Source organism: Pan paniscus, chromosome 5 (genome assembly GCF_029289425.2).
Source record: "Pan paniscus chromosome 5, NHGRI_mPanPan1-v2.0_pri, whole genome shotgun sequence".
Classification (NCBI taxonomy): domain Eukaryota; kingdom Metazoa; phylum Chordata; class Mammalia; order Primates; family Hominidae; genus Pan; species Pan paniscus.
In genome coordinates, this window is record NC_073254.2 from 178,070,223 (window position 1) to 178,314,015 (window position 243,793).

Here is a 243,793-nt window from a genome sequence, read left to right on the forward strand (position 1 = left end):
CTGACACGGGTGCCTCCTCGTGCCCCCTCTGAAGCATGCGTGCACTTACCTATGTGCCATGCAAATAGAGTACGTGAGCACCCAGGGACCCTCGATAGATTACCTGGTGCCAAGCGTATTCTTCCCTGCCCCTGTCTTGGAAAAGCAGCCCTACGAATGACAGCCTCCTGACAACTGGTCAGTTTTCCAACAGGATGGTGATTCCCCTCCTTGCCTTCTGCTTTCTTGAATCAAGGGCCTGAAGAGGCCAAGCAAGGTGGCTGATGCCTGTAATCCCAGTGCTTTGGGAAGCCGAAGCAGGAGGATCACTTGAGGCCAGGAGCTTGGAACCAGCCTGGGCAACATAGCAAGATTCTGACTCTACGAAAACATTTAAAACTTCACCAGGCATGGTGGCACATGCCTGTATTCCCAGCTACTTGGGAGGCTGAGGCAGGGGGAATGGCTCAAGCTTAGGGGTTCAAGGCTGCAGTGAGCTATGATTACACCACTGCACTCCAGGCTGGGTAGCAGAGTGAGACCCTGTCTCTAAAAAATAAAAAAAATTAATAAAAAAGAGCTGAAGAGACCAAGCAGCAGCCAGGGCTTAAAGCTTTGAGGGGCTCTTGTGCCTCTGGGTGGAAGCATTTCACTGTTATAGTCATTTCCATTATAGAGGGTAAAGTCTTCACTGTTTCCTTCCTACATACAATTTATTTATATTTGTTTGTTCCTGAACTGGAGTCGTAAAGCACCCAATTATTGTTAGACGGTTTATATTTAATGTGATTATCAACATGGCTGGGTTTAAATCCATTATCTTGCCATTGGTCTTTTATTTGTTCAATCTGTTCTTCATTCCTTTTTTTCCCTCTTTTGAATTGAGTACTTTTTATGATTTTATTTTACCTCCAATAAAACCTCCCTTTTCCCTCTTTGCTATATGTATTTAACTTATCATCGTCTATTTTTAAATAATAGTGCCACCTCATACACAGCTTATGAACCTTACAATATGTTACTTCCATTTTCCCCTCTTGTACCTTATTGTTGTCATATATTTTATTCTACATATACTATAAACTCAAAAATACACTGTTAATATTTTTGCTTTAAACAGTTAATTTTTTTTTTTTTTGAGATGGAGTCTCGCTTTGTTGCCCAGGCTGGAGTGCAGTGGCGCGATCTCGGCTCACTGCAAGCTCCACCTCCCGGGTTCATGCCATTCTCCTGCCTCAGCCTCCCGAGTAGCTGGGACTGCAGGTGCCCGCCACTACACCTGGCTAATTTTTTGTATTTTTTATTAGAGACGGGGTTTCACCGTGTTAGCCAGGATGGTCTCCATCTTGTCTCCATCTCCTGACCTTGTGATCCGCCCGCCTCGGCCTCCCAAAGTGCTGGGATTACAGGTGTGAGCCACTGCGCCTGACCACAGTTAATTATCTTTTAAAGAGTATTTTCAGTTATAAAAAAGTCTTTTACATTTACTGATGTGTTTATCATTTCGAATCCTTGTGTACATCCAAATTTCCCTCTAGTGCCATTTTCCTTCTACCTGAGGAGTGTCCTGTAACATTTCTTGGAATGTAGGTTCCCTAGTTAATTAATTCTCTCAGTTTCTGTTTGTCTGAAAAGCTGATTTTGAAAGAAATTTTATGCAGGATAGAATTCTGGATTGATTGGTTTCTTTTTCTTTTCAGTACTTTTTTTGAGACAGGGTCTGGCTCTGGCACCCAAGCTGCAGTGCAGTGGTGTGATCATGGCTCACTGCAGCCTCAAGCTCCCGGGCTCAAGTAATTCTCTCACCTCAGCCTCCCAAGTAGCTAGGACCACAGGCCCATGCCACCACACCTGGCTAATCTTTTTTAAAATTATTTTTAGCAGACAAGAGGTCTTGCTATGTTGCCCAGGCTGGTCTCAAACTCCTGATCCTCCCGCCTCGGCCTCCCAAATTGCTGGGATTACAGGCGTGAGCCTCCACACCTGGCCTCCTTTCAGTATTTTAAGGATGTCACTCTATTGTCTCCTGGCTTGCATAGTTTCTGATGACAAATCTGCCATCACTCTTACCTTGCTCGTTTGTAAGCAATGGGTTTTTTTTTCCCTGACCTGCTTTTTTTTTTTTTTTTGAGACAGAGTCTCGCTCTGTCACCCAGGCTGGAGTGCAGCAGTGCAATCTCCACTCACTGCAAGCTCTGCCTCCTGGGTTTACGCCATTCTCCTGCCTCAGCCTCCCAAGTAGCTGGGATTACAGGTGCCCACCACCACACCCGGCTAACTTTTTGTATTTTCAGTAGAGACAGGGTTTCACCATGTTAGCCAAGATGGTCTCAATCTCCAGACCTCATGATCCGCCCACTTTGGCCTCCCAAAGTGCTGGGATTACAGGCGTGAGCCACTGTGCCTGGCCTTCCCTGACCTGCTTTAAAGATTTTCTCTTTGTCACCAGTTTCCGGCAATTTGATTATCATGTGCCTTAATATAGTTTTCTCCATGCACCTTCTGCTTTGGTTTGGTTAAGGTTCTTGGATCTATGGCTATAAAGTTTTCATTAAATGTGAAAAAATGTTGGCCCTATTTCTTCAAATATTCTTTCTTTCTCCCTCCTTTATTTCTGAAACTGCAGAGATATACATGTTAAACCACTTGATCTTGTCCACAGATCACTGGATTCTCTGTTAATTTGTTTTCTCAATGGGCTTCGTTTTTGGACAGTTGCTATTGCTATGTCTTCAAGCTCACTGATGTCTTCTTCTGCAGCATCTCTCTGCTGTTAATCCCATGTCATGTATTTTTTATTCCAGATATTATATTTTTATCTCTAGTAAATTCCATTTGGATCTTTCTTATATTATTAATTTCTCTCCTCATTTATGTTTCTATTTTTCCCTACCTTCATGAATATATGGAATATATTTGTAATAGTTGTTTTCAAGTCTTTATCTGTTAATACCATCATGTATTTTATTTCTGGGTCTTTTCTGTTGATTGATATTACTCTTGGTGATGTTCATATTTTCCTGTTTCTTTGCGTGCCTGGTAGTTTTTGGTTAGATGTTGGCATTGTAAAATTTTACATTGCTGGGTGCTGGATTTTGTTGTATTCTTTTAAATAGTGTTCAGCTTTTTTTCTGGCATGTAGTTCAGTAATTTGAAATCAATTTGATCCTTTCAAGGTTTGCTTTTAAATTTTATAGAGTGGGATCAGAGCAGTCTCTTTGGGTAGAACTAATTTTGTCTTCCTACCAAGTGGATCCTGCCAGATGCCCTGTATTAAGATATCTTCACACTCTGGCTGGTGATTATATGATCTATTTCCAGCCCTGTGAGTCCCAGGAATTGTTTGGCCTGCCTGTGGAGTTTTGGTGGTTATGATCACTATCCTCACATAGTTTTCTCACATGAGTACATACAATGTTCAGCAAAGTCTCTCTAGGGGACTCTTCAGCAGACCTCCAAAACAAGCAATTTCTCTCTCTCTCTCTGAAACATAGACACACACACCAGACACAAACACAAACACACACACACACACACACACACACACACACACACCCTCCACTATGGTCTGAATGTCCTGCCCAAATTCATACGTTGAAATCTTAATTCCTAAGGTGATAGTATTAAGAGGTGGGGCCTTTGGGAGGTGATTAGGTCATGAATGGGATTAGTGCCCTTATAAAAGAGGCCCAAGGGAGCTTGTCTGCTCCTTCCTCCATGTGAGGATGCAGCACACAGTTGCCATCTATAAGGAATTGAACCTCCCTAGACACTGAATCTGCTGCTACCTTGATCTTGGACTTCCCATCCTCTAGAACTGTGAGAAATAAATATTTATTGTTTATAAGCTACATAGTTTATGGTATTTTTGTTATAACAGTCTGAATGGACTGTGTCTCTCTGTCTGTCTCTGTCTCCCTCTCTCTCTCTCTTTCTCTCTGTAGCTCCCTTCACTCCCACACTTTGCCCTTCAAACTCTAGCCACCTTGGCCTCCCCAAACTCTGATCAGTCTCCTCCATTCAGTGAGACCACTGAGATCTCTTTGGTTTCCCCTCCCTTTCCTGGGCTTAGGAACTGCCTCAGACAGTAATGCGGAGCCCTCATGGGTCTCATCTTGTTTGTTTCTTTTCTCCAGTGATCAAAGTCTTGCACTGCCTGACATCTAGTGTCTGAATATATTTTTCATATATTGGGTCTGGCTTTCTCTTTATCTAAGGATAAGAGAAGGTGTAAACTGCCGTCTGTTACACCATCATGGCTGGAAGTAGAACACTCATGATTTATTTTTATTTTATTTATTTTGTTTTTGAGACAGAGTCTTGCTCTGTCGCCCAGGTTGGAGTGCAGTGGTGTGATCTTGGCTCACTGCAAACTCTGCTTTCCAAGTTTAAGCAATTCTTCTACCTCAGCCTCCTGAGTAGCTGGTATTATAAGAGTTCACCACCACGTTCAGCTAATTTTTGTATTTTTAGTAGAGATGGGGTTTCACCATGTTAGCCAGGCTGGTCTCAAACTTTGACCTCCAGTGATCTGCCTGCCTCAGCCTCCTAAAGTGCTGGGATTACAGGCATGAGCCAGTGCCCAGCCTGATTTATTTTTAAAATCTAGGGCAAGGGTAGTTTTCCCATTCACAGAGAACATCTTAACAGACATTTCTCAAAATTTGTTCTAATTCCCAAGCATGTGTCAGCAGTCTCTGTAGTAGATCTTACAGCTTTTCTATCCTTTGGTTGTCAGCTTTTCTGAACCCCTTCCATGGCTCATGCTTTCCTGTCTCTGTAAAACCAGACATCACTATGTGATTCACTTTGGCCAAAGAAACATAGCTGGGGAGATGTGTATGGTTCCAGGTGGAAGCATGTCATTGCATGTTCATCCCCCTAGCTGTCCTCCCACTTCCCATGGTGATGATGGGACTAAGCGTTGGCATAAAGGGGCTGAAGAGTTGCAGCAGCTTAGAAGGCAGAGCCAGCACACAGAGGAGAGACGGCCTGGATGGCCGCTCAGACCTGTAGCCGAATGTGCTCAAGCAAGCAATCAACTCCTACTATGTTGGGCCATTGAGACTTGGATTTGCGTGTTATGCGGCAGGAACTATTCCTGCCTGTCCTGACTGGTCTTGTCTCTCTTTCTTTTTTGAGCCAGAGTGTGTGCTCACTCTGCCTCTAAACACATGTCTAAAAATGTATTGGTGTAATGAAGCAGGAGTGTTTGAAAATGTGCCATATAGAAAACTATTCATCCACTCTAAAATGCAGAGGAAGAGGAAGCAAAGCAAAACATGAATTTGCAAACGCAAACAAAACAAATGATTTTTGTGAGACTGAATTATTTTGTTGATGTTTAAATCACTTCCAGATGGATCAATTGGTTGCAACCGAGAAGAGATTATTCTTCCCTTGCCACACATCTACACAGAGGGTAGCAAATTCATTAGCATAAATGGGAGGTATATAGCCACAACAGGAGAGGAATTGGCCGCTGGTGAATTAAAATTTTTCTTTGAGGAGCTCCCAGCTCCTAATCGTCTTCTTTTGCATGATATTAACTCTGCATTTCCTAATGACATTGGGAATTTATTTGTAGTTAAGATTTATATTCCAACCACCTTTAAGGGGTACTATTACAAGTACAAGCTTCTAAAATAGGAATCTTTTCTTTCTTTCTTTTCTTTTTTCTTTTTTTTAGATGGGGGTCTCACTTTGTCACCCAGTCTGGAGTGCAGTGGTGTAATCTTGGCTCATTGAAGCCTTGACCTCCCAGGCTCAAGGACCCTCCCGCCTCAGACCCTGAGTAGCTGGGATTACAGGCGCACCGCACCGCGCCCAGCTAATGTTTGTATTTTTTGTAGACAGGGTTTCGCCATGTTACTCAGGCGGGTCTCAAATCGCTGGGCTTAAGCAATCCACCCTCCTCAGCCTCCCAAAGTGCTGGGATTACAGGTGTGATCCATCACACCTGGCCTTAAAATAGGAATTTGTCACCTGTGGTCCAGATAATTCTGGGGGATTGGGGGAAGGTGTACCAATGAACCATGTGAGACTTTAGGCAAATTGTTCAAGTGCATATTTTACATTTTTTCTGGGGAAAGGATTTGTACCTGTCATCAGATTCTTAAAGATCTGGGTGACTCAATAAAGATTAGGAGCCACTGCCTTAAAGACAAAGTCAGGCCCGGTGCGGTGGCTCATGCCTGTAATCCCAGCACTCTGGGAGGCTGAGGTGGGTGGATCACTTGAGGCCAGGAGTTTGAGACCAGTCTGGCCAACATGGTGAAGCCCCGTCTCTATTAAAAATAAAAAATAAAAAATAAAAAAAAAAACGGGCATCGTGGTGTGTGCCTGTAATCCCAGCTACACGGCAGGCTGAGGCAGGAGAATCACTTGAACCTGGGAGGAGGTGGTTGGAGTGTGCCGAGATCGCATCACTGCACTCCAGCCAGGGCGACAGAGTGAGACTCTGTCTAAAAAAAAAACAAGACAAAGTCAGTTTCCATACCATACCAGACTTTCATTTCATATTTCATCAACCACATCCTGTTATTTTTCTTGGAACTGCTTCTCCTCCTCTCCTTTTTCTGACTACACACGCGCTGAAGGAGTGTGTCATGGAGAAGCAGGGATGGATACTTTCACAGGTCAGGGGAGGTCAGTTTCCTCTTAGTCCTCAAAGGTGCGGGCTGATTAGCAGGTCAGCTGTCTGAGCAAGACAGTATTGAACCCAGGCCACCACTGTGAAGGGCGCCCGGAGGATCTTTCTGGCGCAGAACAGCTCCGGCAAGCGACAGCCAATCCAAGATCTCTGCTCACCCTCTGGCGCTCAAGAAGGGGAGAGATGGCAAGTAGATGAGCCTCAAGGAGAAAGGAGAGAAAGTCTGTGCTGAACAGGTGTGTTCCCTTTCAAAGCCAATTGCCCTGTTTGGCTCAGTGAGGAACTTTAGGTTTTTGGATGAAGGGTTTTAGAAACAATGGGGAACGTTGTGGTGGCAAAGAGGATGAAAAGTATAGCCAACAGCAGAAGTAGTGAGATTTCTATAAACATCTTGGCACTGAGAGGCAGAGAAAGCTGATTTAACTAATTATGAGCAAACCCTTCCGGAAGTAAAGAGAGTGGGAAAATTCTGGCTGTCTGGTCAACATTACTGTCTAAATAAATCCACGCAGGCCAGCAGTGGGCCACTGGGTATCGCTCAGGCAGGAAGCAAGTTGGCCTTAAAAACAGCTGCAGCTCCTGAAATGGGGCCAGGCCTGGAGTCTTCCTGCTCACATGCCACCAGGTCTTTTTTTTCTTTTCTTTTTCTTTCTTTTTTTTTTTTTTTTTTTTTTTTTTTGAGACAGTCTCACTCTGTAGCCCAGGCTGGAGTGCAGTGGCGCCATCTTGGCTCACTGCAACCTCCGCCTCCCAGGCTCAAGCCATTCTCCTGCCTCAGCCTCCCGAGTAGCTGGGACTACAGGCAACTGCCACCATGCCTGGCTAATTTTTGTATTTTTAATAGAGGTGGGGTTTCATCATGTTGGCCAGGCTGGGTCTCAAATTCCTGACCTCAAATGATCCACTCACCTCAGCCTCCCAAAGTGCTGAGATTACAGGCGTGAGCCATCGTGCTCGGCCCACTGAGTCCGAATATATCAATTTACTTAAAAACACACACCGTGGGGGCACTTTTATAGGACAAAAGCCATGCTCTGGTTGAAGATTGAGCAGAATACCTTTTTAAGGTGCTACAGAAGTGAGGACTCCAAAGACGGAAGGGAGGTGGTTGACCTCGGACAGAGCTCCATTTTCCTCTTTATCGTGCACACGAATCCGCGGCAGATCCTTCTTTTTGCTCTCATTTTTATTATGTCTTACAAGGATTCGTGTTCGGTTTTGTGGTTAAAATAGTCACATAGCTTGATCTGCAAAAGTGCTGTAATATTTTTTCATTGCTATTGGCTTTTTATTTCACTCTCCCTTTTTTTTCCACATTTGCTGTAGAAATCTATCCACGGGTACAGTGGTTAAGTTGCTGTTTCTAGAGCTATGGTGAGAGGAACAGCGATCTGTGCGTTAGTCAGCAAATGAGGACACCCTCTTAACTCTGCTGAATTAGACAGCAATGCAGTAGACAAACAAGTTATCTCAAAGAGATAAAATATGAAACCAGAGAGGCAGTGTGGCCAACAGAAAAAACAATGGGTGAGGCTGGGTGCAGTGGCTCACACCTGTAATCCCAGCACTTTCAGAGCCTGAGGTAGGAGGATCACTTGAGTCCAGGAGTTGGAGACCAGCCTGGGCAAAAAAGTGAGACCTCATCTCTACAAAAGATAAAAAGTTAGGCACTTGTGGTCCCAGCTACCTGGGAGGCTGAGGTGGGAGGATTGTTTGAGAACAGGAGGTTGAGGCTGCGGTGAGCCCTGTTCACACCACTGTGCTCCAGCCTGGGCGACAGAATGAGACCATGTCACAAAAATAAAATGAGGCCGGGCGCAGTGGCTCATGCCTGTAATCTCAGTACTTTGGGAGGCCAAGGCGGGAGGATCACTTGAGGTCAGGAGTTCAAGACCAGCCTGGCCAACATGGCAAAACCCCATCTCTACTAAGAATACAAAAATTAGCCGGGTATGGTGGCGCACACCTGTAGTCTCAACTACTTGGGAGGCTGAGGCAGGAGAATGGCTTGAACCCGGAAGGCAGAGGTTGCAGTCAGTCAAGATTGCGCCATTGCACTCCAGCCTGGGTGACAGAGCGAGATTCCATCTCAAAAAATAAAAAATAAAATAAAACAACAACAATCCACTAGGCGAGCAATTTGGAGACTCAGTGCCTCACAGCAATCCTATCAGGACTTCAGCATTCTACACAAATCAGAAATAACTCCTGTCCTATTTACTTTACCATGATTGCCCTGGAGAGGAAATACGTGGAAAAAAATGAAAATAGGAGGTATATTTTCATAGGAATACATTTTAATAGGAATCATAGTATTATCATAAATTTGGAGAAAGAATTTATAACGAAGTTTCTAAGGCAGTGCTAAGCCTTACACTAAAAGAACAAGACTGATTATCAGATATTGGCTGCACTAGACATGGAGGACATTGTTGGCCATCTGACCCAAACTCATTCATTCCTAACTGCTTTCTCTCTTGCCCATCTCAACTGAAAAGGCTGCAAAAGTTTCCTTTGTGTCTAATGGAGGCCACATGACACCATTCTGGCCGAAGAGTCTTAAGTAGACATTTGTTGTGGACTTGCATTGAGAGAAGCTTTTGCCTTTTTCTTATAAAAGGGACAGATACAGTTGGTGTGAATTCCTCTCTTCTTTCTACCTTGAATATTGCTGTAATGTCTGGAGCTGGAGCAACTATTTTGTGATCGTGAGGCAACAAGCCAACATGCTAGGTATCATGAAGAGAAAGAACCAGCTTGCTTGGGTCTTTGATGACACTGAGGAGGTGCTACCCCAGCTCTGGGTGGCCTACCTTGAGACTTCTTGTTTATTTAAGACTTTTTTGGTGAGCGGGGGCAGGTGGGTTTTTTTTGTTTGTTTTTTGTTTGTTTCTTTTTTTTGAGACAGAGTCTCATTCTGTTGCCCAGGCTAGAGTACAGTGGCAGGATCTTGGCTCACTGCAACCTCTGCCTTCCAGGGTTCAAGCGATTCTCCTGCCTCAGGCTCCTGAGTAGCTGGGATTACAGGTGCCTGCCACCACACCCAGCTAATTTTTGTATTTTTAGTAGAGATGGGGTTTCACCGTGTTGGCCAGGCTGGTCTCGAGCTCCTGACATCAGGTGATCCGCCCGCCTCGGCCTCCCAAAGTGCTGGGATTACAGGCGTGAGCTACCACACCCGCCTATTTAAGACTTTAATAGTCGAGTTTTCTGTTACTTCCAGCCAAAGCATTCTAAAGTACACCTAATTCCAAAGTACACTTTGTTCCTGATAGTATGAAGCACTATAATATGTTATAGGCTATATATTTAGACTTAACTAAATTGATTTTTCTTAAAAGGAAATTACCATATAGTAATTTGCAATTTTGCTTTACTTTTCAAAACTATATGATGAAGCAAAATGTAGGAATAATTTTTTTTAATTTCTATTTTGAACATTTTTAAACATACATAAACATCGTAAAAGGACTCCTTTCTCAGCCGCTCCAGCCACAGTCACGGCTCAACCTGTCTCCTCCCTCCAGGGCAGGCGAGCTTGCTCCCACCCAAGGCACTCCCTTTCTCCATGGCACACCTAGAATTGCCAGAAAGGTCTTCTGGATGTTCCATCAAACCTTTCCGCCCTGTAACTTTTTACTTCGGTCTCTGGAGTGACAATGTGCAGTGTGCAGGCCTTTTTATAAAATAGTCATGGCATTTTCTCCCCATGTGAATCTTGCAGGCCAATCAGAAAAGGGGTATTTCTGGAGAAGGTTAAGGACAGACAGGAAGGAGGCCTGCCAGCCCCCGAATCGAGGGCACATTGGGAGTCCTGTTCCTCCTACTGCGAGGGAACCCTGGGGAGGAGGCGCTCGGCAGCGGTGCCCTCCCTTCTTCCCTGCCCGTCTGTTGGCCCAGCTCCCATGCTGGGCCTGGGGGTTCAGGGACAGACCTGCATTGTCAGAGGTCCTGGTGAGCTTCCTCAGTTGACAACAATGGAACAGCCAGACCCCAGCCTGAAAACTCATCCTGTCCCTAGTAGGTTCCCCTCCGATGTGGAACTGATTTGAACAATGTTTCTATTAAGGACAAGCACACCTTGCTGTTCTTGGCATGTGAAAGCCCCCTTCTTTCCCACATACCTGGGACAGGTGTGCTTTGGGTTGTTTTTCCAGCTGTGATGCTGGGTTGGGGCCTGGGGCCTGGCCGACAGGCTGGCACACCTGTGTGGGGAGCTTGGTCTCGGCCACGGAGGTGAATAAAGCTCCCCGGTCCCCAGAGCCCACGGGCACCTGCAGTCTCTATAGCAACCCAACCAACAGGCTTGTTGACTTTCAGCAACAGACCAGGAGGAAGGAACATGCAGGGACCCAGGGACCTAGACAGAGGGAGGCCCCACACTCTCCAACCCCAGGGCCTAGAGTTTGCAGAGTGTGAACGGTAGCCTGTGGCTGCCAGGCACACTCTGAGCAGGAGTAGAGAAGATAATTTGTGTCTGGAAAGCCCCTGTTCCTGGGCTGACTCGGGTACAATCCTCTGAGAGATCAGTCTCTATATCCAGTCGTAAGGCTGTAAGTCAAGTCTTGCGTGTGTATAGATATGGACAGATAGTGCCTCATATGCCTTTTTTTTTTTTTTTTTACAAAAACTAATAACTTATAATGAACTTCCAAACCTACCCTTCCTATTCACAGCTGTCCAGCACCTGTCCCACCCAGCAGCGCCCAGACTGGCTTTCCCAGGGAGCTGAGCAGAGGGAGCTCAGTCCTCACCTGTGCCCCATGGGTCTTCCTAACACCTCCAGGGGTGTGTGGGGTGGGGATTGTGGGGGGGTGATGTTGGCAAAGCGCCCCAGCTGCTTCACTGATGACTGACACCAGGGAACTCGAAAGGGACGGACTTGCTTTCCTCCTGACTGGTGGCTGTCGGCGTGCTCTGATGGGCAGCCCCTGTTTTTCCTGGCCTTAGACTGCCTAGGCTCACGAGTCCTGTTGTCTCTTTGAGGCTTCTAAACGCCAATTAAAATAAAAATCCCATTCTCTGCATAATTTGGGAGGCTTGGGCTTCAAGTGCACTTCTTAGATAAATGGTCTTGTTCATCTAGAACGTTCCACAGATGGCCACTGCAATTCTTTTTTTTTTTTTTAATTGTATTTTATTTTACTTCAAGTTCCGGGATACATGTGCAGAATGTGCAGGTTTGTTACATAAGTCTATGTGTGCCATGGTGGTTTGCTGCACCTATCAACCCATCATCTAGGTTTTAAGCCCCGCGTGCACTAGCTATTTATGCTGAAGCTCTCCCTCCCTGGCCACTGTAATTCTAAAATATTTTTCGTAAGATCTTTTATACTGTAATTCTAAAATGTGATGACACTGTGACTCTAGAATATCTTTTGCGATTTTGTAAATATTTGCAGCTTCTAGGGCCATATTCTTTTTTTTTTTGGGCGGGTAGGGGGGAGGTGAGGAACGCTATTTCCTGACATGGCAGAAGGGCAAAAGAGAGTGAATGATGCACTCTCTTAAAGCCTTTTTTTTTAAAATTATTATACTTTAAGTTCTGGGGTACACGTGCAGAATATGCAGGTTTGTTACATAGGTATACACCTGCCACGGTGGTTTCCTGCACCCATCAACCCATCATCTACGTTAGGTATTTGGGGCCATATTCTTATACATGGAAAGGCAGGCATGGCCAAAAATTAAGGATCCCGTTTCTGGCTCATACAATCCTTCCACAGTGTACTTCATTGCATGAACATTTTCTTGCAGCTGGTGGGTGACCTAACATCAACTAGCCCATTCTATGACCAGCTTAGCCTTTCACAGAAGTCTTATTCTTTTTTTTTTTTTTTTTTTTTGAGACGGAGTCTTGCTGTGTCTCCCAGGCTGGAGTGCAGTGGCACCATCTCAGCTCACTGTAACCTCCACCTCCCAGGTTCAAGCTATTCTCCTGCCTCAGCCTCCTGAGTAGCTGGGATTACAGACGTGCGCCACCACACCAGCTTATTTTTGTATTTTTAGTAGAGATGGAGTTTCGCTATGTTAGCCAGGCTGATTTCGAACTCCTGACCTCAGGTGATCTGCCGCCTCAGCCTCCCAAAGTGCTGGGATTACAGGCATGAGCCACTGCGCCTGGCAGGAGTATTGTTGGTAAGTGCTCTAACAGTGGTTAAGTGCCTGAACCATGCCCACCAATCAAATTATGGCTTTGGCTCTGAGATACCCTTGATCAACTTAGCCAGTGATTTCCCGCAACCTAAGCATGCAAGAAAAAGAAATGAAGAGGATAGAAACACAAATACCTGTAGATTCTGAAAGTCAGATTTCTTGGCCCCTGTAAGAATAACCACTCACTGCAAACACCGCTAGTTGCCTTTAAGACTGCAGCTCTTGCCAGTGAGTCATCAGCCACAGCAACCTGGAGGACAAGTGCCCTCTCACAGCGCAAACTACCCTGGGGATCCTTTCCAAGGTCACAAACTAATCCTTAATTCAAAAGCCAAAAAGATCAGGGGCTTCAATGCAAAAAGAGCAGGTCTAATTTGAGAAGAACTGACATCCCTCTGGACTGCATAAGGACAGGAGACCTCAAACAGGGCCAGCAGGGCCTCTTCTGCATTTCTTAAGGGATCTTGGGAGTTGTCAGTAGTCTCTTTTGGGTCCCTTTGCAGTCGCCAGAACTGTCAAAAGACAGAATAACAACCAATTTAGATGTAGATCTAATTGGCTCTTATTCAGGATTCGTGAATCAGGGAAACCACCCTTACACAAAATAAAACAAGGCCGGGCGCGGTGGCTCACGCCTGTAATGCCAGCACTTTGGGAGGCTGGGGCCGGCAGATCACCTGAGCTCAGGAGTGCGAGACCAGCCTGGCCAACATGGTGAAACCCCGTCTCTACTAAAAATACAAAAATTAGCCGGGCATGGTGGTGGGTGCCTGTAATCCCAGCTATTCAGGAGGCTGAGGCAGGAGAATCACTTGAACCCAGGAGGTGGAGATTGCAGTGAGCCGAGATGGCACCACTGCACTCCAGCCTGGGCGACAAGAGTGAAACTCTGTCTCAAAAAATAAAATAAAATAAAAGCTTTCACTGGGCAATAGCAGAAAACTGGGTTTTATAAAATGGCAACAAGGAAACAGAATAGAAAAAAAACTGGTTAACTTTTTTCGTTACTTTATTTTATAAGGGTTAAAGCAGAGAGCAGCTCCTCGTTACATGGACTCAGATAGACTGGAATCTCCTGTTTTCAGGAAAAACTGGTCTGGTTTGGGATCTATCTGCCTCCTTAAAGCTTCATTTGACTTTGTGGCATTTAGCATTAGTGACTTCACTTTGGTTTTGTCTGGTTTGTTGGAACCTAGTGCCAGAGCTCAGGCTAAAACAATGTCTTCCATAAATTTTTTTTTAACAATTCCAGCACCCCAAACAGTGTTGGAAGAAAATTCCACAGTCCTGCAGATTGGCTTCATTTGACATTGACAAAACAATCCTTGTTTTATTATTGTGTTTGATTATTTATTTATTTTTAGAGATCGAGTTTCGCTCTGTCACTCAAGCTGGACTGCAATAGCACGATTTTAGCTCACTGCAGCCTCAAACTCCTGGGCTCAAGCAATCCTTCTGTGTCAGCCTCCTGAGTAGCCAGGACTACAGGCACATACCATCACACCTGGCTAATTTTTAAATTTTTTGTAGATATGGGGTCTTGCCATGTTACCCAGGTTGGTCTCGAACTCCTTGCCTCAAGTGATCCTCCTGCCTTGGCCTCCCAAAATGCTGAGATTACAGACATGAGCCACTGCACACAGCCAAAGCACTGCATGGTCGATGAGAAAGGTAGAGTGGGAAGAGTGTAGGGGGCTGTGGGGTGAGGGGAGGGCTTCCTTTTTTGGTGGGAGCCACTAGAGCACATTTGTACCCTGCTGGGAATGAGCCACCCAGGAGAGAGGGAGAGATGAGTGCTGTGGGCACTGGGATGAAGGAAGGGACACAATCCTCAGGGAGGGAGAGAGAGCAAATGGCTGGGGTGAAGGAAGCAGGGACTTTGGAAGAAGATGATGGGAAAATGTTGGCACCCTGGAAAATATCGTGAGGCAGTTCTTTTCGGTTGACTCTATTTCTCAGGAAAGTATGAGGCAAGACAGATTGCTGAGATGAAGGAGGTAGAGGGAAATAGGAAATGTGAGGAAAGAGGAAAAGGTTCACATCATCATTCTAAAGGAAACGAGCTTAACTATAAAACTTCTGAGATTAAAAGGCAGTTACATTTTGAGATCATGGGGGTAAAATGAGTAGATGTCATAACACCGACTGTGGTCTTGAAATTCCTTTTTCCACCAAAAAGAATCAAGACTTCTTGTAAAAATGGTTGATTTCAGGTCTAGAGAAAAAAAATGCACAAGATGAGGTTGATACTGCTATACCAGAAGGCAAGGAAACCATCAAAGGCCATTGGGTCATGTCAGAAGGACCCAGGAGCCACCTCAAAGAGGCTCCCACTGGCCAAAGAGGGAACATGTGAGCATCAGTCAGAATAGTAATGGCGATGGACTGAAACACATCAAATATGTTTAAACTCTGAGTTCAGAAAGACAGGAAAACAACTCATTATTCTGAACACCAGGAAACAGAGGAAAAGATTCCTATTCTACCTGCTTTGTTTATTTTTGTTTGTGTCACCATTGGGTAAACAAGTAGCAGAAGAGAATTTTTCCATTTATAGAAGAATTTTAGCTACTGAATGAAGAAGGAATGACAGAATTGGAACATAACCATTTCACAAGGATTAAGGCATTGATGATTAATGACTGCTATATCACAAAGAGAAAATCAGACACAGGATTCCTGGTGGAGGAACACACCACCACCCACGAAACAGAATCTAATGAAGCTTCTAGATCCAGCCACCGAGCTACAGATGAAACACAGGGCAAAGGAACTGGCTAAACAACATCACAGCGACATGCTCAGCAAAATCCAGGCTGGGGAGGATGGCTGGACACACAGCTTCGTTTTTTTCAACAAATAAATTGCAAGGAGATTAAAAAAAAGAAATAGAGGGGAACTAGATATTAAAAAGGACATATCGGTTATTTTGTGTAAGCATTATTTCAGTTCTGATTCACACAAATTTATGACATTTATGAAATAATTAGAAACATGAACTCTAACTGATAACATTAAATAATTACTGCTTTGAAAAATGACAGCAGCCTGCAAAGCTATGCAATTTCTCCAGTAACTTTAAGGATTCAGAGTTCAAGGAGGCTACTGAAGAAATTCATTGGAGGTTGAAGTTTGGTTGAATAAATGAATTAATAAGTTAAGAATATTGGGATGTTTTGCCTTAAATATTCATGTGTTTTTAATATCTAATATAATATTTATATTTAAAAGTACTTTGAAAAACTGCAAAATTTTATTCAAAAATTAGGGCTAAAATCTTGGAGCGCCAGAAAGACAGAGAGGCTGAATCAATCCGTTCTTTGCTGATGCGTCAATTTACTTTGCTGGCATAATTATGGAGATCATATTTTTCTGGTTTTTTGTTTGTTTGTTTGTTTTTTGAGACAGAGTTTCACTCTGTCGCCCAAGCTGTAGCACAGTGGCAGGATCTTGGCTCATTGCAACCTCTGCCTCCTGGGTTCAAGTGATTCTCATGCCTCAGCCTCTTGAGTAGCTGGGATTACAGGTGTGTGCCACCACGCCTGGCTAATTTTTGGATTTTTAGTAGAAACGAGGTTTCACCTGTTGGCCAGGCTGGTCTTGAACTCCTGACCTCAGGTGATCTACCCCCCCCTCCCCTTGGCCTCCCAAAGTGCTGGGATTACAGGCGTGAGCCACCGCTCCCAGCCAGAGATCATACTTTTCTGAACCTCCAAAAGGAACATGTGGTCTGACAAAAGGATATTTTCTAGTTTATGAATGTATTTAGATGAAAACTCTTATTAAGGTATAAAAACTTAATCATAATTAGTTGTACATTTAATGAATCTGCTTTAAGGAAAGTGCAAAGTTACATAAAATTGAAATCAACTCAGAACATCACATGAATTATCGCCTTCATTATGTTCTGCATGAGTTAGACCTTAGGGAACTGTTTGGTGACTTCACATTTCAGAAGTGGAGGAACTCAGGATAGTCCAAGAAGAGCAAGTGTAATGAGAGCAGTGGATGCTGGGAGTCTGAGGGGCCTTTACAGGGGTCACCGGGAGAAGCCACGGAGGAGCCAGTCAGAATCACTGTCTCCAAGTTGGCTGTGTGCTTTTCTTCTTTTTTCTTTTTTTTTTCTTTTTTTCTTTTTATTTTTATTTCGAGATAGAGTCTCACGCTGTCGCCCAGGCTGGAGTGCAGTGGCACAATCTTGGATCACCACAACCTCTGCCTCCTGGGTTCAAGCAATTCTCCTGCCTCAGCCTCCCAAGTAGCTGGGATTACAGGCGCCCACCACCATGCCCGGCTAATTTTTGTATTTTTAGTAGAGATGGTGTTTCACCATGTTGGCCAGGCTGGCCTCGAACTTCTGCCCTCAGGCGATCTGCCCTGCCTCGGCCTCCCAAAGTGCTGGGATTACAGGTGTGAGCTACTGTGCACAGGCAGGCTGTGTACTTTTCACGATCTCAAGTTGATAACTAGATCCTCACATATACAGAGGGTCAAGCAGGAAGAAATGGGCTGTGAAAAAGCACTGGTGCCCCCAAGCCTTCCTTCGAGACTTCTCTTATAGGGTCAGCAACGACCTCCACGTTGCCAAATCCCAAGGACAATTCCCAGACCTCGTCCTCCTGGATCCCTCACAGCCTTGGCCATCACTGACCACTGGCTGCTCCCTGAAATGCTTCCTTCCATTGGATCCAGGACACTGGGATCCTGCTGGTCATCGTCCTCCTTCACCGGTCTCCTACGCAGTGGCCGGTGCCGGTTGCTCTTCCTCTCCCACTTGTCAGAGCGCGCCAGGGCACGGGCCCGGGCCTCTTCCCTTTCTGATCAGCACTTGGCCCTTGGTAAACTCACTCAGGCTCAAGGCTTTAAATACTGTCTGTGTGCTGATGTTGAAGAGAAATGGGGGCTAAGGTCCAGATGGACCCCAAGGCCAATCACCCATAACCGTATAACTAAAACTGAAGTCATCCCGATTTCCCCAAACGCTAGCTCTAACCATAGAAACACAAAACATAAGCTTTACAACCTTGTCAGCATGATTCAATGAACTGTTGTGAATGGGGCTTCCTACCATGTTTGGTTTGCAAACAATTTGCAACCCAGTTTGCAAATTATTGTTTTGTATGCACAGTACACTTCTAAAACTGTAATATTTTATCTGATTTTATTTTTGACACCGATGACCTCCATATTTTCATCTCTGTCCAGATCTCGCCCTTGGACCTCAGGCTTGCATACTCTACTGTCCACTCAACACCTGCGACTGAATGTGTAATCTGCGTCTCAAAACCAGCCTGCCCCAAATTGCCCGCTCCACCCCCAGCCACCTGCTCCTCCCCATGCAAACTCGTCTCTGCTGATGCAACGCCATCCTTCCAGTTGCCCTGACCAAAATCTCCATCTTCCAAACCCCTGTCTTTCCCTTACATCCCACATCTGCTGTAAAAGCAACTCCTGCTGACTCACCCTTCAAAAATCTAGCCAGAATCCAACCGTTTCTCACCACCCCACCACCATCAGCCTTGTCCTACCACCCTGGGCAACGGCAGCAGCCTCCTTCCTGGTCTCACCTGGTCTCCCTGCCTCCACCCTTCCACTCAAGTTTCAACTCAGCAGCTAGAATGCTTGGTGAAAACATAAATCTGAGCATGTCTCTTTCTCTGCCCTGTCACTCAGCATAAAGGCCCAAGTTATTATAGTGGCCAACAGCCTGGGCCCCTTTCCTCCTCTGGCCTCCTCTTCAACCACCTCCCCCTGCTCCCCGGGGTTCCTCTTCCTCCTCCCAGTTTTTCCCTGACATGCCCTGCCCTCAGATGCCCACACGGCTCGCCCCTCACTTGTTTCATTTTTCACTCAAATGCCACTTCCCTGCAAGGCCTCAGCTGTCCCCCATTTAGAGTTCTGCACCCCCTTTTCCCCACTCATTTGTCTTCCATGGCACTACTGCCATGAGCACATGATGTACTTTGTTTGATTTCTTTGTTTGATTTCTTCTCCGTGGCAGGGATTTTTGTCTGTTTTCTTTGTTGCTGTATCCCCCAGCACCTGGAACAATGCTTGCCGTATAGTAGGTGCCTAGTAAATATTTATTCAATCAATCCGGCAAGCAGCATAAGAATCTCTGCAATGGACAGCCCCAGAAGGTTGTGAATCCTCCACTCCCACAGAGATCAGATGGTAGGAAGGAGATCCACTTACTCATTGCACAAGGACTCCTGGCTGCCTAGCCGGTGCCAGGCACTGTTCTAGGCACCAGGGATACACCACGAACAAATAGGACTAAACAAAGCAAAACAGAAGAAACCCTGCACAGGAGCTTACCTGACAGGGGGAGACCTGGATGACAACAGGGTAAACCAGTCAAAGATTTATTATAATAGAGACTAATAAGCACTAAGGAGAGAAATCAAACAGGGAAAGACATGAAAAGTTGGGGGTGAATTTGTCTGCTCAGGCTGCCAGAACAAAGTACCAACAACTGGGTGGCTGAAAGAGCAGACATTTATCTTCTCAGTTCTGGAAGCTGGAAGTCCAAGATCAAGGTGCTGGCAGGGTTGCTTTCTTCTGAGGCCTCTCTCCTTGGCTTGTGCAATATGGCTTTCTTCTCCCTCTGTCCTCACATGGGCTTCCCTCTGTGGGCACATGTCTGCGTCCAAATTTCATCTTTTTATGTTTTATTTTTAGTTTTTTGTTTGTTTGTTTGTTTTGTTTTGAGACAGGGTCTTGCTCTGTCAGCCAGGGCGGAGTGCAGTGGCATGATCTCAGCTCAGAGCAACCTCATACTCCTGGGCTCAAGTGGTCCTCCTACCTCAGCCTCCCAAGTAGCTGGGACTACAGGTGTGCACCACTGCCCCAGCTACTTTTTTTGTATTTTGTGTAGAGATGGAGTTTCACTATGTTGCCCAGGTTAGTCTTGAGCTCGCAGGCTCAAGCGATCCACCCTCCTCGGCCTCCCAAAGTGCTAGGATTACAGGCGTGAACCACTGCGCCCGGCCTTTGTTTTTTGTTTTAAGAGACAGGGTCTCGCTCTGTCACCCAGGCTGGAGTCCAGTGGTGTGACCATAGCTCACTGTAACGTCAAACTCCTGGGCTCACATGATCCGCCTACCTCAGCCTCCTGAGTAGCTGGGGCTACAGATGCATGCCACCATGCCTGCCTATCTTTCTTTTAATTTTTTGTAGAGACGGAGCCTCACCATGTTGTCCAAGCTGGTCTCAAACTCCTGGCCTCAAGTGATCCTCCTGCCTTGGCCTTTCAAAGTGCTGGATTACAGGCGTGAACCACCGCACCTGGCAAAAATTTCCAGTCCTGATAGATTAGGGCCTACCCCAAAGACCTCCTTTTGACTTAACCATCTATTTAAAGATCACACCTCTAAATGCAGTCCCATTCTGAGGTACTGGGGGTTAGGAGTTCAACACATGGATTTGGGGGGCAAAATTCAGCCCATAACGGAGTGGATGGGGGAAGGAAGTTTAGATAGAGAGGCTGGGGAAGGCCTCACTGAGAAGCTGTTTTTTGATGGTTGTGAAGGAGGTAAGAGAAGTAGCGTCGGGCCTCTGGGGCAGCTGCCTTCCACATGCAGAAGCCCTGCGTGGGGGCTCACCTGGTGCACCAGCATGAGGACCGTGGCGAGCCTGGCTGGACAAGGCAGAGAGCAGCCACATATGGGACGGGAGACCGGCCAGACCACAGAGCGCCTGGGCTTCAGCCTCCACAGAGTGAGCTGTGCAGATTGACGGTGTCAGCAGGGCCACTCTGGCTGCCAGCGAGGTTGGGGAGAAGAAGGGTGACTAGATCCAAGCTAAAGATGCCAGACCAGGTGGGGACAGTGGGTGTCTGCCACGACCTCAAACTGTAGGTCCTGGAGGGAGCATCTATTGCCCCAGTGCTGTGAGTGTTGCTCCCGGCTGGGGTGCCCTGCCCAGGTCGCCCCTCTTCAGAAGCCAGGACCGCCGGATGCACTCAGGCAACTCGACTCCTCATCCTCCCACTCCCCGTCCATCTTTCTCCCCAGCACAGACCCCGAAGGCACATCCCCTGCTCGGAGTCCCTGCCACAGGGAACCAAACCTGAAACAGTGAGCCAGTGAACCGTGCTCCGAGCCTGGATATGATTTTCAGTTAGAACCGGCAGGCTTGAGGCTTTCTCCTCGTTTTGCAGAGGAACCAGAGAGCCGGTCAGCCAAGGCTGCCTCCAGTTCTTCAGTCCACCCTGGGTTTAGGTCCAGAGGATCTTGACTATGACTTCTAGATTGCGTGCACCGCGGCCAGCGTCCTGGGCCTTTCCCACTCTCGCTAACTCCCATTCCCACCCTCGTGTCCTCATGGGGAGCTCACCAAGGGCCAGTTCTCGGGAGGATGGCGCCTCCTCCTCCAGCTTGCCCACAGCCCTGTCCCACTGCCTGCTCCCTTCTGCCTCCATACCTGTCCTCCCAACCTCCTCTCCCTCCCTCTGAAGATCCCGCCACCTCCCTTTCAGGGGCCTTCCTTTCTCCCCTCTAGAGACAGGTGCCTCTCTGTGCTGGGGAGTGAGCTCTCCTGCTCTGCTCTTTGCTATTTGCCTTCCACCATGTGCAGGTCTGGCCGGTCCTCGAGGGTCTCTGCTATCCCGTCTGCCCCCCATTCTGTTCATCTTGTGTTTCTCCCAGCCTGGCTTCCAGAGCCAGCAGACTACACTCACAGCGCCATTTCTTCCTTATTTCTTTGCAAGCTGGCTTTTTTGCCCAGCCCTCTAGTGAAGCTGCCCCCTCAGAGGTCCCCGTTACCTTCTCACCAAACCAAGTTTCTTTTCTGAGTCCTGATTCTTGGATACCTTCCTGAGGTTTTTAAACCAGTCACCTCTCAGGGCTTTTGCATGTGGGAGGCTGTAGCCCCAGATGCCTGATGGCTGTTTCTCTTACCTCCTTCCGGTCTGTTAAAAAATGCCTCCTTTTCTGAGAGGGAGGAGCCCTCAGGAATGGTTTAGCGCCATCCTCTAGACGATGAGTTTTCACTCAGTTCACGTGAGATCCAGAGCTGTCCAGGTCACGCCCTTGGCCCCTCTGCTTTCTCGGGGTACTTCTTGATCGTCTTTTCCTCCTGCCCCTGCCTTCTACCCCTGTCTGTCTCCACTCCCCTTTGATCGCTGCCATACTCATTTCTGGCCCCTCATCTGTAGGCATTTCCCACTGGACGACCTGCCCACCCGGTCTCTGTCTCCAATTAAACTCGCTTCCTCCTCACTCTGGGATGGTATCGCTGCTGTCCCGTTCTCAAAATGCCAGGGTCCTGTCTGACTTCCCACTTTCCTTTGTGCAGCTCGTATTATACAATCAGGTACCAAATACAGACTTGTATTTCCTTTAAACCTCTCCTGTCTTACTCGGCTCGGGCTCTGATAGGGGTTAGATGTCTGTCCACTCCAAATCTCCTGTTGAAATGTAATCCCCAGTGCTGGAGGTGGGGCCTGGTGGGAGGATTGCATCATGAGGGTGGACCTCTCGTGAATGGTTTAGTACCATCTTCTTGATGATAAGTGAGTTCTTGCTCAGTTAGTTCACGGGAGATCTGAGTGTTTGAAAGAGTGCGGCACCTCCCCCCAGCTCTCCTGCTCTAATCTCACCACGTGACATGCTGGTTCCTGGTTGCCTTCCGCCATGACTGTAAGCCTCCTGAGGCCTCCCCAGAAGCAGACGCCAGCACCATGCTTCCTGTACAGCCTGTGGAAGCGTGAGCCAATGACATCTATTTTCTTTATAAATACCCAGTCTCAGATATTCCTTTATAGTAACACAAATAGACTAATAATACAGGCTTCCACAATAAAATACCACAGGCCAGTGGCTTAAACAATAGAAATTTATTTCTCAGTTCTAGAAGCTAGAAATTCTGAGATCAAGGTGCCAGCTGATGTGGCTCTTGGTGAGGGCCGTCTTCCTGGCCGGCAGATGCTCAGGCCCTTCCCTCTGTGTCTCTTCTTTTTTTTTTTTGTTTTGTTTTTCCTTCTTTGAGACAGAGTCATGCTCTATTGCCCAGGCTGGAGTACAGTGGCTCCATCTCTGCTCACTGCAACCTCTGCCTCCCGGGTTCAAGTGATTCTCCTGCCTCAGTCTCCCGAGTAGCTGGGATTACAGGCACACACCACCACATCCAGTGAATTTTTTTGTATTTTTAGTACAGATGGGGTTTTGCCATGTTGGCCAGGGTGGTCTCAAACTCCTGATCTCAAGTGATTCACCCACCTTGGCTTCCCAAAGTGCTGGGATTACAGGCATGAGCCACCACGCCTGGCCTGTCTCTTCTTCTAAGGACACTAATCCTATCATTCTTATTGAGAGGGCCCCACTGGCATGACGTCATCTGACCCTAATGAGCTCCTAAAGGTCCCATCTCTAAAAACCATTCCACTGGGGGTCAGGGCTTCAACATATGGATTTGGTAGGGCAACAGGGGGTGGGGGTAGGGTGGCTCAAACGTTCAGTGCATGTCTCCCCTACTTCCCCTCTTTGTTTCCTCTGATAACCTGTTGGGGTCCCTGGCTCCCTCACCCACACCACGCTGAGCTACATTTCCTGCTGTGGCTTACTCTGGGGCTGGTGGAGTTGGCTTTTGCTTCCTTCCCCATCTCCTCCCCTTCCCAATTCCCTACCCTCCAGGCATTCTACATCTCAGAAAGTGGAAGCGCCCAACTCTCCTGCCGCAGATGGGCCCACCCCTTTGCCCAAACGCCGCTGGGGGTTTAGGTGTCTGAGCCAACCTTTTCCTTGAAGGCCTCAAGGTCAGTTGCTCCATCTGCGAAAGGTGCCTGTGCCTGGGTACCCTTGGTCTATCAAGCCAGTGCGCATGTGAGGAAGCTGCTCCCTCTGCCACCCAGGTGGGCTGTCCCACCTGAAACCAGACAGCAGAGGCCCCAAAACCCAGCAGGCTCTTGGCTCACCCAGCCATTTCTCAGAGACGGAGGAACAGCCACTGTAGTTCCTTGAGTCTGAGACGTGCATTTTAACATCGTCTAAATCAGGGCAGAGATGACTATTGGTGGCATGTTCTAGTTTAATTGGAAGTTGTTTTTTTTTTCTCAGTGGTACATAAAATAGTGGTTCATTTTACTGTTGATGGTGACTTGGATTCTATAAGCTGTGAGGCTCAAGTGCTGGTCCTGACTGCAGGAAAATTTCTAAAATAGGTATGGCATGCCACTGTGCAGGACTTTAGACTATATGATGCTAGTTAGGAAAGAGGAGAGAGAAATAAATGGAAGACTGGGTCCCCTCCCTAAGGCCTTACCACTCAATTTGCAAAACAGGGCTAAGAGAAAACATAAAAACACTTCTCAAGCAACATATGAGTAGGTGAGAACTGAAGTCTGTAAATCTGGGTGTTATATAAGCACTATTATCTGGGACCTCAGCATTCCAGGAAAGCTTCCTGGAAGAAGTGAGTTTCGGGTCAAAAAGTGGGCCAAAGGCTGATCTGCCTCACTGAATGGGCACACTGTTTTCATGAGGTAGTAATGTTTCCATCTACACAGAAAGAAGCTGCTCGGACAGCTGATGAGCATCATGCCTGGGATATTGAGCACATCATGCTTGACCTGGACAGAGTTTGTGGGCAAGGAAAGGGGCTGAGGGTCAAGATGATCTCTGCTGGGGTTGTTCAAGTTTATTACCCAACCATCACCTGAGAGGTTGTCCCCTGAGGATGGCTTGTCTGGTCATTACTGAATGTCTGCAGGGGCATGGCAGTGTTCTGCTTGGCTCTGGGGGCTCTGCCCTTTCTAGGACAAGTCCCAGAGACAAACAGCTTGGCCCAGTACAGCAGAATGGGGTGAGAGAGGAACTGAGTTCGTTTGCGGGCAGGATGGAGACAGCTGATGGAGGCTTCTCGGGCCATCCTCACGTACCCATCACAAGCGAAGGGAATTAAGCCGCCAAACCACCCCAAAGAGTGACTCCAACTCAGCCCTCAACACCCATCCCCACCCCACCTCCCCTGCAGCTCTGACAGGCCAAGCCTCGGCGCTAGAACCTCGCGCCAGAAGGCCGGGCCACAGGTGACTGGGCCGCCAGGCCACACACTCCAGCGTACACGCGCGGACACGTGCCGGTGTCCAGAGCCGGTGGGAGAGGCGCTGTCACCATCTGACAGGAGAGGAAGGTGGCGCGCAGAGAAGTCAGGGTCACGTGGTAAGTGGGGGTCGTGGTCTGGGGATCACGGCTCCAGGTCTCTTCGCGACAACGCACCGTTGACCCCCAACACCTCTCCCTGGCGGGGTCGGTGACCGCAACAGCCTCCGGGATAGAACGCTAGTGAAAGGTAACCTTTCTCCAGCCCGCTCCACGCGCTCCGCACCCGCTAAGCGCCTCCGCGAATTAACTCAGGCCTCCGCGCCGAAGTAGGCGCAGTTATGACCCCGCTTCCCCGCAGGGAGACCGAGGCACGCAGGGTCGAAAGGACTCGTCCAGGGTCGCAGGAGCCGACCACACAGGGAGGCGCAGCGCCCCCGGCGGGAGCAGTCAGCGGGTCCAGCCTGGCGGACTCCCGGGCCGGGCTGCCCATATAAGGCTGCGGGCCGCCGGCATCGCGGCCAGGCTCCCGGGGGCGCCCCGCGCGGGGCATCCTCCTCCGCAGCGAGGAATGCGTGGCATCCGGGAGGCTCTTCCGCTCCACGCCCGCCCGCGGGGAGCCTCAGCCCCGGGGCGCGGCCTCGCGCAGCTGCCTGGCCGCTGGGGGGAGCGCGGGGCCGGGCGGGAGGCGGCGGCGCGCCCTCACCTGCCCCAGGCTGGGGAGGCGCGAGTGGGGAGGAGGAGGAAGGGGAGGAGGCCGGGGAGGAGCCTGGCGCGGCGGGAGCGGCGGCGCAAAGTGAAACTCTGGGAAGTTGCGGGCGCGCGGGGAGCTGTCGCGGGCAGCGCGCCCTCGGGAGGACGTGGCCCCGGCCCCCGCCCGCAGTGGGCCCGACCCTCATGGCCCTGAGCAAAGGGCTGCGGCTGCTGGGGCGCCTGGGGGCCGAGGGGGACTGTAGCGTGCTGCTGGAGGCGCGCGGCCGCGGCGACTGCCTGCTGTTCGAGGCCGGCACGGTGGCCACGCTGGGTGAGTCCGGGCCGGGGGCAGCGACGCCCGGAGGAGAGGGCGCCCGCATTCGCCCAGCCTCGGGAAGACGGGTACCCCCCCTTCCCGAGGGGATCGGGCGGCTCTGGGACTGCCGGGGCGTGGGGGTCGCGCGCAGAGGGGTGGCTTTTTGAATGAAGTGGGGCTGGGGACTCGAGAGAGCACTCTGGCTGGGCCGGTGGCGCACGGAGGCCGGCCGCCCCTCCACGGGGATCTCCGGCCCGCGCGGCCGGAGGATATGGTTGCTGGATAGCCGGCTGGGGCGCTTTACGTATTCATGAGGATCCCGGGGTGTTGACTTAGCCGGCCTGACCCTGTGCCTGGCGCCTTTTCTTTTGCACCTGTTGATGAAACCAGTGATTGCCCTTTGGTTTGTGTTGGCGTCTCCACTCCTGGAGGGGATGGGGACAAAAGCCCCAAAACATAGGCTCTGGAGAAACCGCTGATGGCAGCTTTGTCCCACGTAAATACTTGGTCGAGAAGCATCGGTGCTGCAATTTATAGAACTTGTAAACAAATATACCATGACCTTTATGCTGTCTTAGATCCTGCCAAGCCAGCGAATTTCACCTATGGACTTCAGAAGCCTTGAAACTGGCGTTGTGCTATGGACTTTAGGACATGATCTCACTTAATTCTCACAGTTCTACTAAAAAGCTATTATTATCCCCATTTGGCAGATGAGCAAACTGAGGCCTAAAGAGGCTAAGTTGCTTGCCAAGGTGACACCATCCACCTGACTTTTATGTGGCTGTTTCTGTAATGTCATTCAATGCGTGGCTTCCTGGTATCGCTAACCTGGGTCCCTTGTTTTGTGCTAACCATTATAAGGAAAACCTGGGTAGCACCAAAGCACGTGAAACCAGGTCTGATTGTTAGACTTCTAAATGTGGACACCCGAGAGTAAGCTCCCACCACTAGGCGTCCAGCTGTAACAGCTTGCCGGTATTCCTAGCTAAACAAGGTGCAGCCCGGGGTCACTCGTACTTGAGGTGGTCGGCAAATGCAGCAGGCTGCTTTGTAGATGCCTCTAGACTTCTTTTCACATTTGTATGCATCGACTCCCGTTTCGATGTATGTCTTGGAAGGACTATCTCTCCGATTTCTGATTCCCTAATCATTTCATTAACATGCATTTATCCAGCTTGTTCTCAGTCACTTGATTACTGAAACAATGTCTCCAGTAGTCTCAGCATCAAAAGTGGGCAGTGAATTGTAGATTAAGTTATTTTCAGATTTTTCCAATTTGTGCTGTCCTGAAGAGTCTAAGTTTGGTTATTTGGTGTGGCCTTGAAAGAAAACCACAGAAATTTCCATTCCATTTTAGATGTCTACTTCATACCACATTTATCGGAAGCGAAAGAGTAATTTCATGGTACAAAACTACTGTTTCATCAAATAGATTAAGATGTCCTTCAGTTGGATTACGGCAACATTAAGCCAAGTTCATGCACATTCAAGAATTCTTTGAAGCAGCTTAGAAAAAAGAGATTTTATTTTTTCAAAAGTGAAGATTTAAAAATGATTAATGACAGTAATGTAGTGCATATTTTCCATTAGGAGCTGAAGTTTGGGCTGAGATTTACATCACGGTGGTGATTACAGTATACCAGATTTTAGAACAGAGAATGTAAGAAAGGAATTGGCTCGTCTTCAACTCATGTGCAGTCCACATTTGTCATTTAACCTAGCATTCATTTTTCAGTAGAAAACTTTAAAAAAAAAATTTTTTTTTTTTTTTTGAAACAGAGGCGTCTTCTGTTGCCTAGGCTGGCATGCAGGGGCACAGTCACAGCCCACTGCAGCCTCAACTTCCCAGGCTCAAGCGATCCTCCTGCCTCAGCCTCCTGAGTAGCTGGGACTATAGGCACATGCCACCATGCCTGGCTAATTTTTTCTCTTTCTTTTCTTTTCTTTAAATGGGGTCTTACTATGTTGCCCATGCTGTTCTCGAACTCCTGGGCTCAGGTGATCTTTCCGCCTTGGTCTCCCAAAGCGGGATTACAGGCATGAACTACTTACTGTGTCTGGCCTGAAAACTTAATTTTTTAAAGTCTATTTTGTTTAAGTGAAATGAAACTATTTTTAAAAAGCAGCTGTAGCATTTGGTGGCTTTGCTGGTCCAGAGAATGTTTGTAGGAGACAGCCTTATGTTACTAGAAAGTTGTTTCAAACTTTCAACATATCCTAAATGTATCACTATTGGATAAAATGGCTCTGAACTTGAAATTCGCATCTGTGTTCCAAAGGGCTAGCTAGCTGTTTTACTTTCCTTTCTTGGAGAAAGTGATTATCTTTTTTCTTTTTTTTGAGATGGAGCTTCACTTTTGTTGCCCGGGCTGAGTGAAGTGGTGCGATCTCGGCTCACTGCAACACCGCCACCCCCGCCTGGGTTCAAGCGATTCTCCTGCCTCAGCCTCCCCAGTAGCTAGGATTACAGGCACAAGCCACCATGCCTGGCTAATTTTTGTATTTTTAGTAGAGACGGGGTTGTGCCATTTTGGCCAGGATGGTTTCTAACTCCTGACCTCAGGTGATCCACCTGCTTTGGCCTCCCAAAGTGCTAGGATTACAGGCGTGAGCCACCATGCCTGACCAGAGAAGGTGAATTTTTACAAGAAGGCTGCAATCTCTACTTTTGTATGGGACAGGACACTTGTGGCAGCTGGCGTAGCTGGTGGTCTAATCTTGACTTTTCACCCTTTCCTTGAAGTTCCAGGTCAGGGGTAGCTTCCTTTTCTCTTCAGCTGTGGTTTTCCTGTGATGGGTCCCTCCCAGGTAGTAATGAGAGGCTGAGAGACTGAAGCTGTGGTAACTGCTTCGTGGGTAGTGGTCTTTCCCGGCCCCTGAGTCATTCTAACTTCCATCCTGCTCCGCTGCGGATGCACATAGCTGCTTTCCTAGGGGCGAGAGGAGATGAGGGGACTGGGCCTGATGACCACAGGCGCTGCCCCTTCATAGCACATTTTATTCCTGAAGGATCCTAACTGGAAAAGTACCTCTCGCCGAAGGGGCTGGGTGGTTCCTTATCATTTTCAGGCAAGGCCGGGAGACAGGGGCTTGAACTGGGCTGTGATTTTTAGGAAAAACGGATGGTCCATGATTCGTTGATTGCTGGACTCCTTCCATCTGAACCTGTCTTCACCTGTCCTGTTCTAAAGTGAACTCTTCACACTAGGGCCGTCTGGCCTGCTAGCAGGATTGTTGAAGGAATTATTCCAAATTCCTGCTTCTAAAAGAATTAAGTTGTGAATCTGAATCTGTCTTTTATGTAGATCAGTGGGAGCAGAAATTCCAGAGGCAGAAAAGCCAAATGTATTGGCACTGATTTAAAAGGCTTTTATGAAGTCTCGGGAACCTGACTGGAGGGTAGTTGGCCTTCTCAGCACAGGTGGGAAGCCCCGTAGCCGTAGCCGTAGCCGGTACCAGCTTCCCTGGCCAACAATCCACAATTAGCAAACAGATGTTCCCTTATTTGCACATGGGACAAAACCCTACTCCTGTCTCTGTCTCTTGTAAACTTAGGGAAAAGTGCTTATTGTTAATGGATTTTGTCTATTTTCAGAGTAAGCGACAGTGTTCCAAAGTTCAAGGTTCTCCAACAGCCCCCAGGAACGGTGGCCTGAGGGTGTCCCTGTGTTTACAGTGCGGGCTGTGTGTGAGTGAAGTCCTGCCTCCTGCCGCCCAGCCGGGCTTTGCTGTGAACAGGCAGCAGGGAGGGAGGGATGGGGCAGGAGACTTGAGAGAATTAATTAATTAATGGGTGTCCCTAAATTACTTTGAGCTTCTGGGGGGAATGGTTCTGTGTAAACACCAGGCCCCCAGGTTCTCCCAGCTGCTGTTGTGCGAGGCCACATCTCGAGTGTAGCTTTGTTTGAATTGGTGAGATGGCCCCAGGGCGGAGCAGGACTCAGTCTGAACTGTTGCCTAGATCACTTTCTCAGGCAGTAGGCCAGATTTATTTGGTCACGGACTGGAATTTTGATCTGCTAGAGAGGACCACAGAGAATCAAATAAGTCACCATTTTATAAATGCTCCTGGACAAAGTTGAAACCACAGGTAGGACCAGGCAAGGGTTCCGGGGCCCCTGACGTGGGAAACTAGAGCAGCGACCCGGGACCTCGGTGGTCTGTCTGCCTCCAGGACTGGTTTGCCTCCTCTCCTAGCCAGAGGCTGTCTCAGCATAGCGTTTACAAAATGCAAACTGGGATGGTGTGTGCTTCTCCCGCGGGTTTTGTTTGTTTGAGACGGAGTCTCATTGCCCAGCTGGAGTACAATGGCGCAATCTTGGCTCACTGCAACCCCCACCTCCCAGGTTCAAGGGATTCTCCCGCCTCAGCTTCCCGAGTAGCTGGGACTACAGGCATGCACCACCACACCCGGCTAATATTTGTATTTTTAGTAGAGAAAGGGTTTCACCATGTTGGTCAGGCTGGTCTCAAACTCCTGGCCCCAAATGATCCGCCCACCTCACCCTCTCAAAGTGCTGGGATTACAGGCATGAGCCACCACGCCCGGCCTTCCCCGTGATTTTTGTAGCTCACCTGTAAGATCGTGATTTCAAATCTTACCAGGCTCTTGTTTTGGCTGTGTGGCTCAAAAACTTGGCTTTTAGCCTTTAATTGTGAAAATGTTCAAACACAAAAGTAGAGGGAAAAATGAATCCCCTGTCTACCTGTCGTTCGGCATTGATAGTTATCAATATATTGCCATTTTTATTTCACTTGTCCCTGTATTTTTTATGAAAATGTGAATCTCCTAAAATTTAGTTTGTTTAAAGCCAGGCAAGATTCTAATTTGTTGGGTTGGCTTTTTTTTTTCCTTACTCGCATTTAGATATAGAAGTTCAATTTTTTTATTTTATTGTAAATTGACAAATTATTATTGTTTTTTGAGATGGAATCTTGCTCTGTCACCCAGCTGGGAGTGCTGTGGCACAATCTTGGCTCTGCAACCTCTTCCTCCCAGGTTCAAGTGATTCTCTGTCCTTAGCCTCCCGAGTAGCTGGGACTATAGGCGTGTGCTACCATGCCCGGCTAATTTTTGTATTTTTAGTAGAGATGGCGTTTCACCATGTTGGCCAGGCTGGTATCGAACTCCTGACCTCAAGTGATCCACCCGCTTCGGCCTCCCAAAGTGCTGGGATTATAGGCGTGAGCCACTGTGCTGGCCCAACAGATTAGGATTATTATATATTATGGGGTACAAAGTGATCATATATGTGTACAATGTGGAATGATTAAATCAAGATGATTAACGTAGTCATCACCTCAAATACTTCTTTATTTATTTATCTTTTTTGAGGTGGAGTCTTGCTCTCTCACCCAGGCTGGAGTGCAGTGGCACCGATCTCGGCTCACTGTAACCTCCGCCTCCCAGGTTCAAGCGATTCTCCTGCCTCAGCCTCCTGAGTAGCTGGGACTACAGGCACGTGCCACCACGTCCGGCTAATTTTTGTATTTTTAGTAGAGATGGGGTTTCGCCGTGTTGGCCAAGCTGGTCTCGAACTCCCGACTTCAAGTGATCCGCCCGCCTCGGCCTCCCAAAGTTCTGGGATTACAGACATGAGCCACTGCACCTGACCACTTATTGTTTGTAGTGAGAACATTTGAAATTTACTCTCCTAGTGATTTCAAAATATACATTATTATTAACTATAGTTACCATGCTATGCAAGTTCGAAATTTACTTGGCAGATTTCAGTGTGGCCAGCAGCAGAAATGGTGGCATGAACTGATTCTGAGACATTGGCCAAGACACATTTTTAAAAGCAAAGTGACCACTTGGGAAGGGTCGACCACAGCCTGGAAGAACAGGGAGCGCTCTGCTGGTGAGCTCGGCAGGACAAGGTCTGGGCCCTTTGACGGCACTGCCTCTAGCCCCGGGCAAGAGAGGGCCGAGGGCCATGTCCAGTGGCCTCTATGCTCCCCTTTCTGGATGACATTCCTGCTGCTCAAGACCCTGGAGTGTGCTAAGCACATAGTGCAGCCTGCTCAGCCCCCTCCCAGGGCCTCAGGCAGACTGTGCAGCCGTGTGTCCACCCCAGGCCCGGGTGTTGGGGTGGCAAGGGCATGTTACAGGTGGAACGGGACACACACTAGCTGGGACTCTGTGTGTGTATGCACGAGGCTCCCTGCAGGGGGGCATGAAGCCCAGGTTGGGGGAAGTCGGGGAAGAGAAGGTGGCCAGGCTGGGGCCGCCCTCCCCACTGGCTACATAATGAACCTGGCCTTCCAGGTAGTCATGGTGGCATACTTTTCGAGGTAGGAGGATAGAACCTATTTTATTTAACTGTTTTACTTTGTTAGCTTGATTTAAAACTGAACAGCTGGGCATACAGGATGCAGCACTCATGAGTACTCTGGCCCCAGACCCTACAGATATTCAGGCAGACCTGTCCTGGGCACCTGTCCCAGCCCGTGTCTCTCTGCTGTGTCTCTCTTCTGGAGCGTTCCTGGGGTGCTCAGGGTCCCCTTTGTGCTTTTTGGCTGCTCAGTTTCTGTTGCTGGGCTCCTTCGGCCTTCCCACTGAGGATGGGGAATATATTCTGTTTTCTTTCCACTTGAATTGTCCTTAAAGCCGTGGGTAAACTGGTTCAGGCTCAGACTTGGGAATTTGATCGGAGTCCCTTTAGCATTTCTGGGCAGGGCTTGTTGGTGTCGTGGCCAGCTCTCCTCGAGGTGAAAACCAAATTGGGCTGGGAGGGTGCACATGACACTTAAAGCCCCCAGAGCTGCGGTGCCATCAACCACACACTGTGGACAGGAGGCTGTCAGTGGGCAGGCTGGGTCCACCTTCAAGGTCCATACGAAACAGCCCAGTTCGGGGCACTGCTTCTTTTCGAGATCTCACGGGCAGGAGCCTTCTGGCACTGTTCATGTAAATGTAAGTCATTCTTTCTTTCTGGAGGAAAATTTAGACAGGTGAATGAAAACCGGAGTGCTTAATCCGCTATTCTACATGCAGAAGTTTATCTCAGGAAACAGTCCCAGATCACTAGCCCATTTTGCTTCAAGGATGTTTATTGCAAGCTGTTTTGAGTTTTTCACTGGTTAAATAAACTTTGGTTCAACTTGATCATAATAGCTGACATTTATGGAGTGTTTACCACCTACCAGGTGCTGATCCAAGTGGCTTACATTTATTAACTTACTTCATCCTTATGTCAAGGCAAGTACTAGTAATCTCCATTTTACACTTGGGGAAACTGAGGCACAAGAGGCCTAAGAACTTGCCTGAGGCTCCACCTCCAGTGGAAGGCTCCAGAGAACAATATGTTCAGTAAAATCTCATTCTTATGTAAAAAAATGAATATATATATATATATATATGGAAAAAGACTCCCTTTGTCCTGTTGTCTCTGGTTTATCTTGGTTTTCGTCTGACATACACTTTTGATCGAGGAGGTTCCCACTTGGGGAAACAGCCAGTCCCTTTCTGAGCAGAGGGTGTGGCACTACAAAGGCGAAACATGATCTCTGGGAGAAACATGCTTGAAGCCCACGCTCCTGGGGGCAGAGCTGAGCCTCCACACGGATGTCCCCAGCACTGGGAGCAGAGGCTGATGCGGCCCTAAGGTGCTGAGGAAAGCGCCCCCCAGTGCAAAGGATGCTACAAGGCCCCAGGCTTCTCAAGGAACATGAGGCCTGGCAAACCCAGAACGTTGGACTGGGTCGGCTCCAAGATGCCCCTGGGTTTGAGCTGGAGAAGTGTCTGCGGGAGGGTGCTGGGGCTGCTGCAGAGAGTGTCTTCCTGACCCTGTGGGCTTTTCTGGGGGGGGGGCTGGGAGGCTCTGCCAAGTTGGTGGATGGAACTGTGCCTTGCCCTGGGGGGCACTGGGCAGGAGCCAGCCTCGGAGCGTGAGTCTGGTGCTGCGCCAGGAGGCTAGATGCCCCGGCCAGGTCCTGTGGGCTGCGCCATCTGTGCCCTTGGCCCGCGAGGCTGGCGGGCTGCCACTGCTTGTAAAGCCTCCTGGTTGAAAAGGTGACTCAGAGCAGCGGATTCACTGGGAGCCTGTCAGCCACAGAGGCAGCTTGTGCTTGTGCCCCAGGCCCAGGCCGCAGGAGGTGGGATCAAGTTCCACGGCTCCAGTGTGAAGGTCTGAGCTTCATTCTAAGGCAGGTTTTTGAGGACATGGGGCTCTCGGGCACCTGGTTGTATTCCTGCATCCCTGCATCCTGCGTCCCTGCCCACTCTCTCATGCCTCCTTCTCCTTGGCGTGCCCCAAGCCAGCCTTCCATCTCAGATGGAGTTGTATGTTTCTAGTGAGCCCACGCACCCCCTGAGGACAGGGCCTCACCCCCACACGCCTGCTTCTTCATCACAGCTGCTAGGAAATGAAGATGCATGTCCCCAGGGTCCTTCGAAGTAGGATGTGGTGTCCCTGAGCAGAACTCTGACTCTAAATTCTCTCCTGGCTCTGGCGTTGGTGTGGGACTTGGGTTGCGGGAGGGGGCAGGTTGTTAGCGGCTGCTGCTCAGACCCAGCGGAGGACCGGGCTGCTCCAGGCTCCTGGCAAGATGTAGCAAAATGGCCAAATTTAAGGTGAGCACGAGCTCCCGTGCAGTTTCTCACCCCTGCTGCTGGCTGCCTGTCTGTGAATGCTAAGGCGAGGGGTGGTCCTGCATTGACTTCTTACTGACTGGTGGGAGTAACCCGGAAGAGGCAAATGACTTCCTTCCCTTTCCTCGGCTCTGAACCTAGAATGTTCCAGTGATACCACCTCCAAACTCTTCGCCTGTGTCCTTTCCCACCTCTCTGCCCTGAGGACAGGGAACTAAGTGGCTGCTCACGGTGGGTAAAACTGAGGCTTACAAGACATCCTGGGGCAATGGGACAGCCAGACCCCAGCCCTCAGCACCTGCCTCTCCCATCCCAAGCCCCAGTCTCTCAGCTGCAAAATCAATACCTTTGCTTTCAGAGAGGGAGCATGTGCCACGCCAGGAGAGGCTTTGGGTGTATCACAGATGGAGACTGCCTAGCTTAACTGCGCAGTCTGAATGATTCTAAGGAGGGGGAGAGAGAACACCTCTGGAGCCTGGCACACACATTTGCCGGAGAAAGTGGTGAGTGCGTTGTGACCAGATGAGGGACGAAACTTAAGGAGATTGGCTGAGAACACCTCCCCTCCTCACCCTAAGTCAACAAACCCGGGACAGCAGTGCTTCCAAAACCTTACTTGTTCACCTCACCTGGAGATTCTTGTGGCAAATCGGGTTCTGCCTCTTTGGCTCTGGGGTGGACCTTGAGAGCCTGCCGTTCTAACAAGCTCCCAGGTGATGCTGGTCCACGACCAGCTTTGAGTACCAGGATCTCGCATCAGCTTGGGAGGGAGGAGACCTGAATCCTAGCCCTGGCTCCTTAGGCTCTTCTTTCCAGTGGGGGAATTTAGTTCATCGCTCCGGGCCCCAATATCTTAATCTGAAAACAAATGAATGACAACCTATTTGCCTTTCCTACTCTGAGATTCCATGCGTCTTAAAAGAAAACAGTTTTAAAACTAAACATGTCACCGTCACCATCGCTACTTCACACACCTAAAGTTATAAACCACTCAGAAATGCAAATCTTAGGAGATGTGATCTGGCAAGGCAAAATCGAAGATGGCTTTGAGGTCTCAGCTAAACCTAGAAATCTGATGCTCTGCATTTTTTATGGGATGCTTATGAATTAATGAAAATACATGAGATTATCTCTCCTTGAGTCTACCCTTTCCTACAACCAGCAAAAACTTATAAAAAGCAATTGAAGCTTACTTTGGGAATGCCAAGGGATTGATTAAAATATCATGGACTGTGCTGACTCCATGGCTGGTTTAGCAGATTCTTGTTAAAAGCCATGACTTTTTAAAATTTTTATTTTTTTGTGGGTACATAGTAGGTATATATATTTATGGGATACATGAGATATTTTGATACAGGCATGTAATATGTAATAACCACATCATGGAAAATGGGGCATCCATCCCCTCACATGTTTATCTTTTGTGTTACAAACCAATTATACTCTTTTAGTTATTTTTAAATGTGCAGTTAAATTATATAGTCACCATGTTGTGCTATCAAGTACCAGTTCTTATTCATTCCTTTTATTTTTATTTGTTTTACTCATTAACCGTCCCTACCTCCTCCCTAGCCCCCCGCTACCCTTCCTAGCCTCTGGTAACCATCCTTCTCTATGTCCATGAATTCAATTTTGATTTTTAGATCCCACAAATAAGTGAGAATATGCAATGTTTGTCTTTCTGTTTGTTTCTTTTTTTTTTTTTTTTTGAGACAGAGTCTTGCTCTGTCACACAGGCTGTAGTGCAGTGGTGCAATCTCGGCTCACTGCAACCTCCGCCTTCTGGGTTCAACCTCCCAAGTAGCTGGGATTACAGGCACCCACCACCACACCCAGCTAATTTTTGTATTTTTAGTAGAGACAGGGTTTCACCATGTTGTCCAGGCTGGTCTCGAACTCCTGACCTCTGGTGATCCACCCGCCTTGGCCTCCCAAAGTGCTGGGATTACAGGTGTGAGCAGGTGTGAGCAACTGCACTCGGCTGGCTGGCTTGTTTCACTTAACATAATGATCTCCAGTTCCATCCATGTTGTTGCAGATAACAGGATCTCATTCTTTTTTATGGATAAATAGTACTCCACTGTGTATATGTACCACATTTTCTTTATCCGTTCATCTGTTGGTGGACACTGAAGTTGCTTCCAAATCTTGGCTATTGTGAACAGTGCTGCAACTAACATGGGAGTGCAGACATCTCTTTGATATACTGACTTCCTTTCTTTTGGGTAGATACCCAGCAGTGGGATTGCTGGATCATATGGTAGCTCTACTTTTAGTTTTTTGAGGAACCTCCAAACTGTTCTCCATAGTGGTTGTACGCATATAGTACATATAGTACATAACATATATAACATATGTATACTACACAACATATATATAGTATATAACATATATAGTGGTTGTACTAATTTACATTCCCACCAACTGTGTACAAGGGTTTCCTTTTCTCCACATCCTTGCCAGCATTTGTTATTGCCTGACTTTTGGATGTAAGCCATTCTAACTGGGGTAAGATGATCTCTCAGTGTAGTTTTGATTTGCCTTTTTCTGACGATCAGTGATGTTGGGCACCTTTTCATATGCCTGTTTACCATTTGTATTTCTTCTTTTGAGAAATGTGCATTCAAATCTTTTGCTCATTTTTTGGATCGGATTATTAGATTTTTTTCCTGTAGAATTGTTTGAGCTCCTTATATATTCTGGTTATTAGTCCCTTGTCAGATGAGTAGTTTGCAAATATTTCCTCCCATTCTGTGGGCTGTCTCTTCACTTTGTTGATTGTTTCCTTTGCTGTGCAAAAGCTTTTGAACTTAATATGATCTCTTTTGTTCATTTTTGCTTTGGTTGCCTGTGCTTGTGGGGTATTGCTCAATACATTTTTGCCCAGGTCAATGTCCTGGAAGTCTTTCCCAATGTTTTATTGTAGTAGCTTCATAGTTTGAGGGCCATGGCATTCTTTTTTTTTTTTTTTTTTAAGTTTTTTTTCTTTTATTATTATACTTTAAGTTTTAGGGTACATGTGCACATTGTGCAGGTTAGTTACATATGTATACATGTGCCATGCTGGTGCGCTGCACCCACTAACTTGTCATCTAGCATTAGGTATATCTCCCAATGCTATCCCTCCCCCCTCCCCCCACCCCACAACAGTCCCCAGAGTGTGATGTTCCCCTTCCTGTGTCCATGTGATCTCATTGTTCAATTCCCACCTATGAGTGAGAATATGCAGTGTTTGGTTTTTGTTCTTGCGATAGTTTACTGAGAATGATGATTTCCAATTTCATCCATGTCCCTACAAAGGACATGAACTCATCATTTTTTATGGCTGCATAGTATTCCATGGTGTATATGTGCATGGCATTCTTAAAAACATAACTTTCATTCTTGCATAGCTTTTTTTTTTTTTTTTTTTTTTTTAAGTAACCTGGACTGTCATTTGGCTAGGGAGGCAGGAGTTTGTGTGTCTGGAAATGTGTGGGTTTTTTTTTTGTTTTTTTTTTGAGGGGGATGGAGTCTCGCTCTGTCTCCCAGGCTAGAGGGCAGTGCAGCTACCTCGGCTCACTGCAGCTCCGCCTCCCCGGTTCACTCCATTCTCCTGCCTCAGCCTCCCGAGTAGCTGGGACTACAGGCGCCCGCCACCACCCCTGGCTAATTTTTTGTATTTTTTAGTAGAGACGGGGTTTCACCATGTTAGTCAGGATGGTCTCGATCTCCTGCCCTCTTGATCCACCTGCCTCGGACTTCAAAAGTGCTGGGATTACAGGTGTGAGCCACCACACCCAGCCAGTGTGTGGTCTTTTTTATCTGTCTGTTTAAACTGTCTGTTTTATATGTTGCATGAACCCCGCTTTACCATGAATCTTATCAATGACTGATAAATACTGTCTATTGGAAACATTCTCTTTAAGAGGAGGGGACCGTTCTCTGCAGCTCCTGCTGATTCAGCAAAGCTGAGGTCAGGTGGAACCAGCTGGGCAGAGATGAGCGATTAGAAGGCTGTCATTGGCAGTGACAGTCCACGTGCTCCAGGGCAGAACAGTGACACTGGCTGTCACAGTCTGTTTCAACAATGGAGGTTGTTTGTTTTTATTTAAATGATGTGAATAAAGAAAGGAATCTTGGAAAACTAAGGCTGGAGCTGCCCAGGCCTGAGCCAGGCCCTTGTAACAAGGCCCTTCTGGGTGGGGGATCTACCTCTCTTTTCACCTGGACCACCTGGCGGTGGGTGTCGAGCTCAGAACCACAGCTGGGTGGGAAACGGGAGGGCCAGCAGCGAGCTGCGGGAATGGAATTCCATGATGGCATCTCATGTCTCCAGAGTGGACAGACAGAAGCTTGTGTTTTCATTTCAAAGGGCATCTGCCACGCCCTCCAGGCAGACCACATAAATGGCATTTTTGGGTGAGGCCTGAGGGATTCTGTCTGGTGGTATACACTGATTTTAACCAGAAGCAATAGATTTGGGCTCTTATTGACAGGGGAAGATAGATGAGAGATTATTTCCATGAGGATGTTGAAAATATTGGCAATTCTGAAGACCCCAGGGAGTCCCAGGGTGTTCCTGGCCAGGAGCGCCCCTCCATTGCCCTGCACCACCTTGCTTTCCAGGCTGTGGCTCTGTGTGTCTGAATCTACGGCATGGGGGCACTTCCTTCTAATTCACAGAAGGCGCTGTATGGGCCCCAGACTGCCCATCCTGCTAAAACTGGCAAAGGCCTTTTCCCAGCCTGAGCGGTAGTGATTCAGCCAACTGCAGAAGTGGTATTTGGAGCTCACCCTTAAAACATAAAGCAAGTTATGTTCAGACTATATACAGGCAATGAGAAAATATGATGAAATATGACTGCATATGAATAGCCCCTGACTTCTAGGGCCTTTGAGTGTGTCTGTCTTGGGCAACATCTTCTCCTTTTAGATTTCAGGCTCAGTTTACTGTCAGGAAAATTAAGTTGCTGAGAGCTTCTCAGAATTTTGGCTTAAAAGAGAATATACACCTGGAACAAAGACTTGAGGGGTGCTCCTATTAAAGAAAAACAAACAGTGTGTGAGCTTCAAAGGAGCACCTTGAAACTCCAGTTCCATCACATCCACTCTCCTGGGCCCTCCTAGGGCAGCTCTCTGTCTTGTGCCTGCCTTCTCTTCTGAACACTCCTAAGGTATTTTGAGTGCAGAGGATAGGATCATACACTCAGGAAAGCCGAGAGCTAGATCCTGAAGCATCTGTGTGGGAAATGCCCATCTGTGCCTGAAATGAGCATCTGCAAGTGAAGTGATCCCATGTCTGGGATCTGTTTGGCGTGCGCCAGGAGACAGACGGACACGTGCGTGCACACACACACACACAGTGGGGACGGGGAGTAGGTGAAATAAGAGTGGGAAAATGTTGACACCTCCGTGAGCCGGGTGACAAGCTGCTTGGTGGTTCACTAGACAGGGAGTTATAAATTGTTCGCTTTTCAACATCGACAGATAAAAATCAATAGCCTTCCCGTAATGCCATCATTAATCAATTAGAGTCTGTAATGGGAAAAGCAGATGCCACTCCCCCACAGTTTCTGGGAATAAACAAAGTGTATAAGGCCTAAAAGAAGAAAGCTATAGAACTTGACTGAAGCCCACATCTGTGGAAAGGCGTAGTATGTTCTTGGAATGGGAACATCAACACTATAGAGATGGCAGTTCCTCTCCAGTTAATCTGGAAGTGCAAGTATTGATGAGTAAATCCAATTAAATTCCAACAAGAGCCTGGTCTAAAATGTAACAGGCTGATTTTACAGTATCGCTGGACTCCCCCTACATCCAAACTTATTCTTACCTTCATTCTCCCATTTTGGTTAATGGCAGCACCATCCAGGCAACTGCTGGTAATAAAAGCCTGTGAGTCATTCTGACGCCCCTTCCTTCCTCAACCTCATCCAACCTACCAGCCAGTAGTGAATCCCACCCCAAAACAGATGGTGAATCCCACCGAGTCCCCCGGTTATCGCTGCTACATCGAGAGTGCAGCCACTGCCCCATGTGCTTTCCTGGTCTGCTTGGCAGCCTTTTAACTAGTCTCCTGGCTCTTCCCCTGCTCCCCATATAGTGATCTGCTTGAAGCTCACACAGCCCTGATCCTCTGCCCCTGCCTCTTTCTCCACCCTCATCTCCCACCATTTCCTGGGCTCACTGCATTCAGCAGCCTGACTTGTTCCTGCTCAGAATCTTCACACCCACCTGCATGCACTCCCTCCCCCAGGTGATATGGTTTGGATCTATGTCCCCACCCAAAGTCATGTTGAAATGTGATCCCCAGTGCTGGAGATGGGGCCCAGTGGGAGGTGATTGGGCCATGGTGGTGGTTTCTCATGAATGGTCAGCACCATCCCCCCTGGGGTTATCGTTGAAACAGTGAGTTGCCACAAGATCTGATTGTTTAAAAGTGTGTGGCACCCACCCCACCCTCTTGGTCCTGCTCCTGCCATGTAAGTTGCCTATTCCTACTTTGCCTTCCACCATGAGTAAAAGCTCCCCGAGGCCTCCCAAGAAGCAGATGCTGCCATGCTTCCCGTATAGCCTACAGATCCATGAGCCAATTAAATCTCTTCTTTATAAATTACCCAGTCTCAGGCATTTCTTTATAGCAGTGCGAGAACAGACTAGTACACCAAGGGTTGGCCTGGCTGCTGCTGCCTCCATCTCCCCACCTACCCCGCCCCCTCCCCGCCCCCCCCCCCCCCCCCGCCAGCTTCGTGACTGCAGTAAGACCTTCCTGACCTCTGTGGCTGGAATATCCTGCAGCCCCCACACACCAACTGTCTCTGCCCCATGCCTGGTTTCCTTTCTTCTTGGCGCTTATCACTGAAATTACCTTATGTGTGTGCTTACGTGGGTGTCTTCTGTTGTCCACTGCAAAAATGCATTGTGGGTTGAATTGTGTGCCCCAGAAAAATATATTGCTGTCCTAACCCGGGATACCTTGCAATCTTATTTGGAAATAGGGTCTTTGCAGATGCAATGAAGATGTAAGTTAAGATGGGATCGTACTGGTATAGGGTGGGCCTTTAATCCAATGTGACTGGCGTGCTTATAAGAAGAAAAGGGACACAGGCAGACACACGCAGAGGGGAGAATGTCATGTGAAGGCATACAGGGAAGACAGCCATGTGACAATGGAGGCAGAGATGGGAGTGACACTGCCGCAAGACAAGGAATGCCTGGGCTACCGGAAGCTGGGAAAAGCAAGGGAAGATGCTCCTACCCACGCCTTGATCTTGGATTTCTGGCCTCCAGAACTGTGAGACAATAAATTTGCTGTTGTTTCAAGCCCCCCGTTCTGTGGTTCTTTGTTACAGCAACTCAGGCAACTAATACAGGGGCATTGTGTATCTCGTTCAGTACCTTACCTTAACACTGCCTCGTGTGGAAATGAGGCTTGGCAAACACTGTTGAATGATGAAGCATTGGCAAAAAAATAGCCAAGATTTTGAAAAGGATCCACAAAGACAGACTGATTTACCAGGTAGCACAACATATTATAAAGCCCTAACCATCGTGGAGGCTGTCAGCACAAATCAACACAGTAGAGTGGAAGGCTCAGAACAGACTTGTGTGAGCAGTGTTACTTTGTTTCTTATAAAGGTGATGACTTCAGTCGGTCAGAGAAAGGTAAGGGTGGATACTCAGCACCTGCTGTTGGTGTGGTTGATCAGTGCAGTGCCTAAGAGGCCCCTGCTCTATTCAACTGGATATTCACGCTGGCATTCTTGGCCGGTCTGCTCAGAGAGGAATAGGCTGGAAACCTTGGCTGGCCAGCAGGATGCTGCCTGCTGCTCTGCTTCCAGGGGAGCGAGGGGTCTTCCTGGCAGTTTTTGCAGGTGGCTGCACACACAGGTGTCCTTCTGGTCACTAGCTCCTCCCCCAGCTGAAAGCCCTGGGTCCCCAAGGAGCCAGAATCCCTTATAAAATTACCAGCCTTACAGAGCCCTGGGTTCACACAGGGGACATTCCATGTTACAAGAGTTACCACACCTAAGGAAGCCCCATGCCTGGCCTCTTCACCGAGTGGTTATAATTCACTTATGGGTCTTCCCTGTCCAGAGGCAATTTGCCAATCAAGGTCATTTTTACCATGAGCAATGTTGTCTAGTAACAGAGTTGACGTTCCACCTTGATTGGGGTTCCCAGGGAACCAGAGCTAGATAATTAAACATCAAATTCTCATACAGAAGGGAAGAAAGATTTTGCTAAGCCTGTGACCAAAACTATCCATATGGACACTAAGTGAGAGTCCTATGTTTTATCATACATTAAAATAAGTGCAGAGGTATTTAAGTGTAAAAAAACAACTTTCAAAGTATTAGAAAATATAGGCGATGCCTTCACAGCGTTACGGCATGGAAAGATGTTCTAAGGAAAGCATCAAACTCAGAAGTCATAAAGGAAATAAACCTGACAGATATAAGAAATATTTTTATTGAAGTGTAACATACATAGAGAAAAATGAACACTCGAAGCGTTGAGCTCCATGAATCTTCACCCGGTGAACACACCCACATAGCCAGCACGCAGATCTGGAGAGAGAGCGTTTGCATCCCAGGCCCCTGCCTCCCATTCCCCCTGTGTCCGAATGATAGATTTGACTACATAAAAATGGAAAACTCCAATATATCAAAAGACACCATAAACGTAGTGAAAAGACAAGCAACAGCCCAGAAGGAAAGTTTGTGCAGCCTTTTGTAACATAGAAAAAGGCCAAAGATGGATGATCATAGCATATAAAAGAACTCCTATAGATCATGAAGAAGGAAGGACAAATAGTTCAACAGAGAAATTGGCAAAGGATATAATGAGCAATTCTCCAAAGGAAAAATACAAATGGTCAAAACAATGGAGCCAGTGTGGCCAGCTCTGCCCAGCACGGCCATTTGCACATGGTCACTGTTGGGTGGGTGAGGGCTGCTTGCCCCGTCTCCAGCCCCACTCTCCTGCCATCTCCCCCTGTGATTCAGGCATGGAGCTCAGGCCCCAGGTGGCAGGCAGCGCACTCTGCTCAGTTACCCCAGCTCCTGGCTTCATGGCCATGCCCTGGCACCTGTCTCCCTCCCCTTAGCCTGCTGACCTTTTTCCCATGGGATGTTTGGTTGTCTCTGTACAGGCTCTGAGCCAGCCCTATGGGCTTCCAGACAAGCCCAGATTGAGCCTGCCCCCTAGGGAGCACCCCTGTGTAGCTTCCAGCTGAGACCTTGAGACACAGGCCCAGGGAGCCAAGCTCAGGGCTGCGAACATCCAGGTGGGGCTCAGGTACTAGAGGTGGACAACAGCCTGGTGCAGGACCCAGAGTGGCAAGAGGTAGTAAGGGGGCCATGGTGTTCAGAAATTGGGGCAGGTGGTGGGTAGGGCATCCTGCTTCTAAAGGCCAGGGTTTGGGAGGGCAAGGAAGCCCCTGGCAGGAGTCAGGGCAGGCATCCCGGGCAGGCAGTGTTCGTTCTGTGAAGCGGGCTTCCCCAAGGAGGGGCCCTAGAGCAGAAAGCTGTGATGTGCAGGTGACTGGGAGACCTGTTCTCTTTGGAGCCGTGCAGCTCCGGTTAGTGGATGACAGATTTCAAGCCCTGCTCAGGCCAGTGTTTTTCACACACGTTTGACCTTTGGTTGACAGCACACAGCACAACAGCTTATGGTCCAGGAGTGCACCTCGGCATGCAGTTTGGGAATCCTGGCGATGACGTGATTAAGATTCTGGGGCCAGGTTCTCACCAAGCCAAAAGGCTTTTTTTTTTTTTTTTTTTTTTTTTTTTTTTTTTTGAGGCAGGAGCTAATTCTAGGTACAGAAAACCATTGGTAAAGTGGAGGAAGCTGTTTCCAAATCCACGGAATGACGGTAACTAGCGTCACTTGAGAAGGTTTCTTCTGCCCTTTTGTGAAAAATAGCATGATGTTTTCCCCTAGTGATAGACAGGGCCTCTGTACGTAAGAGCAGACATGTATGGAGAAGGCCGGAGAGTCACAAACCATATGTGCCCGAGATGCGCCACCTGTGGGGCTGTGAATAAGGAAGCAGAATCAGTGTGTTTACTCAGAGCTGGATTTGGCTGTTTGTTCCTTCATCTTTCTTGGACCACATGTCCTGGTGTTCAGAGGCTCCTGAGAGCCTGGGGCTCAGCAGGCCGTCTCATAGCCCCTCTAACCCAGGTAAGCAAACAGGTCCCAGTGGGTCCCTAACCCATGCTCATTTTCTCACCAAACAACAACAAATAAATCAGAAAGTCCTGAAAAATGAATTCTGGCCTGTTTTCTGGATTCTGGATTGAAATATGGAGTAGGAGCTGACTTTTAGTAAGTTGATCAACTCTCCCCCCCACCCCCTAGCCTTCTGGAACTGTCTTCAGTAAACACAACCCCCGCCACCCCTGACCTACCCGCACCGCACTGTGGTCGGCCTCTTCTTTGAACGCTTCCCTTACAGCACGCACTCCCCCCAAGCTGGGCCTTCTCTTGAGACCACTCTGCTGTCCTTGGGAGTGATGGTGGAGGCGGGGTAGACACCCTGTCCTGTCTCGTGGTGCTCCTTTGGGCCACAGCTCCTCTTCCCTCTGTAGGAGGAACCATCTGGAATCCATCTTCCTCCTTGGCCACACCTCTCCATTCATTAAGGAGCTGAGTTCCCTGCTCACTGGGTCTCTCTACCCCTCCTCTGTCCCTGTCTGGGTGAGGTCACGGAAAGCGTCACCCGCCTGCTCTGTTGGCCTCTCACTCGCCGTCCTCTCTGCCCCATTCCCTCTCCTGCACACCTGTCCGCGGTATCCCCAGCTCTTAGTGACTCTAGCCCTCTCCCACCCTCCTCTGCACCCTGCATGCACTTGTGTTGCTGAATGTGGCCGGAGAAAAACACAGCAATCTTGACTGTTCTGTGAGACTTCATAAAGGATTTCCAGGGCTGTGTGGAATCAAAAAATCTTCCTGCATTTTCCCAGCCATCTGGCCTCCAGGATGACTATTTCACATCTCCTCAAGCCTTTCACATCTCATCCCCCTCATACCTGATGATTTTGCTTCCTATTTCACTGGGAAAATGAAGGTAACTGAGAACTTTCTTTCTTTTTTTTTTTTTTTTTTTTTTTGAGATGGAGTCTGGCTCTTATTCCCCAGGCTGGAGTGCAATGGCACAATCTTGGCTCACTGCAACCTCCACCTCCCGGGTTCAAGCGACTTCTCCTGCCTCAGCCTCCCAAGTAGCTGGGACTACAGGTGCCCGCCACCACACCCGGCTAATTGTCTTGTATTTTTAGTAGAGACGGGGTTTCATCATGTTGGCCAGGCTGGTCTCGATCTTCTGACCTCGTGATCCACCCACCTCGGCCTCCCAAAGTGCTGGGATTACAGGCGTGAGCCACCGCGCCCGGCCAAAGGTAGCTAAGAACTTTCAACAGCCCCCACACCTACTCCCTGGTGCAGTGGACAGCCTCCCAGGCTCGTCCCCCCGCCCAGTGACCTTGACCCCTCTCATCTTTTAAGACCTCGCTCCTGCAGTTTCCCCCTTTCCTTCCTAACTCGGTCATTTGCACCATTATACCAACAGGCTGTCTTAGCTCACATTAAGAAACCCTCTCTTGACCCTGGCCTCCACCTCATCTCTTGGTTTTCCCATGTGACGAGGTTGTCTACACACCTTCCCTCTTCCCAGTCTCCCTTGAAGTGACTCCAGCCAGGCTGTGTCCTCCAACTCTTCAGAAACCTTTCCTCAAGGCCTCCAGGACCTTCTGGCTGCTCAGTCTTCCATCCAACAGCATCCCACAGATGAAGCATTTTCTTCACTTGGCTTGTCTTACGCTCTGTTCTCATCATATTGCTTCCTCACTGCCTGTTTTTCTCCAGAGCCTAGAACCATGCCTGGCACACAGTGGGCATCTAGACCCTTTGCTGAGTGGTGAAATTGAAGTGTGACAGGGTGCGTGGCTTCCCCGCTCAGGCTCCCTCAGTTCCCAAAGCTGTGCTCCTTCCTGGATCTCACGTAGCACAAGGAGGCATACGTGGGTCGCACCACATGGCTTCTAGAGGAGTATGTGTGAGTGTGTTCATGTTCATGTGGAAATAGGGAGGCGGCCCTGAGGTGGGAGGAGCCTTCCCAAGAGGAATCACCTGAGAGAGGAAGAAGAGCTGGGGAGGAACTGAGGAACTGGTTTGGCAGGTTCAGGAAGAAGTGAGTGAAGAAACTGGAAAAGTAGCCAGGATCAGAACCTGCAGCCGCAGGACCTAATTTGTTAGGACCTAATTAGGGGTGATTGTGCAAGGCAGTGCAGCATGGAAGCCCCACTCCAGGACTTCCCTGGTGGCTAGGAAACATTGCTCCACCCCTCCCTCTTGTCAAAAGAGAAGGTGCACACACTTGGAGAGAAATGGGTATTTTTGTGCTTCTTTCTTGTTCCCTGTTGGGTAGGAGGGTTGGGGCTACCAGGCCCAGTGAAAACACAGCCCAGCCCTGCCTGTTCTGCCTCATCCTGAAGTGTAAGGAACTGCCCATTGTGCTGGGCCCTGTCACTGGCTCTGCCCGAGGCATGTGTGGCACTGGGCCTGGCTTTTTAAGGTGCAAACTGTTTTCCTGGATTTCTTATTTTTAAGGGAAAAAACTCAACTACAAAGACTCAGTGGCCAGTCCTGTGCTCAAGCCCTCTTGTTAGGGGAGCTGGCCTCCCTCTTTGGCCACAGCTCAGTGCAGGGAGGGGTGCGGAAAGTGCTGGGGAAGGGGGAGGACCCACCCTCCCCACAGATGGGTTTCTGGCTCTGACTGCGGGAAACCAAACTTTCTTGTATTTTCTCTGGCTGGGTTGTGATGTGGGCATGGCGTTGGTGGGAGGTAGTGCATTTGCTGAGGGTGATGTGTTCTGAGTGTCCCCTCACTCCGTGGCTCTTTCATGTGGCCTGGACTTTTTGGTGAGGGAGCAGCAGTGGGAGGACAGGAGAGTCCTTTAGCGGGCTGATGTGTGTCTGCCAGTTGGCTTTGTCTTGGCTCGCAGCTTCTGTTTCAGACAGATGTTTTGATCCCCCTTTGCTTAGCAACCAGCTGCAGCCTTGCTCTGTCTTGGTAAAACCATTGTCTTTCTGAAGAGCTGCTTCAGCTCCAAAACTGATAACTCTGGAAGGAGCAGCCACCAGCCAGTCAGAACTGAGCTCCGAATTAACACATGAAGGAGACTTTGGCCTCTTGAGACCCTGAAATACAAGAAGATGGTTTCATGTCGTGTCCAAGAATGTGGCCACAAATGCTACCTCAGTCTCGGGCTGTCTGCATTGTTAAATGACCTCATTATTTTTCTGACCTGTGGGCCAGGCTTCGTTGGCATTTCCTTAAGGCGTGTTATTGCGGAAAATATTATTCAAGAAAGAAGAGCATGTGGTTTGCTTGGTTACTGAGCTGGACTGGCTCTGGGTGACCAGAGCTCTCACGCAGAGCCGTGCACGGCTGCTCCCACTGAGACCAGCCTCTGCCTCGGGATGGTCTGACCCACGGAGCTCTGTTTTGGGACCCAGAATCCACGAGCCACATTCGCTGTGCTGTGGGACAAACCACAGTTTCCTTGGGAGCCTCTCAAGTGGTGGCTGTTTCTCTTCCACACCCTTGGACCACTGGAGCTGGAGACGGGGAGTTCCCCAGCCTCCTCCAAGGATAAGCCTATTCCTTAAGCCTCCACAAGCCCCATCATTATTTATTTTTATCATAAGCCCTGTTGTTCAAGTAGCATAGACAACTTTCTCAGGTTACCAGGGAAACAGGACTAGAAAGTCAACCCACGATCAAATTCTCTTGCCGAAAGGGAACCAGCTCAGTTAACCCTTGACCCCACACGCCATTATCAGAGGCGTATGAACCAGAGCGACTCCATCTTGAATAGGGGCTGGGTAAAATGGGTCTGAGACCTGCTGGGCTGCATTCCCAGGAGGTTAGGCATTCTTAGCCACAGGATGAGATAAGAGGTCAGCACAAGATACAGGTCATAAAGGCCTTACTGCTAAAACAGGTTGTGGTAAAGAAGCCAGCCAAAACCCACCAAAACCAAGATGGCAGTGAAAGTGACGTCTGGCCATACTCACTGCTCATTATACGCTAATTATAATGTATTAGCATGCTAAGAGACACTCGCACCAGCACCATGACAGTTTACAAATGCCATGGCAAAATCAGGAAGTTATCCTATATCCTCTAAAAAGGGGAAGAACCCTCAGTTCCTGGGAATTGCCTACCCCTTTCCCAGAAATGAATAATCCACCCCTTATTTAGCATATAATCCAGAAATAATCATAAAAATGGGCAACCAGCAGCTCATACTGCTGCCCTGCCTATAGAGTAGCCATTCTTTTATTCCTTTACTTTCCTAATAAACTTGCTTTCACTTCATGGACTTGCTCTGAATTCTCTCTTGCATGAGATCTAAGAACTCTCTCTTGGGGTCTGGATCGGGACCCCTTTCCAGTAACACCACGAGACTGCGTCCCTCGCTGCCCCTCGTTTCGGCAGTTGCCTGGTTCCTTGGTGAGTTTTCCCTCTTTCTCGCTGTCATTTCTCACTATGAGTCTGGAGCTTGTTCTTGGTGTCTTCAGTGGCCACGTCGTTGATCCTTCGGAGGACCTTGGCCCCCTCTCCTCCAGTGAGTGACCCCACCCCTGCAGCCACTTGCTCCCACGCCACGCCCCTGACCCCTCCAGCGTCTGTCTCAAACATCCCACTCTTCTTTTTCCACTTTCACCTTGTCACTCATCCTGCAATTCCCAGTCCCAGTGACTATTTTTTTTTTTTTTTTTTTTTTTTGAGACAGTCTTGCTCTGTCGCCCAGGCTGGAGTGCAGTGGCGCAATCTCGGCTCACTGCAAGCTCCGCCTCCCAGGTTCACGCCATTCTCCTGCCTCAGCCTCCCGAGTAGCTGGGACTACAGGTGCCCGCAACGACGCCCGGCTAATTTTTTGTATTTTTAATAGAGATGGGGTTTCACCATGTTAGCCAGGATGGTCTCAATCTCCTGACCTCGTGATCCACCCACCTTGGCCTTCCAAAGTGCTGGGATTAGAGGCGTGAGCCACCACGCCCGGCCCCCAGTGATCTTTGACCCCACTGGGATGGCGACCCTTAGAACCCATGGCCTTCTTATAGCCCCTCGCCTGTCTCACACCTTCCCTCTTTGCCATGTCAGTGACCACCCCTGCCTTGCACTCACCCTCCCCACCTACCCTTCTCTTGCTGGGTCCTCCCCACCTGGTGAAACCTCAGCCCTGGTTACATTCTGCACTCCACGCCTGCACCAGCCCCAGTGCAGTAGAAGTTTCTGGAGATGCCCCACTACCACACGGGCAGAGCGTACCATCAAGTCACAACCCCTGAGCCAAGGTGGGCCTTTCACTTGCGTTTCTGTGCTCTGTCCACTCCCCCACCCTCCCAGATGGCAACTCCACCCTCCCGTTTCCTCAGCTCTGCTGTGCCTCCTCCCCATCCTCACTTTCAGCTGATGGCCTCGTCCTCTCATTCCACCCCAAAATTTGAAGCCACTGGAAGAGAATTCCCGCTGGCTCCCTGCACCACCACTACCCGCCCACCATGTCTGTCCCCCTTCCCACCTGCTCCCCGCAGTGCACTGTCTACGTTTCAGGCCAGTGCTACCTGTGTGCAGATGCCCGTGGCCTGCTCCAGGGCATGGCTTTCGGAGCTCCCTGCTCCTGCCACATCCGTCCTGACCTCTCTCTTGGCTGCATTGGTCCTGACCCCTCTCTCAGCTGCATCAATCCTCGCCTCTCTCCTGGCTCATTTCTGCCAGCACAAAATTTGGTATAAATGCCCCTGGCCTAGAGAAATCTTTTGACCCACTTCCCTCTCCAGCAGCCTCTCCATTTCTCTGCTCGCCACACACACACGTGCACATATGCACACGCACACACATGCGTACACACATGCACACACACGTATGCATACGCACGATCCATGCACACAATGCATGCACACACAGGAAATTCCTCAGAGAATCATCTGTTGCCACTGTGTCCATTTTCTCTCTCCCTCCCCATTCAGGTTTTTGCCCCTCAACTTTACTGAAACTGTTCCTCTCTGAGCTGCCAAAGTCTGACTAAAGTGACCAATTCTCAGTCCTCAAATTATAGATGCAGAAGCAGCCTCTGACCTGCTGACTGCTCTTGCTTCCTTGAAACGCTTTCTTCTCCTGGCCGCCAGGATGCCATGCACTGCTGGGTTTTCTTGTATCTTCTTGGTCACTTCTCAGTCCACCCTGACCTTCAAACATGCTGCACCCAGAAGTCGGTGCCCTCCACTCACTCCCTAGGGGATCCCCTCCAACCTCATGATTATTTTATTTTATTGCTGGGATTACAGGTGCACGCCACACTCCCAGCTAATTTTTGTTGTTGTTTGAGACGGAGTCTCACTCAGTCGCCCTGGCTGGAGTGCAGTGGTGCGATCTCGGCTCACTGCAACCTTCGCCTCCTGGGTTCAAGTGATTCTCCTGCCTCAGCCTCCCAAGTAGCTGTGATTACAGGCACATGCCACCACACCCAGCTAAATTTTGTATTTTTAGTGGAGGTGGGGTTTCACCATGCTGGCCAGGCTGGTCTTGAACTCCTAACCTCAGGTGATCCGCTCACCTCAGCCTCCCAAAGTGCTGGGATTACAGGCATGAGCCATGGCAGTGATCTGTTTATTTTTGAGACAGTGTCTCACTCTGTCAACCAGGCTGGATTGCAGTGGCGCAATCATGGCTAACTGCAGCCTCCACCTCCCAGGTTCAGATGATCCTCTCACCTCAGCCTCCCAAGAAGCTGAGACCACAAGTGTGCACACCTTGCCCGACTAATATTTTTTATTATATTTTTAGAGATGGAGTCTCCCTATGTTGTCCAGGTTGTTCTCGAACTCCTGAGCTCAAGTGATCCTCCCATCTCAGCCTCCCAAAGTGCTGGGATTAGAGGCGGGAGCCCCCACACCCGGCCCCATGATTGTAAATAACTCTGTCTGCTGGGACGCCTGGGGGATCTTTCCAGCCAGATTTCTCTGCTGGACTCCAGACTTGCAGAGCTCTGTCGTCAGCCTCCACGCGGGGCTGCAACAGAGCCACGGCAAGTCTGGTCCCAGCTGATGCTCTGCACAGACCTGTCCTCTCACTCTTTGCTGTCACGCCAGGGCCACTCCATCCCTTCCATTGTTCAGGCAATGAACGTGGCATCATCCTTGAACCCTGTCTTTCTCTCATATCCCATAACCAATCTGTCCATGGTTCCACCTTCAAAATATACCCAGATATGTGATGATGTTGAGGAATTGCTGGTAACTTTTTTAGATGTGATAATGGTATTGTGGTTGTGTTTTGTTTTTTTTTTTTTTTTTTTAGACGGAGTTTCGCTCTTGTCACGCAGGCTGGAGTGCAGTGGCGTGACCTTGGCTCCCTGCAACCTCCGCCTCCCAGGTTTAAGCAATTTTCCTGCCTCAGCCTCCTGAGTAGCTGGAGTTACAGGCATGCACCACCTCACCTGGCTAATTTTTATATTTTTAGTAGAGACTAAAAACAGGGTAGTGGTATGATCACAGCTCACTGTAGTCTTGACCTCTTGGGCTCAAGCAATCCTCCTGTCTCAGCCTCCCAAATAGCTGGGACCACAGGCTCCCACCACCACGCCTGGCTAATTTTTAAAAAAATTTTTATAGGGATGGAGTCTCACTGTGTTGCCCAGTCTTGTCTTGAACTCCTGGGCTCAACCAGTCCTCCTGCCCTAGCCTCCTAAAGTGCTGGGATTACAGGGAGGGAGATACCACGCCTAGCTAGTTTCATTTGTTATCTGCCCGGTGTGTGTAGACATCTGCTTTGTCACCTCCATTGTGGAGAGCAACATGGGGTTTCACCATGTTGGCCAGTCTGGTCTTGAACTCCTGACCTCAGGTGATCCATTCCCCTTGGCCTCCCAAAGTGCTGGGATTACAGGCATGAGCCACCACGTCTGGCCATGGTTGTGTTTTTTAAAAGAGCTCTTATCTTTTCCAGAGTCTTACTGAAATATTTATAGATGAAATAATGTGATGCCTGGAATTTACTCACAATAACCTACGGCAGTGCTTCTCAAGCTTTGGCATGTATTCAAGTCCCTTGGAGGGCTCATTAAAACAGCTTTCTAGGTCTCGAGCCCAGAGCTTCTGATTCACAAGGCCTGGGGTGGGCCCCGTAACTTGTATTTCTAATGCTTGGTGCTGCTGGTGTGAGGAGCCCATTTTGAGTTGAGCTGATCTAAGGTATAGGAGAGTGAGTAGCCTGGGCGTGGGTTGGGAGAAGGTGGAGCTGGTGGGTACGTGGTAATGAGGGTACAAGGGTTTATTATGTCACCCTACTTTTCTTTGGAAAGTTCCGCAACTAAAAAGCACGTGTGTGTGTGTGTGTGTGTGTCTGTCTGTCTGTCTCTAGAATTGGACTGCTCTTCAGCTCTTCCACTGCTGCGCCCTGGCTCAGGCAAGAGTCCTCTCTTGCCCAGGTGGCGCTAGCACCTCCTAACTGGTCTCCTTCCTTCTCTCCTTGTTCCTCTAGAGTCGGTTCTCAACAGAGCAGCCAGGATGATCCCCAGACCCCTGCAGTGGCATTCAGAGTGACACCCAAAACCTTTTTGTGACCTCAAATTTCTGTGCAGTGTGTTCCCCACGCCACTTCCTCCATGAACCTTCAGTCACACTGCCCACCTCGCTGGGGCTTGCACAGGTCAGGAGTGCTTCTGCCGCAGGACCTTTGCACGTGCCCTTCTGGGCCTACAGTGCTCCTCCATTCTCCATGTGGCCATCTGTCTGGCTTCCTTCAGGTCCGCATTCAGATGTCACCCTTGCAATGAGACCTTCTCAGACGACACCATCTAAAATGTCACTTCCCCTTCCCCGCTATTCATACCCTACTCCCTGCTCACTTTTTCTGCTCTGCTCCTGTCACTGTCTATATTGCACTTATTGATCTTATCTGTCCGCCCTGGCGGGAAGCTTGAGCAGCGCCCGCCTCTTCCTGGCTGTGCCTCCGCAGTGCCCCCACCCCAGCCTCCCACCCCATCTCGGTCTGCACCCCCTGCCATCACTCATCCATTCATTCCTCCTGTTCCTCTTGGCCACTGCCAAATGCTGGATGGTTTCCGTCTGTTTGGTTCACTGCAGTGTCTCTGTGCCTGGAAGGGTGCCAGCCACAGAAGGCACGAAGATGTGTCCACAGAGCCAGCGGCTAAAAATCTGGCAAGAGGAGTCGAGGAAGGGGGCTGAGGAGGTAGAAGGGAGGGCTTTCCTCAAAAGGCCAGAAATTCGTGGCCAGCCAGAGGGGAAGCAAAGACATTCTCATGTAGGAAAACTTACAGGAAATGCAACTAAAAGCGTGGGAGACAGGAAGAGTCTGTCTATTTCTGAGATTATCAAGAAAGGGGGGCTGGAAGTTGCAAATGGGCAGGCCAAATCCAGTCTGCAGAGGTGTGCTTCCAGCCCACGCAGTGCTTAAAATAAATGGGGATGGTTGCCAGCACTGGAAGGTCTGGAGTGCCCTGTCTCCTGGAAACACTGCAGCCTGGCAGCACTGGGCTGGTGAGCATGACTGGCACCTGCAGCAGCTGCCCACCAGCTAATGGCAGGTGTGTGTTCTCTGCTCACCCAAAGCCCTTCCAGCAGCTTCATTTTGTTGTTGTTGTTTAGTTTTTGAGACAGGGTAGTGGTACAATCACAGCTCACTGCAGTCTTGACCTCCTGGGCTCAAGCAATCCTGCTATCTCAGCCTCCCAAGTAGCTGGGACCACAGGTTCCCATCACCATGCCTGGCTACTTTTTAAAAGAATTTTTGTAGGGATGGAGTCTCACTGTGTTGCCCAGGCTGGTCTTGAACTCCTGGGCTGAAGCAATCCTCCTGCCTTGGCCTCCCAAAGTGCTAGGATTACAGGTGCAAGCCACCATGCCTGGCTAGCTTCATTTGCTACCTTCCTGGTGTGTGTAGACATCTGTGTTGTCACCCCCATTTTGGAAAGCAAAAAGGATTTCTTCTTCCTTCAAACGTAATTGAGAAAATACAGTTGTTTGGGGGCAAGTAGGGTGCGGGGTGACTCTGGAACCAGCCTCCTGGGAAGCCAGGCCTCTGGGAGTGCTGGAGGTGGGCAGTGAGGCTGCCAGGCCCCTGCCTCCTGGGGTGGGGTGCATGCTCCTGATACATCAGAAGGATCAGGGGAGGACTTGGAGGTGAAGGCACTGCAGGAAGAGAGGAAGCTTACTGGAGAGATGGTCGATGGGGCAGTCAGGCTTTAAAAGGACGGGCCCACCAAGTGAAAAGATGACCAAGTGTTTGGGCTGAATTGTGTCCTCCAAAAGGATATGTTGAAGCCTAACCCCCGGGACCTCAGAAGGGGATCTTATTTGGAGATAGGGTCGTTGCAGTTGTAACGCTGAGATGCGGTTATACTGGAGTGGGTGGGCCCTTAATCCAGTGTGACTGCTGTTCTAAGAAGATGTACATGTGACGATGGAGGGACACGTGGGGAGAGGATGGCCATGTGATGATGGGGGGACATGTTGGGAGAGGATGGCCACGTGACAACAGGGGGATGTCAGGAGAGGATGGCCTCGTGACAACAGGGGAATGCCAAAAGAGGATGGCCTCGTGATGACAGGGGACACATGGGGAGAGGATGGCCTTGGGACGACAGGACATGTGGGGAGGGGATGGCCACGTGATGATGGGAGGACATGTGGGGAGAGAATGGCCACATAATGGTGGGGGGACACGTGAGGAGAGGATGGCCACATGACAATTGGGGGACACCATGCGGGGAGAGGATGACCACATAACAACGAGGGGACATATGGGGAGAGAATTGCCACGTGATGATGGAGGAAGGGACTGGAGTGAGGAAGTCATAAGCCAAGGAACGCCAAGGACATAACAAGCAGCAAACACAAGACACAGGGCCAGGTAAGGAGGTCCCCCGCTCCAGGTATCAGAGGAGCCCTGCTGATGTCTGGATTTCAGCTCTCTGGTCTCTGGACCCAGAAGAGAATGAAGTTCTGCTGCCTGGGGCCTCCCAGTTTGTTTACAGTGAGTCTGTTCATGGTGGAGAAACATCTTCTCATGATGTTCCTGTCCACCATGGTCAAGGCCTGTTTTGAGCTCCTGCATTGTATAAGTCAGAGGTAAAGCTGTTTTTCTCAAGGGGTCAATAATTGACAGTATTGGAATGGGACAAGGTGGTCCTGTTGGGTTTTGTTTGTTTGTTTTTAAAATATGAGGATAGAAAGTCGTGTTTTTACTTGTGCTTAATTTTCCCAGTGGCCGGGATGTGAAGTCCACGCCTGTCATCTGTAATGCACCAGGGCAAGGGGTCGGTTTTGTTTGCATAGCTTCTCCCAGGGTCATCTTCCCACCCCTCAAGTGTGGATTTGGCCACAACACTTTGTTTAGCAATTTCCTGTCATTTTGTTTTATTTGGTCAGGCTTATTTGCATAGTTGAATGAATGCACAAAGGCCTCCTTGTTTCGTGGTTCACAAAGTCAGAACTGGATCATACCAGGGCATATGGGTTCTGTTTCAAGGCTTTGTAAAGCTGCTAGGGTTGAAATAGGTATTTTTGGTGTCGGAATTATTTTATTGCATTTATCGGCTTATCTACTGAGATGGGGCACGGAGAACTGCTGATTTACCTCTCTGCAGCCCTGTCTGCAGTACCTGAAGGCTGGGGGAAGACATTTGGCAATGCACACAGCCTTTTTTTCTGCCTGTGAAGTTGGGGTTTCATAGGCCGCCTCCCAGGAGGGCCCTGTAGGTGCATGACAGAGTCTGAGTGTCTCACCAGTGGGTTTGTCATTGCACCCAAGCAGATGCTGGGGGAGAGGATGCCTCTTCCTTCTCCTCACCCTTCATCAGTGTGTGAGCAGAGGCAGGAGACCTGTGGGCTGGAAGGCCCACGTCCTCCTTCCCAGGCTGTGAATGTGGCACTTACATGGCAGGAGGACTTTGCAGATGTGATCAGGACCTTGAGAGGAGACATTATCCTGGATGATCTGGATGAGTCCATCGCACTCACAGGGTCCTTAAAAGCTGGAAGAGGGAGGCCGGGCAGGGAGAGGGAAGGAAATGTGAGGATGGAAGCAGGGATCCGATTGCCGCGGTTGCTGAATTTGAAGAGGAAGGAAGGAGCCGAGAGCCAAGGAATCCAGGCAGCCTCTGGGAGCTGCAAGAGACAAGGAAACGGATTCTGTCCTGCAGCCTTCGGAGCAGATGCAGACCTGCCGACACCTTCCTTTCAGCTCAGCAAAACCCATTTCAGAATTTTGAGTGCAGAGCTGTAAGGTCATGAGTCTGTGCTGCTTAAGCCACTGTGTTTGTAGTCATTTGTTGCAGTAGTAAAGGAGACTAATATGCTATTCTGCCACCATTCTGAGCTTTTGAGGCAGGCTGATGGAAAAGGTGGGACAGTGGCTTCCCAGTACTTTTCTAAGTGATCCTGAGAACCTAATATCCCAGGCACTTCATATTCTGTAACTCTCCACCCTGCTGCCAGCAGAGTCTGCTTAGTCCTCAAGACGAGGGGCTTCTGCTGCTCGCAGAGGTTGATGATTTCATTGATTATCTTTAAGTTACTCTGCACTCTCCCTTCCCCAGAGAAAACCCAGTCAAATTCAAGTGAGCATTGGGGAAAATATTCATTCATTAAACTGGTTCTTAACCTTTTTGGGGGCACTGACCTCTTGAGATTCTGTTGAAAATGGGTTTCCCCATAAAAATACATATCAAAAATTTGCATACAATTTTGGCCAGGCGCAGTGGCTCTTGCCTGTAATCTCAGCACTTTGGAAGGCCGAGGCGGGCAGATCACTTGAGGTCAGGAGTTCAAGACCAGCCTGGCAACATGGCGAAATGCCGTCCCTACTAAAACTACAAAAAATAGCTGGGTATGGTGGCGCATGCCTGTAATCCCAGCTGCTTGAGTGGCTGAGGTGGAAGAATTGCTTGAACCCAGGAGGTGGAGGTTACAGTGAGCTGAGATTGCACCATTGTACTCCAGCCCGGGCAACACAGCAAGACTGTCCAAAAAAAAATTGCATACAATTTTGAGAACAATTTTGTATACAGATTCCCCCAGGAGCTACCCCTTGAAGCTCCAATGGCTGCCAGGGGCTTCCTCTGTCACCCCAGGTGAAGAGCCCTTGTACAGATTAATTCACATTAAGGCTAATGAATGACTGTTTTCCTAGTAAGTCTCCTCGGTGTTTGCCAGGTCCTTAAACCATGTTCAGTGGATCCTCATTATTTGTGGATTCCATATTTGTAAATTCATCTGCTCTCTAAAATTTGTCACCCCAAGATCAGAACTCATAGACACCAGCAGAGTGGCAAAAATGTGTTACCCGATGAGCCTTTTCCCAGCTGAAAAGGATGCTCTGCCATCTTGTTTCAGCCTCTTGGTGTAAACGAGTGTGGTTTTCATGATTTGTTTAGTGCCATGTTTTTCATGTTTTGTGCTTTTTCTTCGTGGTTTCACTGTTTGAAAGTGCTGTCTAGTGTTTCCAAGTGCAAGAAGGCAGTGATGTGCCTTATGGGGAAAATATGTGTGTTTGATAAACTGTATTCAGGTTTGTGTTCTAGTGCCACTGGTTCAGTGTTAACCAATCATCACTGTACAGATGATTCCTGACTTACGATGGTTCCTTCCAGTATGACTTTTCAACTTTACAACGGTGTGAAAGCGATATGCATTCAGTAGAAACCATCCTTCAAGTACCCGTGGGACCCTTCTGTTTTTCACTTTCTGTTCAATAGTCTATACATTTCATAAGATATTCAACACTCTTTCAGAAAGTAGGCTTTGTATTTCATGATTTTGCCCAGATGTAGGCTAACATATGTGTTCTGGATAGGTGGAAGGCAAGCTGAGACATACCTCTATGGTGTTTGGTAGCTTAGGTGTATTGAATGCATTGTCAACTTAGGATATTTTCAACCTACCTTGGGTTTATCAGGACATGACCCCATTGTAAGTTGAGGACCATCTGTTTATTCAGTAAGGTGTCTTTTAAATAGAAAAACACATAAAATAAGTTTAGTATTGATTGTTTGACAAAAATGTTGCAACCTGAGGCTTTCAGGAACCTAACTCTGCATTTCCTTTAGGAGCGCTGCTTGCTTCAGTATCTGCTGGTAACTCTATGGAACATAGCTACTATGAATAATGGGAATTGGGTGTATTTTCAAGTTGCTGGCCTCTCCAGCTACACTGGTAATCAGTCCTGCTCTTTAAATCATGTCTTACCATCAGTCCTGCCTAGAGAAATGGAGGAAGGGAGGTCTCTGGTCTTACAGTCTGTCCCGACTCTCTGCCCCACCAGCTATGTCCCGAGCACCAGCCTGGACAGAGCCATCTGTTTGGTGGGTGGTAGCAGGTCATGTTGTGAGGTGCTGGTGCCTGCCTTCTGTCCTGTGCTCGCTAGAGGAGCACAAGGCAGGAGCAGCCAGTCCATGCTGGTTCCTGACTGAGGCAGCTCTAGGGCTGCCAGCACCCACTCCTGGGGGGCTGAGGGTAGGGAGAGCTTCAGAGGGGAGGATGGGACTGTCTGACTGTATTTCCAATCCCAGTTGGGACTTGTGGTCTGATGAGGACAAGTGCCTTTGAGGGGGATGGGGATGGTTGAGAGGAACCAGGAAATCAAGTGTGTCCTGGAAAACGTGGCATGGTGGATCTTTTGAGTTGGGGTGTTGGGATGTGTGTCAGCTAAAACAAGGTTCACCTGCTTCAAATGTTCATCCAAGCTTTCTACACTTGCCTCTCTGAGTCAACATCTTTAGAGACAGCAGGAAGTGATGAAAGTCAGTTCACAGTCCATCTGCTCTGAGGGCTTGGTATGAGGGGCTGATGTTTTCTGTCATTTTCTCCTTTCTAACATTTCACTTTGGGATCTTTGTTCCTGGTTGAAATTCCTTAACTGTGGGAGTCGAGGCAGCCTAAGAATCCTTTTCGGCTGCTTAAGGCAATGAGGTAGAGAGGGAACCAGCTGCCCCTTTTCTTACCTCCATGATAATGTAGAAATGGTTCCATCCAGCCCAAGGGTTCTTCTGGGGCCCAAAGCTCCTTAAGGGCTCTGTGCATAGGATTTGAGGATTAGTTTCCTTGGGTGGGGAGAAAAGTCCATCTTTATTTGTATAAATCCTACCTGAAATGTAGCATTTCCTCTAATTAGGAAGGCAGGCAACAAAACCAGTATGTTAGCTATGTCTGTGACTCTGTCACCAATGTGGGTTAGCCGTATCTCTGACCCTGTCACCAATTGCAATTACAGGTGTCTCCACATCACATTAGTGTTGTTTCAGATATCTTGAAATAGCATTTGTTCTCATTACTAGTTTTAAATTAAGGTGGTTAATAGACCCCACTGGATTTTGCGATTTAATATGCTGATAAGGCACATATATTGCTATACTATAACATTTTTTAAAAATTTTGATAACTAGATTTCAATAAGATTGGTATTTGTGATCATATTTATTTTCTTGATTTTTATAACAGCTTTATTGAGATATAATTTCTGTACCATACAACTTACTCATTAAAGTGTACAACTCCATGTTTTTAAAATATATTTTCAGGATTGTACAACCACCACCATCACCATAATCTAATTTTAGAATATTTTTGTCCCCCTTAAAAGAGGCCTCGTACTCATTAGCAATTATCCACATTCCCCCTTTCCCCACTCTCAGCCCCTGGCAACCACAACATCTACTTTCTGTCTCTAGAAATGTGCCTGTTCTGGACGTTTCATAGAAATGAAATTTTGTTTTTGAGACAGAGTCTCACTCTGTCACCCAGGCTGGAGTGCAGTGGCGTAATCTCGGCTCACTGCAACCTCCACCTCCTGAGTTCAAGCCATTCCCCTGCCTCAGCCTCCCGAGTAGCTGGGACTACAGGCGTGTGCCACCACGCCTAGCTAATTTTTGTATTTTTAGTAGAGATAGGGTTTCGCCACGTTGCCCAGGCTGGTCTCGAACTTCTGACCTCAGGTGATCTGCCTGCCTTCGCCTCCCAAAGTGCTGGGGTTACAGGTTACAAAGTAAGCCACTGTGCCCGGCCAAAATGGAATCTTTCTGAGGTCTTTTGTGGCTGGCTTTTTTCATGTAGCGTAATGTTTTCAAGGTTCATCTATTTTTGTATTTTGTTCTGTGCACTTAAAACATTATTCTGAGAAGGGGTCTAAAGGCCTGCCCCGTCGTGGCCAGAAGGGCCTGTGGCATCATTGGAGAGGTTAGGGCTCCCTGCGCCTAATGGTTCTTCCCTCTGTCAGTTTTGCATTAAAATTAGTACGTGCCTTGGCTTGGGCATGGACAATCACTGCCAAAGACCCGGCAGGCAAGGCACGCAGCTTTCCTTGGGATGGATTGGACCGAGGCCCTGGGCACTCAGAGGTACTCAGGCACCTCTGCTCAGTCTCCCCAAGTTACCACCTCCACAGGTGCCTTGGGGTGAGTGGGCATCTCCAGGATGTAGCCTCTAGTGGGTGATACCCGTGGACAGGGACAGCAAGGTAGAGTAATAGGGCCAGGCCCCAGGTGCCTGCCCCCAGCTAGACGCCAGAACCCCAGGACCCCGGCTCCTCCAGCCCCCAGGAAGCTGTCAGCGCTTCCAGAGAGCAAGCTGTTGGTGGGAAGGTCTGAATCCTTGCAGCTCTGTGATTCGCGAATCATAAAACCTCCACACTTGGTGTTTGTGGGCCGAGCTATTGTCTTTGTGTTTTCTTTTTGGAGTGGGTGGGAAGCCAGCTTGGCAAGCCGGGTGTGAATGAACAGGAATGAGCAGGAGACGCTCGCTGATGCCTTCTGTGATGTGTTTCTCCCCCAGCTCCAGAAGAAAAGGAAGTCATTAAAGGACAGTATGGCAAGCTCACGGACGCGTACGGCTGCCTGGGGGAGCTGAGGCTGAAATCTGGTGAGTAGCCGCTCGCTGGAGGAGCAGGCGCCAGGCTCCCCGGTGGGCAGGAGCCTCTGTGTCGGAAGGGGCCTCAGTGCAGGCATTCTGTTTGACCGCTCTTCTCTCTCTCTTCTTTTTTTTTTTTTTCTCCGAGATAGAGTTTTGCTCTTGTTGCCCAGGCTGCAGTGCAATGGCGCGATCTCGGCTCATCACAACCTCTGCCTCCTGGGTTCAAGCAATTCTCCTGCCTCAGCCTCCTGAATAGCTGGGACTACAGGCATGCGCCACCACGCCCAACTAATTTTTTTGTATTTTTAGTAGAGACGGGGTTTTTCCATGTTGGTCAGGCTGGTCTGAAACTCCGACCTCAGGTGGTCCACCTGCCTCAGCCTCCCAAAGTGCTGGGATTACAGCCATGAGCCGCCGTGCCTGGCCGACCTCTCTTCTCTTTTAAGATGTTTCTTTATGCCTCGGGACCTGCTCCTCCTGCAGGAACCTGCAGGTGGGGAGGTCAAGGTGAGTGTTGCCTGGTTGTCACCTGCCTGTGCTGGGGAGCAGGGTGGGGTTCCCGGCACCCCCACCCTGTGCCAGGGAAGCTCGTCTTCATTGCTTGCCGGCGAGGGCCTAAGTGTTTCGAAAGTCTGGTCTGGGGCTTCTGCAGGGCATTGTCTGCAGTACTCTAGAAGGTGTGCCAAGGCGGGTGGGTGAGGACAGGGACCAGGGCAGATGCCGGGGGGCACAGGGGTGGGCTGGGAGTTGTCAGCAGGAGAAAAAAGCCACCGATGTGTGACTGTCAGTCAGTGTGGGGTGGGAGGGAGAGGAAGGGACAGTGTGATCTGACTTGCGAAGGGAGAGAACTTCCAGGAAGACGTGGGCATCTCTGCTCACTCTGAGAGACTCGGGGGTGAGCCGGTGGTGGCCGGCTGTCGTGGGTGGTCACAGCCAAACTCAGCTGTTCCTGGAGCTCAGGAGCCCTGGGGCTTTAGGTTCTACCACCTGTTTCCTTCCTTCTCTCTCAGGGGCCCCCTTGCCATCTGTGACCTGGCTGTGGACATCTCTTGTGACTTCTGGGGCCGAGACAAGAGCCCAGTCGCATTCCTGATTCTCAGTCCCACCTGGCTGAGATGGGAATGGCTGTATGGGTTGTCTGAATTCGGGCTTTCCCTGAGCCAAGCGCACACCTCCCTTCCCTGCTCACAGCAGCTGTTTTCAGAGACTGAGGATGTTTAAAGCTGCCAGAAAAGCACGGTTATGTTGGCCATTCCTTTTCTGGGTGTTTTCTGTCATGGAATGTTTTTCCCTGAACTGTGACGATTACAGTGATCATTTCCAAATAGCATTTAGGAAAAACACACAGTACCCACATGACAAAGTGCATTTATGAAATGTCTGTTTCGTGCCAAGAGCTAGACATACATTCACTTATTTAATCCTAAAAATAGGCTACTGTGATAATGCATCTTTGTCCCTGTTTACAGTAACGGGAACAGGCTCAGAAGCTTCAAGTAACTTGCCTTAGGTCAGAAACTTAGTTGGGGTTTGAAGCGCCTCCAAACGCTTGCTTTTTCTGTGAAAATGTGCGGGCTGCCGAGGGTTTTCTGCAGGACTTTCCGCTCTGCAGCGATCTTCCTGAAGTTGCAGAAAATCCCTGTGGCCCTTGCCTTCCATGGTGATGACTGTGAGGATGGTGGCCTGCACCTGCATGGGACTCACTTAGGAACTTGTTAACACGGCTCCCGAGGCCACCTGTGCTGTTGTCACCCTGCCTTGCAGGTGTGGCAGGGATGCCGCGTTCCATCCATGCTGATGCCCTTTTTTCCACATGGTGGTATCTGGGCCCCCAGGATGCCTCACAGTCTTGGCTTCCTTCAGTTATAGTTGGCAGCTGCTTTTGGTCCATACATGAATGACTCATTTTGCATCTGACAGGGACTGGGATTCGACGAATTACAGTAACCGGCTCAAGGTCACGCCATTCTCAAGTGGTGCCCTGGGTTTTAAACTCATGCCTTGCGGCACCAGGGACTGCCTTCAACCACCAGGCTGTTCTCCTTTCTGAAAGGGACAGGTGGCTGGGCTCACAAGGGGGACAGGAAGTGCAGTACCTTCCCCCATCCCAGGGGAAAAGTGTTTTTTCCCAGGGCTGTGATCTAAGATCAGCTGTGGGAAATTGGTCCTAACCAGGAAGGGTGGTAGCCCCAAAGATGTCTTATTAGAGCGAGCCAGGGTGTCTGCGGGGGTCAGCAGGGTCTTCTGGGGCAGGGAGTGCTCAGAGAGGAGACCACCTCCCAGGGCTGCCCTAGGCGAGGCCTCCTCCCTGCCTTCAGCCGGTCCCCGCCACCCCACACCCCACAGAAGGGAATGAGGCTTCTTGTGGACCATGCGAGACCAGCCCCGCTCCGAGGCTTTGGGTGCCCCCAACCCCTGCCCACCTGTGAGAGTCACCCCCCGGAGTGGGTTGGAGTTTCTCTGAGTGTGGTGTGTATGAGTTTGACTCTGGCGATGTCAGGATAGTTTGGTCTGTTTTCAACACATTCTGGAAAGTACCCTGAGCATCTGAAGGATGGAAGGATTGGGCTTTAAATCAAGTTTTTTCAGTCCCCATTGGTTATCTTAAGGGGCATTTGACTTTAACTTGATTTTCTTTTTCCCCTGTAAGTCCCTGACCCAGAACTGTGATCTGTTTTCTTTTGTGTTTTCAGCTGTTGAGCATGTTGGGCAGCATGGAGTGTAGCTACGACTGTGTGACCCCACCTGTGTGACTGACTCTGTATGACTGACTCCACCTGTGTGACTCCAGTCGTGTGACCAACTACAACTGTGTAACTGACTCCAATTGTGTGACTAACTCCACCTGTGTGACTCTGTGGACTGACTGCGTGACTCCAACTGTGACTCCATCTGTATGACTCCAATTGTGTGACCCCCACCTGCGTGACTCTGACTGTGTGACCCCCACCTGTGTGACTCCAACTGTGGACTGACTCTAACTATGTGACTGACTCCAACTGTGTGACTAACTCCACCTGTATGACTCCAACTATATGATTGACTTCAACCGTGTGACCCCACCTGTGTGACCCCACCTGTGTGACCCCACCTGTGTGACTCCAATTGTATGACTGACTCTAACTGTGTGACCCCACCTGTGTGACTCCAACTGTGGACTGACTCTAACTGTGTGACTGACTCCACCTGTATGACTCCAACTATATGACTGACTTCAACCATGTGACCCCACCTGTGTGACTCCAGTTGTGTGACTGATTTCACTGCGTGGCTAACTCCACTGTTGCCTGACTTCAGCTGCGTGACTCCAGCTGTGTGACTCCACGTATGTGACCCCAGCTGTGTGACTCCAACTTTCAGTTGCCACGAAGACAACCAGCTGAGTCAGGAGTGGGCCTCCCTTTCAATGTTTTTAGCTAAGCATCTCTGCGCAAAGAAAGAGGCTTCCCCACAGGCTCTTAATTTGGGACAAGTTTTCCCTTAGTTTGGGAAAAATTTCAATCTACCTAAATTAGCCTTTTACATTAGAAATCGAGAAATATGCACAAAAATTCATAAAAGCCTTTTTCCAGGTTCCAAGGTTTTTGTAGAAAGCCCAAAGTTCCCCTTTCCTTCCTGAAATGCCAGCAGGAAGGGGTTGGAGCTCCTGTGATTAGCCAGGGAGTCAGGCTTCCTGAAGTTTACACAATACAAAGCATAGAAAGTGAGAATGTAGCAGAAAAAAGAACTTATCCCAATGATTATAGCAATTTAAATTCTCTTGAACCCAAGCTCTCAAGGCCTACCTGTTTTATAGCCTCAAGGGACTCTTTTCCTATCCCAGACTATAATGAATTGTGTCTCCTGGAGTTGTGCAGTACACAACCTGTGAAGCTGTACACGACAGCCCTATAAATTCTCTAGCAGACAGCCCTCCTAGATTCTAGTTCCCACTTCACAGCTGAACTGCATTTAATCTCTGTAGGACTGTTTTCCTGTCTGTAAACCTGGGAAAACTGCCTCATCTCTATGTTGCCTAGTTCTCAGGAGGTCCACATGGGCCATGCACATGGTAGCCATGAAAAGTGTGGAGTGCTCCTCCAACACCAGGCGGGCTGGCCACAGGCAGTTTCTCAGAGTGTGGCCTGGGGACGCTGCCACCACTGAGAAGCTCTGCTGTCTCTCCTCTGTCCCTGGGAGGGCTGGAGGGAGGAGGGTGCTGAGTGAGAGGGACCTGGCCTGCAGAGGGCTGAGGACGAGGTGTGAGCTGGAAGGCCAGGCTGTGTGGCCTTGGGGTGTGGACTCCTGGTGGGGGGCTCCTCTGCACAGGCTAGCAGAGGGCTGGTTTCATGGGCAGTCACTTCAGAAGGAGGACTCCCTGGAGGGGAGTTTGAACCCTTAGTCTTTTGGGATGCAGTGTTCTCTAGCAAGTCTTGAAGCGAACTGGCCTTTGTCAGTCTTAGATTAATTTAATTCCTGTGCCCAGTGGTGGGATATTACCAGGAGAGTTGACACCCAGCTCCCTGAGGGGGAAGCTCTGAGATGATGCAGCATTTGCCAGTTTCCAAGGTGTAAATTCACGGGCCAGGGCTGATTTCAGGTTCCCAGCGTGGAGCTGAGGAAGGATCTGCACCAGGGGTGCTCACTGCGGGTGTTCACTGCTGCGGCCGCCGCTGCCTACACCTCCCTCAAGTTCTGCAGAAGGGAGGCGGGAGAAGGCCCTGAGACCACGCTGCATGGGCACACAGTGCTTAGAGTTCTGAACCTGCGGGTGGCGGGGGAGGCTCAAGGGTCATCTGGCCGAAGCTTCCCCCTTCACAGGTGGGAAAGCCTAGACATCTTTAGTCCTTTGTTTGGAGCTTTAAGTCTGAGGGTGTCTGTGTGAGCAGAGGGACAGATAGGATGGCTGGAGGGACCCCAGGGTTGGGATTGGCACAGACCAGGCTGGGAAGGTGAACTCAGAGCTGAGACAACACAAGGAAATGCCAGCCCAGAGCCTAGTGGGAGGCCTGGGGTGGTCCCGGTAAATGGGGCCTTGGGTCTGCAAGCCACGTATCATGACCCCAACAGCCAGCTTTCCTGGCCTGGTAACAAATTGCCTAGGACCTGCCGCTGGCTCTCGCCTCCCTCGACCTCACTCTGGCAGCTCCCTCTGACCCATGTATGGCTTTGCTTTGGCCAGAGCCCTGGAACCAAAGCCTTTTACCTGGAGGGGACATCGAGACTATTGGCGCATCCTCCTGGGAGGCCCAGAGAGGGTAAGAGCCTTGCCTGAGGCCACACAGGCCACTGGAGGTGTGCAGAGCCTGGAGCCCCAGTCTTCTGAGTTTTGTTTTTCCACTTGCTATGAGATCCTAGATGGTTTCAGGGCCCTGGTCTCTCCCTCAGCTGAGGACTGCCAAGAACCCCGCAAGCCTAGTCGGCTTCTTGGCTGTCAGAGAATTGATCCTGCCTCACAAAAGCAAATCCTGTACTCTAGGTGAGCATCGGGAGGGGCCTCACACACCTGGGGCAGGTGGGGACCAGTGGCTTGTACCACACTGACGGTGGCCCGGGAGTCAGCGACCCCCCACAGCCTGGTGCTAGGCTCAAACCAGGACACTTTCCTTAAAACCCATAGTACAGGCCAGGCATGGTGGCTCATACCTGTAATCCTAGCACCTTAGGGGGCCGAGGCAGGAGGATCACTTGAGCCTAGAAGTTCAAGACCAGCCTGGGCTATGTAGCAAGACCATGTCTCTACATAGTGATGGTATCTACAGCACCATGCCAGGAGCGGTGGTGCACGCCTGTAGTCCCAGCTACTTGGGAGGCTGACGTGGGAGGATCGCTGGAACCCAGAAAGGGGAAGTTGCAGTGTACTGAGATCAAGTCACTGCACTCCAGCCTGGGTGACAGTGCAAGAACCTGTCTCTAAATTTAAAAAAAAAAAAAAAAAAGCAAACAAACAAAAAACCCATGGTATACAGAGAACACAGTCAGGCAGTCAGGCTGTCAATGAGATTAGGCAGGACACAGTGAGGCTGGGATTGAAGGAGGAAGCCATCAGTGCTGGGTCAGGTAGGCAGGGCGGGGCCTTCCCAGAGAGGCAGCACTCCACACAGCGGTCCTGAGGTTTGGGTAAGGCTCTTCCACAGAGGCCTCTGTGGTTACACCCGTCCCACCAACTGTCTGGGACACACAGGCAGGGGCAGTTCTAAGGAAAAGTGTCCAGGTCCTTGGCTTTTTTCTATCATGGAGCACCTGTGATGGAGGACAGGGTTCTTATTCCCCTCTGAGGTCTCCCTGCTTCCATGTTAGGGTAGAGGGTAGGCCCTTCTCTCTTCTGGAAGCTCACCATGTGCCGTGCTCCAGGAAGTAACTCCCCCTAGGATTCCAGACAAAGGGACAGTTCAAAAGCTTGTCAACAGCATTGAAATAAGGTCAGGACTAGGTAGCAATCTGTTTGCAAGTCAGGTGATGTCCAATTGTTTGCTTCCCCCATAACGGAAGGAGAATTTAATTGGGGTATCAGCTGACACATTAGCAACCATTTTATCAGCAAGTTATTGTCATTTCTTAGCGCTAACTCAGAAGGACTTTGAAGAATCAAGTGACATTTCTACAATGAAGCCCTTTCCATTCCCGTCTATTTATTAATGTGAACAGGATCTTTTAGTGTTTGCGTCTACAAAAATGAAAACTAGAATTAGAATTGGTGCAGAACCTACTTTCATTCCTTCAATAAATATTTATTCATCTCATTAAGAGATGCCTTTCCAACAAATTATGACTTTTTGTATCAAATGATTATTTGTCGGCCAGGCACGGTGGCTCACGCCCGTAATCCCAGCACTTTGGGAGGCCAAGGTGGGCGGACCACTAGAGGTCAGGAGTTCTAGACCAGCCCAGTCAACATGGTGAAACCCCATCTCTACTAAAAATACAAAAATTAGCTGGGCATGGGGGCTCATGCCTGTAATCCCGGCTACTCAAGAGGCTGAGGCAGTAAACCTGAAAGGCGAAAGTTGAACCCGGGAGACAGAGGTTGCAGTGAGCCCAGATTGCGCCACTGCACTCTAGCCTGGGCGACAGAGCAAGACTGTCACCTCCCAGAGACCCCACCTCCTAAAACCATCGCCTTGGGTGTTCATACTTCAGCATATTAATTTGGGGGTGCACACATTCAGCCAATAGCAGGTACACTGGTTGACCACACTCTTAAAGGGGACAGCCAAAAAAAATTATTTGGCAGTGTTTTATTTACATTGTATTGTTTACACTGTTTGACCAGTTAGGTATCACTGGAATGATAAACCAGAACGCTCTCTTTTTAAACACTTGGAGTTGAGGAACACACGGCTGCAGGGGCTGATGGGGTGATCAGAACAGGACGTAGAAGCACCAGATATGCTACATTAGGATGGAATTCTGAAGAGGGGGGACTGGAAATATGAGTGAAAGTTCCATGTGGTAAGAAAGAGCATGCTCCTGCAATCCTGTAAATAATAGATGGCGATAAGTATCATGTTACTGTGTAGATTCCATGGGATACTGACAAGAGGCTCCCAGAGTTTTAGTTTTACGTGTCAATATTTAGAATACACTGCACAATATATTATTTACAGGCATTTCAACTACCGATGAAAACCTTCAATGGCAGTTTTAAAATGGGCAGGGAACGCTGTCTGAGTCCAGTGTGTTGCTGTGACAAAGTTCCGTAGTAGACGGGGTGGCTTATCAGCAACAGACACTTATTTCGCGCAGTTCTGGAGGCTGGAAGTCTGAGACCAGCGGCCCGCAGATTGGCCGGCTGTGAGGACCTGCTTCCTGCTTCATAGATGCTGCCTTTTCTCTGCATCTGACGTGGTGGGAGAGGTGCAGGAGCTCTCTGGGCACAAACCCCATTCATGAGGGCTCCACTGCCATAACCCATTCACCTCCCAAATACCCCCACCACCTCAAACCATCACCTTGGGTGTTCGTACTTCAGCATATTAACTTGGGGGTGCACACATTCAGTCAATAGCAGGTACACTGGTTGACCACACTCTTTTAAAGGGTACAGCAGGCCAGGTGCAGTGGTTCACGCCTGTAATCCCAGCACTTTGGGAGGCTGAGGCAGGTGAATCACCTGAGGTCAGGAGTTCGAGACCAGCCTGGCCAACATGGTAAAACCCCATCTCTACCAAAAATACAAAAAATTAGCCGGTATAATCCCAGCAACTCGGGAGGCTGAGGCAAGAGAATTACTTGAACCCAGGAGGCGGAGGTAGCAGTGAGCTGAGATTGCACCACTCCACTCCAGCCTGGGCAACAAGAGTGAAACTCCATCTCAAAAAAAAATAGCCAGGCGTGGTGGCTCACGCCTGTAATCCCAGCACTTTGGGAGGCTGAAGCAGGCAGATCACCTGAGGTCGGGAGTTTGAGACCAGCCTGACCTACATGGAGAAATCCCATCTCTACTAAAAATACAAAATTAGCTGGGCGTGGTGACGCATGCTTGTAATCTCAGTTACTCCAGAGGCTGAGGCAGGAGAATCACTAGAACCTGGGAGGCAGAGGTTGCGGTGAGCCGAGATCAGACCATTGCACTCCAGCTTGGGCAACAAGAGTAAAACTCCGTCTCAAAAAATAAATAAATAATACATACATACATACATACATACATACATACATACATACATACAGGGTACAGCAAACTAATCCAATTGGAAACTGCCGGACTTTGGGGCTAGATGGAGCATGGGCTTAAAGTGAAACCTACATTTTGGCTCCAACACAGACTAGCTGTGTGCTTGGGCGGCTGATTCAGCTTCCCTGGGGGACAGTCATGCGTGTGTGAAATGGCAGTGGTAGCCCTGAGACAGCAGCATGGGTAAGCAGGCTGGCGATGTCATCTGCAAGGAGGTGTAATTAGGAGCACCAGCTCTGGGGCCAGACTTGGCTTGAGTAACTTGCCCAGGCACTGTAGCTAGAAAGTGGATTTGGATCCCAGCTCCCCGCTCTGTCACCTTGGGCAGGCTGCTTAACCTCTCTGTGCGTCTGTTTCCCTCCCTGTGAGATGGGGCTGGTAAGGGCGCCCCTTACGGTGGGCGGGAGGATGGAGTCCGCGCCTGTACAGCTCCCCTGCCTCCACTGCGCTCACCAGATACCGGCTCTCCTCACTCCCCTGTACCACTCCCGACCCCCTCCTCCCTGGACCCAGGAGCCCCAGTGCTCTGTGGCAATGTTAAGAGCCTCTCCTGGCTGCTACAGTGCTCCTCTCCCCAGCCTCCCCCAGGCCGTGGTCCTGCCCAGGAAATGCAACCTGGGACTGTTGCCAGGCACTCAGGCCCCCCACACGGAGGCTGTTGAGGAAGTGGTGCTAGAAATCAGCTCATGACTCTCACGGAGTGATGTCATGCAAAATTTTCCATAGCTCTGGCAGCCACAGGGGCCATCCTCCTGCCTCTCCGAGGGCACTTCTGCTGAACTGTGCTTTTCCCTGCACTGTGTCAGAAGAGGCAGGTGGGTGCCGGGAGCGCTCTGTGGCCAAGGCTCTGATCACAAGCTGCCAACCCCGGAACCCCACCTATCCTACTTGAGAAGCTGAACTCTGACCGCTGTCCCTGTCCCCAGTGTGATAACTTCCTTTGTTCTTAGGTGGTTTTGAGGTGGTTTCCTGAGGATGTGTCTGGGGAGATGTGATGGGATCAACCCCCTGCCCTGCTGGCAGCCCCACCCCATGGCATAGCAGCAGGCCCCTGGGAGCCCTGAGCGCTCATTAAAGGAACGCACTTTAATGACAGCCACACGCCACCCTGCCACAAGCAGCGCTCTTCTCCCTATGAAGTGTGGTGAGGAAATTGGGGTGAGAGGGTGGTGGAATTGGTTGTTTTGGGGTCTCTTCCTGGAGTGTGGAGAGATCAGAACCATCTCCAGACCATGGCTGTAGACAGCGGCCCTTGATCGTTCACAGAAGATCTCGCTGGGCGGATCCTTCAGACCTCAGCGGAGTGGGAAGAGTATCCTTGGGACTAGAGCCCTGCCAGACCCCAAAGGCCGGTTTCTACCCGATGATCTCTTGGGCCCCGTCCGGAGAGTGAGGCACGGCGCCACCAGGCACCCTCGATACGCAGTGTGTTGTGAAGTGCCCTTGTGAGCAGCGGGGGATAGGGAACAGAAAACCAGCTGTCAGCGACAGCGAGGTGGTGCCCCAGAGAGGGCTGCCTCATTCGCCTGGCTGCAGGGTCCGAGGTCGTCTTGGTAGCATTTGGCAGGAATTTATTTAGGAAGCATTCAGCAAACCGAGTGTGTGTGGTGCTGGGAGATGACGACGAAATGGCCCTGCCCCCAAGGAAGCCCCTCCCCTGGGGGCACAGGTGGGGAAGGAGGTCATGAGCTTTGTGTGTGTGACAACTGCTGATAGGAATGCTATTGGCACGCACAAGGGGTGCCTGTCCATGTCTTGGGAGAGCAAGGAAGGCTTCCTGGAGGAGTTGCTGCCAAGTTGGCCCAGAAGGATGAGAGGAGTTCTTCTGGTGAAGTGGGGAGGGCAGAGACAGGATGGTCCCTACGGAGCACGTGGGGACGCTCGTGTTCTTCCAGAGGATGGAATGCTGGGCCCGAAGCCTGAAGTATTGTTAGGGTAGAGACAGGCGGGAGGTGCGTGGAGAAGGGGTCATGGAGGTCTTGTTGGGCAGATGGCGGTGGGACGTCCCAGGCAGGGGGAGCATCTTGGGCAAGAGCCCAGGGTGCGAGGTCATGCTTATGGCACATTGGACCAGCTGGAGGACAGCCAGCTCAGGAGAGCAGCCGGCTGGGGTGTCTGCCCACGTGTGGGGCAGGGATGGGCTGCAGCGGGGAGGGATTTGGGAGCTTCTGTCATAGTCCTGCAGGGAGTGGGAGCTGTGCAAGAAGGAAGGGCGGAGCGGCTGTGATCCAATGACTTTGGGAAGGCCACTCCTGTGATGGAGTGGGGGAAGACAGACCCCAGGCCAGGGGTCCTGAGTCAAGGCAGTGGCTGAGGAGGCACTGGGGAAGGTGATTTGGAGAGGCTTTGGGGGTAGGTCCTGGGGGTCTGGAAGGGCTCTAGGCCAGGAATTTTCAGACTCCTGGGGGCATCAGAATCACCTGGAGGGCTTGTTAAAGCAAAGCTTGCCCCCAGCCTCAGGCAGCTGGGTGGCAGGAATCTGCATTTCTAACAGGCTCCCAGGGGATGCTGACTTGCTGGCCAGGGTCCCACACTTTGAGAAGCCCCGCCTGAAGCTTACAGGACAGGGCAGGCTCTTGAGCCATTGAGTTGGGCAATGCCATGGGAAGTTGCAGGTGCACAGACGTTGCCTTCCTGGCTGCGGTTGAACCTGGGCTCCATTTGTCCCCTTGGAGCTCCAGGCGGCCGGGCCAACTTCGACCCTGAGCTCTCCTGTCTGATTTCCTTTCCAGGTGGCACGTCTCTGAGCTTCCTGGTGTTGGTGACAGGCTGCACATCTGTGGGCAGAATTCCAGATGCTGAAATCTACAAAATCACCGCCACTGACTTTTACCCTCTTCAGGAAGAGGCCAAGGAGGAGGAACGCCTCATAGCTTTGAAGAAAATCCTCAGCTCGGGGGTGTTCTATTTCTCATGGCCAAATGATGGGTCTCGCTTTGACCTGACTGTCCGCACGCAGAAGCAGGGGGATGACAGCTCTGAATGGGGGAACTCCTTCTTCTGGTGAGGCCCTGGGTCCCCTGCAGAGGGTGGGCCCTGGGTCTCCTGCAGAGGGTGGGCCCTGGTTGGCATCTGAGGCCTTGACCTCCACTTGCACCACCCCCGGGTTATGGGGCACCTCTGGAGAGTTAGGACCCAGGCCTGCTCTCAGCACAATGAGAGGAAAACTAACCCTGAACTCCCTGCCACCCCCCACCCCTGGCCCCTGGAATGTGTTCAGTGTAGATTTGGAAAAGAAACCTGCGCCAGGCATGGTGCCTCATGCCTGTAATCCCAGCACTTTGGGAGGCTGAGGCAGGTGGAGCACTTGAGTTAAGGAGTTTGAGACAAGCCTGGCCAACATGGTGAAACCCCATCTCTACTAAAAATACAAAAAAAAAAAAAAAAAATTAGCTGGGCGTGGTGGCAGGTGCCTGTAATCCCAGCTACTCGGGAGGCTGAGGCAGGAGAATTGCTTAAACCCAGGAAACGGAGGTTGCTGTGAGCCAAGATGGTGCTACTACACTCCACCCTGGGCGACAGAGCAAGACTCTGTCTCAAAGAAAAAGAAAGAAAGAAAAGAAACCCTGTTCCATAAGTAAAAAACATTAGAGCCGACGTCTGCTGAGTGCTTCCTCAGTCCCGGGTGCCGAGCTCAGTGCTTCTGCCTGGATTCACTCTTTCGGTCTTCTCAATCATGGTTACCTCCAGTGTGCAGCCGTTTACCACTGATGTTTATAAAGCACTGTGTTCGGGTCACCGTGCTAAGATCTCTTTGCTGGTAATAACTCATCATTATTATAAAAACCTTTATAATAATTATGCGGAGGCTCTGTTACGCCATTTTACAGATAGAGAGACTGAGGCACGAATAGTCGAGGGAATTTTGCCAAACTCCACACACTTACTAAGTGGCAGAGCCAGGATTTGAACCCAGGCTTTCTGGGTCCAGGTCCCAAGCTGGTAATCACAATGCTAAACCAGTCCCATCAATGGGGAAGCTGAGTCACCCTGCCCAAAGGGACTTGTAGCAATGCACTAAGACTAGTCCCGGAGCCCAGGCAGAGGCGGCTGGATTTCTGTATGTTTAAGATCTCCTGGTGCTTTTTCACTCCACAGCAGGACAGAGACAAGAGTGGACAACCCTGTAAATACGTAAATTATCTATTGCCCTTTCTGGACATAATGCTGTTTCTGTCAGATTCGCACTGATGCCTAGAGATGCCAGGTAGAAGCAAAAGTGAGGAAAGTCCTGCCATGGGAGTGGTTCCAATGAACCTCATCTAGTGTAATGTTTTAGAATCCAGTGTCTGCCTTTTGAAGCTATATCAGTTTTCCCAGCTCTGAGACGGGACTCGTGAGGTTTATTTCTGACCTGTTTGTGCCTCTCTCCCTTTGCCAGAGGCATCCACAGGTTTTCATCTGGCCTTGGTGCTTTGGATTCCCCGGAAGTGAATTCCTGATTTCTGCCGGAAGAAGGGGACCCTCCCCACATCCCTGTGTCCATCCCAACGCTCCCCACCCCCACATCCTCTTTGGTTCTCTGGTATTGTGGATATTTGGGGGCAGTAATGTGCCCAGACTTCAAAATGCATGTGAATCAAGGCTGGGCATGGTAGCTCACGCCTGCAATCCCAGCACTTTGGGAGGCCAAGGCAGGTGGATCACCTGAGGTCAGCAGTTTGAGACCAGCCTGGCCAACATGGTGAAACCCCGTCTCTACTAAAGATACAAAAAAAATTAGCCAGGTGTGGTGGTGCACACCTGTAATCCCAGCTACATGGGAGGCTGAGGCAGAAGAATCGTTTGAACCCAGGAGGCTGAGATTGCAGTGAGCCGAGATCACGCCATTGCACTCCAGCCTGGGCTACAGGGTGAGACTCTGTCTCAAAATAAATAAATAAAATAAAATAAATAAAATCGTGAATCTCATGCTGATCTCATTAAAAATGCAGATTCTGGGATGGCAGGTCTGGGCTGGGCCCAGGATTCTGCATTTCTAAGAAGCTGCCAGTGCTGCTTGTCTGCAGACGGCAGGTTGAGTAGCAGCCTCTGGGGATGGCATTTCTGTGAATCGCTGGTTACATTTTGCAGGCCCCAGCATGTGCCCCGCGAGCTGTTACATGTTCCCCTAAAGGCAGCCAAGCTTAGGCACAGAGGGGCTGTGTATTATGAGGTATCTTTGTGTGGAGTCGGTGAAACTATTTTAAACCAGAACTGTCAGGGGAGCAGAGGTGAGAGCTCTCAGCGGCAGTGAGGGTCCTTGGAACCCCTAGGGGATCCTTGGGGTATCTGAATTGCACCAGCACCTTTGCAAATTCTCTTCCCTATGCCAGCTCTGTGGCTGGAGGTGTGAGGGGCACTAACAGAGCGAGGCAAAGGGGATTCACGAGGTGGAGGCTGAGAGGAGCTTGGGAAGGAGGAGCCCCATGGTGTCCCTTTCTGAAGGGAGAGGAGGAAGTAACTCCGGAGTTCACCAGCCTCCTCAGCTGTAACACACCAGGGCGTGGTGTTTAGGCTCAGGGTGGAGCCCCCAGAACTGACCACAACTGAGTCACCACGGGCAGCGTGGTCCTGGGCTTGATCGCCTGAACCCCCACTGTTGTGGCGCAGCGTCTGAGGTCTGGAGACCCACAGCAGGAGTCAGATGGGGTCAACGCTCAGCGTGGCTGGCACATGAGGCAGAGTGAGCAGCAGGGTGAAGTCATCTTTCTGGGCTGGTAATTGATCACACTGACAATTGCCTCCCAGTACAATCAGGTCCTGGGAGAAAACTCTTTGGGGGTCCTGGATATGAGTCATCCTCCTGCCAGAGGGCCAGGCAGTGTCACTAGAAACAGGGCTGATTTAAGGGTTGTCCACTTGGCAAAAGGTTTCTTCTCCTGAGCCCTGGTGATAGTGGCCATAGCTGTGTAGCTGGCAGACTCTGAAATATTCTGGAGGCTTTGCCTTGATGCCACATGCAGATTTCATATATGTGTTTCGGAAGCTGGCTTATCATCTGAATTTGAGAGAGTGATTTGGAAGAGGGACATATGGTTTTGTACAGCAATGCTTCAGCAGCATTTTTCAAGCAGAGGAGCGCTGTGACTGTGCGACCTCAGATGGAGTCAGACGCGGGCTGTGCTCCCTGTGGGGGTGCATGTGACTGTGCGACCTCAGACGGGGTCAGACACGGGCTGTGCTCCCTGTGGGGGTGCATGTGGCTTTGGTCACAGTCGGGGAGGCTGGCCTGAGAGCAGGAAGCTTGGAGAAGCCCCCTGGGACCCATCAGAGCTCACAGCACAGATTTCCAGCAATGAGAAAATGCTGCTGCTGTCTTTGAGGAAGGCTCAAGGGCAGGAATTGTGTTGCCTTATTTAAACAAGTAGGGCACTGTGATCTAGATTCACTCAGTGCCCTGTAAGAGGGCATCTCCTGATGATGGGTCCTCCTCCCTGGGAGTGAGTATGGGCCCTCAGGATGGTACCACTCAGGTCCCCTGGGTGCTAAAGCAAGGGGGCCAGGCCAGCTCAGGGATGAGAGAACTACGTGGTCGTTCGCAGGTGCAAATGGAAACCTAGGGCCTCATGAAGAAAGGCTCAGCGTGAAGAGCGCGGGCTCCAAGCTCCATGACGCCACTGGCTGGCTCTGTGGCCTTAGACAAGCACTTCTCTTCTCTGTGCCTCAGCTGCTTTATCTGTGAAAGGGGGTCACTGAGGATACCTTTCACATAGGGTCACTTCAAGGGTGAAATGAGTTAATCCACCCCAAAGTACTTAGAATGGGGCTTAGTGCACAGGATAAATGTTGGCTATCACCCTGTCGTTATCATCATGGACTCTAGAGCCTACAGCAATCCACTAGGCATGGAGAGGGAATACTTGAACTTTCATTACATTTTATTTTCCTCGGATCTTTTTAAAATTTATTTTGGATTGCTTTGTAGCGCTCGTCATAATCATCTCATGGTGCATGTGTGTGTATATGTGGATAATTTAAGTAACTTCCCATATTTAATATGATTTTTAATCACTTATTGATCATGATTATTTAATAATAAAAGATGATTATTTTTTTACCAATGGGGCCTGCGATGAAAACTGTGGGGCCCACAGGGCTAACCAGAGGCCCCTTTGCGATTCCCCGAAAAGTGCACGCTGGCTCACTCTCCAGCTTTGCTTCCATTTAGCGACAGTGACAACCTGGTAGTGGCTTTGGGAAAGGACTCCCTGGCCATCCTCCTCTACGTGACACAGTGGTCCTGCTATTTGGGATCTCTTTGAAGCACATGAACTTCCCAGATCTGTACAGCCCAAGCGCAGAGTCCACTGGGGAGCAGCATGCATTCGCTGACCCGAAATGCTGCACCGTGCGCCCCCCAGTTCCTCAGCCACACTCGCTGTCCAGGCAGCATGTATTGGAGGATGTCAAGTGACTGGAATTGGCGTGGGACTGTGTTTTGCAGGAACCAGCTGTTGCACGTGCCCTTGAGGCAGCACCAGGTGAGCTGCTGTGACTGGCTGCTGAAGATCATCTGCGGGGTGGTCACCATCCGCACCGTGTATGCCTCCCACAAGCAGGCCAAGGCCTGCCTCATCTCTCGCGTTAGCTGTGAGCGCACAGGCACTCGCTTCCACACCCGTGGCGTGAACGACGACGGCCATGTGTCCAACTTCGTGGAGACAGAGCAGGTGAGTGCCCAGGCCCATCTGTGGCACCAAATGGTTCCGAGTGGCTGCAGCTCTTGCACACGCGCTTTCCACTTGGGGCAGAAGAGGCCCTGGCATATTTGTGGTGGTCTCTGATCAGGCTGCCTCCTATACGTGGAGAACAGCACGTGTAATTGGGCTCCGCATGAAAACGTGACCTCTGGTTTGCATGGTGTATCCTTTCTGATTCACATCTCATGCAGGGAAAATGCTGCTTAGCCGAGGTATTTTTAACTAAAAGGAATCAGGAATTTTTGCCATGGTCATGAAAGGTGGGCAGTATTCCAAGGGCAGCTGACAGATGAACCAATAGGGTTTGAAAATTCTTTTAGGACAAAAATAAGTAGATCAATACAATGGGGGGATGAAAGAAGAAACCATTATTTTTTATTCTAAATCAACTGAAGCTTCTCCTGGAAGCCAGTATTAGCACCCTAGAGTTGTGAAATCTGCGTGTTAAGCAGCCGCTCCCATCTGCTCCCCTAGAATATAGCCATCTGCTTAATTTCTCCTGGAGTGTTTTCTAAATTCTGTTCTCATTTCCAGAGATGCTGTCTTACAACTTTTAAATTTTTGCTCTAACTTGCAATCTGTAAGATAAGACCACCATGTGGAATACAGTGGTGTAAGCCGTAAGAAAGGAAAGCCCCGGAAGGCACATGTATGGTACTCCTGCCAGGGCAAGCTGGGTGCCCTGTGTTTACTGAGTGAAGGTGTGGCTTTGCATCCGTCCTCGCTGCCGCTGCTGGGAGAGGAACGCCTTATGTGGACTTTGGCCACTTTAATCCAGCATAGGTTTGAGCACCTGCCTTTACTGTGTGGGACTTTCTGCCTGCTCCAGTGTTCAGAGGGTAGATACAGAGATGAGGAGGCTCCTCTCGGAGTCCCCACTCAGAGGAACATCAGAGCAGGGGGCCCTAAGATGGGCAACAGCTGCAATTACTTGCCTGTAATTCTGCTCAGAATGTCTGCACTGTGGATATCAACGAGGCTATTACATAAATATCTGGTTAAAAATGAGATTGCTTTTGGCATCTTCGTCATGAAGTCTTTGACTGTTCCTATGTCTAGAATGGTATTGCCTAGGTTGTCTTCCAGGGTTTTTATAGTTTTGCGTTTTACATTCAAGTCTTTAACCCATCTTGAGTTGATTTTTGTATATGGTGTAAGGAAGGGGTCCAGTTTCAGTCTTCTGCATATGGCTAGCCAGTTATCCCAGCACCGTTTATTGAATAGGGAATCCTTTTCCCATTGCTTGTTTTTGCCAGGTTGGTCAAAGATCAGATGGTTGTAGGTGTACGGCCTTATTTCTGGGTTGTCTATTCTGTTTCATTGGTCCATGTATCTGTTTTTGTACCAGTGCCATGCTGCTTTGGTTACCATAGCCCTGTAGTATAGCTTGAATTCAGGTAGTGTGATGCCTCCAGCTTTGTTCTTTTTGCTTAGGATTGCCTTGGCTATTCGGGCTCTTTTTTGGTTCCATATGAATTTTAAAATAGTTTTTTCTAGTTCTATGAAGAATGTCAATGATAGTTTAATAGGAATAGCTTTGAATCCATAAATTGCTTTGGGCATTATGTCCATTTTAATGATATTGATTCTTCTTATCCATGAGGATGGAATGTTTTTCCATTTGTGTCATCTCCAATTTCTTTGAGCAGTGTTTTTTAATTCTCATTGTAGAGATCTTTCACCTCCCTCATAAACTGTATTGCTAGGTATTTTATTCTTCTCACAGCAGTTGTGAATGGGATTGTGTTCCTGATTTGGCTCTCTGCTTGACTGTTGTTGGTGTATTGATTTTGTATCCTGAGACTTTGCCGAAGCTGTTTATCAGGTTAAGGAGATTTTGGGCTGAGACTGTGGTGTTTTCTAGATATAGAATCATGTTGATTGCAAACAGGGATAGTTTGATTCCTTTCTTCCTATTGGGATGCCCTTTATTTCTTTCTCTTGCCTGATTGCCCTGGTCAAAACTTCTAATACTATTAATATGTTAAATAGGAGTGATGAGAGAGGGCATCCTTGTCCTGTGCTGGTTTTCAGCTTTTGCCCATTCAGTATGATGTTGGCTGTGGGTTTGTCATAAGTGGCTCTTATTAGTTTGAGGATTGTGGATCTAACCAAGCTAAAGAGCTTCTGCATAGCTGAAGAAACTATCAACAGAGTGAACAGACAACCTACAGAATGGGAGAAAATTTTTGCAAACTGTGCATCTGACAAAGGTCTAACACCCAGCATCTATAAGGAACTTAAACAAATTTCCAAGAAAAAAAAAAAAAAAACATTAAAAACTGGGCAAAGGACATAAACAGACACTTTTCAAAAGAAGGCATACATGCGGCCAGCAATCATGGAAAAAAGCTTAACATCACTGATCATTAGAGAAATGAGAATCAAAGCCACAATGAGCTACCCCCTCACACAAGTCAAATGGCTATTATTTGACTTGCGTGAATATTATTTGACTTGTGTGAAATGAGATATCTCCTCACACAATAATGGCTATTGTTAAAAAGTCAAAAAATAACAGATGCTGGCAAGATTGCAGAGAAAAAGGAACGCTCATACGCTGTTGGTGGGAGTGTAAATTAGTTCCACCATTGTGGAGAACAATGTGGTGATTCCTCAGAGACCTACTCACAATAGCAAAGACACGGAATCAACCTGAATGTCCATCAGTGGTAGACTGGATAAAGAAAATGTGGTTTGTATACAGCATGGAATACTATGCAGTCATGAAAAGGAATGAGATCATGTCCTTTCCAGCAACATGGATGCAGCTGGAGGCCATTACCCTAAGCAGACTAAGGCAGGAGCAGAAAACCAAACACTGCATGTTCTTACTTACAAGTGGGAGCTAAATGATGAGAACACATGGATACAAAGAGGGGAACAACACACACTGGGGCCTATCAGAGGGTGGAGGATGGAGGGTAGGAGGAGGGAGAGGATCAGGAAAAATAACTAATGGGTGCTGCTAGGCTTAATACTGGGTGACAAAATAACCTGTACAACAAACCCACATGACATGCGTTTACCTGTATAACAAACCTGCACAAGTACCCCTGAACTTAAAATAAAAGTTAAATTTTGAAAAATTTTAAAAAGGGGACAGAGAGAGAAGCTGTGGCCCCAGCTGGGTGGTTTTCTCTTTTCTGGCTGATGTCTGCATGGGGAGAGTCCCTTCCCTGCCCCACTTCATTACCACTTGCCTTTTATTTTGAACTTTTATTTAACATACTAGTTTTGGAATTTTAAGACCAGAATTTTAAGACTTGGGGTCTCTTCTATTGCATCTCATCGAGTAAGTCCCTGGGAACCACTGTCCTTTAGTGGCACTGTCCTTCCTAAAACACCGGACATTCTAACACGGAAAATGAAAGCAAACCGCATGCATTTCCTAGGACTGCCCATAATAAAGTACCCCAAACTGGGTGGCCGAAAACAACACACTTATTCTCTCCCAGTTCTGGAGACTGGAAGTCTGCAATCCAGGTGTCGGCAGGACTGCTGTCTCTTCGAAGTCCCCCCGGGGAGAACCCTTCTGAGCCCACCTGACCGCCCCGGCTTTTGGTGGCCCCTGGCAAGCATCTCTCCATCTCTGCCTCCATTTTCATGTGGCCTTCTCTGCCTGTGTCTCTCCAGGACTCCAGTCGTACTGGATCAGGGACCCACCCTACTCCAGTTGTCCTCATCTTTTTTTTTTTTTTTTTTTTTTTTTTGAGACGGAGTCTCACTCTGTCGCCCAGGCTGGAGTGCAGTGGCACAATCTCGGCTCACTGCAAGCTCTGCCTCCCGGGTTCACACCATTCTCCTGCCTCAGCCTCCTGAGTAGCTGGGACTACAGGCGCCCGCCACCACGCCCGGCTAATTTTTTGTATTTTTAGTAGAGACAGGGTTTCACCGTGTTAGCCAGGATGGTCTCGATCTCCTGACCTCGTGATCTGCCCGCCTCGGCCTCCCAAAGTGCTGAGATTACAGGTGTGAGCCACTGAGCCCGGCCCAGTTGTCCTCATCTTAACCCATTACTTCTGCAAAGACCCTATTTCCAAACAAGTTCTAAAGTACTGGGAGTTGGGACTTCACCATATGGTTTTTGGAAGGGACACCCCTCACCCTGGGCCGCAGATGCTGGCTCCTGTTAGAGGACTGTGCTTTACAGGCAGCGCCTGTGGCCCTGTGAGAACTCTCGCTGCAATCTTTGCTTTCTCACTTTTACAGACCAACAAGCCCTACCACAGACCAGGCTGGGCCTTGGCTCTGGCCACTTCGTGTCGCGTGCCTGCTGACTGGCGCTTGTCTCCTGTGTTGCCAGCTTGCTTGTTAGAGCTCAGAGGCAGGGACCTTGCCCCCACATCTCCTGAATCTCCCACCTCGGGCAGCCTGGCAAGGCCATAGAGATATGAACAGCCTGCCCTTCCAGCTCCTGGGGTACAGCCCGATGCTGTTGACATTGCCTCCACCTCCCTTCCTTGTCGGGGCTGGGGAGGGATTTCTTGGCTCCCATAAGCCTTTGTGGGCTTCCTAGTGTGTGTGTTTTTGTCCTTTTTCGTCCTCTGGGCTCTGGGCTAGACAGGGATGCTCTCCATGAAGTCCCCACCCAACCTTACTCCCAGGAGCAGCAGTGATTGACAGACAGCTGGGCACCACCAACTGCCGCTCACCCACAGATGCAGCAGCTGCGGATGCTGCCCCCGCCCCACCTAGAGAGCATAACTTAACCCATGGTGACTTCGTTAACAAGAGATGCGTAGCGGGGTCCCAGGAAGGTGGCCCTACACCCACGGTAGCTCTTGGTTGGGTGCCTATGTTTCAGGCTGTGCTGATGAGCCTGGAGGTGCCTGGGCTGGCCCATCCATCGGAGACCCCGGACAGCCTGGCTACCCAGGAAGGGGAGCTGTCACTTCCCAGCGCTGAGTCCAGGACTGTCCACGTGGGCCTTCAGCAAAGCCTGACTGAGCCTGCCAGGTCCCAGGCTCTGCTCCCAGGTGGGTGGGCATGGGAGGCAGTGGTGGTGTGATGGGGGCGCAGCAGGAGTGGGGCAGGTGAAGCTGGTCCTGCCAGGTGCTGCCGCCCTTCCAGGTGGTACTTCCGATAGGCGGTGTTCGGCTGGTGACCCCTGCCTGGAGGGCGAGGGGAAGCACAGCAGAGCCAGGGCAGGGAGAAGCGTGTGCTGCGCGCAGCCCAGGAAGGAGGGGCATGGAGCAGAAAGAAACTCAGGTGAACTGGAGGAGCAGAGAGGGTTCATGCTTCCTGCACACATGGGACCAGGGCATGGGCCTGGTGGGGGGTCAGCATTCCTCCAAGCCAAAAAACACAGGTGTGACAGCCCTTTTTCTAGAACATTACAGAAGCAGCAGGAGCAGAGATGGCTGCAGGGAAGTGACTGTTCCCCAAAAGCAAGAAACTCCTGTTGCCTCACTTGTATAAGCCAAGGGAACCCCTCGCTTTCTGTCTCTGGAGTCACTGAATATTTTTGTTTATGTCACTTTATAGCAGTACTGATGCTTAGGTTGATCTAAGTTTGTTTTTAAAACACAAAACACGTCTTTAAGTGGAATGCACAGTTAGTATGCTCCTGCGAAGCGGCAGCCCCGCTGCCCTCCCTGGCTCTGCGGCCACCTGCTGAGGATGATTCTTCCAGGATGAGTCAGGAGAGTGGAGCAAGGCTCAGCCTGCAGGTTCTTGCTGAGCTCAGGGAAGCAGCCCCGTGAGGATCGGGCTGCGTGGTCTGCAGGGGAACCTGCCTGGGACCCTGCTGAGATTCACCTGTTTCAGGTGCCAGTGATCTGCTGGGATTCTGGAGAGGTCCCTCAGGGGAGCCGGGCACTTCCTACCCCCTTGAGTTTGCAAAGTCACAACTGAGGGCCTGGGTTGGGACGGTGTCATGAGCTCTCCATAAGCTTTGCTTATGGTACAGGAGCAGACTGTCTGGCGCTTCTGGAGACCTTTAACGTGCTCCTGTAGACAGTCGGGTAGACTCATTCTGGTAGCACAGCGTGGCCTCCCCCTCCACCTGACATCTGAGGAAGTGGCAGGCTCTGCATCTCGGTGGCCTCGCCCCAGGGTGCGGGGAGCAACTTTGAGGAAATTAGTGCTGAGCCTCCAGTAGGAAGGAGGACTGTGCTGGGGAGGCAGGTGAGCCCCTTGTGGTGCCGCCTGCAGGTCACACTGGCCTGGGGCCCCTGCAGAGGAAACAGGATCCACCAGCCAGGCCCGCTGACCATTTGGAAGTGGAGCGTGCGCACAGGCGGCTGTGCGGTCATCGTCTGGCAAACAAATGATGGGACCGGACCAGGAGCAGACTGGCTCCCTGTGGTGGGGACTCTTGGCAGGCGGATCAGCTTCTTAGGAATTAATTCTCAGGAAGCCAGAAAAGGGGGACCCTGTGGCACCCTCTGCTTTTGCTTTGGTTTAACATGTTTCCTAGGAGGAGTAATTAATCTTTCTCTGAGGCAGGCTGTGTGTGTGTGTGCATGGGTTGTATGTGTACAGTGTGTGCTTGGTATATGCATTTATGTGTTGTACATGTTGTGTGTATGTCATGTGCATTGTGCATTTGTGTATACATGTGTATGGTGTCGTGTGCCTTGTGTTTGTTTTTCATGTGTATGTGTGCAGTGTGTGCATTTATGTGTTGTATACACACGTGTGTGGGTTGTGCATGTGTTGTGTGTGTGCACGCACAGATGTTGTGTACATGTGTAGATAGCATCTCAGCCTCCTTGGGAGGAAGCCTTGAGTCTTTTTGGCTCTGCTGAGTCATAGCTGGTGGGCTTGCTCTGCAGTGCTGACTCACCACACAGAAAAACAAGACCAAAAAGTCCCCTCAGTCTATTAAAAAAAAAAAGGATGTAAGATAAATATTTGGCTATTCAAGATAAGGCCACTGACTCATTCAGGGAGGTTAGGATGACTGCGTGTCCTCCCAGGAATGCAGACTTGGAGATAATTGGTTTGTAGACACTGTATCTGGAAGCAGAAGGTCAGCAGAAAGCCTTTCAGATAGAAGGTATATGCACCCCTGTGAGTTTTCCTGCCTCGTCCCTCTCTTTTTATGGCCATTAGGTTTCTGTTCCCACTGCTCTGGAAGCGTCACTCAGGGTCACCCTCTGGCTGCTCAGTCTGGGGTCTAGGCACTGGCCTGGCCTCACACAGCACTGGCATGAGCCTCCGTCTTTGGCTGCTCAGTCTGGGGTCTAGGCACTGGCCTGGCCTCATCACAGCACTGGCACAGGCCTCCGACTTTTCCTCCTGTGGCCCCACTGCTCTTCCTGGTCTCCTTCCCACCTCTCGTCTGTTCCTTCTTGAATCCCTCCTTCTTCCCAGGACCCAAGCTCTCTCCGACGCCAGCAGGTGCCCTCGTGCATACTCATAGCGTCAGGGCCTCTGGGGAAGAGAAAACAGCTTCGTTTTTTGAGTGGCTACTCTGTGCTGGGACTATGCCCCCTCATTTACCCCTCACAGCTCATCCCTTCTCTGTGCACAAGGTGACATGAACTTCATGTAGAGAGAGGGAAACTGAGGCTGAAGATGGCTAAGTAATGTGCCCAGGGCCACCCTGCTGAGCAAATGGGGGTTTGCAAAGTGGCAGTCGGACCCAGCTTATGCTAATACCAGAGCCCACTTTCTCTCCTGCTTCCACTTTCTGTCCTGCCTCCCCACCCCAAGAGCCCTCTGTCAAAATGACATCTGTGAGGTGAGACATCACTTCTTCCACTGGTATTAAAAGTTGTTCGCCCAGAATGGAAATGTATCACTTGCATTTGACGGTCAAGTTATGCCTGTCGCCTTGGGAACAAAGAAGGCAGTCTTGATGATAGGACGGGGTGCAGATGTCACCTGCTTCCCCTGTGGAGGACGGGGTGGAGAACTTTGGAGCTCCTTTCTTCTTGATCCAGTGTGAGCAGGGAGGGGCATACAGAGCACTGACGGCCCTTGGTGTTTTCAGAAGCTGGTTCTGGGCAAGTCTCAGCTTGGGAGGAGCCTGATGTGATGCTGGAAGTGGCGTTGTTAGCACTTGGGGCAGTCAGAGTGAAGGGAGACATTCCTCAGCCTAAATAGATCATGGGCATTGGTTTTTGTTGTTTGGTGTTTTTTGGATTTCGCTCTGTTGCCCCAGCTGGAGTGTCATGGTGCAATCATAGCTCACTGCAGCCTCATCCTCCTGGGCTCAGGTGATCTTCTTGCCTCAGCCTCCCGAGTAGCTGGGACTACAGGCATATGCCACCATACCCGGCTAACTTTTTAAAAATTGTTTTGGTAGAGATGGGGGTCTCACTTTATTACCCAGGCTGGTCTCAAACTTTTGGGCTCAAGCCTGCCTCCCACCTTGGCCTCCCAAAGCGGTGGGACTGTAGGCGTGAGTCACCGTGCCCAGGCTGGATATTGTTAAACATTGTCTTTATATACAAATGTTGGTTTCTTTTCCAGGAACCTGGGCCTATGCAGGGCGCACACGCCGGTCAATTGTATGTACCTAATTTCATGGTAGCCAACTATGTCTGTAGCCGTTCAAGCAACCTGCTATTTTATTCTCTTTTGTTAGTAGAAGAATGGAGTGTAACAGCTTTGCTGGTACTCAATACCTGGAAACAGACAGCATGTTCTTAACACATGCTTTTTTCCTTTGGAAATTAAAGGATAGTATTCCAGTTTGACAATATAGATACCAGGCTCCTGTAATTCCTTTGGTCCAGGGAAACAGTGGCTCTAATTTTCAGGTCCTCCACTGCAGAATGACTCATTCCTGTGTGATCTGAGCGTGATCTCCCCTGCATGGGAAGCTGCCCTGTAAGGGAGCAGGCTGGTGAGGAACGGAAAGGACCACAGCAGCGCCCAGGCCGCCCTGCCAGGCCAGGCTAGAGTTGCGCAGATAAAGGCCCCGCATCTGATAAGTGTCGCCGCCTGCCCCTGCTGACGCTCAGGATTGTACTTCTTGTCCTTTTAAAACTCCCTTGCACTCCAGCGTCATTGGAGGCCTGCAGGCACACTCTGAAATAGCTGTACGTGTGGGTGGGGAGGAGATAGATGTCTTAAAGTGTACGGATCATTTGTTTCTCTGCAGGTGCTGTCACACTGGAAGCTTGTGGAAACCGTGTTGTGTGTGTTAACTGAGTGGTGTGTTTAAGAACACAGTGGGGCAGGGCCAGGACCAAGTACAAGGTCAGGCTGAGTCTTGCATTGTCAAGTACGAGACTGGCTAGCACAGCCACTGAGGTCTTTTGGCTATCACTGGTGCATTTTATTTCATTCAGTCCTTTTTTCATAGCTCTCTGCTGCTTAGCTGTTTGCCAAGGCAAGAATAGAGGGCTCTAAGGAAGGTTACATTCCAGAGCACACTGACTTCTCTTCATACAGGGGGTGGCGGAAGGCTGTTCCTGGGATTTTCAGGGTGATGATAAGGTTGTGCCCTAGAAGTGTGAATTCCCGGAGACCCTGGGAGGCCCCAACCCCCAGCAGACCCCCTCCTCAGAGGCTGGTCGACAGCCAGCATGCCTGCCCAGTACCTGGCGAGAGGTCAGGGCGCGTCGCCAGATAGGGGAGCAGAGGACGCCGGAGTCCACCGTCCGCCCTTCATTCTGGCTGGTGTCGGGTCACAGGTAGCCAGATCCCGTTACCCAGCCCAGGACGTTCGGTTTCATTGAAGAATACCTTTCCCTTTCTGTTTCCTTGTGCCGCAGATGATTTACATGGACGATGGAGTGTCATCTTTTGTCCAGATCAGAGGCTCCGTTCCGCTGTTCTGGGAGCAGCCAGGGCTTCAGGTAGGTCATGAAAAAACTTAAATGTCCCCTTGTGATGTTGTCCGCCCTGCCCTTCCCTTCAATAGCTGGGGAAGATTTCTTTTAACACGTTCGTTTCATGGCATAGTTGCCAGTCTTTTTCCTCAGCCCTGTTGTGTTGAGCTGAGCTGTCAAAGTGTGCACACGTGTGTGTATATGCATGCATACGTGTGTGTAGAAAACACAGACACCACTTTGTTGTTTCTGGTCGTCAAGGATGCTGTATGAAGCCGCTGACTCGGGAACGGTGCTGCGGTGCCTGCTGAGTGGGTGCCGCGAAGTGAGCTTGGGTAGCACTGCCTGAAGTTAGACCCTGAGTTTGGTGTACTGAGGACGTTTCTGAGAGCCGTGACTCTCATGGAGGGCTTCAGGAAGGCTCTGTGGCTGCGTAGGTCTGGCACCCAGTGCTGCCTGTTGTGGGGCCACGTGAGACTTCTACAGCTTTCCCGTGATTTCTAAAAATACCCCTTGCTGTCCAAAGCAGGGCTCTGGTCAGTGCCAGAGAGATTTGGCATTCTTTCTCCTGGGAAGAGCACAGGGTGGGGACACATTCCAAGAACACATTTGTCATCAATGGAATGACACACTGCCTCCTTCACCAGGGTCTCTAACAAGGTGGGTTATGGGCCGAGTGGACTGGAGGGGCCTCCCCACTAATCCCCAGTCTTCCTCCCTGTCCCGAGGGGACGTGGGTGCCTTCAGAAAGCCTCTCGGCCAGGGCCTTTGTCGCCTCTCAGCTCTTCTTACCGACAGCTCTCATGTGACTGTGTTTGGGTTGCCAGCCAGTGGCTACTGGGGCCCAGAGTGCCATCTGCCAGGTTCCAGGGGATGTTTGACAACGCTGGACTCAGGGTCCCCAGTCTTGGGTTCAGCTTCTTAGCCTGCTCTTTGACTTGACCCTGTGCCAGGAGCAGGTGAGTCACTTGTCCCCATGGCTGTCAGCATGCTGCAGTGACAGCATTGGTGAAGTACTGGGTCAGCCTGGGCAGTGAGATGGATGAATGGAGGTCTCGTTTAGGCTCCACGCTCTGGTAGGGAGAAAAGTCTTGATTAACATTCAGTCTTTCCACTAGAAAGAGAGCACCACACTGCACGAGATAACTGACGGCCTCCGGAGAAATGCTCCTGAGGACAGCTGTGACACAGAAATTCCTCCGGAGGGCTGCCCAAAGGAGGTTTTTGGAAAAATAGCTTTATTGCAATATAACTTACACACCCATTTAAAGCCTACAACTTGGTGCTTTTACTGCATTTATGGTGTTGTGTAACCACCACTGTAATCTAATCTTAGAACACTTTGATCACCACTAAAAAACTTTGTCCCCGTTAGTGGTCTCTCCCATCCCCTCCAAGTCTCCCTCATGCCAACTCGACTGTTCATCTACTGTCTTTATCTATAGATTTCCCATTCCAGACATTCCAAAAGAGTTTTTGAAACCTGATTTTCTTTAAATATGGAGTTTTCCTTTGGAAACTTCTCGAGCTCTGTATTCAGGAGAATGAAAGAATTGATCGAATGAGTGTGGCAAAAAAGGAGACGGGGAGACCATGTTGTGTTTCATGTAAAGTTTGTAAGAAATCCAAAAATTAGGGGAATGGTCATGATGGATTCTTAGAATTTGGGAAGGACCCTTTGGAATTCATCCATTCCACCCTCTGACTCTCAGTTCAGGGGTCCTCCTTTTTTTTTTTTTTTTTTTTTTTGAGATGGAGTCTCACTCTGTTGCCCAGGCTGGAGTGCAGTGGTGCAATCTCAGCTCACTGCAACATCTGCCCCCTGAGTTCAAGCCGTTCCCCTGCCTCAGCCTCCAGAGTAGCTGGGACTACAGGTGCCCACTACCACACCCAGCTAATTTTGTTTTATTTTTAGTAGAGATGGAGTGTCACTGTGTTAGCCAGGCTGGTCTCGAACTCCTGACCTCAGGTAATCCACCCACCTCAGCCTCCCAAAGTGCTGGGATTACAGGCGTGAGCCACCGCACCTGGCCAGGCCAGTTCAGGGATCCTCTTCCAGGACCTCCAAAGGGCTGTCCTCCAGGCCACAACTGGGGATGGTTCCGACTCTTGGTGAATTCCTCCTGTATTGCACTGCTGCGTCTGTCTGACTCTAGAGTGTTTTGGGGTGCGCAGGAGTATGTATGATTCTTCTCCGTGTGACTCACCCTCAGTCCTTGGAGGGAGTCTTCTGGTTCCCTCTTCTTCTTCTTGTCTTCTCTAAGGCCTCCCAACTCCTTTGGCCATCTTCCCTTCTGTTTCTAAGACTCTCAATGTTCTCATCTCCCTCATCTAAAAAATGACACTCCTTTTTGTCGTTCCCCTCTTGGATTTCATTTTGGTCTTACCTTGACCTTCGTGCTGCCTCAGATGTAGCCTGACCCGCCATGGGATGACTGTGCCTTGGTCTGTCAGGGGCCAGGAGCAGTGGACCACGAGGTCTCAGCTTTTTGGCAGCTGTTTCACCCTCTTAAATTCCTAACATTTGTGCTGCACCAAAGCCTCCATGGTTTCTTCTTTTTGTTTTTTGTTTTGTTTTGTTTTTGAGACGAAGTCTTGCTCTGTCACCCAGGCTGGAGTGCAATGGCACGACCTCGGCTCACTGCAACCTCCACTTCCTGGGTTCAAGAGATTCTCCTGCCTCAGCCTCACAAGTAGCTGGGGTTACAGGCACCCACCACCATGCCTGGCTAATTTTTTTGGTATTTTTAGTAGAGACAGGGTTTCATCACGTTGACCAGGCTGGTTTTGAACTTCTGACCTCAAGTGATCTGCCCGCTTCGGCCTCCCAAAGTGCTAGGATTACAGGCGTGAGCCATCGCGCCCAGCCTCCATGGTTTCTTCAAAACAAGCTTCAGAAGGCTTTAGTGTTCCTTAATCTTATTAAGGATTTGCTAACCTTTGGGCCTAATACCTGTGTTTAGCCTCTAAACACCACTCATCATCAAAGAGAGATGAAGTCATTTTCACAGGGGGCTGGGAGGGCAGCAGGAAGTGGTGGTCTACCGTCACCGGCTTCAACTGTCACTATCAAGCCTAAGGCTGCTTCTAGTTATTTTTCTCCACTTTGAACTTTTTCTCTTCCTTCTTCACTTAGGTTAGATGAAAAATGCAAAGATTTTGGGGTGAGTAGCTTGCGTATTAAGCTGCAATGCTGTCCCTCCTTGACAGCTGCCGTTGGAAACCCAGGAGCCCGGCCGGATGGGGTGGGGTTGAGCAGAGGGTGGTGGATGAGGATTTGTCTGCATGTTTTCCTGGGTAATGGTACCTTCAGTACTTCCTGACTCCATTTCTAGCAGCCGTGTACCTTTAATAAATTTCATTTTTACTGTGTAAATGGGCTGTGCAGTTTATAAATAGCCACATTGAAATTTTACCCTTAAAGCAAATTGCTCCCTGGTCTAGCTAGTTCGAGAATCTATTTATGATCTGTGTCTGTGGTTGACAACGTTGCTCCCCTGGTCATTGTAGAAGCTTCCTCCCCCTCATATGCTGTATAGACACATGCCTTGCCAAGGTGAGTTCAGTCTGTCTTTTGAAGTTTCCTGCAACTGAACCAAACGGAGGAGGATGCCAAGTAGAGCAGACCCCTCTTGCCCTGCCTTCGCCTCTTCCCTGCCAGAAACCATTCGCCAAGTTCGTGGAGTCGTGGCGCTGGATGGGCTTGTGTGTTTGTACCTTTCTTTTTTCCAAAAAGGACATGAGATGGCTTGTAGTATAACAGTTTCAAAAATAAGTGAAGAGGTCCGGATGAAGGGCAAGAGTCGAATTGGTGCCCACGATGCATGCCGTGGGTCTTGTGTGCGTGGGAAGGAACCTGACGCTTGTTCCAAGCTTCCCCGCAGCCACCACAGAAAGAACCGCGGTCACAGCCAGTTTATGACAGTGACTCAGAGCACGAGCTTTGAAGCGACACAGACCTGGGCTCAAATTCAAACTCTGGCTCCCCTGCTTTGGAACCATGTGTGTTGGAGAGGCTCTTATCTGTGCCAAGCCTTAGTTTACTTTTCTGTAAAATGGGGCTAACAATATCTACCTTATAGGGTTCTAGAGAGGATTAAAGAGCGTAATATAAGAATTTGGCTGGGCATGGGGGCTCATGCCTGTAATTCCAGCAATTTGGGAGGCCAAGGTGGACAGATCACTTGAGGTCAGGAGTTTAAGACAAGCCTGGCCAACATGGTGAAATCCCATCCCCACTAAAAATGCAAAAATTAGCTAGTCATGGTGGCAGGTTCCTGTAATCCCAGTTATTCAGGAGGCTGAGGCAGGAGAATCACTTGAACCTGGGAGGAGGAGTTTGCAGTGAGCCAAGATTGTGCCACCACACTCTAGCCTGGTCAACAGAGTGCGACTCTGTCAAAAAAAAAAAAAACACACACACGGTATCTAGAATCTAAAAAGTACTCAAAATGGCAGCTGCTATTGATACTAACAGAAACAAATGATAACACCCAGGAGATAAAACCAATGGTGGCATCCGGAGAAGCGTGGCTCTTGGTGTCCTGAGCACTGAATGAGAGTTTCCTCCTGTCTTCGCGGGAACAGGGACACCGTGAGATGTAGTAACATGAAGACAGCTTCCTGGTCAGTCTTATCTCTCATCCCTCATAGACTCATCGTAAATCAGTAACCCCAGATGAAGCCATTTATTCATCCCAAACATTCACTGAGCGTCTGCCAGGTGTAGGGGGCACCAGGGATCAGATACAGTCCCTGCCTTCAGGGAGCAGGGGGCAGGACATGGCAGTGTTGTGTGGACAGAGCCGTGCTGGAAGAAGGAAGAGGCCCCGGGGGCAGCTCTCCCAGGCTGAGGGTGTGGGGTGGGCTGCCCAAGGGTCCAGACTGGGGAGGGGTGAGGAAGAAGCCCTCAGGCAAGGAAGGCAGCCCTTGCAGAGGGAACAATGGGTGCAGGTGTTGTAACCCTTGGATTCACAGTGATCAGGGAGCGTCACTGGGTAGCTTCTTGAAGTCCTGGGCATGAAGGGAATGGGAGAACAGATAGGAGAGGTGAGCAGGGCTGGGTCAAGGGCCTGTGGATGCTACACTGAGAAGTTTGCATCCCATACCAGCAGCTACTCAAGCAGTACTCCCCAACCTTGCTGCACAGAAGACTGCTGGGGAGCTTGAAAAATCCTGATACCCAGGTTGATACCATACACATTAAGTCACAATATCTGGGGCCGGGAGCCAGGCAGCCGTCCTTTTTGAAGACCCATGGGTGACTCCAGCATGCAGAAAAGTATGGGGACCACTCGGTGCTGTGCTGGCAAGCCAGTTTTATTGGGGTCAGACTGGGTGCAGGGAGCTTTGGTTTGTAGCATTTGTCCATTGCTGTGGTGTAAATTCTCCCATCGTGGCCACTTTCAACCTACGGCTCCACATCACTGAGCTCAGAGTTGGGACCAGCTGGGTGCACCGTCGGCTTGCAAGCCTGCGGGAGCTGGCTCCAGCACACACTGGACACTGCTAAAGGGCTGCAAGAGGTAGACACACAATTAGACAGAAGTCTAGGCAGTGTTAGTTTGGGGGGGAAAGACACCAGATGGGAGGCCGTTGAGCTGAGATTTTTGGGTAGCCTTAAGTCTGGTAGGAGTGGTGGGGTGCAGGGGAGAGGCGTGGAGGTGCTGTCTGAGATCCTTGGGCCTCTTGAGTGCTGATCGAGACTCTGCTGTGACTTCCACAGCCAGGAGTTCTCCAGACCCCGACTATCCTCATGGCTGTCTACCTAACCTCAGTCTCTGGTCTATAGGATTGAACTAATGACTTTAGGGGCCAGATAAGAGTAGCTGGCCCTTTGCCCAGAGGGGAGGAGGACGGGGTGGAGGAGAAGGGAAGCTACAAAGTGCAGTGACAGTGGTGGACCCTGCCCCCAGCTGCAGCTCGTGCCTGTGGCTTCTGACACCCAGTGACCTCAGGACTAGGTGATGCCAGAGAAGGTGGATGCTGGTCAGTGCTGGAGCAGGACAGAGGGGAGGAAGGATATGAGGCCCAAGGAACCCAGACAAAAGGGATGCACGGGGTGACGGAGGAAGGGTGAGCTCCGGAGAGAACATGAGGCCCAGCTCCCCTCCACTTTTGCCCAAGGCCTCACTGTGTTGCCTTTCCACCTGCTTAAAAGAAGCAGCTTAGGGTCATGACTCAGGGAGAGGCGGTTAGACAAGTCCAGTAATACAACTTGTTTAGGGGATGGAGGGACCCAGCCTGAGGCCCTGAGCCCAAGGAAGCAGCTGTGGCAAGCTGAGCCTGGTCACGGTGTCCCTGAGGCTCTGCAGGTATGGACATGCCTCTGCTGGTATGCATGCAGCTCTGCAGGTGGGAACATGGCTCTGCAGGTGTGGACATGGCTCTGCAGGTATGCACGCGGCTCTGCAGGTGGGGACACGGCTCTGCAGGTATGCATGCAGCTCTGCAGGTGGGGACATGCCTCTACCAGTATGCACGTGGCTCTGCAGGTGTGCACCTGGCTCTGCAGGTATGGACACAGCTCTGCAGGTATGGACAGGGCTCTGCAGGTGTGCATGCAGCTCTACAGGTGTGGATGCACCTCTGCAGGTATGCACATGGCCCCTGGAGCTGTCTTCCCTGCTGTACCTTCTACCCCTTCATGGGCATTTGCAACCTGAGCCAAAAGGGAACATAACAAGTCCTGAAATAAGTCAAAACCAGAGCCACTCAAACTTCAGCGTGTGTGCATAGGAATCTCCTGGAGGGCTTGTTAAAACACAGATTCCTGGCCCCACCCCTGGAGAGTCTGGCTCAGCAGATCTGGGGTAGGCCCAGGACTTTGCATTTCTAACAAGCACCCAGAGGAGGTCCAACGACCACACTTTGAGAATCACTGGTCTAGACTTAACAGATCTCTTCTGCCCATTCCCTGCTCTAGTCATTCACCCGGGGGTGGTGCTCCCGACTGACTTCTTAGTTCTCTGAGGTAGAAAGGTTTGTTGTCAGCAGTGATACTGGACTAGCCACTGCAGGGGATATTGACCATGCCTGTGACAGTTGGGCCCAGCCCTGTCCACACGGAATGCTTGTCTAAGTCCAGGATGAAAGACAAGCCTGAGGCCTCAGAAAAGATGTGTTGCAGCCTCTGTCCAGGCTGTGCCTTCTGCTGTGGGCAGCTGATTCCAGGGCGTGCCGTCTGCTTGCCACATTCCCTGAGTCCTCACTGATGTGGTTGAGGGGATCCCATCAAAGGCAGGTGCCTCATTTCACTCTGCTTTGCTGCCTGCTCCCTGGACTCAAGGGCATAGTTTCTGTCAAATTAATTTGCAATTGTGCAGACTTGTTAGAAACTTTGAAGTGCTTCTGGGTCTTTCCATGGGAGTCCTGGTTAGGTGTCATCACCCAGGCCAGGGGATTCAGCGTCTCCCATCCCTTTCCTGCCTTTCCACGATACCCAATGGCATGTTGACTCGGAGGGCGCTCAGTAACAGGAATGGACTGCTGCCTGATAATGCAGTTTATATGTTAACGGGGGAGCTATAGAGCCTGGGGATTGGAGCCTGCTAGGTCCAGTCATCTGTGCGACAGTTTCTACCTAATTAAAAGAAGAGGCTTTGGGTTATGACTCAGAGAGAGACAGTTAGACATGTCCAGTAATAGAACTTGTCACGACGGAGAGCCAGGCTCCTCAGCCCTGGCCTGCCGAGCTTGTATTCGCTTCTTACTGTGCTCCCATGGGGAATGATCCTATAAACAGCTGCTGCTCATTGCTGAAGCCAGGGGAGATTTCTTGTGATGACTGACAGAACACACAGAGCAGGTAGCCCCTCTCTTGGGTTTTAGCCCTGGTGACCTCTCAGAGGGTGGCTGAGGGGTACACAGACCCGCTGACTTCCCTCAGGGTGCAGGATGGAGCAGGCCTCTCGGTAGCGCGGCCATGAAAGTTTTCAAATTCTCTGAGATTTCCTCAGCCAGGTGTTGATGGCCATGGGGATAAAGGACAGAGGTGACACAGGCAGCAAACAAAACAAAACAAAACAAAAAAACCCCCACAGGTTTGGGGTGAGCCTTTCTTAGGAGCTCCATTAACCAACAGCCAAGATGCCTCATTTTGCACTCACTTCACTTGTGACCAAAGTGTCTTAGGACCAAAAGGGATTTGGGACTTTGTTGAACTGTTTACATAAAAAAAAACCTGGCCAGGCACAATGGCTCAAGCCTGTAATCTCAGTACTTTGAAAGGCCGAGGTGGGTGGATCACTTGAGCCCGGGAGTTCGAGACCAGCGTGGGCAACATGGCGAAACCCCATCTCTACAAAAAATACCAAAAAAAAAAAAATAATAAAATAACCAGGTGTTGTGGTGTACACTTGTAGTCCCGGCAACTTGGGAGGCTGAGGTGGGAGGATCATTTGAACCTGGGAGGTTGAGGCTGCAGTGAGCCGTGATTGCACCACTGCACTCCAGCCTGGGCAACAGAGTAAGACCCTGTCTCAAAGAAAAAAAAAAAGAAGAAGAAGAAGAAGAAAAGAAAAGGAAACCTTCTCCAAGGAATCTCTAAATCTATTGCTGAGAAACCAGTTCTCTAGATGGGTGCTTTTCTTGAGTCTGAGATGGGGCAGTTGTATCACCTGTAGTGTTGAGTTATACAATGATACATGAAGTGTGATAATAACTGCATCTCATAACATAGATAAATCTGATGACACTACTTTTACAACACTCAAACAGAAGCAAAACTAAAGAGTGCATTTTTAACAACTTATTCTTGAAATAATTTCAGACCTACAGAAAAAATTTAAGAATAAGAGGGAGCTCCCATATGTCCTTCACCCAGATTCACTAAATTTTAACCTTTTGCCACACACGTTATTATTTTTTGAACCATTTGAGAGTAGGTTGCATATATCACATCAGTGTTAGTCCATTTGCCTTGCTGTAAAGGAATACCTGAGGCTGGGTAATTTATAAAGGAAAGAGGTTTATTTGGCTCATGGTAATGCAGGCTATACAGGAAGCATGGTGCCAGCATCTGCTTCTGGGGAGGGCCTCAGGAAGCTTACAGTCATGGTGGAAGAGGAAGGGGAGCCAGTGTGTCATATGATGAGGGAGGGAGCAAGGAGAGGGAGGTTGCAGGTTCCTTTAAACAACTAGCTCTCCTGTGAACCAGCAAGAACTCATTCATTACCATGGGGTTGTCACCAAGCTATTCATGAGGGATCTGTCCATATGATCCAAACACCTCCCACTAGGCCCCACCTCCAACACTGGAGGTCACGTGTTAATGTGAGATTTGGAAGGGACACACATCCAAACCGTGTCGGTGTCTCTTTACTTAAGTGCAAAATGTACTCTCCTACATCACCATAGTATAGGTACACATTTGGGAAATTTAACATTGACAAAGTACTTCAATCTCATCTGCAGGCAATATTCCAAATTGATCACTTGTCTCAGTGATGTCCTTTGAAGCACCTTTTCCCGCCTTGAGTCCAGCATCACATACTGCATTTTGTGGTCATGTCTCTAGTCTTTAATCTGCATCTGTTTCTCAGCTTTCTGTCTTTCAAAACATTGATGTTTTTGGAGAATGCAAGCCTTCTTTTCCATTAAGTCGAGGGTCCCTACCTTTACGTTTTCCTAGTGTTTCATTATAATCACATTCAGTGTATGGATCCCTGACCAGAATGCTACCTAGATGATGCTGTGTCCTTCTCAGGGTACCAGATCTGGAGGCACACGGTGTCCATCTGCCCCTCATTAGTGATGTTAATTTTGGTCACCCAGTCAAGGTGCTATTCAGTTTCTCCATTTACGCTTAATATGTTTTCCCTTTCAACTAATCAGCAATCTATGGGAGACACTTTGAGACCATGCTGGTATCCTGCCTCTTACTAAAGTTTCCCTTAAGATATATCATCAACAGATAATTTTTGCTGAACAATTATTTACTATGACAGTTGTAAAATGATGATTTTTAAATGATTTCCTCCAAATTTATTACTTGGTATTCTACTATAGAGCCCTCTCTTGTTCCCCATTCACCCACCTACACACCCACCCACCTGCACACTGATTCACCCATCTGTCACCCATTAACCCATCCATTCATCCACCCATCCACCCTCCCATCTACTTATCCACTCATCGTCCACCTATCTATCCACCCATCCACCTATCCACCTACCTGTCTACCCACCATCCACCCATCCCTCTATCCAGCCAGTCATCCATCCATCCATCCAGTCATCCACCCATCCAGCCATCCAGCGATCCAGCCATCAATCCACCCAGCCATCCACGCACCCACCCATCCACCCACCCACTCACCCACTTACCTATCCATCCATCTTTCATCTACCCATTCACCCACCCATCCATCCATCCTCACATTCACCTGTCCATCCATCCTCACATTCACCTGTCCATCCATCCACCCACCTATCCATCTACTGATGCATCCACTCACCCATCCATCCACCCACCCATCCATCCATCCATCCCCATTCACCCATCCATCTATCCATTCAGTCACCCATCTATTCACCCATCCATCCATCCCCCCATTCATCCATCCACCCATTATCCATCCATTCAGCCATCCACCCATTCATTCACCCATTCATCTATCCATCCACTCACCCACCCACCTACCCATCCACCCATCTATCCATCCACTCAGCTATCCATCCATCCATCCATCCATCCACCCACCCACCCACCCATCCATCCATCCATCCATCCACTCAGCTATTCATCCATCCACCCACACAGCTATTCATCCACCCACCCATCCATCCATCCACTCAGCTATTCATCCATCCATCCATCCACCCACCCATCCATCCACTCAGCTATTCATTCATCCATCCATCCACCCACCTACCCATCCACCCAGCTATTCATCCATCCATCCATCCATCCATCTATTCACCCATCTAGTTATCATCAGTATAGATTCATGAATTTCTATTTTATTCATCAGGTTAAAATCCATTACTGTCCTCATATAGTTTGATGTTCAGATTGTCCCAGATTTGGCCAGCAAAAGCCCCTTTAAGCTGGCTCCAGCAACAATATGTATTTTAAATGTATTTTTTAAAACTAAGTTGAGTATTAAATAAATAGTTCTATTAATAATAAGGCAAATTTGATCATTAGCATGACTCAGATTTTAGGGGGAAATTAGTGTCCCTGAAGGCATAAAGGAGACTGAGAAGCAGTTTCTGTCTCCACAGTTGGCTTCACTGACCTCTGTGCTATCAGAGAGCTTAGGATCTGACATCTGCCTCATCATCTTACCCTGGATCTGCTTTCTGTGGAAGAATTGCAGCAGACATGGTCATGTTGCAGTTAGGACTGGGCAGCAGCAAAGCCAGACTCGAGGCACCTAGACCTGAGTTTGGAGCACTGTTAGCTGAATCCAGAGAGCTCAGCCTTCCTGAGCCCTGAAAAGGCCACAGAGGTGGCCTAGTGGGTGCCACATGCAGCCTGGCTGGCAGTAAGAAGGAGAATGGGAAGAACCACGGCCTCCTTGGTTTGCAGAGCAGGAAGAATCACTATTGTTACTTCTCTTTGCTTTAGGTTGGCTCCCATCATCTGAGACTCCACAGAGGCCTGGAAGCCAATGCCCCTGCTTTCGACAGGTAGGGATTGTCTGATACCATCCAAGCCTGTCATTGTCATCCTTAGACATCGTCGTCCCATCAGACATAAGGGAGAGGGTGCGACGGGAAAGGGAGGACCCTGAACCCTGAATCTAAAGCTGCTTTCCCTTTGGTCCTTTATGCAAGAAGGGAGGTGACAAAATGGGATTTTTACTTTGTTCTCAGGTTTCCTGAAGGTAAATTAATGAATGTTCAGGTAGCACTTTATAATTATTTTATCTTACCAGTTTCTTGCAATGAGGCTTCATCTCTATGCCCTGGTTAATAAGGGATCATCTAAATTATAGGGTATTTGAAGCTGTTTGTTTTTTGTTTTAAAATAGTATAGAATAAATAAGTATAGAAAAGTATAAAGTGAAAAATAAAAGTACCCTAACTCCCAGTTACCACTCTCAGAGATTTTACTATTAGTAGTTTTTTACATGTCATTCTAGAAAACAATTTTGGCATTTTATATGTGTGTGTGTGTGTGTGTGTGTGTGTATATTTAAATACACAAATTGGATCATAACACATTTACTGTTTTGCAGCTTGCTTAAGAAAAGCAGAGCTATTTGTAATATGTATTTGAAATAATAACTTCTTAAAAGATTTGCTTATTTAATCTAAATACTCAATATTTTAAAATTGTCTTAGTGAATATAGTAAAAATTCTCTAAAGTAATGTGTTAAGTGTTTGAGTCCTTCTACCTGAAGCTTTATTGAGACTTTAAGTTTGCTTTCATACTCTTGTTAAACATAACACTTGTCATATGAGCCCAGATGTGACCCCTGATTAGTGTGTGACAATGTAATGGGCTTTTCTGTAAAGAGATATTTAATCAAGTATAGACAAGACCATTGCCTTTTCCAGAGCATTATTAGTATGTCCTAAGCATTCTACACACGGAGTTCTTTCAGTTGACATTCATCTGTACTAAATTGTCTTAGGAAATAGTGAACATGAAACTGAAAATGAAATTCTACCTGGCTGAGCTTGGTGGCTCAGATTTTAGGGGGTCACCTGGGTGACAGAGCGAGACTCCATCTCAAAACAAAACAAACAAAAAACAAAAATATTCTACCCGAAGCTGACCCAAAACAAGAGGAAAGGGTCATGCTGGGTTCGCTTCAGGAACCCTCCTATGTTTAGGAGCTTTCTTAAAAAATACATACATCTGGTTGAAGCACATTTTCATAGACTGCAGATTTTTCAGAATCCTGGTAATGCATGGTGTGTGAGATGCACGTACCACAGAGAATGAGACCTCTCTCTCCTCACAAGCACCCCAGAGGCTGCCTTGCCCCTTGGAAAGCATTCCTAAATCTAGGGGTACACTTAGATCTCTTATGCAAATCACAGGACAAGCTGCTGAAAGGGTGAGTCTTTCTACAGGCAGCTACTGTGTCCAGGAAGTCTCTTCTGTAATGCTTCTTACCCACGACACTGGGCTGGAGGCAGGAGCCCTCCCGTTCCCTTGCAGGTGCTGCTGCTCTCATGTTCATTGCTGACTATGTTCCCCTCATTCGAGATAACGTTTGGAAATAAGGTGACATGTCTGCCTAGTGGCCACAGTGGGGCACCGTGAGGGTCCCCCTGAGAGCAGGCTGCCCAGGTCCTCGATGATGTCCCTGGACTGGCATGTGCATTGTCCTGGGTGCTTCCCAATTCTCTTCTCTGGGACATCACTGCGCTCTCAAGAGTCGTGCGGTTCTCTGATGGATTTGGTCGAGAGTAAATCCTTTCTTTCCCCCGCAAAACCTTCACACAGATAGTTTTTCTCCCCAGAGGATGCTTGTTTTCCTTTGCCTGAGCTGCATGGGTGCCCCTGTTAGCCGAGGCGGTCTCTTGTCACTTTGCTGTATGTGCTCCATATCTGAGGAGGGCTGTTTGCAGCAGGACTTTGGCTGCAGCTGCTTAAGTGGGGTCTTGTCATCTCTGTGTGGTGATGAGTCTCGGTGGAAGGGCTAACCTTTCACAGGGCGGTGCCTCAGTCTCCCCTCACAGGACAGTGAACCCCTTCTCCTTCCCCGCCCCGCTCTGCGGGTGGCTGCTGTGCACATCAGGGGGTGCCGAACTCTTGGTCCCTCCCTGAAGATGAGAAGGATGCTTCCAAATAGAAATCTGATTCCTCAGTGTCCCGAAAAACTCCTGTTTTCCAAGTAGCTTCCTATGACAGTAACCCATAGGCAGGGGAAGTGAAAAAAAGGCCTCAATGCTCAGGGTGACCCAGGAAGAAGCCCGTATGCCGCCGACCTTGCTGCTGGTGCCAGCGCCCCCTTACGCCCTGGGTGCCAGCGCCCCCTTACGCCCTGGGTGCCAGCGCCCCCTTACCTGGGTCAGCAGGGCCTCTCAGCTCACCAATAACGAGCATTTTACAATAAAGGGAAAGAAAGAGGAACCACGTCCCACACACCAAGCACTGTCCTTGTCACTTTCACTCGTCTTTTCAGTCCTCCTCGCCATTCTCCGCAGGAGGGGAAGTAGCCCTGCTTTATAGATGAAGGAGCCAGCTCAGAAGGGATGAATCATTTGATCAGGGGAGTTTGGGGTTGGGACAGCATAGAGTAATGATGAGGAATAGTGAGTAATAATGAGTAATAACACTTTCCTTCTGGCCCTGGGCTTTGGAACCAGTTGAGAAGAAGGGGCAGGAATGAGACAGGCAGAGATCAGAAATGGGCCTTGTTTCTGATAAGCCACATTGTGGGATGTGGCTTGGATGTGTGGCCACGGTGGGCTCCCTCACCAGGGGCAGAGCCTGCACGTGTCAGAGCCAGGCCTGGGATGCACCTTCTCTGGGCAGACCGACCCAAAAGAAAGCCCACAAGGGCTGAAGCCACACACAGCCCGCCCCAGGGCTGCCTGGAGCTGCACGTGGAGACGGGAGCCCGGGAGGGTGCTCACCCTTAACTTAGGCCAGGGAGTCAGCAGGCAAGCCTAACTTCAAACTACCTACTTCAAAATCCATACTCTTTCTACTACTGTCCCTTAAAGTTAGTAAGAGAATGTTTTATCTTATTGCATAAGAAAAAACATGATTTTTTTCATGATCATTATTAGCTCTTTAAAAAATTCCGCTCATAAACGTGTCATTACAGAAGTTTGGAAAAGAGAAAGATGTTTAAAGAAGAAAAGAACTTGAATCATATAAAATTCTACCACTTTTGACATCATGTGTTTTTTTCCAGTGTTTTTTCTATATTTAGGCATAAAGATTGCACCATTAAATGATAATTTGACATCTGCTTTTTGCATTGTATCATTTCCCTATGTTTTGTTTAAGGCACTGCATTTCAACATGTTTAAATTTGAAATGTAAGGTTACTTTAAAAAAGCTGGTGATCAAGAATAAATATTGGAATATCTCCCTAATATTTCAACATACATATTTAGAAAGTAGCTTCCAATACAAGGAATGTTTTCCAAAGCCTGCAAGTTTTGTTGTATCTCCTTGTTGTGGTTTAGCATAATGCAATACAGCACTTAGATCGAAAACAGGATACTGAGTTGAGAGCTCTCCTGCCAGTTGTTCTAGTTTTGAGAAGGGTGGGTACCAAGCAAAATAAGAGATTCATTTCACACATGTGCACATTGCGTGTGTAAGACTCTAGGCCAGGCGCGGTGGCTTATGCCTGTAATCCCAACACTTTGGGACGCTGAGGTGGGAAGATTGCTTGAAGCCAGGAGTTCGAGACCAGCCTGGACAACATAGCAAGACCCTGTCTCTATGAAAAATAAATAAGTAAAAATTAGCCAGATGTGGTGGCATGTACCTGTAGTCCCTATTACTTGAGAGGCTGAGTTGGGAGGATTGCTTGAGCCCAGGAGTTTAAGGCAGCAGTGAGCGCTATGATCATGCCACTGCACTCTAGCCTGGACAACAGACTGAGATCCTGTCTCAAAAACAAAATTCTGTTGATGAAAGTTCAGGTTAGGTGTTCTAGATTTAATGGGAGGTGCTTTATAGAAAGTGCAGCATATCCTTTGTCTGATTCCAAACTCATGTAGAAGTCTACGCTAGCCAGTAGTAATGGCAGCTGGGAGGTGCAAGTTCTCTCCACCCAGGCTCATTTTCCACGCTTTGGGTCATGGGGGACAGCTGGTCCTGGACTCTGGCACTAAGAAAGCATGACTCCTGCCCCGTCTTCCCTTGAGGGGCAGAACAGGGCAGAGTCTGTGCCTGTGCCTGTGCCCAGCATCACACCCACCCCGCTGCCTTTGCAGGCACATGGTGCTTCTGAAGGAGCAGTACGGGCAGCAGGTGGTCGTGAACCTTCTGGGAAGCAGAGGCGGAGAGGAGGTGCTCAACAGAGCCTTCAAGGTAAGGCCAGGCTGCCCTCTCCACAGCTGGGCTGGGCGGCGGGTGGCCATGGTGGAGCGTTGAGCCTGGAGGTGGCTCCTGCAGGGACTGGAGCTGACAGCCCAGCCCTCCTTCGTTTCCTGAGGCTTCCCGAGCATTCCGACCAGTGAACACGGCAGTGCTCGGTGACTCGGGCCCTGATACAGTGAGTGTAATTTCTTTTTTTTTTTTTTTTTTTAAGACAGAGTTTGGCTCTTGTCGCCCAGGCTGGAGTGCAGTGGTGCAATCTCAGCTCACTGCAACCTCTGCCTCCCAGGTACAAGCGATTCTCCTCCCTCAGCCTCCCAAGTAGCTGGGATTACAGGCACTCGCCACCACACCTGGCTAATTTTTGTATTTTTAGTAGAGACGGGGTTTCACCATGTTGTTCAGGCTGGTCAAGAACTCCTGACCTCAGGTGATCCACCCACCTCAGCCTCCCAAAGTGCTGGGATTGCAGGCGTGAGCCACCGCGCCCGGCCTAGTGAGTGTAATTTCTGTGAGCTGATGGTTGGGAGAATTTGCTCAAAGTCAAAACAGAGCATCTCCTGTCCCCAGCCATGTGTCCCTTACCCTCCCCATGTGGCTTTGAGGGCTTCTGACCTCTCAAGGTACCCCTCTCAGTCCAGCCCAGGAGCAGGCAGGCCTCCCCTTCTGCCCTGGCTGGTCCTGGGTGAGTTCCCCCAGCCCCACAGGGCACCCGGCCTCAGGGCTCAGGAGCAGGAACTTCGGTGGCTTTCCCCTGCTTGCCGGCTGGCCTTCAAATTTCCCCCTCTTCCTCGGGCTTTCATGGCAGCTCCTGGACCTGCTGCTGCTGGGCTCCTGTGGGCTCCTTCAGACTTCCTTGGGGGCTTTTCCTGGCGATCCTGGACAGAGATCCTGGGCAGGGTCACAGAGCCATGGGAGCAAGAGACTCCGCCCACCTGGCCAGGGTCCATCCCTGTGCATGGATCCCAGGCCTCCAGGCCCCGCCCCCTGCTCCCCAGGCGCAAGACGTTCCAGAATGAGCCAAGGGGGCTCCTGGTTCCTTTACCAGCCTCCATGTCCCCTGCCTAATAGAGGAAAGCTCTCTCGTTGTTTAAAGCTCAAAGATATCCCTTACAGAGAGAGCTCGAAGTCGCCTCACTGGGGGTTAGGGCGATCTCTGAGCCTTTCCCTCTGCTTAGAAACGCCACATGCTCGTGCTCAGAGCAGGCACTTCCTGGTTGCCAATTTTATTTGGCCAGACCTGCTTTTCCTGTTTGGTTTGTTGCTATTAGCAACGAGCTCCAGAAGTGTCTCCCTTCCCACCCATCTTGGCAGTGATGCTGGCTGCTAATTTGAAGGAAGAAGGGAAAAAGCTAAAAAATAAGAATAATAATAAGAACCCCAAGTCTTTTTCCCCTATGCCTTGACTTGTGGCCCCTCCCATCAGTGGGTGAAGTGCCCGGCACTGGTGAGGGCGGGAGATGGCAGCCACCTCATGCGGAGAAGGGTGGGCTCCTGGCCAGGTAGGGAGGGACACTCTAGCTGAAGACCTGGGTCATGGCCCAGCCTGGGGTGGCCCTCAGCCACATCAGCTTGGCCCAGACCAAGGTTGGTGGCCTGGCAGCCTGCCCAGGGCCCAGTGGCCATCAGTCCTGCTGGATGAAGCACTGGCTGTGGAATGCATGGCACTGAGCCACCAGGCACTGTTGGGCTCCTCCAGCTTCTTGCTCACAGCAAGACTTGCTTGATGATGGCAGCATTGCATTGATTTACACTCAGGCCTATCACAGGCAGTCACGTTGAGTCAGATCAGATGACCCCCAAGTCCTTCTAGTCCTTCCAAGTCACTAGGACCTCTGGCTGGGCAGAGGCTGGACTGGCCTGACCTGAAGCCACAAGGGCATGGGTGCAGGGTGAGAGGCCTGGAAGCCGGGTGGCCTGGGTAGGCGGACAGTTTGTCCTTCATCACAGGGCTCTCTGGGGAGAAAGCCAGGGAGCTGCCAGGCCAGGGAAGCCTCATATGGAAGGGAGGGCTCTTAAGGGCATCCTGGTGCCATCAGCAGCCCCTTGCCCTGCTTCCCATCTCTCCCCACCTTCACTCTGGCTCCCTGACCATCCTGAAGTAGCATCGGGATGTGGGACCCACCTGGGCCACTTCAGCTGGAGACTTGGTCTCTTCAGAGCATAACCACCAGAGGCTGGTGCGCGGCAGGATGGGGCCGGTTACTAGGGCAACGGGGAGCTGGATTATGAGCTCTGCAGCCTGCCGCAGCACTGCTATCTCCGAGGGCCAGGGGCACCTGGGCCACCTGAAGAACAGAGCAGTCCTTCCTCACCTGTGCCCTCCGGAGAGCCCTGCAGGAGTATGATCTCTCCAGGGAAGCCACACCTGCTCTGGCTTCTTTTGCTCAAGGGGGACCTTCTGCCGTTTTGCAGGCAAGATGCTCTTTGTGGGTTTTGTTCCCCCAGGGCCTTTGTCCTGTGCTTCCCTTTCGGGGTCAACTGCCTGGTCCACTGTGAGCTTCCAGCTAAAGCACGTCCTGCGGCGAGTCACCTTGGTTAGCCGCACGGGTCAAGCTGTGCAAGGAGCTTGCCCTCCTCGTCCTCCCTTCCCTCTGCTCCCCTCACCGCCCTCCCCTCCTCTTTTCAGAAGCTGCTCTGGGCTTCTTGCCACGCGGGCGACACGCCTATGATCAATTTTGACTTCCATCAGTTTGCCAAAGGTGGGAAGCTAGAGAAATTGGAGACCCTCTTGAGGCCACAGTTAAAGCTGCACTGGGAAGACTTCGATGTGTTCACAAAGGGGGAGAACGTCAGTCCACGGTGAGGCTCGCTGCGCACTGTGCCGCGTCTTCTGCTGGGGGGAAGCGTCAGTCCACGGTGAGGCTCGCTGCGTGCTGCGCCTTCTGCTGGGTGAGGCGGCAGAGGGGCCGTGCAGTCTAGGACATGTGCCCTATGAGGGGCAGCTTCCTTCCTCCCCACTCAGTTACCCTTGTGGTTTCCTGGGTCGTAAGCTTGGCGACGCCGGGAATCTTAGGTTCCAGCTTCTCCTCTCCCTTCCCACAGTAGGAGACAGGCTTTTGAATTTCTCAAGGAGATGTTGAGGCATGGTTTTCTGGCAAAAGAAATGAACTAATAAAGGGGACTGCATTAAAACATGGAGCTCCACGCTGTGATGCAGGCCTGTGAGAGTGAGGGCCACAGTCGCGGTGGGATGGCTGGCATAAACTTAGATTGCTCAAGGAGACCAGGGTATGGACTTCCCTGTTCAGAGCAGAGGAGAAAAACGAAGTCCAGTTCCCTCAGGTCACATGCAGGGGGTCCTCATTATTTGCAGATTCCATATTGGCTTATTTACCTATTCCTTAAAACTGATTTGTAACCCCAAAATCAGTACGCAAAGCATTTTTGCTGGACATTCACAGACGTGTGCAGAGCAGTGACAATTTGAGTCACATGTACATGCCTCCGGCTGAGATCAAACACGGTGATACTCTGTCTTCATATCTCAGCCCTCGTATTTAAACAAGTTTCCTTTTTGAGATTTAGTACCATGTTTTTCACATTTGTGGGGTCTTTGTTAGGGGCCCCCCTTTGTTCGGGGATCTCATGGTTTAGAATGGCCCCAAGCATTGTGCCGAAGAGCTGTCTAGTACTTCTGAGCACAAGAAGGTGGTGATGTGCTTTATGGAGAAAATGCACGTTAAGATAAGCTCTGTCCCTATATGAGCTACAGTGCTGTCGGCCATGGTTCAGTGTTAATTAAGCAAATATATATATTCAATAAGGTGTCTTTATATGGAAACATACATAAAACAAGGTTGTATATTGATCAGTTGATGAAAATGTGACCAGAGGTTTGCAGGAACCTAACCCTATATTTCCCCTAGGAGCGATGGTTCTGTGTTCATGTGCAATTCAGTGTTCCTACAACTTTATAGAACATAATTGCTATAAATAACAAGGACCAACTAAACTTAAAACAACCCAGCTGTGCAGGCTACTGAGTGTGTGTCCTGGGGTCTGCCTGCCTTTCCAGAAGTGCTGGGGATCCACTGGGATGGACACTGGGGTTTCTGGGGGGCTATTGGTGAGGAGGTGAGGGGTTCCTTCTTAGAACATGTTTCCTCACACCTGTAATCCCAGCACTTTGGAAGGCCAAGGTGGGCGGATCACAAGCTCGGGAGTTCGAGACTAGCCTGGCCAATGTGGTGAAACACCGTCTGTACTAAAAATACAAAAATTAGCCAGGTGTGATGGCACACACCTGTAGTCCCAACTACTTGGAAGGCTGAGACAGGAGAATCGCTTGAACCTGGGAGGCGGAGGTTGCAGTGAGCCGAGATCATGCCATTGCACTCCAGCTTGGGTGACAGAGGTGAGACTCTGTCTCAAAAAAAAAAAAAACAAAAAAAACCATGTTTCCTTGGGAGTCGACAGTCAGACATGGGCCTCTGTGCTATGGCCACTGCTTCTTTGAAAACAACATATAACCGTTTACATTTCTTCTTGTCCTAAGTTTTCAGAAAGGCACTTTGCGGATGAACTGTCTTGACTGCCTGGACCGAACCAACACTGTGCAGAGCTTCATCGCGCTCGAGGTGCGTCCCTGCCACAGCCTTTTCGGCCATCTGTGCCAGGTCCTGTGACTTCAGCTGGACAGGCTGGGCTGAGCACCTTTAGCGGCAAGATGAGGGTGGCATCACCAAGACAACTTTCTAACTATGGGGAAGGTGGACAGGGAGACACTGGGACATCCAGAGAGGGGTTCCCTAGGAAGCTGCTTTCTCTGTCATAGGCACACTTTCTCACACCCTCTTGTGAAATGCATCCCAGACATGGTGGCCCAAAGGCTCCTCGGGAACAGCGGTTGTGTGTAATGATTATCGTGGATGCACCATTGGCCAAAGGCAGTGTGAGGCTGGCCAGATGAGGCTGGATTTGAAGCTGGGGAGGGAGACCTCTGTCTGCATGGCCCCAGCTGCCTGGTTGACCTCTCCTGGCTGGGGGGTTGGGGGTAGGGTCAGCACCCCCTGCTGTCCACCACTGTTTGCTCTTCAGCCTCTGGCATTGGGCGGGGCGGGGTGCAGGGGCATTCAAGTGTCAGGGGGTGAGAGGAGGGCTTGGGTGGACCCTATAGATAAAGTTGGGGTGAGGTGTGGGAAGTCACTCTCTGCTGTGGGAACTCCTCATCCTCTGGAGGGGCACAGAGTCTTCCAGGCACAGCGTAATCCACAGGCTGCCGAATAAGGAACCTCCTGGGACAGTGTGCGGGGCCTCTGTGGGAGAAGCCAGTGACAGCCATCCCTTATTCCTCCCCAGGTCCTGCATCTGCAGCTCGAGACCCTGGGGCTGAGTTCAAAACCCATCGTTGACCGCTTTGTGGAGTCCTTCAAAGCCATGTGGTCTCTGAATGGCCACAGCCTGAGCAAGGTGTTCACAGGCAGCAGAGCCCTGGAAGGGAAGGCCAAGGTAGGGCCCCGCCAAGGGGGCAGGGTGGGGGCCCCAGGGACCCCCCTCACGGCCTGCGGTCTGGGCTCTCGGCAGGTGGGGAAGCTGAAGGATGGAGCCCGGTCCATGTCTCGAACCATCCAGTCCAACTTCTTCGACGGGGTGAAGCAGGAGGCCATCAAGCTGCTGCTGGTCGGGGACGTCTACGGCGAGGAGGTGGCAGACAAAGGGGGCATGCTGCTGGACAGCACGGCGCTCCTGGGTAGGGCCTGCCGCAGACAGGGCGAGGCAGGGAGGTGGGGTGCTCCCCAGCCCCACTTTCCCACCGCCTCTGTGCTATCCAGAGAGTGGGTGGCAGAGGTGCCTGGGATCTGAGCAGTGGACCATGCACCTTGAAGCTGTCACTGCCTCTCCCGGGAGCCTGCGCTTTCCTGCTGGGCCTGGGAGCTCACGCTTCCTCTGTCTCGGCTTGGACTGTGTTTCCATCCCGAGAAGCGGGAGACACCAGGCGGGCTCAGGGAGAGGCCGTGCACTCTCCTAAACGCATCGGTGCCTTTGAATGCTAACCTACTCCAGAAACTTCCTCAGCTGCCTGGGCTCTTGGGCCCTTAGCAGGTGATGTTGGCTTTGGGAGCTTCCCATGAAGTTGGCCTCCAGTTTCTCTTTTGGCCCCTGAGGACCCTGTAGAAACAGAGAAGGAGGATGCCGTCATCCCCTGGGGATGAGGGCACCTTCTGGTCTCAGCGGCAAGACATCGTGATTCCATCAATATAGGAGGTTCCTTTGGGAGCATTTTAATGGCATCTTCTTACCTGAGCCTGTAAACATATTAGGTCTCATGGAAAAGGAGGGGAAACCCAGCATTTTTCCTTATAAGAATGTACAAGTGTCGCTTTAGAAATGTCAGGTGTTTTTGAAAAATGAACTAGCCCATGCTTAAAATGGGTTCACGGCCCTTTCCACTGTCACCGTCACTGGGGGAGCTCTTATTTGGCTTCCGATAGGCACGGTGATATTTAGTTTCTACTCTGGAAACAGTGCCAGCTCTGTAAAAGGTGAACGAAGCTCCATGTTGTACAGTGAGTCTTATTTAATAGCAAGGCAGACATGAGTTAGATTTGGTTTACATCACAAGTTTAAAAGGTGGAATGTATTTTGGCTATCTAGAGGATGGAGATGGTTCTGTGTAGTGACTTTTTAAAGCCTTAAGTCTGGGGCAAAACAAAACATATCAGACATGCAGGCTGGAAGGCAGAGGATGCAAAGGTGGCTGTCTGGGTTGGTAAGACACTTAAAGTTATAGTGTATATGGACGCATACACAATGAAATATGGTCAGTTACAGCATGCCCTTGCTTAAATTCCTATGCCTTGTTCTTCTACGGAGTGGACAGTGAGGACACGGCTTTTCCCTGTCGTGTCTGAGATCCCTATGGTCTGATGTCCCATGGCTTCTGGCTTCAGTTGGGGGCAGGGGTATAGACGGTGAGTTTCCAGTCTTATGTTTTCACGCCTTTATTGCAGAAATGCCATAAGGGAAGCACCGTGGTGACCGTGGTTTTAAGCCTTTTGTCGTCTTCGTAAGGAGCATACCCTGGTTTATCTCTAGAGGCTCATGAACCATCTGTCTCTGCCAGGCAGCCTCTTCTGTCTTTTTGGAGGATGCCTGAGCTTTGGAACTGCAAAGAAATGTGCCTTTTTATGCCTCCTGACAGTGACTCCCAGGATCCTGAAAGCTATGACTGAGCGTCAGTCCGAATTCACAAATTTCAAGCGGATCCGGATTGCTATGGGGACCTGGAACGTGAACGGAGGAAAGCAGTTCCGGAGCAACGTGCTCAGGACAGCGGAGCTGACAGACTGGCTGCTCGACTCGCCCCAGCTCTCGGGAGCTACCGACTCCCAGGGTGAGGGCAGTGACTTTGGGGGAGACAAAATCCAATTGCACCTAACCTGACATGTCACGCTTGACCCTTTAGTGGCCATCGTCTTGTGGAATTTCATCTTTGGTGTTTTCCCTCCTCACAATGTTTAAATAGCACCGTGGTCTGACTCTCAAGAATGCTGCCTCGCAAGTAACTGACCTTTTCCCTTTCCCAAATGTTTAGAAGAGTTAGCAGATGGTGAATCTCTCTTTTCTCTTTGCATACAGTGATGGTGAAGTCTTAGGCTTTCATCAGTAGAATCTTTTTGTCACCAGTCGGAAGGTGTGGCTTCTAGGGCCATGTAACTGTGAGGTTGGGAGCCAAGCCTGTCTTCAGTGTTTTGTTTTTGTTTTTTGTTTTGTTTTGTTGTTGTTTGCTTTTTTGAGACAAGTTTCACTCTTGTCACCCAGGCTAGAGTGTAGTGACGCAATCTCAGCTCACTGCAACCTCCATCTCCAAGGTTCAAGCAATTATCCTGCCTCAGCCTCTCGAGTAGCTGGGATTATAGGCGCCCACCACCACGCCCAGCTAATTTTTGTATTTTTAGTAGAGACGGGGTTTTGCCATGTTGGCCAGGCTGGTCTCGAACTCCTGACCTCAGGGGATCCCTCTGCCACAGCCTCCCAAAGTGCTGGGATTACAGGCATGCGCCACTGCGCCTGGCCCTGCCTTCAGTGTTGATATTGACCAAGAACAGCTCATCCCTGCCTCTCCCCAAACCAACTCTATTAATCTGCTTTAAGTAGTCACAAAATAATTCATGTGCTATTCAGGAATAAAATAATTCCAAATGTTGACACCTCACCTTTTATCTTGTAAGATACACTATTGAATGGCCCCAGAACTTAGGATCTGAAGAATAAGTGATTCTTGTCCAGTCAGCGTTGACTCGGGCCTTGGTTTTTTTGTTTGTTTTTTGTTTTGCTTCCTTGGACTCAGGAACTTGTGGTTCAGGTTTTTGCCTGTTGGTGAGTGACCTGTGGTCTAGCTGACATGCAGTGGCCCATGTGTACATCCATGCCCCACAGCTGCCTGGGTAGTACCCAGAGCCCCATCCCTTCCTGTGCACACGCCATCTGTGCCCTCCTTTCTGCCTCCGAGGGCAGGTGGCAGAGTCCACCATTCAGAGCCACTGGGGCTCTCTGTGTCGGTGGTAGCCTGGGTTGCTGCTTGTGGTGCCTCCAGAAGCCATTCAGGATGCCCTCCGGAGCAGGCCCATCAACGTGGAGAGTGCTTAGCACAGCCGTGGCTCAAGAGCCGTCCCTCCAGTCCCCACGAAAGTGACTCCTCTTCTTTTCCCTGCAGGAAGGTGTGCATGTTTTTAGCAAGCTGGCTGGTATTTTGCAGGGGATCTTTTTGGGGTAGACACTAGCAGGCTCCCCAGCAGTCCCACTAGAGATACACCAGGTTCCAGAGAAAGAAAGGAGTGCTGTGGTTACTATTGCCAAGCAGATCAGACAGAGGGACGGGGATTGTTTTATTTAAAAAAAAAAAAAAAAAGCTTTAAGTCGGGGAAACTAGAGGTTCCAGGTTGCCCATTGTGGTCAACAGAGAAGGAAGTGGACAGCCTGCCTGGCCTCTCGCTGACAGAGGCCACGTCCTCCTAGCTGGACCCTGGGGAGGTGGGCCTCTCACCTTCTGCAGCAGCTGGAGCTATGACTGGGCTTGGTGGCTCAGGAGCCTGGGTGTCAGAGGTCGTGACTGGAGAGATTCAGTCAATGGCTACAGGGTTATATTAAACTCTGACCTCCCCTGTTCAAAGGGAACAGAACGGACGGAGGGCCCCTCTGGGCTCACTGCTGCATTTAAGCCAGGCATTTCTGAAGCAGATTCCACTGGGGCAGTTCCCAGCAGCAATGGTAGCCACCTGGAGTTGGACTCAGGCAGTGGACAGCATGACTCGGGAGAGGGGACTGGGGAGCCCCATGAACTCGTAATGCAGGACTTGGCAGTTCTGACTTCTGTCATCTCTTGCCTTGCTCCCCAGATGACAGCAGCCCAGCTGACATATTTGCTGTGGGGTTTGAAGAGATGGTGGAATTGAGCGCAGGGAATATTGTCAATGCCAGGTAAGGGGCCAGGTGTGCGGGGCCGGGCAGGGACTTCCTGAGTCAGGTGCCTGGCTGGGAGCAGAGCCTCTGAGGCTCTCCGGGAGCCAGCCTGCTTCTGAGCCAGCTAAGCTGTGGCCCTGGCTGTGTGGGGATCTCTCACCTGGCTCCTTCTCTATGCTCACACATGCACCACCCCGTTCTTTCCCTGCTACTTAGGAAGTAAAAGGAAGGGCTGATGATTGCTGTGTTTTCTCTGCAGTGCTCTGGCCTCGGCCACTTGTTGAGGCTAATTTATGCTGCCAGAGGGAGCTGGCATGTGTGGACCTGGGGTGCAGGGGAAGGGCGGGGCTGGGACTGGGAGAGTAGTTGACTCATGTTTCCTGGGGAGAGGTGAGAAAGTGTGAGTGCCAGGAAGAGGTACTTTCCTCCTGCACACCAGGGCAAAGGAAAAAATCAAAACCACTGGATTTTTATTTGATATGAAGTCAACTGGGCGTTCCCCCCACCCGCTGCTAAACTGGCCTGGCTTTATTTTAAGGAACTTTCTGAACAAATAAATAAGACTGACTCTGTGGGGCTGCTATGAGAAGGTCCTGGGTTGGGTTTCAGGGGTCAAGGAAGGGCTGCTGTGATGTGTGAGACATAGCCAAAAACACCCAGATCCTCCACTAGAAGAAGGAAAGCATGACACTAATATTGGGGTGCGGGCACCGTGAAATCAGTTCTGCAAAAAGAATAGGCTTGGGCTGGAGCATTTGGTAGGTGGGAGATAGATGTACTTCCAGCCACCTGTAAACAGCATCCTTTCCTTTTCTCTTCCAGTACTACCAACAAGAAGATGTGGGGTGAACAGCTTCAGAAAGCCATCTCACGCTCTCATAGATACATTCTGTTGACTTCGGCACAGCTGGTGGGCGTCTGTCTTTATATCTTTGTACGTCCATACCATGTCCCGTTCATCAGGTAAGAACATTCTGTTTACACACATCTGGGGACCAAGGGGTTGTTAGTCTTTGTGTTTTGTTCTTTGACTTCCTCCTCCTCCCCCATCCCCTTCTGTAACAGGAATCGGGACTTACCATTATTTTAGATAAATGCAGCAAAACCCCCTAGGAAAAACTGGGCTGAATAGAATATTGTCTAGCGATTAAAAAGCCACCATGGGAAATGTCTAACTCAGGAAGCTGAACTCTTAGAAAGGGTGTTACATGATTGTCATCGCCCAAGCTCAATTCCGTGCAAGGAAAAGGGTTCCTTGTTGGAATCTTATAGACAGGAAACCTCTGACCAAGAGCTGAGTAACTCACTGGGAAATGCCAACTCTTTTGTCCCTTTTTAAAAGAATTCTAAGTAGAACGTGTGGGCCTCTACAACTGTGACCTCATTGTCATGTCTCCAAGGTGCATGCTTTGTGAGCATCAGAAAGGGGGCGAGCTTAGGGGCGGCATTCCTCTTGGGGTGTGGGTGTGGGTGTTTGGATGCTGGAGGAACTCATCTTTTCCCCAGCTTGCGGTTGGCCTCATCTTACCACCTGGGCCTACTCATGGCTTTCGAATTTCCACCAGCCTTTCGGCAAGCTGGCAGCAGGCGTTGAACTGACCTCCCCACTGAGCCCCTGGGTCCCGGGAAGGGCCTGTGCCTGCCAAGAGCACCACGGGTACACCCCTGCAGCACCTGGAGACTAAGACTGTGCTGCCCATAATCCTCTTCTCTGACTTTCAGAAGATGTTTAGGTCCCTGTCCCTCTGCTTGTGTTATTTTGGCAGCTTGGCAGTGTCCTAGGTTAGCAGGTGAAGGTTAGTAAAGGTTAAAGGCAAGGGCAGGGGGAGGGTGAGAGGTAAAGCATTTGAGAAAGGGCTCAGAGCTGAGGAGAGCCAGGTTTCCCAGGCTCAGTGTCCTCGGCTTCACGTGCCTTTAGCCCTGAGCTGCTTCCGCCTGCACCCCTTCCATCAGTCATCCCCCCAACCTTGTCTGCCAGCGAGCAGATGCACCAGCAGGCCTCAGTCTGTGGCATGGCTGTGGAAATGTTAACAAATGTGCTTGCAGCCCATGTTTCTATGGACTCGTATGCATTATAAGTGGGCATTTGAATGCAAGCAGGCTCTGGCATTGCATAAAAGTCCTTTTGAGACCATCTACCCAGCCCAGCATAAACAGCTGCCCGTTTCCTAGCTCTTAAAGTGCATTGATTGCTGGGCACGGTGTCTCACGCCTGTAATCCCAGCACTTTGGGAGGCCGAGGCAGGCAGATCACTTGAGGTGAGGAGTTTGAGACCAGCCTGGCCAACATGGTGAAACCCTGTCTCTACTAAAAATACAAAAATTAGCCGGGCGTGATGGTGGGTACCTGTAATCCCAGCTACTCAGGAGGCTGAGGCAGGAGAATTGCTTGAACCTGGGAGGCCACAGTTGCAGTGAGCTGAGATCACGCCGCTGCACTCCAGCCAGGGTGACAGAGCGAGACTCTGTCTCAAAATAACAATAATAATTAAAAAATGTGTTGATTGCCCAGATGACACCTCCCATGCATGGCATGATGGCTGCACAGGAGTGGGGTGGGCTGGTGGGTGGTGATGTTTGCGCCACTCCTGGTGGCAGTGAGAACCTGGGCAGATGCAGGCATTGCCCTGTCTTCGGCTTCATGGGGTGCTCAAGTGAGCACTTCCCAGTTGGGGTGTGGGGGAGATGTCCAGCAGCGGTGGGCAGCAGGAGGGAGGCGGCCTCCTGACCAGGAGTCGATGACGGCCACGGTGGCCACTGTGTTGAGCTGATGATTTTGGAGCACTCAGAGCAGCAGGTCCCGAGCTGCTGCTGGGCCCTTCTCTGTGGCAAAGCAGGGTCACGCTTCTCCTTCAGGAGCTGACGGCATGCACGTATCCTTCTGTTCCAGGGACGTAGCCATCGACACAGTGAAGACGGGCATGGGGGGCAAGGCGGGGAACAAGGGCGCCGTCGGCATCCGCTTCCAGTTCCACAGCACCAGCTTCTGCTTCATATGTAGTCACCTGACGGCCGGGCAGTCCCAGGTGAAGGAGCGGAATGAAGACTACAAGGAGATCACCCAGAAACTCTGCTTCCCAATGGTGAGCGGCGCCATGGGGACAGCCAGCACCTCCCTGCTCAGCTCAGTCCCAAATGTGACTGTTGATAGGAGCCAGGCATTGGGGACACAACCACAGGGAGGGCCCCTTCCTGGAGGGCTCAGCGCTGGGGGAGGGGGAGAGGGCTGTGTCCCTCCATGGAATTGACCTGGGGCAGGGTTAGCCACGTGCCTGGAGGGGGCCAGCTTTGCAGCATTTCCCGTTGCTGTACAATTCCTGAGTGTCTGCATGGCCACTGGATTTGTATGTGTGCATTTTCTGATTTTCTAATTCAAGTGATGGTTTAGGGAAGAAAACCATGTCCATGGTCTGTCCTGTCCAAGTGGTGAAGAGCATTTGAATCCACACAGCCTAAGACTCCACCTTCCTGAGATTCACAGTCTTCACATGTACTTTCTGTGGTGGCTCAGATAAGCACACCCTTTTGACCAATGGACGCTTTTTGACCGGGAACACGGTTCTTGACCAAGGAGCCCAGATCCTCCCTGTCCTCGAAGCTGCAATAGCGAACCGCACACTGCCCTCTCGTGGCGGTCCGGAGGGTTTCATTCTGAAACTGGAGGATTTTCTTTTCAAATCTAGACGTTAATGTTCTCCTTCCTGTGCAAAGATGCTACCCGGGCACAGCTTCAGCGTGTGGTGCACACGAGGCCACCTCTTCCCCGAAGTGAGGATAGACTTCAGCTGTTCTTGCTGCAAAATCTTCCACTGTCTGAGAGGTGGCGGGTTGGGTCACAGAGCACTTCCCTGTGAGAACAGATCCTTAAAACTGACGTCCCATTTTACTGGGCTGCACGAGCACTCAAGGCAAAATTTCCTTAGTTTTCATTAAGAAGTGCCATAATTCCTGTTGGAGTTGTTTATTTCTTATGTTAAAAAAGAAACAAACGAGTTGGGAAATTTTCAATTGTGCGTAATGCAGTTTAAAAAAAAAAAAAAAAGAAGTCTAACCCTTCTCACTTAAAAAGAGCTACTTTGGGGCCAGGCACAGTGGCTCACACCTGTAATCCCAGCACTTTGGGAGGCCGAGGCGGGCAGATCACCTGAGGTCAGGAGTTCGAGACCAGCCTGGCCAACGTGGTGAAACCCCATCTCTACTGAAAATACAAAAAAAATTAGCCAGGCGTGGTGGCGCGCACCTGTAATCCCAGCTACTCAGGAGGCTGAGACAGGAGAATCGCAACCCAGGAGGCAGAGGTTGCAGTGAGCTGAGATCGCACCACTACACTCCAGCCTCGGCAACAGAGCGAGACTCTGTCTAAAAAAAAAAAAAAAAAAAAAAAAAGTGCTACTTTGACATAGTAAACTTGGGATACATAATAAGTAATTAAAGGATTTATAATGTAGTTCTTTTCTACAATAAAAATATTGAGGGACCTATTAACATTCTACACTTCTTTTTTGTTTTTGTTTTTTGAGACAGTCTCACTCTGCCACCCAGGCTGGAGTGCAGTGACATGATCTTGGCTCACTGCAAACTCCACCTCCCAGGTTGAAGCGATTCTCCTGGCTCAGCCTCCTGAGTAACTGGGATTATAGGCGTGCACCACCAGGCCCAACTAGTTTTTGTATTTTTAGTAGAGATGGGGTTTCGCCATGTTGGCCCGGCTGGTCTCGAACTCCTGACATCAAGTGATCCGCCTGCCTCAGCCTCCCAAAGTGCTGGGATTACAGGTGCGAGCCATGGTGCCTGGCCAACATTCTACACTGGTATTGTCTGATACCGTAGTCACTGGCCATAAGTAGCTATTTAAATTCAAATTAATTAAAATTAAATAACATTTAAAATTCCTTGCTTTCCCTGGCCACAGTGAGAATGATCAGTATCCATGTGGCCAGTGGCTCCTGCATCAGACGGCACAGAGAACATTTCGGTGCTGCAGAAAGTTCTGTCTGGCAGTGTTATCTAGACACTCATTTTATTTGGTTGGGACCTGTTTAATCTTCTGTCCAGATTATTGTCATGGGGGGAGTGGAAATGCCTCATGTTATAGGAGAAGAGAAGCTGATTTTGGAGCTAGGCAGATGGGAGCTGAAATCCCATCTGTATCATGCACTAGCTGTGTAACCTTCAGCAAGTGCCTTTGTTTCTGAACTTTGTTTTTATTTTAAAATCTAAGAGAGAGCTGGTGGTATCTGCTTTGTGCACGTGGAACAGAGCCCAGCCCTTGCGGACAGTTGATCCACAGCAGCTGCTGTCATTGTCTTCCCCATTCCTGGGGAAGAGACAGGGAAGGCAAGGACCCCAGGAGCTCTCCGGGGCTGAGCTGGGGCCGTGGGCTCCTAGGACTGGGCAGGATGGGAAGGAGGAGCGAGAGAGAGATGGAGAAGGGTCACCTGAAAAAGCTCAGGAAGTTACATGAAGGTGCACATCCTGAGAATTTCTGCTGCTCTTTTGAAATCTCATTCTCCTAACGCTGAATGCTGGGTGCTGCTTCTTAGGAGTAGACACTCCAAAGTAAGGGTGCATCTGATCTTCAGGTCGGGGATCCATGGAGGAAATGCTGGCCGTGTTGCTCTCCTCCGTTTAGGGTAGGAGCTTTCTTCAAACCACTCAGAAACACTATTAGTTAAAATTAAAAAGTAAGCCATGTAAAAATTCCTCCATAGTTTTATGGGATGAGTGAAAAACAAGATGCCCTAGTAGAAAACTTTCTTTTTTCTAAGTAGCATTTTGAGAAAAATACTCCTGCTTGCCCCAGTGAGCTTGTTTTTCTCCTCTCTCCCACCTTCCTTGCAAGATGGGCTGAATGATTATGATTTTCTTTTCAACTTAGGGGAGAAATGTTTTTTCTCATGATTATGTATTTTGGTGTGGCGATTTCAACTACCGCATTGATCTTACTTATGAAGAAGTCTTCTATTTTGTTAAACGCCAAGACTGGAAGAAACTTCTGGAATTTGATCAACTACAGCTACAGAAGTCAAGCGGAAAAGTAAGTTGTGCTTTAAAAACATTTTTTAGCAGCTGCTCCAAGATGGAATGACATCTGTGAGATGTAGAGGCTGGTGCAGCAAATTCAGTTCCTTGAGTGGATTTCACTGTTTCCGACATTGTAGAAAACAGGTGGGCTTGTGAGGTTACAGTACAGGAGTGGCTGTTCATACACACTTCCTGTCCTTTTTTTTTTTTTCCTGAGGCAGAATCTTGTTCAGTCACCCAGGTTGGAGTGCAGTGGCACTATCTTGGCTCACTGCAACCTCCACCTCCCGGGTTCAAGCAATTCTTGTGCCTCAGCCTCCCGAGTAGCTGGGATTACAGGTGTGTGCCACCACACCTGGCTAATTTTTGTATTTTTAGTAGAGACGGGTTTTCACCATGTTGGCCAGGCTGGTCTCGAACTCCTGGCCTCAGGTGATCTGTGCGCCTCGGCCTCCCAAAGTGCTGGGATTACAGGCATGAGCCACCATGCCCGGCCAACCTTCTCCTCCTTCTAATATTGTTATTTTAGTGCCTGTTTGCTTCCTAGCAGGATGAGCTGAGATGAGGGGAGTACATTTAAATTCCATTTACCTGTGGAGAAAGAAGCTGGTTAAATGTGTGAGGGCCAGGTGCGGCGGCTCTTGCCTGTAATCCCAACACTTTGGGAGGCCGAGGCATGCGGATCACCTGAGGTCAGGAGTTCAAGACCAGCCTGGCCAACATGGTGAAACCCCATCTCTACTAAAAATCCAAAAATTACCTGGGTATGGTGGCAGGCACCTGTAATCCCAGCTACTCAGGAGACTGAGGCAAGAGAATCGCTTGAACCTGGGAGGCGGAAGTTGCAGTGAGCCGAGATCGCACCACTGCACTCCAGCTTGGGCAACGAGCAAAACTCCGTCTCAAAAAAAAAAAAAAAGTGTGAGGACAGGGCAGATAAGGTCTCTCCTGAAGCAAGATTTGGACGTTCTTCGAGGTTTACTGTGTCTTCCCACTTGAGCCCCTTCCAGTGTGTGGAGTGCTAAAGGGTTGCCACATGGACGAGTGACCATACCAACCTCCTAAAGCAGGTTTTCCTGTCTTCCTACTACCAACATTCTCACATCCTCTCAGTGATGCCCAAGAGAATGAGGGTGTGTTTGTCCCTTGGTCTTCCCATGGAAGCAAGGCCAATCCAAAGTTAAACAAAGAAAAGAAGGATGTGCATGGGGGCTCACGACTGTAATCCCAGCACTTTGGGAGGCCGAGGCGGGAGGATTGCCTAAGCCCAGGAGTTTGAGACCAGCCTGGGAAACATAGGGAGACTTTGTCTCTACAAAAACTAAAATTAGCCAGGCATGATGGTGCGTGCCTGTAGTCCCAGCTACTCGGGAGGCTGAGGCAGGAGGATCACATGAGCCCCAGAGGTTGAGGCTGTAGGGAGCCGTGATTGCACCACTGTATTCCAGCCTGAGCAAAAGAGCGAGACCCCAGGGGGAGAGAGAGAGGAGAGATGACTTTCACTCTGCGCTTCTGTGTACTTAGCTCATTTAGTCAACAAACATAGATGAAGGCCTTGGGGTTGTGGGCCAGACATGGCACCAGGCATGGCATTAGACTGTAAAGATGAGCACCCCTGACCCCTGCCTCGGACCCTGCACTGTCTCCTGGGGGGCAACAAGAAGACAGTGGATAGATCAGACACTGGAGCGGGTGGGGAGATACGAGGGCGGTGTGTCCCTCAGTGGGATGAGCTGAGGATCACTTTTTTGCTAATTAAAAGACACACATATGTCGAGTTTCAGATAGATTTGCAAATGTAATGGAGCTTCTGTTACTTTTTAAGAATAGGGACTTGCCTTTTCAGTTTTCGTTTTTGTATATAACATTCAGGATCGAAAACTACGGTGGCCTGATGACTTCTTTTTCTCCCAATAGATTTTTAAGGACTTTCACGAAGGAGCCATTAACTTTGGACCCACCTACAAGTATGACGTCGGCTCAGCCGCCTACGATACAAGCGACAAATGCCGCACCCCCGCCTGGACAGACAGGGTGCTGTGGTGGAGGAAGAAACATCCCTTTGATAAAACAGGTGAGGGGGCCGTGCCCGTTCGAGAGCCGGCAGAGGGTGAATAAGAAATGCGACGGAGGGAAAGTCACGTTTACCCAACCCCAGGCGCTGCTACATAAATCAGTTTCTTCAGAACCCCAGATGACACCAAAGTCATCCCAGACCTTAACCCTTAAGCTTTGGAAGTTGTGCTTTCAGGGAGCCTCTGCTTCTGGCCTCTTTTTTTTCCCTTTCTTTTTTTTTTTTTTTTTTTTTTTGAGACAGATTTTCACTCTTGTTGCCTAGGCTGGAGTGCAATGGCGCGATCTTGGCTCACCACAACCTCCACCTCCTGGGTTCAAGCCCTTCTCCTGCCTCAGCCTCCTGAGTAGCTGGGATTACAGGCATGTACCACCATGCCCAGCTAATTTTGTATTTTTAGTAGAGACGGGGTTTCTCCATGTTGGTCAGGCTGGTCTCGAACTCCCAACCTCAGGTGATCTGCCCACCTCGGCCTCCCAAAGTGCTGGGATTGCAGGCATGAGCCACTGCGCCTGGCCTCCTCTGGTCTCTTTCTAGAGGCAGTCACCTGCAAATAGGTCTGCTCCTGGCTGCCCCTGCATCACAGCTCCCCCCCACACCCCCACCTCTCTTTTCTGGGTGGGGAAAGGGGGGAGCATGAGGTTGCCTCCCTCCCTGCCCCCCATGCTCCCCCTCATGTTCTTTATCCAGCCTGTTTTGTTCAGCTACACTCTTACCTGCTTAAAGCCCTAATTCCATATTGGACACGAGCAAGACACAGTAAAAATAAGTTAGGTTTTAAAAATCATTAGTTGTCAAGTAAGTTTTGAACAACTGTTGATGCCTAGCTAGGAAGTGAAGTTTATTTAAAGTTAGAGTATCTGTAACTAGTACATAAAAAAAAAAAAAAAAAAACCTAATTACACATTTTGGGAGAGCATAGCCGGGAAATCGCATCTGTGAAAAGAAAATACAGTTTTTCCTTTAGATGAGTTTGTGAATGCCTGCGTGGCCCCAGGGCTCTGAGAGGCAGGGCCTAGAATGAGTCCGAGTGTTCTCAGCTCCTGCAGCTCTTACCGTACCAATTGCTGCCAACCTTCTGGGATTCCTGGGTCCTGGAAACCCGGCAGCAACACTGTGTCTCAAGCCTACAGTGGGCACGCTGGCGAGGACTGCAGGCATGGTCATGACTGTTTTGAATAATTACATGCGAGGAATGTTTTTAACCAAAGGCCCCAAAGCATCCGAAGCCTGGCTTCAAGGTGGAGGAGTAAGGAGGATGAGTCTGGGACGTGGGGTGGTTCGTGGCGCAGACCTCTATTGTGGAAGTGTCATGATCGCATTCTTGGATGTTGACTCGATTCTATATGGGTCTCTCGAATGGAACCCCTGCGAGTAGCTGGAGAACTCAACCTTCTAGACAGTGATCTAGATGTTGACACCAAAGTCAGACACACCTGGTCTCCTGGTGCCCTGCAGTATTATGGTCGTGCGGAGCTACAAGCATCTGATCACAGGTGAGGTCCTCACTTCCATGGCGTTTTCTCCTGTGCTGGGGAAGGCAGCGTCTCCCTCTCCGCAGGAAAATGCATGCTGTCCCCATAAGGATGTGTGTGCGCATGGGGGTGCATTTTGTGTGCATACAATACACCAAAGAACAAAGAATGATGGAACAAATATCTGTGGACCCACCACCAAGAACTAATTAATCTTAGCATTTTGTCATTGCTCCATATCATAAATGACATCATTGATGAAAATTTCAAAGATGCAACCTACATATTTTGTGGCTTTTATATTTTCTTAAATGATGTCGTTGTGCAACTTGCTTTTTTGTTACTATTTTTGAGATACAGTCGTGTTGATGTTATAGCTCTGATGCATTCATTTGTAACTGCTGTCTAGTATCCCACTAAATATATCCATGGAACTTACAACTTATCCATTCACCTCTTGATGAATATTTTCTCCAGGATTTTATGATTACAAACACCATAGGGTTTTTAAATCTGGGATGCACAACCTTTTTTTTTTTTTTTTTTTTTTTGAGAGAGAGTCTTGCTCTATTGCCCAGGCTGGATGGAGTACAGTGGTGTGATCTCAGCTCACTGCAACCTCCGCTTCCCAGATTCAAGCAATTCTCCTGCCTCAGCCTCCCAAGTAGCTGGGATTACAGGTGCACACCACCATGCCTGGCTAATTTTTGTGTTTTTAGTAGAGATGGGGTTTCACCATGTTGGCCAGGCTGGTCCCGAACTCCTGACCTCAGGTGATCCACCCACCTTGGCCTCTCAAAGTGTTGGGATTACAGGCGTGAGCCACCGCACCTGGCCCTAGGATGCAGGGCTTTTTAAATGCTCTGTGCATCATGCATTGAGGATAGAGTGGAGGCAGCAGAGGGAGCACCGTGGGCACCAGCACCTGTGCCCTGGGATTGCTGCAGAGGAAGACTCACCCTGCAGAATGTCTTTAAAGACAGAGGAGAGGATGGCATTTGAGGGTGTGAAGAAGGAAGAGTTTGATCTTCCCAAGGCTGCTGCCTAAACTCTCATGTCAGTTTCAACTTTTACAAGGAAAGAAATTAAGAAAAAGAAGGTAAGAACAGTTGGTCAACGAAAAAACCTTTTTTTTTTTTTTTTTTTTGAGACAGAGTCCTCCAGGCTGGAGTGCAGTGGCACAATCTTGGCTCATTGCAACCTCCACCCCCAGGGTTCAAGTGATTTTCATGTCTCAGCCTCCCAAGTAGCTGGGATTACAGGCGTGCATCACCATGCCCGGCTGATTTTTGTATTTTTAGTAGAAACGGTTTTGCCATGTTAGCCAGGCTGGTCTCCAACTCCTGGCCTCCAGTGATGTGCCCGCCTCAGCCTCCCAAAGTACTGGGATTACAGCCACCATGCCCAGACTCTTTAGATAATTCTAAATTCTTTAGATACCTGTTGTTGCAAATACATACCTAGAAGTGAATCTTGAGGAATCTTCAGATATGTGACATCAAGGTTTGCTAGCTCAATGTATTTTGAAACCTTAATTTAACCAATATTTCTTGAGGGCCCTTACATGCCAGGCCCTGTTGCTGGCCTGGAGAAAAGCAGTGAACAAAACAGATGAGACCATGTTATCATGGAATTTTCTGGACAGGACAGACAATAAACATATGTGCTATGAAAGAAAAAAAGTAGTGGCAGGAGTCAGGCCAGAGTCGAGCTATTTTCAATCAGGCTGTGTAATTTTCGTAATATAGGATTTTCTGGAAATTTATAGAGTAATAACCATCCCTATGTCAGAATTACTATAAGGATTGCATTATTTCCTGCTGGACTGTTTTCCTGTTTACATCATTGATTTTTACATTATTCCTAATGATTGTGTAGGGTATTATATGAATGTATCATAACTGTTTCCCCATTAAGAAACAGAGCATTTTGGCCTGGCGCAGTGGCTCACGCCTTTATCCCAGCACTTTGGGAGGCTGAGGCAGGCGGATCACCTAAAGTCAGGAGTTCAAGACCGGCCTAGCCAACACGGCAAAACCCCATCTCTACCAAAAATACAAAAATTAGCTGGTCATGGTGGCATGCGCCTGTAATCCCAGCTACTTGGGAGGCTGAGGCAGGAGAATCACTTGAGCCCGGGAGGCGGAGGTTGCAGTGGGCTGAGATCGCGCCACTGCACTCCAGCCTGGACAACAGAGGGAGACTCTGACTCAAAATAAAAATAAAAAAAAAACGAGCATTTCCCTGTTTTTTTTCCCTCCCATCAACAATGCTGTAAATGATCAACCTCATGCATTAAATCTTTGTCTGAATCCCTGGTCATTTCCTTAGAATAAAGTCCGAGAAGTGAGATTACTAGGTGAAAAGAGATGAACAATTTTGGAACTCTATGTAAAGTGCCAAGTAACCCTCTGAAAAGCTTGCACCCCTGGCAGAGTGCAGATGTCTGCTTCCCCACCTCCTTGGTGGTACTGAGGATTACCATGTCAAAAATCTTTGCTGATGGCTGGTTATTTTCCAAGTACTGGGATACATCTTTAAGGTGCCACACTTTATTTTCCCCCTCAAATCATCTTTAGATAAAAATGCCAAGGTGATACTAAGGTTAAGGAAAGATGAAGACTAAAACGCCAGAGCAGGGCAGCTAGCCTGCAAATCCACCTGCTGGTGGCCACATTCGCGGGTTGTTGGTGTTGACTGTTTACAAAGAGCCCTGGGGGACAGCAGCTGGGGACTGGGGGCTGGAGATGTGGACATCTGTCCCAGGCTAACTGGGGACTGGAGGCCGGGGGTGTGGACATCTGTCCCAGGCTAACTGTCATCCCTCTTTTGTTCCTGTCTAACGCAGACCCGTGCTGGCGATCGTGGAGGTGGAAGTTCAGGAAGTCGATGTGGGTGCTCGGGAGAGGGTTTTCCAGGAAGTGTCCTCCTTCCAGGGCCCCCTGGATGCCACTGTTGTAGTAAACCTTCAATCACCGACCTTAGAAGAGAAAAACGAGTTTCCTGAGGACCTGCGTACTGAGCTCATGCAGACCTTGGGGAATTATGGGACAATTGTTCTTGTCAGGTAACTGCTCCCCTGGCTGATGTGGGTTCCAGGGGATGTCGATGAGGATCCGTGAGAGCTGCCAGGTCATTCTTGGCATTGACTTGGAGTATCATTTATTCCAGGATCAACCAAGGGCAGATGCTGGTAACTTTTGCAGACAGTCACTCGGCTCTCAGTGTCCTGGACGTGGACGGTATGAAGGTACGCTGTACTTGGCCACACTGTGGAGTGGGGTCTGATCGATCCCTATTTTTATGTGGGCGTGTCTTCTTCCTCCTCTTGCCCTGACCTGTGCCTTTTTTTTTTTTTTTTTTTTCTGAGACAAAGTCTTGCTCTGTCATTCAGGCTGGAGTACAGTGATGCAATCACAGCTCGCTGCAGCCTTGAACTGCCAGGCTTAAGCAATCCTCCCATCTCAGCCTCTCAAGTAGCTGGGACCACAGGCACGTGCCACCACACCCAGCTAATTTTTTTTAAATTTTGTAGAGAGAAGATCTCACTCTGTAGCCCCGGCTGGAGTGCATTGGGACAGTTATGGCTCACTATAACCTCAGCCTCCTGGGCTCCAGTCATCCTCCCGCCTCGATCTCCCAATGTGTTGAGATTACAGGCATGAGCTTTCATGCCTGGCCACCAATCTGTCTTTATGTATAGATACCATATGCGGGAGGGAGTTTGGATTCTTCACTCTGGTTCTAAGGTGTCTCATGTCCGGCTCTGGCTACTTGCAAAATAGGGAGGAAGGGTGGGCGCGGTGGCTTATGCTTGTAATCCCAGCACTTTGTCAGGCCAAGGTGGGTAGATCACCCAAGGTCAGGAGATCGAGACCAGCCTGGCCAACATGGCGAAATCCTGTCTCTAGTAAAAATACAAAAATTAGCCAGGCGCTGGGTGCGGTGGCTTACGCCTGTAATCTCAGCACTTTGGGAGGCTGAGGCGGGCAAATCACGAGGTCAGGAGTTCGAGACCAGCCTGGCCAACATAGTGAAACCCTGTCTCCACTAAAAATACAAAAATTAGCCAGGCATAGTGGCAGGTGCCTGTTATCCCAGCTACTTGGGAGGCTGAGGCAGGAGAATCACTTGAACCCAGGAGGCGGAGGTTGCAGTGAGCCGAGATCGCACCATTGCACTCCAGCCCAGGCAACAGTGTGAGACTCTGTCTCCAAAAAAAAAAGTAGCCAGACATGGTGGCGCATGCCTCTAGTCCCAGCTACTCAGGAGGCTGAGGCAGGAGAATCGCTTGAACCTGGGAGGCAGAGGTTACAGTGAGCTGAGATCGTGCCACTGCACTCCAGCCTGGGTGACAGAGCGAGACCCTGTCTCAAAAAACCAAACAAACAGAATGGGGAAGAAGAATGTCAGTCACTGTGTCTCACGTTGGAAGGCAGCTCTACCAGCAGCTGCAGAAGCTTAGCCATTTTAGAGTGTAGTTCTCGCCGAGTTACTTGATCTGTCTATGCTCGCACTGCCATGTGGGAGACTATTCCAATCTTTCTCTTTAGAGTATGTATTTTGGAATATGCAGCTCATAGATAGTTTCCGTTTTTATAGTATCCTGGCTTTAAATCTGTACCAAATGGGAAGCTGGAGATGAGAGTTCAACTTTTTTTTTTTGAGATGGAGTCTTGCTCTGTCACCCAGGCTAGAGTGCAGTGGTGCAATCTCGGCTCACCGCAGCCTCCGCCTCCCGGGTTCAAGCGATTCTCCTGCCTCAGCCTCCCGAGTAGCTGGGACTACAGGCACTCACCACCACGCCCAGCTAATTTTTGTATTTTTAGTACAGATCGGGTTTCACCGTGTTGGTCAGGCTGGTCTCAAACTCCTGACCTCAAGGGATCTACCTGCTTCGGCCTCTCAGAGTGCTGGGATTACAGGTGTGAGCCACCGCACCCAGCCCAGTTCAACTTTTTTTTCAACCAGATGTATGAGAGCTATGCTGAGCCTGCGTGAGGTCTGGACCCTTGGTTTTTCATGGCCAAATGTGAAGATTGGCCTCATTGAGGGTGTGTGGGTTTTGGTGAGAAGCATTGTGTGATCAACAGGAGTGGTCATGATTTTTATTTATTCCTGGGTGGCCGCTCTGCCCTCCCAGGTGAAAGGCAGAGCAGTGAAGATTAGACCGAAGACCAAGGACTGGCTGAAAGGTTTGCGAGAGGAGATCATTCGGAAACGAGACAGCATGGCCCCCGTGTCTCCCACTGCCAACTCCTGTTTGCTGGAGGAAAACTTTGACTTCACAAGTTTGGACTATGAGTCAGAAGGTTAGTGACCCTGCAGGGAGGGACAGGCAAGCCGTTCTTCTAGCAACAGGCCTGAGCTTTTAAGGACACCTTCTAAAGCCTCCCTTGCAGAAGTGACGGAGAACACCCGCAGGGCAAGCCCTCTGTCCCATGTGATGAGCATGTTTGTATGTGTCAACGATGCATGCCATGCTACCTGGGACCGGAGGCGTCTAAACTTAGGCTACAAACAGTGGCTGTGAGGATGTCAGGGCTGTGGGCGTACCAATGGAACTGGGGTACCGTCCCTGCTGGCGCCTGGGCCCTGAGCTGCAGGGCGGGGTGCACGTGTCCTGACAGGAGCTGAACCAGTCCCACTGATGAAAGACTGAGCCTTTCCCCCTCATTGTTTTCACCCGAATTGTGATTCATTTCCTTCTCCCAGGGGATATTCTTGAAGACGATGAAGACTACTTGGTGGATGAATTCAATCAGCCTGGGGTCTCGGACAGTGAACTCGGGGGAGACGACCTCTCTGATGTCCCCGGCCCCACAGCACTGGCTCCTCCCAGCAAGTCACCTGCTCTCACCAAAAAGAAGCAGCATCCAACGTACAAAGGTAGCCTGACCCTTCTTTTCTCAGGAGCCTCAGCCATGGAGTCGGCTCAGGACAGACTTTCCTTTTTCTCTTGGCGATTGGGCACTGTGTGATATCAAGTATGCAGGTCCCAGGAGAGACCTCAACCAGGGAGGCCAAGCGAGGGGTAGGGACTGAGCCCTGTAGAGGTAGCCAGCTCCAACACCCTGATTTCCTCTAGTTAGTTTATTTTTTTACAATAACTTGTACCCCCATAACACACCAGATTCAAGATAATTCTTGTTTCCTCTGGATATTCAAATGGCCACGGTTCTGAACGGGTTTTATATTTGTGATTATTTCCCACCCCCAACAAAACTCTTCTGATTCAGCCGGGCGCAGTGGCTCACACCTGTAATCCCAGCACTTTGGGAGGCCGAGACAGGTGGATCGCTTGAGGTCAGGAGTTCAAGACCAGCCTGGCCAACATGGTGAAACCCTGTCTCTACTAAAAATATTTTTTAAAAATTAGCAGGGCATGGTGGTGCACATGCCTGTAATCCCAGCTACTCAGGCGGCTGAAGCAGGAGAATCGCTTGAACTGGGGAGGCAGAGGTTGCAATGAGCCGAGATCGCCCCACTGCACTCCAGCTTGGGTGACAAAGTGAGATTCCGTCTCAAAACAACAACAAAAAAAAAACTTCTGATTCAATCCCAGTAGAGACATAATCCATATCTATGTCCTGAGTTGCTGGCGTATGGTCACACTCATATAATATCATATTATTATACAGTCATGTCATACGGTCACATCATTGTATCATTTTAGACTTCAGAGGGCCTGAAAGGTCACATTGATTGAACCACACACCCCTAGATTAAATAATACAACTTTTTTTTTTTTTGAGACAGGGTCTCACTGTCTCCCAGGCTGGAGTGCAGTGATACAATCTCAGCTCACTACAACCTCCACCTCCCAGGCTCAAGCGATCCTCCCACCTCAGCCTCCCAAGTAGCTGGGACTACAGGGTTGCACCACCATGCCCAGATAATTTTTTGCATTTTTTGTAGAGACGGGGTCTCACTATGTTGCCCAAGCTGGTCTCAAACTCCTGGGCTCAAGTGACCCTCCTACCAGCACTTCCAAAGTGCTGGAATTACAGGTGTGAACCACTGCACCTGGCCAGTAACTGTTCTGAGTAACTTTTAAAGCCCACTAATGTTACGTGGCTGGCAGGTAGGGTAGTTCATATTTCAGTGTCAGCTACGTTGATGCTGTTCCATTCATAGCCAGGCATGCCTCTAGCTGTCAGTCACTGAGCCCCGAGTTGGAGGACAGCTCTAACCAGCAGGTGCAGGAGCTTAGCCATGCATTGGGCCCATTGAGCTGGGGCTGAGAGCAGAGAACAGGGCTGAAAGTGGATTAAGGTACCTCTCAGGGACGGTACTTTGCCAGGAGAGGTGCGAAGACCTCCAGCCCCTTTGACCGTACGCTGGTCCCCACACTGATCAATAACTTGCCTATACCGAACCATCAGGAGCTTTTAAACTTATGGATTTTTGAGCCCTACCAGAGAGATCTGGATTTGGTAGGAGTGGGGTGGGACCCTGGAAGCCTGGCGTTTCACCAAGCTTTCCAGGTGGTTTGGACACACAGCCAGGTTTGGGGACTTCTGCCCAAGACTGAAGCAGCAGCCTTCGCCGGAGCATCGCGGTGGTTCTGCACGTTGCTCCTGCCAGGGGCTTCTGCCCTGGAGTTGAAGTGGCTGGAGGGATGTGCTCTTCCCATAAGAAGGACCTTTTTCTCGGGGGTGGCTGTCATGCAGGCAGCCTCTGGAGCCAGTGCAGGTGTGAGCACAGATAGTCCTTTGCATGAAGAAACTAATAGCGCAACACGGGACATGTGGGCGGCTTTGCTACCTGGTGGGCATTGAGAGGGTCTTCCCTTGATGCTGTGGGGTGTTCAGCCATTCCCATTTGTAGGAGAAATCCTGCCTTTCCCCAGTTCCAGTCTCCAGGACACATGGGGTGGAGCTGCTGGATACAGGGAGTGGGGTGTCCGAGTCAAAGTGAAATGGAGAGGCCCATGCTTTGGGGGAGCCCTAGGGCTGCTGATTTGATCTGTAATGAAGCAGGAGCTGTGCCTCCTGAAGACCCCTCAGCCTCTTGGAAGGTGTGTGCAGGGCAGGTCAACATGGCAGACCCTTGGGAGTGGCCAGCCATGGGCCCACAGGGTTTGGGATTTGATGAGTAAGCAAGACCCCTGGTCCTAGGCACTGGCCACTGCATGCCAGGCTGCTCTGCTGCCAGAGCAGGGAGAACACCCTCAGCTTCCTCAGCCGGTGTGTTCTAGAGTGAGGAATTGAAAACATCTGCCTGTGGTTGGTTGACTCTTCAGGGGTTGTGGTTTGCAACTGTCTCCTCCACTCGGCCCAAGTCTTGTTATTTCACAAGAAAACACACTTTGAAATAGCTCAGTGTCTCTCAAGTCTGAGAAATACCCATTATCCATGGTTCACTGAATGTTCCAAGCAGGCACTGGGTGCCCTCCCCGCCCCCGCCCCTCGCCGGCAGACAGAGGTGCCCGTTTCTGGACAGAGCCTTCAGCTGTCCTACAGCAGGTCCCCCTGCCACAGTCGGCCTCCTGTGCTCAGATCCGTGTCTGACACCCTCACGTGTGGAACAGACCATTGTACTCATGCCCCGCCATGTCCTCCAGATGACGCGGACCTGGTGGAGCTCAAGCGGGAGCTGGAAGCCGTCGGGGAGTTCCGCCACCGTTCTCCGAGCAGGTCTCTGTCGGTCCCCAACCGGCCTCGGCCACCTCACCCCCCGCAGAGACCCCCCCCTCCAAGTAAGACTCTGCTTGCTTTCAGCTCCCTGGATGCCTGCCAGGAATAACCGCGCGTTCCCTGCTACTGAAAACACGGCTCCGAATCCACTTCTCCCCGGCCTTCCGGTCCCTACAGGGCTTCCTCCTCCTCGGGCTCCGTTTTGTTGTAAATCCAGGACACGTTTGACGTCAGGGCTGGTTGTGTTTCTCATGGCAAATGAAACGGCTCCTTTCCAAAGCTGCTGTTCACCCTGGAGCTGTGCTATTGCTTCAAGCTGCTCTCCTTCGGCAGCATTAGAGGATGCAGAATGGGGGCCGCAGCCGCGGGAGGGACGTGAGCTTCGCAGTCAGAAGTCTCTCCTCAGCTGCTGCGCAGTCCTCCCTCTGCTTATGAGGAATCTGGTAAACCCAGGTCCCCGCCTGGAGGTGACCCGGTCACCCCTCTGCGCTCCGAGGCCTCCTGTTCCCCGGGCTCAGAACAAGTTCCCCCTTATCCTGGGTCTAGGAGCATTTTCTTCTGGTTGTTCGAACAATGCTTTGCCCATCCAGCCCTCCCTGATAACCTGAAAGCAAAGCTGTGATGTGCTTTTGATCCACTTGCATTTTCCCACCACTGTTTACTTCTCCCTCCCCAAAAATGTGATGATCAGACTTAGATCTTCCTAAGCCATTACTTCAGAATTGGGCTCATTGTGGCTGACGTCACGGTAGTAACCAATGGCAAGCCACAAGCCCAGATATAAAAATAACCCAAAAATAAAATGTATAAGTCATGTATTATTGTGGAAATTTTAGAGATAACTACAAAGAAGAACAAAATTTTAAAATTCACTTGATGACCTACGGGTCGTAGTTGTTGAAAAAAGTCTTCTTTTTCCAGTTTCATGTATCTGCAGCAACATACTTCTTTTTTTTTTTTTTTAACAAAATTAATACCCATTTTCTCTGGTCGGTTGTCTTTTATTTAATGGGTTATATTTTCTGTGTCATTGAATGTTCCAAAACATGATTTGTTAATGGCTGCAAGTATATTTTAACAGTTTATTCCCCTGCTTTGGAATTTTTTTTTTTTTTTTTTTTTTTTTTGAGATGGGCTCATTCTGTCCCCCGGGCTGGAGTGCCGTGGCGCGATCTCACAGCTCACTGAAGCCTTGACCTCCCCGGCTCAAGCAATCCTCCTACCTCAGCCTGCCAAGTAGCTAGGACTGCAGGCGCATACCATCAGGCTTGGCTATTTTTATTCATTTATTTATTTATTTTGTAGAGACAGTTTCACCATGTTGCCCAGGCTGGGGTTTTTGAAATATTTTTTCCCCACAAAATATTTTAAAAATCTGGTCCTAGCAATAGTGTTTGGAACCATTTCAAAATCAATTGGTTTTTATATCAGATCTGAATCCCCCAAGATGTTAAAGTTTGCATTCTAGTAATGCTTCTCCAGATCATCTACATCAATAGGCACACACTGGTAGAATCAAGTGAGAAACTCCATAGAGAGTCAAGGAAGGCCTGGCTCTGTGGGTGCCCTAAGTGCCGAGTGAGTATTCGGACCTCACCGTGTCTGTGGTCTGCTGGGACATCCGCCTCGTCTAGTCGGGCTCCTGGCAGCTGGCTGGGAAGTTGTGCCTTCACTGAGATTGAGACTCTGCCCTCGTTGGTTTTTACAGCCGGTTTAATGGTGAAAAAGTCGGCTTCAGATGCATCCATCTCCTCCGGCACCCATGGGCAGTATTCAATTTTGCAGACGGCAAGACTTCTACCAGGAGCACCTCAGCAACCTGTGAGTTCTTCTGCATACATTTCAATCCCAAGGGTTTTGCCCCCAGGATAGTGTGGGATCTGTCTTCTCAGTGAATATATAGATTTATGTGTCTTTAACCCTCTACCTGCTCACCATCTCATCTCCAAACCCCATAACCCTTCCTCGCAGGTTCTCCATAGGGCTTTTAAATGGTTGTATGGAGTGTTCTAGAAAAAATCACTTTTGATGAAAAATCCCAAATATCCCTGGTTTCCATATTCATCCATTTCTCTCTCTTCCCATTCTTGCCTCTGCCCTTGGTGTATGGGCAGAGCATTGCTTGGTAGAAGGGAAAATGGGAGAAATTCAGGTCGTTATCCTGGGAAAATGATGATCATTCTGGAGTGAAGTTGGTTGAGAGGCTAAAAAGAGATGTAAATAATGAAGTTGGGGAACACACTAGGAAGACTAACAGCCATAGAGGATTGTGGAGGTGCATGGTTCCAGAGGGTACCATGAGCTGCTGGGGAAGAGAGCAGGTGAAGGCAGGGAAGTAGAGGGGAGAGAGGGGAAGCTGGGTGCTAGGGGGAAACTGCTATGACCGGGATGCCTCTGGGGTGCTGGGCCTGGTTAAGTGCTTGTGTGGCCCCAGCAGGTGGAGGGGTGACTGGAGGCCAGTGTTTTACAGTAGTGAAAATAGGTCATAAAGGCAACCCACATGCTGGATGAAGAAGTAGAAAAAGCACTTTTAAGGAAGGTATTTTAACAACTCAGTGGGACCATGGAAAGAGTGGCCTCTTATTTTGCTTTCTGGCTTTCACCTGGTTATTGAAAAAAAGATAGAAGATGGTCTGTCCATATGCAAAAATCTGTAATCACCCGGCTTTGAAGACCAGGGTCAACAGGTGTAAGTAGTATGGCACTCTTGGAAAGAGAGTGCTCCAGGAAAGAGAGGATTGCAGGGTGTGGTGGAGGCTGGAGTTTGTATGGTCAGCATCGTCTGGTGGAGCCCTGCACAGACCCACAGGTAGCAGATACGTCCCACGAGGCTGTCCTCCTGCCTCTGCTGATACTCTGCTCTTCCTCATTCTGTCCTCAAGCCCAAGGCTCGGACTGGAATAAGTAAACCTTATAATGTCAAGCAGATCAAAACCACCAATGCCCAGGAGGCAGAAGCAGCAATCCGGTGTCTCCTGGAAGCCAGAGGAGGTAGGTGCTTTCCTGGGGGCAGGGGAAAAACCAATTCTCCTTTTCTTTTTATCTCCCTGCTAAAAGTGGTCTAGAAACGAAAATAACTCTTTTTATTCTTCTGGAGGCAATATTAAATGAAAACATCCTTTAGCAACATTTTATATAAATCTATACTAAGATTGATTGTCCATTTAAAATTGTATTTTCAGAATTCTGTGTGTATATAAAAATCATCCCAGGGCTATTAAGCGGCATCTAAAGGAGAGACCGAAATAAACCAAAATGAGTTTTTAAAAAAGGTGAATGCTGCCGGCATGAAGTCATTCTGCCAGCTTTATAAAACAGAGACAGTTCTAGTGTTTGTCCTAATTTCAGCCACAAAATCTACCTTTTAAATCACTGGCAAGTGGAAATAAAGTTTTTAGTGTCAGGCAGGGACCTCTTTCCCACCACATTATTTTTTGTTGCTGTTACTTAAACCATGTTAGTTACCTTGGGCTCTCCCCCACTTCATTCATAATCACTGGTAATTTACACTTTTAGTTTTGGCCTTGGCTTTGTTCCAGAATCTCCTGGAGAGGAGAGTGTGCCCTTTTCTTCGTTTTTTTGTTTGTTTGTTTGTTTGTTTGTTTGAGACTGAGTTTCACTCTGTCAGCTGGACTGGAGTGCAGTGGCTCAATCCCAGGTCACTGCAACCTCCGCCTCCCAGGTTCAAGCAAATATCCTGCCTCAGCCACCTGAGTAGCTGGGACTACAGGCGCGCACCCCCATGACGAGCTAATTTTTGTATTTTCAGTAGAAATGTGGTTTTACCTTGTTGGCCAGGCTGGTCTTGAACTCCCAACCTCAGGTGATTCATCCACCTTGGCCTCCTAAAGTGCTGGGATTACAGGTGTGAGCCACCACACCTGGCCGAGTGTGCCCTTTAAAAAGGTGTAAGCAATCACCATTGCTTAATTTGCTTTTAGTCAGCATGTTTAACTTCTTTGGAATTCTCAAATAATATTTAAGGGGGCATGAGTTAAAAGGTCGAGAACTACTGTTGTAGAATGATACTGCCACAACTGCTTTCTTTTTTTTTTATTTTAGAAAAATAACTAAAACTAGGCCAGGCACGGTGGCTCACGCCTGTAATCCCAGCACTTTGGGAGGCCGAGGCGGGTGGATCACGAGGACAGGAGATCGAGACCATCCTGGCTAACACGGTGAAACCCCGTCTCTACTAAAAATTCAAAAAATTAGCCGGGCGTGATGGTGGGCGACTGTAGTCCCAGCTACTCAGGAGGCTGAGGCAGGAGAATGGCTGAACCCGGGAGGTGGAGCTCGCAGTGAGCCAAGATTGCGCCACTGCACTCCAGCCTGGGTGACAGAGCAAGACTCCATCTCAAAAAAAGAAAAAAGAAAGAAAGAAAAATAACTAAAACTATGGATATAACAACCCAAGTGTCCATCAGCTGATAAATGGATAAACAAAATGTGGTCCATCCATACAATGGAATATTGTTCAGAATGGGGCTGGGTGCTGGGTGCAGTGGCTCACGCCTGTAATCCCAGCGCTTTGGGAGGCCGAGGCAGGCGGATCACAAGGTTAGGAGATCGAGACCATCCTGGCTAACGCAGTGAAACTCCGTCTCTACTAAAAATACAAAAAAATTAGCCTGTTAGTCCCAGTTACTCGGGAGGCTGAGGCAGAAGAATCATTTGAACTGGGGAGGCAGAGGTTGCAGTGAGCCAAGATAACGCCACTGCACTCCAGCCTGGGCGACAGAGCTAGACTCTGTCTCAAAAAAAAAAAAAGAATGAAGTGCTGATACATACTACTTCATGGGTGGACCTTGAAGAGATTATACTATGTGAAAGAAAGAAAAAAAGGCCACATAGTGTACCATCCCCTTTTTATGAAATGGCCACAGCAGGCAAATTCATGGGGTCAGAAAGTTCTTCGTGCTTTCCAGGGACTGGAAGGAGGCCTGGGTGGGGAGTGGCTGCTGTGGGGCTTCTTTTTTGTGTGATGAAAATGTTCTGGAGTTAGATCGTATGATGGTTGCACAACTTTGTGGATACACTAAAAACCAGTGAATGGTACACTTAGAGAGGGTGAATTTCACGGTATGTGAATTATGTCACAATAAAGCTGTTAAAAAAAAAACTCTAGAGATGTAGATGTTAGTAGAGGTGTGAAATCTACCTACAGTCCCAGCTTAACACTTTCTTGGTCATGGCCCCATTGAGATTTTGATGTCTTTGGATCATCTACCCTGAGAAATGTAAGTACACATGAGACTTTGCATATGATCTCAGGGTCTCACTGGTCCCCATCCAAACTATCCACAGACCCCAGATCACCACCCCTGCTAGGAAGGTGAGCATGAAAACCTGGGACTGCTGGGTGCAGTGGCTCACGCCTATAATCCCAGCACTTTGAGAGGCTGGGGTGGGAGGACTGCTTGAATCCAGGAGTTCGAGACAAGTCTGGGCAACACAATGAGACCCTCTCTCTACAAAAATTTTAAAATTAGCTGGGCGTGGTGGTTCGCACCAGTAGTCCCAGCTACTTGGGAGGCTGAGGTAAGACTGCATGAGCCCAGGAGTTCCAGCAACATAGTGAGACCTCATCTCTACTAAAAATTTTAAAAATTGGCTGGGCGTGGCAGTGCTCACCCGTAATCCCAGCTACTCGGGAGGCTGAAATGGGAGAATTGCTCGAGCCTGGGAGGTTGAGACTGCAGTGAGCCGTGATCATGCCGCTGCACTCCGGCCTGGGTGGCAGAGCGAGAGCCCATCTTAAAAAAGAAGAAAGAAAAAAAGCTGGGACTGAACCTAGCTGATTACTCCTGAAATACACTGAATTAGTAAATGACACTTAGGATGTAGACTGTCTAAGGACGAAATCATGCAGTGAATTGCCTTGTCCTTTATACTTCAGCCATGTGGTTTTATGTTTCAGGTGCCTCCGAAGAAGCCCTAAGTGCCGTGGCCCCAAGGGACCTTGAAGCATCCTCTGAACCAGAGCCCACACCGGGGGCAGCCAAACCAGAGACCCCACAGGCGCCCCCACTCCTTCCCCGTCGGCCCCCACCCAGAGTTCCTGCCATCAAGAAGCCAACCTTGAGAAGGACAGGAAAGGTAAAAGCCTGGTAACATAAAACCTCTTACTCCTAAGTTGCTCACATGTCTCGATAGTTAAGAATTGTGGCCTGTAATCCCAGCACATTGGGAAGCCAAGGCAAGCGGATTACGAGGTCAGGAGTTCAAGACCAGCCTGACCAACATGGTGTGAAACCCCATCTCTACTAAAAATAGAAAAATTAGCCGGGCGTGGTGGCACACGCCTGTAATCCCAGCTACTCAGGAGGCTGAGGCAGGAGAATCACTTGAACCCAGGAGGCAGAGGTTGCAGTGAGCCGAAATCGTGCCACTGCATTCCAGCCTGAGCAGCAGAGTGAGACTCCACCTCAAAAAAAAACAAAAACAAAAACAAAAAACAGATTTGCGTCTCACAGATAAAAATCTAGTTCCCTATGGACATCCTCACGTTCATGAGTCCCAGACACAGGTGTGTCTTTGGGGAAAGTTTTGACAACTGCTTCTTCCCTCATATCCTACTGTGTCTTGGCTCTGGCTGAGAAGAACGAGGAGTCCACTGTCTGGCACATTGTCAGTGTGACGAGAACAGGTTGGAGGTATTATGCTTCCTAAGTGTTTTGAGTCCCCAGAGGGAACCATAGTGGGATGCTTTTCCCCACGTGTTCTGGTACCGCCCATTTGCGTGTGGTCTGTGTTGTGTGCACATGGTTTCAAGGCATTAGGAAAACAGTAACCGATTCCCAGATTCGCCATGTTCACATGCTCTCGTGCGGCCTCAGCCTACGAGAGGTTCCACAGCTTTTCTTGCCACTTTTCTTGCAGATTGTTTTTTGCTCTCGCTCTCAAGCTTCTCAGCCTTGCTTACTGCTTCAAAGACATGAGTTTGTAAGGACAGTAGCAGCCCAAAGACTGGCATCTGTAGACACATCTGGATCTTCCGTTTGATCTCAGTGTTCTAGTAACGGACCCTCGGTAATCCCTTCCTGGTCATCACAGCACGATGCTGCTTCCCCCCTAGAGAGTGTGAGGGGGGCTTCGGCTTCACTCTTGACAGCGCTTGCTTTGTATTTCCTGGGTTGCTCTTCTGTCCCACATTGGCTCATTGCCATCCGTCGTCCCTTGTCCATGCTTCCTTACAAAGTGGACCTTTTTCCTCCGCCTCTTCCCTGTTCAGATGCTCCTCGACTTAAAATGGGGTTACATCCCAATAAACCCATCGTAAGTTGAAAAATAGCGTGTCAAAACTGCATCTCATACACCTAACCTAGCAAACGTCATGGTCTCGCTGACCTTGAACACACTCAGAACACATACATTAGCCTACGGCTGGGAAAAAAAAAAAAAAAAACACCCATCTAACACAGCCTATTTTATAATAATAAAAATAAAAGATCAAACTTCAAAATTCAAAGTATGCTTTCTACGGAACATTAGCGCTTGTGCACTAGGGTGAAGTGGAAAATCCTCAGTGGAACCATTGTAAGTCGGGGACCACCTGCTTTGTCTTTTCTTGTAAAAGCCAGGAGCAGAAATAGATTCATTTTCCCAACCTGCTGCACAGGAGTTAAAGTTAAAAGGCTGTTGGAAAAGAGACTTTCTTTTTTTTTAGTTTGTTTTCTAAAGAACCAAAGAAACACTGAAACGCCAATGTTTAACTAGTCTACTGATCACCTTTTCTGAACAAAAGCTTCATTTTGCCTGTGCAGTTGTTTTCTTTGTGATAGATTTGAACCAGAACCAAGGCAGTGTCAAGGTTTCCATTCTTTACCAATATTTAAGTATAAAAGATTCAAGGAGCTGGGCGCGGTGGCTCACGCCTGTAATCCCAGCACTTTGGGAGGCTGAGGCGGGTGGATCACCTGAGGTCAGGAGTTCGAGACCAGCCTGACCAACATGGTGAAACCCCGTCTCTACTAAAAAATACAAAAATTAGCCAGGCATGGTGGCAGGCGCCTGCAATCCCAGCTACTCGGGAGGCTGAAGCAGGAGAATCGCTTGAACCTGGGAGGCGGAGGTTACAGTGAGCTGAGATTGCGCCATTGCACTCCAGCCTGGGGGACAGGGCGAGACTCCTTCTCAAAAAAAAAAAAAAAAATTCAAGGAGAAAGTATATCCATTAGTCCTTCAGTTAGCTTATGTTGTAACACAAGTTACTTCACCCTAGCATGATACAGACCATGAATCAGCCCAGGTTGCAACTTCAAAGAGTGTTTTCAGAGAGGTTTGCTTTCAATAAAGGAAGAGCATCACCCCATTTCCTAAAGGACAAAGAAAAGTTTGTCTGATTATTTACTGTGGCCCTGGTTTTAAATTTTCCACTCGTTTTCATTGGACCTGCTGGTGTGACCTGATAAATGTGTGTTTCTCCTGTGCTTTTTCTTTTTCTTACCTGGTCACATTTCTGGCACCCCACACATTCTCAAATCTCGAATTTGCTAGAATGTCAGCTTGGTCTCATCTCTGTTCTCTGCTGGCCACTCTGTTCTCCGATCCTCAGCTGCCTAGTTATTGGCTTCTTATTTACACTCTTTGTCCCACCTTTTCTCAGCCCCTGTCACCGGAAGAACAGTTTGAGCAACAGACTGTCCATTTTACAATCGGGCCCCCGGAGACAAGCGTTGAGGCCCCTCCTGTCGTGACAGCCCCTCGAGTCCCTCCTGTTCCCAAACCAAGAACATTTCAGCCTGGGAAAGCTGCAGAGAGGCCAAGCCACAGGAAGCCAGCATCAGATGAAGCCCCTCCTGGGGCAGGAGCCTCTGTGCCACCACCTCTGGAGGCGCCACCTCTTGTGCCCAAGGTACCCCCGAGGAGGAAGAAGTCAGCCCCCGCAGCCTTCCACCTGCAGGTCCTGCAGAGCAACAGCCAGCTCCTCCAGGGCCTCACTTACAATAGCAGTGACAGGCCCTCTGGGCACCCACCTGCCACGGGCACCGTCTTCCCACAAGGGGACTTTCTCAGCACTTCATCTGCTACAAGCCCCGACAGCGATGGCACCAAAGCGATGAAGCCAGAGGCAGCCCCACTTCTTGGTGATTATCAGGACCCCTTCTGGAACCTTCTTCACCACCCTAAACTGTTGAATAACACTTGGCTTTCTAAGAGCTCAGACCCTTTGGACTCAGGAACCAGGAGCCCCAAAAGAGATCCCATAGACCCAGTGTCAGCTGGCGCTTCAGCTGCCAAGGCAGAGCTGCCACCAGATCATGAACACAAAACCTTAGGTCACTGGGTGACAATCAGTGACCAAGACAAGAGGACAGCACTGCAGGTGTTTGACCCACTGGCAAAAACATGACTGAGCGGCTTTGAAGGCTGCAGTCCTATAGAATGCATACCTTCCTCCCTCTAGGCATCGCTCCACCAGAAGAGACATCTATTTAAAGGCACACTGGCCAAAACGTTTGTGCATCTGTCACTCTCGTGTAGTTTACAAAAATCGTGTCTCTTATTCAGTAAGATGGTTACTCAGCCACCAAAATATATTTCACTCAAGGCTTGTACATCTGAAGTTTGCTCTTCAAGGAATGGGAACCTTCCTGTTAAATTTGGCGTATGGATTTTAAGAAAGGAATCTAGCCAATGAGGTCCAAGAAGTTCTCACCCATTGAATTTTTAAATGGCTGTTCAGTTCATGTTGTACGTGGTGGAGATTTGTCTTTTGTTTTATTTGCATTTTACAGATTTGGTATAACATTTTGGGGAGCCACCTGAAGGTTGATGTATAAAGTAAGGATTAGAGAAAGAGGTCGTTGTGACCATTAGTAGCTGTTCTGGCCCACTTAAACAAGGTTACAAAAAATCAGAGTCGGAAGCAGCCAAATAGGTCAACCTAATGACTAGACTGTACATTCCCATGAGCCTTCATGTTTAAGTGTGTACATGTGCGTTAACCTTGATGATGCGTGAATCCCGAGGGAGCCGGTGGCATACACCGTTAGCTTAACCTTAGCTTAAACTAGCTGAAGGCTCCTGTGCCATGTCTTAGACATTGCATGCCCTATCAATTACTATAATCCTGAGCCATGGTGTGCTACTGAAACCAATTTTTATCCACCATCTAGTCCTTATTAAATGAAACCTCACGGATCCTTTGTTCCGCTTATATTCCACGCATACCACATAAAAGCACACAGTGCGAAAACTCTTGCTGATACGCGATATTCTCATTGTTAGAATATGGAGAGTGTTTCAGCCTCGTCTGTCCGGCTGGAGCTTTGGGATGGAAAGTGCTATGTGTCCCTGCATATAAGAATCACCAGGCCAGTGTTTCTGGGTTTGCTTGTCTATATGTTTGTCTATATTTTTTGCCTATACATTTTTCCCACGTTTCTGACAGCACTTCTCACCTATTCAATAATTGAAAAAGACGTTACCATAGTGCTTTACATTTTTAAAGTAATGTTACAAGGTCTGGAATCCATTTGGAGCAGATACCGTGTTTTCGCTATTTAATAAGAAGTTCAGTAGTGAAATCTTACTGTACCGCCTGTTGTATCTGGGAGCCTCGTACGGAGGCTCGCACAGCAGTGATCAAGTGTCATCCCTTACGTGACTGGGGGATGTCTGTCCTAAAAGCTGACCGCTAGGATAGTAAGGATCATCTTGCCTGGGCTATGCCACTGTCTTGTTACCAATTAGACATCTGGAATTTCATAATTAGTTTTCATTGTCACTATCAAGATATATTGCAGATTACTTAAATCTGGCCATCAAAACAAAAGTTACAACACGTATCTCTTTTCATCTGAAAACTAATACCTGGAAAAGGATAAAAAAAAAAAAAAAGAATCCGTGACCCACAGAGCTAGACAGATAAGATGCATAGTTGACCAGTCATAAAAGGCGGTGTTTAGGTGATCAGGATGCCGTTGGTGGCATTTACGTGCTTTATATGATTTTTACCTCCGTAACAAACACAAGAAATAAACAGAATGGTCCTTAACAGAGTTTGGGGGAGAGAGCAAGATGGGTTCCTTGGAGAAGCTGATTTGCCAAGATGCACATCGCTATTAACAGCCAGAGTCATAAATGAAATGAAATTGAAGAATTCATTCAAATGCTCTTTTCCCTATAACCTCTTTTCTCACCAAAAAGGAGATAAATTTGAAAACAGATAAATGTAACAACCAGTCAAAGAAGCAGGGGAAAAGTAAGCTCCTCCAAAGTTGCTTGCAGTGCTGGAAATAGATCTCATTTTTAGGTTTTCTCTTCGTTCCAGATAGCAAATAAATGGGACAGAGAATAAAATTTTTGTTAAAATATGTGCTCATCTCCTAAGTAGCTCTTCAGAGTCTGACCGTAAGTAAAAACACACAGAATTGTGTTGACCGGGGGAGGTGAATCACAAAAAAGTTACGAGGAGTTTAAGAGTTAAATATTATTTGATCATGGCTGTCAAATTTAGTGAACAACATAGATTGGATTTGGAGTTGGTAGTAGGTATGGTTCTCATACCAGAATTCTCTTAAAAAAAAAAAAAAGGACAATTGGAATTGCCTCATTTATTTTTAAAATCAATGCTTACTAGTTGGTAGGATTCCCAGGTCAGCAGCAGAGTTGATTAAATAATCTTGACAATGAGCAGCTGCCATCTTGGGGGATTTCATTCTGTGGTTTTTTAAATGTTTCGTCTTTGATGCTACCATCCAGGGCTTCTTATTGTGACCTTGTAGCTTATTTTGTTCCTGCTATTCTCTAACATGGTGCAGTTCACGCAGACTGGTTTAGGTACTTCACAACTCACCATTGTCTCTCTGACCCCAAGCCTAGTCCCTTTTACATCACCATCTTCTCAGACTTCTTGCCTATTCTTAAAATATGTTTTGGTTAATGATTGAATTAGGACATCAGCTTAAGCAATTCCTGTAACGGTTTAACGTTGTTGAAGTTCAAGGCACATAATAAAATTCTCCCTGATGTGTGTGTAAGTATAAACAAAGTAATGTATCAAAGCGTTCACTTTATAATGAAGTCATTTCATTGGGAAGGAAAGCTGCAAAGATTATTGGGGGACTAGTGATTAATAAAATCCTGTAATATTTTTTGAAGTGAAAATTTGTACTGAAATTGTACATGATACCTATTAAATGTTTTTGTCTTTTTTTAAATTGGGTTTATTTCTTTTCAGATATGAAGAGAACCTTAGAATATCTTTGGCTACCTTCTGTTCTGGATCAAATGTAATTACTAGTTATTTAGTAATTCCTCTTGAGTTTTGGGTTTTGGTTTTTTGTTTTTTTTTTTGATTTTGTTTTTTTTTGGAGACAGTCTCACTCTGTCACCCAGGGTGGAGTGCAGTGGTGCGATCTTGCTCACTGCAACCTGCAGTGAGCAACCCGGGTTCAAGCAATTCTCCTGCCTCAGTCTCCTGAATAGCTGGGCTTACAGGCATGTCCCACCATGCCTGGCTAATTTTTTTGTATTTTTAGTAGAGACGGGGTTTCACCATATTGGCCAGGCTGGTCTCAAACTCCTGACCTTGTGATCCGCCTGCCTAGGCCTCTCAAAGTGCTGAGATTACAGGTGTGAGCCACTGCGCCCAACCGGTTCTTTTTTTAACTATTAAATTAAGTTCAAAAACCAGAAAAGTAATCATCTGGTTAAGAATTTATGACTTGAATGCTGCTAGCAGGGAATACTGCCATAACATATAATAACTTTATGCTACTTAGAGATGCTAGAATTCATTTTCTGTACGATTTTATAGCAAACTTATAAAAACTGAACTGCTAGCTTGAGTCCATTACAGCATAGAAGCAGGAGACGGAAGTAAACACTTCAAGTTCTGTCTAGGTTTGCTCTAAGCTAATTAATACAATATAGATCATAAGTGTTCTCTGATGATTTTCAGGAATAAGAATAAATCTCTAATAAATATGGCTAGTCCTTCCTGACCAGTAAGGAGGCATATTGAATTTACTAAATCTGACAGCCAGTTGCAGAAACTTCCTTTTCAAGGGACTAGGGGAGATAGGTTTAAAACGCACTCTCATCCAAGGCAAATTGTTTGCCTTTATCTCAATGAGGTAATAAGAGTACAAATGAGGCCAGGCACGGTGGCTCACGCCTGTAATCTCAACATTTTGGGAGGCCAAGGCGGGTGGATCACCTGAGGCCGCCGGGTGTTTGAGACCAGCCTGGCCAACATGGTGAAACCCTGTCTCTACTAAAAATATGAAAATTAGCTGGGAGAGGTGGCGCACACCTGTAATCCTCAGGAGGCTGAGGCAGGAGAATCCCTTTAAGCCCAGGAGGCAGAGGTTGCAGCGAGCCGAGATTGCACCACTGCACTCCAGCCAGAGTGTGACTCTGTCTCAAATAAATAAATGAGTATAAATGAGAGAGTAATTGTGAACAGACAGGGAAGATTTGGTAGAAGAGTATTAAGAATTTTGGGCCAGGCACGGTGGCTCATGCCTGTAATCCCAGCACTTTGGGAGGCCGAGGCAGGCGGATCACGAGGTCAGGAGATCGAGACCATCCTGGCTAACACGGTGAAACCCTGTCTCTACTAAAAATACAAAAAATTAGCCGGGCATGGTGGTGGGCACCTGTAGTCCCAGCTACTCGGGAGGCTGAGGCAGGAGAATGGCGTGAACCCAGGAGGCGGAGCTTGCAGTGAGCTGAGATCGCGCGACTGCACTCCATCCTGGGCGACAGAGTGAGACTCCGTCTCAAAAAGGAATTTTGAACTATTTTTTTAATTAATTATATTTTCAGAGCTGTTTTATGTTCACGGCAAAATTGCCCAGAAAGTAGAGTTTCCATATCCTCCCTACCCCAACACATGCACAGCCTCCTCCACTATTGACTTCCCCCCACCAGACTGGTACATTTGTTTCAATCAATTGACTGCATTGGTACATCATCCTCCCAAGTCCATAGTTTAGGGTTCACTTTTGGTGTTGCACATTCTATGGGCTTGGACAAGTGTATAATGACATGGATCCACCATTGCATTATCATGCAGAGGAGTTTCACTACCGTAAAAATCCTCTGGGCCCCACCTATTCATCCCTCCTTCCTCTCAATCCCTGGCAACCACTTATCTTTTACTGTCTCCATGGTTTTTCCCTTTCCTGAATGTCATAGAGTTGGAATCACACAGTATGTAGTCTTTTCATGAGTGGATAGCTCTTTTTTTTCAGTGCTGAATATAATCCATTGTCTGGACGTACCAGTTTATCCATTCTCCTACTGAAAGACACCTTAGTTGCCTTCAAGTTTTGGCAATTATGAATAAAGCTGCTATAAACATCTGTGTGCATGTTTTTGTGTGGACATAAGTTTTCAATTCATTTGGGTAAATATGAAGGAGTGTAATTGCTGGATCATATGGTAAGAGTATGTCTGTAAGAAACTGCCAAACTGTCTTCGCAAGTGGCAGTACCATTTTGCATTCCCCCCAGCAGTGAATGAGAGTTCCTGTTGCTCCACATCCTCACCAGCATCTGGTGCTGACAGCATTTTGGGATTTTGGCCATTCTAACAGGTATGTTGTGATGTCTTAATTTGCAATTTCCTAATGACATGATATTGAACATCTCGTATGTTTGCCATCTGTGTGTCTTCTTTGGTGAGGTATCTGTTCATATATTTGGCCCAGTTTTTAAATGGATAAAGTTCATTTTCTTACTGTTGAGTTTTAAGCGTTCTTCATACATTTTGGATAACAGTCCTTTATCAGATACATCTTTTGTAAATATTTTCTCTGAGTCTGTGGCTTGTCTTTTGATTCTCTTGACATTGTCTTTTTGCAGAGCAGAAAGAGGATTAAGAATTTGAAAAGTAACAGAGTCGATTAATAGAAAGGATGTTAGTCAATGGTAAAGATAATTTCAGAGGACCTATAGTTTAGGATTTTATTCTGTGTATAACAGAAGAAGTTGTTTGTAGAAATATCTGAATAAATCTGTGTGGTAGAATGGTTAAGGTTATAGGCTTTGCCTGGGATAATAGCAGCTCTTCAAAGCATCTGGAATATAGTTTAGAAATGGTATGAAGTGGACCCAACAGCTTCTTCCTGAGGGACGCCTATACAATGACCATTTGTTAAGTAATAAACCATTGCTCTTGCTTCCCGAATTAGGTTTCTCAAGGGGTTATTCAATTTTATTGACATTTTCAAAGAACAACTTTGGGATTTATATATCCTTTCTATTGTTTTCTTTTTAGAGACAGGATCTCACTCTGTCACCCAGGCTGGAGTGCAGTGGCATGATCATAGCTCACAGTAGCCTTGACCTCCTGGGCTCCAGCAATACTCCCACCTCAGGTCCCAAGTAGCTGAAACTATAGGGGCTTGCCACCATGCCTGGCTAGTTTTTTGTATTTTTTGTAGAGACAGGGTTTTACCATGTTGCCCAGGCTGGTCTCGAACTCCTGGCCTCGAGCAATCCTCCCCCCTTGGCCTCCCAAAGTGCTGGGACTACAGGTGCGAGCCACCATGCCCAGCTCCCTCTGTATTGTGTTTAAAAATATTTTTCTTTGGCCAGTGCAGTGGTTCAGACCTGTAATCTTAGTACTTTGGGAGGCCGAGGCAGGCAGATCACTTGAGGTCAGGAGTTCAAGATCAGCCTGGCCAAATATGGGAAAAACCTATCTCTACTACAAATACAAAAATTAGCCAGGCATGGTGGTGCATGCCTGTAATCCCAGCTACTTGGGAGGCTGAGGTACAAGAATCACTTGAACCCAGGAGGTGGAGGCTGCAGTGAGCCAAGATTGTGCCACTGCACTCCATCCTGGGTGACAGAGTGAGACTGTCTAAAAATATATTTTTTCTTTGCATTTTTAAACATCTTTCATTAATTTTTAACTTGGATCTGTTTTGTACTTTTACTTTTGTTCTTTTCCTAATCTTAATAGTAGAACTGGGTTTTCATTTTTGGTCTTTCATAGTTAATAATAAAGATATTTAATTAAAGTTATACATTTTCCCTTGATTTTAGCTTTAACTGCACCCTATACATTTTGGAATGAAATTTTCTCCTTGTCATTAATTGCTAGATTGTAATTTGTCGTTGCGTTCTCTTTGATCCATTGGTTATTTAGGAGACTGTATAATTTCCAAATAGTTAAGGGTTTTTTGTTTTTATTTTTGATCTTGGGTTTTTTTTTTTTTTTTGGCATTTTAAATTACTTAGCCCTAATTTTATTGGCCTGTGACCTGAGACTATGACCTAGAAAACCATCTACTTTTAAAAATGTGTTAACGTTCGATGTGGCCATGTGGAGGATTGATTTGCAAAGTGGTTTCATCAATATAATTTTTTTTTTTTTAGTCATAGGGTACAAAATTGTGTGTGTGTGTGAGAGAGAGAGAGAGAGAAAAATTGATTTGCTGTCAATTACACTCTACCTGCTGGAACAGGTCTTTGTGCAAGGCAGATCTGTGGGGGATGGTGAAGGCTCTAGTTCTAGTTCCAAAGTGATGCCCTCGCCTTGCTCCTACCAAGATTCCTTAGATCTTGCTGAATAAATGTTTCACAATTTGTTGTCAGCCTTTTGGTCAATCTCTAGAGACATTGAATGATTGCTTTTGCTAATTTTGACCAGTTTAATAGATGTCTTTCTGTGGGAGAGGTTTCCCTGAGCAGCTCATACAGCTGTTCCAGAATGTAGACTTTCTGGGCTCTCCGTGTTCTGTAGCATTGGCCTGCTTGTCTATCCGTGTGCCAATACAACGTTGCCTTATTTCATTTAACTTTGTTATCTGATAAGCACTCTCACCATATTCTTTTTCTTTAAGAGTATCTTGGCTATTTTTGAGTCTTTGTATTTTTAGATCAATTTTAAAATCAATTGAAGTTTCATTTTTTAAAAACCTGTTGGAATTTTTGGGATTGCATGGAATAGAATAGACAGCTTTACGGTATTGAGTCTTCAGTCCAAGAACCCATCACATCTCTTCATTTAAGGTTTTCCTTGATGTTTCTTAGTTTTTAACTTGTAAAAAGTTTCAGACATACATTAAATCAGAGGGAATAGCCTGGACCCTCGCATATCTGTCACCTGGGATTTAACAGTAATAACACTTTGCTATATTTGCTTTATATATTTTTCCTTTGCTGAAATATTTCAAAGCAATTCTGCTATCATACTTGATTCCTCGGTACTTTCAACGTGTATCTCCAACATTTTCTTTCATAACCTTAATGTCATTATTATATCTAACAGACAATACTTATCTTAAAATTCATTTGCTATTTTTTACTAGTATACTTACAGACTTTTTATATTGAATGCATCAGCAACCTTGCCAAACTCTCAAAATTCTAACAATTTACTGTATTTTGATACACCTAGTATACCATCAATTATCAGACACACCATTTATGTACCATCATTCTTAAGACGGCTTCCAACTAAGACTCAGTATCTATTGTGAGATGCAGCCCAATTACAGAGATGTTCAAATATTGTAAAATGTGTCTTGGAATTGATAAAACATGGTATCTGTGGTTTTTTTGGATTTTCTATGTAAATAATCATATTAGCAAACAATGAATTTTGTTTATTCCTTTCTCATCCTTGTATCTTTGTGTCTTTTTCTTGCCTTACAGAGTTGGCTAGGACATTTAGGACGATGTTAAAAATGCTGCTGGTAGGCATTCTTGTGTTATTCCTGTTCTCAGAGGGAAGATGTTAATATTTTTACCACTAAGTATGATGTTTACTGTTGTTGTTTTTTTCTTTTAATATCCTTTATTGAGAAAATTCTCTTCCTGGCTTGCTAAGTTTATCTTTTGCATGAATAGTGATTGAATTTTATCAGATATTTTGTGTGTATTGCAATGATTATGATTTTTCCTTTTGTTTGGTGAATTACGTTGATCAATTTTTCAGTGCTAAGCAAACCTTGCATTCATTGTGTAACTCCAACTTGGGGAGATTATTTTACCCCCTTAAGTATTGCTGGCTTTAATTTGTCAATATTTTTGCTTGGGATTTTTGCAGCTACATCCATGAGAACGGCTTGTAACTTTCCCTTTTTTATACTGTCCTTGAATGGTTTTGGTATCAGAGTTTTGTTAACCTCATAAAATGAGCTGGGGACTACACTCTTTTTCTATTAACTGGGAAAACTTGATAATATTGGAACTATTTCCTCCTTAAACTTTCGGTAGCACTCACCAGTCAAGTTCTGTCTAGGTTCGTTCTAAGCTAATTTTAATACATGAAATATAGGTCATAAATGTTCTCTGATGATTTTCAGCAGTAAGAATATACTGATAATCTCTAAGTCATAAATATGGCTAGTCCTTCCTGACCAGTAAGGAACAGTACATTGAATTCACTTGGGCCTATAGTTTGTGAGATTTTAAAACCACTTATTCTATTCCTTTTATAGGAATAGGACTATAAAAGTTTTCTATTTCATAGGCAACTTGGGTAAGCTGTATTTTCCTTGGAGTTTTCTATTAAAAATTGAGTAATATTGGCCTGAAAGTATCTATTAATATTCTCTTATCTTGTAATGTGTGCATTGTAGTGATATTTCCTCTTCCTTCCTAATATTGGCAATTTGTGCCTCTTTTTTCACTTGATTGTGTCAGGTGGGTCTCTTATAAACACATATAGTAGGGTGTTATTTCTTATCCAGTCTGACACACTATCTTTTAACTGGGGCATTTAGTTCATTTACATTTAATGCAATTATTACTATATTTGGGTTTTCATTTGCCATGCCATTTTGTGCTTTCTCTTAGTACCATCTGTTCCTTATTTCTTTTCCCCTCTGTTTGTGCCTTAAGATTTTTTTTTTATTCCCCTTTTTCTTCTCTCCTAGTTTGGAATTCATTATATACACTATTTTTTGTCTATTATTGGTTATCTTAGAAACAAAATACGTATCATTAAATTCTCAAAGTCTAGTGATAATCATTGTTTTACCTTCCTCGTAAATAACGCAACAACCTTGGAGCACTTAACTCCATTTACCCACCCCCAACTTATATGCTATAGTTGCTGTGTATTTTAACTTTACACATTTTAACACCCACTTGATATATTATGTTTTATAAAATTTTTATTTACTTTATCCTAGTAGTTACCTCTTTTTTCACTCCACATTCTTTCTTGAATTCCAGTGCCTCTGGCTGGATCATTTGCCTTCTGCCTTCCATTAATGAAGGTCTGCTGGCAGTAAACTCTTTTTCTTTATATAAAATGTCCATTTCACCTTAATATTTTAAGTGTTTATGATTTGTACTGGATGTATAATTCTAGATTGGAAGTGGTTTTCTTTTAGCACATTGACAATATCATTCCAATGTCTTCCGGCTTCCATTGACTTAGGACTTCTCAACAGCAGCAATTTTAACTGTTGTTCTTTACACATTTTTCTCTAACTACTTTTAAGATCTTCCTCTTGTCTTGGCTTTTCTGCAGTGTCCCTATTCTCTGTATAGATGCAGATTTATTTTTATATGCTCTGCTTTGGATTAACTTCTTCAGTCTGTGGAATGAGCCACCACGCCCGGCCTCCTGGATGCTATTTCTATAGATAAAATAGTGGGCCAGGTATGGTGGCTCACGCCTATAATCCCAGCACTTTGGGAGGCCGATGTGGTGGGATCACCTGAGGTCAGGAGTTCGAGACCAGCCTGACCAATATGGTGAAACCCTGTCTCTACTAAAAATACAAAAATCAGCTGGGCATGGTAACACATGCCTGTCATCCCAGCTACTTGGGAGGCTGAGGCAGGAGAATTGCTTGAACCCGGAAGATGGAGGTTGCAGTGAGCCGAGATTGCATACTCCAGCCTGGGCGACAGAGCAAGACTCTGTCTCATAATAATAATAATAATTTATTTTTGCCAATAAATCATTATTATTTTCTTTGTAGCTCTTTGATCAATTAAAAACATTTCGTCTAGATTCTTTAATTGTCCTCACTGGGAGATTAGATCCAAATGATCTATCCTGCTATTACTGAAAGCAGAAGCCTGTTATTATTTTTTAAGATTCCTTTTTCACTAATATTCCATCTTATGTTGCAATAACTTGACCAATGAGCACAGTGGCTATGATTTGGATTTTGACTGTTACAGAGATTTCTTTTTAAAATAAATTGTGTATCAAAGTAACAAATACTCAGCTGGGTGCAGTGGCTCATGCCTGTAATCCCAGCACTTTTGGAAACGGAGGTGGGTGGATCACTTGAGGTCAGGAATTTGAGACCAGCCTGGCCAACACAGTGAAACTCCCATCTCTACTAAAAATACAAAAATTAGCCGGGTGTGGGTGGCAGGTGCCTTTAATCCTAGCTACTTGGGAGGCTGAAGCAGGAGAATCGCTTGTACCCAGGAGGCTGAGGTTGCAGCAAGCCGAGATCGCACCATTGCACTCCAGCTTGGGCAAGAGTGAGACTCTGTCTCAAAAAAAAAAAAAAAGAAAAGAAAAGAAAAAAGTAACAAATACTCATAAAATTAAGCATTAAAGTATGAAAAGTTCACCCAAAATCTACCCAGAAGTAATCATAAACATTATTTTAGAAATCTTTCTATGTGTATTATAGTGTCTGGCATTTTACTATACATATACACATAGATTTCTAGAATATATAAAACATGTTTATTAAATATAGGTTATTAAATATATATTCTAGAATACATATATTTTTAATGTTTAATATTTAGATGACAGTATGCTATATGTCATATAGTTTGTAAATTATGTTTAATATTAATGACATATAGTATGATGGCATACTATATGTCATTATCTAATAAACTTACCTTAGGCTAAGAAGGTCAAACTAGAACTGCACAGTATTCCCCAATTCTTGCAGGCTTGAGCATGCTGGTCCATTACCTTTGTACCCATTTCAAGGGCAACTTAGCTGAGCACACAATTCTTTCTCTCCAACATTATTGTTTTCTAACGTAAGTATTTTTGTTTTTAGTGTTTTTGTTTGCATTTTAAAGTGTGCTATTTTTATTCCCTTTTTTTTAAATGTCTGGATTTAATTAACAAGCAAATTTGTCAGGAAAGGCACATAGGTCCCTATTCCTTGAGGTGATGTTGACAATGCCTGTCTGTCTATTGCCTTTACAATTGAACAGCTTATCTATTATCTTCTAATTATTTTATTTTGCTTCTGCATCTATTGTGGTTCCATATCCATCCAGCCACCTCTCTATTGATAGAATTTTCATCCATTTCTTTTTTTTTTTGAGATGAAGTCTTGCTCTGTCGCCCAGGCTGGAGTGCAGTGGCGAGATCTCAGCTCACTGCAACCTCTGCCTCCTGGAGTCAAGCAATTCCCCTGCCTCAGCCTCCTGAGTAGCTGGGATTACAGGTGTGTGCCACTACACCTAATTTTTTTTTTTTTTTTTTTTTTTTTTTATTTTATTTTAGTAGAGACGGAGTTTCAACACGTTGGTCAGGATGGTCTCAATCTCCTGACCTTGTGATCCACCCACCTTCGCCTCCCAAAGTGCTGGGATTACAGGCGTGAGCCACCACACCCAGCCCCATTTCTATTCTTTAATGTGCTGTTTTCTACTTCTGTAATTGTGCTGATTTGATTTTCAAGTGCTTTCCACCTTTTCCTTCATCACTTTTTTGTTGTTCAGGGATTATATTTTCTTTTAGAATTGTACCTTCAGCCATCATTTTATACAGATGCTCCTTGATTTACGATGGGGCTGCAACCCTATAAACCCATTGTAAGTCAAAAATGCATTTAACAATCTGATAAACCCATTGTGAACTCAAAAAATTATGAGTTGAACCATCGTTAAGCTGGGGACCATCTGTACTTGTTTATTTTGCTTTACTGTGTTGCTTATGTGCTATACCATTTCTGTTTATCTTGCTTGTGTATAATAAATTTTATCCAGACTATTCTAATTTAGTTAGGAATACATTGGATATCTCTTCCACATCTTATTTTTAAAGCACGGCTGTATTAGTTCTATTAAAAATTTAAGAAACAGGGTTTCCATTCCATACTCTGAATTAATGAACAGTTGTTTCAACTGTGGTTTATCTGCCATGGTTCACAGAAAGCAGAACAAGAAAATTTACTAAACAGGGCCAGGTGTGGTGGCTCACGCCTGTAATCCCAGCACCATGGGAGGCTGAGGCAGGCAGATCACAAGGTCCAGAGATCGAGACCATCCTGGCCAACATGGTGAAACCCCGTTTCTGCTAAAAATACAAAAATTAGCTGGGCATGGTGGTGCATGGCTGTATTCCCAGCTACTCAGGAGGCTGAGGCAGGAGAATCGCTTGAACCTGGGGAAGCGGAGGTTGCAGTGAGCCGAGATCGTGCCACTGCACTCCAGCCTGGTGACAGAGCGAGACTCTATCTATCTATCTCAAAAAAAAAAAATATATATATATATATATACTAAACATATCTACCCCTTCTCCCCATGTTATCACATCGGGTAGTATATTCGTTGTTAGCAACTGTCATATTTGCTGTATCTACTACAGCAATAAATAAGTGGGTTTTGCTAGGTTGTTGTACAATGAAACAATTAATTGATATCGAGTTTATTGATGAGCTATTTACCTTCAGATGCCATACTCCAGTTTAAGCTTTGACTATCTCATTCTACAAAAGTTCACCATCTTCAAAATTTAAGCATAGACTTACCATTTGACCAGCAATTCCACCCAAGAGAATCAAAAACATCTATCCACACATAAATTTGTACACAAATGATCATGGTAGCATTATTTATCATAGACAAAAATGAACAGAACCTAGACAAAAATGAACAGAACCTAGATGTCCATCAGCTGATGAATGGATAAAGAAACATGGCATATCATACAATGGAGTAATTTCAGCCATAAAAAGAAATGAAGTACTGATACATGCTATATTATGAATGAACCTTGAAAACATGCTAATAGAAGGAAGAAGGCAGAGAGGGCCACATATTATATGATTCCATTTACATAAAATTCCCAAATCCATAGAGACAGAAAACAGATTAGTGTTTACCGCAAGCTTGGGAAAGCAGAGGTGGGAACTGACTGCTCATGGGTATGGGGTTCTTTGGGCGATGATGAAATAGCCTGAAATTAAATAGCAATGATGTTGCACAACTCAGTGAACTATACTAAAAACCAATGAATTGAGCCTGGGAACAATGGCTCTGGCCTATAATCACAGCATTTTGGGAGGGTGGCTTGAGATCAGGAGTTTGAGACCTGGGCAACACAGTGAGACCCTGTCTCTACAAAAAAGTATTTATTTATTTTTTAATTACCCAAGTGTGGCGGCATGTGCCTGTAGTCCTAGCTGCTTGGGAGGCTGAAGCAAAAGGATCTCTTGAGCCCAGGAGTTTGAGGTTACAATGAGCTATGATCATGCCACTGCACTCCAGCTTGGGCAACAGAGTCAGACCCTGTCGTCTCTTAAACAAAACAAAACAAAAATGAATTGTACAATTTAAAAGGGTGAATCTTATGGTATGTAAATTATATCTCAATAATGCTGTTACTCTAAAGAAAAAAAGGTCATCGACATGATTATCTACTTCTCACATGCTATAGAGGTCAATTAATACCACTTCCAAATGAGCAAGGAAGAAGAAAGGTTTATTTAGCCAAAGAGAATCTGAGAATCTTGATACTAAGAATTGCTAATTCATATAATGGCTTAGAATAGTTTTATTTCATACTGTGATCAATAATGGATTAGCTACTTTATCCTTATCTAGGACAAATTCCAAGCATAGGCAGCTACAGTCTGAAAAGAATTATCATAAGCTAGAATTTTTCTAAGAAAAAGATTTGTTCTCAGGAATACGAAAATAGATACAAGGAACTGACCCAGACATGACAATAAGTCTAACAAAGTTAACACTAGTAATAATGTGTCAGATAAAAGGTAGAACTGAGCTAAAAACTCAAACTTTAAAAATGTACAGCAAATCAATACCCAGAAGTAAAAGAGTCTTGAATGTTCTAGTTCATTCTTCTCTCCATTTTAGGTACTCTCTTAATGGCATTTTTATGGTAAGTTGAGTTACCTCAGAACCTGCCATGCCCCTCCTGGATGCACCAGGAAAGTCACAGATGGGAAAGGACACTCTCTCACAGCAGCTTTGCTCCAGTCACCAGGCCCAACACTGCGAACCATAAAGCAGCACACAGGCACTTCTTTACACCAAAGGGGCCCAATCCAGCCCTTCCTTCTGTGCCTGCCACTTCCGGGTTGGTGCTTTACAGCGCTTGAAGGGAGAACAATGTTCTGTAGTCTGCAACACGCTCCAGACCATGTTGACGCTACGATCACTATGTTTGCATGATTGCTTAGAGCTTAAAAGAAGAAACAGAACGCCAGGTTTCTTGCACTGAATTCACATATGAAAACTGGAAGAGCACAACTGTTAGTTTTCAAGGTCTTTGGCTAAAGCTTCACGGATGAATTGTAAAGTACGCTGGTACAAAAAAGCATCCTTTTTCTTTGGCTTACAAATGTTCAAATGGTTAACATCCACAGGAATTAGATCTCCAATGCCTAAATCTGAAGAAAATAAAAAAGTCAATAAACCTAAGTAAAAATATAAGCTTTCCCCTTGACAATACTGAAAGAGGCCAAATGGGTAGTTCTAGACATTGCTTTGGTTGTGACAAGGGACTCTTAAAAGATAAAGGAACCTAAAGTTTGATTGTAGCTAAACTACATTTGATGAAACATGCAGGAAGGGATTCTCAGTCAGTATAACCATAGTTTTATGCTTTCCATAAACTTTTCGTATGTGTTCTGGCCTACTTCCTTATTTCAGAGCAAGCAGAGATTGAGCACTAGCATATTCAAAACCTTCTTACACCTGCAGGTTATTACTAAGTTACTTCAGAGTTTCTATTATAAACTTCCTTTCTCCTGGTGAAATGAATGGGAATGTCTCACATGGGATCCATTCTATACCTAAATCCCAATGATCACTTTCAGGGTAAAAATGATTTAGTGCTTGAGATATTTCGGTCTAACAAAGTCCTCTTGCACGGAAGTGATAAGAGGTACTAGTGAGGCCACCTAGGTGAGGAATGCAGGTGGTGGTTATGAAGGAAGAAAAGCCTCTTGGTGACAGAATTAGGGCAAGGCTATGCCACTCCAAGCAGCTGGTCCATGATATTAACTTTGCTTTTGGGCGAGGCACAGTGGCTCACACCAGTAATCCCAGCACTTTGGGAGGCCAACGCAGGAGGACTGCTTGAGGCCAGGAATTTGAGACCAGCCTGGGCAACACAGCAAGACCCCATCTATACAAAAAATTTAAAAATTAGACAGGTGTGGTGGTGTGCGCCTGTGGTCCCAGCTACTCAGGAGGCTGAAGTGGGAGGATCGCTTGAGCCCAGGAGTTCGAGGCTGCAATGAGCTATGATTGTACCACTGAACTCCAGCCTGGATGACAAAGTGAGACCCTGTCTCTTAAAAATAAAAACAAAAAACTATGCTGTTGCTTCAAGCTTCCAAAGTCCTTTTTAAAAACATCTGGCAGCTGTTCTTTGGAACTCTTCAAGTTCTTCAACTACTAAATAGTAACTCCTCAACCTACAGCATATTAATTAAGGTAAAATTTTTCAGTTCTACTACACAGTATGACATTTTTCATTTTATGTAGATAGCATATAATGAAATTAGGACAAAACTCATTATGTAGACAAAAGAACCATCTGGCAAGCACTCCAGATGCATGCTGTCCCTAGCCTGAAGGACCCACAATGTGGCTGGCTACCACCAGAACAGCACCTAAGCCAGCCTCAGAGGCAGTAAGAAAGGGGTTCCCAGAGATAACAGGCAAGCTGAAGACATGGCCAGGTGAGGCAAAAGCAGTTCAGGTGGTGAAATGTACAGGGTATCTAGTATGTACAGAGTAACAGAGGAGTCTATGAAGAGAGTTAAGATCTGGGCTCCTCCCTCAAATAATCTATAATACATTATATGACACTAGAGAGTGGGCACTGGCCATTTCCCTCAACCCCAGGATCATGAAGAGATTGTAGTTCAACACTAGTTTTCCCCATTGGAATATTTCTGGAGCTTTACTATTCCCCATGGATCTTCTATTTACGAAAGCTTCCACACTTTTAGATGATTTTCTTAAGGGTTCTGCATGTAAATATAAGTCTAAGTCTATTAAATAAATGCCCCTTTTGATCTAGCTGATAGAAGAGCTTTCTTTCTTTACTGCAAAAGAGTTCACTGTTGATGCCTAACTTAGAGTTAGCCAATTAACCCTTCTCATCTAATCAGTTACATAAAGGGCAGGGAGAGGTAACACCCGGGTTATATGTTTACAGATAAATTTTAATCTATTGCTGAAAAGAATAAAAGAAATCAAATCTAGATCTTCATAAACTATCTCTTAAAACTGAGAACCTGGATATAAAAATTGCTTTTTACAAGTAAATGCTAGGTATAATTAAGCATCTAACAGCCAACAAGTTTCAAAAGAGTGAATACCTGCTGATTCCACAGGTACCACATGGAGCTTAATCATGCTGCCAATGTAGGTTGGTAGTGTTTCCACAAAATTCAGCACCTGGAAGTTTTTGTCTTTAGCAAACTCCAGAAAGTCATCTTGTAGTGTTTTAAGTGCAGGAGAATCTGTAAAATTATACAGAACAAGACTGTGACAAGTTGTTTACCCAATTCATAATAAAATGCATTATCTTTCAAATTTAGAGAGGAAATTAGAATTCTGATTCAAGACGGTGGCTTGAGTACACATGTTTATTTTCTCCCCTGCCAAGAAGCCATTAAGATTCAAGGAAAAAGCTAAAACCAAGAATCGACAGGTCAGCAGCAGGAGAGGGTTTATCACATTACTGGGGGCAGGAAGCAGTTCCCAGGGCAGTCTGGTGTGTGGGACCACAGGGGTCCTCCAGTGTGATGATGACACCACTACACCCACCCCAAAGCCCAGCCTCCCACCAACAAAGCCTGTCTACAATCACAGAATGCCTGTCCCTTCCCATCCCTCACCCTCACATATGAAAGAGCAACCAAGAGGCACCAGATAGATAGGCCTATGACCTAAAAGAGATGGATCAGATAAGCAAACAGAAAAGCTGGCCACAGAAAAAAAACAGCTAGATGAGGAATAGAAGGGAACTCACAAACCTTCTACTTTTAGGATCTTTAAAATTATTTGAAAAGATAAAGGAGCCACAAAACAAGAAGAGGACATGAGTGCAGAACCACCAGGGCACAGGAAAGAAGGCACGTACGGAAAACACAATCTGACTCCACGAAAGGAAAGTCCAACAGAAGATTTAGAAGAAATCAAGAGATTCTCCATAAAGTAGAACAAAGAGAAAATAGGAGCAAAAAGACACCTGGTATACTTAGGCTCGAGCCAGGGAATCCAAATTCTGATTAACAGGTGTTCCAGAGAGAAAACTGCTTATCAAACCAAATAGAGTACTTTAAAATTAATACTAACAATCTCAAAGTTTCATTTACATTTTAACAGTTGATGATTCTCCACTCATGGGGGAAAAAAGCCATTTATTGGTAATTTGGAATAATATTTAAAAGCAAAACACTATGTGATTTTTCTAATTTTAAGTATTTAAGATAATATTAAAATTATTGCAATGCTTGAGTAAATAATGGCTTAAGAACAAAATGAGAAGTTATCAAAGAAAAATCAAGCCCAACCCAAAATTTCCATGAATAGTCTAAACACAATTATATACAAATTATAAAATGAGATAATATATTCAAGGAAGAAACTTTTTCTTCTTCTCTGTATAACTGATGTTAATATAACCCCAATTTCCTTTATGACAGAAAGTATTACCTTTGCTGAGTTCTTTGACTTCCAACGAGGGGAAGAGAAGATAGCGAATATTAACAGAGTATTCAGCCAAACGTGATCCATGATGAGGGACACTATAAAAAATTATTCCCCTGGTATTGTTGATAACAGTACTCATTTCTGGCTTCATAGAGGCTTCCAACAGCATCTTTTTGACAAGAAGACCTAGCCACAGACAAGGAAAAAAAACAATGCATAAGCTCTTTTCCTTCCCTTTATTACTGTAAAAAAAGAAAAGGCCAAACAAGAAATACATAAAAAGAGATGCTTTCTTTTAAAAAAAAAAATGGTTTAAACAATTCTCTGTACAGTAGTATAAGAAATAAGGCCTTAAAACACTTAATAATACTCCTGATCCTTATAGTGCAAGCCTACAAACAGGTAAGATTCTAGAAACTCATTTGTAGGGCAGAGCCTCGTCTCACAGGATCTACTGTCCCACTGCAGGAACATGAGGTATGCCCAGCTGGGAGCTCCCTCAGGACATGAGCGTGGTGTGGCTGGTCTCTCAGCCTGCCATGGCAGCCCGCTGATGACCACACTGTCAGGACGGTGCTACGATTCCACAGCACACAGTCCCCCATGGAGAACACAGCTTTCATGGGAACTGTTCCTCTGGAGGCACCTTTTTTCTTCCATCCCCCTGCCCCGGCTTTGGAACCGATAATGAAACACAAAGATCTAAAAGATGATGACAGTAGGTCTTTGAGGACACGAAGGGCTACACCCACCTTTGTCTCAGAAAAAATCCCCACCTCAGAGGCAATCCTGAGTGCTTCATCAGATAAACTAGGCCACGGGCTACAGAAAGGCCTTCTGCAAGGTGGGTGGTGAAAATTTCAAAGTGGACTGGGGGAGTCGCACACAGGGGAGGCCATTCCATAAGCAACCACTAGGACCCCAAGAACAGACACTTGATCACACCTGCACCTCAGCAGCTCTGGGCCTGGTGTGAGCAGGCACCCAGAGTCTGGGACTGTGGGCACTAAAGCGACCATAGACTCTGCAATGGTGAGGGGGAGCAGGAAGAATAAAGGGGCACCCCTGGGGCCACCCAAGAATGCTGAGGCACGTTGACAAGGTGGGTGTATATGAAATGGGCTGCTTCTCATGTTTATTCATTACCGCTATGTGAAAGCACTACGCTGTCAAACCCATATCCCTCTTAGATGATTTGTAACAGGTTGCCCCTTTCTAGAGAAAGGAACAGCATGGAAGAAGAGTAGTAATTTTAAAAGTCCTAGCCATAGCTACACAGATTAATTTAGCGGGGGGGTAAGGGAGCCGCTATTAAGTAAAATGGAAAGATAAAATAACTTTAGGTTGGCCACAGTGGCTGAAAATAACATCACAATGGCCACTTCACAAAGTTGAAGCCACACTTACCTCCCATGCTATGTGATATCCAAACCACTGGCCTATCCCCAACACCAGCAGCTCTGAGCTTCCTAAGAAGTTCGTTGCTTCTGAATGCAATGGACTTTCTGAACAAAACAAAAACAGCAGGCTATGACACAAGGCTATCGATCCCCTCAATTTGCTGTCTAATTTTTAGAGTTAAGAACTTTAGTCTACAGGACCAATGCTACATACTACATTTAGAGTAAGAAATACCCCCATTCTCTCTGCTTAACATAAAATACCCCTATTCTCTCTTATTGAACTCCTGGCCTCAAGGAATCCTCCCACCTCAGCCTCCCAAAGCACTAGGATTATAGGCATGAGCCACCACGCCTGGGATCTCTCTGCTCAATTCCTGAAATTGTTAATTCTCTATTTGTAACTTATTAACATTGGCCTAATTAGGAATATCTAAGCCCAGAACAGGTCATTCGTTTACGGCATGAACATTGTTGGAGCACCTGTGTCAGGCAATTTTTTCAGGTCAAACTTGGGTCTCCCTGCAACTGCCCCCCAACACTTAGGATATGGATGTCCTTTTTCATCCAAGGCCTGACAATGAAAGTATCACCAAAGACTGTGGTCTCTCTACTGGTAGTTAGGCTGCAAAAATATTAAGCTTTCATAATTTTGGTTTATTCTTTAGAAATACTAGGATGCTATTTAGAAACACTAGAATGAGTCAAGTTTATTAGCACTTATTCCTTCCAATGCATGCTTTTGTAACTAGCATAAACAGGATGCTAATAGAATCAGAATTTGAAATAAGTAATTTTTAAAGAGGAACTTCAAAACTATCTAGTCTGGTAGTTTCAAACTGTTTATTTGTAGACACATTTCCTCAAAATAAAGGTTCTCCAGAGCTCCTCTGGGTGAAATGGGGAGGGAGACCTGGGGTCTTGCCTGCTCACCTTGACACCCTTCTTGGGCGCCTACGGGAGGTTCACTCAGAAAGCAGTTTGATAACACTGATTTAGACCAACGCTCTCAATCTGTAGACAAAGCTTCCCAGAAAAGTTAACTGACTGACTGGTCTAAGACTGCACAGCAAATCAAAGGTAGGATCTGGCTACTCTCAGTCCAGTAACTCTGAAATCCAGCACTCCTTCCCATGTATACAACTGGCACAGATGACATACAAGGGAAATAGCAGCTGATATTTCTCAGCATCTTTCTCTTTGCTTCCTTTAGCCAGTATGATTGTGGACACAAGAACAAAAAAACATCACTTTTACTTCTGATAGAAAAGGAGACTGCTAGAGAATCCACGATCCTTCACTATTAGAACAGTTGTAAATAAACCATGTTAGGAGCCCACCATTGGTGATATACCTAAGCCTTCTACTATTCCACTGCTTATTGACAGCAAACTGTTTCTAGAAGGAAGACAAAAAAGATTAGGTTTGTTCTTCATAAGAAAATCCTGTCTGTGGCATCAAAAAATTAAAATCACTTCCCATCCAAGAGGACCTAAACTTGCGGCCTGAATTCTTCCCTGTGCTCCTGGTCTAAAGTCGCCTCTGTTACCTTTCCATAGGGCACCTGGCTCTCCAGTCGCTGAGGCTGGTGTCATATTCCACAGATATAATTCGGAGAGCAGGACAGTCTTTTGCTAACCATGTCTAAGTAAAATAAAACATATGTGAGAACAAGTATGAATCTTCACCACTGCAATTACTGCCTAGTAAATCAAATTTATAACTAAAGGCCTCTTGCACTATAATTAAAGATAGCACTGGAATAAGGTTTGAAGGTACTGTAAAAACAATTCCAGCACTTTATCTTTTCAAGTCTCTGGTCTCGAAGTGGTACCAGTATTCATAGCATAAGGCCAATGAAGGTTTCAAGAGAATATTTTCCATTTTAAGCTGCTATAGCCAAAAGCAAGGCCTGTTTTAAAGTCTAGATCAAGTTGGCTTTTTGAAAGAATTTAGTAGAATGCTATAATCTCAGGACAGATGGCATAGTCTGACAGATTTTGGATCTGAGAATTCAGAGACACTAATAATAATCATCACAGTTCTATCTCTGTATACCCTAGGTCTATCATCATCTCTGTACTTCAGTGCCACCAGAAAGTACAAATCATTCTTCTACTTGATAAGCCTTTGTGAAGGAGAATAAGGAGTAATGGAACAATGCCCTAAAAACTATTCACACGTATATGCAGCATCACTTTTAAATGAGCTTTAGATAAATTCCATTCAATGAATTCATTCCAGAATTAAGGTTCTTTGGGAGAAATAGTATCAAAGAAATGTAAAGTATTAATTAGCCAGGCATGATGGCATGTGCCTGTGGTCCCAGCTACTCAGGAGGCTGAGGGGGAATGACTGTTTGAGCCTGGGAGGTTGAGACTGCGGTGCGCTAGGATCGCACCACTGCACTCCAGTCTGGGTGACAAAATGAGACCCTCATCTCAAAAAAAAACAAAAAAAAAAGAAGGAAAGAAATGCAAAGTATAATTACTTCTTCAAAGACTTTCTATTTTTGTAATTATTAAGGTCATAGAATTAGGTAACTATTATAAATGTAAGTATTGTTATGTTATTTTTGCATTATATTACAACAAAAGTGAACTATTACTGGCTCTTGCCCCTATTTTTTACTGAATAGAATATTTTTTGAGTCATACACTGCACCCCAAATGGAAATTATACAACATAGGGTGACAAGCCCAGTTGTTGTCATAACATACTACAAATCTCCCTAAGGGAAAGAAGAACTGCATGGAAAAAAAATCCCAGAACAAAGAGAAAAACAAGCAAGCCACAATCAGGGCCCCAGCAACCAGGGCCAGAGTCAGTGGCTCCCTTACCTTGGGCCAGCACGTCGTATATCTGTCTTCATCCTCCATAGGTTTTTCAATTACAGCCTGCTCACTGTCCTGCTGGCGCCATGTTTTGAATGCTGCTCCCATAAGGCCATGAATAAAAAGGACATCTGCTTTAATGGGCTGACTAATAGGGAAGAGAGTTTTAAAAAGAAGCAGAATAAATGCATTACTGCTTTGGTAAGAATCTACACAGCATTCTCTGTGGATGGTGCTTTAGCAGGCTTATGTGACATAAAACTGAATTAAAGCAAGCTCTATAAGCACAGGTTTGCTGGGAAAACCTAGAAGGAGCTTTGGCAAAGACATACATGAAGCATGTTCACTGTTCTCTAAAAATAGAGACTATTCTAGTCAGGCAGACCAACCACAATCAATTGTAATGAGCTTAGCAATCAATCAACTGACAGATGTCATAGATTACCCTCTAAAGACTTCCATTTGAGAATATTCTACAAATCAATAAAAGTATTTAAGAAATTAAAGAAGAACGTGCTAATAACAGTTTCAAAGTCAGTATATATAAAAGAGATTTTCAAAAATGTGTTAAGGAAACTAATACTTATAAAATGAGATTTCAAAGTAACATTCACTCATTGCATATGACACATTAAAAACTGTAGATAGTATGTTAGTTGCAAGCTATTTACAGTACACATACAATTATGCAATGCACATATATAACCATAATATTTTATTTACAAATTATAATTAACCAGGTAATCCACTTTTTAATTTAAAAGTTTTTGCTATTTTCTGAGGTATTTTTTGTAAAGTGCCCTAAGAAAACCAAGAAATATGTTATTTTTTCAGTGTGGTCCCTTCTATATTTATTGTCTTAGCAATTATACAACTAGATATAATGACCACAAATAACCTTAAGAAGGGGCATGAGTCAAACTTATTACAACTTATTCCTTCTAATGCATCCTTTTATAACTAGCATAAACTTTCTCCAGTCCCTTGAGTTCTAGGCCCAGGCTAATTTGGTTGCCACATAAGACAATGTCTTATCTCCTTCCTATTCAGCTGACTTCTACAATCCAAATCAGTTATTAACTCAGATCTAAGTGAAAATGCCTTGAACCAAAGGAGATATGTATTACAAAGTTTAAGTGTGACGCATTATCAAATGTGAATGCCACCTAACTGAAGGGAAGCCCTTTGTAAAATAACCATGACAATTTAGCTAGTTCACATACTTTTCATGACAACCTCCAATTCTTTTGTGGTTACTATAGACAAATTATTTTAGTAAATAAGATATTTGACTTATAAGTTATTTAACTTATCTGAATTATGCAGAAATAAGTTAAAAATTTGAGGCCTCTAGGCTTCACATTTCCAAAGGGGACAAAGCAACTCTCTTCTGCTTCCTTACCTTGTTCGATACTGGGGATGCAGCACATACACGCCATCCTGGTATTTTTCTTGCACAGTTTCTCGGTCTAGATTTGCCAGGATTCTGGCAGCGTGTGAGGACTCCATAATGTGGGGAGATTTCATTGCTTCTGCCATGATGGAAACCCAGCCTGGTGAAAAGTACACATATCCTAAATACTGATGTAAATCCATCACAGACCACAGAGAGAGCAAGGTTTCAAACTGAATATGATGGGAGAAAGGCAAACCTTGCGTGTCTGTCCTTGGCGGAGAAGTCCGACTATTCCAACCCCATTCTGCCCTACAATCCTCTGAGACCTGTGGCACAATACCATCCACATACCCCTTAAGGGACCTCAAAGAAGGAAAGAGGGGTTGAAGAGCCATTTTCTTTATTTAGAAAGCCTAACACTAATAGCAATTATAGAGGTGTTCACAAAAGTGAACAAAATACCATGATGTTTTGCTTTTAACAAGAATTATGAAACTCAGTGGGTTAATACTAGTTATTTCATCCTGACCAGCAATCAGTAATACCCTTTCATACAAATGAGGAAATTATTTCTTAACAATGAATTTGAGACACAAAACTCTTGTAGAATCTGGAGATCAGGAAGGAAAAAACATTTTTTAAAGGGAGGCAAACAGAAAATGCATGGATAATAGTATCTACGGTATGATTTCTTTTTTTTAATGTTTTTGTTTTTAAAACTTTATATACATAAATATAAAAGTACATGTGCACACACATACACAAACACACAAAGATTTATACACTAAACTTATAAAGTCATTACCTTTTAGGAGAGAGAGAGGGTAGAAGAGGGCTCTGTAAAAAACGTATGTTTAGCTTTTTCGCTATATCTATTTTCTGAAGTACGGTGAAAATCTATGTATTTATTTATATAATTCATTTAATTTAAAATAAAGCAGAACATGGGCCTTGAAGTTAGACTTGGGCTCACATTTCTGCTCCTCCTTACTTGCTCTGGAACCTCAGTCAAGTTATTTAGCAACTGAACTAGAGGAAGGTTTTAATAAACTAATGTATGTGAAAACCGTGGGCCCAGGCCCAGCAGGCACTCAATACACGACAGCTGTCCCCATGCCCTTCTCCCACTCTTTACGACAAAAGTGTTGAGTCACTGTGATGATGGGAAGCTAGCATTTAATAACCTAAAAGAAGCTTCAGACTCAGTACTTAACAATATTCAAATTTATAACATCAGAAGATTCCTCTTCAAAATCTGTTAAAGATTTTAAAATAATAAAATAAGAATATTTAAAAATTATATCTGTAGAGATAGACAAGTATGTTATTGGTATATATGAAAATACGGCTTTATTTTTAATGAAGTCACAAGAAGAAGCATGGTACAAGCCATCTCTGGCTTTTTTCAGTTGACAAAATATGTTCACAATGTCCGAGATACTCCACCTTTGAAAAATATCAAATGCCCTTTGGAAAACTTACTTCTTTAACACTGAGCATTTTAAAATTATATAACATCTGAATGCACTCATGCAAAACACATAATAATGTTTCAGTCAACAACGAACCACAAATACTATGGTGATCCCGTAAGATTATAGTACAGTATTTTTGCTGTGCCTTTTCTATGTTTAGCTGTGTTTAGATACTCAAATATTTCCCATTGTGTTACAACTGTCTACAGTGTTCAGTACAGTAACCTGCTGTATAGGTTTGGAGCCTAGGAGCAATAGGCTGTCCCATACAGCCTAGGTGTGGAATAGGCGCTACCATCCAGGTTTGTGTAAGTACACTTTGTGATGTTTGCACAGTGACAAAACTGCCTAACGATACATTCCTCAGAATGTTTCTCCACTATTAAGCAATGCATGTCTGTACATGTTAACTGTAAAAAATAATGAAATAACTAAAAGTAGCATCTAATGATGAAAGTCTTGCTTTAGTACTCCCATAATTTCCCAACTCCATTTACATCCTCAGAGTAATGAAAGGTAGAAGTTTGGTGGACACCCTTTTGAAAAATATAGTCATATATCTATAATTTAAACACATACAATGGGCCAGGCGTGGTGTTTCACGCCTGTAATCCCAACACTTTGGGAGGCTGAGGCAGGCAGATCACTTGAGGTCTGGAGTTCAAGACCAGCCTGGCCAACATGTGAAACCCCATCTCTACTAAAATTACAAAATTAGCCGGGTGTGGTGGTGGGCGCCTGTAATCCCAGCGACTCAGAAGGCTGAGGCATGAGAATCACTTGAACCCGGGAGGTGGAGGTTGCAGGGAGCCAAGATAGCGCCACTGCACTCCAGCCTGGGCAACAGAGTGAGACGCTGTCTCAAAGAAAAAGAAAAATGTAGCTCTATGTGCACTTTTTGAAACCTAAATGGAATCATACTACTGTTCTGTGTCTGTACTTCAGCAATATGTCTTGGAGAGCTCTCTATATATATCAACTTCATTCCTTTGAACTATAGTATTACGTCACATGAGTACGCCATTGTTTAACCACTATTCATTCCTATTGGCAGACATTTAGGTTGCTCCAACTTTTGTAAATCTGAAGGCAAAAATCTGCAGATCTGATACTAAGATTGATACAAAATATATAAAAACAGAGAAAGACACAGGATGCCTAAAGAGAAAAAAACACAGGGCAAGGTAGCAGCATTCAAATTGGAGTACTGAGAAGTAATGAAGGCTGAGCAAAAAGAAGGTATATGCAGGTAACTCTTTCAGAAGTTTAGCTATAACAGGGAGGACAGGATGTTATGGGGGATGCAGATTATGTTTTTCACATCTTCCTCCAATGTATGTGATCAGAGGATCCAGCTATGAGGCAGCAGCTGACCATGAGACCAGAAAAAAGTATACATTCCTGAGACTGTGAAAGGAGATAGGCCCAAACATGGCTAGAGGGCTTACAAAAGAGGTGTCTCTTTTCCTATTACCAAGAAAAGGAAAGAACAGGGTTTGGTTTTTGTTAGTGAGAAAATTCCTTTTAGGGCTTCAATTGTCTCAGTAAAGTAGGAGGAGAAGTCATCCTCTGAGAGGAAGGAATATGTGGAAGGTTTAAGGAACACGTAGAAGGTTTACAATAGTCATTGCTAAGAATGTTAAGGTAGTTGATTGGAGAAACATAATTACTGAGCAATATTGAAGGTTCTTTAATTTGTGATCTCATAATCATGCTGACAACCAATCTGCAATGATTCCACGTTCAGCCACAGAGTAGTAAGCAGGCAGTAGGTTTCATCAAGGTCTTGACCAAGAGACTGCTAACAGGATCAAAGGGAAAGGGAGTTGTAGGTACTGGCAAAAATATTACTGAAATAACAGACCATGGAATATAAGCTGGGTTTAGGGAGGAAGTAAAGAATAAAAAGAGTGATGGATTGGGAGAGGATAAAGGGGTCTGTGGATAGAAGATTTCAATAGAGAAGAAAACCAGTCCTTATGGGGTAGATGCAAAAACAAGCTTGAATGAAAGAAGGATGTGCTCAGGGCTGATTTTTAGGTGAAGTGGTTTCAGGCAGTGATTAGGTTCAATGTATGACTTAGGAGTAGAGTACTAGACAACTCAGGAGCAGAGCAGGAAATCAATGAAGATGAGAAGGTCATGGAATTGAGGCCAAGGTGGTGAGTGGGCTATCCAGGAGATAAGAGGACTGAAGACTTGGGGTAGACCCAGGTTTCAGAGAAGAGTCGTTTTTTTTCTATAATAAGATACTGATTTGATCAGGTCTTTGTCCTGCTTTGAATCCCTTAGTCTCCACCTCATCAATGAACCTGTAGATAGGTCAATAGAAACCATCCAAAGTAAAGCACAGAGGAAAAAATTTAAACATAATGAATAGAATCTCAATAACCTGCAGGACAGAAAAAAGAGATCTAATATACATAACAGAAGTTCCAGAAAAAGATAAGAGTAAAAAAGGACAAAAGAATAAATATTGGATGATATACTGGCAGGAAAGTTTCTACATTTGATCAAAAACACCAACCCATCAATACAATGTATTGTATTCTTGAAAATTGCTGACAGAATAGATTTTAAATGTTCTCACCACAAAAAATGATATGTATCAGGTAATGCATATGTTAATTCTCTCAGTTCAGTGGAGCCCAAGCAGGATAAATATGACACCTAGGCATTTCAGAGTCAAAAATCAAACAGAAAGATCTTAAAAGAAGCCAGAGGAAAAAAGATATTACGTATAAGAGAACAAAAGTGGGAATTCAAAGAGACTTCTCATCAGACAATGGATTCCAGAAGAGAATGGAATGACATTTTAGAAATGCTGGAAAACACACACACACACACACTCAACAAAGAATACTTTATCCAGGGAAGATACCTTTTCCTGGACATAAAATAAAGGCAAATTAAAGACATTTTCAAATAATGAGGTGAGAGAATTTGTTGCCAGTGGACCCAATACACAAGAAATACTAAAGGAAAGTCTTTAGGCTGAAGAGAAATATTATCAGATGTAAATCCATATATACAGAAAAAAGGGAGAGCACTGGAGATTATAAATATGCAAACAAAAAAGATTTTTGATTTCTTATATTCTTTAAATGTCACATGACTGTTCCTATGGTTTCAATGTGTCCCCTCCAAAATTCAAGTGTTGCCAATGTGACAGTATGAAGAGGTGAGCCTTTAAGAGGTGACTGGGCCATCAGTGTTCCTCCCACATTAATAGAATTAATTCATGTTTGAAGTGATTGCTATCCCAACTGCCCTGACTTGATCACTACACATTGTATGCTTGTATCAAAATATCACTACATATTTACATCCTCATAAATATGTACAACTATCATGTACATAAAATTTTAAATTCAAAAATTTTTTAATAAAAAAATAAAAGAGGCTTCATGCAACATGCAGGCTAGCTTGCCCTTCAGTCTTCTGCCATGTGATGATAAAACAATGAGGCCCTCACAAGACACCAACGGCCAGAACCTTGATCTTGAACTTCCCAGCCTCCAGAACTGAGAGACAATAAATCTGTTATTTATAAATTACCCAGCCTCCAACATACAGCCTCAGGTTACAGCAGCACAAAATGAACTAAAGCAACTATTATAAATAACAACAATGTAACCAGGCACAGTGGCCCAAACATATACTCCCAGCTACTCGTGAGGCTAAGGTAGGAAGATCGCTTGAGCCTAGGAGTTTGAGGACAGCCTGGGCAACACAGCAAGACCCTGTCTCAAAAAATAATAATAACAATGATAATGTATTGTGAAGTCTATAAATAAGAGTAAAACATATTACAACAATACCACAAAGAATGGCAGGGGATGTGAACTGAATTATGGGGTTGTAAGGATCTTACATCATATGAAATGGCATAATCTTAATTCAAAGTAGACTATAAGGATACAACCATTAAACACACAAACACAGTATAAAAAGCCAAAAGAGGAGAAACAACAGAATTTAAAAACAAACACTCAAGTAATACAAGAAGTCAGAAAAAAGAAGAAAAAGAGGGACAAATAGAAAGCAAAGAGCAAGATGACCAACATAACCAAACGATATCAATAATTACATTACTAAGTGTTGAAAGTATATCTTCCATCCCACAGCACACATATATGTGTACATATACATTTACACATATTTGTCTATGTATGTATATCTATATATATGTGTGTGTATGTATTATCCAGCTCTTTCTAGTGAAAGAGGCAAGAAGCAAAGACACCCCAGGAGCAATATGCACTCCTATCATTTAGACCTTGGTCTCTAAGAATCATTCTCCACTAAAAGTATAGAGGTTTCTTCAGAGAAATGAACCTAAAATATCTTGTTATACCAGGAAATAAGAAATGCCTCCCCAAAATAATGTGGGCATATCATAAAGGACATGGGCCAGTTTGCTGGGGCTCCCATTAGTCAAAGCTGGAACAATTTGGCATCAAATTATTAAGTACAGCAATAAATTATAAACTTTTAAAAATAGGAATTCATGTACCTGTCCATAGAAGGGAGGGAGGAGATGGAGGGAGGGAGGAGGGAAAGAGAAGGACTCTTGCTTCCAGTAGAATGCCAAATGCTAACAAGTAACTGCAGAGGGTGTGCTGGAGCTAGAAAATCATTTTAAAACCATTAAGGTAAAGACTAGATCGGGCAGGAACTGTCAGAGGATAGAAAGCAGGATATTTGCTTGGTCTTAAGGTATCTCCCCACAGCTGGTTTACTTGCAAGAGGGAAAATCATTAATCATAAAATGAATCTCTTTTTAGTCTGACTATGCCTCTTGGTTAACCAAATCACATCAAAAATTACAGGCCAGGCATGGTAATCTCAACACCATGGGAGGCCAAGGCAGGGGGATCACTTGTGTCCAGGAGTTCGAGACCAGCCTAGGCAACAAAGTGGGACCCCCGTCTCTATAAAAAGTTTTTCAAATTAGCCATGCACAGTGGCACGTGCCTGTAGTCCCAGCTACTCGGGAGGCTGAGGTGGGAGGATCCACTGAGCCTAGGAGTTTAAGGCTGTAGTGAGCTATGACCACACCACTGCACTCTAGCTTCGGCAACACAGTGAGATTCTCTCAAAAAAAAAAAAAAATTACATAAATAATTAGATGATCATCATGGCAAACCTGCTCTCCTATGATCATCTACAATACTGATTATCTTAGGCGCAGATTATCTACAGTCTCAAGCAATTCCTTGCCTCTACCAAAATAACATGTTCTAAGGACCCATAACTAACCCTAAGTAGAGCCTTGTCTATTGAAAAATGAACATATCATGAGGGGTAGAGGTGGGAGAACAAAGTAAAAAATACTCAGTATATAAAGCTGTTACCTGAGCGAACTATAGAAGAATGAAGATGTTCATTCAAAGCCATATTTCCAATGACACGCATTATATTTCTCTGTACTTTAGGGCAGTCCTTGTGAAGTCGGTACAGCCTCTGAAGTAGCTGCAGGCCTCCATTTGCTTCGATTTTATCACAATGTGTGGATATCTGGCACAATAAATAAACAGAAGCTCCCTTGACATTGTACAAATTCATGACGTGAGATGACACAGCCTGGTCATGGGGACAGCTAGGTAGCTCCCACTCAAGGGCAGGGATGCAGGGAGACTCCTCAAAGCTCTCGTCTCAGCTTGCTTAAATAAGCAAATCCCTATTTAAGTGGGAAGTGCTTCAAAATCATAGAAAAAATCCCAAGAAGGCATCTCTCACCAGGACTACTAAAATCATTATTCTCATTCTGCTTAGCTCTTGGTTGGATGTAACCTGACAATGTCATTATTACAAAATTGTTTTAATTTATAGTGACACTTTGACTTGAAATTACCTTAAAACAGTTCTCACCTTGAGAAATCTGCCACCTATTCTCAGGAAATAGTCCCCTGTGCAAGCGAACAGATTTCGTTCAGCAAACAAGGACTCACACAGGGCGAGACCAGTGACCTCTGTGGCCCCACACCCTATCCCACACAATGCCCACAGCTATGGGGCTGGCCTCAAACTTAGAATTTGGAAGATTTTTTAAAAGAGAAAGATCAGGTAAAAATAAAAAGGGATTTGAAGTTTTAATGGAGAAAACAGATAAAAGAAAAAGAAAACATGCATATTAAGTTAAGGGAAGAGAACTGACCAACAAGTCAGTCTTTCTAATGTCACTGGGCACAGCTTTGCCTCTTCCCATCACCAGTTTTACTCAAGGACATGACACCAAATGTACATATAGCAATTTTCACTTTCTAGATTTTTGTTAAATTATATCACATTTTAAGTGCCTTAAAATGTATGCCTTTTAAATATACTGTATATCAAGTGAGATCTGCAATAATTTCAGAGATTTCTGGAAAGGTAACTATTATATTCCCTGCACTGCCCTTTCTACTGAAGATGCAGCTATTGCTTCAGAAAAACAACTCAGGAGACACCACACTCGAGCAAGTTTTCCCAGGTCCCTTCTGTACTACAACACCTTATTCCCTCTGCTTTGTGGTCAGTTCCTAATTTCATGGGCGAGAACTAAAGATGACTTTCTACACATGGCTTTTAAGCCATGTCCAATGTGTCCCAAAACTGAACTGGAGAGTTCCGAATCTCAAGGATGGTGTTTGTCTTGATGTGGGACAGATCACCTGCATTCACCTCACCAGGGTGCTGGCTACAAATGCAAATTCCTGGACTCCACACCAAATCTATGATGTTAAACTTGATACAAGTGAGTGGAAAAATGTGCATTTTAAAACACATTTCCTGGGTGATGTTTCTGCACTATGAGCACTACAAGGTTTCTTGCTTTTTTCTTTTTTAAACTGTCATCATGATAGAAAAGTTTCTATGGTACCAAAGAGTTTAACAATCATTGATATATGCTACAGTTACACTTCAAGAGTATAGTCATCTAATATTTCCTTGTGTTTTTTTTTTGTTTTTGTTTTTGTTTTGAGATGGAGTCTTACTCTGTCGCCCAGGCTGCAGTGCAGTGGCACAATCTCAGTTCACTGCAACCTCTGCCACCCGGGTTCAAGCGATTCTCCTGCTTCAGCCTCCAAGTAGCTGGGATTACAGGTGCGCACCACCACACCTGGCTAATTTTTGTATTTTTAGTAGAGACGGAGTTTCACCATGTTGGCCAGGCTGGTCTTGAACTCCTGACCTCAGGTGACCCACCCGCCTCAGCCTCCCAAAGTGCTGGGATTACAGGCGTGAGCCACCGCGCCCGGCCTGTTTTTTCTTTTATCCTGTCACATCTTTGGCAGTTGTTTTAATGGAAATTATCTGAAAATATGTAAAAATATCTGAGAAAGGCAGTAGAAAACAACATAACTCAAAGGCAAATGCCACATTTAGATGATAGGCTGCTTTCTTTTAGGCAATTAAATAAATTTTTAGAAATACTTAGCAAAATAGAATCTCATTTATTGGTGCTAAATCATGATTATTCTAACAATTAAAATTGGAGGAAAGCAGAAATTTAAAAATAAGTGAAGGGCTTTTCTCCTTTTACAGTAAATGATTATTGCCCTTGCAAGAATCAACCTATATAATTATTTCAATAAAATCAGAAAAAGTAAACTACATTTTGAAAACGTAAATTACCTCAGAATGTTTTACTATAGCTTCTAAACAGAACATTTCCACTGTTGCTGAAGGAACTTCTCCAAAACTTTCAGCATAAGGAAGTCCATTTCCTCCAAAACACCATAAACCACCCTGAAATTAAAATAATTAAAATTTTTACTGAAAAAAAAGTGACTAATATTTTTGTTTGACCAAAAAAAAAGAAATCTCTGTACTAATAGATTGTATTAGAAAATACTAATGTGTAGGGTCTCAAAATATGTTGGAAATGTAAAAGGAACTTTATGCAAACTGTGGGTTATCAGAATAGAAAACATACAAATTATTCCAAGAAGAGTGCAACCTGTGTCCTCCTCAAGTCTCTCCTCTGTGTCCTTTTGTATGAAAGTGTGAAGACTAACTCACAATTCTTTTAACAAGTAAGAAAAGCCCAGGATGTTCTAGTGTCATCTCTTTCAGCCCCCAGTAGTCAGTACAGTATATTATTTTCCAGATTCTGCTAACAGCCTACTTAAAGTCTAATAATCAATATAATTCGAAAGATATAAAGCATTATTGGACAAGTTAAAAAGAAAGAACACGATGACAATGATCACAGAGCTTTCAATTCTTCTTAAGTTGAAATTCAATTCAAGTTCTTATGGAAGGATAAACAAAAATCGTTACAAAAATTACAAAACAGAAGAGTAGTGGGGACTATTTCTAACATATTAAAACATAAATAAAAACATTTCAATTTTCTATTGAATGTTTTCGAAATTAAAGCATTTCAATTTCAACTCTTATCACAGATCAAGGGTTAATGTCACTAATATGCAATAATCTCCTACAAGTCAGTGACAAAAAATACCAACACTATTATAGAAATACAAGCACAGTCATAAACATAAAGTTGTTAGGAAAATAAATATAATGCCTCTAAAATATATAAGAATATATTATAAATTATAAATTATATATTTATATATGTATTTATATATTTATATCTATATATTATATATGTAAATTATATATTTATATTTTTATTTTTATATTTTAGAGGCATATTTCTAAATATAATTCATTATATATAAAATACATAAATATAATATAAATATATTTTTTGTATATTTATTTTATAAATATATATAAACAACGCTCAGCACTGTTCATAATGAGAGGCGTGCACACTGAAAGGACACTAAGAAGCTACATTTGTCATCCATCGAACAGATGAGGTTCTAGGGAAACAAGCACGCACAGCACCCTGCTGCAAGTGGTATCAATGGCACGACTTCTATGGAGGACAACCTGGCATCAGCGATCAAGATCACAAGTGCACATGCCCTTTAATAATTGATCCTACAGAGATGCTCACACACAGGGAAAGTGATAGATATGCAAGTTTGCTCACTGCTGCATTGTTTGTATAATAATAAAGACTGAAAACCAGCTAATATTTATCAATGGGGGTTAGTTAAATCAATTATGGTACAGTTGTACAATGGAATGCCATACCGGTCTGAAAATTTTGAGTCTCTTCTTACACTGATATATACCAATCTCCACAATAATCCTTAAGTGAGAAAAAGGTATAGAACAGTGTGTATGTATCCTGTGCTACTACTCGTGTAGAGTGAGAGAGTGTGTGCGTTGGGGTAGGAGAGATGGAAGGGATGGAGAGAAGATGTATTGCTGCATTGCTGTAGGTGCTTTGGAAGTGCTTCACTTTGGAGCTAGGGGTCATAATTGTGTGCATACAGCCCACCTGCTGGCAAAAGAGGACAACTACAAGGTAATGGCTAAAAAATGTATATATTAATATAAAGCCCAGTGTTTTCTATAGGAAATATAATCCATAAGATTCTGCATTTTTAGTTAATTTATAAGGTCCATGGTTCAGTAAACCAACTAAAAATAATTTTTGGCCACTCTATACTTTTTATTCATGTCTTCTTCTCGTATATAATATTCTTTTTTTCTAAATTTAAACATGCTTGGATCTCAGAGTCACATCATTTAAATTGAGGATTGAGATGGAGCTAAGTCATGAAAAGTCATCCTTCTCTGGCAGAGATAATGGTAAATTAGTGGATTGGTAAACTTTGTCAGGGGGTAGGAATTTTTAGTTGAAGATTTATCACCACATCCTGGCTCCCCCAAACCCCTCTTCCCACCTTGTACCCTTGAATTATCTATCTCATCTAGTTCTACTCTAAATTCCCCAAGGACAGAGAGGAGAGAAGGCAAAGAAAAATGATCCAGGACTTTCATTTGTCTTGGCCATTTCCGCAGTGTGATGTAGAGTGCAGTTCCCATTTTATTCTCATTTTTGGTGAAGGTTGTTACTTATGAATTGGCAGATTTTGTGGCAGTAAGAAGTACAAGCAAAAAGGAATGAATACAAAGGAACAAACTCACAGTATGGTTGTATGGATTATATTCTAAACCCTAATGTAAAAATAAATGTACATAGTTACTGCTGCTTTATACTGAACTAAGATATGACAAGACTAAATAAATTCATAAAGATTTAAGAAACACCAAACATCAAATTCTATGAGTGCAACAAAAAATAATTGTATAAGGATTAAGGAAGTGCATACGAAAAGCTAGAGAATGACAATATTAAAAACAATAATAAAGAGTAGGTACAGGCCGAGCGTGGTAGCTCACGCCTGTAATCCCAACACTTTGGGAGGCTCAGACAAGTGGATTGCTTGAGTCCAGGCGTTCAAGACCAGCCTGGTCAATACAGTGAAACCCCATCTCTACAAAAAATTAGCTGGGCAAGGTGGTGCACACCTGCTGTCCCAGCTACCCGGGAGGCTGAGGTGGGAGGATTGCCTAGCCCAGGGAGGTCAAGGCTGCAGTAAGCCATGATCATGCCACTGCACCCCAGCCTGGGCAACAGAGACCCTGTCTCAAACAGACAAAAAAAAAAAAAGGAATAGGTAGAAAAATGTAAAGGCAACAGTAATATAAAAGAGCTCATCTCTGGTGTTAATCTTTTTTTTTTTTTTTTTTTTGAGATGGAGTCTCTCTCTGTCGCCCAGGCTGGAGTGCAGTGGTGCAATCTCAGCTCTCTGCAAGCTCCGCCTCCCGGGTTCAAGTTATTCTCCTGCCTCAGCCTCCTGAGTAGCTGGGACTATAGGCATGTGCCACCACGTCCAGTTAATTTTTTGTATTTTCAGTAGAGATAGGGTTTCACCATGTTAGACAGGATGGTCTCGATCTCCTGACCTCGTGATCCACCCACCTCGGCCTCCCAAAGTGCTGGGATTACAGGCGTAAGCCACTGCACCTGGCCCATCTCTGCTGTTTCTTCATAAACAGTTACAACCTTAGAGCTCTGTGATTTGTGCAAACTAACTGGGCTTTAAAATGATGTTCATTCTAAAGCAGGAGTTTTTTACAAGGGTCCTTAGGGGTATGGGGTAGATAGAATTCAAGGCAGGTAGGGTATAAACTTGGATGGAAAAAAAAATTACCTTTGTTTTTTCCTAACCTCTAACTGAAATTCTGCATAGTATTCAGTTATGAACACAGACAATAAACCACAGTAACACTAGCAGTACCTGTGATTCTAGCAGTAAGGGAAAGCACAGGTATTTTCATATCACATCTCATGTTGCAGCTATCTGAAAATACGGTTATATTCACTCTTCCTTTCAATGCCAACTATCACCAAACAGTGAAGTTGCACATTCTCATACTAGTGATCCCAAATCTACACTGCTTTCAGCATTCCCTAGCAACAATGATTTGAGATCAACAGTTCAATGTTCTTATTCAGCGAAGCAACAACAGCATTCACACTGATGTCATTAAAAAATAAAAGGTACATATTGAATGGAACCATATGAAGCTGCCTCTTTCCCCAGCTCTATCCACTGAAGGCCTGAAAGGAATGACAGCAGCAATGAGCTTACCTAACCCAGAACTTGGTTACTAAATACCATTAGCCCTAAAAGGAACCAAGCCTGCTTAAAAAATCAGCTTATTCTAGGGCTAGAACAGGGAAAGTCTAAGATGAACATTTTCTAATACCAAAAAGTAAGCAAGAGCTCCAAAAATAATGAATGAAACCATTTACAAAAGACATGGGAGACAACCTGAAGGGGCTCCCACAGCCAAACCTGGGACAATTTGAACATCAGTATGAATAAGGATAGTAAGAGATTATAATCTAGTGAAGAAAAATAACCATGTGTTATCCCATATGGATTAGAAAGGCAGAAAGCAGAAATGGGAGGAAGAAGAAAGCTTTTCCTACAGAAGAATACTAAATAAATGAATAAGGAGTAATAAAATTAGGGGGAAAAACTCAGCATTTTGCAACCACCTAACAATAACTGTTATTCAGGCAACATTCATTCAAAGATTATTATTAAATAAAACCACTGGCTGAAAGTTTGAAGAGCAACAGGACAGTCTCCTAATCTCAAAGTATCTCCTCCTCCTACAAATCATGTATTAATTTCAAATAAATAAATATATTAACATTCAAGCAGAGAAAACTGGCAGACATCACTTTAACCAAGTGAACAAAGGAAACATCAGCCAATAAGTGTTGAGCTGGCATCATGCACTTCTGGGCATGACATACTGGGAAGGACACAAAATCACCTCTATCGTATTCCTGTAATAAATGCACACTCAAATTTAATCATGAGGAAGCATGAGACAAACTAAACTGAGGGCCAATCTACAAACCACTGCTTTGTACTCTTCAAAAATGTCAATGTCATGAAGACAGAGAAAGGCTGAACAAATTTTCAGGTGAAAGGAGACTAAATACACAAGACTCACATGCAATGCTTAATACCAGCCTAGATCCTGAAATAGGTTTTTTAAAAAGAAAAAAGCTGTCATAGCCTGGGTGCAGTGGCACATGCTTATAATCCCAGCACTTTGGGAGGCCAAGGCAGGCGGATCACCTGAGGTCAGGAGTTCGAGACCAGCCTGATCAACATGGTGACATCCCGTCTCTACTAAAAATACAAAATCAGTCAGGCGTGGTGGCAGATATGCCTATAATCCCAGCTACTCAAGAGGCTGAGGCAGGAGAATTGCTTGAACCGGGGAGGCAGAGGTTGCAATGAGCTGAGATCACGCCACTGCACTCCAGCCTGGGTGACAGAGCGAGACTTCATCTCAAAAAAAAAAAAAAAAAAAAAAAAAAAAAAGCTGTCATAAAAGAATTACCGGGAAAATCCAAATATGGAGTATCCAAATATTAGACAACAGTATTATACCAATATTAAATTTTCTGAATCGATAACTGTACTGTGGTTCTTTCAGGGAATGTCCTTGGGGCATCAGGTCTGTACCTAATGAATGGCTCAGGCAGAAAAATATTAAATGTGTGTGAATAGGTACATTAAAATATATCTGCAGAGAGATGGAAAGTAAAAGGGAGGGATGATATAACAAATGGGATAAAATGTTAGTAATTGGTGAATCTTTTTTTTGAGATGGAGTCTCACTCTGTCACCCAGGCTGGAGTGCAGTGGTGCAATCTCAGCTCACTGCAAGCTCTGCCTCCCGGGTTCACACCATTCTCCTGCCTCAGCCTCCCAGGTAGCTGGGACTACAGGTGCCTGCCACTATGCCTGGCTAATTTTTTTGTATTTTTAGTAGAGATGGGGTTTCACTGTGTTAGCCAGCATGGTCTCAATCTCTTGACCTCATGATCCACCTGCCTCAGTGTCCCAAAGTGCTGGGATTACAGACGTGAGCCACTGCGCCCAGACAGTAATTGGTGAAACTTAATGAAATGTATTATTTTCGCAATTATTTAAATTTGAAATTATTCCAAAATAAAAAGAGAAAAATTTTAATTAACTTCAACTTTCATGTTTTAAATATATTTTCTTATTATTGAATGCATCCATACATATATTAATTATATCAGAATTTTTCTCTTTTGATAACAGTATTTCAATATAATTTGTTTCTTTTGTAATCTTATGTATTATATTTTATGCATTTAGAACTGAGTTCCTAGACTTCACCAAATCACCAAAGGAGTCCATGGTATTCAAAGGTTAAGAACCCTGTTCCAAAACCAAGCATTATCGTGTTGGCTGTATGCTGGGGCTGACAGTCACCTCTGTACGTGAGGAGTTTTGTTTGTTTATTTTTTAGAGATGGGGTTTCACTATGTTGCCCAGGTTGTAGTGCAGTGGCTGTTCACAGAAACTATCATAGAGCACCACAGCCTCGAACTCCTGGACTGAGGTATCCTCCTGCCTCAGCCTCCTCAGTAGCTGGGACTACAGGCATGAGCCACTGTGCCCAGCTTGAAAGCAGTTTTATATAGAAACAGCACACTGACACTGAAGGGCCCTTGGGGACCACTATGAGGCAGGTCTGTCATAAACTGGGCAGACAGATCACTACAAACCAGATGGACTCTCTCCACCCCCCATGTCAGCACCCCCAGCTTCCTGGCATATGTGAAATCCAGGAGGCATGATAAACTTGAGGCAGAGTAGGGGGAATAAGAATAACTAAAAGGCAGCCAGGTGCAGTGGCTCATGCCTGTAATCCCAGCACTTTGGGAGGCCAAGGCAGGCGGATCATGAGGTCAAGAGATCGAGACCATCCTGGCTAACATGGTGAAACCCCGTCTCTACTAAAAATACAAAAATCAGCTGGGCATGGTGGCTCGCGCCTGTAGTCCCAGCTACTTGGGAGGCTGAGGCAGGAGAATCGCTTGAACGCGGGAGACGGAGCTTGCAGTGAGCCGAGATCAAGCCACTGCACCCCAGCCTGGCGACACAGCGAGGCTGTGCCTCAAAAAAAAAAAAAGTAAAAAGCAGTGCTTACTCGCCTAAAGAGATGAGACATCAGAATTACAATTAAATATTTATTTAAATATTAAATTAATTAAATATATGCTACCTCTTGTTTAAAAAAAAAGAACAGGGACTCAAATCAAAGTGAAACTAGTGCCTTCCAAGTGGAAAAATCAAAGGTGCTTCATTAAACATATAGCATTCGTTGTTTTTTGTTTGTTTGTTTGTTTTTTGAGACGGAGTCTTGCTCTGTCATTTAAAAAAAAAAAAACTAAAAACAATGTATTTACTTAAAGGATGGATGTATGTGTCTGTGATCTGCCCAAGCAGAATGGAAATGTTTCAAGTGTCAGTTTCATCATTTCCAGTGTGATCTATGGCTCCTAAATACACTGAATTGGAGTAGCATAAAGACAATGCAATCAAAAGGTCATACGGGCCAGGCACGGTGGCTCTCGCCTGTTATACTAGCACTTTGGAAGGCTGAGGCAGGGTGGACCTCTTGAGCCAGGAGTTCGAGACCAGCCTGGGCAACATGGCGAAACCCCGTCTCTACCAAAAATACAAAAAAAATTAGCCAGGCATAGTGGTACACGCCTGTAGTCCCAGCTACTTGGGAGGCTGAGGTGAGAGGATCACTTGAGCCCAGAAGGCGGAGGTTGTAGTGAGCTGAGACCATGCCACCATACTCCAACCTGGCTGACAGAGTGAGACCCTCATCTCAAAAAAAAGGTCATACGAATTACTTTTTCAGAAAAACTTTGGTTAGGGGAAGATCTTTAAAATGAGGCACCTGAAATGGGTAGGGGAGGGTGGTGGAGAAGTTGTCAGAAGACGCAGGTCCTCTCCAAGGCGGTGAATGTTAAAACACACAAACACATGATATGTTAACTATGAACACACACACACATATGCACAAGGCCAATTTAAACTATGTAACTCTTTAAACTACTGGCTGAGGCCAAGAATTCTGCGCCAAGAAGCAGCATAGTGGGGCCAGTCACAGTGGCTCACGCCTGTAATCCCAGCACTTTGGGAGGCCAAGGCGAGCAGATTACCTGAGGTCAGGAGTTCGAGACCAGCCTGACCAACATGGTGAAACCCCATCTCTACTAAAAATACAAAAAAATTAGCCTAGTGTGGTGGCACATGCCTGTAGTCCCAGCTAGTCGGGAGGCTGAGGCAGGAGAATTGCTTGAGCCCAGGAGGCAGAGGTGGTAGTGAGTCAAGATCACACCACTGAACTCCAGCCTGGGTGACAGAGGGAGACTCTGTCTCAAAAAAAAAAAAAAAAAAAAAGTAGCATGGTGGTATTAAACCACTTTCCCTCTCTTCACTTGGCAAAAGGTAAGGTTACAGAACACTATAGAAGGTAGAGGAATATTAACTAAATAGTAATGTCAGGCCAGGTCTCAGGAGCTCCGACATGGGGGTGCAGGAGAGAAGTTAGTGATGGGAGTGGGAGACACCATGGCAGAACACAGAGAAGTACACAAGACCCTGTCTATAAATAGCCTGGTCCCAACCAAGCTGAAACTATCAGATGTTAGACAAGGCCTGCTGAAATTGAGGTGGCTCCCTGGCTTCCAGATGAAAAGCGGGGGCATAAGAATAGAGAAGGGAAGAATACAGATTTAGATAAGAAACTACTTGGCATGACAGGGTTGTGGTTTCCTAGGTTTGACACCAACAGCACAAACAACAAAAGGACAAAATGTATCAATTGGACTTCATCAAAAATGTTTCTTATTTTTTAATTTTTTTTAGAGACAGGGACTTGTTCTGTTGCCCAAGCTGGAGTGCAGTGGCATGATCACTACTCACTGCAGCCTTGAATTCCTGGGTTCAAGTGATCCTCCTGCCTTAGCTTCCTGAGAAGCTGGGACCACAGGCGCACACCCCACAACTGGTTAATGTTTTTCTTCTTTTTAGAGATAGTCTTGCTATGTTGCCCAGGCTGTTCTCAAACTCCTGGGCTCAAGTGATCTTCCCACCTCAGCCTCCCAAACTGCTAGGATTACAGACATAAGCCACCATCCCTGCCCAGACTTCATCAAAATTAAAAACATTTGGGGTGCACAGGTCACTATCAAGGAAGTGAAAAGAACCCACAGAATGGGAGAAATATCTGCAAATTACATATCTAATAAGAGATTTGTATCCAGAATATACAAAGAGTTCTTACAATTCATCAATATAAAGAATTCTTACAAGTCAACAATATAAAGAACTCTTACAACTCAACAAAAAATTTCAACTCTTACAATTCAACATATCTAATAAGAGATTTGTATCTAGAATATATCAAGAACTCTTACAATTCAACAACAACAACAACAAAAGTCCATTTTTAAATTGGGTGCTGCAACATGAAAAGATGCTTCAAAAAGGACAAGTAACCCAATTTTAAAATGAGCAAAGGGAGCCATGGTGGCTCACATCTGTAGTCTCAGCTATTCAGGAGGCTGAGGTGGGAGGATCACTTGAGCCCAGGAGTTCAAGGCTGTAGGGCATGTTATGATTTTGCCTGTGAATAGCTACTGCATTCCAGCCTGGGCAACACAGTGAGACCTCATGTCAAAAACAAAAACAAAATCACTAGTTAAAAAAAAATTGGGCCAAGGGTTTGAATAGGTATTTCTCCAAAGAAGATATGTAAGTGCCAATAGCACGTGAAAAGATGCCCAACATCATTAAGCATTAGGAAAATGCAAATCAAAGCCAGAATGAAGATACTACTTCACACACAATGGGATGGCTAGAATAAAAGATGGACAATAACATATATTGCTGGTGGGAATGTAAAATGGTAAAGTCTCTGTGGAAAACATCTGAAAGTTACTCAAAAAGTTATACAGAGTTACCATAACACCCAGAAATTCCACTCCTAGGTATATACTCAAGAAAACTAAAAACATACATCCACACAAAGACATGCACATAAATGTTGATATTGAGATCTAATAAGAAATACGTATTTGGTCTCTACCCCTGGTTCCCTCCAGAGTGATGAGTGTCTTTTGTATGCTAATGAGATGACTGGTGGACGGAGGGCCCCTAAATAGTTTCAGGAAGGGGGCTGGTGGCCAGAAAGACTAAGGGCATGATTAGATGGTAGGGACTTTCTGCCCTACTCAACCTCTAGGGAGGACAGAGGGCCTGAAGGTTGAGGTGATCACCAAAGGTCAATGAGTCAATCAATCATGCCAACTGATTAAAACCATGAAAATCTGAAGGACAGGGTTCAGAAAGTTTCTGGATACCGGAACCCATGGAGATGTCTGGAGGGTGATGCACCCGGAGGGGCATGAAGGCTCAGCGCCCCTTCCTACATAGCTTGCCCTACGCATGTCTTCCATCTGCTGTCCATCCCTCTCCTCTGTCATATCCTTTATAATAAACGGTAAGCATAAGTAAGGTGTTTTTCTGAATTCCATAAGTCGTCCCAGTAAATTAATCAAACCCAAGGTGGGGGTCATGGGCACTCCCAGTTTATGGCTGGTTGATCAGAAGCACAGGTCACACCTGGAACTTGTGACTGGTATCTGAAGTGGGGGGCAGTCCTGTGGGACAGAGCCCTTAACCTATGGGCTCTGACACCATCTCTAGGTAGAGATGTCAGAACTGAACTAAATTGAAGGACACTGAGCTGATGTTTGATGGAGAATTGCTGAGTGTGTAGGGAAAAACCCTCCACACTCCTGGTGTCAGAAGTGTTAAGTGGTGTGAGAAAGTAGGAAAAATGCTTTGCTTTTTTCCTATCTTGTACAGTACAGTTTTTTTTTCCAATGAGAAATGTTCATAGCAGTATTATTCATACATAATAGCCAAACAATAGAATGTTCATAGAAGTATTATTCATACATAACAGCCAAAGAATAGGAATGACCCAAATGTCCATCATTGATGAACAGATAAATAAAATGCGGCATAGCCATACAATGGACTATTACTTGGCCATAAAAAGGAATGAAGCACTGATATGCCACAGTGTGGCTGAGCCTTGAAAACATTATGCTAACTGAAGGAAGTCAGACACAAAAGGCCACATATTGGATGATTCCATTCATACGAAATGTCCAGAACAGGCCAATCCATAGGAAAAATAGATCAGTGGTTACCAGGGGCTGGAGAGGGGAATGAGTGGTGACGGCTAATGGTTACAGGGTTTCTTTGGGGGATGGTGAAAATATTCTGGAATTAGATTGGAGTAATGATTATACAACTCTATGAGTATATTAAAACCCAATGAATTGTATAGTCTTAAAGGGTTTTATGGTATGTGGATTAAAAAGAAAACTAGTTGAATTGGAAATATCACCATAAATTTAAGACCTTTTAAGAAAAAGGTAATTGTTCTGCTCCGTCACTTAGGTGTCTAGGAGCCCCCAGGGTCCACCAGCTCTACCTTCATGAAGAACTATTATGCACACCTAGTGCCTGGGTTCTGGACTCTTAACCTTTTCCTGTAAGAAGAACCAGATCTCCTTGGAGAAGTGGCCAAATCTTGTAGGGCAGGAAGAATCAAAAAGAGCCAGGGATACCTTGTCAAAAAACCATGGCACCTTCCAGCCACTTTGGGAACAGAATTTAAAAGCATAAGAAGGCCAGCATACAGAAAGGGCTATAGAGGCCAGACGACAGAACTCTCGGCATCAAAAAGAAAAACCATTATAATTCACTGGAGCAATTCCAAGACATGGCCCAAAAGGGGAAATTATGTAAAGTATACTAGACAAGTCATATCTACTGATGCGTCCCTAATTTCTCACAAAAGGGAAAAATGAGAAAACGCATTTAATTGGTCAAAGAATATAAAACACTGATTTTTTTTTTTTTTTTACTGACAAAATACGTTCCTCTCATTGAGACTACATAGTTATTGCAGTTAATAATGGTGGTTATTCGTTCTGATTTCTCTTAGAGATATGAGATTTTTATAAAGAAAAACTCGCTGACATAACACCCCAAGAATATCAGAATTCAGTATTCACTGATAGCCTTTTACTTTTTCTTTTCTTTTCTTTTTTTTTGAGACAGGGTCTCATGCTGTTGCCCAGGCTGGAGTGCAGTGGCACAATCACAGCTCACTGAAGCCTCAGTCTCCTGGGCCCAAGCAATCCTCCCAGCTCAGCCTCTCAAACAGCTGGAACTACAGGCACATGCCACCATGTCCAGCTAATTTTTTTTTAATGTTTTATAGAGACAGGGGTCGCACTGTGTTGCCCAAGCTGGCCTCAAACTCCTGGCGTCAGGCAATCCTCCTCCCTCAGCCTCACAAAGCACTGGGCACTGGGATTACAGTTGTGAGCCACTGCCCTCAGCCCTATTCATTCTTTTTTTTTTTTTTTGAGGCGGAGTCTCGCTCTGTCAGCAGGCTGGAGTGCAGTGGCACAGTCTCGGCTCACTGCAACCTCCGCCTCCCGGGTTCAAGCGATTCTCCTGCCTCAGCCTCCCGAGTAGCTGGGACTATGGGCATGTGCCACCACGCCCAGCTAATTTTTGTATTTTTAGTAGAGACGGGGTTTCACCATGTTGGCCAGGATGGTCTCAATCTCTTGACCTCGTGATCCACCCACCTCGGCCTCCCAACATGCTGGGACCACAGGCATGAGCCACTGCGCCCGGCCCTCGTTCTTTAAGATAAAATTTAAGAGTTACCTCCTGTGAAGCTGTAAATGACCTCTTAAGCATAGTGAAGGGCTCCTGAAATCACCTTTATCTCTCTTACACACTCTGTGACTGTTCATTTACCTGCCTCCCTGTCATCCCTGACATCCAGCCCAGGGCATGACACACAACCAGAAGTTAGCATGTTTACTCAGTTACTGGGTGAATGCCAGCCACTGACACAATACATTGGAAAGGGTGGACACTCAAAAATATTTACTGAATGAATACATGAACTAACCTTCTGAGCAGCTAGACTCTGACTGCTTTCACTAAGAGCCAAAGATGTAAAATACTGGATACACTCATCTAGCTCTGTTTGAGGTAAGGAAGCCAGCAACTGTCTGAGCTCTTCTTCAGTGGAAGAATCCTGAAATAAAAGGAAAGGAAATTCTTCATAAATACTCAACAACTGAGTACAACAAAAAATATCCAAAGACTCAAAGCCAATATTTGCCATATATATCAAAGCCATATATTATGTGTGCATGTCTCTCTCTCTCTCTCTCTCTCTCTATATATATATATATACACACACACATATATATGATATAGAAATCTAGGAAAAGAGATATCAGAGATTAATTACTGCTTTCAGTCTTGAAAACAGTCACCCACCCAGGTAAATAAACAATCATTTAATTTTGAATTCTATACTTTCATGTCTGCTACTTCAAACTGACAGACCTATTGTAAACTTTAACTCTCAATGTTCATCTGACATCTTGACATTCTCAACATCTTGACTCAAAATGAATTATTGCACCCTTACTAATTAAAGCTACTGCTTTTTAAATCCAGAACTTGTTACTATCTCATTTTCTCTAATAATTAATATCTAGTATATTCATTTTTCTATTTTTCAAAAAGCTGCTAACACAGAAGTTTTAAGAGTTTCATTTTCTAGTCTAGGAAAGATACTCAAGAAACATGCTTTAAATCTATGGCAGTGTTTCTCAACCAGGGCCTATTTTGCCCCAGAAACATCTGGCAACGTCTGGGGTCATTTTTGGTTGTTACAACTAGGGGGTGCTACTAGCATCTAGGGAGTAGAGTCCAGGGATGCTACTACACACCCTACAATTTACACAACAGCTTCCTACCACAAAGGAGTATCTGGCCCAAAATGTCAATGGTGTTGAGGCTGAGAAAACCTGACCTACAGAAACTCAGAAGGGACCAACTCACGGATGCTGATATGCTATGGCATGTCACCCAATGGTTTATAGAGACTCCAAATTCCCAAAGGCAGAAAATCATACAGAAGGAACAGCCCCTCCTGAGGAACCAAATCTTTGTATAAAAACTATGATTTCAGTTTTACATTCCAGTTTATCTGCTTGTGAGAAGTAGCCAACAACTACTTTTTTAAAGTGTTTTGTACCCCAAGTGAAGATAATATATTAAACCATTTTTCACTCTCTAAATTACTATTATTATTGTTTTACTTACTTCTTTTAAAGATGGCAAAGGAGGTGGTAGGAGAAAAAAGCGAAGATCACTCTCTTCGCTTCGTGCCAAGCCAATAAGAGTTTTCGGATCACAGGCTTGAGCAATTATCCTATACTGGTAATCTATTGAAAAAGCATTTTCTTTTGTTAATACCAAAACTAGCTGACAGATGTCATAAAGATTAACTGAACAAACAACTTGAAAGCACTCTAATTTTTAAACTGCTCTGCAAATTTGTAATCCAAAATTTCCCAAGTGCAACTACATTTACAATACCTATAAGCTAGATACATTTCCAGGACTGATCTCACAATTCTCCTCAACATATATCTGGAGACCGGGTCACAGCCTAACTTTTTGGAAAAAAGGAAGCTCAAAGGTGGAAACTGGTAAGTCAGAACCAATTTAACTTCTTTTTAAAACAATTCCAGCATTCAAAAGATGTTCTGACCACTACTCAAAACACATGAGGTGGCATTTAAGCCTACTGCTCCGTGGTGATGATATGGTGCTTTGGTATTCATAGTGTCCATGAATATTTAGTCTGCAGTTCCAGATAGCAGTACTTTGAATTAAACATGCCATTCTTTATATATCAAAAACAAAATTCCAACCATGAAAGCAAACATTATTTTCAATAATGGCAGTTTATAACCTGGGGTTGGCCAGTCGCCATGGTTCAGGCCTGTAATACCAGCACTTTGGGAAGCCGAGGCGAGCGGATCATTTGAGGTCAGGAGTTCAAGACCAGCCTGGCCAACATGGTGAAACCCTGTCTCTACTAAAAATACAAAAATTAGCCAGGCGTGGTGGCAGGCACCTGTAACCCCAGCTATTTGGGAGGCTGAGGCAGGAAAATAGCTTGAACCCAGGAGACGGAGGTTGTAGTGAGCCAAGGTCACACCACTACACTTCAGCCTGGGTGATAGAACAAGACTGTCTCAAAAAACAATAATAATAATAACCTGGGTGAGTACTTCTGGATCAAGTGGGGAACTTTTCCAAAATATGTGGGCCAGGGCACTTCCTCTGATTTCTCTGATACAATAAGTCTGGAATGGAGCCCTGGAAGGCAAATTTTGAAAAATATTTCTATTCTAAATCTCCACCAACATTAAGTGAGCTTATACTTACATTATAAATTATAATTATAGCCACCAACCAATTAACAAATTAATTTGCAGAGATCTCATTCTGAGCTTAACTTTTCTTTGAGAATTTTTCTTTTTTTTTTTTTTTTTTTTTGAGACAGTTTTGCTCTGTTGTCCAGGCTGGAGTGGAGTGGTACAATCTTGGCTCACTAACAACTCCACCTCGTGGGTTCGCAATTCTTGTGCCTCAGCCTCCCAAGTAGCTGGGATTACAAGCACACGTCACCATGCCCAGCTAAATTTTTTCTATTTTTTTAGTAGAGACAGGGTTTTGCCATGTTAGCCAGGCTGGTCTTGAACTCCTGGCCTCAAGTGACCCGCCTTCCTCAGCCTCCCAAAGTGCTGGGATTACAGGTGTGAGCCACCGTGCCTGGCTGAGAAAATTATTTTTTTCTACTTTTCCCATTTTTACAAGACAGCTCTACTAACAAATTATAGTTTTATCCATGTACTATAACCAGAGAAGATATGAGTTCTTTTAAAAATATTTTTATTGTAAAATTTGTGATTTTTAAACACAATTACATATTTCAAATAGTCCATTAAAAATGATATACACAAATACAAATTGGGTACATTCGACTATTAGTATTAGAGCCAAGTAGATTGTAAAAGTAAAAGCAAACATAATTGTATGGTGTAGCAAGCAATTAAATGTACTTCATTAAATAGAAACCAAAAGAAAACTCAAGTACATTAGGTAACTATCAGAATCAAGAGTTGCTCTCAAAGAAGTATGTAACCAAATAAAACTTTGTTCTGGTAGAAAGTTACACAAATATATATACCTCATTTTTGAGCTTATTCTTACCAAACACATTTGACTACCAGTTCAGTAGGCTTTCTACTTTCCGTATCACTGAAGCTTCTTAAAATTTTTCAAATACTTTCTATATATACTAACACTGCCTGAATTATTTTCCTTCCTGAATCTCACTCCCACTCCCTTTTTTTTTTTTTTTTTTTTTGAGACGGAGTCTCGCTCTGTTGCCCAGGCTAGAGTGCAGTGGCGCAATCTCAGCTCACTGCAAGCTCCGCCTCCTGGGTTCACGCCATTCTCCTGCTTCAGCCTCTCGAGTAGCTGGGACTACAGACGCCCGCCACCATGCCTGGCTAATTTTTTTGTATTTTTAGTAGAGATGGGGTTTCACCATGTTAGCCAGGGTGGGTCTTGAACTCCTGACCTTGTGATCCAACCAGCGTGGCCTCCCAAAGTGCTGGGATTACAGGCGTGAGCCACCGCACCTGGCCACTCCCTTGTCTTTTATGTCAGCAATCAAGAGCCAGCTGAAGGCATGCCACCTGTTCAGGTAGTCTCATTACCATGCCAGTGATGGGTCTCCGACATTTCCCGCACAGCCTCGAGTCGCGTGGTTTTGTCATCTGACTTGCTCTTCCGTAGGAGCAGCCACACAGCACACTCATGATCTTCTATATCAACTGTACTAAAAGGGTCTTTGCAAAAAGAAAAAGCCAAGAAAATGTGAAAAGTTAAGATAATACTTTTATCTTCACTTTAAGATGATAATTTATAAACATTTGAAATCTACAATTGGAGAGTTAAATCCATATATATAGGTATTGATAAAAACTAATATTATTTGTTCTCAATTCTGTCATATTATCTTTTACAGTTATTATGAATATTGTGTGTGCTTTTTTTTGGATGGGGGGGCAGGGGTCAGTTTTGTTTTGTTTTTTGAGACAGTCTCACTCTGTTACCCAGGCTGGAGTGCAGTGACACAATCGTGGCTCACTGCAGCTTCGACCTCTTGGGTTCAAACAATCCTCCCACCTCAGCCTCCTGAGTAGCTGAGATCACAGGGGTATACCATCAGGCCCAGCTAATCTTTTTTTTTTTTTTTCTAGAGACAGGGACTCAAGAAATTGCCCAGGCTCAATGTGTGTGCTTTTGTTTTGTATATTCTGGTGTCTTTCATATGTGGTCATTTTTAAAATCTTTTTCTCCCCAAAACTTTTTCAAAAAGATCAAATATATGAAAGAAATTAATAAGTTAACATAGGCTGGGCGAGGTGGCTCACACCTGTAATCCCAGCACTTTGGGAGGCCGAGGCAGGCGGATCACGAGGTCAGGAGATCCAGACCATCCTGGCTAACACGGTGAAACCCTGTCTCTACTAAAAATACAAAAAAAAAAAAAAATTAGCTGGGTGTGGTGGCAGGCGCCTGCAGTCCCAGCTACTCGGGAAGCTGAGGCAGGAGAATGGCGTGAACCCGGGAGGCAGAGCTTGCAGTGAGCAGAGATCGTGCCACTGCACTCCAGCCTGGGTGACAGAGCAAGGCTCTGTCTCAAAAAAAAAAAAAAAAAAAGAATAACATCCATACATCACATCTAGATTCAATAACTGTTATTATTTTACCGTATTTTCTTCATCTATATTCACATGTAATTTTTCCCAAACTATTTGAAAGGATGATGTAGACAAAATGACATTTTACCCTTTCACAGTTCAACCTGCATCTCCTAAGAACAATCCTGCATTCTCTTAAATAACCACAATGCTATTATCACACCCAAAAACACTAACAAAAATCTTCCCAAATCATCTAAAATTCAGTCTAATTCCATATTCAAGCTTCCCCAATTTTTCAAAAAAAAAAAAATTTAAATCTGTTTTTTAAAACCAAGATTTAATAGTCTCTTTCAATTATAGAAAGTCTTCCCACCTTTTATTTTCACGATGCCAACTTTTTAAGGAGATCAGATAAGCCCTTTTGTATCTAGCTCCACATTGTAGATTAACCTGATTGTGAAATCTATGATATTGGATATACTATGCTCATTATGAAGGCATGGGAGTGATTTTCTAACAAATTTAAAATTATAAAACACTTATCAAGAGAATAGGGTATATTTTATCTCCATATTTATTCACAATTACCTAAGGAAGGAAGAAAATTGTCAAAAGCATTAAGCCCTTAAAATTAAATACAGTCCAAGAGAATAATGTTAATTAATTTTCTTTGCTTTTTTTTTGAGACAGAGTCTCAGTCTGTCACCCAGGCTGGAGTGCAGTGGCATGATCTTGGCTCATTGCAACCTCTGCCTCCTGAGTTCAAGTGATTCTCCTGCCTCAGCCTCCCAAGTAGCTGGGATTACAGGCACCCACCACCACACCTGGCTAATTTTTGTATTTTTAGTAGAGACAGGGTTTCACCATGTTAGCCAGGCTGGTTTCAAACTCCTGACCTCAGGTGACCCACCCACCTCAGCCTCCCAAAGTGCTTGGATTACAAGCGTGAGCCACCATACCTGGCCTGATTAATTTTCCATAGCTATAAAAAATATTAGTATAAGAAATGAAAACAAGTATCAGGTTGATCATTCCAATGACTTTCAGATTACTGATAAGGATTCCAAGTCATATAGTGGATATTTACCAGCAAATGGATTCCGCAGTATCTTGGCTGATGTTGCCAATACTTTTCTTACTGCTTTGTGAAGTTCTTTTCTTGCCTGCCAGGCAATACCTAAAATGATTATAAAATTAAGTAAAACCAAGAATGTATTTTTTTTTTCTTTTGAGATGGAATCTTACTCTGTCGCCCAGGTTGGAGTGCAGTGGCACAATCTCGGCTCACTGCAAGCTCTGCCTCCCGGGTTCACCCCATTCTCCTGCTTCACAGCCTCCTGAGTAGCTGGAACTACAGGCCCTCACCACCACGCCTGGCTAATTTTTTTGTATTTTTAGTAGAGACAGGGTTTCACCTTGTTAGCCAGGATGGTCTTGATCTCCTGACCTCATGATCCGCCCGCCTCGGCCTCCCAAAGTGCTGGGATTACAGGCGTGAGCCATCACACCCGGCCCAAGAATGTATTCTTAACACTATGCTCCAACGTTTCAAAGAGAAATGTATAAACTCCAAATTTTTTCACAAAGAAAATACAAAATAACACTGTTGTCTTTTTATTGTCACTACCGATGCAACTAAAACCATTATGGAAACACAGAGCTCTCAATTCCAAAATAAGATTGCTCTCCAAGTCAGGGAAAAGTAAAAACAAAAACACTAACTACAAAAATACTAACTAAAGCTAATGAAAATCCTCATATACAACATAGGTTTCGCAATATCCAGGAAAATGTTCCTTAGGATGAGCTCACCTCAAACTGAAGTTTGGAGATACTTTATTAAAGAGATTAAGTCTCAATATACAGGTGTATTATAAGCAACAACAATCATCTATGTAACTGAAATTGTAAACATACCATAAAAGCATGTTGAAATACACAAAATGATATAATAACAAATAGCAACAGGGCAGCAAGGTGACAGACACAGGAGAGCAGTAGAGCCTGCCTCACTCGAGGAACATCATGTTAACTGGCACATTCTAGCTAACAGTGTATGAACAGGCAGCTGTGAGTCAAGTATGTGACTCACCATGCTATCCATATGTTGAGGAAAATATACTCCTCTGCTCTAAAAGTTCATGTTCCCATGCAACCATATGATCACTAATGAGGGCTTCCATGTGTCCTAAATATTGAGAAGTGGAGTGTCCTAACTAGTAAAGACAGGTTTTCTAGCCTTGGTGACAGATAATTATAATAAATGAGTTGGCATTCATATTTATGAATATATCTCATGAGTTTGGTTTGCATGAATACATCCCTTAAAGTAGAAATATCGCTGAGCTAAATTACAAAATCATGTTTTTTGTACTTGCCAAACTGAGAGCCAGCCTCTGTATTGACAGCCCCACTAAGATGTGGAATTCCAGGTTCAGACTAAAAATGCCAGTTAGTCTTCACTTAATTTTAGGAGAGTTGCAAACCTGGATTAAATACGGAAGCCTAAACTTTGGTCCTCAATTAATTCTTCAGGAACTTGGTTTTCACGGGGTTTGGTGATTCTTAGAATTAGCTCAATCTGTATTACTAATACTGTGTTTTAAATAGACGCATTTTTAAATGCAATAACTAGCTTCCATTTTTCACAGAGGATTACTTTACAATAAACTTACCATGATTTTCTCCTTTATCTAAAGAAACTGTGTGCACATATATATATGACTTCATTTTTTCTCTTTCTACCACTTGAGTATCTAATGTCACAGCCTTCTTCAGGGCCAGAACTTCATATGTAAGAAATAAAGAACCTCTTAAAGAGAAAAGAAAAAATGCATCATAAATACACAATCAAAATGTAACACAAGAGCTACTCTTCTCTATTGAGCTTGTCATAGTAAACTTCTTTTTTATTGGGAAACATAACATGTATACAGTAATATGCATATAACATTTATACAGTCATGTACCACATACTGACTTTTTGTTCAAGGACAGACCTCATATACGATAGTGGTCTCATAAGATTATAATGGAGCTAAAAAATTCCTATCTCCTAGTGACTGAGTAGCCATCGTAACACATTACTCACGTTTGTGGTGATGCTGTGTAAACAAATCTACTGTGCTGCCCGTCCTATAAAAGTCTAGCTCATACAATTACGTATAGTACATAATACTTGATAATAATAAATGTTACTGATTTATGTATTCACTATAGTATACTTTTATTGCTATTTCAGAGTGTACTCCTTCTACCTACCTGTAAAATGCCTAGGGCAGGTCCATCAGGAGGTATCCAGAAGAAAGTGTTGTTATCACAGGAGATGACAGCTCCATGTATGTCACTGCCCCCGAAGACCTCACAGTGGGACAAGATGCGGAGGTGGAGACAGTGATATGGATGATCCTGACCCTGTGTAGGCCTAGGCTAATGGGTTTGTGTTTCATTTTTAACAAAAACATTTAAAAAGTTAAAAAAAAAAAATTTGCTGGCACAGTAGCAAGGCACGTAGTCTCAGCTATTCGGGAGGCTAAAGCAGAAGGATCCCTTGAGCCCAGGAGTTCAAGGCTGCAGCATGCTATGACTGTACCCACGAGTAGCCACTGCTCTCCAGCCTGGGCGACAGAGCAAGACCTCGTCTCAAAAAGATTTTTTTTTTTTTTGAGGTGGAGTCTCACTCTGTCGCCCAGGTTGAAGTGCAGCGGCACAATCTCGGCTCACCACAAGCTCTACCTCCTGGGTTCACGCCATTCTCTCACCTCAGCCTCCCAAGTAGCTGGGACTACAGGCGCCCGCCACCACGCCCGGGTAATTTTGTTTTTGTATTTTTAGTAGAGATGGGGTTTCGCCATGTTAGCCAGGATGGTCTCAATCTCCTGACCTTGTGATCCACCCACCTCGGCCTCTCAAAGTGCTGGGATTACAGGCGTGAGCCGCCGCGCCCGGCCTCGAAAATATTTTTTAATAGACAAAAGTTTATAGAATAAAGACATAAAGAAAGAAAATATTTTTGTATAGCTATACAATGTGTTTGTGTTTTAAGCTAAGTGTAATTACAAAAGTCAAAAAGTTTTTCAAAAATTTAAGTTCATAAGTTAAAAAAAAAAATACAGTAAGCTGAGGTTAATTATTAAAGCCAGGACTTTATTTATATTTAGAGACAGGGTCTCAACCACGTTGCCCAGGCTGGCCTCAAACTTCTGGGGTCATGTCATCCTCCTGCCTCAGCCTCCCGAATAGCTGAGACTACAGGCCCACACCACTACATCCAGCTAGGTTAATTATTGAAGAAAAAAATATTGTTTTATAAATATAGTGTAGCTGGGTGCAGTGGTGCATGCCTGTAGTACCAGCTAGTTAGGAGGCTGAGGCAGGAGGATCACTTGCGTCCAGGAGTTCAAGGCCAGCCTAGGCAAAACACAGTGAGACTCTGCCTTTAAAGAAAACACAAAGTTCAGCCAGGCACAGTGGCTCACACCTGTAATCTCAACACTTTGGGAGGCCGAGGCGGGCGGATCACCCGAGGTCAGGAATTCAAGACCGGCCTGGCCAACATGGCAAAACCAAGGCTCTACTAAAAATACAAAACTTAGCCAGGCATGGTGGCGGGCGCCTGTAATCCCAGCTACTCAAGAGGCTGAGACAGGAGAATTGCTTGAACCGAGGAGGCAGAGGTTGTAGTGAGACGAGATCATGCCACTACACTCCAGCCAGGGCGACGGAGCAAGACTCCGTCTCCGAAAAAAAAAAAAAAAAAAAAAAGTGTAACGTAGCCTAAGTACACAGTGTTGATAAAGTCTATAGTAGTGTGCAGTAATGTCCTAGGCCCTCACTCTCACTCACCCAGAGCAACTCCAGGTCCTGTAAGCTCCACTCATGGTAAGTGCCCTATATAAGTGTACCATTTTAAAATTTTATTTACTGTACCTTTTTTTGTTTGGATACGTTTAGGTACACAAATACTTCCCATTGTGTTATAATAGCCTACCGTGTTCAGCACAGTCACATGGCTGCACAGGTTTGGAGCCTAGGAGCAACAGGCTGTCCCACACAGCCTAGGTGTGGAGTAGGCTCTGCCACCCAGGTCTGTGCAAGTGCACTCTGTGATGATTGCACAACAATGAAATCACCTAACAACACATTACTCAGAATGTATCGCCATTATTGACACATGACTGTATATATACATATACATGTATATACACATTTCGGCTTACAAATAATAAATAGCTGCATAATCATATCCAGGCAAGAAACAGAATGTTAACAGAACCCCAGAAACCCACAATGTGTCCCTCCCGGATAATGACCTGTTCTCATCTCTATATATGATTCTGATTTTTATTATAACAATGTGCTTTTCTTTACAGTTTTACCACCTATATATGCATCCTTAAACAATAGAGCTTAGTTTTGCCTGTTTTTGAAATTCATATCAATGGAATCACACTACATGTATTCTTTTGCTCAGCCTTGTATTTGTGAGTCATCCATGTTGTTGCATGTAAAATGTAGTTCCCGCACTTAGATTTTCGTATAGTATGCAATTATCCATTGCATGGATATACTACAACTTACTTATTCACTCTCCCATAGATGGGTATTGAGAACGTTTCTAGTTTGAGTCTGTTACAACAATGCTGTGACATATCTTATACATCTGTACTGTGCATACACGTACGTGTTCCTCTACCTACACGTACAGGTATCTAGAATTACATACCTTCTGATAGTATACATATTCAATTTTACTAGAGAATGACAAACCGTTTTTGCAAAAAGATTAGCCAACGTGTACTCCCATCATCAGCATATGAAAGCTTTTCCTTTCCTAAGAGCAACACCTGAAGTTAACTTTAAATGTTGTTTGTTGTGAATCTCAAAATGAAGATTTCTTTTTTCCTAATCAGATTGACTTACACACTCCCTAAATCCTGACACAAAGATTGCACTCTGGATTCAGAGTTTAGCACCTTCTTCTGACCTTTGGTTTCTACCCTCAGGCAAGCAGGTAAAACAAAGTCCAGACACTAGCTAGCACCAGAGGAACACAAAGAAGCCTCTTTAGAATCCTCTGCCCTCGGCCAAGGGCAGTGGCTCAGGCCTGTAATCCCAGCACTTTGGGAGGCCAAGACGGGCAGATCACCTGAGCTCAGGAGTTCAAGACTAGCCTGGGCAACATGGCAAGACCCCGTCTCTACTAAAAATACGAATACAAATAATAATAATAATAACAATGATAATAACAGCCAGGTGTGGTGGTACACACCTGTGATCCAGCTATTTGGGAGGCTGAGGTGGGAGGATCACCTGAACCCAGGGGGCAGAGGCTGCACTGAGTGGAGATCACGCTACTGCACTCTAGCCTGGGTGACAGAGGAAAACTCTGTCTCAAAAAAAAAAAAAAAAAAAAAAAAGAATCCTCTGCTCTCTTCGGGATGTATCTGAACAGCCAACAAAAGGGGTAAATGTATTCAGTACTTTTATCCTGTTTTCCATGAAAGACAAAATTTTTTACTATAATAAAAAACTGTAATTAATGTTCACTATATTCCTGAATATAATTGTGAGCTAGACAAACTGCATTACAGAAAAGGTTACATATACATTTATGCTTTGCCCAGAATGAGTCAAAGGGAAAAATTATCTAAATATATTTTGCCTTACATTACAATGTCATGGAGAAATGTATGCATTTGGATAAAATGCCAAATATATCTCTTTTATCATTTCGGCATCTGAGAGTTAATTTTATATTTGTACTAGTAAAAAGTATTAACAAATACAGTACGATAGTATTACATATATATTCCTCCCCCTAAAAAAAAGTAAAAGAGTATGAAAAATAACAATTTGCTGAAAGAGGGTCACTGCATTCATTACACATGCTCCTGAGGGAGCATCAGATAGGAGACGTCCATCTGTTGGTTTTCTCAGTCAGCCTCAATTTCCTTTCATGCGAGCTTTATGGTGAGTTAAGGGATTTTCCAAAATACTTTTGACCATAGTCAATTTGTACCTTTTTCACCCACTTTAGAACCTAATACCAGATGTGACCCTAAGTGTGTCAGAGCTGAGTGAGTGCCCGATTTAACTGTGTCAGAGCTGAGTGAGTGCCCGATTTAAGCGTGCCGGAGCTGAGTGCCCGATTTAAGTGTGCCAGAGCTGAGTGAGTGCCTGATTTAAGTGTGCCGGAGCTGAGTGAGTGCCCGATTTAAGCCTGCCGGAGCTGAGTGAGTGCCTGATTTAAGTGTGTCAGAGCTAAGTGAGTGCCTGATTTAAGTGTGTCAAAGTGCTTTTCTCACAGCAGCAGTGCCTGGCAGGCAGAGTTCCTAGTACACATTTGGCTCCAAGAGAAAGCACTCCTCAGAAAGTAAGGAAACCACATCATGACAACATTTAAGTGGTGGGATCAGTGATTAAATCCACTAGTCTAATTCCAAAATCTATACCCTTTCAAGACCTCATGCAACCTGTCAATCACTGCCATTGAGATTTCCAATAGAGTATAATGAAGCCAATTAATATTCCACAGTTGACGACTTACCCTAAAATAAGTGATCCAGTAAACTTTATTATATTTCCTTCAAAAGAAAAAAAGTCAATGTGATGAATTTCATTTTTAAAAGTGTGAAAGGAAATAGGCAACAGTGTCTCTACCTATATCATATATTATCAGATAAGAAGTTATTATTTTTCTATTAATATAATCAGTTGCTATTAATAAATGGTCTCCTATCCTTAGACACAAACACACAAATCAACAAGTACTAAGTGCAAATATAATGTATATTGATGACATTTCATACCTCCCCTTTCTCCACCTCCTAGTCCCTGTTCCACTACTGATGCTAGTAGGACTACAATGCTTCCACCAAATGCAACATGCAGGCAGCTCACTTCCCTTCTGACCCCTTTTAGTTAACAACCCATTAAAGAAAGAAATGGGAAGCATTGTCCCTATCACTACTAGGACTATACTGAAGGATTATATTGTCAAGTGGGGACACAAAAGAATGTTTTCTAAAGTAATTATGTTATAATTGATGGTTAGGTACATACGTACGTAGCCCCATTTAAAATAGAGATTAGGCCGGGTGCGGTGGCTCATGCCTGTAGTTCCAACACTTTGGGAGGCCAAGGCGAGTGGATCACCTGAGGTCAGGAGTTCGAGACCAGCCTGGCCAACATGGTGAAATCCCATCTCTACTAAATAGTAAAAAAAAAATTATCCAGGCATGGTGGCGCATGCCTGTAATCCCAGCTGCTCGGGAGGCTAAGGCAGGAGAATCGCTTGAACCACGGAGGCAGAGGTTGCAGTGAGCCGAGATTGTGCCACTGCACTCCAGCCTGGTCGACAGAGCAAGACTCCATCTTAAAATAAATAAATAAAATAAAATACAGATTATATTCTACAAGTTTGTTTATAAATGTTTGTTTGGGTCTTGGAAAACTTTTTTAATATTAAAAAATTCCTATGGCAGACACTGATAATTGCCTGTCCAATACACAGGCCCTTTAATCCTTACAAATACACAACCTGATTACCACCTAAAAATATTCAAATTCCTAGACAACTCTGTAGCTAGGGCTAACAGTGTAACACAGTTGTAGCCAATCGGATATAGATGGAAGTCTATAGAGATGGATCCCTCCCCACATAAAAGGACAAAGCCTCAAAATGGCTTTTGGCCCTCTGCTTCTTGATGCCCAAGGATTCAGCAAGCATCTTGTGACCATGAGGACAATAAAGAGAATGGAACAGGAAGACAAGAAGATTGCTAAACTGTAATTCCTGCCCTAAAGTGTCTCCACCTTGGCTTATTATTATGTAAGAAGAATGAAAACCATATTAACTTAAGCCACTGGACTCAAGCTTCTGTTACATGCACTGAGCACAACCTTAACTGATGGTACTCATGATTAGGTACTGAGGCTAGCCCACAAAAATCTTTATATATATATATAAATATATAAATATATTATATTTATATATAAATATATTTTATATATAATAAATATATTATATATGTTTAAATGTATAATATATTTATATAATATGTTAATATATTATATAAATATATTTTATATAATAAATATTAATATATTATATAAATATATTTTATATATAATAAATATTAATATATTTATATAAATATTAATGTATTTATATATAATAAATACATATAAACTATATATATATGTATAGACAGAGTTTCACTCTGTTGCCCAGGCTGGAGTGCAATGACACAATCTCAGCTCACTGCAATCTCCACCTCCTGGGTTGAAGCGATCCTCCTGCCTCAGCTTCCTGAGGAGCTAGGATTACAGGCACCCACCACCACACCCAGCTAATTTTTGTATTTTTAGTAGCGACGGGGTTTCGCCATGTTGACCAGGCTGGTCTTGAACTCCTGACTTCAAGTGATCCACCCACCTCAGCCTCCCAAAGTGCTGGGATTACAGGCATGAGTCACCGCACCCAGCCTTAACCTATAATTTATTGCACGTATTGAGATAGTCCTTTGTTCAGAGCTTCAACTCATGCTGCCAAAATGACATTTGTCCTCACTTCTCTTTTTGTATTTAAAACACAGTATCAGAATTTTCTAGATGAAAATGATCTATCCCTAAAAACAGATTTCTCTTAAAGATCAAAAAGAAACTCCATGAGGAAAAGGACTTTGTTTTATTCAATATTGTATTCTTAGGGCCTAGAATTGTACCTGGCACACAGTAGATGGTCAATTAAATATTTTGTTTATTGTCAAATGAATAAAAGATGTTCTACGCCAATCTTCTCATTTTACACATAAAGGAAATAATGCTCAGAAAAGGTAAGTTATTTTATTCTTCCATTCAACAAACACTGTTTGATCACCTACTACATGCCATGCATAATAAATAACTAGGTTATAGTGGTAAACAAGATAAAATACTGCCTTCACAGAGTTTACAGCATATGGGGAAAGACAGATAATTAAGTTATATACTGACCCTATGAAATGACAAGTAACAGATCCAACCGGGCCTAGGGTGTCAGAGAAAGCTTCCTAAACGAAGGCAAGGCTCCAAATGGAGTAGACTGGAGCCATATCCCGAGCCCCCGTAAGGCAAGGACAACATCTTCCTTGCTCACCAGTGTATTCCCAGAACCTAATATGGGTGTTGTTTTGCAAGAGCTTAATAAATATCTGCTGAATGAAAATGCAGTTATATTTAAGTTTAGGATGATGAGTATGAAATTTGACAGAAGAAGTAGAAGAGGGAAAATAATTCTCAAGAAAAAGGAGTATATATGGCTCTGGGCCTATAAATTTGGGGTGAACTATTAGTACAGAAAGACATAAACAAATGTGAGATTTAATCATGGGTTCAAAAAGTTTTTGTGGCCCACCTTAGAAATGGCCACAATTCTATCACTGTTCCTATAAGAAAATAAGAGTTGTTTAAGCTGTACTCACTGATCTCTCTCCAGTGTGTGCCACTTTTTGGTGGGGAAGTAGAGGTTCCTATTCTTCTGCAACAGATGACACAATAAGCAGCCAGGGACATTCTGTGTAAGTAGAACAATTACAACAAATTTAATTTAGCATCTAAATCAAAACACTTGTTTTAACTACAAGAACATGTTACCATCACAGTGGATGACCCACAGAGTTAGCTTTTTCAAGACTACGAAGAAAACTTTCCAATTAAAAAAAAATTCTCCATTAAAAACTTAAAAGGGACTTATTAGAATAATATTTTGTTAGAATTTTCATTATTCTTCCTCACACTGTGTCCAATTGTGCATAGTTTTCACAATTGGAAAGATGATCTAAATATGATACAATCATTCCCAGAACACAAGAATTAAACGGTAACAAGAATAGACAGACTATTAATCAGAATACCAATATAGGCATGAAAAAAATTTAATGTCTTTGAACATATATGTATATATGTATTTATCTCTGATGACTGAAGGCCCCACAGAAATGAGAAGCTCTACGTGGACGGTACACTTGGAATCCATAGAAGCATTTAGCTTTTCTCTAGTTCTTTCAGGATAGTACCCACGTTGTTTAAAATTTTTGAAATTTGTTCATTGTTGGCATTCTATCAAAGGAGAGCTGTCATCCACCTAATTCATCAACTGAGTAAAGATGATCATATGCTGCAATCATTCCCAGAACACAACTCAGTATTCTAGACCCATATCAGGTTGTCTTTGGATAGCGAGGTTTTTTTTTCTTTTTCCTTTTGCTATAAGGGAAAGGAAGGAAGGTACCTTGAAGGTACCTCTCTCTTTTGTTTTGTTTTCTATTTCTGCTTTTTATTATTTTCTTCTTTCTTTCTTTCTTTGGGTGCACCCTGTCCTTTTCCTAACTTCTTCAATAATGCCTAAGATGAGCATTTCTTGTTCTTTCACAAATGCATTTAACACTAGAAATTGTTATAATCCCAGCACATTGGGAGGCTGAGGTGGGCAGATCACGTGAGCTCAGGAGTTCAAGACCAGCCTGGCCAACACAGTGAAACCCTGACTCTACCAAAAAGAATTAGCCAGGTGTGGTGGCGCACTCCTGTAGTCCCAGCTACTTGGGAGGCTGAGGTGGGAGAATTGCTTGAACCTGGGACGCTGAGGTTGCAGTGAGCCGAGATTGCGCCACTGTACTCCAGCCTGTCGTCTCCAGCAAGAGTGAGACCCGGTTTCAAAAAAAAAAAAAAAAAAGACTATAAATTATCCCTCTAAAATTCCACTGTAATTTTTCTCTAATCTGTGAGCTGTTTAAGAGTGTAGCTTTTAGTTTCCAAATATATAAAACTTTTTAAGATTATCTTTTTTTTTTTTTTTGAAACAGGGTATGGCTCTGTCACCCAGGCTGGAGTGCAATGGTGCAATCACCACCCACTGCAACCTCTGCCTCCCAGGCTCAAGCAATCCTCCCACCTCAGCCTACCGAGCAGCTGGGACTACAGGTGCCCACCACCACACTCAACCAATTTTTTGTATTTTTTGTAGAGACAGGGTTTCACCATATTACCCAGGCTGGTCTTGAACTCCTGACCTCAAGTGATCCACCCGCCTCGGCCTCCCGAAGTGCTGGGATTACAGGCAAAGATTATCTTATTCTGCTATGTGACATAGATTCTTTAAAATTGTGAAGACTTGCTTTGTTACCTGGTTCCAGTCAATATTTATAAATATATCATATAAGCTTATTCTTTGTTGCGAGCAGAATATATCCATTATACTAGGCTTGTTAATTTTGTTGTTTCTATAGTCTTGCTAATTTTTTTCACAGCTCCAAACGGCCATTGAACAGCCTTCCTAATTTTGTCTGCATGATCTACCAATACGAGAGGGGTTTTTTAAAAGTTTCATACTGATTTGTGCACTTGTCGATTTACCCCTTTTGTTGTCCTTTTTTTTTTTTATTCATTAAGCAAATACTTATCTGAGTCCCTAGGAACGAAGAACTGTTGTAGATGCTAGCAATTTAACAATGAAAAAGAAAAATTTGCCCTTGCTTTCATGGATCTGACTCTCTAGTGCAGAACACCCCAATCTGTGGCAAACAAATACTACCCTTTTTGGGGGGTCATAATGTGAAAAGATATACCATTAGGTGCACACAAATGAATGATTATTAGAAACTTAGTACTTTTTTCCTTTTGTCATCACATACTATCTTCCTTTATCCCTACTAACATTTATTGCTTTAAGTTCCTTGCCAGTTTTCTAAGTATTTAACTATCTTACCTTTTCCCATCATGGTTATAATCTTTTGGTATCATTTATAATTTCAAAACCTCTCTTTGAATAGATGAATTTAATCCATTTACATTTATCGCATGTTGGATAGATCAGGATTGTTTTATTACTCTTTAATTGGCTTAAAGTTATACAATTTATTTCTATTCCTTTAGTAAATAGCTACATTTTAAATGTGCTATATACAGTATGAATTTAAACAATATAATTATCCTCCCAAATGAGAATATTACAATGCTTTAAATCCGATCCTCTCCTATCTTGGGTATTTCTGTCTAGTATTTTAATTCCATTTTATTTTTAAACATCCCAAAAGAAGTCATTTTTAAAAGCAGTCAACCTAAATTTTACCAACATTTTGTCAGTTTCCTTCCTTACTTTTGTTTCTTGCATCCACAACTTCCTCCTAGGTTCAAATCATTCTTGATGAAGGTATATCCTTTGATAGTTCCTTCATGAAGGCATATATGTAGTTAGCACTCTCACTCTCAGCATGTCTAAAAATGCTCTATTTTAGATATACTAAAAAATAGTTGTGTTTGGGCCAGGCGTGGTGACTCATGCCTGCAATCCCAGCACTTGGAGGCCAAGGTGGGCAGACTGCTTGAGCCCAGGAGCTCTAGGCCAGCCCAGGAGTTCAAGACCAGTGAGACTTCATCTCTCCAAAAAAATTTTAAAAATTAGCTGGGCCTGTTGGCATGTGCCTGTATCCCCAGCTACTCGGTAGGCTGAGGCAGAGGAATTGCTTGAGCCTGGGAGACGGAGGTTTCAGTGAGCCATGATCACGCACTACACTCTAGCCTGGGAGACAGAGTAAGACTCTGTCTCAGAAAAAAAAAAAAAATAGTAATAGCTGGGTTTGGAATTCTGGGTTTAAAATTTAGAATAACAGTAGGTTTCCTTTGGTACATTAATATTTTCACTGATATTTCTTGTTGCTCAGGAGAAATCTAAGTCTAATTGTTGTTTCTTTGTAGGCAAAATAATAGCAAAGAAGTTTAAGAATGTGCTCTGTAGGACCACACTGCCTGGTTTCAAATCCAGTTCCACAAACAACTTGTATTAGTAATTTTTTTTTTTTTTTTTTTTTTTAAGAATGCTTTGACATCTTAGGACCTTAAGGACCCAGGGAGTGACTGTCCCTCTCTGGGATAGCTAACTGCTAGAGGTAGCAAACAACCTGCCTGTGAGCATGCCTCTCATATGCAAACCAACCAATCCCAGGTGCATACCCCCAACCACCACACACAGCCAATGCTTCCCTTACTCTAAATCTCCTCAGAGCCAGGTACTAGGCAGCTAGAGACCACCTCTCTGGTCTGCCAAATTATTCGAACTATCCAATCCTAAATTTGTTCAGCTCGTCTACCCTGTCTCGCTCATTCCTTCCCACAAAAAACCACAATAAAAGAAAGCTCTGGCCCATACTTTCACATTGCTCCTTATGCCTCCTGAATGACCCTGGTACTTCCCCATGTGGCCTTGCATGGTATGGCACGCCCACTCTTCCTTGGGAACTGTACATAATAAGCTCTTCTTTCAAGGCAGTTGTCTCTGTGTCTGTCTTCTTACCATTCCTGATTAAAACAAAATCCAGGTACATTTGAAAACACTAGACATATGATAATGGGCTATTTAACCTCTGTGTCTCACTTTCCTCATCTATAAAATGGTGATAATAAGAGAACTACTGTAAAGGGTTGTTACAAATATCACATGAGTTAATATATGTAAAACACACAGAATAGTGCCTATTCCAAATTAAGTGTTCAATAAATGCTACTTATCATTAACTATCAATATTATATTCCATCTGGCAGTTTTAAGATCTTTTTGATGTTCTTACAATTCTCTACTTTATGTCTGGGTATGGGTTTGTTTTTATATACCCCACTCAAGATTTGGTATGCTCCTTCGATCTTAGAACTCACATTTTTCTTCAATTCTGCAATATTCTTAACAATTACCACTTTGACCCCCATTCGACTTTTACCTTCTGATACTCCTATTAGATGTACGCTAGATTTTTAAAGTCTAACCTTCAGATCTCAACTTCTTCCATTTTTTTCTATCTCTCTGACATGCACTATAGATTATTTCCCCAAATCTATCTTCCAATTCATCACCTTCTATTTAGTTGTATTTAGACTATCATTCGATCCATCCACTGAGTATTTCAAAAACTTTTATTTCTAAACTTTCCAGTTGGCTCACTTTCATACTTGCCTGCTTTTTTTACACATAGTTTTTGTCTTAAATGCAGATTCTTTTTAATGGCCACAAATTATTCCTTTTCGTATAACCATGATCTTTGGTAGTCCCCTCCCACGGTGACTTTAGATTGATCTTACGAGTAACTTTGGCCATAGGACAATAGAAGCATGATGCAAGCTGAGACTTGGGAAGTACGTGCACATCGAGGCTCCTGTCTTTTTGCTCTTGAGAAACCTGTGACCAGCACCATGTAAAGATGCCTAGGTTAGTCTGCTGGATCACAAGAGAAATGTCCAATATCCCCATTAATGAAGCCAACAAGTACCAACTGACAGCCAGCAACAGCCGCCAGGCATGTGAAGCCACATCAAACTACCCAGCCCCTAGGTGACCCTACAAATCCATATTCAGTCCTTAGCCTGCAAGCAATAATAAATGTTTGTTTTAGCCCGTAGCCTTTGGGATGGTTTATAATGCCTCAAAAAGCTGACATGTAACTTCTAAACTTTCCTTCACACGAGATATATGAGGTTGCTGCCAGCATAACTTGTTTTACAGTAAATTTTATTTTTTTATAAGTAGAGGGAATAGAGGAATACACTATAAAATAACAATAAAAAGTATACCATAGGGCCAAGTGTGGTGGCTCATGCCTATAATCCCAGTGATTTGGGAGGCCAAGGTGGGATGATTGCTTGAGACCACAAATCAACTGACTATATCTGCGGCACATGCCTGTAATACCAGCTACTCAGAAGCCTGAGGCAGGAGGACTGCTTGAGCTCAGGAGCCCAACACCAGCCTAGGCAACAAAGTGAGACCCACATCTCAAAACAAACAAACAAACAAAAAACCCTAATGGAATACAAATGTATGGACCTATTCCACTCCATCGATCTATTTATCTATCCTTATATAAACACTGCACTGTTTAGATTATGTAGGTTTTTTTGTTGTTGTTGTTGTTTGTTTTGTTTTTGACAGAGTCTCACTCTGTCGCCCAGGCAGGATGGAGTGCAGTGGCCTGATCTCGGCTCACTGCAACCTCCGCCTCCCAGGTTCAAGCAATTCTCCTGCCTCAGTCTCCCAAGTAGCTGGGATTACAGGTGCCCACCACCATACCTGGCTAATTTTTGTATTTTGGGTAGAGACAGGGTTTCACCATGTTGGCCAGGCTGGTCTTGGAACTCCTGACCTCGTGATCCACCCACCTCGGCTTCCCAAAGTGCTGGGATTACAGGTGTGAGCCACCGCACCAGGCAGATTACTGTAGTTTTTAAAGTAAGTCTTGAAGCTAGTAGTATAAATTTTCCAGCTGTGTCCTTCCTTTTCAAGACGGACTATTCTAGGTCCTTGGTACTTCCACATAATTTTAGAGTCTGCTTGTCAATTTCTATTTAAAAGCACCTTTAAGATTATGGGGCCAGGCACGGTGGCTCACGCCTGTAATCCCAGCACTTTGGGAGGCCGAGGCAGGCGGATCACGAGGTCAGGAGATTGAGACCATCCTGGATAACCCGGTGAAACCCCGTCTCTACTAAAAATACAAAAAAATTAGCTGGGTGTGGTGGCGGGCGCCTGTAGTCCCAGCTACTCGGGAGGCTGAGGCAGGAGAATGGCGTGAAACCAGGAGGTGCAGCTTGCAGTGAGCGAAGATTGTGCCACGGCAGTCCAGCCTGGGCGACAGAGCGAGACTCCATTTCAAAAAAATATATATATATATAATGACGGTGATTACATAAAATCTGAAACACTGATTTTAAGTAGAGAACGGAGAAATTTTGAGACTAAGAAAGACACAGAAAATAAAAGGGAACAGATTATAATTTAAAAATAAAACAAATATTTGAAAATTCCATTAAGTTTAACAATATGGAGGTCACTGGGATCTTCATATCAGTAGTTTCATTGCCCTGGTGGAGGAAGCCAGAGTGAAACATCATTTCATGCTTTCATTCTGATTAATAAAACGTGAGTTGTAGCTAGGTACACAGACAACAAAAAAGACTACATCACCTTTCTTTCTTCTAGTTAACTATGGGCACTTACAAAGAATTGGCTAATGAAATATGAGTGGATGTGTCATGTGCAATTTCTGAAAAGTGTCCTTAAAAAGAAGGGTATGTGCCTTTCTTCCTCCTTCCCTCCTCCCTCTTGCTAGAATGAGCAACTGACAGTTTGAATTAAAGCAGTCATCTTACCATGAAGCATCTTATTAAGGACGGTAGAGCAGCCAGATAGAAGAATTCGAGTCCCTGATGATTACAGAGCTGCTTCCATAAAAGCATGGCTGCCTACCTATGCAATTACATACATATTTAAGCCAGTATTATCTTGTTTTCTGTGTAACACAGCTGATTCCAACACACCACAGTTTTTTGTTTTTTGTTTTTTGTTTTGAGACAGAGTCTCACTCTGTCACCCACGCTGGAGTGCAGTGGTGCGATCTCGGCTCACTGCAAACTCCGTCTCCCAGGTTCACACCATTCTCCTGCCTCAGCCTCCCAAGTAGCTGGGACTACAGGCGGCTGCCACCACGCCTGGCTATTTTTTTGTATTTTTAGTACAGACGGGGTTTCACCGTGTTATCCAGGATGGTCTCAATCTCCTGACCTCGTGATCCACCCGCCTCGGCCTACCAAAGTGCTGGGATTACAGGCGTGAGCCACCGTGCCCGGCCCAGTTCTTAATATCTATATGCCAGTGATCTCAGAGTACCTCTAGCTACGATCTTTCCTGACCTATCTATCCAACAGCTATTGGAACATTTCCACTTGGATGTCCAACAGGCCTTTCATACTCAACTGTCCAAAACAGAATTCTTTACTTTTTCTCCCCAAACTCTTCCTCCACAAATCTTCTCCATCACTATCCACCAAATGGTCAATGCTTTTTGATTGTAAATGGTAAATGATCTACCTCTTAACTGAAGCAAAAAAACAGATGTTGCCCTTGATTTCCTTGTTTTCCCCTTACTCTACATCTAAACCACGCATAGTTGCTCTTCTCTACCATCAAAACATACCCCAAAATCCATCCATTTTTCTCTGTATTCACTGCTACACTCTTGTCTAGTTCAAGCCAACATCATCTCTCATTTGGAGTAATAAAATGACACCTCAAAGGTGCTTTTTGTAACTTAAGAAATCCTTCTCAGAGACATTTAAAAAAAAAGTTCTGGAGATAGATAGTAGTGCTGGTTGCACAATGTGAATGTCACTGAACTCAACGACTCAACATGGTTAACATGATAAATCTTATGTGTAACAAGATTTAACAAAGCAAACAAAAAAGAAATCTTTCCCAGAGACAATGGTCTCTTATATTCCTTTCCAAATACCTTGCAGCTGTGCCATTCACATTTAGGTCTTTATCTGGAAACTGCTGTCAATAGTTTGAAAGTAAGAATCTAATCCTGTCTGTATACCATAACAATGCCAGATATCTCAGCAACCATATATTTCATCATCCTTTATTGAATAGTCTATGCTTTCCCCCTGCTTTGCAATACCACTTAGTGGTATACTAAACTCCCATATGTAAATAGGTATGTTTCTAGTGTCTCTATTCTGTTCCATGAATCTAATTCTCTATCCCTGAATCAATATCATACCATCTTAATAATTACAACTTTATATTAAGCTTTGGTATCTGATAGGGAGAGACTTTATTTTTCTTCTTCTTCAAAATTGACTTCACTATTCTTGGTCCTTTGCCTTTCCATATAAATTTTAAGTTCAGCATGTCAAATTCCATAAAACAATACGGTGATTTTAATTGGCATTACACTGAATTCGTAGAACTGAGAAAAACTGACATCTTTTTGTTGAGTCTTTCCATCTATTAATACGGTATATCTCACCATTTACTTGGGTCATCTTTTGTGTTCCAACAGAGCCTTACAATTTTCTGTCTAAAGGACTACACAGCTTTAGGTTCATCTATTTCTAGGTACCTTTAGTTTTGAATGCCATTATGAATAGTGTCTTTTTATTATTAAAACTCCTAGTTAATTGTTACTGGTATACAGAAGTTTTTAAATGCAGAAATTAAGGCCATTTCTGACATCCCCCTGGCCAAAATAACCCCTCTAGTCACTCTTTATCACATCACCAAATGGTACTTATTCCTTAACTGATTTCAGAGTCTCTCTGCCCCCACCAAAATTAGTTACCTGTTCACCATTGTATCCCAAGCGCCTAGAATAATAGCTGACACCCATCAAGTGCACAAAAATGGAACTGATGAGATCAAGGAAGAGAATATATGCAAGATGAAAAAAAAGCAAATAAAAGATACTTGGGAAGAAGAAGACTTGGAGGCAATTTTTTTATTTTAAAGAGAGTGCAACAATATGTAAATCACCAGTTGGAAAAGATTTGAGGGATAGAAAGAGGGAACTAAATGGAAGAGCTGGGTTCCTTAGCGATCACATGAACACACACGATGTTAAAAAAAAAAAAAAAAAAGGCAGCATGAGGTCGGGCCCGGTGGCTCACACCTGTAATCGCAGCACTCTGGGAGGCCGAGGCGGGGGATCACCTGATGTCAGGAATTCCAGACCAGCCTGGCCAACATGGACAAACCCCGTGTCTACTAAAAATACGAAAATCAGCCGGGCGTGGTAGCGCACGCCTGTAATCCCAGTTACTAGGGAGAATGAGGCAGGATAATTGCTTGAACCCAGGAGACGGAGGTTGCAGTGAGCCCAGATCGCGCCACTGCACTCCAGCCTGGCAGACAGACCGAGACTCCATCTCAAAAAAAAAAAAAAGGCAGCATGAGCTTAATGCGGGAAGTACAATTTAACCTAAGGAACAGAAAACAAGAATCTCATATCTCAACTAGTAAAAATAATGAGAGTGTTCCTTTAGACTACAGAACAGATTTGGGGAAAGGGAGTAACTTTAGAACCGTCTGGGGTCTTTCACTTTAAAATGACCGGTGCCGAGTTTAGAGCTCTCTCAGCATGCAATCTGTTCCATCTCTGGGGTTAGAGAGGGAGCAGGAAGCGGTGGTCTGGAAGGCTCAGAAGTGACTGGTGAGGCCCTTTCCTCCTCCTCCTCTTCTCTCCGTGACTACCGAGCCCGGGAAGACGGACCGACAGGTGCACTCCCCAAGGCCTCGACAGCAGCCAGAGAAAGGCAGCGACAGGGAAAGACGAGTCAGGCTCGCGACCACCAGAGAGAGAGGCCCTCACGCCCAGCCGAGCGTCAGCTGGTCGGTCCGGTCCGCGCGCCAGACGGCGGTGCTCGGCCGTGCCCGGTCCCTGCCCTCCCCACTCTCCGCTCCCCACCGCGCCCAGCTGCGCCGACGCCCCCGTCCGCCCCCACACCACCCCTGCCTTCACGTCCTACCTGCCGGCAGGCGGACTCAGCCCGTGCCCAACTGCTCCTCGGACCCCGTTGTCTGGGGAGCCCTCCTCTTTCCGCGGCTCCCGGCCGGGGACCTCCACCCAGCGGCTGGCGGCTCGTGACCCCGCCCCCTCGGCCCGCTCTGGGCCCGCCTCCCGCCGGCTGGCTCCACCCACCATAGCGTCCCTAGCGCGATGACGTATCGGCGCAGGCGCACTCTGCCGGCAACGCCGAGGCGCTTCTGCATCTGTGGGCCGAGGTGTGTGGCGAGCGTCCGAGCGGCTGGGGAAAGTGGGGTGTGGGAACACTGAGGGGTCCCAAAGAAAGGGGAGAGGAAGAGAAAAGCCCCAGAAGCCTGTCCACCGGGTGCTGGGGGCACAGGGCGGTGTCCCCCACTCTCTCCGGGCCCTTCCTGGCGGGGCCGCACGGCAGTCCCCCCTTCGTTTAATCGTGGGTTTCCTGTGGGGCTAGGGCTCGCCCTGCGCCCAGGTGTAAGTGGAAGTTAATTAAATGGGCGGAGCTGAGTGGTTTGTTTCCAGCCTAGGTCCGCACGGGACGTGATTTATTTAGTGAAGGGGCACAAGATCTGGAGATCTGGCTTGTACTTTTTTCCTTTGGCCAGGAACTATGGCTTAATCTCTTCCTTTGGTCTCCTCATATGTAAAATGAGGTGGCTGAGGCCGGGCGCGGTGGCTCACGCCTGCAATCCCAGCACATTGGGAGGCCGAGGCGGGCAAATCACTTGAGGCCAGGAGTTCGAGACCAGCCTGGCCAACATGGTGAAACCCCGTCTCCACTAAAAATACAATAAGTTGGCCTGGCGCGGTGGCTCACACCTGTTGTCCCAGCACTTTGGGAGGCCGAGGTAGGTGGGTCATTTGAGATCAGGAGTTCGAGACCAGCCTGGCCAACATGGTGAAACCCTGCCTCTACTAAAAATACAAAATTTAGCCTGGCGTGGTGGCGGGCGCCTGTAGTCCCCGCTGCTTGGGAGGCTGAGGCAGGAGAATCCCTTGAGCCCGGGAGGCAGAGGTTGCAGTGAGCCGACATCACGACACTGCGCTCCAGCCTGGGCGACAGAGTGAGACTCTGTCTAGAAGTGTATATATACATATATATATATACTGTATATATGTATTATATATATGATATATATTTTATATATAATATATATTATATATTTTTCCTGTATTATATATATTATATATTTTTATGTATTATATATTATATATATTTTATGTATTATATATTATATATATTTTATATATAATATATATATTTTATATATATTATATATATAATATATAATATATATTTTATATATAATATATATTTTATATATTATATATTATATTTTATATATAATATATATTATATATTTTATATAATATATATTTTATATTTTATATAATATATATTATATATAATATTATATATATTTTCTATATTATATATTTTATATACTATATATTACATATATTATATATTATATATGTATTTTATATATAATATGTAATGTATTATATATATGTATTTTATATATAATATGTATTTTATATATATATATTTTATATAATATATAATATGTATTTATATAATATATGTATATTATATATAATATGTATATTATGTATATTATATATAGTATGTATATTATATATAATATGTGTATTATATATAATATACGTGTATTATATATAATATATAATATATTGTATATTATATTATATATGTATATTATATATATTCTAGAATATATAATATGTATATTATATACTCTAGTATATATAATATAATATGTATATTATATACTCTAGTATATATAATATAATATGTATATTATATACTCTAGTATATAATATGTATATTATATACTCTAGTATATAATATGTATATTATATACTCTAGTATATAATATGCATATTATATACTCTAGTATATAATATGCATATTATATACTCTAGTATATAATATGCATATTATATACTAGAGTATATAATATGCATATTATATACTAGAGTATATAATATGCATATTGTATGTTATAGTATATAATATGTATATTGTATGTTATAGTATATAATATGTATATTGTATGTTATAGTATATAATATGTATGTTATAGTATATAATATGTATGTTATAGTATATAATATGTATGTTATAGTATATAATATGTATGTTATAGTATATAATATGTATGTTATAGTATATAATATGTATGTTATATAGTATATAATATGTATGTTATATAGTATATATGTATGTTATATAGTATATATGTATGTTATATAGTATATAATATGTATGATATATATTATATAATATGTATGATATATTATAATATGTATGTTATATATTATATAATATGTATGTTATATAAAATATAAAATATATAATATGCATGTTATATAAAATATAAAATATATAATATGCGTATTATATAAAATATATAATACGCATATTATATAAAATATATTATATAATATACATATTATATATTTTATATAACATACATATTATATATTATGTAATATATATTATATATAAAAGTGTGTGTATATATATATATATACACACACACGATACAACACAGTACATTAGCTGGGCTTAGTAGTGCATGCCTGTAGTCCCATTTGCTCGGGAGGCTGAGGTGGGAGGATCGCTTGAACCCATGAGGCAAGAGGTTGCAGTGAGCAGAGATCGCGCCACTGCACTACAGCCTGGGTGGCAGAGCCAGACCCTGTCTCAGTAAAATAAAATATAAACTAAAAGGAGGTGGTTGGGCTCACTGTATAATTTTTGAAGCACCTTTCAGAACTATCTTCTTTGATTCCTGTCTCCCAGGATCTTACCCTTCGTCATTCTCCTGAATGGGAAAAGAAATCCTTTGAATAATGGACGGTTTATACCTGGGTTGGGCACACTGGTGTAGAGTTAGGCCGCTTGCTTCTATTAGGGCTAATTGACCTTGGGTAGAATTGGTTGGCGAGTAAGATGTGGCATTAATATTCCAAGTAGACTCATTTTAATTTTGTTAAAAAATCAGAATGTCTTTTTTCTTAATGTTAACTGTCTTTCATAGACTTAACTGTTAAATATTGACATTTAATTATTTTGCCTCGTTTCAGAGGCAGATCCCCAAAGTATATGAAAGTTAATGATTTTTAATTTAATGTTACCTTACTCTTTTTATTAGCATTCTTCAGGTCATCTGAACCTTCTGAGAAAACATGGTCAACGTCTTGAAAGGAGTGCTTATAGAATGGTTAGTAGTTTTGATACTTCATGAGTTTTAAGTTTAAATATTGAATCTTGACTTGTATGTATGTCTTTTCTAAAACCCTGTTGTTTTTAAGATATGAATGAAATCAAGTCTTTCGCTTTTAACAAGTGGCACAGATTTTGTTGCAAAGCTCCTGGTGCCAGATTTCAGTCCCTCTGTTGAATTGATGGAACTGGCATGATCAGAGGCAGCATATTTGTTAGATGAGTCGTCTTTAGAGAAACAGTGCTTGCATTCTCCTCAAACATGATGAATTTTAGGGCCTGAAAGAGTTCAGGAACTTGCTTAAGTCTTTAGCATTACAAACTGTGGACTTTAAAAAAGAGAAAAACAACAGAGCCAAATGGAGGTTTCTTAAATTCCTTTAGGTACATTCCAGAGGAGAAACTAAAAACCATAAATGAGCAGAGTTGAGTTCCTCAAAGCAATCCAGTGTCCAGGAACCCCGGGAACCCTGCTCTGTGGACACTCCCATTGTCTGAAAATACTACTGTCTACTTTCGGTGCCTCTAATAGGAGCCAGTGCATGGATAATGATACTGTTTACTGTGATGGCAAGGCTAAGGAGGAGCAAGACCAAACCCTAGGACACTGCCAACATTTAGAACAGCACTAGCCAATAGAAATCTAATGCAAGCCACAGATGTAGTCTTACATTTTTTCTAGCCACCTTAAAAGTAACTTAAAATGAAACAGGTGAAGTTAATATCTTTTGTTTAACCCTGTCTATGCAAAACACTATGCTTTGAACACGTACTAAGTCTTCAAAAAAATCTTCATCTTCAAAGTCGAATGGATATTTTAATTTTACAGCACATCTCACAGACTAGCCATGTTTCAAGGACTCTGTGGTGACCTGACTAGTGGGCTACCTTATGCATAGTGCAGATTTGGAGTTTTGATACAGGAGACACCAACAAAGGCAGCTAAGAAGAAAATAGCCAGTGAGGCTGGAGGGAGGAAAGTCAAAGGAGGAAGTGTTTTGTGGGGATGAGCGGCTGTGTTGGGCACTGATTGAGAACTGGCATGAGATGAAGACTGGAGTTTTGATGAGAGCCATTTGAATGGAGTGGTGGGGAGATGCCAGATTGAAGTACTGTGGAAAAGGAAAGGGAGGTGAGGAGGTGGAGATGGAGACTTCGGAGAAGTTTTACTGTGATCATGAGCAATCTCATAGAGAACTGGATTGGTAGCTGACGAAGGACATGGTGAGGGGCTCAGGTTCTTGCTATTTTTATTTTAATGTGAAAGACTAGAATGTATGTTGATGAGAGTAAACCACTGCGGGGGAGAGGTATTCACTTGGAAAAGCAAAGGGGGTGGGATCTGGACCCCGGAAGTTCTAAACACACTGTTCTGTTGTCTTTTGAAGACATTAGGTTTGATGTACTTATTTTCCTATTAATTTGACATAACATAAACATTTTCCTCGTTGGCCTTTAGTGTTATTTTTAAATACAGAGGATACACATACACAGAGTGTCAGCTATCACTTTTTTTCCCTCTTGTTTCTTCCAATTCTAAGTTTAATCTTCACCCCTGGGTTTGTTAAATATCCACTTCTCTCTTCTGAGGGTTTTGTGTTTTTCTTGGTGTTTTAGATTCATTCATCTAGAATTTATTGGGAGGAGTGGCATAGGTTTGTTAAATATTCACTTCTCTCTTGTGGGGATTTTGTGTTTTTCTTGGTGTGTTAGATTTATTCATCTATAATTTATTCGGAGGAGAGACATATTATTAGATGAGGATCTAAATTAGCTTCTTTTTTTTTTTTTTTTTTTTTTGACACGGAGTCTTGCTCTGTTGCCAGGCTGGAGTGCAGTGGCACGATCTTGGCTCCCGGATTCAAGCGATACTGCTGCCTCAGCTGCCCGAGTAGCTGGGATTACAGGCACACACCACCACGCCCGGCTAATTTTATTTTTGTATTTTTAGTAGAAACGGGGTTTCACCATGTTGGCCAGGCTGGTCTCGATCTCTTGACCTCATGATCCACCTGCCTCGGCCTCCCAAAGTGCTGGGATTACAGGCATGAGCCACTGCACCCAGCCTAGCTTCTTTTTTGTTTTGGGTGTTTTTGTCTGTTCATTTTGCCAAATAGCTAGTTCTCCACAATTATTTCCTTTCTTAATGATGCTTGATGCCTCCTTAATCACGTAATTTTACTCCCCTTGCTATTCTCTTTCATCCCTTCCCACATTCATCTTTTTTGTTGCCTATTCTAGAATAACCTTGAAATAATTTAGTCTGTTTCCAAAATAATCCTTTTGGCATATTGGTTGGAATTGCATTAAACCTACGTTTTAATTTGAAAAAAAAGATGACTGGATTGCATCTTAAAGAACAAAACTCTGGGGAGACTCTGAAGTCTCAGTGCCCGGTTTGCTGTCCCGTGTCTAACCTCTGAATTCTGCCTGGTCTCTCTAATGACTGTCCATCACCTTGCACTTCAGGGTAATCCCCAGACTAGCAGTAATAGCATCATCTGGAGCTTGTTAGATATGCAAAATCTCAGACCTTACCCTAAATCTACTAAATCAGAATTGTGCATACAAAGAATCTTGTTAAGATGCATTTAAATTTTGAGAAGCAATAATACTGTTAATCAGCTTCAGTTTAATAATGGTTCCCTGTGGAGAAGTGTTTTGCACCAGGACTATTAAATTTTATTTTGCAGGTTAGGTACCATCCTTGCAAAACTAATTTTTCCCTTTGAAGTGAATTCTAAAGTGTAGTCTGCACAATTTTTCAAAAGGGTAACTCTGTCTTCCCAAAAACACAAGTCTTCCAAAAAGATTTTGGGCCTAAGAAATAACATAGATTCCCAAAGGAAAGGGTATGGCCAGTGCTAGTGGATTCCCTTTCACAGTTAGATGCAGATGTTAGGATGGTAACTGGAAAAGTCCTTCAGTTTCCCTCATGTCCATATTTGATGCCAAGGAGAAGCCTGTTAATAATACGATTATCAGTATAAGTCTGTTTATTACTTCATAATATCCATGGATTGTATGAAGCATTTAGGTGTATTGGAGTATGGAATTTGATAGGTCTGGAGTTTACAGGCAGACCACTCAAGGATCTTCTACAGCTGTTGCAGGTGAATACCAAAATTGAGGCTCAGCCCTGGAAGCCAAGTTGGTTTTTGGCTTCATGCAGGAAAGAATTCAAGAATGAGCCACAGAGTAAAGTGAAAGCAAGTTTATTAAAAATGAGGGAATAAAAGGGTGGCTACCCCATAGGCAGAGTGGGGTGGGGAGGGTGGGCAGCAGGCGGGCCTGCTAACTGGCTATTTTATGGCCATTTCTTGAGTATATGTTAAACAAGGGGTGGATTATTCGTGAGTTTTCTGGAAAAGAGACAGGGATTCTGTGGAACCAGGAGTCCCCAGTCCAGACCATACGGGGTAACTTCTAGATATTGCCATGGCATTTGTAAACTGTCATGGTGCTGGTGGGGGTGGTTTTTAGCGTGCGCATGCATTATGATTTGTGTATGATAGTGGTGAAGTTTGCTTTTGTCGCCATCTTGGTTCTGGCTGGTTTCTTTACTGTATCCTCGCTTATCGGTGGGGTCTTCTGACCTGTTGTTTACTGTCTCTCTTGTCTTGGAAACTAGTCCTGCTGAATTCCTATCTCACAGCTGCTTCCACTGTCCCAGGAATCTCTCCAAATTCCAGTCCCATCATTGTATTAATATAAACTGATGTGTAATAGCTTATATAGTGCTGATCCACATATATCTTAGATTGGCTTCACTTAACTGCCATATTTAAACTCCATTTCTATCAGTTACGTTTAACTGATTTTGAGTCTGCAGAGATTTGCTAAAGAAGTAAACCAAATTATGATGATGGCCATTTATTCTCATCTTCAGAGAATTGAAAAATCAGGGCACTTGGATGTAGTTATAATCTTAACTCCCAAGGGCTTATCAAATACTAAAATTGAAGGCTATAAAAGAAGTTTTATGTTTATAAATTTGCACTTTTATGTCAAAACTGAAAGGTTGGTGAAAATTTCCTCTTTGTTGGGATCCACCATCAATTGCCAGGCTCACACTAAGTATTCTCCCAAATCTAGCCACCAAGCAATTGCCAAAGCAAGCAACACATGACCACAGTATGTCTGTGTCCAGTTCCAGATGCTGGAGCAGACCTCTGGTATAACAGTTGCCACAATTGGTTTGGCAAGTGCTTCAGCAAAGATTTGTTGCCAAGGTGCAAATTCCAACCAGTTTACATCACAATAGCAAAGAATCTGGAGAAATGTGTATTATTAAACCACACTTATCCTTATGAGTTTGGCTTCTAAACCTATATCGTTTATGAGAAGCGAAGTAAGAAGTATGGCAAAACCAGTCTAACCATTGTTCTGTTTTTTTCTCAGCATGTATAAATCTTTTCTCAGCCTTTGCTTCTTAGTAGGGCCATGTTCACTGAAGTTTTCCAGGCACCCAAAACAGTGCCTGAGATGTGTGTGTGTGTATATATATATACATATATATATGTGTGTGTGTGTATACACACACACACACACACACATATAGATATAGCTTAGTAAATATTTGTGTACTGAATGAATTTTGTTAACAGAATTGAGTCCAGGTTTGTGATCTCAGCCAAAATCCCAAATTTATTAATGTTCCTTTAGAGCCTCTCTATTCCTACAGTGAGATTCACAGTGAATAAGATGGGATTCTTGATAAATTAAAGTTTTAGTTTGAAACAGATGTGTATACTAGGCCTCCTTTTAGCATGTTATATATCAAAATAGCTTTTAAATGAGGAGGCTGTTGTCTTCCAGTCATAGCTTTTAAAAAGCAAGCACCCCACCAAGCTGCTGATGGAAGTGTAATCCCAAGAAACAACTGTAAGCAACTTGTGATGGGTGTTTTGTGCTCTTATATCCTTTAACACAATAACTCCGTTTCTATAAGTTTATCTTTAGGAAATTGCTGGGTGCAGTGGCTCACTCCTGTAATCCCAACACTTCAGGAGGCTGAGGCGGGTGGATGGCTTGAGGTCAGGAGTTTGAGACCAGCCTGGCCAACATGGTGAAACCCTGTCTCTACTAAAAATACAAAAATTAACTGGGCATGGTGGTGGGCGCCTGTAATCCCAGCTACTGGGGAGGCTGAGGCAGGAGAATCACTTGAACCCAAGAGGCAGAGGTTGCAGTGAGCCAAGATCACGCCACTGCACTCCAGCCTGAGCAACACAGTGAGACTCCATTTCAAAAAAAAAAAAAAAAATTTTAGGAAATGATCAGAACTGCCAATAAAAATGTATGTATTTAATGTGCTAGAAAAAGAAATTTGTTGATTGTGGCATATTTTAATCAAATAATATAGCTGTTAAAATATTCGCAGACATTTTAAGTGATTCAGGGAAATGACACCGTACAATGATGTTAAGTGAAAACACCTGAATTCCTGTACTAACACTGTTTTCCATGTGACGTGCTATACTAAGCACTTGCTAGTATTAATTTAGTTTTCACAACAGCCCTTTGAGGTAGGTGCTGTCATCTCCATTTATGGATGTACAAGGTGAGATATAGGGAAATTAATCAATTGCTCAGTTACATAGCTGTTGTTAAAGTGGGATTTTAAATCCCGGTATTCTGGCTCCAGAGCCCAGGCTACTAAACGTTACATATACTATCTCTCCATTATAAAACTAAGTATAATATTGTGTTTGCTTTTGTTGTTTTTTTTTTTTTTTTTGAAACAGAGTCTCACTGTCACCCAGCCTGGAGTGCAGTGGCACAATCTTGGCTCACTGCAGCCTCTGCCACCTGAGTTCAAACGATTCTCCTGCTTCAGCCTCCCAAGTAGCTGGGATTACAGGTGCCTGCCACCATGCCTGGCTAATTTTTGAAGTTTTAGTAGAGACGGGGTTTCACTATCTTGGCCAGGCTGGTCTTGAACTCCTCACCTCGTGATCCACCCACCTCGGCCTCCCAAAATGCTGGGATTACAGGTGTGAGCCATTGCGCCTAGCCTATGTTTGCTTTTTAAAAGGATATACGTATGTCTTAGAATTATACCATATATATTCATAGGTTAATGGTTTTGTAATTGAAATAGTAAATTGCCGAGACCAGCTCGGTCTGGGAGACCCTAACCCAGCAGCGCTAGAGGAATTAAAGACAGACACACAGAAATATAGAGGTGTGGGGTGAGAAATCAGGGGTCTCACAGCCTTCAGAGCCGAGAGCCCCAAACAGAGATTTACCCACTTATTTGTTAACAGCAAGCCAGGGATGAGCATTGTTTCTATAGATTATAGATTACCTAAAAGTATTCCTTATGGGAAACAAAGGGATGGGCCAAAATAAAGGGATGAGTTTGGCTAGTTATCTGCAGCAGGAGCATGTCCTTAAGGCACAGATCACTCACGCTATTGTTTGTGGTTTAAGAAAGCCTTTAAGCGGTTTTCCGCCCTGGGTGGGCCAGGTGTTCCTTGCCCTCATTCCAGTAAACCCACAACCTTCCAGCGTGGGTGTCATGGCCATCATGAACATGTCACAGTGCTTCAGAGATTTTGTTTATGGCTAGTTTTGGGGCCAGTTTATGGCCAGATTTTGGGGTGCCTGTTCCCAACAGTAAATCATTTGATAGGGATAGAACTAATTGTAATGTAAACCTCTCTGCCTATATCCTCTCACATGGTCTTGGCATTTTAATTGCTCATTCGAGTACCTACTATGAGCAAGATGTTTTAGAAATATTCTCTAGTCCATCAACTTTGCAGTGTAGCTATGGTACTAACATTGCTGTTACAGATCACAGGCTCTTTGGCTCCCTATGTAATAAAAATTAACACAGAGCTACACAGTTTTCCCAGATGAGGCTTTTATTTCAGGGTTTATCCACAAATGCAAGGGAGACAGTACAGTAGTAAGAACTCTGTGGCTGACCCCCAAAAAAGCTGATAGGGACTTTTTGATTAGGCAAAGCGTGAGAATTGACATCAGGGATAAGGTATGCAGGCTGGGCTGCGTAAAGCACATGAAGGGTACAGTATGTGGTCAGCATCTGTGGTTGCACTGGTTATCATGCTTTAAGTTCTGGGTTAAATGTGCAGAACGTACAGTTTTGTTACATAGGTATACATGTGCCATGGTAGTTTGCTGCACCCATCTACCCATCACCTACACTAGGTATTTCTCCTAATGTTATCCCTCCCCTAGCCCTCCACACCCCACAGGCCCTGGTGTGTGATGATCCCCTCCCTGTGTCCATGTGTTCTCATTGTTCACCTCCCACTTATGAGCGAGAACATGTGGTGTTTGGTTTTCTGATCTTGTGATAGTTTGCTGAAAATGATGGTTTCCAGCTTCATCCATGTCCCTACAAAGGACATGAACTCATCCTTTTTTATGACTGCATAGTATTCCGTGGTGTATATGTGCCACATTTTCTTAATCCAGTCTATCATTGATGGACATTTGGGTTGGTTCCAAGTCTTAGCTATTGTGAATAGTGCCACAATAAACATACATGTGCATGTGTCTTTATCATAGAATGATTTATAATCCTCTAGGAATATGCCCAGTAATGGGATTGCTGGGTCAAATGGTATTTCTAGTTCTAGATCCTTAAGGAATTGCCACACTGTCTTCCACAATGGTTGAACTCCCACCAACATTGTAAAAGCATTCCTGGCTGGGCGCAGTGGCTCACACCTGTAATCCCTGTAATCCCAGCACTTTGGGAGGCCAAGACAGGCGGATCACAAGGTCAGGAGATTGAGACCATCCTGTCTAACACGGTGAAACCCCGTCTCTACTAAAAATACAAAAAAAATTAGCCAGGCATGGTGGCAAGCACCTGTAGTCCCAGCTACTCGGGAGGCTGAGGCAGGAGAATGGCATGAACCCGGGAGGTGGAGCTTGCAGTGAGCCAAGATTGTGCCACTGCACTCCAGCCTAGGAGACAGAGTGAGACTCCATCTCAAAAAAAAAAAAAAAGCATTCCTATTTTTCCACAACCTCTCCAGCATCTGTTGTTTCCTGACTTTTTAATGATCATGATTCTAACTGGTGTGAGATGGTATCTCATTGTGGTTTTGATTTGCATTACTCTAATGACCAGTGATGATGAGCATTTTTTTATATGTCTGTTGGCTGCATAGATGTCTTCTTTTGAGAAGTGTCTGTTCATATCCTTTGCCCATTTTCTGATGGGGTTGTTTGCTTTTTTCTTGTAAATTTGTTTAAGTTCTTTGTAGATTCTGGATATTAGCCCTTTGTCAGACAGGTAGATTGCAAAAATCTTCTCCCATTCTGTAGGTTGCCTGTTCACTCTGATGATAGTTTCTTTTGCTGTGCAGAAGCTCTTTAGTGTAATTAGATCCCACTTGTCACTATTGGCTTTTGTTGCCATTGCTTTTCTTGTTTTAGACATGAAGTCTTTGCCCATGCCTGTGTCCTGAATGGTATTGCCCAGGTTTTCTTCTAGGATTTTTATGGTCCTAGGTGTTATGTTTAAGTCTTTGATCCATCTTGAGTTGATTTTTGTATAAGGTGTAAGGAAAGGGTCCAGTTTCAGTTTGCTGCATATGGCTAGCCAGTTTTCCCGACACCATTTATTAAATAGGGAATCTTTTCCCCATTGCTTGTGTGTGTCAGGTTTCTCAAAGATCAGATGGTGGTAGATGTGTGGTGTTATTTCTGAGGCCTCCGTTTTGTTCCATTGGTCTATATATCTGTTTTGGTACCAGTATCATGCTGTTTTGGTTACGGTAGCCTTGTAGTATAGTTTGAAGTCAGGTAGCGTGATGCCTCTAGCTTTGTTCTTCTTGCCCAGGATTGTCTTGGCTATGTGGGCTCTTTTTTGGTTCCATATGAAGTTTAAAGTAGTTTTTTCCAATTCTGTGAAGAAAGTTGGTGGTAGCTTGATGGGGATAGCATTGAATCTATAAATTACTTTGGGTAGTAAGGCCATTTTCACGATATTGATTCTTCCTATCCACGAGCATGGAATGTTTTTCCCTTTGTGTCCTCTCTTATTTCCTTGAGCAGTGGTTTGTAGTTCTTGAAGAGGTCTTTCACATCCCATGTTAAGTTGTATTCCTAGGTATTTTATTCTGTTAGTAGCAATTGTGAATGGGAGTTCACTCATGATTTGGCTCTCTGTTTGTCTGTTATTGGTGTATAGGAATGCTTGTGATTTTTGCACATTGATTTTGTATCCTGAAACTTTGCTGAAGTTGCTTATCAGCTTAAGATTTTAGGTTGAGATGATGGGGTTTTCTAAATATACAATCATGTCATCTGCAAACAGAGATGATTTGACTTCCTCTCTTCCTATCTGAATACCCTTTATTGCTTTCTCTTGCCTGATTGCCCTGGCTAGAACTTCCAATACTATGTGGAATAGGAGTGGTGAGAGAGGGCATCCTTGTCTTGTGCCGGTTTTCAAAGGGAATGCTTCCAGTTTTTGCCCATACAGTATGATATTGGCTGTGGGTTTGTCATAAATAGCTCTTATTATGAGATAATAAGAGATACATTCCATCGATACGTAGTTTATGGAGAGTTTTTAGCATGAAAGGCTGTTGAATTTTGTCGAAGGCCTTTTCTGCTGTTGAATTTTGTCGAAGGCCTTTTCCGCATCTTTTGAGATAATCATGTGGTTTTTGTCATTGGTTCTGTTTATGTGATGGATTACATTTATTGATTTGCATATGTTGAACCAGCCTTGCATCCCAGGGATGAATCTGACTTGATCGTGGTGGATAAGCTTTTTGATGTGCTTCTGAATTCGGTTTGCCCGTTATTTTATTGAAGATTTTCGCATAGATGTTCATCAGGGATATTGGCCTAAAATTCTCTTTTTTTGTTGTGTTTCTGCCAGGGTTTGGTATCAGGACAATGCTGGCCTCAAAATGAGTTAGGGAGGATTCCCTCTTTTTCTGTTGATCGGAATAGTTTCGGAAGGAATGGTACCAGCTCCACTTTGTACCTCTGGTAGAATTTGGCTGTGAATACATCTGGTCCTGGACTTTTTTGGTTGGTAGGCTATTAATTATTGCCTCAATTTCAGAATCTGCTGTTGGTCTATTCAGAGATTCACCTTATTCCTGGTTGAGACTTGGGAGGGTGTATGGTCCAGGAATTTGTCCATTTCTTCTACATTTTCTAGTTTATTTGCGTAGAGGTGTATATAGTATTCTCTGATGGTAGTTTATATTTCTGTGGGATTGGGTTGATATCCCCTTTATCATTTTTTATTGTGTCTGTTTGATTTTTCTCTCTTTCTTCTTTATTAGTCTTGCTAGCGGTCTGTCTATTTTGTTGATCTTTTAAAAAAAAACCAGCTCCGGGATTCATTGATTTTTTTTTTTTTTTTGAAGGGTTTTTTGTCTCTATCTCCTTCAGTTCTGCTCTGATCTTAGTTATTTCTTGTCTTCTGCTAGGTTTTGAATTTGTTTGCTCTTGCTTCTCTAGTTCTTTTAATTTGATATTAGGGTGTCGATTTTAGATCTCTCCTGCTTTCTCTTGTGGGCATTTAGTGCTATGAATTTCCTTCTACACACTGCTTTAAATATGTACCAGAGATTCTGGTACGTTGTATCTTTGTTCTCACTGGTTTCAAAGAACATCTTTATTTCTGCGTTAATTTTGTTATTTACCCAGTAGTCATTCAGGAGCAGGTTGTTCTGTTTCCATGTAGTTGTGTGGTTTTGAGTGGATTCTTTTTGTTGTTGTTGTTGTTGTTGTTGTTGTTATTGTTTTTAATTGATCATTCTTGGGTGTTTCTCGCAGAGGGGGACCTGGCAGGGCCACAGGACAACAGTGGAGGGAAAGTCAGCAGACAAACAAGTGAACAAAGGTCTCTGATTTTCCTAGGCAGAGGACCCTGCGGCCCTCCACAGCGCTTGTGTCCCTGGGCACCCGAGACTAGGGAGTGGTGATGACTCCCAACGAGCATGCTGCCTTCAAGCATCTGTTCAACAAAGCACATCCTGCACCACCCTCAATCCATTCAACCCTGAGTGGACACAGCACGTTTCAGAGAGCACAGGGTTAGGGGCAAGGTCACAGATCAACATGAGCCCAAGGCAGAAGAATTTTTCTTAGTACAGAACAAAATGAAAAGTCTACCATGTCTACCTGTTTCTACACAGACACGGCAACCATCCGATTTCTCAATCTTTTCGCCACCTTTCCCCCTTCTTTCTATTCCACAAAACCGCCATTGTCATCATGGCCCGTTCTCAATGAGCTGTTGGGTACACCTCCCAGACGGTGGTGGCCAGGCAGAGGGGCTCCTCACTTCCCAGTAGGGGCGGCCGGGCAGAGGCACCCCTCACCTCCCGGACGAGGCGGCTGGCCGGGCGGGGGGCTGACCCCCCCACCTCTCTCCTGGACAGGACGGCTGGCCGGGTGGGGGGCTGACCCCCCTACCTCCCTCCCGGACGGGGCGGCTGGCCGGGCGGGGGGCTGACCCCCCCCACCTCCCTCCCGGACGGGGCGGCTGGCCGGGCGGGGGGCTGACCCCCCAACCTCCCTCCCGGCCGGGGCGGCTGGCCGGGCAGAGGGGCTCCTCACTTCCCAGTAGGGGCGGCCGGGCAGAGGCGCCCCTCACCTCCCAGACGGGGCGGCTGGCCGGGCGGGGGGCTGACCCCCCCACCTCCCTCCCGGACGGGGCGGCTGGGCGGGCAGAGGGGCTCCTCACTTCCCAGTAGGGGCGGCCGGGCAGAGGCGCCCCTCACCTCCCGGATGGGGCGGCTGGCCGGGCGGGGGGCTGAGCCCCCCCACCTCCCTCCCGGATGGGGCGGCTGGCCGGGCGGGGGGCTGACCCCCCCACCTCCCTCCCGGACGGGGCGGCTGGCCGGGCAGAGGGGCTCCTCACTTCCCAGCAGGGGCGGCCGGGCAGAGGCGCCCCTCACCTCCCAGACGGGGCGGCTGGCCGGGCGGGGGGCTGACCCCCCCACCTCCCTCCCGGACGGGGCGGCTGGCTGGGCGGGGGGCTGACCCCCCCCCACCTCCCTCCCGGCCGGGGCGGCCGGCCGGGCAGAGGGGCTCCTCACTTCCCAGTAGGGGCGGCCAGGCAGAGGCGCCCCTCACCTCCCGGACGGGGTGGCTGGCCGGGTGGGGGGCTGAGCCCCCCACCTCCCTCCCGGACGGGGCGGCTGGCCAGGCGGGGGGGCTGACCCCCCCACCTCCCTCCCAGACAGGGCGGCTGGCCGGGCGGGGGGCTGACCCCCCACCTCCCTCCCGGACAGGGGCGCTGGCCTGGCGGGGGGCTGACCCCCACCTCCCTCCCGGACGTGGTGGCTGCCGGGCGGAGACGCTCCTCACTTCCCAGACGGGGTGGCAGCTGGGCAGTGGGGCTCCTCACTTCTCAGACGGGGCGGTTGCCAGGCGGAAGGTCTCCTCACTTCTCAGACGGGGTGGCCGGGCAGAGACGCTCCTCACCTCCCAGACGGGGTCGCGGCCTGGCCGAGGCGCTCCTCACATCCCAGACGGGGCAGCGGGGCAGAGGCACTCCCCACATCTCAGACGATGGGCGGCCGGGCAGAGACGCTCCTCACTTCCCAGACAGGGTGGCGGCCGGGCAGAGGCTGCAATCTCCGCACTTTGGGGGGCCAAGGCAGGCGGCTGGGAGGTGGAGGCCGTAGCGAGCCGAGATCACGCCACTGCACTCCAGCCTGGGCACCATTGAGCACTGAGTTAACGAGACTCCGTCTGCAATCCCGGCACCTCGGGAGGCCAAGGCTGGCGGATCACTCGCGGCTAGGAGCTGGAGACCAGTCCGGCCAACACAGTGAAACCCCGTCCCCACCAAAAAAACACGAAAACCAGTCAGGCGTGGTGGCGCGCGCCTGCAATCGCAGGCACTCGGCAGGCTGGGGCAGGAGAATCAGGCAGGGAGGCTGCAGCGAGCCGAGATGGCAGCAGTACAGTCCAGCTTTGGCCCGGCATGAGAGGGAGACCATGGAAAGGAGAGGGAGAGGGAGACGGGAGACGGGAGAGGGAGACGGGAGAGGGAGACGGGAGACGGGAGACGGGAGAGGGAGACGGGAGACGGGAGAGGGAGACGGGAGAGGGAGACAGGCGGTTTTGAGTGGATTCTTAATCCTGAGTTCTAATTTGATTGCACTGTGGTCTGAGAGACAGTTTGTTGTGATTTCTGTTCTTTTACATTTGCTGAGGAATGTTTTACTTCCAATTATATGGTCAATTTTAGAATAAGTGTGATGGGATGCTGAGAAGAATGTATATTCTGTTGATTTGGGTTGGGGAGTTCTGTAGATGTCTGTTAGGTCCACTTGGTCCAGAGCTGAGTTCAAGTCCTGGATATCCTTGTTAATTTTCTGTCTCATTGATCTGTCTAATATTGATGGTGGGGTGTTAAAGTCTCCTGTTATTATTGTGTGGGAGTCTAACTCTCTTTGTAGGTCTCTAAGAACTTGCTTTACGAATCTGGGTCTCCCTGTATTGGGTGCATATACGTTTAAGTTAGTTAGCTCTTCTTGTTGAATTGATCCCTTTACCATTATGTAATGGCCTTCTTTGTCTCTTTTGATCTTTGTTGGTTTAAAGTCTGTTTTTAATCAGAGACCAGGATTGCAACCTCTGCTTTTTTTTTTTGCTTTGCATTTGCTTGGTAGATCTTCCTCCATCCCTTTATTTTGGGCCTATGTGTGTCTTTGCACATGAGATGGGTCTCCTGAATACAGCACACCAACAGGTCTTGACTCTATCCCATTTGGCAGTCTGTGTCTTTCAATTAGGGCATTTAGCCCATTTACATTTAAGGTTAATATTGTTATGTGTGAATTTGATCCTGTCATTATGAGGCTAGCTGGTTATTTCGCCCATTAATTGAGGCAGTTTCTTCCTAGCATCGATGGTCTTTACAATTTGGCATGTTTTTGCAGTGGCTGGTACTGGTTGTTCCTTTCCATGTTTAGTGCTTCCTTCAGGAGCTCTTGTAAGACAGGCCTGATGGTGACAAAATCTCTCAGCATTTGCTTGTCTGTAGAGGATTTTATTTCTCCTTCACTTATGAAGCTTAATTTGGCTGGATATGAAATTCTGGGTTGAAAATTCTTTTCTTTAAGAATATTGAATATTGGCCCCCACTCTCTTCTGGCTTGTAGGGTTTATGCTGAGTGATCCGCTGTTAGTCTGATGGGCTTCCCTTTGTGAGTAACCTGACCTTTCTCTCTGACTGCCCTTAACATTTTTTCCTTCATTTCAACCTTGGTGAATCTGACAATTATGTGTCTTGGGGTTGCTCTTCTTGAGGAGTATCTTTGTGGTGTTCTCTGTATTTCCTGAATTTCAATGTTGTCCTCCCTTGCTAGGTTGGGGAAGTTCTCCTGGATAATATCCTGAAGAGTGTTTTCCAACTTGGTTCCATTCTCCCCGTCACTTTCAGATACACCAATCAAACGTAGATTTGGTCTTTTCACATAGTCGCATATTTCTTGGAGGCTTTGTTCATTTCTTTTCATTCTTTTTCCTCTCATCTTGTCTTCTTGTTGTATTTCATGAATTTGATCTTCAATCAATGATATCCTTTCTTCTGCTTGATCAAATCAGCTATTGAAGCTTGTGTGTGCTTCACGAAGTTCTCGTACTGTGGTTTTCAGCACCATCAGGTCATTTAAGCTCTTCTCTGCACTGGTTATTCTAGTTAACCATTCGTCTAAACTTTTTTCAAGGTTTTTAGCTTCCTTGCGATGGGTAGAACATCCTCCTTTAACTCACAGAAGTTTGTTATTACCGACCTTCTGAAGCCAACTTCTGTCATCTCGTCAAACTCATTCTCCATCCAGTTTTCTTCCCTTGCTGGTAAGGAGTTGTGTTCCTTTGGAAGAGAAGAGGCGTTCTGGTTTTTGGAATTTTCAGCCTTTCTGCTCTGGTTTCTCCCCATCTCTGTGGTTTTATCTATCTTTGGTCTTTGATGTTGGTGACCTACGGATGGGATTTTGGTGTGGATGTCCTTTTTGGTGATGTTGATGCTACTCCTTTCTGTTTGTTAGTTTTCCTTCTAACAGACAGGACCTTCAGCTGCAGGTCTGTTGGAGTTTGCTGGAGGTCTGCTCCAGACCCTGTTTGCCTGGGTATCACCAGCGGAGGCTGCAGAACAGTAAATATTGCTGCCTGATCCTTCCTCTGGAAGCTTCATCATAGAGGGGCACCTGCCTGTATGACGTGTCTGTCGGCCCCTACTGGGAGGTGTCTCCCAGTCAGGCTACATGGGGGTCAGGGACCCACTTGAAGAGGCAGTCTGTCCATTATCGGAGCTCAAATGCCATGCTGGGAGAACCACTGCTCTCTTCAGAGCTGTCAGGCAGGGACGTTTAAGTCTGGAGAAGCTGTGTGCTGCCTTTTGTTCAGGTATGTCCTGCCTTCAGAGGTGGAATCTGGAGAGGCAGTAGGCCTTGCTGAGCTGCAGTGGACTCTGCCCAGTTTGAGCTTCCCTGCTGCTTTGTTTACACTGTGAGCATGGAACCGCCTACTCAAGCCTCAGCAATGGTGGTCGCCCCTCCACCCACCAAGCTCCGGTGTCCCAAGTCAATCTCAGACGCTGCGCTAGCAGCAAGCAAGTCTCCGTGGGCATGGGACCCACCGAGCCAGGCACAGGAGGGGATCTCCTGGTCCGCTTGTTGCGAAGACAGTGGGAAAAGTGCAGCATTTGGGCTGGAGTGTATTGCTCCTCCAGGTATAGTCACTCACAGCTTCCCTTGGCTAGGAAAGGGAAATCCCCTGACCCCTTGCACTTCCTGGGTGAGGCGACACCCTGCCCTGCTTCGGCTCGCCCTCCATGGGCTGCACCCACTGTCCAACCAGTCCTAGTGAGATGAACCAGGTACCTCAGTTGGAAATGCAGAAATCACCTGTCTTCTGTGTCGATCTTGCTGGGAGCTGTACACCAGAGCTGTTCCTATTTGGCCATCTTGGAAGTGACTCAGTTGTTCAGCTTTATTTTCCAAGATGGGACACTCCACAACCTTGGTTTGATACTTAGATTTCCTAAGTAAAAGGCATGGTTACACATGAGAGCACAGAAGAATGGCTATTTTCTTTGTATAATTAAAGCCTTGGGGTTAGCGGGTACATCACCAGCAAGGTAGTGGTTTGGGTTTTCTGATCAGTGGGACAAGAGAAGGAAAAAAAAAGGAAAAACATGTGAAGGAGGAGCCACATCGAATTCCTGTTCTCATTTCTAGTTAGACGCCTGAGAAGTTGACAGGTTGAGTAACTTTATATATTATACATATTTTGGTTGGCAGAGCTGGGGTCTGGGGCTAGGCTTTCTGGGTCCAGTACTCTCTTTAGACTTTTGTGTCTTTGTAACAGTAAAACCCCTATTATATGTTTTCTTGGGAAAATGGTAGCTGTGTTTCTGGTTAACTTAATGTCTCCTATGGTGTCTCTTCTCTTAAGACCCTACTCATGTACCAAATTGTTATTGAGCACCTATAATGTTCTGGGCTCTAATCTAGACACCCATATCTCAGATTGAACAAAACCCAGACTCAGAAAACACTTTGGAAAATGCTTTTAAAGGGGAAATAAACCTAAGACAGTCTACTCCCAGGATATATGGAATTTATGGAGTAATACTTAAAAATTTTTTAAGTAATATCTGTTGGCCAGTTATTATCAAGAAAGATAGTTTACCATTGACTAAACCAAGATTGTTCTGATGGATTGTCAGTGCTGACAGCTTTGACCAGACTATTTTACAGCTCACTGCATCATCCTGGTTACCATTATACCATTATCATGCTATAATCCTTTTCAGAGTCATACTTTATAGGAGCTATACTAAGCTTCTTTAGGAGAAGGTTTCATGATATCTGCCCTTCACACTTCCAGGGCAAAGATGTTTCTTTTCTGTACAATAGCCTTGATCCTGGGACTTCAAGTATGTATATATGCTCTTGGCTTTGGGTTTTGTTTTTTTTTTTCTGCTACCCTCAATATAGAAGTGGAATGGCTCTGTGTTCAGATAGGAATATTCCAGGCTCTTTGTGTTTCATGACAAAATGTCCCTTAAACTTTGAGTGTCTTTTTTTTTTTTTTAATAATTAAAGAGTCTTTTTAAATCATTACATGTTATCTTTACTTCAGGTACATGCTTGAAAATTCAATCTCAAATTGTCTTTCAAAAGTTTGAGGCATGCCAGACACGGTGGCACACGCCTGTAATCCCAACACTGGGAAGCCGAGGCTGGAGGATCGCCCAAGCCCAGGAGTTCAAGACCAGCCTGAGCAATGTGGTGAAACCCCATTTCTACAAAAAATACAAAAATTAGCCAGGCATGGTGGTGTGTGCCTGTAGACCCAGTTAGTCAGGAGGCTGAGGTGGGAGGATTACCTCATCCCTAGGAGGTTGAGGCTGCAGTGAATTGGGATTGTGCCACTGCACTCCAGCCTAGGCAACAGAGTGAGGCCCTGTCTCAAAAAAAAAAAAAAAAAGTTTGAAGCGATTGATATTAAAGAGTTATTTCAGTGTTCACTGGCCAGTCATTCCTCTAAGCTGTCTCATTTGTCAGTTAGCATATTTCCCTAAGTGTGGGGAATACCATTAGTGTTCAAGATGATTTGAAGAACATACATTTTGGGGGAGTAGAATAGAAAAATAGGCCAGGCTCAATGGCTCACAACTGTAATCCCAACACTTTTGGAGGCCAAGGCGGGTGGGTTGCTTGAGTCCAGGAGTTCGACATAACAGAACCCTATCTCTACAAAAAAATACAAAAAAAATCTGGGTGCAGTGACATGTGCCTGTAGTCGCAGCTACTGGGGAGGCTGAGGTGGGAGAATCATCTGAGCCCAGGAGGTCAAGGCTGCAGTGAGCCGTGATGGCGCCTACTGCCCTCCAGCCTGGGTGACGGTGAGACTCTGTCTCAAAAAAAATAAAGAGAGCAAAAAAATTTTTTATATGACCAGTTTAATTTATTTGAGGAGAAGAGGAAACTGACATATCAAACTCTTGGTTTTATGCCAGATGAAACGTTAGTTGATTTAAAGGCAATTTAAAGAAAAATATTAAGTGATTTGCAACGGAGATGTTACAAGAGATGGCTAAAATAGCAAGGATGGTATACAAATGGCAAACATTTTGAAAGCATTGGTGTGATGATTCAGCACAGATATGAGTCCTGAGGCGCTTCTTGGTTTTAGTGGTTTAGCTCTGACTTCATTAAGATGATGTAAATTTATTCCATTTAGAAAATTCCCAAAGTCTTCATAACCACTTAACTCTTGCTACCTTTAATACCTGTTAGTAGTAGCCAGTTACTGAGAATAAATTGGTGTCATCTGAATGTACTGAGCTCAAACTGTAGCAAGTTAATATATCACATGCAGACAGCAATGTTTCAATGTCCAGTTTGTCTTTTATTACTGTTACATTTGGATCCAAAGTTTATTTTAAAGGGCTAACACAAAACAACTGTTCGTCCTGTAAACCAAAAAGTATCTGAGACTAGTCTCAATCAATTTTGAAGTTTATTTTGCCAAGGTTAAGGACATGCCCATGACATATCCTCAGAAGGTCCAGACAACTTGTGCCCAAGGTGTTTGGGCTACAGCTTGGTTTTACACATTTTAGGGAGACAAAATATCAATCAATACATGTAAGATGTACATTGGTTCAGTCTGGAAAGGCAGGACAACTCAAAGCAAGGGGAATGGGGGGCGGGCTTCCCGGTCATAGGTAGATTCAAAGATTTTCTTATTGGCAGTTGATTGAAAGAGTTATTATCTAAAGACCTGGAATCAATAGAAAGGAATGTGTGGGTTAAGGTAAAGAGCTGTGGAGACCAAGGTTTTATCACGCAGATGAAGTCTCCAGGTAGCAGGCTTCAGAGTTGTTTTTGTTTTGTTTTGTGTTTTGTTTTGTGTTTTGTTTTGTTTTGTTCTTATTAGACGAAGTCTCCCTCTTGTCTCCCAGGCTGGAGTGCAATGGTGTGATCTTGGCCCACTACACCCTTCACCTCCTGGGTTCAAGCGATTCTCCTTCCTCAGCCTCCTGAGTAGGTAGTATTACAAGCGCCTGCCACCACGCCCAGCTAATTTTTGTATTTTTTGTAGAGACGGGGTTTCATCATGTTGGCCAGGCTGGTCTCGAACTCCTGACCTCAGGTGATCCACCCACCTCAGCCTCCCAAAGTGCTGGGATTACAGATGTGAGCCACCGCACCTGGCCCAGAGCTCTTATCAGACCTAAAAAGGTGCCAGACTCCCCTGGATCAGGGAAAAGACCTGGAAAGGAATGGAGAGTCTCTACAGAGTCGATTATTCCCACAAGAGACAGCTTTGCAGGGCCATCTCAAAATATGTCAAAGAAACATATTTTGGTGTAAAATACAATTTCTTTCAGGGCCTGCCATCTGCCATGTGATGCTTTACAAAAGTCAGGCTGGAATTTGGTGTTTTATTCCTACAAAAAGTCTGTTACCTGGGTCTTAAGATCTCTGTTTTTTTGTTTGTTTGTTTGAAATGGAGTCTCGCTCTGTTGCGCAGGCTGGAGTTCAGTGGCGCGATCTTGGCTCACTGCAAGCTCCGCCTCCCAGGTTCATGCCATTCTTCTGCCTCAGCCTCCCGAGTAGCTGAGACTACAGGTGCCTGCCACCACATCCGGCTAATTTTTGTATTTTTAGTAGAGATGGGGTTTCACCATGTTATCCAGGATGGTCTTGATTTCCTGACCTCGTGATCCGCCTGCCTCGGCCTCCCAAAGTGCTGGGATTACAGGCGTGAGCCACCGCACCCGGCCAAGATCTCTGTTTTAATGTTAATACTGGTCAGCTATGCCTGAATTCAAAGGGAGGTGGGTATGAGGCATGCCCAACCCCCATTCCCATCATGGCCTGAACTAGTTTTTCAGGTTAACTTTGGAATGCCCTTAGCCAAGGGGAGGGTCCATCAGTCAGTTGGCAGATGGGGGGTGGGGTGCTTAGAACTTTATTTTTGGTTTACAATCCCATTGTGTAAAGTGTATCCTAAGAAACCTCTATGATTTTTATAGAATATATTGAGGTACTTGTGGGGCCTGGAGAGTGAAGTGGGCACCACGGTCATATGAGTCCTCCCTTGTCCCTTGTTTGCAAGGAAAGCTTAATTGTAGAGCACTGAAGTCCAGGTTTTTGTCTGACTCTCCCCTCCCCAGCCATCATACCTGTCTACTGTTGAATTACTCTCCTTTTATTCTCCCCACCAGTCCCTCCCCTTCTACCTTTATTTGTATGTGCAAGGAAGATTTGAGGGAAACAACTAAATTTTTAAAGAGTCTGAGTAGAAAAACAATGGTTTTCGAGAAACTGAAACTTTGGTTTCTCTGTCCTATAGGCCTCCTCATTTTCCTTTCTGCGATATCATCGGGAAGCACCCTGTTTAACCTGCTTCATCAACCCCAGGTTCCTTCTAGAATTGCTCTTCAAGCTTTTTTCTATTTTATGTTTCTACCTGTGCTCTTTGTCAATAATTAATCAATTATTTACCTCTGAAATTTCTCAGTGTACAGTGTGTTACTGTTCTAGAAAATCTTTTCATTTAAGTTCTTATTCTGTATAATACTCAAATTAGAGAATTGCTGAAAATGTGAAGTTTAACATTTTTTTGTATCTGCTTAAATCTGTGACCATTATGCTCTGTTTGTAAAATACCCCATTCATCCTCCTGTCAGCAGCTGTTGTTGCCATTCAGTTGCATGTCAGTGTCATCCCGGAGATCCTCATTCTCATTATGCCTTATATGCCGATTTTTCCTTTTTTTCAGTCACCCAATAAACCACAGACTCCCAAGCTATCTCCGTCTCTTGCACTTTCATGATCTATGGCCCTGTTCACCATCTCCTACCCACCACCCTCCCCCACCTACCCACCCCAATCCTTTCTACTTTGCCCTCTGGGACATAGTGAGATGGCAGCAGCAGGATGCCCTGTAGCCTCAGCCTCTTCTCTGAACTTTCCTTTTTCCTTCCCCCACCCACCTTTTCCTTTTTTGCTGTGACAAAACCTGACTTTCCCCTGAGCTCACTGCTTCTCCCACCACCTTATTAGGTGGTGCCTTTTTTCCTCTAGAAAGGCACCCTCTTGTACCATTGGGTCAGGAAACAGGATCAGTACCTTGCTTATTATTGCCACTTCCAGAAATTCTCCCTCCCTCTTCCATAGAAACCCCCAGTTATCAATCCCAGATCATCAGAGTGGACTACCCACCAACCCTCCTCTTTATAATCATCTACAGACACCCCAATCTGTCCTGAAGGTTTTCCCTTGAAAAAACTATCTTCAGTAGCTCTTCTCTCAAATCCTTAGTGATGTTAGTATCCGTGTGGGTAGTCCTTTAGATACCCTGTTCTCCCAGTTCCCTGACCTCCTCTTCCACTGAGCTTGTCCTCCACCTCATCACAGCCACTCATTCACATAGTTGTAGCTAGACCTATCCTTCCTTACCCTCATGCCAGCTCTTCAGTCTCATTTCAGGCATCTGACTCTGACCACCACCTCCTCTTTCCAGTTCACTCCCTCTCATACCTCACTCCATCATTTCTTCAACTTCGCCAGACCTATGGTCTGTTGATATTCCCGTCTGTTCAGAGTCCCACACCTCTTTCTAGCTTCCAGTCTACCTTTCTGTTCGTTGTAGCAAAATTTCTCAGTAAAGAGAAGACTTGGTTCTCTTCACTGTCTCTAATTTCTTTCCTCCCATATGAAACCCACTCCAGTCATGCTTTCCCTATTATGACTCCACCAAAACTGCTGTTGCCAAGGTCCAGCGACTTTCTGAATCCAGGGGTCAATTTTCAGCCCTTGCTATACCCTATAAGCCTTTGACAGAATTGATCACTCCCACTTCCTGAGTAGCCTTTGTTCACATCGCTTTCAGGACTCTTTGGGTTTTCTTTCTACCTCGGTGGTCACTTCTTAATCAGCTTCTTCACTCAGGGGCCAGTAGGCATCTCAAAATATAACATCAAAAACTAAACCTTTTTTTTTTTTTAGTAGAGTCAGGGTCTCACTGTGCTGTCCAGGCTAGTCTCTAACTCCTGACCTCAAGCAATCCTCCAGCCTAGGCCTCTCGAAGTGCTGGGATTACAGCATGAGCCACCATGCCCACCCTAAAACCAAACTTGATCTTACCTGCAGATCTTACACATTCCTCTTTATCTCAGTAAAAATCTCCTCCAGTCTTCCATTTGCTCAGACCAAAAATCTTGGAGTTTCCTTGTTCCTCTTTCTCAAAGCTCATGTCCAGTATTAGCAAATTATGTTGGTTTTATGTCAGTATATATCTAGAATTCAACCACTTCTCATCACCTCCACTATTACCACCTACATCAAAATCATCATCTCTTGCCTGGATGTCACCTCATGGGTCCCCTGCTTCCATCCTTGCCTCTGCCACTCCCAGTCTTTTCTCAACCCAGCAGCCAATATGATCCTTACAGTTAAAATTTAAGTCAGTTTGTAAGTTAAATCATGTCACTTGGTAAAACCCAAAGTCCCCCAAATCAGTTCTGAGGCTCATACTCATCTAGGGATAGAAGTAAATCCCGTGTTAGCATCAGTTAATACCTGTGCTTGTACTTAAACCTTATTTTTCTTGTTTTCAGTAAATTATAGTGACATCTTTTGGATTAAATTGTTACCTTTACAATTGATATTGACATTTCTCAAGACACCAAAAGATTATATGAGATTTTTTTCTCAAGAATTGCAAAAATCTGTGGTGCAGCTTGACATTTTTATATTCATTTTTTGCTAAACACATTGTGTATTAGATCTAAAGAGTGTCCTTTGTCATGATTCAAGGTTTTTATGAAAGAGACATTTTGCTGTAAATCTGTACTGCCCAAGAAGAAATTGCATCCCTCTTTTCCCTTATGACTATCCTATTCTTTCCAAACCAAAAACCACAAGTTAATAAAATTGAATTTGGACCTCTTTCCTTGAATACCTATTACAAGCCAAGCGCTGTCCTTGACATTATCTCCTTTAATTTCTGTAATCAATTCTGTTATGTAGCCTCACTTTTGAGGTTGGGAACAGAGGCTCTGGGAGATTAAGTACGTATTCTATTCAAGGTCACACAAGTAAGTGATGAAGCTGGGGTTGAATCCAGGTATGACTCTTGATATACACCCTGCCTGACCAAAGTGACTGTTTAACTGGTTTTGTAAGTTAATTTGTCACTGGTAAGACATTGAACACCTATGGTTCCTTAGATGTAATGGGCATAGACAAGGAAGAAATTCAGTGTTTAAATCAGTTAAGAAAGCTGTGATTCTAGGCCCTACTAACTACAAAGCTTTCAATATTCTTTTATTTTTTCCACTTAGTGACAAATTATTCTTTAAAAATCTTGCCATTGGCCTCTGCCTCTTCAACTTACACTAATAGTTCTTTTTTTTGAGACGGAGTCTCGCTCTGTCGCCCAGGCTGGAGTGCAGTGGCACGATCTCCGCTCACTGCAAGCTCCGCCTCCCAGGTTCACACCATTCTCCTGCCTCAGCCTCCCAAGTAGCTGGGACTACAGGCACCCGCCACCACACCCGGCTAATTTTTTATATTTTTAGTAGAGACGGGGTTTCACCGTGTTAGCCAGGATGGTCTCGATCTCCTGACCTCATGATCCACCCACCTCGGCCTCCCAAAGTGCTGGGATCACAGGCGTGAGCCATCGCACCTGGCCAACTTACACTAATAGTTCTAAAATGAAGCCATGTCTATAAATTGTTAACACTTGAGGCAGAGAGGAATTGAGGGATTGAGTAACAGAACTTTAAAAATCATTCTAAAAATTCTACATGTTCAAATTTAATTGCTCAAGTCTCTGTGATGTGATTTGACAACAAGCTGTCTTACAATCATGTGTTTGTCTTTACAGTGATCCTGCCATGAAGCAGTTTCTGCTGTACTTGGATGAGTCCAATGCCCTGGGGAAGAAGTTCATCATTCAAGACATTGATGACACTCATGTCTTTGTAATAGCAGAACTGGTTAATGTCCTCCAGGAGCGAGTGGGTGAATTAATGGACCAAAATGCTTTTTCCCTTACCCAGAAATGAAAATACTCAATATGGACCATTTAGGAATTATAAGCAGCAACTGTGAAAGACTTGCCACTCGATATCTTAGGTGACTGATTAGACATAGAGGGTTGTTTTAGGAGCATGCCACGGGAAAGACTGAGGGATCATGATCATTTGTTCAGAAAAAAAGCCCCTGAACTGATTTTGTTATACCATAGAATTTAAAAAAAAAAAAAAAGAAGAAAAAAAAGCTTTAACAGTTGGCTGTAATTTGGCTTTTATTATCCTTTATTAAAATACAAATGTCAATGCTTTTCCTGCCTTTTTAATACCATGTCAGTGTAACATAGGTATTTATTTTGCTCATCCCTGTGAGCTGTGCATTTTTGCTGCGTGGATGTGATTGTTTGGTTTCAGTTAGAAACGTCATAGATTTGCTGTTTGAATATGCCAAGGTGGGGACTTCGACATTATGTACGTCTCACAAATCCTACCTGCATACCAGTCAGCTCTATTGAGGAAGACAATGTAAAACTAATGTAAACTACAGTCTGCATTTCCCTGAAAACAGAATATTGTTTTTAAGAGGGTTAGAAACAACCAGTGGGAAAGGCACATGCTGCTTTGTTTAGTTTTTCCTTGTTCAAACTTTGTTGGTCACATTTTCCCATCTGTATTCTTTTTTATTAAGAAAACAGCTTAGGGAGGCTGAGGTGGGAGGATTGCTTGAGCCCAGAAGTCCGAGGTTGCTACAAAAACACCATTGCACTCTAGCCTGGACAACAGAGAGACCCTGCCTCAAAAAAAAAAAAAAAAAAATTCTACTTGTACCTTATTCCCTATGAGAATACTTATCAAACTTATCTAAAAAAGAAAAATAGGAACAGCCATATGCAAAGTCAGCCCAACAGGAAAGGACATATTAGATTAAAATACATTGCGGCCTGGGCCCAGTGGCTCACACCTGTAATCCCAGCACTTTGGGAGGCTGAGGCAGGCAGATCGCTTGAGCCCAGGAGTCGAAACCCTGTCTCTACAAAAAAAAATACAAAAATCTGCCTGTTGTCCCAGCCACTGGGGAGGCTGAGGTAGGAGGATGGCTTAAGCCCAGGAGGTCAAGGCTGCAGTGAACCTTGATCATTGCTACTGCCACTCCAGCCTAGATGACAGAGTGAGACCCTGTCTCCAAAAAAAAAAAGTGTATATGTATGTGTGTATATATAGCAAGAGAGAGTTCTGTGATCAATTGAAGGCAAAAACAATAACACTGAGAGGGGCTTTGCTTCCCTTCCTGAAGATCATGTCATTGGGGTGGGTTCCTGTAAAGGGAATTTTCCAAGAGAAAAGAGAATTTTCATGACCTGTAGATCTTATCAAATCCATTTTACCTGCTTCCTTATGGTATGTTTATTCAAAGCACCTGTGTACCATATTTATTCACTTACACAGCATTACTGAATCTGGAAATTTTCAGTTAGGTATATTTTACATAATTCCCACCCATATAACTCAGTCCATACAGTTCACAGTTTTCATTCCCTCATAGCAATGCAAAAAATTTTGATGAGTTACTAGTACTAAAACTAGTTAAGTAAAAGATGATTCTTAAGAATTTCCAGGCCGGGCATGGTGGCTCACGCCTGTAATCCCAGCACTTTGGGAGGCTGAGGCAGGCGGCTCACGAGGTCAGGAGATCGAGACCATCCTGCTAACATGGTGAAACCCCATCTCTATTAAAAATACAAAAAATTAGCCGGGCCTGGTGGCGGGTGCCTGTAGTCCCATCTACTCAGGAGGCTGAGGCAGGAGAATGGCGTGAACCCGGGAGGCGGAGCTTTCAGTAAGCTGAGATTGTGCCACTGCACTCCAGCCTGGGCGACAGAGGGAGACTCCATCTCAAAAAAAAAAAAAAAAATGGATTTCCAGCTATACTAAAATGTTACTAATGTATCTTATATTTCAGGCATGTCTAAATCAACTTTTAGTATGCCTCAGGCATTTGTCACCAACCTTTTATATTAACAAGAAACTTAGAAAATTTTTGATAGAATCCCAGAGTTCAAAAGGTATTAGGATTTTTGCCACGGAAGTAAAAAAGAGAAAAAAAGATATTTATGAGAAAACTATTGAACAGTGACTGTGTTGTACCCGAGCAAGTTAGAGGAACGCCACACTTTGAGACGAATTTAAAAGTCCTTTATTTAGCCGGCAGCCGAGAGGTGGCTCACACTTGGAATTCTCTCGGCTCCGAGGAAGGGGCTTGATTTTCCTTTATACTTTGGTTTAGGAAGGGGACGGGAGCTCAGTTGCAACAATTCTACAGAAGTAAAAACATGCAAAAAATTAAAAAGACAAATGGTTACAGAGAAACAAACAGTTCCAGGTGCAGGGGCTCTAAATCTATCATAAGATGTCAGGTATGGGGGCTCTGCCGGACAGCAACTCAAGGCTTTATGGTGTTATCTCTTGAGCGAAATCCTGGGAACTTCGTACATTGCTTGCTTCGGTACCTTATGAGTTAATTGGACTCTTTGATATGTTGAGAGTCAGCTTACACAAGTTAACTTCTTGAGGAAAGGGGGTGGGTAAGGAGTCCTTGATGTCCTGTAAATGAAGGAACCAAATGGAGTTCCTCCGGCTTTCTCAGCTAAGGGAGAGCTTATTCATGTGGAAACAAGGCTAGGTGATTAAGGGAGAAAGGGAGAGTCTGAAAACAAGGTTAATAAAAACAAGGTTAGGTATTAGAACTGCAAAGAGTATTAAGTGAAATAAGTGAAGGAAAATATGAACTCATTTTTTAAAAGTTGTGTTGGGGCAAATGTTAAATATCTTTCTTTCTCTGGACATTATTAAGAAAGATAGAGTGATGTGAATGATAGGAAGCCCACCTGTAACCACTTAGCTGACATGTCCAACTATGGGTGAACAGGAAATAAGTGACATTTACCTAGGCTGTTTATTGGAATCTGACTAGCATTATTTGATTTGGCATACTTTACATGTCCAGAACAAGGCTGTTGGTGCTTGGCACCAAGAAATTTATAACTTTTTTTTTTTAATAAAGTCCTAAAGGTAGCATTAAAATGACTTAACTGGAGGCAGGAGGATCACTGAAGCCCAGGAGTTTGAAGCTGCAGTAAGCTAAGAAGGTGCCACTGCACTGCAGCCTGGGTGACAGAGTGAAACTTTGTCTCTTAATAGAACTATGGACTGAAGTTGTGATATTGAGTGTTATATTTCTCAATAAAGGTTTTTTCTTTTAATACTGTATTAGATCAAAGTTCAAGGTCTTAATTCCTTGAATTCCAATTTCCTTATGAAATTTCATGTGATTAATTTAAAATTCCAGGGATCCTATCTAACATCACAGTTGATTGATATAACAATGTATTTTGAGAAATCAGTTTTGGTGAACAGTAACAGCATTACTGATAATAGGCAACAAACACTACTGCATTTTATTTCTGATAGGCATTATAGGTGGTAATCCAAATGATTAATGATTTTATTGCTCTTTATATTGTCTAGAACAGGTGATTTGACATAATTGTACTTTTTTCTGAGAAGTTGGTAGTGTACTTACTACTCTATTTTGTAGTTATACAATAAATCTTACTTAGCTGACAACTAGGAGTAAAAGCTCTGACAAAAAGCCTCTGCTGTAACTAAAATACTGAGATCATTCTATCTTAACAAACTTAACAGATGGGGAAGGGGTATATTTTAAAGATGGAGAAATGATGCAGTTTGCAAATATAGTCAATATTCTCAAGTGTACGTAGCTCAATTTCATTTGCAGCAAAGATAACACTGAAATGTCTATGGATGAGATTATTGGATAAGCTTTTTAAAAAACACTGTTCTCAAGATAGGCAAGTGATTAAGAGCACTGACTGGGCCGGGCGCGGTAGCTCACGTCTGTAATCCCAGCACTTTGGGAGGCTGAGGCGGGCGAATCACGAGGTCAGGAGATCAAGACAATCCTGGCTAACAAGGTGAAACCCTGTCTCTACTAAAAATACAAAAAAATTAGCGGGGCATGGTGGTGGGCGCCTGTAGTCCCAGCTACTCTGGAGGCTGAGGCAGGAGAATGGTGTAATCCCGGGAGGTGGAGGTTGCAGTGAGCCGAGATCGTGCCACTGCACTCCAGCTGGGGTGACAGAGCGAGACTCCCATCTCAAAAAAAATAAAAATAAAAAGCACTGATTGAATCTAGATTCCTTGAGTCCAAGTGTCAGATCTCTGCTTACTAGCTCTGGGATCTCAGATGTTTCGTTGATTGGATTTCTTTGTGCTCATTTGTGTGAACAGGAATGCCTGTCTTTAAAGACTATTAAAATGAATGTGAGTTAACACACAAGAGGTCTTCAAAAAGTTGATGGAAAATGCATATTATGAAAAAAATTATGCATAGATTTCAAAAATTTTTGCAACAAAATAAACTCATCATTATAACATGTCTGAACAAGATCTAGTTTGAGGCACTAAGAAGGATATCAGTTTAAATAGAGCCCCTGTCAGAACAATATGAATTCTGCTAAAACTGAAGCAAGAACAAACATCAAATTTATGGCAAAGCTTAGGTGGAAGAATGGTGCAATCATTGATGCTTTGCAAAAAGTTTATGGGAACAACGCCCCAAGGAAATCAGTTTACAAATGGATAATTCATTTTAAGAAAGGACAAGACGATGTTGAAGATGAAACCTACAGCAGCAGACCGTGCCACTTCGTGAGGAAAAAATTATCTCATTCATGCCCTACTTGAAGAGGACCAATGATTAACAGCAGAAACGATAGCCAACACAATATGCTCCTCAGTTGGTTCAGCTTTTATAAATCTGACTGAAAAATTAAAGTTGAGCACACTTTCCACTCAATGGATACCAAAACCATCCAGCCCAGGTCAGCTGCAGACAAAAGCAGAGCTTTCGATGGAAATGTCAAACAAGTGAGATCAAGATCCTGAAGCATTTCTTCAAAGAATTGTAGCAAAAACAGACTTTTAAAACCTTGAATTCAGAGACAGGTATAAAGACTGCTTGGTGATTTTGAAAGGACTGAGATCATTTTGGGGGAGATCATCTTCAGAAAATGACCAGATACAACAAGAATTTAACATGGCAGCCAAACCAACCCACTAACACACATTTAAATAAGATACCCAAATGCAGAAAGAAAAGCACAGTCGTCATGCAAAATAGTCACTACTCATTCAAAAACTCTATAGTTGTCTGAGT

The 243,793-nt window shown here is 45.6% G+C and overlaps 3 protein-coding genes across 14 annotated transcripts; 2 read left to right on the forward strand and 1 right to left on the reverse strand.

Annotated features, from left to right (window-relative positions):
- Positions 1–25,564: 25,564 nt before the first annotated feature.
- On the forward strand, positions 25,565–158,200 carry SYNJ2 (synaptojanin 2). Of its 9 annotated transcripts, XM_034963148.3 has the most exons (28): positions 25,565–25,852; positions 61,281–61,367; positions 72,744–73,014; positions 77,438–77,663; positions 87,368–87,451; positions 98,996–99,057; positions 103,286–103,382; positions 106,018–106,190; positions 107,887–107,968; positions 108,690–108,839; positions 108,915–109,080; positions 110,533–110,724; positions 112,730–112,811; positions 113,616–113,756; positions 115,684–115,876; positions 118,672–118,830; positions 120,735–120,891; positions 122,270–122,387; positions 125,215–125,433; positions 125,538–125,616; positions 127,510–127,678; positions 128,082–128,255; positions 130,933–131,067; positions 132,714–132,826; positions 133,888–133,996; positions 136,926–137,104; positions 137,888–138,037; positions 139,614–139,753. In XM_034963148.3, the coding sequence occupies exons 1-27, from the start codon at positions 25,726–25,728 to the stop codon at positions 138,008–138,010; spliced, it is 3,867 nt and encodes a 1,288-aa protein (XP_034819039.2). In that variant the 5' UTR covers positions 25,565–25,725; the 3' UTR covers positions 138,011–138,037; positions 139,614–139,753. The 9 variants fall into 9 exon arrangements, with proteins under 9 accessions (XP_034819039.2, XP_034819040.2, XP_034819035.2 ...); XM_034963149.3 differs by lacking the exons at positions 137,888–138,037; positions 139,614–139,753 and adding an exon at positions 155,026–158,200; XM_034963144.3 differs by lacking the exon at positions 137,888–138,037 and having other exon boundaries at positions 139,614–143,172.
- On the reverse strand, positions 153,559–211,411 carry SERAC1 (serine active site containing 1). 4 transcript variants are annotated; one of them, XM_063605050.1, is made up of 18 exons: positions 211,257–211,376; positions 205,114–205,262; positions 201,389–201,480; positions 198,472–198,508; positions 193,598–193,734; positions 192,010–192,099; positions 189,930–190,061; positions 187,456–187,577; positions 186,245–186,373; positions 173,570–173,683; positions 171,307–171,469; positions 164,481–164,631; positions 163,085–163,226; positions 161,794–161,888; positions 160,252–160,349; positions 158,848–159,030; positions 157,506–157,649; positions 153,559–155,561 (listed from the first exon to the last, which is right to left on the reverse strand). In XM_063605050.1, exons 3-18 carry the CDS (start codon positions 201,477–201,479, stop codon positions 155,425–155,427), a joined length of 1,965 nt encoding a protein of 654 aa, XP_063461120.1. In that variant the 5' UTR covers position 201,480; positions 205,114–205,262; positions 211,257–211,376; the 3' UTR covers positions 153,559–155,424. The 4 variants fall into 4 exon arrangements, with proteins under 4 accessions (XP_063461120.1, XP_003805846.1, XP_063461119.1 ...); XM_003805798.5 differs by lacking the exon at positions 205,114–205,262 and having other exon boundaries at positions 211,257–211,411; XM_063605049.1 differs by lacking the exon at positions 198,472–198,508.
- Positions 211,412–211,431: 20 nt separating this feature from the next.
- GTF2H5 (general transcription factor IIH subunit 5) lies at positions 211,432–238,868 on the forward strand. The gene is made up of 3 exons (XM_063605051.1): positions 211,432–211,512; positions 214,453–214,521; positions 238,410–238,868. The coding sequence occupies exons 2-3, from the start codon at positions 214,487–214,489 to the stop codon at positions 238,588–238,590; spliced, it is 216 nt and encodes a 71-aa protein (XP_063461121.1). The 5' UTR covers positions 211,432–211,512; positions 214,453–214,486; the 3' UTR covers positions 238,591–238,868.
- Positions 238,869–243,793: the final 4,925 nt, after the last annotated feature.

Excerpts from the sequence above, each read along its gene's own strand:
- SERAC1 (XM_063605049.1), bottom strand. The coding sequence starts at position 205,173 with ATGCAAGGCCACATGGGGAAGTACCAGGGTCATTCAGGAGGCATAAGG. Across the intron at positions 160,350-161,793 it reads GCCAGGTGCCCTATGGAAAG|AAAGTCCATTGCATTCAGAA; the intron begins GTAACAGAGGCG and ends TGTTTTGTTCAG. Across the intron at positions 159,031-160,251 it reads GATATCACATAGCATGGGAG|GTCTTCTTGTCAAAAAGATG; the intron begins GTAAGTGTGGCT and ends GTCTGTGGCTAG.
- GTF2H5 (XM_063605051.1), top strand. The coding sequence starts at position 214,487 with ATGGTCAACGTCTTGAAAGGAGTGCTTATAGAATG. Across the intron at positions 214,522-238,409 it reads AAAGGAGTGCTTATAGAATG|TGATCCTGCCATGAAGCAGT; the intron begins GTTAGTAGTTTT and ends TTGTCTTTACAG.
- SYNJ2 (XM_034963144.3), top strand. The coding sequence starts at position 25,726 with ATGGCCCTGAGCAAAGGGCTGCGGCTGCTGGGGCGCCTGGGGGCCGAG. Across the intron at positions 112,812-113,615 it reads GGGAATATTGTCAATGCCAG|TACTACCAACAAGAAGATGT; the intron begins GTAAGGGGCCAG and ends TTTCTCTTCCAG. Across the intron at positions 120,892-122,269 it reads ACATCCCTTTGATAAAACAG|CTGGAGAACTCAACCTTCTA; the intron begins GTGAGGGGGCCG and ends CCCTGCGAGTAG.